A 288,358-nucleotide genomic window follows, 5' to 3' on the forward strand; every position below is an offset into this window, starting at 1 on the left:
AATGGCTAAACTATTATTATTTTGTTTTGCTTGACTGTTTTCCTTTCTCTGCATTTTCTCATTTCTCCGATTAAATACACTCTGACTAACATGGGGTGGGGGGTTGTTCTGGGAAGGCCCCATAGGATCCCGTTGGGTTACACAAATGGCATTATTTTGGTTCTTTATGGCTGAGTAGTATTCCATTGTATGTGTGTACCTCATCTTCTTTACCCATTCATCTGTCAGTGGACGTTTAGCTTGCTTCCATGTCTTGGCTATTGTGCATAGTGCTGCTATGAACACAGTAGGGGTGTATGTATCTTTTTGAATTATAGTTTTATCAGGATATATGCTCTGGAGTGGGATTGCTGGATCATATGGCAACTCTATTTTAGTTTTTTGAGGAACCTCCATACTGTTTTGCATAGTTGCTGCACCAACTTACGTTCCCACTGACAGTGTAGGAGGGTAACCTTTTCTCTGCACTGCATTTGTTATTTGTGGACTTTTTAATGATGGCCATTCTGACCGGTGTGAGGTGATAGCCCATTGTAGTTTTGATTTGCATTTCCCTAATAATTAGTGATGTTGAACATCTTTTCATGTGCCCGTTGGCCATCTGTTTGCCTTCTTTGGAGAAATATCTATTTAGTTCTTCTGCCCATTTTTCGATTAGACTGTTTGGTTTTTCTTGTTTTTGTTGAGTTGCATAATCTGTTTGTATATTTTGGGAATTAAGTCCTTGTTAGTCCCATTGTTTGCACATATTTTCTCACAGTCGGTATGTTGTCTTTTCATTTTGTTTATGGTTTCCTTTGCTATGTGAAAGCTTGTAAGTTTGGTTAGGTTCCAATGTTTATCTTTGCTTTTATTTTTATTGCCTTGGGAGACTGACCTAATAAAATTTATGTCAATTTATGTCGGAGAATGTTTTGCCTATGTTCTCTCCTAGGAGTTTTATGGTGTCATGTCTTATGTATAAGTCTTTAAGGCATTTTGAGTTTCTTTTTGTGCATGGTATGAGGGTGTGTTCTCACTTCATTGATTTATGTGTGGCTGTCCAACTTTCCCAGCACCCCTTGCTTAAGAGGCTTTTTCACATTGTATATTCTTAGCTTCTTTGTTGAAGATTAATTGGCTGTAGGTATGTGGGTTTATTTCTGGGCTCTCTGTTTCGTTCCATTGACCCATATGTCTGTTTTTGTGCGAATACCACACTGTTTTCTATATGACTGTAGCTTTGTAGTATTGTCTGAAGTCTGGGAGGGTTTGCTTTCTGCTTTGTTCTTTTCCCTCAGGATTGCTTTGGCAATTCTGGGTCCTTTATGGTTTCATATAAGTTTTAGGATTATCCTAGTTCTGTGAAAATGTCATGGGTGATTTGATAGGGATCACATTAAACCTGTAGATTGCTTTGGGTAGTATGGCCATTTTAACAATATTAACTCTTTCAAGCCAAGCGCATGGGATATCTTTCCATTTCTTTGGATCATCTTTGGTTTCCTTTATTAGTGTTTTATAGTTCTGAACATATAAGAACTTTCACCTCCTTGTTCAGGCTTATTCCTAAGTTTTTTTGTTGCTGTGATTTTTGTGTGTCCACAAAACACCTGGAAACCTCCTGAATATGCAGACTCTGGTCCTGCTGGTCTGGGGAGGAGCCTGACCTTCTAATAGACTCTTAGGTGATGCCTTTGTTGCCAGCCCTCAGACATCACTTTGAAAAGCAAGGACTTGATAGCCCCAAACTGAGGGCATCACTGTGACTCAGACCCCTGGGCTCCTGTCCTAATGGACCCCTCGCTGCCTCCTGTGTTCCCGCTTGGGCAGTATAGGCCTTCTTGACCCCGGGTCTGTAACGACAGCACTGAGATTGCAGTCCTCTTCGGCTGGTGATCAGCACACTGTAAATACAGGGTAACAAAAGCCCTAAAAAACACTATTCCCCTTTCAGCCTGTGTCACAGCCAGGAGGGGAATGCCTTAACAAGCAATTGGACATGGACGTGTATCAAATTTAATGGGTATGAACTAGAGTCGAGCATAATCCCTGTAGGATGGTAGACTTACAGGACTGGAAGAATTTAGAGGTCATTTTACCCACATGCTGCCATTTAGGGATTAGACTGTGGATAAAAGTGAGACCATGTGACACCTTCCAGGGAGGCACAGACCACCCTCTCACCCCCTTACTTAGCTAAGCTGTGACATTCCTTCTTTCCAGTCTACTGAGAGAAATAAGTGTCAGATTCTTGGAGAGAACACGATGGAGTTTGAATTTAGAATAGAAACTGGCAAGGAACACTTATAGTGTCTGGGAATGAAAGGCAGCAGGAAAACAGCAGGAAAAAAATAGAAAAGTGAATTGCCAAGTGCCTTAGATTTTATTTGCAACACAGTACTCCAACAGCTTTCTTTTAAATCTTACCTCCTCTTCGTGTTCGCTGCTGGTCCCATCAAACCACACTCTGAAGACTTTAGAATGCCATATGCTCTGGAGCTTTCTTTAAAGTCACTGTATGCTCTGATTGCATAATCCAATTAAAAGGACCCTTCTGCTTTTAACAAAAATCTAGATGTATCGATTTCTACTGAAATGTTGCTGCTTTGGAACCAGCTTGTTTGAGCTGCTTAATGATGTTCAGTGACACAGTAACTCAGAGGTATAAGAATATAGACCAGTTTTCCTCACTGGTCCTCAAGAAAGCACTGAAGCTAGTGGTAAGGTACCTGGGACTGCAGTACCGTAGACCTGCGTTCAAATCTCAACTAAACAAGATTATATAGACACAGAAATAGCAGCTTTATTGTTGTTATAAACAGCCAGCATCAGCTCTCAACGCATACCATCTGAGGAAGCCCCAGACACAGGTGATAGAAATAATAAGAAATATAAATAAGACTTATCTCTAAATTATTATATTCTCCTTGTCAAATGTTTTAATCCAGGTCATATAATAACGAGCATTAAAATTCACACCTTCCTTGAATTCATTTAGCAAATCGTCAAACACCTTCTCTGTTCCAAGCACTGTTCGAGGCACTGAGGACGCAACAGGGAGCAAAACGAACAAAACTACGTCCCTTCATAGAGCGTACGTTCCAGTAACGGTTCAGGGGGGCAGTGGCGTGTGCATTTTGACAAAAAAGCAGAACGGTAGGCCTAATGATGAAAGTAATCTACGTTGTGCTCTATCTTCCAAACACCTAGGTTGAAAAAGCATTCTACCTGGAGGCATTTACCAAACCTGGAAAGGGAGGGGGAACACAGTGGTCTCGGGGGGCAGAGGGACAGATGGGAGTCCAGGGAGCCTGAAGCAGCTGGACTGTCTGGGGCGGAGTGCTGGAGAACAGGGTGCTACACAGAAAAAGAGTTTCTGCAGAGGGGTTCATTCGCTGGATTCTAAGCTGGACATGCATGGAGTGAGACTCCATGGGTACAAGTGAAGAATAACTACTGAAGAGTTAGTTATAAGCTGAACAACTCCTGACCTTGACAGAGTTCAAAGACATTTGGAGCAGTTATGGAACACCTGGAACATTCTGTGGATGCCTACAAGGCCACTAGCCCTTAGTGAAGACTACTCTCATAATATTATTAAGGACACCCCCTCCAACCAAAGAGGTTTTGTTTATCAATATTTACCTGTACCTATCAATATTTACTATATCATAAATTAAAACAATTTTAAACACTTTAATTCAGTCACTATAATAATAAATGTATACATGTTAACATAAATGATGTATTTTTATGAAAAATAATCACATTTTCCAAAATACAAAAATGTTAATGAGAATGGTGGTGGTATTTTACATTTTTGCAAGTCCCTTTAATGAGATTAATAGAAGGCAGCTGTATTCTCATGTGGTTTTGCATTCAATCTGTTAGATGTTGTTTTGATTACAGTATATGAAGAAAACCTGGCCTCACACAGATATGTGTTGGCCACCGAAGTATTTCACTAGCCTTTCCAGATCACTGCAAATATTTTTCTTTGATACTGTTATGCGTTCAGTAGTGCTCCCCCCAAAAAGGATATGTTGAAGTTCTAACTCCCAGGACCTCAGAAAGTTGACCTTACTTGGAAATAGCCTCTACACAGATTTAATCAAGTTCAGATGAGGGCATTAGAGTGGATCCTAATCCAGTATGACTGGTATCCTTATAAGAGGGAAATTCGGACACAGACATATAGAGAAGGAAAACACGTGAAGGGAAAAAGACACAGGCAGAATGTTATGTGAAGTTGGAGGCACAGATGGGGATCATGCTGCACAAGCCAAGGAACATCTGGGGCCCCAGAAGCCGGAAGAGACAGGGAAGGATTCTTCCTCTAGAGCCTTCAGAGAGAGCATGTACCTGCTGACACCTTAATTTCAGACTTGTAGCTTCCAGAACTGTGACGTAATACATTTATGTTCTTCTAAGCCACCCAGTTTGTGGGTTCTTTATGTCAGCCCTTTGAAATTAATACAGATACCAACGCCAACATTTAAGAAAAGATAATTTCTTTTTTTAAAAATTTATTTATTTTATTTATTTATTTTTGGCTGTGTTGGATCTTTGTTGCTGAGCGCAGCAGGCTTTCTCTAGTTGCGGCGAGCAGGGGCTACTCTTTGTTGAGGTGCACAGACTTCTCATTGCGATGGCTTCTCTTGTGATGGCTTTTCTTGTTGAGAAGCATGGGCTCTAGGCACACGGGCTTCAGCAGTTGTGGCTCGCGGGCTTTAGAGCGCAGGCTCAGTAGTTGTGGAGCACGGGCTTAGTTGCTCCACGGCATGTGGGATCTTCCCGGACTGGGGCTCGAACCTGTGTCCCCTGCATTGGCAGGTGGATTCTTAACCACTGCACCACCAGGGAAGCCCAAGAAATGATAATTTCTTAAAGGTTAGCTGTAGTGTGGAACCTGAAGCCATATCAACGAGCATTTCATACTGTCCTTATTAATATCTGTTGGCCTGTCTTGTACTTTGAGTGGATCTTCCCATATAAAACTGTAACCTCAGGTGTGGCTCATCTGGAAAATATTGGTTCATTAAGTTATGCTGATATTCCAAATGTTGACACCTTCTATTATACAATGTTTAAAAAATCGTACTTCTTAACGTCACTACAAATGTCATCAGAAACGATTTTAACTATTGGGAAGCTATCAAGCTCATGATGGTGGATTCTAATTTTACCTTGGAAGCTCAAATTCTATCATTGGGAACAAACACTGTCAGTCGTTTTCCTTGAAATGACACATACACACTGTTCATTTTTGAGGAACATGTCTGCCAAACACTTGGGGCTGAATAACCAGATGTCTATCAGTCATTCTTTCCAGTGAAAATGATATTCTGAGAAAAGAGTGTCTAGGTATGCTTGCAACTTGGACAACTGCACAAGTTTTTTCCTCCTCAAACTTTGGCATTCAGCAGCAGGGCTTATGCAAACTTCCCATGTAGTAACAGATAGTATTAAAAAGCCATGCACCTCAGGGTTAAAATGTAATAATTTTTACTATTTGATTGTATCATCAAATACATGCTTAAGTGAAACAGGCATATTTTATTGGGTTGGCCAAAAAGTTCGTTCAGTTAATGTTTCATAAAGTTCTTGGTGAAAATGAAAAATGTCTTATTCTTCCTTAAAACCGAATGAACTTTTTGGCCAAACCAATAAAATTACAAGTGTATGGCGGTAAAGGGTAAAATGATCATTAGTATAGGTTGGTGCCACCACCTTGATTCACACAAAGGAGTCAGTGGTTTTACCAACCTTTAGTTTTTTGTTTGTTTTTTACCATCAGTGCAAATGTCAGCACACACAAAAAAGGGTGCATAATAGTTTGGTATTATTTTGAAAATAATTGACCTTATGGACTCACTGGTATCCATAGACCATCTCAAAAAGTTCTCATATCCTGAATATATAAAGAAATCTTACAACTCAATAACAAGAAACCAAAGGACCATATTTTTAAAGTGGTTAAAGATTTGAAGAGCCACTTCATAAAAGTAGATATGGGTGGGCACTAAATACATAAAAAGAGATTTCTGTATCTGTAGTTGTCAGGGAACTACAAATTAGAATCACAGATAAATATAGCTTACAAGCACTTAGAAAAGCTAAAATGTTTTTTAAATAATTGATAGTATGCAGTGTTAGGCAGGATGTGAAGCAACTGGAACTCTCATCCATTGCTGATAAGTAGGGGAAGTAGAACAACAAGTTTAGGAAAACAGTTTGTTTCCTATAAAATTAAACATCTACTTAATATATGACCCAGCAATCTCTCTTCTAGAGATTTAACCAAGAGAAATGAAAGAATGTGTCCATAAAAGACATTTACACTAATTTTACAGCAGCTTTACTCATTCTAGCCCCAAACTGTAATAACACAGATGTTCATCAAAAGATGAGTAGATCAACAATGTGTGGGGTACAGCCATACAACAGAATACTATTCAACAATAAAAAAGAACAGACTACTGATAGGTCCAGTAATGTGGATGAATCTCAAAAACATTTGTGTTATGCAAAAAAGATAAACACAAAAGAGTATATATTGTATGGTTCTATTTATATGAAGGTCTAGAACAGGCAAAACTAGGCTATAGTTTTAGAATTTAGACCAGTGGTTGCCTGAGGCTGGTGGAATTGACTGAAAAAGTATACAAGGAGGGGCTTCCCTGGTGCTGCAGTGGTTGAGAGTCCGCCTGCCGATGCAGGGGACGCGGGTTCGTGCCCCGGTCTGGGAAGATCCCACATGCCGCGGAGCGGCTGGGCCCGTGAGCCATGGCCGCTGAGCCTGCGCGTCCGGAGCCTGTGCTCCGCAACGGGAGAGGCCACAACAGTGAGAGGCCTGCGTACCGCAAAAAAAAAAAACCTAAAAAATAAATAAAATATTTTCTTTCTTTTCTATGTCACTATATCCAAAAAACTTAATAAACACTAAGTTATACTGAAATAAGAGAATTGGCTAACATGCCTGTAAACAATATAACAGTATCTTTTTCTCTCTGCTAGCAAAAAAGTAGTTGAAATGGAAAAGCAAAAAGAATTTAGAAATAACAAAACCTATAAAATACTTGGAATAAAAAGGGTACATGATGTATATTAAAACTATAAAATCTTACCAGATTTTATTAATATTAAGTGTAATATATTAGATATATTTCTATAAATATTAATAAAATATATATGTTTTGAGATATGAAGACCTTAATTATGTAAACGTTTCTTTGATTACCTGATAAGCAATATACTCAAAATATTGGAAGACTTTATGAAACAGCCAGACAGTTTTTATGGGGTCGTGCTAACCACTGCTTCTGATGTTATTGCACAGTATTTATCTCTTTACATTTCTGTTCCCTAATACCCTTGAGATTCAAGACAAGAACGTTGTCTTAATAATCTTTGAGCTCCAGCATCTAGCACATTTTTTCTATATGGTAAACAAAGAATCAGTGATTGTTGTGTGAGTGAATGATTTCTAAACAGAGGAGCCAACTGTTCTCTTCCCGCTGAGGACAGCTTCCTTCTGTAACAGCTAAAAAAGCTGGTGTACAAATGCTTAACTGACCTTTGGTTTGGACCAACAAGGTGCATCTTGCAATCTCCTATTGGGGCTTCCTGAACCAATTGTCATGGTTAATTTTATATGTCCATTTGACTGGGCTAAGGGATGCCCAGGTAGCTGGGAAAACATTATTTCTGTGTGTGTCCAGGAGTGTGTTTCCGGAAGAGATTTGCATTTGAGTCAGTAGATTGAGTAAAGATCGGTCATCACCAATGTGGGTGGGCATCATGCAATCCATATAGGGCCCCCATAGAACAAAAAGACAGAGGAAGGGTGAATGATCTTGCTCTCCTTGAGCAGGAATGTCTGTCTTCCCCTGCCCTCCAAAACCAGAACCCCTGGTTCTTGTGCATTTAGACTCCAGCACTTATACCAGCAGACCCCCAGTTTTCAGGCCTTCATACTTGGACTGAATTATACCACTGGCTTTCCTGGTTCTCCAGCTTGTGGATGGCATATCATAGCTTATCTGAGCCCCCATCATGTGAGCCAACTCCTATAATGAATCACCTCTTATAAGCCTAAATATATCCTGTTGGGTCTGTTTCTCTGGAGAACCTGGACTAATACAGCTGTGTCATGAAATGAATGGATGCCATTCTGAATTTGAACTGTGTATAAAACCAAAATCTAGACTTCAGCCCCTGGGGCTCTAGAGTTCTAGTAGGTAATTTTTTTTTTTTTTTGCATGTTCAGGATTCTGCCTAGAAAAAATTTATATTTGTTCTCCTATTTTTATACATATGCTAATGAGACATTTGCATTTCTGGTCATATCCCAAAATTTCAACTTGTATAAACAAAACAAGACAGAAGAATCATGTAATATAATTTGCAATGGTGGACACTTAGAGTTGGGAATCTATTTATGCAGAAAAATCTAAAGTATTTTCATTCTGAAAATTTATATTTCACTGTTTTTCTGAAATTCAGTGTCTAGTGAAAGTGAACCAATATCTTAGTAACCAGTGTCTTGCGTATAGGATATACACAACAAATGTTAAATTGAATTGAACTGCTTTTAGTGATCTGCTGTTGAGGGTTTTTTCCTTAATTCTGACTTTTAAATTTAATGCCTAAACTTTCTGATCAGATCTGGAAAATAAGTGTTGTTATGAAAACTAAAAGATGCTTTATGAGTTCAGTTGATTTGAAACTAATCTTTCAAAGTCTCATGACCGTCATGAGTAATAATAAATCTGCACTCACTCTCAGCTCTTGTTGATTTAAAGAAAAAAATGTTAAGTGCACCACTCTGCTCCCTATGCGGTAGGCACTTCCATAACTTTAAGGCGCACCAAGCACTGGAGATTCAAAATAATGTAAGATACACGCCCTACAACTTCCCACCCCCATCACTGCAGTGCGGTGTGATACATGGGACAGAGGGGTGTATGGACGTTCTGTGAAAGCAAAGAGGAGGAAGCAGAGATGGGCCTGGGTTAGGCTGCTTGGGCAGGCTTCACAGAGAGCATGACATTGAGCTAATTTTTGAAAGATATGTTATCCATATGAAGAACATTCCAGGCAGACAGAATAGAAAAACACCAAGGCCTGGAGGCATGTTGTGAGAACTTGCTGTCAGTGCAGAATCACTGGAGTGAAGGTTCTCATGGGGTGATGGCCGGCATTGAAGCTGGGCAAATGGGCAGATTCCACCCAGGGCATGAAGTACCTGATGGGCCAAACCAAGGGAACTTCTTGGGAACCTTTGGGACCATTTTTAGCAGGGAGGGGACCTAATCAAATTCACATTTTCCTAAGAACATTTAGTATTCAAGGTATAGTTATAGCATAGTGGAATTTCTTTCCTTATGTGACTTATAAACTGGTCCTGCAGAAAATTTTCGGAGTCCAAGAAACAAAATATAAACACGTTATGTTATGGAAACATCATTAAAATAAATCCGGAGCCTTCCGGGAGGACTATTTGGATGCCTCCTCAAAACTTCCCACGAGCAGTGGTTTAAAGAAGACACCTTGGCTGTCTTTTCCATAGCATCTTGGGAAGGAGAAGCCAACTGAGCCTAGGGGAGGAAGAAGGAAGGAGAGAATCAGGAGGGCTGCAGCTCGGCCGAGGCAGAGCGATTCCAATTGATAACCTGGCATTCTAAAGCCACGTCCGAGTGGGCATACAAAGATTCCAACTAGGTCCAGGCTGAGCTGTCAAGAGGTAAAGAGGGGACCCAGCTGGGGTTATTATAGCTAGGGTTCTAATTAGATGGGGCAGTGGTCCAGCAGTTGAAGACAAAAAACCACACACACTGCAGGCTTCCCTCTCACCCCAGGAGAAGGGTAGAGCCCCCATAAACGGGATCTGCCAAGAAAGAAATGGTCTGGAGGCAAGAACCGGCAACAACTTTCATTTCAAAATCCACTAGCCATAGTCTTTAATAACATTAATGTTCACAATTAGGACCTCAAAATATATTTTGAATTATCAAAGATATATTGAAATATTGTGAAATGGCAAACAAAGAACATACCAGTTGGAGTGAGAAGACCCAAATAGTACTATAAAACAGTACTCTGTTGGGGTTTGTTTTTCAGCCGTTTGGGATCCGGGCCCTTCCCAAGAGCACCTGAATCTCCTCATGGAGAATTACCTCCTCCCCGTCGTGGGGTGTCTTGGTGGGGGCCAGTCCCCACCTCCCACCAGTGCCCATGGACAGAGCATTGCTCTGTGCGCCCCAGCCCAGTAGGGAGCAGGCATGTGACCCAAGCTGGGCTGATGCGTCCCGCTGGGACTTGGAATTTGGAGCCAGTAATATTCCTGATCTTGCGGGAAAGCAGTCAGTCTTTGTCCATTACATGAGGTCTTCACTGTGGGTTTTTCAAGACGCCCCTTAACAGCTGGAGGAAGTTCCTTGTATGCTTAGTTTGTTCAGTATTTTTATCGTGAAGGGGAGTTAGATTCTGTTAAATGCTTTTTCTGCGTCTATTGAGATGATCATGTGATTTTGATCCTTTGTTAATATGGTGCATTATATTGATCTACTTTCAGATGTTAAACCAATGTTTTGGGTCGGTCTCAGCCTGTTAATAGTGATGCTATGGGCTCGACATGCCTGGGGCACTCACCTGGGCTGTACTACCGAGGCAGCCCCCGCAGGCGTTTCCCAGACCGGAGCCAATGTGGGGCTGGACCGGCCCTTGTGGGTTTATTATGATTGAAGGGTGCACCTCAGCAACAGCCACAAGAGAGAGAACTTTGAGAAGACGAGGTTTATTACTCACGGGTCCTGGAGGCACAGCGAGGTCATGGCAGAGACAGCGAATGTGGATGTGGGGTTCTGCCTTTATTGAGGTTGACAGTGGGGTGCCCACGGTCTTGAGGGTTCATCCCTTATTGGTGAATTTTAAATATAAGAGCAGGAATTAAAGCGCAGGAACGGAAAAGTAGAGTCACTCAAGTGGTCAGTTATTTAAGTCACCTAGAGCTTTCTAAAAAGGGGAACTGTGTGCGTGGAGTAGCCTGGCTCTTTGTGTAGTTAACGTATCTGGCAATATGTTTATTTGAGATAGCAGCCTTCCAGGTGGATGCTTGGCAATCAAAAGCTTAATGTCAGGCGCTTATAGTACAGGAAAAAAAAAAAAAAAAAGCTAATGTAAGGAACGGCACCGAAAACGGAGGAGAGCTTAAACAAGCTTTATTTGGGAACGCTCCCGGGCGAGGTTCACTGGTCTGAAAGAAAGGGGCCAGAGAAGTCGCGCCTGAGTGCGGGCGCGAACGAAATTTATAGGGGTGGACGCAGGGGAGGCGCTTGCTGTGTGAAGCAGCCCCCTTTTTGGTAATCGTTCGGGTGTTGTGGCAATGTCAGGTGTCGGTTGCATCAGCCTCAGAGCCGTTGGTTCCGCCCCTCGGGGAGCGGGAAGACCGGTCGGTTACATCAGCCTCCTTGGCGGGGGTGGGGTGGGGGGGGGGTTCCGTCTGGCTCCCTGGGCCCTTCCCCGGACCTGCCGGCCTTACAGTTTAATTGTCAGGAGTTTACACTACGACCATCCTCGCACTCCTGGGATACATCCATCCCACTTGGTCATAAATATAAATTTGTACTAAAGAAATATAGCGTGGTTAATGGAATATACCCCTCCCCTTGACTCATGAGAACATGAGTGTGTAGTTAGCCCAGTATATACATATAAACAGTAATCTAATAAATCCTGTGACCATTGTGAATGCTGGGTGCTGGCAGAAGTTCGAAAATGTGTAATTAGTAATAAAATGATAGGGTAAATTGTGATGAAGCTTAATACTTTAAAAATTGATGCTAAAATGATTTATTTGGTGTTAGGTACATTTTATTTTCTAACTATAGAATTTGCTAATTTATGTATATTTAAGCATAGTGAATCTCCATCAGCAAGCTGATTCACCAACACCTTATCCTCAGGCTGGGTAGCAGAGAATTGTGTGGGTGTCCATTTGTGTATCAAACAGCCAAAAGGAAGAAATGTTAAATGATGACATGCCAGGAGATATTAGCCTGAAAAGATTTCAGGAAAGAGGTGAAATTTAAGCAGCAATTTGGAAGAAAAAAGAAGCCTGCTACAGAGGACCATTTATGCAGCAAGTCCAATCTGTGTTAATTTTCTTAGCTGTTGATTTGGCAATGTGGCAAACTGAATTACGTTGGAGGAACCCATCTGTTTGAGTATAAATACCAGAGAATCACCTTTTCCCAGCCTCCCTTGCTTGTGTCCATCTGGGCCATCTGATAAACAGATTGCTAATATACTCTGGTGTGACGTGAGACATTTTAAAAACTGCTGTCCTTATCCCATCCTAAGTGACAACCTGCTCCTTGATTTAACCATGTTTCTGGGGGAGTCTCCATTCCATGGAGCCATTTGATTTCACTTCTTGCCCAAATTTGTGTCACTTATGATTTCAATTTAAAATGTACTTGTCATTTCTAAATAGCCTTTAAAGTGTTGTTGTCACTGTTAAAAATGAGTCATCCTAACTCCTTTTGCTGTTTCTCCAAAGACTGTACCCCAGGGACTCAACCTGAGATTCAGAGTAAAAGATCTCGAAGTCAAAGAGCAGGAGAAGATAGTATGGACCTCACTGTTGTTTCACTTATTGTGAAAAGTGTTTCACTTATTCTTCATCTTAAAAAAGAATAGTGGCAAATGTCAGCATGGATCACCAGCAGGGACCACCAGTGGTACAGACAAAAGACTTCAGAGCCGCAGCCAAAGGTTTGGGGTCAACGTCTGCGTGTTCTGTTCACACGTTAAGTTTCTAACAAGAAAGACAGGCAGTTAGTGACTTTCCTCTGTACTGTGCTAACCTTTGCCTTGCTTCTTTGGTCAGGTGTTCACCAGGAGCTGTAATCCCATCTGTGGTACCTGCTGTCTCTCACCTCTGCCCCTCCTCCTTACGCCCATTGGTCCCACCCAGGCTCTGCCCTCAGTCCCTCCCACACGCCCTTCTCCACGGGTTTGCCTTCAATGTCTGTGATCAAAGTGTTGGGGAGCCATTCATTCCTCTACCGCAGGCTACTCTCTGGTAAGGCCACAAGAACTCTTATATTCCTTTTCACCTAATGAAAGATAGATCTTGGTTTACTCAGCAATTTTCTTTTTCTGCTTTTTACCAAATACTGCCAGATCGTGACCAAGGGAAAGCTACAGCTATCTGATTTTATTAGTTTATTAGCTCTCTGACTTTGAAAGTGTGGCTTCATACTTCATTTACCAGATGTTTCTTCTTCCTCCCTCCCCTTCCCTTCCCTTTTTCTTTCTTTCTTTCTTTCTTTTTTTTTTTTGTGGTGGTTTTTGTTGTTTTGATTTGGTTCTGGTTTAGCTTTGTCCCAGTTATATTTGAAGACTGGTACTTGTTTGTTTATAGAACAACTACAAAAATTATTGCTCAGTAAGATGTGGGCAGTGAAATGAAGAAAGAAAGCAGCGTTCTAGACATTCTTGCCCCCATGCTTATTAGTTCTATGATATTTATTAAGCTTCTTAGCCTATGGGTTCATTTATACAGTCAGATGGTGGAAATTGGTCCTCTTTCAGGTCTTTTTAAACTTCAGCATTCTTATAAGTCTAAAACTATATTGTTACAAACATGTAAAAACCCACTTGAAAATCTATAATGAAAGGATTCTGAGAAAATGTCAGGTTAAGCATGTGTTTCTGGACCCAGCATCCTACCACCTCCTTGCTAGGACCACTCAACAGCCAGGATAAGTGTGACATGCCAGCAGGTGTCTGTAGCTGGGGGCGGTGGCCCAGGGCATGTTTTTTATGCTCTAAGGTACAGACACATTACGTGGGGATCTTGTTACTATGAACATTTCTTGTCAGTAGGTCTGAGGTGGGGCGTGAGATTCTACATTAAACTCCCAGGTAAGGTTGGTGCGTGGGTATCTAGAGGGATTCTTGGGTGCATCTGAGGACTGAATGCTGTAGAGAAAGGACAGGTGCAGAGACTCACTGTTGGGCTCGCTAGGTGGAGAGCGGAAAGTGCAGGCTAGTGGGGTACATTTGCCTCTTCAGCTGAGACTCCAGATGATACAGAATGCTGATGCCGGGGCATCTGAGGGAGCCCAGTTGAAGACTCTAAAGGATCTTTCTGGCACTCTTCATGTTTGCTGTCCATGTTCTTTGAAGAGAATGAAGACCGTGCGTCACATTGAGGAATGAATTGTTTGCAGCCTGTGCTCATCAGAGACTTTCCCTCTCTCCCCTGAGCCCCTCCCCCCGAACTTGCATCTCTTCCCATCCTATAAACAATAATCTCCACCCCCATCCACCATAAAATGAACTTGCCGACTCATTCACCACTTCCTGCCAGTTCACCATTTGCCATGGTTTTTCAACAGCCTGACTTCTGTGGGGCTGAGGGAACCCCCCCAGGAAGAGGCATCTGGTGAGCAGGGGCGAGCAGGCTGGCTAAAGGGAGTAGGTTTGTTTCTGTTGAGGTTCTGCTAGCAGACAAGACAAGAGAGAACTTTAATAAAAGCATAAAAAGATCTCCCAGGAGATGTCACTGGAGCAAAAAGAAGGCTTTCAGAAATTCAAAAACTGATTTACAAATTTAGAAATTCCATAGAGGACGTGAGACACACAGTAGACCTGGCCTAGAACTGAACTGGAATCTGGGGAGAAGAAATGGAAAAAGTAGAATGCTGAACAGAATACAAGGAAATAGAAGATACAAATAGATAGGAATGGACCTGGCCTGGGATTTTATTACATGAAAAATGAGTGTTAGAGGGAGAAAAACACTGGATGAAGAAAAATTAATGTTCACATAACTATATAAGAAAATTTTTCTGAGCTGAGGAGAGACTGTTTCTATTAGCAGATGCTCACCAATACCCAAGTAAAATTTATTGGAACAGACAGAGATGGCTCTACGTCACTTAAATCTCCAAACCCCAAGGATGGAGAAAATACAACATTCCGATAGGAAAAACAGGTACTTGCATAAGAAGAGAATATAGGCTAGTACCAAACTTCCCATTTGCAGACTTTTGATTACAAAAGAACTGTGATCTGTGAATCTTGTCCAGAAGCATAATATTCAAATGTGAGGGCAGAAAAAGGATATTTTTACACTTTTGAATTCTTGAACATGTATCACCCTTGTTTCATTACTAAGGAAAATCCACAATGCTCCAAAAAAAAAAAAAAAAAAAGGAAAAATTAAATCTAAGAGCTAATGGGGGGGGAAACTAAGAATACAAAAGTTTGTGACAAGCATATATATTCTTGTAAAATGTATATTTTAAAATATAATGCAAATGCAAGAAATTATAATGCAAAAAAGCACAAATATATATGCTAGATGTATAATAAAGATAAGATCGTAAAACAATTAAATGGAAAATAGAAAAAATAATAGAGAAAAATCAGTGAAACTCAAAGCTGGTTCTTTGAAAAGCTCAACCAAATAAATGATAAAAACTCTAGCCAGATTCACCAAGAATAAAAGAGAGGACACAAATTACCAACATTGGGAGTGAAGGGAGGAAGGGGTCACTAGAGACCGTCCCCCCCTCCAGACATTAAAAAGATGTCTTAGATAAAATAGGCAAATTCCTTAGAAGACACAAACTGTAAAGCTAAACAGAAATTTTAAGAATTAAAGGATGGGTAAAAATAAATCAGGCATATGCAAACCAGATAATATCAGATGAAATGAGACACAACAGCAGCAACTGTGATATCGGCTGTAGGAGAGCCATGAGTTTACAAGTGATGAGTCATTTTATGCCCCCTGTCTCTTGCCTACCCCTTGGAGGGTCTGCGTTGTTTCCTTAGCAACCCAGTCAAACGGGGAGAGTTTGTTCCAGCATAAGTAACGTGAATAATAGCTGTCACAGGCCATAATTTGGAAGCTATCGCTCATTAAATGTCCAACTTAGCCTAAATAATGCCCTGTTGCTAAGAAGGACATTCTGATTTTTTTTTTTTTTTAACTTAACCAGGAATACATGATTCTTTGCAGTTTGTGCTAGTGGTCTCCGATATCTCCATTCACACTGAAGAACAGATAGGATGGCTTCAAATGGTGTGTTAAATCCACTAAAATTATGGCTGCTAAAGCTTCCAGGTCCTTTTTTGCAAGTCACTGGAAGCAAATAGAGGGTCCACAGTTCCCAAGAAGCCTTTGTGGGCTGGCTTTTTTCCATGCCTGAGTTTCTGCTGCCACCCGCAGGCTCAGTCTGGGCACAGCACTTTGCCCAGAAAAATGCTATTTTTCAGACTTGCCAAAAGGTCCCTTAAATACTGTATATGTTGCAAATTGCACAATGAATACAAATATAAGACTTCAAGAATATGGTGAGCATTTCCTCTAGGAATTTCAGGCATATATATACATGTCGTGGAAAGCAGTGGGATGATTAACTCACAGAAGGAGCGTCTTCCTTTGCCAGGCTCTGAGATGACCACAGAGTCAGTAATCCTGGGACCACACAATTTTCCCAGCCTGGAAATTCAACTTAGGCAACCATTCCTCAAAACACAAAGCGATCTGGTGTAATTGCTGCAGAGATGCCCAACTTAAAAAATAATCTGTATTGTCAAGTCTGTAAGGTTTAATTGGGGAGAATGATCAAATTATTGTACCACTTGGAGCCTCAGTTTCAGGAAACTAAATGCAGTAAAACCCCGTAAATGACCATCATTTCAAACTTTCATTTCAATGGCCAAGAGATGCTAGGCTAGTTGTATTTGCCAATACTTGGCAGTGTCACTGAAAAAGATTTCTACATAAATTTGTCTTTCTAGTGACATGAGACTTTCTAGTTTATCAGTTATAAATAATTGCTGTTGACAGTTTATACTGACAAGTGTTTGATCTGTTGTCAGTAAGATGTTCATTTTACTGATTTTTTTTCTTGTATGTCATGACTAAAATTTAAGTAGCTCAGAGTGTAAATATTAATTGAGCTGTAACTCTTAGCTCCCTGATACGTGCCACAGAATCAGCAGCTTTCCCTCTGAGTCACAGGATTATGAGGGAATAAAGGGCAGTGCTTAATAACTTAATAAGTTATTAAGAAACCCTAAGAACAGCCACAAGCATCTTTAGAGGTGGTTATCAAAACCTCTCCAGTAGGGGTGGAATGAGAACGGCAGATCGAAACATAGAGGAACTATGTGAAAGGTGTATGTATGGGACCATGAAAACTCAGCCCCCCCAGTCCTTTCCTCTGCCCAGCTCCATACATCTACAGCCAGACTTACACCCTTCTGGCAACAAATGGGGACATGCATCCTCCTCTGGGGGATATTAACATTGAGATGTTGCCCAGTGAACCAGTGAGGTCCCTTCCCAGTCATGCTAGAGTAAAGCCCACCAGACACTAGTCTCATGAAACACACAACTTACAATCACTCAGAAACGCACCTCACTCATAAATGGCCATGCACAACTTGACAGATACTTGAGGAGATGGTCTAAGAAAAAGGAAAGTAAAAGAGACCAAACGAACAAATGGAAAACATGTGTTCAGAAGAAACAGACAATGCAGGGAGCAGAAGGAAATTCCATAGAAACCTATATGCTCAGAGAAATAAGCAAATATGCATACGTGAAACAAGAAGACTATGTCTTTTAAAAGAACAGAACAAGAAAAGCTTTGGAAGTTAAAAATCTGACAGCCAATATATTTTTTTAATCAGGGAAAGTGTTGAAAGTAAAGATGAAAATAAAACCTCCCAGATGTATTTTTAAAACTACTAGAGCTAATCAATGAATTTGGTAAAGTTACAGGATACAAAATTAATGCACAGAAATCTCTTGCATTCCTATACACTAACAAGAAAAGATCGGAAACAGTCCCATTCACCATTGCAACAAAAAGAATAAAATACCTAGGAATAAACCTACCTAGAGACACAAAAGACCTGTATGCAGAAAACTGTAAGACACTGATGAAAGAAATCAAAGATGACCCAAACAGATGGAGAGATATACCGTGTTCTTGGATTGGAAGAATCAATATGTAGATGTGAAGATGACTATACTACCCAGAGCAATCTACAGATTCAGTGCAATCCTTATCAAATTACCAGTGGCAATTTTTACAGAACTACAACAAAAAATCTTAAAATTTGTATGGAGACACAAAAGACCCCGAATAGCCAAAGCAGTCTTGAGGGAAAAAAGTGGAGCTGAAGGAATCAGACTCCCTGACTTCACACTATACTACAAAGCTACAGTAATCAAGACAATATGGTACTGGCACAAAAACAGAAACATAGATCAATGGAACAAGATAGAAAGCCCAGAGATAAACCCACTCACCTATGGTCATCTAATCTATGACAAAGGAGGCAAGAATATACAGTGGAGAAAAGACAGTCTCTTCAATAAGTGGTGCTGGCAAGACTGGACAGCTACATGTAAAAGAAAGAAATTAGACCACTCCCTAACACCATACACAAAAATAAACTCAAAATGGATTAGAGACCTAAACGTGAGATCGGACACTATAAAACTCTTAGAGGAAAACATAGGAAGATCACTCTTTGACATAAATCACAGCAAGATCTTTTTTGATCCACCTCCTAGAGTAGTGGAAATAAAAACAAAAATAAACAAATGGGACCTAATGAAACTTAAAAGCTTTTGCACAGCCAAGGAAACTGCAAACAAGACGAAAAGACAACCCTCAGAATGGGGGAAAATATTTGCAAACGAATCGACAAACAAAGGATTAATCTCCAAAATATGTAAACAGCTTATGCAGCTCAATATTAAGAAAACAACCCAATCCAAAAATGGGCAGAAGACCTAAATAGACATTTCTCCAAAGGACATACAGATGGCCAAGAAGCACATGAAAAGCTGCTCAACATCACTAATTATTAGACAAATGCAAATCAAAACTACAATGAGGTATCACCTCACACCAGTTAGAATGGGCATCATCAGAACATCTACAAACAAATGCTGGAGACGGTGTGGAGAAAAGGGAACCCTCTTGCACTGTTGGTGGGAATGTAAATTGATACAGCCACTATGGAGAACAGTATGGAGGTTCCTTAAAAAACTAAAAATAGAGTTACCATATGACCCAGCAATCCCACCACTGGGCATATACCCAGAGAAAGCCATAATTCAAAAAGACACATGCACCCCAATGTTTATTACAGCACTGTTTACAATAGCCAGGTCATGGAAGCAACCTAAATGTCAATCAACAGACGAAAGGATAAAGATGTGGTACATATATACAATGGAATATTGCTCAGCCATAAAAAGGAACAAAATTGGGTCATTTGTAGAAACGTGGATGGATCTAGAGACTGTCATACAGAGTGAAGTAAGTCAAAGAGAAAAACAAATATCGTATATTAATGCATGTATGTGGAACCAAGAAAAATGGTACAGATGAACCAATTTGCAGGGCAGAAATACAAACACAGATGTAGAGAACAAACGTATGGGCACCAACGGGGGATAGTGGTGGGGGGAGTGGGTGGTGGTGGGATTAATTGGGAGATTGGGATTGACATATATACACTAATATGTATAAAACATAACTAATAACCTGCTGTATAAAAAATAAATAAAATTTAAAAAAAGATAACAGGAGACGAAAGGTAAGTAAATTAGAAGATCATTGTAGTAGATGCCACAGCAAAAGTATCAGAAGTCCAAAAGGAGAGGATGAAGAAGAGAGTACAAATAAGTGTAGAAAACAGTGCAAAGAAATTATCAAAGATAGAAGAAAACTTCCCAACAGTAAAGACATAGTTTTACAGATTCTGGACCCACTGCCTGCCCATGACAATAAATAAAGGTTCACATGGCACATCCTCCTAAACTTCAGAGGTGGAGATAAAAAGAAATATCTAAACATTTCCAGATTAACCAGGACACAGATAATAAAAAGGAATCCAAATGGTATGACTTCTGAACGGTAACCCTAGTAGCAAGAAAACATTGGAAGAATGCCTTTAAAATTCTGAATGAAAGTGATTTTTTTCAACTCAGAAATTAAGACCCAACCAAACTACCCACCAAGGGTCAGCCTATACTAAAGACAGTTTCTGTTACTCGGGCAAGTGTCATAACCTCTGCACCCCCGTGTTCCCACGTATAAAAACAATGGAGAAGTAACACCCACCTTGCCCATCTCCCAGCGTCCTCGTTAAGGTAAAATAAACCAGCTTCCATCAATAGAGTACTAATTTCCGTGTAAGTTCTGAAGTGTGGGGTGGTGTGTTTTCATCCTTGGACCTGCTAAAGTACCCAGGCCAGTAACTTACACTTAGTAGATACCAATAAATAGTTTTTGAATGAATATATGAGACTTGTAGAAAGTTTTTCTAAATGTTGAATCATGGGCACTTAACAGAAATAATATTTAGAAACTTAGTATATACAATACTGCATTAGAGAAAAAGTATGGCGTAGCCATGAAACAGAATATCGTGTATGTGAATAGACTGGGTGGTGGTGGTGGTGGTTTTGTCCTGGGACAGTGTTCACGATATAGTGTTGCTGCGTTTATGGAGAATTTTAGGTCGGTAGGAAGTGACATCCTACATACATACATACAGGCACACCCACACGCCTGCTGTATTTCCCAATTTAATTCACCAAAAAGAGAGAAATGAACAGAAACGAGGTGGCTCCCAGCCGGTGCTAGACCGTGAGAGGTGTGTCCTGGTCCTTGACTTCCCAGAAGTTCTGAAGGGGCTGGTGTCACCCTCTGTCCAGAGTTGAGAAAACAGCTAAATCCTTGCAGAACCACTGCCCTCTGACACTCAGTTTTGTGTCATCAAGCCAGAATAACATACACTGATCATCTGTGTGCTTCCATTGGAAGAAATACTGATGAAATTTGATCTTTCCTTGTTCTTGAACCTGACTTACCGCCCACAAGCCCCCCTCCTCTTGCATGTAGAAGGTCAGGGCAGTGCCTAGGGAGCCCTGAGTAATATCTCTGTTCTCCGCTGTCTCCCCACTGTCCACCCCTGCGCTGATTCCATCTCAGTTTCTTGGGTGGTTCTCAAGCTGTGTTGGTTTGAGACCACATCACGAACCCAGATAGTCTGTGATCTCAAATATTAAAAAATATAGACAAATAGAAGAAAATATCATAAAATATTCATGGTGGCTGCCTTTGAGTGATGGGATTCCAGTAAGTTTTTATTATTGATGTTCCTTTTATTTTGTGTTGTTTTATTTTGCTTTAATGCTTTTTCAGTACTGGCTAAAGGTTCTGTAGTCAGCATGCCTTAGGCAGAGTAGATACATATAATGTCCAACCATCTGTGATCTTTCTGTGGGTGAATCTGAAATCTCCAGCCACAACTTCTCCCTTAATTTCTTCTAATCACACATTTCCAACATCCTACAGAATTCTCTAAACCCAATCAGTATCTATCAAATAACCATATAGGGCATTAGCTTATTCATTGATTTAGGGGCACATTTTGCGGCTGATCCCTCCTACTGTGTAGCTGGAGAAATTCTGCTGCTCCAAATTAGCTGATCTATGGAGGGTTACTGAGGTAGTTCTAGGAGGATGAGCAGCTGATTACAGATATGTGAGAAGTATTTCAACAAAGAACTATGTCATGTTTCAGTGAGAAAGCTTCACACTCCCTCAAGCATATGCTCATTTGTTGGAATGAATCAGTAGAAGCTTCATGAGAAAACTTCTCCTAGTACATCTCCTTTCAAACAGACTTAATCATCTTCCAGTCCTCACAAATCCACAATAAAATTATTAAATATATTCTTGGGATATGGACAAGTGATGCCTTTTCAACCTTTTGTAAGATGTGAATTAAAAGAATAAAAGCAGCTACCAGAAAACTTTACTGTTTTTTGTGATCTGTAATATGCAATATAAAAACAATAAACTTCTTATGCAAATAAATGCAGCTTTCAGCCACGTCCCCTACCCCACCCTCAAGGCTGTATCCAGGCCCCTCCCATAGAGAAATGCTAGAGCTGCACTGATCAAAGAGTGATCCTCAAACTTTTTTTTTTTTTTTTTTGTGGTACGCGGGCCTCTCACTGTTGTGGCCTCTCCCGTTGCGGAGCCACAGGCTCCGGACACGCAGGCTCAGCGGCCATGGCTCACGGGCCCAGGCGCTCCGCGGCACGTGGGATCTTCCCGGACCGGGGCACGAACCCGTGTCCCCTGCATCGGCAGGCGGACTCTCAACCACTGCGCCACCAGGGAAGCCCGATCCTCAAACTTTTTTACTTATAGAATTGGGTAAAATCTACACACTTCTTGCACTTGGTTAAGTTGATATCAATATTTTTCATCACATTTAAATAGCTACACAAGATGTCATTTGTGATGTATTTGTAAATATTGACATTAAAATACTAGTATTAGTTTTATTTCTAATCTATTCAGTAGAATCCAAATACTATAGAGATTTAATAGCCATCAGCATCCATTTTAAAGATATACATGTGAACTCTTCTAAGATATTTGTCATTATTTCTTTTCTCCTTGACTCCGTTTCATTTCTACCAGAATTTTATCCTTTGGTAATGCTTTTTTAAAATTGAAGTATAGTTGATTTACAATGTTGTGTTAATTTCTGCTATACAGCAAAGTGATTCAGTTATACATATATATATATATATATATATATATATATACACATTCTTTTTTTATTATTCTTTTCCATTGTGGTCTATCACAAGGTATTAAATATAGTTCCCTGTGCTATAGAGTAGGACCTTGTTGTCTATCCATTCTCTGTATAATAGCTTACATCTGCTAACCCCAAACTCCCAATCCATCCCTCCCCTACCCCTTCTCCCTTAGCAACCGCAAGTCTGTTCTCTGTCTGTGAGTCCATTTCTGTTTTATACATAGTTCATTTGTGTCATATTTTAGATTCCACATATAAGTGATATCATATGGTATTTGTCTATCTCTTTCTGACTTACTTCACTTAATGTGATTACCTTTAGTTCCATCCATGTTGCTGCAAATGGCATTACTTTATTCTTTTTTATGGCTGAGTAGTATTCCATTGTAAGTACATACCACATCTTCATTATCCACTCATCTGTTGAGGGACATTTAGGTTGCTTCCATGTCTTGGCTGTTGTACATAGTGCTGCTATGAACATTCAGGTGCATGTATCTTTTTGAATTATAGTTTTGCCCAGATATATGCCCAGGAGTGGGATTGCTGGATCACACGGCAACTCTATTTTTAGTTTTTTGAGGAACCTCCATACTGTTCTCCATACTGGTTGCACCAACTTACATTCCCACCAACATTGTAGGAGGGTTCCCTTTTCTCCACACCCTCTCCAGCATTTGTTATTTGTGGGCTTTTTAATGATGGCCATTCTGACTGGTGTGAGGTGGTGCCTCATTGTAGTTTTGGTTTGCATTTCTCTAATAATTAGCAATGTTGAGCATCTTTTCATAAGCTTGTTGACCATCTGTATGTCTTCTTTGAAGAAATGTCTATTTAGTTCTTCCCATTTTTTGGTTAGGTTGTTTCTTTGTTGTTGAGTTGTATGAGCTGTTTGCATATTTTGGAAATGTATGCAAATATTTTCTCCCAGTCTGTAGGTTGTCTTTTCGTTTTGTTTATGGTTTCCTTTGCTGTGCAAAAGGTTGTAAGTTTGATTAGGTCTCATTTGTTTATCTTTGCTTTTATTGATATTTCTATAGCCTCGGGAGATGGACCTAAGAGAACATTGGTATAATTTACGTCAGAGAATGTTTTTCCTATGTTCTCTTCTGGGAGTTTTATAGTGTCATGTCTTTTTTTTTTTTGCATTTTTATTTTTATTTACGTTTTTGAATTTTATTTTATTTTTTTATACAGCAGTTCTTATTAGTCATCCATTTTATACACATCAGTGTATACATGTCAATCTCAATCTCCCAATTCATCACATTCCCTCCCCACCCCCCTCTGCTTTGGCCCCTTGGTGTCCATACGTTTGTTCTCTACACCTGTGTCTCAATTTCTGCCCTGCAAACCAGTTCATCTGTACCATTTTTCTAGGTTCCACATATATGCGTTAATATATGATATTTGTTTTTCTCTTTCTCACTTACTTCACTCTGTTTGACAGTCTCTAGATCCATCCACGTCTCTACAAATGACCCAATTTTGTTCCTTTTTATGGCTGAGTAATATTCCATTGTATATATGTACCACATCTTTATCCTTTCGTCTGTTGATGGGCATTTAGGTTGCTTCCATGACCTGGCTATTGTAAACAGTGCTGTAATGAACACTGGGGTACATGTGTCTTTTTGAATTATGGCTTTCTCTGGGTATATGCCCAGTGGTGGGATTGCTGGGTCATATGGTAATTCTATTTTTAGTTTTTTAAGGGACCTCCATACTGTTCTCCACAGTGGCTGTATCAATTTACATTCCCACCAACAGTGCAAGAGGGTTCCCTTTTCTCCACACCGTCTCCAGCATTTGTTGTTTGTAGATGTTCTGATGATGCCCATTCTAACTGGTGTGAGGTGATACCTCATTGTAGTTTTGATTTGCATTTCTCTAATAATTAGTGATGTTGAGCAGCTTTTCATGTGCTTCTTGGCCATCTGTATGTCCTTTGGAGAAATGTCTATTTAGGTCTTCTGCCCATTTCTGGATTGGGTTGTTTGTTTTCTTAATATTGAGCTGCATGAGCTGTTTATATATTTTGGGGATTAATCCTTTGTCCATCGATTCATTTGCAAATATTTTCCCCCATTCTGAGGGTTGTCTTTTCGTCTTGTTTATGGTTTCCTTTGCTGTGCAAAAGCTTTTAAGTTTCATTAGGTCCCATTTGTTTATTTTTGTTTTTATTTCCACTACTCTAGGAGGTGGGTCAAAAAAGATCTTGCTGTGATTTATGTCAAAGAGTGTTCTTCCTATGTTTTCCTCTAAGAGTTTTATGGTGTCTGGTCTTACATTTAGGTCTCTAATCCATTTTGAGTTTATTTTTATGTGTGGTGTTAGGGTGTTTTCTAATTTGATTCTTTTACATGTAGCTGTCCAGTTTTCCCAGCACCACTTATTGAAGAGACTGTCTTTTCTCCACTGTATATTCTTGCCTCCTTTGTCATAGATTAGATGACCATAGGTGAGTGGGTTTATCTCTGGGCTTTCTATCTTGTTCCATTGATCTATATTCTGTTTTTGTGCCAGTACCATATTGTCTTGATTACTGTAGCTTTGTAGTATAGTGTGAAGTCAGGGAGTCTCATTCCTCCAGCTCCACTTTTTTCCCCCAAGACTGCTTTGGCTATTCGGGGTCTTTTGTGTCTCCATACACATTTTAAGATTTTTTGTTGTACTAACGTAAAAAATGCCATTGGTAAGTTGATAGGGATTGGATTGAATGTGTAGATTGCTTTGGGTAGTATAGTCATTTTCACAGTATTGATTCTTCCAATCCAGGAGCATGGTATATCTCTCCATCTGTTGGTATCATCTTTAATTTCTTTCATCAGTGTCTTACAGTTTTCTGCATACAGGTCTTTTGTGTCTCTAGGTAGGTTTATTCCTAGGTATTTTATTCTTTTTGTTGCAATGGTAAATGGGAGTGTTTCCTTAATTTCTCTTTCAGATTTTTCATCATTAGTTTATAGGGATGCGAGAGATTTCTGTGCATTAATTTTGTATCCTGCAACTTTACCAAATTCATTGTTTAGCTCTAGTAGTTTTCTGGTGGCATATTTAGTTTTTTCTATGTTCAGTATCATGTCATCTGCAAACAGTTACAATTTGATTTCTTCTTTTCCAATTTGTATTCCTTTTATTTGTTTTTCTTTTCTGATTGCCATGGCTAGGACTTCCAAAACTATGTTGAATAATAGTGGTGATAGTGGACATCCTTGTCTTGATCCTGATCTTAGAGGACATGCTTTCAGTTTTTCACCATTGAGAATGATGTTTGCTGTGGGTTTGTCATATATGGCCTTTATTATGTTGAGGTAGGTTCCCTCTATGCCCACTTTCTGGAGAGTTTTTATCATAAATGGATGTTGAATTTTGTCAGAAGCTTTTTCTGCATCTATTGAGATGATCATATGGTTTTTCTTCTTCAGTTTGTTAATATGGTGTATCACACTGATTGATTTGCGTATAATGAAGAATCCTTGCACCCCTGGGATAAATCCCACTTGATCATGGTGTATGATCCTTTTAATGTGTTGTTGGATTCTGTTTGCTGGTATTTTGTTGAGGATTTTTGCATCTATATTCATCAGTGATATTGGTCTGTAACTTTCTTATTTTGTGGTATCTTTGTCTGGTTTTGGTATCAGGGTGATGGTGGCCTCGTAGAATGAGTTTGGGAATGTTCCTTCCTCTGCAATATTTTGGAAGAGTTTGAGAAGGATGGCTGTTAGCTCTTCTCTAAATGTTTGATAAAATTCACCTGTGAAGCCATCTAGTCCTGGGCTTTTGTTTGTTGGAAGATTTTTAATCAAAGTTTCAATTTCATTACTTATGATTGGTCTGTTCATATTTTCTATTTCTTCCTGGTTTAGTCTTGGAAGGTTATACCTTTCTAAGAATTTGTCCATTTCTTCCAGGTTGTCCATTTTATTGGCATAGAGTTGCTTGTAGTAGTCTCTTAGGATGCTTTGTATTTCTGCGGTGTCTGTTGTAACTTCTCCTTTTTCATTTCTTATTTTATTGATTTGAGTCCTCATTTTCTTTATGAGTCTGGCTAATGGTTTATCAATTTTGTTTATCTACTCAAAGAACCAGCATTTAGTTTTATTGATTTTTGCTATTGTATTCTTTGTTTCTATTTCATTTATTTCTGTTCTGATCTTTATGACTTCTTTCCTTCTACTAACTTTGGGTTTTGTTCTTCTTTCTCTAGTTCATTTAGGTGTAATGTTAGGTTGTTTGAGATGTTTGTTGCTTCCTGCAGTAGGATTGTATAGCTATAAACTTCCCTCTTAGAACTGCTTTTGCTGCATCCCATAGGTTTTGGATCATCGTGCTTTCATTGTCATTTGTCTCTAGGTATTTTTTGATTTCCTCTTTGATTTCTTCAGTGATCTCTTGGTTATCTAGTAACATATTGTTTAGCCTCCATGTGTTTGTGTTTTTTACGTTTTTTTCTGTGTAATTGATTTCTAATTGCATAGTGTTGTGGTCAGAAAAGATGCTTGAAATGATTTCAGTTTTCTTAAATTTACCAAGGCTTGATTTGTGACCCAAGATGTGATCTATCCTGGAGAATGTTCTGTGCGCACTTGAGAAGAAAGTGTAATCTGCTGTTTTTGGATGGAATGTCCTATAAATATCAATTAAATCTATCTGGTCTACTGTGTCATTTAAAGCTTGTGTTTCCTTATTAATTTTCATTTTGGATGATCTGTCCATTGGTGTAAGTGAGGTGTTAAAGTCCCCCACTATTATGTGTTACTGTCATAACACATAAATTGTGTTACTGTTAATTTCCTCTTTTATAGCTGTTAGCAGTTGCCTTACGTATTGAGGTGCTCCTATCATGGGTGCATATATATTTATAATTGTTATATCTTCTTTTTGGATTGATCCCTTGATCATTATGTAGTGTCCTTCCTTGTTTCTTGTTAAATATTTTAAAGTCTGTTTTATCTGATATGAGTATTGCTACTCCAGCTTTGTTTTGATTTCCATTTGCATGGATTATCTTTTTCAATCCCTTCACTTTCAGTCTTTATGTGTCCCTAGGTCTGAAGTGGGTCCCTTGTAGACAGCATATATATGGGTCTTGTTTTTCTATCCATTCAGCAAGCCTGTGTCTTTTGGTTGGAGCAGTTAATCCATTCACGTTTAAGGTAATTATTGATATGTATGTTCCTGTTACCATTTTCTTAATTGTTTTGTGTTTGTTTTTGTAGGTCCTTTTCCTCTCTTGTGTTTCCCACTTTGAGAAGTTCCTTTAGCATTTGTTGTAGAGCTGGTTTGGTGGTGCTGAATTCTCTTAGCTTTTGCTTGTCTCTAAAGCTTTTGATTTCTCTATTGAATTTGAATGAGATCCTTGCTGGGTAGAGTAATCTTGGTCATAGGCTCTTCCCTTTCATCACTTTAAATATGTCATGCCACTCCCTTCTGGCTTATAGAGTTTCTGCTGAAAAATCAGCTGTTAACCTTATGCAAGTTCCCTTGTATGTTATCTGTCGTTTTGCCCTTGCTGCTTTCCATAATTTTTCTTTGTGTTTAATTTTTGCCAATTTGATTACTGTGTGTCTCGGCATGTTTCTCCTTGGGTTTATCCCGTATGGGACTCTGTGCTTCCTGGACTTGGGTGGATATTTCCTTTCCCATGTTAGGGAAGTTTTCGACTATAATCTCTTCAGATATTTTCTCTGGTCCTTTCTCTCTCTCTTCTCTTTCTGGGACCCCTATAATGCGAATGTTGTTGCGTTTAATGTTTTCCCAGAGGTCTCTTAGGCTGTGTTTTCATTTCTTTTCATTCTTTTTCCTTTATTCTGTTCCGCAGCAGTGAATTCCACCATTCTGTCTTCCAGGTCACTTATCCGTTCTTCTGCCTCAGTTATTCTGCTATTGATTCCTTCTAGTGTGTTTTTCATTTCAGTTATTGTATTGTTCATCTCTGTTTGTTTGTTCTTTAATTCTTCTAGATCTTTGCTAAACATTTCTTGCATCTTCTCCATCTTTGCCTCCATTCTTATTCCAAGGTCCTGGATCATCTTCACTATCATTATTCTGAATTCTTTTTCTGGAAGGTTGCCTAGCTCCACTTCAATTAGTTGTTTTACTGGGGTTTTATCTTGTTCCTTCATCTGGTACATAGACCTCTGCCTTTTCATCTTGTCTGTCTTTCTGTGAATGTCTTTTTTCAGTGTCATGTCTTATGTTTAAATCTTTAAGGCATTTTGAATTTATGGATGCTGTGAGGGTGTGTTCTCATTTCATTGATTTACATGTGGCTGTCCAACTTTCCCAACACCCCTTGCAGAAGAGACTGTCTTTTTCCCATTGTATATTCTTGCTTCCTTTGCTGAAGATTAATTGACCTTAGGTGTGTGGGCTTATTTCTGGTCTCTCTATTGTGTGCCATTGATCCATATGTCTGTTTTTGTACCAATGTCATGCTGTTTTGATTACTCTAGCTTTGTAATATTGTCTGAGTCTGGGAGAGTTATGCCTTGTGCTTTGTTCTTTTCCCTCAGGATTGCTTTGGCCATTCTGGGTCTTTTATGGTTCCATATAAGTGTTAGGATTATTTGTTCTAGTTCTGGAAACATGTCATGGATAATTTGACAAGGATCACATTAAATCTGTAGTTTGCTTTGGGTAGTATGGACATATTAACAATATTCTTCCAATCCAAGAGCATGGGTATCTTTCCATTTGTTTGAATCATCTTTGATTTCCTCTATTAATGTTTTATAGTTTTCAGCATTTAAGTCTTTCACCTCTTTGGTCAGGTTCATCCCTAAGATTTTTTCTGTGATTTTAAAAGGTATTTTTTTTACATTCCCTTTCTGGTATTTCATTGTTAGTGTAAAGAAATGCAACCTATTTCTATATGTTAATCTTGTATCCTCCTACCTTGTTGAATTCATTTATCAGTTCTAGTAGTTTTGTGTGAAGTCTTTAGGGTTTTCTATATATAGTATCATGTCATCTGTGTATAATGACAACTTTACCTCTTCCCTTCCGATTTGGATACCTTTATTTCTTTTTCTTGTCTGATGCTGTGGCTGGGACTTCCAATACTATGTTGAATAGAAGTGGTGAGAGTGGTCATCCTTGTCATGTTCCAGATTTTAGTGGGAAGGCTTTCAGCTTTTCACCATTGAGTATTATATTGGCTGTGGGTTTGTCATAAATAGCTTTTATTATGTTGAGATATGTTCCCTCTGTACCCACTTTGGTAAGAGTTTTTATCATGTATGAATGTTGAATTTTATCAAATGATTTTTCTGCATCTATTGATTTTTCTGCATCTATTGAGATGATCATGTGGTTTTTGTCTTTTCTTGATGTGGTTTGTCATATTGATTTGCATATGCTGAACCATCCTTGTGAACTTGGGATGAATCCAGCTTGTTCGTAGTGTATGATTTTTTTTATGTGTTGTTGGATTCGGTTTGCTAATATTTTGTTCAGAATTTTTGCATCTATATTCATCAAAGTTGTTGGCCTCTAATTTTCTTTTTTGGTTGTATCTTCGTCTGGTTTTGGTCTCAAGGTGATAGTGGCTTCATAGAATGTCTTTGGGAGTGTTCCCTCCTCTTAAATCTTTTGGAAGAGTTTGAGAAGGATTGACATAAGTTCTTCTTTCTATGTTTGGTAGAATTGGCCTGTGAAGCCATCTGGTCCTGGACTTCCGTTTGTAGGGAGTGTTTTTTGTTGTTGTTGTTGTTGTCTTTTTTTTTTTTTTTTTTTTTTACAGATTCTATTTCACTTCTAGTGATCAGTCTGTTCAAATTATCTATTTCTTCTTGATTCAGTTTTGGTGGGCTGTATGTTTCTAGAAGCTTGTCCATTTCTTCTAGGTTGTCAAATTTGTTGGCATATAATTGTTCATAATATTCTTTTTTTTTTTTTTTTTTTTTGTATCTCTGAGGTGTTGGTTGCAGTTTCTCCTTTGTTTATTTGGGTTCTGTCTCTTTTCTTCTTGGTGAGCCTGGCCCAGGATTTGTCAGCTTTGTTTACCCTTCCAAAGAACCAGCTCTTGGTTTTGTTGATTTTTTTTCTATTTTTTAAAATCTCTATTGTATTTATTTCCTCTTTGATCTTTATTATTTCCTTCCTTTTGCTGACTTTAGGGTTTGTTTGTTCTTTTTCTAATTCTTTTAGGTGGTAGGTTAGGTTGTTTATTTGAGATTTTTCCTGTTTTTTTGAGGAAGACCTCTATTGCTATGAATTTCCATCTAAGAACTGCTTTTTCTGCATCCATAGATTTTGTATGGTTGTGTTTTCATTGTCATTTGTCTCAAGGTATTTTTAAAATTTCCTCTTTGATTTCATCTCTTACCCATTGGCTTTTTAGTAGCATGTTGTTTAATCTCCATGTAATCATTTTTTTCTCATTTCTTTTTCTGTGGTTAATTTCTAATTTCGTGCTGTTGTGGTCAGAAAAGATGCTTGAAATAATTTCTGTACTCTTAATTTGTTGAGGCTCATTTTGTGCCCTAGTGTGTGGTCAATCCTAGAGAATGTTCCCTGTGAACTTGAAAAGAATATGTATTCTGGTTTTCTTGGATGTGATGTCCTGAAAATATCAAGTCTACTGTTCTGTTGTCTCATTTAGGATCTCTGTTGCCTTATTGATTTTCTGTCTAGAAGATCTGTCCTTTGATGTGAGTGGGGTTTTAAAGTCTCCTACTATTATGGTATTCCCATTAATTTCTCCATTTATGTCTGTTAGTTTTTGTTTCATGTATTTGGGTGCTTCTATATTAGGTGCATATATGTTGACAAGAGTAATAGCCTCTTCTTGTATTGATCCTTTTATTGTTATATAGTGTCCTTCTTTATCTTTCTTTATGGCTTTTGTTTTAAAGTCTATTTTGTCTGATATGAGTATTGCGACCCTGATTTGAGTATTTTGTCATTACTGTTTGAACGAAATATCTTTTTCCATCCCCTCAATTTCAATCTATGTGTGGCCTTTGCCCTAAAGTGGGTCTCTTGTAGGCAGCCTATCGTAGGCTCTTGTTTTTTAATCCAATCTGCCACTCTCTGTCTTTTGATTGGAGCATTTAGCCCATTGACATATAAGGTAATTATTGATAGATAAGTATTTATTGCCATTTTAAACCTTGTATTCTAGTTGATACTGCATTTCTTCTTTGTTCCTTTCTTTTTTTCCTTTAGTGGTTTGATGATTTCCTTTTATGCTTGTGTTCTCTTTTTGGTTTTTGTGAATCCATTGTGTGTTTTTGACTTGTGATTACCCTGTTTTTCAAATATGTTAGCCCTTTCCTATATCTGCTTGCTTTAGACTGATAGTCATATAGGCGCCAATGCATTCTAAAACAAAAAAATGAAGAATCTACATTTTTTTAAACTCTCCTCCCCCACATTTTATGATTTTGATGTCCTCTTTTACATCTTCATGTTTCCTTTTGCTGTTCATTGTGGTTATCATTGCTTTCACAAAAAAATTTTTTAAAAGAATTTAATCTGTATACTGGCTTATTTAAGTGATTTTCTTTCTGATCGATTTTCTCTTTCCTATAGCTTCTTGCTTCCTTTCTATTTAGAGAAGACCTTTCAGTATTTCTTTTAGGATAGGTTTAGTATTGCTATATTCTTTCAGTTTTTGCTTGTCTGAGAAATTCTTTATCTCTCCTTCTATTCTAAATGATAATCTTGCTGAGTAGAATATCCTAGGTTGCAGGTTTTCCCCTTTCAGGACTTTGAATATATCTTGCCACTCCCTTCTGGCCTGCAGTGTTTCTGTAGAGCAGTCAGCTGATAGCATTATGGGAGTTCCCTTGTAATTAACTCTTTGGTTTTGTCTTGCTGCCTTTAGAAGCCGCTCTTTAACTTTTGCCATTTTAATTATAATATGTCTTGGTGTAGATCTGTTTGGGTTCATCTTTTTTGGGAAGTTTTCAGCCATAATTTCTTCAAATACATTTTCAGTCCCTTTTCCTCTTTCATTCCCTTCTGGAATCCCTACTATGCATAGGTAGGCCTGCTTTATATTATCCCACAGGTCTCTTGTATTGCTTTCTTTTTTTTTAATTTGGGTTTCTGTCTGTTGTTCTAATTGGGGGATGTCCATTATTCTATCTTCCAGGTCACTTATTCATTCTTCTGCATTATTCATTCTGCTATCGTTGCCTTTAGTTCAGCTTTCATCTCTGCAAATGAATTTTCTAATTCTTCTTGGCTCTTCCATATAGTTTCTAGTTCCTTTTTACAGTAGTCTGCAGTTCTGTCAATAACCTTTCTGAATTCCTTCAGTATCTTCATTATCTCCTTTTTGAATTTGGTGTCTGTTAGACTGAAGAGGTCTTTTTCATTGTTTGTTCTTTCAGGGGAATTCTCTTGGTCTTTTAACTGGGAGTGGTTCCCCTGCTTCTTCATTTTACTTATATTTCTCTTACTCTGTGAGTTTAGGAGAAATGATTATCTACTGTGGTCTTGGAGGGCTATCTTTATGTGAGAACGTCCCTGTGTAGCTTGTGTGGGTTTAATATTTTTGGTGCGAGAGCTGTTTTTGGTTTGGATGCCTGTCGCCTCTCTCCCTCAGTGTTACCCCTTTGATAGGGGGTGTGTAGATGGCGGAGACTGGTGCCCGCTCCTGAACCACAGTGGTGGTGAAGTTGGCTGCTTGCTCCCACTCTCGGAGCCAGCAATAGCCCGCGGAGGCCGTGCCCTCTTGGCTGAGATCATGTGGGTGGAGAAAGGGGCTGTGTGGCGGGCGCCACCCCTCGCTTCACACGCCCTCCGGCAATGGCGCTTCTCCTCACAGCAGGCCTGGCTTCCCTCTGCACGTCCCCTCAATTGCAGCCGCACCACACTCCAGCCCCTTCGGGCTGTCTCCGTGCAGCCAATGCCAGCCCTCTCCCCAGGTCTGACCTCCAAAGCCGGAGCTTCAGCACCCAGACCCCAGTCTGCACTGGTGGATGCGCATCTCATTCTGAGGAGTGCAGGGTGGTGGCACAGACTGTCTGTGCAGGTCTCTCTGCAAACCGGTTGCCATTCTCTCCTCTGTGGCTCCAAAGCTCCCCCTCCGTCCTGGCTGATCTCCCCACCGGTGAGGGGGCTCCCCAGGGCGCAGGAACCTTTGCTCTTTCGCAGCTCCCTGCCAAGGGTGAGGGTCCCATCTTGATTCCTTTCTCTCTTTTTTTTTTTTTCCTTTTGTCCTACCCGGTTATGTGGAGATTCTTCTTGCCCCTTCAGAAGTCTGGGGTCTTCTGCCAGCGTTCGGTAGGTGTTCTGTGAGAATTGCTCCACACAGAGATGTATTTTTGGTGTATCTGTAGCATAGGTGAACCCCACTTCCTGCTACTCTGCCAGCTTGATGTAAGCTCGAAAGTCTGCTTCCAACTGTGCTTCGTATTTGTTGGCCACAAAAATACACGCACCCACACAGACATTTTAAATTTTGTTTTCTATGGTCAAAGACCTCTAAGTATTAAAAATTTCTCTTTTGGATCGATTATAGCTAGTGGTACATAATTTTAACCAAAATAGCCTAAATATCTTTCAAATTACGATAAATATTAAACGTAAGAAGTGAAATTGCATTGGAAGTACATCATTTAATTAAATGAATGTGGCTTTTATTGCTAAGTTCATGTATCCATAGATGAAAGTTAGTTCAAATTAGGCCAGGTTCAGCATCCAGCTTCTTCCTGTTTTTTCTTATGGAAGATCTAAGTGATGAGAAACGTTATTCATATAAATAAGTGAAATGGAACGTATGTTGTTACTGCAGTGTTATGCAAGTCTTTACATTCCTTTGGAAAGATAGATCACTCTGTAGCTCTTGGTATATCATAAAAGTTATTTCCAGTCATCTGTCAGCTGACAAATCAATTAGATCCTCCTTCACTTTGCTCCTGACTTGCAAAAGCATCTTTTCCCCGGGCATTAGAGTCTTTTATATCTTTTGCTGGTCCTCCCAGAGGTTTTCCAAGGCAATGAATAGACTTGGGGGCGGGGTGGGGAAGGCTGGTTGGGAAGAGAAGCCCCCTGGTGGCCGCGCACCATCACTGCAGAAGGATTTTAGAAAAAAGTACAAAGGAAGGGTACTCCCCTATAAACAAATGCCCTGAGAAAAAACTACTGATTCTGAATTCCAGGACTACAGGTTCTTGCTAAGAGTACAACCTGCTAAGAAAAGGGCTATTTAGGCAAGATGCCAAAGGGACTTGGAAACAATCCACCTCTAAGTGGATGTTTCTGTAAATGGGGTTCCTGGACCACCTGTGTCAAATACGATCTGGGTGTTTATTTAATATATTTCGTACGAAGATTCCTAGACGCTGCTCTGAACCAGTTGAACTGAAATCTTTAGGAAGAGGGACCTAGGAAGCTCTTTGTTTATCAAGCAACGTATGTGTTTCCTAAGCAGAGTAAAGTTTGAGAAATACTCTCTAGACAATCTAGTTTCTATATTTTTGGATCTAGCTGAAGCATCAGGAGGGTACGTACTTAGCTACGTATTTTGCCCATAGCTGTCTTTACTGAGGTTTCACCTTACATCCTAGGATTTTATAAACATCACAAACAGATATCTGCTAGCACTATTGTATCCATTTATTAAAATATCATAGTTCTTGTTGTTGTCTATATCACTCAGTTTCCCCTACTGTAAGCCTGTTGAAGATCTTAATTTAGAAAGCGGTGCTTAGAAATATTGTATTTCCCTTGCTGGTCTGGTGTGAGACCCAGTTATCACAATAAAAATTGTGCTGGTCCCATTTTTCCTCTGTGCCCTAACTGCCAGAAGCTCATAAGTTAATGTCAAGTTTAATCACAGCCATGTTGAGCTTAATAATTAAAAGAAGGGTATTCTCATTTTTATTGATTCTGAGCTTTTACTTCATTTTTTAAAAATGTAATTCTCTGTGCCTATGTAATAAACTCTATTCAAATCTCAATCTTTGTCAAGACTTTCTATAAGTAACTTAGGCCAGAAAGTTCAGTTATTTCCTTTTTATATTTTACGACAGTTATTATTTTTTGTTTGTTAGAATAATATAGGCTAATTATACAAAACTGTAGAAAGCTTGGTAAAGTATAAAGAAGAATTGGTCCATAATCTTACAATTCGGAGATAGCCACGGTTAACATTTTCTTGCGTTTCTTTTCTTTTTCTATACATATGGAGTTTCTTTACAAATTTGGCATCATACTATACACTGTGAATCCGGATTTTTTTTTTACGTAACACGATTGTATCTATCAAAAGCATTTAACCATGTCGTTAAACTTCCTTGATAAACATGATTTTAAAACTTTATCCCTTTTCTAGATGTATCAAAATGTATATATCTCCTCTGGTTGTTTCTAGTTATTTTCTGCTATACCAATACTGTGATAAGCATCTTTTACACACATTTTGTGCTCATTTGTGATTGTTTTGGGATAAGCTCCTAGAAGTAAAATGATTGATACAAGATCAATGGGTGAACATTTGAATCTTGTTCTTGTGGATAGTTTACCAAGTCACTTTCTAGGAATGCTCTCTGAATCTTTTTGAATTTTCCAGCTCCCCGAGCTCCCCAGCAGTATAACCCATCCGTTCTCCTTCTGCAGATCCCTTTTTCCATTCCTGCTGCCCACGTTCAAGTCCTGTTGTCTCCCACCTTGGCTGTGGGGAGAACCTCCCTGTCCCCAGGTCCCGCTCCCCAGCTACCCTTCCCTCCCCCTCCCCCTCATCTCTTCCTCTATCTCCATCCCCTCCTCCTTTTTAATTTGGATAATTTTTCTTTTTAGTATTTTTGCTTTCCCTTTGCTCACATCACCTTTTCCTTCTCTTTTATTGGTGAATAGCTGTTCATTCCACGGGACAGGACTTTCCAGAAGTGACTAGTATAACGAGCAACACTCTTTATCCCTTGCTAGAAGTGTCCACGTCCTTACCATTTTTAGACGAGGAGCTTGAATTGCCCTATGTCCCCAGGTAGAAAATAAACCCACATTCGGCACATGTGCCCAGCAAAGCTCAAACAGATAACTTTTTGAATCATGGATCTGATTCTCTCCTTTGCTTAAAAACACTGAAAGGCTCACAATTTATTACCAGTTGCATGAAGTCCGCATTTCCCGCATGGTAATCGAGACCATTAAGAGCTGTCCCCAGCCTGGTTTCCAGAGTCATCGCTCATTATTTCTTCCTCGTGAACATGCTCTCCTCTGGCCAACGAGCCCTGCTAATTCTGCTGAAAATCCTCCAGTCTGTGATTTCATGCCTTGACTCGTCTTTCCCTGTCTTCTCCCTCCGTCCGAAGTCTACTCACACTTCCTGATCAGCTTAGGTGCTCATCCAGGAAGCCGTCCCCAGTCCTTCTGCTTCGGCGTGATTGCTCTGGGTTACTGGCACCCACGGAATGCTGCTTGGCTGGGGCTTCCAAATACATTCCTTTGCCTGCACCACAGCCCTGAGGAGCCCTCAAGTGCAGGGTCTGCGTCTGGGTCTTATTCTTCTTTGATCCACATCTCCCAGCCAAGGGACCAACATGCCTGTGCCTGATAGACCTTAGTTGTGTGACTGAATTAATACCCAAGTAGGAGATACAAAAGTGAAGAAGATGGGAAGAATGGTTGACAACACCCGCCCCCCATGTAAGGTTAGGGCTCAATTGCATTAGAATCAGTTACACTAAAGAGATTCGTGATGTGGATTAGCACAACTACAAGGTAGCCTCCAAGTCATTTCTGTCTCACTCCGTGTATTTTTATTATCTTAAAATTATGTAATGAGATAGGGTCCATGATGGAAAGAGCAGGGATTATGGGATAGAGGATAGGGTTACGCCTTCAGTTTCGGGAACTGTGAGATATCAGGGTGGAATGCTTGAAGATCTATTTGTTGAGAACTCTGTAAGCCTCGTAGAGAATAATGACAAGAACTTTGGGATATTTGTTAGGACATTGGATATTCTGATTAACATTTATAAGACAAGGCTGGAGACCCTCCCTGCTACTCTGGAGTTGGGGTGGTAGTCTCAGTGGAGGACAAAAATCCTCCTAATGTCAGATGGCCTTTGACCCACTCCTGGGAGTTTATATTAAAGGTCTTAGAATAGGAGATTGTAAACTAAAACAGTCAAATTACTCACTGGAAGCTTAATTTAGTAGCTGAAAATGCTGGAGGGTAAAGAATGTTCCCCATCTGAGAAGTGCCCTGAAGTCAGCCGCAGGGAATACAGCAATTGCAAGCTGAAACCACCAGGTGGCGAGGCAGACCGCAAAACTCTCAGCAGGCCAGGGCAAACCTACCCCTTGGGCTGTTTTCCACAAAGAAGAGTTTGGTAACCCCAGAAATTCGGAGGAGGGCTCAGAGTTAGACACCATTGAGATTGTAGCCCAATACCTTAATTTCACCCTTCTCCCAATATTCCACTAAAAAGTACTTCCAGAAAATATATTATCTGATAGAACTGGCTCTTGAGAGCCAATTGCTAAATTTTCAGGGATTAAGAAAAATTTTTTAAATTAGAATTAGATCATGTAAATTTACAATTAAGTAGATTATATTAAAACAAAAGTAACAGGGCTTCCCTGGTGGTGCAGTGGTTAAGAATCTGCCTGCCAATGCAGGGGACACGGGTTTGACCCCTGGTCCGGGAAGATCCCACATGCCGCAGAGCAACTAAGCCCGTGCGCCACAACTACTGAGCCTGCGCTCTAGAGCCCGCGAGCCACAACTACTGATGCCCACACACCTACAGCCTGTGCTTCTCAACAAGAGAAGCCACCACAATAAGCCCATGCACTGCAACAAAGGATAGCCCCCGTTTGCCACAACTAGAGAAAGCCTGCACGCAGCACCGAAGACCCAACACAGACAAAAGTAAATAAATAAAATAAATAAAAATTAAAAAAAAACCCAAAGGTATTAAACACTAAAACTCATTGTTATCTAATTATTTTATGACATTTTACTATCTTTGTGCTCTTTGAGGTTATATCGTATCTTTATAATAAAAATACTGTATAATGGGATTATATTACACATCTCTTGGTAATTTGAAATTAACCACTTGGAACTTGGCTGTGGAAACTGGTAAATGCTACGCATCAGCCCTTCAGAGGGCTGGTTGTTAAACATTTACCAAATACCAATGGATGAGGAAAAGGGGTGATCACCCATATATCATGCTGGGAGGCAAGGGAAAGGAGTTTGGAATTGCAATTTGCCTCTAATAATAATTCACACACGACAAAATGCAGTAGCTAAACACTTGCACTCTACAGTCAGGATCAAGGCTTTGAGTCTGTGCTCTGCCATTGATTAGCTGTATACTTTAGGCAATTGACTCTCAGTGCCTATTAATATGTAAAAAATATAATAGTACCTTCTTCATAAGATTATTATAAGGATTAAATGAATCAATACATATAAGTCCCCTTACATAGCTCTATAATACGTATTGGCTATTATGTTTGCTGAAAGGCAGTGGGATTATGAATACTCATGAGAGAAGGAATGTTGATGCAAACAGCAGAGACACATTTGAAGTGTAAGACCCTAAAGCCATTTTCCAATCTCGTTAGGTTTTTACATTTAATTTCACATCATGATTTACATTTATTTTCTGGAAAGAGACTAAACACAATGCCAGATTTCAAGACAGAATAATAAATGTTTACTGTCATACATTTCCTTTTTAATATTTAGAAAGTTAATTTGAAATTTCCAAGTTTTCTAAAGACTATCTTGGTTTCTTAAATATTTTGTAAATAATCAACAAATAAGTTGGGTTTTCCCAAAGAGCACACCATCTTACACAAGTGTATATCTTGGGTTGAGTCAAACTGAGAGGTTGCTCAGAAATTGGGTTAATAGAAAATCCGTGTCTAATTCTTCTAATGAGGGGTTAAGATTTGTCTCCATATTTGAATGGCAACTTTTGAGAATAAATTCAGAGAATGATCTCATAGTGACAGAAGGGAATGAGAAGAATCTAGAATAACTGAACACATGAGTCTCTCTGAAATCACAAATTAAAGACCCAGCTTTGTGCAATGAAGAGTTTGATCTGTTAGGACTGAATTTTCAGTGATATAAGATTTAGGCTGGGGGCTTCCCTGGTGGCGCAGTGGTTGGGAGTCCGCCTGCCGATGCAGGGGACGCGGGTTTGTGCCCCAGTCCGGGAGGATCCCGCATGCTGCGGAGCGGCTGGGCCCGTGAGCCATGGCCACTGAGCCTGTGCGTCCGGAGCCTGTGCTCCGCGGCGGGAGAGGCCACAGCAGTGAGAGGCCCGCGTACCGCAAAAAAAAAAAGCAGGATACAAAATTGCATATGCACCGTAATTCCAAATCTATTAAAAAAAAAAAAAAAGCAAACAAAATAATAAGCATAGAACAAGGTGAGGGAATTAACGTCAAATGTTAATAATGGTTATCTCTGGATAATGGTATTCCAGATGATTTAAAAAAAAAAAAGATTTAGGCTGTCTTTTGGCATAAAGTTGTGAAACCTCCCTCTGGAAGTTTTGCAGAATGTTGGCGCACAGCCTAATCCTCTGAGATACTGACATGTTGACACTTTCCTGCCTGAAGTCGGAGGAAAACGCAGTGACCCACTAAAGTCACCTCCAACTGGCAGAAACCAGAAAACTGTTAAATAAATTGGTCAGAAACTGTCAAAGCTGTTGCATAATCCAAACTTTAAAACCCGGACTACAGAGTCACAGCAGTCACTCGCACCTTTTTGATTCATTTTTTGATTAACTCGTCCGAGGAACATTTCCTGGCTATTATGTATGCCCAACACTGTGAAAAGTGCTGTTTTAAAAATTATTTTAAAAACTGTAGCGGAAAGAATTTGGGTTTTCCTAGGCACCCAAAGATTGAGACAGCATGTTCTATCAGTCTGTAATAAATAATAATTTGCTTAAAAAACAATCAGTGACATGTTAACGGTGCAGACAGACTCCAAGTTTGTCACTCTGGAACTCTTCTTCCACCAGAAAGTGACAGGGTGTTTCTGCACCAAAGAGTATGCACGTTGCCATTTTTAGAATTTCTTCTGTCATATGGTATAGTCATGGCCTCAGGGGAAAAACATGTGACACTTCAAGTCATTAGAGACTACAGCTGTCTTACTATCATGATCCCATTGAGAACTATTTTGGCACTGCTGCAGCTGCTGGCAGAGCCCAGATGGGTGTAACCACGAGTTGGGAGAGTAGTGATATGGACAAGACAACTGACACTGACAAGGTGCCGTCAGGACAGATTAAGGGCCATAGCCCTTGCTAGTGCTTTTTGAAATTGCAAATGTACGTATATTATGAGAATAAATACATACTAATGGTTGAATATGTGTAAACATAAAAGCACAAAAAAGATTAATTTTGTTTTTTTTTTATTGCCCCAATATTGAGATATAATTGACGTGTAATGTTGTGTACGTTTAAGGTGTATGACATAATGATTTGATACAAGTACATATTGCAAAATGCTTACCACAATTAGTTTAGTTAACACATCCTTCACCTCACATAATTACCTTTGTTGTCATTATGGTGAGAACATTTAAGATCTATTCTCTTAACAACTTTCAAGTATACAATACAGTATTGTTTATTATCATCACTATGCTGTACATTAGATCCCTGGAACTTATTCACCTTATAACCGGAAGTTTAGACCCTTTGACCAACATCTCCCCATTTCCCCCACCCCTTAGCCCTTGGCAATCACCATTCTACTCTCTATTATTATGAGTTTGATTTTTTTGGTTTTGTTTGTTTAGATTCTACATATACGTGAGAAGATACAGTATGTCTCTTTCTTTGTCGGACTTATTCCACTTTGTATAATGCCCTCAAGGTGCATCCATGTTGTCACAAATGGCAGGATTTCCTTCTTCTTTAAAGACTAAATAACGTTCTATTGCATGCATATATATATATATATATATACACACACACACACACACACACACACACAAGTGTGTATAACACATTTTCTTATCCATCCATCCATCAGTGGACACTTAGGTTGCTTCCATATCTTGGCTATTGTAAATAACGCTGCAGTGAACATAGGGGTGTATGTACCTTCTCCAGTTAGTGTTTTTGTTTTCTTTGGATAAATACCCACAAGTGGAATTGCTGGATCATATAGTAGCCCTGTTTTTAATTTTTTGAGGAACCTCCATACTGTTTTCCGTAAAGGCTGCACCAATTTACATTCCCTCCAACAGTGCACAAGGGTTACTCTTTCTCCACATCTTGGCAACACTTGTTTTTTTTGATGATGGCCATTCTGACAGTGTGAGGTGGTATCTCGTGATTTTGATTTGCATTTCTCCAGTAATTAGCTATGTTGAGCACTTTTCACATACTTGTTGGCCATCTGTATGTCGGCTTTGAAAAAATGTCTATTCAGATCCTCTGCCCAATCTTTAATCAGATTGTTTTTTGCTATTGAGTTTTATGAGTTCTTTAGATATTTTGGATATTAATCCCTTATCAGATATATCATTTGTAAATTTTTTCTTCTGTTTGGTAGGTGGTATTTTCATCTTACTGTTTCCCATTCATTCGGTTTCCTTTTGTGCAGAAGCTTTTTAATTGATGTAGTTCCACTTGTTTATTTTTGCCTTTGCTGCCTTTGCAAGAAGATTAATTCTAAACGTAATGTCCCACCATCTGGATATAAACACCATTAACAGTTTTGCTACATTTCCTTCGGACATGTTTCTGTGTGTGGGTTTGTGGAGTGATAGAGTCAGAGAGACAAAGAGACAGAGGAGAGAGGGAGGGAGAGGTTGAGAAAGAAGATTTTTTTCTTTTTTTTTCTCACTATCTCTACCATTTATTTTGAAATAGTTTCAGGTTTACAGAAAAGTTATAAAAATAGTATAAAGAATTCCAAAATGCCCTTCACCCAGATTCCCCAAGTATTAACATTTTATCACATTTGCTTCCTTTCTCTCTCTCATATGTATATATATATATTTTTGCACCATGTAATGGCACAGTGCAAACTGATGCCCCCTTAAAAGTGTCTGCGTGTATTCCCTAACAACAAGACCAGTCTTATAGATACCCATACTAGGTTTAACAAAATCAGAAAATTAGCAATGATACTATTGTATTATTCAATCTACAGAATTTATTTCATTTCACCAGTTGTCTCCTTATTGCTCTTTTAGCAAAAGAAAAAAAAAAAAGTTCTTGTCCAGGATCCAGCCTCGCATCACTTACGGCGCTTAGTCTCTTTGGTGTCCTTTCATCTGGGTGGTTCTTCAGCTTTTCTTGTCTGGCTGTGACATCTTTGAAGAGTACAGGCCAATTACCCTGTGAAAGAGGTTTGGGTTTGTCGATGCTTCCTCATGATTAGTTTCATGCCACATATCTTCGGCAGAAATGCACAGAAGCAAGGTGGAGTTCCCCTCCAGGCATCTTATCAAGGGCACGTGTTGTGGTTTTGACACATTCTGGTGATGTTAACCTTGGTCAGTCGGTTAAGGTGGTGTCTGCCAACATGCTCTACCATAAATGATACCATTTTGCCCTTTGTAATAAAAAAAACTATCTTGTGGGGAGGTAACTTTGATACTATGTAACAATCCTATTAATCTTCCAATTTTTACCTACTTTTTTTTTTTTTTTTTTGGTACGCAGGCCTCTCACTGTTGTGGCCTCTCCTGTTGTGGAGCACAGGCTCTGGACACGCAGGCTCAGCGGCCATGGCTCACGGGCCCAGCCGCTCTGCGGCATGTGGGATCTTCCCGGACCGGGGCACAAACCCATGTCCCCTGCATCGGCAGGCGGACTCTCAACCACTGCGCCACCAGGGAAGCCCTACCTACTTTTTTTTTTTTTTTTTTTTTTACCATCCTTGATGATTCTTGCCTGAATCGAATATTATTATGATGTTTACCAAATAGCGATTTTCTAATTCCACCATCCCTCATTTGTTAGTTTGTGTTCTACTATAAGGGATCACTTTCTTTCCTCCCCACTTATTTATTTATCCACTTATTTATATCAGTGTAAGATATAAATACTATAAGATATAAGATACTCATAGATTCTCATTTGAGTCTGATTTATAATCTGTTGCTGTCTTGATTTATTTTGATGCTCAGATTGTCCCACAGGTGGTCAGGGGGAGCCCCTTTGATATGGCTCTTTTGACAAGTCCCCATCATCCTTTGATCACACCTTATCTGCATAGCAAGATGCTCCACCAGCCCTGGAACTAGCCAGTTCTCCAAGGAAGTAGTTGCTTTTAGTGGAGGATGATATTTAGACACCAGATCTGGGCACTAAATGCATTCATTGTTACTGGGATGTCATTGCTCTCCAACGTTCTCGGCAAACAGAGCAGGGATACATGTGTATGTCCTGAGGTTCGTGTTGATTTCTATATTTATATATGTAAAACCATGTGTTTATGCTTACAGCTTCAATTCCAATTCAACACCACAGGGCACATCCTAGCTTCGTGCTTTGTGTATTTGTAGTTCCGTTCTCTGATAGTAAAAGCCTGGATCCTTTTATTTGCTCAATCCAAGAATATACATAAAGTCGTTTCAGAATTGCTAGCGTACACCACTATGGAAAACAAACTTACTAGCTGCAATAATTGTTTATAGTTTTTGTCTTTAGCCTAAGGGTATAAAATCAGACTACTGTGTTCAAGAATTACTTGATTGGTTCCCCAAGCTCTCTTTCACTATGGTGGTTATTTTAATTACTAATAGGATTATTTGCTTCTCTTCATATTCTATTTGCAGTTTTTATTCCATATCCTCATTGATTCTGATTATTAATTAATCATTTGTTTACTTATTCACTAAGTATGTGAAACAAATGTGGTTCTAAAAATCAAAACTGTACAAAAAGCTTACTTTAAAAAGTGTCACTTCCTTCATCCATTCTACCCTGTTCCCATCCATCTGCCCTGAAGGTTACCAATCTCAATTATTTATAGTCTATCCTTCTGGGGTTCCTTTTGCAAAAATAAGCATATACAAGTATATTTTCTTATTTCCCCCACTTTTTTGTTACACAGAAAATAATGTATGATATTCATTTGCACACTGATTTTTTTTTTCTGTTCAGCAGTGTGTCTTGGACACTCTCAGTTCAGAGAGACCCTCATTCTTTTTCACAGGTGCAAGGTACTACACTGTATAAATATACCATAGTTGATTCAACTTCTTATGTACAAGCATTTAGGTTATTTCCAATACTTTGAAATTACAAACAATTCTGCGATAAATATATGTATATGTATGTTCATTTTGCTGGAGTTCTGTCTTCAGGGAAAATTCTTAGAAGTGGAATTGTTGGATCAAAAAATAGTTTTAAATAGATGTGCAATTATTAGATATTGCCAAAATCCCCTCCAAAGGTGGTGTACCAGTTTCCATTCCCATCAGCAAAGTATGAGAATATCTATTTCCCACAATTTCTTTAATAGAATGTGTTGCCATGCTTTTTAGTTGTCACCAATCTGATAAGTGAGAAATGGCATCTCAGTGAAGTTGTAATTTGCATTTCCCTAATTGAGTGGGACTGAACATTTTTCACATGTTTAGGCTATTTTTAGATTTCTTTTTTTATTATTAACTATGTTAGTATCATTTTCTATCTAGTTTTTGGTCTTCCTTCCCTTAATTTTAAAGAGTTCTTTATGTATTAGGGACATTATCCATTTATCTGTGATAAATATAGCAAATATTTTCTCTCAGGTTTTTTCATTTGTTTTTTGGGGTTTTTTTCTGGCTGCACCACACAGCATGTGGGATCTTAGTTCCCCAACCAGGGATTGAACCAGCGCCTCTGCATTGGAAGCACAGAGTCTTAACCACTGGACTGCCAGGAAGTCCCCTTTCTCCCAGTTTATCAGGTGTATTTTGATTTTATTCATTTCTTTGGCAAAAGATTTTTATCAAACGATTTTTATCAATCTTTTCCTTTTCTTTCTTTTCTTTTTTGCTTCTGGATTTTCAATCTTAGACAACCTTCCTCATATACATGTTATAATAGAATTCACCTCTGCTTTCTAATAGTACTTCAATGATTTAAGTTTACAAAATTAAGATAATGAATTTTTTATCCCTTTTTAAAAAGTTAACATTATATATGAAGACTTTCCTGTGTTGATTAAAAATTCTTTGAAAATGTGGTTTTTAAATGCTGCATTTTCTTTGAATGGATTGATTATAATTGCTTGATTTATTTCTTACTGTTGGACATAGCCTCTAATATTTTTTGATAATGTAAATAATGCTGTAATATATATCCCTGTATGTAAATCTTTGAACAAATCTCTTATTATTTCCTTAGAATAAACATCTAGAAAAAGATAATGGACAATTTTATGCCAGTTGACATGTGAATGAATAAATTATGGTTATATTCATAAATAGAATATTACTCAGCAAAAAAAAGGAATTAACTAGACACATGCAACAACATGGATAAGTCTCACAATCATTATGTTGAGTGAATAAGCAGAGACCAAAAAAAGGATGTACTGCATTATTTAATGTGTATGAAATTCTAAAAAAATGTAAATTATGGTGACAGAAAGCACAGCAGCATTTACTTGGGGATGGAGATGGAAAGAGGAATAGATCATAAAGGGACACAAAGAAGCATTTGGGGGTCATTTGCTTGATTGTGATGATAGTTTTATGGGTGTGTATGTGTATCAAACTTTTCAAACTGTTCACTTAAAATATGTGCAGTTTATGGTATATCAATCATACCCCAATAAATTTGTAAAACCAAAAAGATACAAGGCCAAGGGGACCAGGGGGAAAAAAGGTAATAGGCACCTTTAAGGCACTTAATACTTACTGCCAGTTGCCCACAAAGTCTTATACTTTATATAGTACAGTTGGCCCTCCATATCTGTGGATGAAGAATCTGAAGATATGGAGAGCAAACTGTACTGCACTGTTTTATATAAGGGACTTGAGTATCTGCAGAGTTTGGTATGGCAAGGGTACTGGAACCAATTCCCCGAGGATGCCAAGGGACAGCTGTGTATGTGTACATCCACTAAACCACACTCATTAGCAGGAATTTTGCATCTTTAAAAATCTTTGCTAGTTGGGTGTGCACAATCATAATGTGCATTTCATAAATAATGTAGTCCAAATTTTTCATATGTGTATTTGCTATTTGCATTTCTCCTTTTGTGAATTGTCCAGGTTGTTCAATAATTTTGCTAAATTTAATTAATTTTTACAGTTTCTTTTTATTGTATACCATCGCTTCATGTATGTTGCAAATATTTTTTTAAATTTGTCTTTCATTTATTTTGTGTATGGTATTTTTAGATGGACAGAACTTTTAAAAGATATACATAATAATCAAATGTGGTGATTTCCTTTATGGCTCTTAGAAAATCCAACCCTATTCTGAAATCAAGTAAATATTCACTGTTTTCCCAGTGTTTGTTTCATTTTAGTTTTTACGTTTAACCTCCTTATTCCTCTTTGGAATTTATTTAGGTGTGTATTAAAAAAAATCTTTTTTTTTTCTGACAAGTAGTAAAACATATTTCCAGGACCATTTTGGTGTATTTCTAAAGAACAAATGCCATTTCAAAACAAAGATTTTTATTTATATTGTCCTGGTTTTCCTATCTGTAAACTGGGTATAATAATTTCCACCTCATCTTTTGCTCACCAGGCTAGTTCTTACATGCAAGATAAGCACTTTTAAAAGAGAATCATGAAACTCTGATGCCCTGAATTAATGTACAAACAAGAGCTTAAATCAACTCTATCCATAACCTATCTGGAGGTAAAATGTAAAATGAAGCATTTGGGGAAAAACGTTCTCACGGATGGTATTCTCACTGCCCTAAGTAGTGTCCTAAGACATAGAGGAATAGAAATCAGATCAGCTGCAAGACAAGGAAAGGGAAAGAAACAACAAGAACAAGTGGGTAGTAATATTCACCAGGTTAAAAGAGAGATCTACAAATCATTTCACATGCATGAATTTGACTCCAAAATTTCCCCTCTCTATGCTGTTCTCATATTTGGTCCTTAAACACACACATTTGTTCAAGAGAAAAAATGAGGTAATGACATACTGACTCTCTTACAGACGTTCAGATTTGCAGATATAACCCCTGACACCTAATATGTAAAACTCCAAGTTTATATAAAATATAAATTAGAGGGTATGTATACTACTGCAATATTATATGCTCTATGGATCCTTTTAAAGAGTTAGCTGTCCTGGTACATTTAAACTCTGCCCTAGTTGACAAAATACAATGTTCGTGGGTGCAGAAAATGAAGCTTGTGACATTTCTGTTTGGCTTTTAGCCTGTATATAGCTGAACTTCTACCCAGGGAACACTGTAATCATCTTTTTGACCTTCATCCATAAAATATTTTATAAGTGGCCTTACTATTTTAATAATATAGGAAGCCTTTGTAACATTTTATGATCACAGGCTTGGATAAACCATTGGTTACATTATGCACTTATAAAACAGAGTCACTACACAGGGTCACTGCATCCTCAGCAAAGGCTTTACCCAACATGGTCAGTTTTATTAGCATTTCCAGTGTTGTGGGTGTTGGTCCTTGTCTTCCTCCCATGCCCAGAAGAGTCTCTGCAGGCCCTAATAGTACTCATATTATTATCAAAGCCTCCTTCTTAAAGGGCTTGAATTTTAGTGATCTGTCTCACTAGTGGCGCGTTTATGCTTTCATGTGTCTAATGGTGTGCCTTAGTCCGTTCAGGCTGCTATAACAAAATACCATAGACTGGGTGCTTATATAAAATAGAAATTTATTTCTCACAGTTCTGGAGGCTTAGCAGTCCAAGATCAAGGTATTGGTAGATTCCGTGTCTGATGATGGTTGGCTTCCTGGTTCATAGACCAGGTCAGCTTCTCACTGGGTCCTCATGTGGCAGAGAAAGCAAAGGCACTCTCTGGAGACTCTTTATAAGGGCACTAATCCCATTCATGAGGGCTCCACCCTTATGATCTAATCACTTCCCATTGGCCCCCACCTCCTAATACAATCCCATTTGGGGTTAGGTTTCAACACATGCATTCTGGGGGGACACAAACATTCCACCTACATCATGGCTTCAACACGGTTTTAGTACTTTGGGATCCTTTTTATTTTGAGGCCAATTTTTAGCCAACTACAGGTGGAAGCCTATCCTTTTTTGGAAGAGGTAGAATATCTGATTTCATTGGAGCCTGGAAAATGTTTTGGGAGGAGGTAGGAGAGAAATGGAATTGGGAGAATTCTGTCCCAGAGAGTAGCAGGAAAAGAGTTAATGGCTGTTGTCAGATCCAGAAAGAGGCAGCATGGTAGGCTAGAGATCTACCTGGTAAGGCTTCAAGGATTCCATGGACTAATTGCAAATCCTGCCTTGCGGGCCTGTCCTCTCCCTTTCCCCCCATCCCAACTTTCAAAGCTTTCAATAGGGATGCACCATCTGATGGAGGTGCAACTCAGAGCTCCCAGAGCACCCTACCTACTATCTCTCTTTCAAGCATTTTTAATGCAGTGGTCCTCCAAGGGCGAAGCCCAGGTCAGCAGCACCAATATCATCTGGGATCAGACTGACCGACTCAGAAAGTCTGAAGATAGAGCCCAGCAACCTATGATTTAAGAAGTACCCCCTCAGATGATCCTGATGCATGCTAAATTTTAAGAACCACTGCTGTACTATACAGTTGGCTCTCTGTATCCTCCAGTTCTGCATCCTCAGATTCAGCCAACTGCAGATCCAAATCGGTGGATGCAGAACCCTCGGATACAGAGCACAAACTGTGCTGCACCATTTTATTTATTTATTTATATTATTATTGCTTTTTCAGCCATGCTGCATGGCATGCAGGATCTTAGTTCCCCAACCAGGGATTGAACCTGTGGCCCCAGCAGTGGAAGCACAGAGTCTTAACTGCTGGCCTGCCAAGGAAGTCCCTGCACCATTTTATATAGGGCACGTGAGCATCCTGAGATTTTGGTATGGCATGGGTCAGGGGGCGATCCTGGAACCAAGCCCCCGTGGATATTGAGGAAGGACTATAATAGTTTGTTAACTTATCTATATTCTCAGCAAGACAGAAAGTTTCTTCAGGACAGGCAAACATAGTTATAAAAATATTTCTGAATGAATGAATGAAGCAAATGAACTCTTGCACAGTCCTAACTATTTAATAAATGCTTAGTAAATAATTTTGACAGCATTGGGCTTGAGGTGGACCTCTAATGAACCAGACCTAACAAATCACTGAGAAAATCCCTCCCCCTCCCACCCTGTTTCATCTTAGCTGTGAAAACAAAACATTTCTCCACAATCCATTGAGGATGCATTTAAAAAACTGTGTTTTTTTTTCTGATGGGAAATGGAATGCAGTTTCATTGCAAAACAATTAGCAAATGCAAAGAAAGTATTAAAAAAAAACGAAGATTGATCTCTTACTCCACCTTCTGAGTCTTTTCTATGGACTTTTATGCATATCCCTCAATTATCATGTTAAAAATAAAAATAACTCTTTTCCTTACAAACACAACACATACAAACATTGGAAAATACAGGATAGCATCACAGGGAAAATAACAACACCAATAATTTCGTCATTCAGAGATGTTAATACTCTGGGGGATCTTCCTCCAGACTCTGTCTTTGAATGTATTTTAAAACCCCTGTGTATGCTCTATAACCTCCTCTTCCTCTGTGATTCCACCCCCAGCTCCAGCATTTCATATGTGATTTCTTCCTGTGCTGTGTAACTTACAAAGCACATTCAGGGTTATCCCACGAGGCAAACTTCCAGGAAAAGCTCCTATGGTGGACATGGCCCAAAGTCCCAAGGCTTGAATCTGCTCTCTGGTTTACCTTAGCACTACCCTGACTTCTTTTATTTTATTTTATTTTTGAATTTTATTTTATTTTTTATACAGCAGGTTCTTATTAGTTATCCATTTTATACATATTAGTGTATACAGGTCAATCCCAAATTCCCAGTTCATCCCACCACCACCACCACACCCCCAAACGCCATTTTCCCCCCTTGGTGTCCATATGTTTGTTCTCTACATCTCTGTCTCTATTTCTGCCCTGCAAACCAGTTCATCTGTACCACTTTTCTAAGTTCCACATATATGCGTTAATATACGATATTTCTTTTTCTCTTTCAGACTTACTTCATTACGTATGATAGTCTCTAGATCCATCCACATCTCTACAAATGACCCAATTTTGTTCCTTTTTATGGCTGAGTAATATTCTGTTGTATATATATATGTACCACATCTTCTTTACCCATTCGTCTGTCGATGGGCATTTATGTTGCTTCGATGACCTGGCTATTGTAAACAGTGCTGCAATGAACATTGGGGTGCATGTGTCTTTTTGAATTATAGTTTTCTCTGGGTACATGCCCAGTAGTGGGATTGCTGGGTCATATGGTAGTTCTATTTTTAGTTTTTTAAGGCACCTCCATACTATTCTCTATAGTGGCTGTATCAACTTACATTCCCACCAACAGTGCAAGAGGGTTCCCTTTTCTCCACACCCTCTCCAGCATGCGTTGTTTGTAGATGTTCTGATGATGCCCATTCTAACTGGTGTGAGGTGATACCTCATTGTAGTTTTCAATTGCATTTCTCTAATAATTAGTGATGTTGAGCAGCTTTTCATGTGCTTCTTGGCCATCTGTATGTCTTCTTTGGAGAAATGTCTATTTAGGTCTTCTGCCCATTTTTGGATTGGGTTGCTTGTTGTTTCAATATTGATCTGCATGAGCTGTTTATGTATTTTAGAGATTAATCCTTTGTCCGTTGATTCATTTGCAAATATTTTCTCCCCTTCTGAGGGTTGTCGTTTCGTCTTGTTTGTAGTTTCCTTTGCTTTGCAAAAGCTTTCAAGTTTCATTAGGTCCCATTTGTTTATTTGTTTTTATTTCCACTACTCCAGGAGGTGGATCAAAAAAGATCTTGCTGTGATTTATGTCAAAGAGTGTTCCTCCTATATTTTCCTCTAAGTGTTTTATAGTGTCCGGTCTTACATTTAGGTCTCTAATCCATTTTGAGTTTATTTTTGTGTATGGTGTTAGGGAGTGTTCTAATTTCATTCTTTTATATGTAGCTGTCCAGTTTTCCCAGCACCACTTATTGAAGAGACTGTCTTTTCTCCATTGTATATCCTTGCCTCGTTTGTCATAGATTACTTGACCATAGGTGTGTGGGTTTATCTCTGGGATTTCTATCCTGTTCCATTGATCTATATTTCTGTTTTTGTGCCAGTACCATATTGTCTTGATTACTGTAGCTTTGTAGTATAGTCTGAAGTTAGGGAGTCTCATTCCTCCAGCCCTGTTTTTTTCCCTCAAGACTGCTTTGGCTATTTGGGGTCTTTTGTGTCTCCATACAAATTTTAAGATTTTTTTGTTCTAGTTCTGTAAAAAATGCCATTGGTAATTTGATAGGGATTGGATTGAATCTGTAGATTGCTTTGGGTAATATAGTCATTTTTACAATATTGATTCTTCCAATCCAAGAACATGGTATATCTCTCCATCTGTTTGTATCATCTTTAATTTCTTTCAGCAGTGTCTTATAGTTTTTTGCAAACAGGTCTTTTGTCTCCCTAGGTAGGTTTATTCCTAGGTATTTTATTCTTTTTGTTGCAGTGGTAAATGGGACTGTTTCCTTAATTTCTCTTTCAGATTTTTCATCATTAGTGTATAGGAATGCAAGAGATTTCTGTGTATTAATTTTGTATCCTGCAACTTTACCAAATTCATTGATTAGCTTTAGTAGTTTTCTGGTGGCATCTTTAGGATTCTTTCTGTATAGTATCATGTCTTCTGCGGACAGTGACGGTTTTACTTCTTCTTTTCCAATTTGGATTCCTTTTATTTTTCTTCTCTGATTGCCGTGGCTAGGACTTCCAAAACTATGTTGAATAATAGTGGTGAGAGTGGACATCCTTGTCTTGTTCCTGATCTTAGAGGAAATGCTTTCAGTTTTTCACCATTGAGAATGATGTTTGCTGTGGGTTTGTCATATATGGCCTTTATTATGTTGAGGTAGGTTCCCTCTATGCCCACTTTCTAGAGAGTTGTTTTCATAAGTGGGTGTTGTCAAAAGCTTTTTCTGCATCTATTGAGATGATCATATGGTTTTTCTTCATCAGTTTGTTAATATGGTGTATCACATTGATTGATTTGCATATATTGAAGAATCCTTGCACCCCTGGGATAAATCCCACTTGATCATGATGTATGATCCTTTTAATGTGTTGTTGGATTCTGTTTGCTAGTATTTTGTTGAGGATTTTTGCCTCTATATTCATCAGTGATATTGGTCTGTAATTTTCTTTTTTTGTAGTATCTTTGTCTGGTGTTGGTATCAGGGTGATGGTGGCCTTGTAGAATGAGTTTGGGAATGTTCCTTCCTCTGCAGTATTTTGGAAGAGTTTGAGAAGGATGGGTGTTAGCTCTTCTCTAAATGTTTGATAAAATTCACCTGTGAAGCCATCTAGTCCTGGGCTTTTGTTTGTTGGAAGATTTTTAATCAAAATTTCAATTTCATTACTTATGATTGGTCTATTCATATTTTCTATTTCTTCCTGGTTCAGCCTTGGAAGGTTATGTACCTTTCTAAGAATTTGTCCATTTCTTCCAGGTTGTTCATTTTATTGGCGTAGAGTTGCTTGTAGTAGTCTCTTAGGATGCTTTGTATTTCTGTGGTTTAACTATGTTGTAACTATGACGATGTTGTAACTTCTCCTTTTTCATTTCTTATTTTATTGATTTGAGTCCTCATTTTCTTGATGAGTCTGGCTAATGGTTTATCAATTTTGTTTATCTTCTCAAAGAACCAGCATTTATTTTTATTGATTTTTGCTATTGTGTTCTTTGTTTCTATTTCATTTATTTCTGCTCTGATCTTTATGACTTCTTTCCTTCTACTAACTTGGGGTTTTGTTTGTCCTTCTTTCTCTGGTTCCTTTAGGTGTAACGTAGGTTGTTTCAGATGTTTGTTGCTTCCTGCAGTAGGATTGTATAGCTATAAACTTCCCTCTTAGAACTGCTTTTGCTGCATCCCATAGGTTTTGGATCATCGTGTTTTCATTGTCATTTGTCTCTAGGTATTTTTTGATTTCCTCTTTGATTTCTTCAGTGATCTCTTGGTTATTTAGAAATGTATTGTTTAGCCTCCATGTGCTTGTGTCTTTTACGTTTTTTTCCCTGTAATTGATTTCTAATCTCATAGCGTTGTGGTCAGAAAAGATGCTTGATATGATTTCAGTTTACTTAAATTTAGCAAGGTTTGCTTTGTGACTGAGGCTTGGTCACATAGACAAGATGTGATCTGTCCTGGAGAATGTTCCATGTGCACTTGAGAAGAAAGCGTAATCTGCTGTTTTTGGATGGAATGCCCTATAAATATCAATTAAATCTATCTGGTCTCTGTGCCATTTAAAGCTTGTATTTCCTTACTAATTTTCTGTTTCAGTGATCTGTCCATTGGTGTAAGTGAGGTGTTAACGTCGCCCACTATTACCGTGTTACTGTCTATTTCCTCTTTTATAGCTGTTAGCAGTTACCTTATGTATTGAGATGCTCCTATGTTGGGTGCATATATATTTATAATTGTTATGTCTTTTTCTTGGATTGATCCTTTGACCATTATGTACTGTCCTTCCTTGTCTCTTGTAATATTCTTTATTTTAAAGTCTATTTTATCCGATATGAGTATTGCTTCTCCAGCTTTCTTTTGATTTCCATTTGCATGCGATATCTTTTTCCATCCCCTCACTTTCAGTGTGTATGTGTCCCTAAGTCTGAAGTGGGTTTCTTGTAGACAGCATATGTATGGGTCTTGTTTTTGTATCCATTCAGCAAACCTGTGTCTTTTGGTTGGAGCAGTTAATCCATTCATGTTTAATGTAATTATCGTTATGTATGTTCCTGTTACCATTTTCTTAATTGTTTTCTGTTTGTTTTTGTAGGTCCTTTTCTTCTCTTCTGTTTCCCACTTAGAGAAGGTCCTTTAGCATTTGTTGTAGAGCTGGTTTGGTGGTGCTGAATTCTCTTAGCTTTTGCTTGTCTCTAAAGCTTTTGATTTCTCTCTCGAATCTGAATGAGATCCTTGCTGGGTAGAGTAATCTTGGTTGTAGGTTCTTCCCTTTCATCACTTTAAGTATATCATCCACTCCCTTCTGGCTTGTAGAGTTTCTGCTGAAAAATCAGCTGTTAACCTTATGGGAGTCCCCTTGAATGGTATTTGTTGTTTTTCCCTTGCTGCTTTTAATAATTTTTCTTTACCTTTAATTTTTGCCAATTTGATTACTATGTGTCTCGGTGTGTTTCTCTTTGGGTTTATCCTGTATGGGACTCTCTGTGCTTCCTGGACTTGGGTGGCTAGTTCCTTTCCCATGTTAGGGAAGTTTTGACTGTAATCTCTTCAGATATTTTCTCGGGTCCTTTCTCTCTCTTCTCCTTTTGGGACCCCTATAATACGAATGTTGTTGCGTTTAATGTTGTCCCAGAGGTCTCTTAGGCTGTCTTCATTTCTTTTCACCCTTTTTTCTTTATTCTGTTCCACAGCAGTAAGTTCCACCATTGTGTCTTCCAGGTCACTTATCCGTTCTTCTGCCTTAGTTATTCTGCTGTTGATTCCTTCTATTGTATTTTTCGTTTCAGTTACTGTATTGTTCATCTCTGTTTGTTTGTTCTTTAATTCTTCTAGGTCTTTATTAAACATTTCTTGCATCTTCTCAATCTTTGCCTCCATTCTTTTTCCAAGGGCCTGGATCATCTTCACTATCATTATTCTGAATTCTTTTTCTGGAAGGTTGCTTATCTCTACTTCATTTAGTTGTTTTTCTGGGGTTTTATCATGTTCCTTCATCTGGTACATAGCTCTCTGCCTTTTCATCTTGTCTATCTTTCTGTGAATGTGGTTTTTGTTCCACAGGCTGCAGGATTGTAGTTCTTCTTGCTTTTGCTGTGTGCCCTCCAGTGGTTGAGGCCATCTAAGAGGCTTGTGCAAGTTTCTAATGGGAGGGACTGGTGGTGGGTACAGCTGGGTGTTGCTCTGGTGGGCAGAGCTCAGTAAAACTTTAATCCGCTTGTCTGATGGGTGGGGCTGAGTTCCCTCCCTTTTGGTTGTTTGGCCTGAGGCAACCCAGCACTTTAGGCTACAGGCTCTTTGGTGGGGCTAATGGCGGACTCAGGGAGGGCTCATGCCAAGGAATACTTCCCAGAACTTCTGCTGCCAGTGTCCTTGTCTCTTGGACACCTTGAGCCACAGGTGCCCCCCGCCTCTGCAGGAGACCCTCCAACACTAGCAGGTAGGTCAGGTTCAGTCTCCTATGGGGTCACCGCTCCTTCCCCTGGGTCCTGATGTGCACACTACTTTGTATGTGCCCTACAAGAGTGGAGTCTCTGTTTCCCCAGTCCTATCGAAGTCCTGCAATCAAATCCCACTAGCCTTCAAAGTCTGATTCTCTAGGAATTCCTCCTCCTATTGCCAGACCCCCAGGTTGGGAAGCCTGACGTGGGGCTCAGAACCTTCACTCCAGTGGGTGGACTTCTGTGGTATAAGTGTTCTCCAGTTTGTGAGTCACCCACCCTGCAGTTACAGGATTTTATTTTATTGTGATTGCGCCCCTCCTATCATCTCACTGCAGCTTCTCCTTTGTCTTTGGATGTGGGGTACCTTTTTTGGTGAGTTCCAGTGCCTTCCTGTTGATGATTGTTCAGCAGTTAGTTGTGATTCTGGTGCTCTTGCAAGAGGGAGTGAGAGCTCGTCCTTCTACTCCACCATCTTGAACCAATCTCCTACCCTGACTTCTTTTAGGATGATTTAATTTAGGGGACAAAATGCTGGAACCTTCCTGTAGTTCCAGGCTTTTACCAAGTAAAAAGCCTGTTCCAAGAGAAAGTGTGAAGTCCCCAGGGCCTTCCTGGAGGATGGAGATGTGCTGGGTTAGTCTGCGTTCATCTGGCTCTTGGGTGATGCTTAGGGTTTCAGTACTAAGCAGTGGTCCATGGATGCCCATTTTGCCATGTTTCTTCCTGTTGTCTTCAAAATAATGGTTTGAAGATAGATAGGATATTGCCCCCACCCACCCATCTTGGAACTCTCCATCAAACTTGTCAATATGGGCTGTGACATTTATAATCATCACCTGCAGAAGTGAATTCTGTGGCTTTGATTTTCTTGTGTCCATTGCGTCTGCAGGGAGAAAGGCATGGTGGTGATGAACAGGGAAATAAGGTCACCAATGAGGGAAGGGGTTGTCATCTAAGGGACACTCAGTTTTTTGTAATGATATTATAATTTCAAGGTGAAACTTATTGTGGGTAATTTGGAAAGCCGAGTAAAGTGGAAAGGAGGGGGGGGGAACATCATCTGCCCTCCCAAATCTAAAGTAATCTGGTAGCATTTTGTCTTGCATCTTTTTGTCTATTTGTCCTCACAAGTGTTGAAAAAATATTATATATAAAACTTACAGGGCTTCCCTGGTGGCGCAGTGGTTGAGAGTCCGCCTGCCGATGCAGGGGACACGGGTTCGTGCCCCGGTCCGGGAGGATCCCACATGCCGCGGAGCGGCTGGGCCCGTGAGCCATGGCCGCTGAGCCTGTGCGTCCGGAGCCTGTGCTCCGCGACGGGAGAGGCCACAATAGTGAGAGGCCTGCATACTGCAAAAAACAAAACAAACAAACAAAAAAACTTACAACCTCTGTTTTTCACTTAAAATTGTAGCAAAAATTTTTCTATGTTATTATAAAACATTCTTAAGCATCATTTTAATGATATTTACTATCATATATTTCTACTGAATTATTTCCCCATTGTTGCTTTAAATTTTTGCTAGAAACATTCTTATACATAGATCTTTTGCCATATCTTTATGATATTGGGATAGATTGCTGAGAGTGGGATAAAATTTGGACACATTGATGCCTTTTGATAGCTATTCCTAATTGCTCTCCAAAGTGGTCCAGTTTCCACTGCCATGGCCTCAGCATATGTGCAAAAGGGGCAAACTTGAAAAGCACACTGTATGGGAATGTTTATAGCGCCAGATGACACAAGATGTCAAAAATAAGTTGTTTACTGATATGATCCCTCTTAGCAACTTGATTAACATCTGTATTTTACAATCCTCATAATGCAACCCAAGTCTGTTTTGGATCCTGTCTGGGAGTTTGGCCTCAGAAATGCCTCACATTATAGTCCAGTCAGCCCACATTTTCAAAACACAGGTTCCAAGAACAGCGTTCTATAGGGGCCCCAGGTTGTAAACATTTCTGGTGAAGCCAGATGGACTGTTTCCCTTTAGCTGTGTTGAATGCCCTCTCATTTTTACAAGGGATCACCCTTGCACAGAAAATGGATCACTCCTCTAACCTCTCCATTTAAGAACTTGAACATTTAGTTCTTTTCACTTGAATTTAAAAATAACCCAGTGATAAAATCCTGGAAGGCCAGTGATCTCATGAATTGGCTCATTAACTGTCTTTTAGACTCTGTAGCTAAGGAGACGGCGGTTCTGGAGGCCGTTCCCCTAATACCATGTGTGAGTAAGAGGCAAAGTGTCAGCACCCCAGCCAAACCCCATTACCTTAGGCCACCATGTGGCAGACACACGGTTAGTCACGTGGGGAACCGGGTCAGAACGTGTGCAATGACCCTCGTGTGGATGGGTCAGCTCACTAATTTTGTAGCTGTGGGACAAGAGTCTAATGACCTGGCAAAGACTCAACTCTAACCCTGGAAGGAACTTTAAGCAATTGTTGAGTATGCAGATAAGCAGTTTAAGGCCTAAAGAAGCCCAAGGACATGCCCCAGATCCATGGCTAGTTAGTGCCTCTCTGGGTCTTTAACTAGGCCTCCGATTGCAAGCTCAGGGCTCTTTCTTATGTTGTGTTACCTGCGTCTCTGGCCTATGTCCATAGAGTCTTGGCAAGGTCAACAGCACTTAGCAGAACTGGTTGAGAGAGAAGCCTGGACACATGAGAAAACCTCCTTTATTATTATTATTTATGCTGCTGCCACCTGCACGTAGTTAGTGGAATTTTCTGCTGGAGCCCAGATGGAGACAGTCATCCCCTTGCCTTTGTATGCATCTCTCAGGAGGAAATAAAATTCACTTAAGGACTCCCTTCCCCACCCCTTTATTTATAGCAAGCCGCTGTGCACGAAGGAATAGCTCCAAATCGAGATTCTTTTCCGATGACACGTAAACCAATCTGCAGTGAAACGTGTAAGCAGGGGACTATAATTTCCTGACCCAGCACTATTAAATCTCAGCAATGCCATCACATTAGCTTGTTTGCATGTAATTGTGTAAACACAGTTTTGCCCGTTCAAAGCACTTGGAAGTAGTTCATTATGCCTTCTTCCTGGCTGGGCGATACTGACCATGTGCGAGGGCTGAAAAAATAACTAGCTTGTCTGTGAGCTAGGGATGATTTGGATTCGGAGGAAGGCAGCTGGTCCAAAGTCTCTAGATACATGTCACCAATTATATTGTACTCTAAGAGACAGGGTGACAATGAGGGACTTGTGACCGTATGCTTGGATTGGAAGCTGAGAATCAGCAAAGCGTGTATGTCCTCCTCACTTTCTCTCTCCCCAGCTCCTCACAAGTTGAATTTAGTTTGTTTTAACCAGTATGCATTGGAGAGAGGATTCAGTGATAGGAATCAGGCCCAGTTCCTGTTCTCAAGGAGTTCAAGTTGAGAAGATGACAGAGGCGTGTAAATAACTGCAACTCTGAGGCAGAATGGCAGAAGTGCCATGATGGCCACAGAAGGGCTAAGTTGTGTAGAAAAGAGGGGAGTTAATTGTGCCTGAGAGATCCTGGGAGGCTGCAGGGAGGGGGCGGCATTTAGCAGGTGAAGGGATTTCTATGGAGAGGAACCTTGCTAAACAGTGTGAGCCAAAGGCACCTCTCGGGGAGTGTGGGAGTGCAGGGCACAGGGCTGGAGGAGGGTAATGCAGCGTGAGTAGCGAACATAGTGGGCTCTGACCACGAGAAAATAGCTCTGTGCAGAGGCCCAGTCTGCCTTATCTAGTGCCGAACCTCCAGTGCCGCACAGCACCTAGCATGTATTGAGTGCCCAATAATTTTACATTTTTTAAATTGAAGTCTAGTTGATTTACAATGTTGTGTTAGTTTCAGGTGTAAGCAAAGTGATTCAGTTATATATATATATGTATATATATGAAAAAAGAATTTATATAAATTTGTATATATTATAAATAACATTATATAATGTTATTTATAATAGATATTTTATATATATATGTATATACAAATTCTTTTTCAGATTCTTTTCCCTTATAGGTTATTACAAAATATTGAGTATAGTGCCCTGTGCTGTACTGTGGGGTCTTTGTTGGTTTTCTAGAGTGCCCAATAATTGAGTGAAGGAATTCCTAGGAAAGAGGTACTGCTGCAGCTGGGTATTTGGGGTGCAAATGCAGGGATCAATTTGAATTACCTCTAGGAATGGGTGGGACTCAGAGGAGGTGTGCCACTTTAAGAATATATTTGGACTGGAACAATGGAGGGGACTCCAGGAACCCCTGTGTCCAGACCCAGTCACAGGGGTGTGGTCCCTGGCATGCTTTTCTGCATTGTTCAGCCAGCTTCCTCTGCTTCAGCCAGCTGTGTGCTCCATCTTAACCTTGGTCTGGAAGTGGCCATAACCGCCACCCTGACGAGGCTCTCCATAGCACGACATTCCCTCTGCTCCTGCTGTTGGTTGGCTCAGTCTTCTGCATTTCCAGCAGGACACTGGTTGGCCTGGACAGTTTTTGCATCCTAGGTGCCCAGTTGCCCATTGCTACTTCAACCAGCGATGCTGGACTGGAAGAGGGGCAGCAGGTGCTGTGGGTACAGGTGTTTCCCTCAGAATTGGGTGTGGTTGCACTGATTGTCTCAAGCATACCTGTAGAGGGAATAGAGTGACCTGAGATTTATGCCAATTGACCAAGGAATTGGAACTGTGTTCAGTAGGCACAGTATTGTGGAAGGGCTTTTGTTAGGGCACAGGCTGCTGGCTCTATATGCTTTCATGTCCTCGGACTCTACCGTGCCACTGGCCGGCTGCCTAACAACTCATTGCCCCCAAATATTTTCCTTTATTTCAGTTCTGTGTCTTCATGAGAAAGACTCATCATTCTATTCTCAATTTGACCCCATCACGCTCTGCCTTTGTTCTCATGGAAGCCCGGGCCCTCGGCTTTTACAACAGCAGATTGCCCTTCATTATGTGGGTGGGCCTCATCTAATCAGGTGAAGGCCTGAGTAGACCAAAAGGCTGACTTTGCCCTGAATAAGACAGAATTCTCCTGATAGATGGCCTTCAAATGGGACATTGGCTCTACAGATTTTGGACTTGCCAGCCTCCATAATCACACAATCCACTTTCTTATAATCTTTCCAATATACGCTACTGGTTCTGTTTCTCTAGAGAACCGTGACCAATACATTCCTCCAAAAGAAACCCTGTACCCATTAGCAGTTATTTCCTATCCCTCCTCTCTCCAGCCCTAAGCAACCACTGCATATTTGCCTATTCTGGATAGTTCATATAAATGGAATCATACAACATGTGGCCTTCTGTCACTGGCTTCTTTTACCCAGCGTTAAGGTTCCTCCAAGTGATAACGTGTCAGTACCTTGTTTCTTTTTATTGCCAGATGATATTCCATTGTATGAATATACCACATCTTAGTTATCCATTCATCAGCAGATGCACATTTGGGTTGTTTGCACTTTTTGGCTATCAGGAGTTGTGCTGCCATAAACATTTGTTGACAAGTTTTGGATGGATGTGTGCTTTTATTTCTCTTGGGTATAAACTTGGAGTAGAGGAGTGGAATGATCCAGTCATAGGTAACTCTATGTTTAACATTTTGAAGAACTGCCAAACTATTTGCCAAAGTGTCTTCACAATTTTACTAGCAATATGTGAGAGTTCCAATTTCTCCATATCCTTGTCAACCCTTGTTATGGTCTATCTTTTTTTTTTTATCATAGCCATCATAGTGGGTGTGAGGCGGTACCTCACTGAGATTTTGATTTGCATTTACCTCATAGCCAGTGATGTTGAGTATCTTTTCATGTACTTATTGACTACTTGCATATGTTCTTTGGAGAAATATCTATTCAAATCCTATCCCCATTTTTAAATTGGGTTATTTATCTTACTGAGTTTTGAGTGTTCTTTATATATTCTGATAGAAGTCCCTTAACAGTTATATGATTTGCAAATATTTTCTCCTATTTTGGGTTGTCTTTTCGCTTTATTGATGGTATTGTTTGCAGCACAAGAGTGCTATTCTATTTTTTGGAAGAATTTGGAAAGGATTAGTATTAGTTCTTTCAAGATTTGGTTTATTTCACTAGTGAAGCCATCTGGTCCTAGTATTTGTGGGAAGGTTTTAAATTACAAATTCAGTCCCTTTTCTTGGATCTAGTCAGATTTCTTATTCCTTCTTGAGATGGTTTTGATAATTTGTGCCTGTAGGAATTTGTCCATTTTGTCTGGGTTATCTAAGTCAGGGGTCCCTAAGCTCCGGGCCGCAGACTGCTACCAGTCTGTGGCCTGTTCGGAACCAGGCCGCACAGCAGGAGGTGAGCAGCGAGTGAGCGAAGCTTCACCTGCCTCTCCCCATCACTCGCATTACCTCCTGAATTACCCCCCACCCCACCCCACCACCAGTCTGTAGAAGAATTGCCTTCCACGAAACCAGTCCCTGGTGCCAAAAAGGTTGGGGACCACTGATCTAAGTTACAGGCATACAGTTGTTCATAGCATTCTCTTACCATCCTTTTTATTTCTATGAGGTCAGTAATGATGTCCTTTTATTCAGGTTTTAGTAATTTGAGTCTTCTCTCAAATTTGAACTTTTCTTGATCAGTCCTGCCAAAGGTTTGATTTCATGAACCTCTCCGAAGTGTCAACTTTTGGTTTTGTTGATTTTTTTTTCTGTTTTTCTGTTCTCTTTTTCTGCTCTTTATTATTTCCTCCCTTCTGCTTGTTTTGGGTTTAGTGTGCTTATCTTTTTTCTAGCTTCTGAAGGTGAAGTTTAGGTTATTGATTTGAGATATTTCTTCTTTTGAAAATAGGTATTTACAGCTCTAAATTTCTCTAGCATACTGCTTTAGCTATATCCCATAAATTTCCATATTTTGTGTTTTCAATTTCATTTATCTTAAAGCATTTTCTAACTTCTCTAGTGCTTTCTTCTTTGACCATTGGTTATTTAGTACTGTGTTGTTTAATCTTTATGTTTTTGTGCATGTCTCAAGTTTCCTTTCTTTCCTGATGGATTGACCAATGTTCATAATAAAATGTGCCTCTTTGTCTCTAGTAACATTTTGTTTGCTTATTTTAATATCCATTTTGTCTGATATTAGTAGCCACTCCAGCTCTATTGCAGTGGTTGTTCTTTGTTTTGGGTTGTTTGTTTGTTTGTTTTGGGTTTTTGCCTGGCTTATCTTTTCTCATCCTATTACTTTCCACCTATTTGTATTTTTAAATTAAAATCTGCCTCTTGTAGAAAGCATAATTTTTAATCCAATCAGACAGTCTCTCATTTGGTTGAGTTGCTTAATCCATTCACGTTAGTGTTATTAATGATGTAGGTAGATTTATGTCTACCATACGGATTTTTGTTCTATGTCTCATAACATTTTGCTCCTCTATTCCTCCTTTTACGGCTTGCTTTTACAGTAAGTGGGTGTTTTCTAGTGTAACATTTTAATTCCTTTAATGGTTTCTTAAATATATTTTTGAATTACTTTCTTAAGGATTGCTCTAAATCTTACAATAAACATGTTAACTTAGAAAGGAGCATACACTATAACTTTGGTTAGAAAAGCTTTCTTATTTACCCTTTTGGCTCACTTTGTTTCTTCCTTTGGATTTCAGTCACCATCTGGTATCATTTCCTTACTTCAATGCAGCTTAGTCCTACCCACCTCCTTTGTGCTTTTATCATCATTATGTTATGGGACCAACAGTACATATTATATATTGTTTTGTGCAATTGTTTTAAACCAGTCAAGAGAAGAAAGGAGAAGATGTATGCAATTATACAGTTTTTATCACTACTTACATAATTTCCTTTATGGGAGGGTGTTCTTTGATGTCCCTGCTCAGATTTTCCCCCTTATTTTTATCTTTTAGCCTAGTTGCCAAGGGGTTGCTCCAGTTCTGCATAAGCCACTTGTTGGTCAAAAGTTGTGCTTCAGCCCCTTCCTCAGTTAGCTTTTTACCCTTTACTGTTGGGTGTGTGTCTAGCTTGTAGGTTGCTATCACACTTCAGGGAATTTACATTTTTGGCTCCACATTCAGCCAGGGACTAGCGGCTTGGAATTCCCTCTCTGATCACTTCTGAGAGGGCTCCGTCTTGGACATGCAGTCTTCCAGGCTCCCAGGAATAAGTGTGATTTTTAGTTACAAACTTGGCTTCCTAGGAGTAGCCCCCTGGGTTGGAGTAGCTTACTGTTCAGTCAGTATTTTTTCAGAGGTTGTGTTGTGCCAGTGAAGCTTCTGCCGTGTTGGTGGGTCTGTGTTGGTTTGGGAATGCTTTGACGTCTGTCCCGATCCTGCTCTGATTACTCCTCAGTGGTGCAGCCTGAGCACCCCCAGATTGACTGGGATCCCAGGAGGACGCTTCCTGGGCTCTTTCTCTGGTTCTCCTGAACTTCCGGGCGCTCTGCTGTTTTACTTGCACCGTGGAGCTACCAGCCTCCTTTAATGCTCTCCACCAGATCGCCATTGCTTTTGACAACACGCTTAGGTATGCAGTTCTCTGGGCTCTGTTCCAAAGAAAGCCTCCTCAGGCAGAGCGGTGGAGACCTTCATCTTTATGGCCTGCCTTGCCCCTGGACAAACCCCTGTGCCCTACACTGGAACTGAGGGTGGGGACCCTCTTTTTCTGGGAGTGACACCCCTGCTCTACAAGTGGGCGCTGAGGGAGGCAGAAACGGTAGCCCCTTGTCTTCTTGGCCCCTCCTGGGTGGAATCTCCACCCTACTTGAGAGCTGGGGCAGGAGCATTCAAGCCCCCGGTAGCCTTGGCCTGTCCTGCCTGTGGTGGAGCTTCAGCGCTACGAGTGCAAGGAGGCCCTAGTCTCTTGGCCACTGTTGCCTGGAATAGAGCTTCTGCAATAAAGTACTGGGGAGGATGTGAGATGCGGGCAGCCTGTCTCTCCCAAGGTGAAACCATAGCCCCAGATGGGGCATTGACGGGAGAGAGAACCTCCATCTTCTTGGCCACGCCTGCTCAGAAGAGAGGACCCAGGGTAGCGTTTCCAGAACATGGAGCTATGGGCGGGGAGGGTTTAGGGAGGTCATGGCTCAAAGGTCACAGGTGCTGGCTGAGCTTATACTTCATAGATTTTCTAGAATGACTGTTTCTCCATTTGCTGTATGTCCTCAGGACAATTGTCAGAGATTTTTAAAAAAATATATTTATTGATTATTTTTGGCTGTGTTGGGTCTTCGTTGCTGCACGCAGGCTTTCTCTAGTGCGGCGAGCGGGGCTATACTCTTCGTTGCGGTGTGCGGGCTTCTCATTGTGGTGGCTTCTCTTGTTGCGGAGCACAGGCTCTAGGTGCGCGGGCCTCAGTAGTTGTGGTATGTGGGTTCAGTAGTTGTGGCGCATGGGTTCAGTGGTTGTGGCATATGGGCTTAGTTGCTCTGCAACATGTGGAATCATCCCAGACCAGGGCTCAAACCTGTGTCCCCTGCATTGGCAGGCGGATTCTTAACCACTGCGCCACCAGGGAAGCCCCTTGTCAGAAATTTAAAAATACTTGTTTGTGGTTCTTTTTTTAAAAAAAATAACAATTTTCCCCACTTTGTTTTGCTGGGGAGAATTTCCACTGAGCTCAGCTGCCATCTTGACATGCTTTTTGGAGCAGGAGAGAAAAGAAAATGAACGTTACTGGGTTGCCAGGCATTATACATCTACCCCTCAACACTCACTGGGCATGTGGCCTGTACCCAACTTAATTTCATGCCATGATTTCTCAAGGACTGAGTGACTATAAAATGAATCCAAGCAATTTGTTCTGTTTGATGTGTACTAAATCGGTTAGCGAGACTTTGCTTTGATTTCTGATGAGTGAAACATGTGAGTTCACTTTTTCAGTTTGCCTTCAGTAAAATATTCAGAGAAAAAGTGTCATACCTATAAGGGCTTCCGAAAGCACATTAACATTTTCACAAATCGAATTTTCCCGAGTTTCAGAGTTGTATTTGTATGAAAAGTTCGGCTGCACTGAAAGAAACATTTAAGAATGCAGAACTTACTTTAAATTTCAAATTTAAGAAATATTCATTTTCTAATAATCATTCTTCTGTAATCTTTCTGTACAGTTTTCTAGCAGAAATTTTAAAACTGGGGGAAGTAGCTTTAAAAGCTTTTGTGGTGGGGTTGTCCTTCAGACTTCCGGGAAAATTGCCTGGTCCCTCTGTAGCTGGCATTAGGCTGGGTCCCAGATTGGGTCCCTCCATTACGCTACCAAGACGCTCACATACCATCTTGATAATTTTTGCCGTATCGTCACCATGTTTTCTATATTTGTGTACCACCTGCACTTATTCACTTAATATTTTTCTTTTTCATACATTTGAAGTATTTCTTTCTAAATGCATTTATTTTTAAAGCAGCTGTTTTATCACCAGTGCGAATAACCAGTTAGTAAACATGATGAAGACAAACAATGTTAAGAATTCTAGTTAGATACAGTCAAAGACAAAGAACTTGAGACCAGCTTTCCCGGTAAAAAAGAGAACTACGCACATTAATAGAATAACATTAGCTGCATTTGATGACCGGTACTAAGCACTGTCCTAAGTCCTTTACACATAGAGGCTCATTTGATATCCATCACAACTGTATGAGGTAGATGGTTTTCTCCATCCTACACATGAGGACGCTGAGGCACAAGGTAACTAGATGGCATGGTGAGGATTCCAACGGAGGCAGTCTGGAGGGGTGATCTTAACCACCGTACAATCCCACCTCCTACGAAAGTAAAAGGCCTCCAAAGAAAAGTGATTCTTTATTGGTTGAGCCTACATCTGCCTCACCTACAAGTGCCCCGGGTCTCACTGGCAGTAGACATCCTGTACTTTGGAAACGCTGGTCTCAGAGAATGTCCACAGACATCCCTCCACACTCCAGCACCTGTGGAAATGCATTCTGTGCCCCTTTTGGACACTCACAATTTATCTCAGCATCTAAACGGTTCTGAATCCTGCAGCAAAAATTTAAGCTTTATTTATGCAGCTTTCTCAAACTTACTAGTTCTCAGAACCCTTTTACAGAGGAACATTTCTTAGTCACTCAGGAGACACGAATGTTTCATGGAGCCGTTTGGGCAATAATGAGTTATTTCTTGTGTATAAAGATGAAGATATTTCTTTCTTGAGCCTAAATATTCAAATAGGGTTTCTGATACCAGGGGAATTTTCTCATGCTGTCAGACCCAGATTTTAAAGGGTCATGTGCTTTCTAAACCTCTTCCAGTAACTCTACATCCCTCCCTACTGGGTGCAACAGTGCAGGTTCTGCCAGGTGATGTTCCTCCTTTCCAGCACTGCAGGGTAACTCACGGGCAAGGGAAACCCTGAGCTTTTGAATCCACCACTTGTGGGACACTGTATTCAAAGCAAACCAGGAATCTACTTCAGAGAGCTCACAATGAAACAGGAGACGTAGCCTTGGGAGGGAAGGATATATGTATGTGATGAATAATGCGTTTCAAAGTGTCACCAGGGACGTCTGCTTGCCTGTGACCTACTTAGCAAGTTTAAAGAACCCCAAGCTTCCTGGTGAAGGGAAACGAGGCCCAAAGAGCCAATTGATGTTCCTTGTGTTCTCTCCAACTCAGGAGGGTTAGTGGTGGCACAGAATCTGAGGACTTTGCTTTACCTGGACACAGCTGTAAGAGCCAGCCCGTCCATGGGGGGCATACCTTTTCTTTCCCTACTTTTTTAAAAACAGTTTTTATTGGAGTATAGTTGATTTACAGTGTTGTGTTAGTTTCAGGTACACAGCAAAGTGAATCAGTTATATACATATATATCCATTCTTCTTCAGATTCTTTTCCCATATAGGTTATTGCAGAATATTGAGTAGAGTTCCCTGTGCTGTATATGCAGTAGGTCCTTATTAGTTATCTGTTTTATATATAGTAGTGTGTACATGTCAATCCCAATCTCCTAATCTCTCATTCCCCGCTCCCCTCGTTTCCCCTTTGGTAACCATAAGTTTGATTCTGAGATCTGTGAGTCTGTTTCTGTTTTGTAAATAAATTCATTTGTATCATTCTTTATTAGATTGCACATATAAGTGATATCATATGATATTTGTCTTTCTCTGTCTCACTTCAATTAGTATGATAATCTCTAGGTCCATCCATGTTGCTGCAAGTGGCATTATTTCGATCTTTTTTATGGCTGAGTAATATTCCATCGTCTATAGATACCACATCTTCTTTATCCATGACTCTGTCGATGGACATTTAGGTTGCTTCCATGTCTTGGCTATTGTAAATAGTGCTGCTATGAACACTGGGATGCTTTGCTACTCTGGAAAATTCTGATCAGCACGTGGTTTCAGCTTTTCCACTGGCAGAGGGAGACATGGATTCAGAGCACACAGTGGCCCCACCTACCTTCTCAGGAGTCTCACAATGAGGCCCCTCCTCGTGGAGGGGGCCCTTTCTTCCGTGTCCCCAATGCCCCAGCGCCTCAGGGCAGGGCTCGTCTGCACCAGGTCCTTCCCCAGAGGCTGTTACCTCTGCAAGAAGCAGCCACATGCTTTTCCTTTCCTTATCCTTATCTCAACAGTCCTTTAGAAACAACAACAAACAAACAAACAAAACGCTGGGGTGGGGGTGGGGCAGGAATCGGTACCCAAGGGTCAGCCCCTTCAGCCAGCAAATACAGACCCCACCCCTCCCCCGGGGCAAAGAAAGGCCAGGAGGAGGGAACTTGCAAACCAATCATAATTTTATAAGCTTTGATAGGAACATAGATCGCTGAAAAAAGGTTCTGATTTAAGAGACGGTCGATATTCAAGACCTGAATCTCCAGCCTGAAGGTGGAGGCAGAGTATGAAACAGATTCATTCGTTTCCTTCCTGGGAGCTCAGTCCACAACCAGAGCTGCGGCCATCTACCTCCTGTGGCTCAAAAGTGCCTTCAGAACTAAAAATGGAATGTAGTGAGTTCCTAACTGATAAAACCAAAACAAACAAAAACAGACAGAAATAACTCAACTCTGGAAATATAACTGCTTAACCATTTCTTTGTGTTTTTATTAAACTTTTTTTTTTTTTAAATTTCTGCCTGGTTATGACAATTAAATAGGAAACCACAGTTACAATTCACAAACTGTGGCATGAAAGAGAACACACACCTCATCAGGAATGACACCAAACCCTTTCCATTTTATTCATTCAAGAGAGTCCAGTGCACAAGTGTGAAATACAAGCACTGTCGTTTTTTCTTGCAAGAGGGAAAAACATTTGTTCTGGCAGCGCTTTTACAATTCCAGGAAGTGGTTTTGATACCACAAGATGCAGGAATAGAAACCATAACAAACTTGGAGGGCTTTTGTTTGCGAGGCAGGGACGTCTTGGTTGGAAAAGATTCCCCTTGTGCTTATGAATTGCCTGTCAGCCTCCCCGGCTGAGTCTTCCCAGGTGTTGAAAGAGAAAATGGAATTTCCTGCATAAATGAAGAAAATTCCTATAGAGCAGAATGTTTTCTGTATCTCTGACCCTCCCCCAACCGTGAAGCAAGTTCTCAAGCTTTTCTGGAGCTGCTTTTGGTCACATGACCCTCTATCATGATGACCTTTTTGCTAAAATATATGTGACGCCAAACTTTCTTCTTATACTGCTTCTCTAGGGTTCAGATGACAGCACAAAACATCACTTGTCCAAAAATAGCAGATATTAAGAATGTGGGCATCTATGTTCATGACAAGAGCACATACTTTGCAGGGTATGTCACCCAAAGGAGCTTTTTTATTTTCATTTAATATGGTCCCCTGGGGAGTTAGCCTGAAGTCATTTACAAGTCTTTTCCTGGTCAAAGTTGGTTAATTTGACAGTTCAGTAACTGTTTGTGCCAATTGAAAAAACATTTACGCCCAACAATTCAATGGTCCATAAAGCAATTAAATGTTACCATTCAGTTTACACTTACACACACACACACACATACACACACACAGGAGAACTGTGACAAAAGGATTAAGAAGGTGAATCCCGTGACTGTTCTAAAAGAAAATGCAAATTTGAGGTGTCATATTCAAGTATTAAAATGCAGAACTAGTCTGATCCCATTTGATTTTATGATTATAAGAAGTCATACTTGTTTCACTGAGGTTCTGGAGTTAATAAAGTTACCTCCTGGGGCACAAAATAATCTACAAAAATTATTCACGATTTTTCACAATGTAGCCACTTGCTTGTTACTTCTTTCAAAAATATGTGGGGACGTCGTATACTGTGGCATTCCAAGAGTCACTACTTTATAGAAGAAGTAAAAGAATAATACCAGCTGACTCATTTTTCTTGCCTTACAGGGGTGAGAAACAGTTTTACACATTTTCAGTCAACACGCAGAGGAGGCAGATGTAAACAGTCAGGCACACTCTTCAAAGAATGTTGTTACTATTGCAGCAGATGCTGTTTGGCCCCGGTGAGGAGGAGAAGAGAGAGCAGTTTGGTTGGTTGGCTTTTTAAGTTTTACCTCGCAGAGATTTTAAAACCAGGGTTTTACTAGTTCTTGGCAGTAGACCATCCAATCAGAGGCTCTGTATTTATAAAATAACCAATGTGGGCTTATGCTCTCCAGTTAGGCAACTCGCTATCTTCCGGTCTTACACCAGATGTGGAGGCTTTCAGAGTGCTCTACTAAATTTCACAGACTCTTTTCTGGGGGCAGAAAAGAAAGGACTTATTAGCAGAGCTCTTTACATGCTTCAGAACTGACTCCTGGTTATCTGAAGCTATTGCAAAACTCTGCTTTTCCTTGGATTTGTGGATCCCTTAATCCCTGTCCCCTGAAGAATCTTAATCGCCAGGCCTCCGTCAGACTATCACCCAGTAACAACTCACAGTCATCACAAAGCCCAGAGCAAGGAAGACTCTCCCCAACACTAGTGATATGTGGGGGCAAAGAAAAGGAAAAATCCTCCTACCCTGCCCAACAGGTTACAGGCAGGGACCTTTATTTAAAAGGACGGACACCGCCTGACCTGAAATGCATGTTTAAAGTTCTTGCTGATTATCGTCAGACTTTATGAACCAACCCTTAATCCATGGGCAGAGAGATAGGTATCTTTTTTTTAATCTGCAAAGAATTAAAGAATAAACAAAAGGTCCTACACTAAAATAAGAAATCAGCCCCATCTTGGCACAGTTCTCATCAGAATATTGCACCCAGTGTGAACTAACTCTAGAAGCTTCAAACTGTATAAATTTAAATGTATTTGCATATTATAAAAATAAAGATAAACATATACATATTTTACACTAGTTACGGAACAGCAATGAATGGTCAGTCGATCTCTCTTTCACATTTAACAGAACTGAAATCTGAGTGCTCTAAATACTGCCACCTGTACTGGAATTATGGCTTATATGTGCACGGAAAATAAAATCCCTGAGAAGCCATTCGACTTTTTTTTTTTTTCTTCAAGTAGCGCTCTCCTTGGAGGATCACAGTTCTGAGGTTCAGGTTGTAAAACATTTGCTCCACAGTCTCTCTCATCCTCCCCCCCCCCCCGCCCCGCCCCGCCTCTCCCCACCTTGTCTAGAGGCTAGGTGTGCTTCCTCCCTAAAAGCACCCTGAACACACATGCACTCAAATTCACAGAACACGCCAGGGAGTGTGGAGGGTTTGCCGGGTACAAAAGATGGTCCAGGTGCATTCTGATGCTCTTTTCTCCTTGGAAATCCCACAGCCATAAAAGTCACTGGTTTCTGTGCTTTTCACCAACGTTCTTCCTATGTGAGTAGATGAGAAGAAAGCACAGAAATGAACAAAGGAAATAGGAAATGATATTCTCAATGATAAGAACAGCAAGTCATACTGGTTTTTTTTTTTGCACCACTGATTTTCATGTCTACTTCTAGAGCTCCGTATAAAATTGTAAATGCAGGCAACCAATGTTCCTACAAAGGAAAGAGGCTTTTTACTAGAAACCTAGTCAAACATTTCTGTCTATGGCATTAAGATCAGACATAAAGAGAAAACTAGACGAATTAGCTATAACTACCTATTCCATTGTAATTTCACAGCTTAACTGGATTTCTGATTAAGAATCCTGAACTCTAAACACAGCACTGCTTCCTTTCAGGAAACACACATAGACACACTAAATAACCCTCTACCAGTAGGAATATATATCAGTACTAAGAAGTGAGAATGAGTGTCTATCTGGACTAAAAAGCATGATTTTACTTATAGACTGCCAAACTAAAAGCTGGAGTTGGATGAAAATAAAATGAAGAAACTGCTGTATCATCAACTAATTAAACCAAGTGGCATTCAATTCAGATAAAAGGGTTAGACGAAAACATGTCAAATGCTCCCATCCCTTATTTTAGCTTTCCTATAATGACACATGACATGATATTTTTTAAAGTGTTTTGACAACACTTAATAAAACATACAAAGACATAAAGGGGTTATTACCTGCTTCTCCCACCCTCCACCCCACATCTGTCTTAATGCTGTCTGATTTTTTGGAAACTGATAATTCAGTATCTACCTAAGACATCTCTCTAGCCCACATAAGAAATGGCTGAGCATAATATTAATAACATCACCAAAAATGCGCACCTTCCATTTACTAAGTACTTACTATACACTAGGAATCACATCGTTCGCCATGTTGCATTATTTGATTAATCCTAACTCATAACACTCTATCAGGTAAGCTCTGCATTCACCAAGAAAGAAGCTGAGGTTCCAATAGGTTAAATAACTTCCCCCAGAGCACACACCAGTGGGCAGCAGGGCCAGGCCTTTAAAGAGGGTTATTTGACTCCGAAGTATGCTTGACAGCTAAAAGCAAGGCTGGAATATTTGGGGCCCTAGGGGTAGTTTCACATTTCTATGGCACTGAGGCATATGGACTTTTGGAAGGCCTATTAATAGAGTAAACTTCCCAGTAGAGAAGGTTTTGAAAACTGCCTCAGACTCAAGTCATCATAAATCTAAGTGCAAAGAGGATGGCAGTGTGAACACTCAACCCAACTAAGCAGTTAACTCTGGTGAAGTGAGTTCCAGCTTCATGGGGGGGGGGGAGGTGCTGCGTTACGCTTTTCTCACTGAATCTAACCTTGAGAAATGCAGGCAGCTGTGTCTGGCTGTCTGCTCCCCTGAGCCGCTAGTAAGACTGAGAAACACAAGGATACTTAATCAAGGGCACCCAGAGGGAATATTCCAGTGTTCAAGGGAGAAAAAGGAAAACTGGTTTGAGCGTTTTTCCACGTGGATATCATTTTTCTTGTGTGGGCGCTCAGGGGAAGAGAAGAGCCATGGAATCACCAACCCTCCCCACCTCTCCCTGCTCTTCCATCTCGAACTCGCCCTCATCTGTCAAGATCCACCTCAAATGCTACTTCCTGGAGCTTCTCCTGATTGTCCGGCAGAGTTCTTTCTTCTCTGTGTCCACAGGACTTTGTCGATACACCTGTCGCTGCAGGTATCACATTTTAATTGGAATTAGACATTCGCAAGTTTCTCTGGTTGTGTCTTTGGTTCCCATTCTCCCCAAGGAGGCTATTAGATTCTTGCGGATCTATATTATTTCTCTACCCTCAACAGTTGGCATAATGCCTCGTAGAGGGCAAATACTCAACAAAGATCTGCTGAATGAATAAGGAATAAGATGTGATGAAAAAGGCACAGGCAAAAACAGCCAAGCTACTCTGAGATCATTTCGGTAAGGGGGTGGATGAGAAGTATTAAGGAGATGTGAAGGAAAGACGGTCTGAGTACAGTTAGAAGGACTGGGGGTGGCTTCTCAGAGGAGGTGACACATGTCCTGAGTCTTAGGGAATATGGGCCTTCATCAGGTAGGAGAGAAGGGGTGGCAGCTAGCTGTGGACCGAGAGCCGGCCAGAGGTCAGGTGTGGCTGCCCCTCCACAGTAAGGGAGTGTCACAAGTCAGAAGGGTGGCTGGGGTCTGCTGGGGAAGCCTTGTGTGTCATGTCCGGGATTTTGAACTTGCACCATAATCACCAGGAAGCCAGTCAAGGCTTTTCAATAGAAAATTGATGGGGTCTGATGTTGAAAAATCAATTGGTTTCAAGGACAAAAAGACTAGCGAGGAGGAGGCCAGGTGAGACTCAATGACAGGGATCTTGGCAGAGACAGGAGGACCGACAGGAAAGCACGGGCCGAAGAGAAAAGTTCCATGGCCAGATTCGCTCATTCAAGACACACGATGAGGTGGGGTAGCAGGTCGCAGTGGAAGGCTGACTGCGCGTGGGAAGAGGGAGCGGCAAGGGTTGAGTGGACAGACGCGCAGAGACGGGAGGAGGCACGGGCAGTGAAGAGCTCCGGGGCAGGGGAACGAGATGTGCGCTGTGGAGCCACGGCATGTCCAAGGGAGCAGCCGGGCGGGACGATGGAAACAGGCCCGCAGCTGAAGGGAGGGGTCAACTGGGGGGCTCGCCCCAGAATCCCCTCAGGTTTCGGAGCCTGCTCTTCCTGGGACGCAGCAAACGCATTCAGCTTCTTTAGAAGCTCAGGCTGACAGTGAAGCCACACCCTGTTGTATTGACGTTAAGCGGGTCTTTTCTGTCCTCTGATGCTTCGACCTCTGCGGCCTTGCCCACCGTGGAGAGACTGCTCCTCCCAGGGTCAGCCAGTTAGTGCCCACACGTAGTGAACAACTCAGACGCGAGCGTGCTTCTCATGCAAACCAGCGAGTCCGGAGTCCACACGCCTGACCACCCCGTTGACCAGGCTCTCACACTCCAGGCCACTCTCCACCTGCCCTGATCACACCAGGGCCAGGCTCCAGACAACTCGGGACTGTCTTTGTGCCCCAGAGCCCGCAGAAACTACCCAAACTGGCCCATCCTACATGTGTTCCCCTGCCTTGCCCGTACCTTCCCGCAGAGACCACAGCACAGGCCCCTCCCCTCCGCCTCCTGGCTCACAGGTGCTTCCCCACGCAGCCCCGCCCCCGCCCCAGGGCACGGCGTGCCCCTCCCCGAAGGAACTGTAATAAACTGTCTTTTCTCCGGCAGTCGTTTCCTGATCTCTTGGCCTCATGTATCTCCAATCTTCCATTCCCACGGTATAAGGAGTTTGTCCAGGCACATGGGCACTGGCATCTACAATATGAAAGGAACGATCCCACTCATCTCTTTATCCCGGGAAGATGGGTTTAGGACACTGATGGGTTTAGGAACCCAGGCAACATTGGTTGCCTGCTAAGCAGCTGCAGGTGGCCTCATAAACAGATCTGCATGTACTTCACCTTGACCCCTTCGTGGTGGTGGAGGGGAAGGTGAGCCAGCATGCTCTCCTGCCTACTCAGCACACACATCTACCTGCCTTGCGCCGGTACCTCAATTAATAAGCAAAACAGTCCTAGGTAAGTCAGTGAGTGGATTTTACTCTAGCATCTATATTTGGATTTTGAAATTTTGTTTTCTGTTATTACCTTTATATGTTATGCATGGTGTACATACTAATATTTCTGATAGAAATAACAGCAGCTGGATTTATTGAGCGCTACTTAATCTGTGTAAGGAATGATGCTAAATGCTTCCCCTGAAACTGTCTAAATGCACAGAACAAGCTCAGGAGATAGTGCTGCTGTGATCTGCACCTGTCACAGCGCTAACACACAGCCGGATTCAAACTCAGGGCATAACTGCAGAGCCTGTCAAACTGCCTTGAGAAAGTAAATACCAACGCTGCTTTTAAAAAGCTGTTTGCTGGGACTTCCCTGGTGGCGCAGTGGTTAAGAATCCGCCTGCCAATGCAGGGGACACGGGTTCGAGCCCTGGTCCGGGAAGATCCCACGTGCTGCGGAGCAACTAAGCCCTTGCACCACAACTACTGAGCCTGTGTTCTAGAGCCCATGAGCCACAACTACTGAGCCTGTTCGCTGCAACTACTGAAGCCCGTGCACCTAGAGCCTGTGCTCTGCAACAAGAGAAGCCACCGCAATGAGAAGCCAGTGCACCGCTCGCCACAACCAGAGAAAAGCCCTCACACAGCAACAAAGACCCAACGCAGCCAATAAATAAATAAATAGTCAATTAGCTACAAAGTGGGAAACTCAGGATTTTAAAAAAATGGTTTGCTGTGTTAATCAGCTTGAGCTTTTCCTGATGTTATATTCTTGCGTTACATTAGAATGAGTTTTTTAAAATGACTTTTTTCCAAAAAGGATCTAAGGTGACTGATATATGCATTATAGTAAATTAGGCAAAAGAATTGAGCAGCTTTCTTATTTTTAATTCTCCAATATGTCTTGATTCTGGATAAGTAAAAGATTTGTAATCTTAAAATGTCCTGCTGTATGGAATCTCTTCGTCCCAAGCCCATCCTCCCCCTTTTTTTCCCTAAACTCCCCAAGTCCTTAGGAGGCCCTTACCTATTTAAGAAACCCTCTCTGCTTCCCAGAGACTTACCCTTAAAAATTGGTGCTCCTAAAGTCACAGATTGGGTACAGTAAAAATGATGGCATAAGGGAAAGAAGACTATCTTTTCCACTTAATTGTCCAAGAAAGTGTGGAGATACCTAAGCAGAGAGGGAACAAATTCCAGTATCAATGTGGCTGATGGGAGACTGAATAATCAAAGAAACACTATTCCTCCCAGTCGTGAAAGCAACAAGGCAAGGAGCCCTCTTACTCCTTACAAAGAACAAAACAAATCAATGCACATCATTGTGATACACCCCACAGGCAACCTCCACATTTAAGCCTCTTTCCTTCTGAAATTCCATCCCATCCCCACCCTTCGTGTTTTACACTTCTGAGATCAGTGAAAAATTCTCCATTGGGATTAAGCCAAATTCATCCATTCCTTAAAAAAAGGTTTTTTAATCGAGTCCTTACGAATCTGAGTGCAGTTAAACATACTTTGCCTATTTATTTGGTGAGGTAAAGGCCACAGAATCTTTGTACTTTTTACAAAAGGCTTAGTTGGTCTTAAATATCCTTATGTCATAACAATGTAACTGCCAAAATTCCTATGCAAAGTAATCACTATGGGTTTGAGAATACTTGCAAACAGTAAGTAGCTGGAATCTTACTTGAATTGGAACGCTATAGTATATACGCAGTAATCCAAGTTTGAAATGCAGTGTGAGCCTTGTCCTTTATTATCGGTAATACTTTCTGGAAAGGAGAAAGCTTTGCCCAGCAATTTTCAAACCAGCCCATTTTTTCTAATTCTGTAACACATGACCTGCCAAAATCAGAATTTGCTTCCTTCTTCAGTTCCACCATTCCACAGACAGATAGGGTAGCACCACAAAAGAAATGGCAACGGCCAGAAGATAAAAATGATACTTTTCTGTTTCCTGCATGTTCAAGGACCAGTCCGTTAAGAAGCCACATGGGAGTGTAAGTTGCATTCCAGTGTGTCTTTTAAAAAAATGTTTATATTGGACCATAGGTGATTTACAGTGGTGGGTTAGTTTCAGGTGTACAGCAAAGTGAAACTGTTATACATATGCATATACTCACCCTGTTTTAGATTCTTTCCCCATACAGACCAATAGAGAGTATTGAATAGAGTTCCCTGTGCTATACAGTAGGTCCTTGTTGGTTTTCTATTTTAAATATAGTAGTGTGTATATGTCGACCCCAATCTCCCGATTTATCCCTCCCACCCACCTTTCCCCGTTGGTAACCATAAGTTTGGTTTCTATGTCTGTGAGTCTGTTTCTGTTTCGTAAATAAGTTCATTTGTATCATTTTTTAAAGATTCCACATATAAGCGATATCATGTATTTGTCTTTGTCTGACTTCACTTAATATGATAAACTCCAGGTCCCTCCATGTTGCTGCAAAGGGCATTATTTCATTCTTTTTAATGGCTGAGTAATATTCCATTGTATATATGTAGCACATCTTCTTTATTCATTCATCTGTTGATGGACATTTAGTTTGCTTCCATGGCTTGGCTATAGTATACAGCACTGCAACATTGTGGTGCACGTATCCTTTTGAACCATGGTTTTCTCCAGATATATGCCCAGGAGTGGGATTGCTGGGTCATATGGTAGCTCTTTTTAGTTTTTTAAGGAACCTTCGTACTGTTGTCCATAGTGGCTGTACCAATTTACATTCCTACCAACAGTGCAGGAGGGTTCCCTTTTCTCCACACCTTCTCCAGCATTTATTGTTCGTAGACTTTTTAATGATGGCCATATTCTGACTGGTGTGAGGTGATATCTCATTATAGTTTTGATGTGCATTTCTCTAATAATTAGTGATGTTGAGCATCTTTTCATGTGCCTCTTGGTCATCTGTATGTCTTCTTTGAAGAAATGTCGGTTTAGGTTTTCTGCCCATTTTTTGATTGGGTTGTTGTTTCTTTTGATATTGAGCCACATGAGTTATTTGTAAATTTTGGAAATTAATCACTTGTTGGTCATATCGTTTGCAAATATTTTCTCCCATTCTGTGGGGTTTCTTTTCGTTTTGTTTATGGTTTCCTTTGCTGTGATAAAGCATTTAAGTTTAATTAGGTTCCATTTGTTTATTTTTATTTTCATTACTCTAGGAGGTGGATCCAAAAAGATATTGCTACGATTTATGTCAAAGAGTGTTCTGCCTATGTTTTCCTCTAAGAGTTTTATAGTATCCAGCCTTACATTTAGGTCTTTAATCCATTTTGGGTTTATTTTTGTGTATGGTGTTCGAGAATGTTTTAATTTCATTCTTTTACATGTAGCTGTCCAGTTTTCCCAGCACCACTTATTGAAGAGGCTGTCTTTTCTGCATTGTGTAGTCTTGTCTCTTCTGTCATAGATTAATTGACCATAGGTGTGTGGTTTTATTTCTGGGCTTTCTATCCTGTTCCATTGATCTGTATTTCTGTTTCAGCACCAGCACCATACTGTTTTGATTACTGTAGCTTTGTAGTATAATCTGAAGTCAGGGAACTGATTCCTCCAGCTCTGTTTTTCTTTCTCAGGATTGCTTTGGCTATTTGGGGCCTTTTGTGTTTCCATACAGTTTGTAAAATTTTTTGTTCTAATTCCGTGAAAAATGCCATTGGTAATTTGATAGGGATTGCATTGAATCTGTAGATTGCTTTGGGTAGTATAGTCATTTTGATAATATTGATTCTTCCAATCCAATAACATGGTATATCTCTCCATCTGTTTGTGTCTTCTTTGATTTCTTTCATCAGTGTCTTATAGTTTTCTGAGTACAGGTCTTTTGCCTCCTTAGGTAGGTTTATTCCTAGGTATTTTATTCTTTTTGATGGGACGATAAATGAGATTTTTCCCTTAATTTCTCTTTCTCATCTTTTGTTGTTAGTGTATAGGAATGCAAGAGATTTCTGTGTATTTCATGCAACTTTACCAAATTCATTGATGAGCTCTAGTAGTTTTCTAGTAGCATCTTTAGGATTTTCTATGTAGTATCATGATGTATCGATCATGGTATATGATCCTTTTAATGCATTGTTGGATTCGGTTTGCTAGTGTTTTGTTGAGGATTTTTGTGTCTGTGTTCATCAGTGATATTGGCTTGTAATTTTCTCTTTTTTTGTGGTATCTTTATCTGGTTTTGGTATCAGGGTGATAGTGGCCTCATAGAATGAGTTTGGGAGTGTTCCTTCCTCTGCAAATTTTTGGAAGAGTTTTGGAAGGATAAGTGTTAACTCTTCTCTAAATGTTTGATAGAATTCACCTGTGAGGCCATCAGGTCCTGGACTGTTTGTTGGGAGTTTTTCAATCACAGTTTCAATTTCAGTACTTGTGATTGGTCTGTTCCTATTTTCTTTTTCTTCCTGGTTCAGTCTTGGGAGATTGTATCTTTCTAAGAATTTGTCCATTTCTTCCAGGTTGTCCATTTTATTGGCATGTAGTTGCTTGTAGTAGTCTCTTATGATCCTTTGTATTTCTGTGGTGTCAGCTGTAACATCTCCTTTTTCATTTCTAATTTTATTGATTTGAGTTCCTCTGCCTTTTTTTATCAATTTTGTTTAGGTTTATCAATTTTATCTTTTCAAAGAATGAGCTTTTAGTTTCACTGGTTTTTATTTATTTTTTCCACTGGTTTTTTTTCAATTGTGTTCTTCCTCTCTATTTCATTTATTTCTGCTCTGATTTTTATGATCTCTTTCCTTCTGCTAACTTTGGGTTTTGTTTGTTCTTTCTTTGGCTGCCTTAGGTGTAAGGTTAGGTTGTTTGAGATTTTTCTTGTTTTCTGAGATTGTAAGATTGTAAGATTCTGAGATTGAGTAAGATTGTATTGCAATAAACTTCCCTCTTAGAACTGCTTTTGCTGTGCCCCATAGGTTTTGGATTGTCATGCTTTTGTTATCATTTGTCTCTAGGTATTTTTTTGATTTTGTCTTTGATTTCTTCAGTGATCCATTGGTTGTTTAGTATCATATTGTTTAGCCTCCACGTATTTGTGCTTTTTACAGTTTTTTCCTTGTAGTTGATTTCTAACCTCATTGTGTTTGGAAAAGATGCTTGATATGATTTCAGTTTTCTTAAATTTACAGAGGCTTGATTTGTGGCCCAGCATATGATCAATCCTCAAGAATGTTCCATGTGCACTGGAAAAGAATGTGTATTCTGCTGCATTTGGATGGATATAAATATCAATAAGTCTGTCTGGTCTAATGTGTCATTTAAGGCCTGTGTTTCCTTACTGATTTTCTGTCTGGATGATCTGTCCATTGATGAAAGTGGTGTGTTAAAATCTGCCACTATTATCGTGTTACTGTTGATTTCTCCTTTTATGGCTGTTAGTATTTGCCTTATATATTGAGGTGCTCCTATGCTGCGTGCGTTTATATTTACAATTGTTATATCTTCTTTTTGGATTGATCCCTTCATCATTATGTGGTGTCCTTCCTTGTCTCTTGGAACAGTTTTTATTTTAAAGTCTATTTTGTTTGATATGAGCATTGCTACTCCAGCTTTCTTTTGATTTCCATTTGCCTTTTTCATTCCCCTCACTTTCAGTCTGTATGTGTCCCTAGATCTGAAGTGGGTCACTTGTAGACAGCATATATACAAGTCTTGTTTTTGTATCCATTCAGCCAGTCCATGTCTTTTGGTTGGAGCATTTAGTCTGTTTACGTTTAAGGCAATTATTGATATGTAGGTTCTTATTGCCATTTTATTAATTGTTTTGGGTTTGTTTTTGTAGGTCTTTTTTCTTTCCTCTTTTGTTCTCTTCTCTTGTGATTTGATGACTAACTTTACTGTTGTGTTTGGATTCCTTATTCTTTTTTGTGTGTGCATCTATTGTAGATTTTTGGTTTGTGGTTACTATGAGGTTTTAATACAGCAATCTATATAAAAACAGGATTGTTTTAAGTTGCTGGCCTTTTAATTTCAAATGCATTTCTGATATCCTGCATTTGTATTCTCTTTTCACGACTGCTGGCTTTCATATCATTTTGTGTGTGGATGACTTGCTACCTTTACTGTAATGTTTGCCTTTACCAGTGAGATTTTCCATTTGTAATTTTCTTGTTTCTAGTTGTGGCCTTTTCTTTTCCACTTAGAGAAGTTCCTTTAGCATTTGTTGCAAAGCTGGTCTGGTGGTGCTGAAATCTCTTAGCTTTTGCTTGTCTGTAAAGCTTCTGATTTCTACGTCAAATCTGAATGAGAGCCTTGCTGGATAGAGTATTCCTGGTTGTAGGTTCTTCCCTTTCATCACTTTAAATATATCATGCCATTCCCTTCTGGCCTGCAGTTTCTGCTGAGAAATCAGCTGATTACCTATGGGAATTCCCTTATATGTTTTGTTGCTTTTCCCTTGTTGCTTTTAATTTTTTCTCTTTGTCTTTAATTTTTGTCAGTTTGGTTACTATGTGCCTTTGTGTGTTCCTCCTTGGGTTTATGCTGCCTGGGACTCTCTGTGCTTCCTGGACTTGGGTGACTGTTTCCTTTCCCATGTTAGGGAAGTTTTCAGCTACTATCTCCTTAGATATTTTCTCAGGTCCTTTCTCTCTCTCTTCTCCTTCTGGGACCCCTATAATGTGAGTGTTGGTGTGTTTAATGGTGTCCCAGAGTTCTCTTAGATTGTCCTTATTTCTTTTCACTCTTTTTTCTTTATTCTTGTCCACAGCAGTGATTTCCACCATTCTGTCTTCCAGCTCACTTATCCGTTCTTCTGCCTCATTTGTTCTATTGATTCTTTCTAGTGTATTTTTCATTTCAGTTATTGTATTGTTCATCTATGTTTGTTTGTTATTTAGATCTTCTAGCTCTTTGTTAAACATTTCTTGTATCTTCTCGATGTATGCTTCCGTTCTTTTTCCAAGATCTTGGATCATCTTTACCATCATTACTCTGAATTCTTTTTCAGTTAGGTTGCTTATCTCCAATTCACTTAGTTGTTCTTTTGAGGTTTTATCTTGTTCCTTCGTCTGGGACATATTCCTCTGCTGGCTCATTTTGTCTAACTTTCTGTCATTGTGGTTTCCATTCCATAGGCTGCAGAGTTGTAGTTCTTCTTGGCTTCTGCTGTCTGCCCCCTGGTGGATGAGACTGATCTAAGGGGCTTGTGCAGGCTTCCTGGTGGGAGGGACTAGTTTCTGCCCACTTGTGGGTGGAGCTGGGTCTTGTCCCTCTGGTGGGCAGGGCCCTGTCAAGGGGTGTGTTTAGTGGGCAGCTGTGGGCTCAGGAAGACTTGAGGCAGCCTGTCTGCTGATGGGTGGGGCTGTGTTCCCACCCTGATGCTTGTCTGACCTGAGGCCTCCCAGCACTGGAGCCTACAGGCTGGTGGCTGGGGCCAGGTCTTGGTGAGAAAATGGCAGCCTCCAGGAGGACTTGCACCAATGAGTACTCCCCAGAACTACCGCCACCAGTGTCTTTGTCCCCACAGTGAGCCAAAGTCGTCCCCCCTCCCCCCACCAGTAGGAGACCCTCCAATACCAGCAGATAGGTTTGGCCCAGGCTCTTGTGAGGTCACTGCTTTTTCCCCTGGGTCCTAGTGCACATGAGGCCTTGTGTGCACTCTCCAGGACTGGAGTTTCTGTTTCCCCCAGTCCTGTGGAATTCCTGTGATCAAATCCCACTGGCCTTCAAAGCCAGATGCTCTGGGGGCTCCTCCTGAAACCAGACCCCCAGGCTGGGGAGCCTGATGTGGGGTTCAGAACTCTCACTCCTGTGGGAGAACCTCTATGATACAGTTATGTTCCAGTTGGTGGTTTGCCCACCTGGCAGGTATGGGATTTGATTTTATCGTGATTGCACAGCTCCTACTGTGCTGTTGTGGTTTCTTCTGTCTTTGGATGTAGGATCTTTTTTGGTAGGTTCCATCATTTTTTTATTGATAGTTGTTCAGTAGTTAGTTGTGATTTTGTTGTTTTCATGAGAGGCGGTGAGCTCACGTCCTTCTACTCCGCCATCTTGTCCCCACCCACTGTATGTATCTCCAGTATTTCTTAAGGTAAAACATTTTCATAGCTAACCTTCTGAATCATGTCTTTTAAATGAAAATCAGTAGACAAATTAAGTCAAGTGGCAGTTTTTCAGAATATATATTTTAACTGGTAAAGGAGGAAAATCTCTTTGGAAATGAGAAAGAAATAGTCCATAAGTTATCTACAAATGAAAGGCAAATAGCAAGCTGCAATTTGCCCAAAGAAGTTCACACTTCCCTTCTGAGCTGAAATTTTAAAGTGTCTCAACCTGTAAAGCAACAGGATGAGACAGGAATTCACAAATAATTTTTTAATGAAAAAAAAAAATCCTTCTATTGTACTTGCTTTGCTTTTCCCACTGAAAGTATATTTTTGCCCTTTATGATCCCTAAAGTCCAAGGCTCAGTATCCCTGTCTATATTAAAGGTCACTTAGGCTGCTGCTCAGAAGTTCTGAAGGATAAATACGTGACAGATGGATGTGTTAATTAACTACATGGTGGGAATCCTTTCACAGTGCATACGGATATCAAATTACCACAGTGTACACTTTAAATATCTTACTTATCTGTCAATTACATCCCAATAAAGCTAAAAAAAGGAAGATCAGTGGGTGCCAAGGGTTAAGAGGGAAGAGGGGAGGGAGGGATAAAGAGGGGGAATGCAGAGGATTTTTTAGGGCAATGAAAATATTGTATAAGATACTGTAATGGTAGATACATGTCATTCTGTATTTGTCCAAACCCATGAAACGTACAACATCAAGTGTGAACCCTAATGTAAAGCGTGGGCTTCGGGTGATAACAAGGTGTCAGTGTAGGTTCATCACCTGTGACAAATGTTCCAGTCTGGTTGGGGAGGCTGTGTGTGGCCAGGGCAGGGGGTAGATGGGGTCTTTCTGTACCTTCTGCTCGATTTTACTGTGAACCTAAAACTGCTCTTAACTACTAAGTCTTTGTTTTTAAAAATTGCTACCTGTACTTTAGGTATAGGTAGAGTTCTGAAGGAGGCTGATTTCCCTCCAAGAAACTCCATTTCCCTTCTACTGCTCAGTAAACAGGGGGCTGGCAGCAGGGGTACACGTCACTCCACTGCCTTCAGACTGCACTGGGCCAAGGATAACAAGTGTTTGTACGAATTTCCTTAAAACTCACAAATCTGTTTAATACCAACACACCAGGGAGCAAAACCATTCCTGAAAGTGGCACTAAAAATTATTTATTTTCTGCATGGAACTAGGTATTGTATTAGACACAGTGACTGCAGGTGGGCATGGGCATGAAATTTCTCTTTGGAATGATGAAAATGTTCTAAAATGAGATTGTGGTGACAGCTGCACAACTCTGTAAATATAGGAACCATCGCTGAATGGGTAAGTTTGATGGTATGAAAGTATACCAAAGCTTTAAAAAAATGTTTATCAGACAGAATCCATATCCTTAAGGAGGTCAGAATTTTTCAAAGCAACCCAGCAAATCTGCTACTAGGCGAATTTTCATCTCATCTCCAAGGCAAATATCCTTGAAAATCAGCCCAGGATTGCCAAAGTATGGAAATGACTCGTATTTCTATCTGGTATCAGCCAAGGGACCAAGAAGTCACTCAGTTGATACGTTTCTCCTTGGAGAGCGAGGTGCCGAAGGCCAGGCCTTTCATTCACTTCGTGTAACCTCTTCCCCGTGGAACGCTGGCAGAGACTTCACCATCATCCAAGGTGAGTTAGGAGAATAAGTCACTTTTTTTAAAAAAAATCACTACTTGCTCTTTATTCTCTGTCTGTAGGTGAATAACACACCTCGAAATTTTAAAAAATGAGAAATAGAGAAGCTTGGAATTCATAAGGAAGATCCAATCAAATAACAGTCATCAATGGTTTTTCCTTATAAAGCTCATAGTAGCACCATTATTTTACACATGGTCAAAGGCAGGCCGTTAATGACAAGTCTCATTTGACCTACAAAGGAGAGGGGTAAACTGGTCAACGAAGAGCTTGGGACGCCTTTTTAAAACCACTGTAAGATCTGGATCAATGACCTAAGAGTAGGGTGATTATTCTGGTTTTCCTGGGATGGCTCTGGTTGCCGCCTATCGTCCTGGCAGAATTATTAAGAATTCTCCTGAAGATGAGACTCACTGGCCTGGGAGCCCTGGAGGGGATCTCAACGAGCAGAATGTCTGGCACACACATGACAATCATCTGAGTGACTCGTTTTCTTAAAGACTAGTGCCTGGCCCTGGAAATTCTGATACACACGTGCCTGATGAAGAAAGTCTGATCTTGACCATCAACCTACATTTTAGAGGAGGAGAGAGCAGTAAAAGGTCACTCCCTAGTGACTTGCCTAAGTTAACTGGGGCTGGAGTTGCAAAACCAGGGCAATAACTCCGGCCTACCAATTTCTACTGTCCGCTGAGACCCTAAGTCTAACTCTCAGAAGCTCTCAGGCTCAGACCCAAGCTGTCTGGACCTAACGACCACCTCCTGGGACAGCTTTCCTCATCGATCCCCAAATCCCACTTCCAATACATTGCCATCCACTTGTAAATTAGAGATTCCACTGGGCTGTGCAGGGCCTGACTGTTTGTTTCCATTTTGTTCTCAAGGATATTCCTTCATTTAGAATTGAGAGTTACCCTCTAAATCTGCCATCCACTGTATGAGACCTTTTCTTAAAAATCCATTTCAAAATAAACCTGTTCACAGAGCTGGGTCAAAAGCAGTTCAGTCCCTAAAGGTATCCCCTCCAGCATCTAGAAGTCTCAGGTCATGTGGCTCTGATTACCCAGGGCTTTAAAGCTGCTTGTTCATTTCAGGTATGATAAACTGGAAGAGAGCGGAGCTGATAGCATTTCTGCAGCTTGGTGTAAATGTCGTTCTGTGGCAGTACAACAGAAGCCGGTGAGAAGACACTAACTCTGGCTCGGCGCCACTGTGGTTTCTCGTGCAAGTGGATATTTTAACTCCAACCTCTATCTCGTCTATTAAATGCCACGTGGCTATGGCAAAACAATAGGTTACCGTCTCTCCTGGCTCAGGAAAATCTACACCCCTGCAAAGCCTATTGCACAATTTTTTCCCTCCGTTCCAGACCCTGTTTTTTATCATATCCCTTTATCCTTACCCTATGTGTAAGAAAGGCACCAGTGTATACCAATTCAGAGAATGGTAACATTTCTGATGTTTGGTATGCTCAGGACAGGGGAATGTTCTGGTTCATATTTAGTTACTGGGTAATCCTAAGAAGCATTTCAAGGTTTCACAATGTCATAGGGTCATATATTAGTGATAAGTTAACCTTAAAAAGCATTCTGAATAGAAGAGCATGAGAAAAGACTTTCCCTTGGGTGTTCAGTGACATTTTGCAGCAAAGACGGATTAGGGATGTTCTGTCTAATGAGTCACCCAGTTTGGAGAAAAGGGACAGCTGGCTAATGAATGAGAAATCCCCAGCAGACCCTTGCTCTGCAGACAGCATATCAAGGGCAGGAAAGCTGATACTTGGAGGGTCGGAGACATAAGTTCCTATCACACAAACTCTCAGGAATGCAGCCTGACAGCAAGTTTCTCAAGAGGCCGTAACAGGTCACCATTCTCAAATACGAACTTTCCAACATCCCTATACAAAGCTTAGATATGGAAAAAATATTCTATGTGGTCAACTAGGAAGAAAAATGCTTGAAGTCTCCTTCATGAATACTTTGTTGATATCACCCAGAGGACCAGGGACTACTTACTGCTTTTCAAGATTTGCAGTAGAAAGGTATTTCATCTCAGTCTAAAGTGGCCTGTTCAGTTCTTAACACTACAGAAGAAACCAAACAGACGAGTTTAACCTAAGTTTATCATCTGAGTTTAATGCTAAGCTAACCTTGTATCCAAAAGTTAGTTCACATGGGTACATTCTGTGTCTTTAAGTCCATTTTGGGGAAGGTGGGAAAAAACCACACAGCTTCTGATTGTCGAGGACTGATAGAGAATCAGAGACCCACAAGAAAAAAGGATCTGCTACAGATTTTCTGCCAGCTTTTCTTATTTAATGAGCCCTCGCTGTTTTCTAAAATGAGGGCCCACTTCATACTACAATGACAGAATTATGACTCTCTATCAAAAAAAAAAAATCGCTCTTTTTGGTTACATATACCTGCAAATATACTAAAAAACAATGAATCATACACTTTAAACAAGTGAGCTGTATAATATGTGAACAAAATCTCAAAAAAGCTGTTTTAAAATGTTCTTTTATCAGCAAAAAAAAAAAAAAAAAACATCACAAATAACAAAAAATGAAAGTTCCTAGTTTGCTGTATAAGCCATAGTTTTGCTGTTGCCCAGATAACTAGGTCTGCCCTGGGGGAGCATTTCCAGGTTTGATGAAAGGTACTTTAACCTGGATTTTTGTTCTCAGGAGTGAGGGACAGGGGCTGCGGGTTCAGAACTCACTTGGAACATGGGCTGATCACAGTCGGTGTGGGTGGGTAAACCAAGGCAACATTCACTCGCTCGCTGCCATTCTTGGGGCAAATGATCTCTGCCACGCCTTCTGGTCTGGGCTGACTCAGCAACTCCCCTGCAGGAGAGAGAAATATGCATTAGTGAGATTTGCCTTCAAAAATGAGGCCACCTTAGAGAGGGGGTAGAGGAAACAGGGAGCAGGGCAGGTAGTGAGGACGACGGGAAGGGTCTGCAGACAGTGGAATCAGAGAACAAATGTGCAACCAGAGCAGAGCTGGCTCTGCTCTCACTGGCTCATCTGCATCACTGTGGAGAACATTCTAATGGTGATGGCAGGAAGGCTACCGTTCCGGACAAAGACAGCATCTGCCACTCTTTTCCTCACCTTCCTTTCCCCAGATGGGCTCCAGAGATCTTTATCTAGACGTCACCAGGATCCCTCGAGCCCGGAGAAGCAGGGCTGCCAAGGAGGTGTTCATAATGAGGATGGGGGCAGATGGAATTCACAGCAGCCTTGCAACAAAGCCCCGTATTAATGATCTGGAAATGCAGCTGACTAAAGGTGTGTTATCAAGGTAAACAGGCTGGTTCATGCTGGCAAGAGGATTTCCTGGGTAGGTATGTGTGCGGATTTGTAAAGGACCAACACAATGCTCTCTTATGAGTAATGGGAGCTAGTAAGTCACCCCAAAGGATACCTGCGTACTCTGCCTGCCCCAGATACGATCTCTCCAACCAGATCATCAAATCCCCAAGAGCAGTGATGCCTTCCGTTTCTTGCTTTCCTCCCCACTGTCCGCTTACCCAGTAGCACCCTCTGCCCTTTCTCTGTTTTCATGGCCAGCTCTTGCTCAGAAAATTCAAAAAACAGCTTTTGGTGGACAATGGTGCATTATTGCCTAAATTCCCCTACTTATACCTAGAAAGTAAATAAATGAAACCAAAACATCTGCCAACTGGGGAAAGATGCTACTGGAAATAAAACATCAACAGCCATCACTTGTATTACTGATTTGAAATTCTGGGGACCCCAAAGTATATGCCATTCATGTGAGGATACAAAAAAATCCTTTGACTGCAAATGCCGTGTATCTAAACGTCTCACCTTCAGCGAACTCACATCGATAGAGCGTGCCCATGTGCCAGCACTGAATGGACAGCTTTAAGTGTACATCTCATTTCATCTTCACAATGTTACTATAAGGTTTATCCTCACTTTGCAAATGAGGAAGCTAACGTTCAGGGAGGTTATGTGATGTACCCAGAGTCAAGGGAGCAAGGGGCAGACTCGGGCTGTGACCTTGGGAACCCATCTCTGGGGCCCTTACCTTTTGCTGCCACCCTCTGATACCCGTCCCCCCAAAGTGGGGACTGCTTCTTTACTCCAGAACACATCTCTCCTAGAAAAGTAATCCAAAAATGCTATTATTGAGTAATGAACTAACCATTGACATCTTTGTACTTTTATGAAAGACAGCTGTTTCCTGGTTTGAACAATTTTATATGGCTTTGCAGAATACAAACCAAATGTAATTTGAGTTCCTTAACCAAACTAATGTAAACACCGAATGACTGCAAAAGTTAATTTAGCATCATTAGCTTGTATCATGGATACATGGGTATCAGAATTCTGCTCCAACACCAGCTAGGAAAAGATCTCAAAATATAAAAAGGCAAATTAAAAACGTCAACATTAAATGCTCTCGAAGTCATAAAATGAACCAAAGTAAGAGCATGTTGCACCAGACTGAGACTTGGAAGTCATCCAGTCCAAATACCACTTTACAAGTCAGAAGGTCTCTGAGTTTAACAGATTTGCTCGGAGTCCCACAGAGAGCTTTAAACCCACCGCCTACCATGGGGCTAGAACTGCACCAAGAGAATGCTCTGAACCACCCAGGCCTGTTAACACCCCCAGTCCGGACCGCCCTCCACTGCTTCCTCACCTGATACTTTCAGTTTCTACTTTCTGTCCCAAGATTACCCCCAAGGCTTGAACCCAGACTGGGAATCTCTGGCTTCCCCCAAGAACTCTCTCCTGGTGGCAATTTCACACAGGCCTCTGCTCCTCCTTCCTGCAAGTGCCTGAGGGCCCAGGATAACAAATGTAGATGTCAAGCCGCGACCCCAGGCTCCCGTTCCTGCACCGCTGGCTTCCTTGCTGGGAATAGTGTAGGTTTTGCCAGAGAACCGGAAATAATTTACAGTTGACTATTAAGCATTGGCTATCAATTTCTATTAAACCAAGAGCTTTAGCGCCCCCCACCCTGCCCCAGATGCCCAGAATCACCCAGGTCCAGGGAACTGGTTTTGTGTGGGCCGTACCCCTAGCAGCACTGCCAGCCATTGAAACAGCAGGAAAGTCGAAGGCACTGAGAAATTTCATGCATACGAAAAATTCACTTGGTGCTGTGCAGATGAGCAAGAAACAGAACAGTTCACGAGCTCCAAGACATGCGTGCACTCCGACAAGCTACTGCTTGGGGCCAGATTCTGAGGATTTCGGAAACGTGCCCAGTTGCTAAATTAAGAAAGTAAGAGAAACGGATTTTTCCTCTCAAAAAAAAAACAAAAAACAAAAAAAAAACCTATCTTATCAGTAACACGAATAGTGGTTCCTAACGTGTTGGCGACTAAAATAGAAGCTAATTGGCTCCGATTTCCGTAACACAAACTTGATTTTCAAACTAAAGCACAGGCTATTGGTTGAGCACCTAATTAGGGAGATGTTACTGTGTGAGGAGCTGCAGGGATACAGCAGTCTAAAGCAAGGCCTGTGATGTGGAGGGCTTCGGCACTGGAGAAAGTCAAGTCCACAAAAAAAAGAACTATGGTACTGTGCAGTGGATGCCCCCTAGGAAGTTATGTGATGCTAGAGAACGACTGATTTCCAGGACTGGAAAAGACCTGGAAATGTGGGGAATTTAGTCATCACTAAATCAGTCATTTAGTGATGACACATCAGTCATCACTAGCAAACGCTAATAAAAAAGATAAATTCCAAAGTTGGTGGCAGCTGCAAAAAAAATGTTATATTTATAGAAAATGTTACCAATAGAGGAAGGAGAAATATTCATGTGACCTGGTATATTTCCATTTTTAGGAATTCGCTTCAAGGAAGTGGGCCTTTCTTACAAAAATTATACAATGATTGCTCATAGCAACACTATTCATAACACAGTGGAAACTTAGTAACCCTCTCAAATATTCAACAAAGGGGAAATGATTAAAACCTATGACACAATTCAGAAGACAGAATTCTCTGTAGTCATTAAAAATTATGAGGCCAATATTTCTGTGTAGAAAGTAAATTTGAAAGTATGTTCTCATTAGAAACATAAACTGATAAGGAACACAACTGGATGTGGAGTGAAATGGGTCATTCAAGATTAAATGGTCCTGAGGTTATTTGTTTATTCTTATGCTTGAATCAATTAAAAAAAAAAGGCTAAGGATGCTTCACACTGAAGGGAGATGCCAGCTTTAAATGCTGATGCTTTCTCCTCTGTTGGATATTCTCTATTCATGTGCGGTTTTTACACAGTCTTCCTGAAGTAGCAGAAACTTGGCTGGATGAACAGACCACCGCATCTACTGAGGCTGTATTAGGCCACTACACAGTCTCCCTGTGCCTATTAAAGTTATGAAAAGCTATTCTTACTTAATCACTCTGTCTCAAGATTTCTGGCATTAAAATGCTAGTGAACGCTCATTAGCTGTTTTTCCTCTGTGGAAGAATAGAACACCAAGTTTTATTACGATTTATTTTTAAACTACAGGAGATAAGTGAAATGGCTGGTCTTTTTCTGCTAATCATCAGAATTCACAAATACTGGGCACATTATGCAAAATACTAAAAATGTATCACTCTGACGACCCAAACCACGATATTAAAAGCCGAAAACATGTCTTTTCAGTACAAATAAAACCCACTTCCTGATCCAGGGTAAAGATCTGAGTTATGAACATCCCTCAAAACAGCAGAAGTGGTCTGGAAATTAAAACAAGCAATTATATAGATTCTATTAAATAAGGAATTATCCAGATTTCTTCAAGGCCTCTTTCAGCTTGAATATTCTGAAGCTCACTTCTCCACCCCGCAAAGTTCACTGCTGTCTTTTAAGTGTGACTCTGGATGAAATGCAATGATACACAAACGCATGTTTCCCACATCCCCTCAGGGCAAAGGCAGCATCCTCAGAACCTGAGGAGCAGGAAGGCTCCCACTTTGCAAGCCCACCGAGTTATCAAAGGCAGCAAAGATGGGAGAACTCCACGGTCCCTTTTATATGAAGACGAACGCCAGACAGAGATAAAAGGACATCTTGTCTTAAAACAAAACAAAGGCCAGAAAGTATATACAAAGGAGAGGTAAACACTGTGAATGTAAGTTAGTGCAGCCACTATGGAAAACAGTATGGGAGGTTCCTCAAAAAATTAAGAATAGAACTACCATGGGATCCAGCAATTCCACTCCTGGGTATGTATCTGGGAAAAAATGAAAACACCAATTTGAAAAGATACATGCACCCCAGTGTTTACAGCAGCACTATTTACAATGGCCAAGATATGGAAGCAACCCAAGTGCCCATCAACAGACAACTGGATAATGAAGATGTGGTATATACATATAATGGAATATTACCATTTGCAGCAACATGGATGGACCTAGAGAATATTACGTCTAGTGAAATAAGTCAGAGAGAGAAAAACAAATACTGTATGATACCATTTATATGTGGAATCTAAAAAATAATACAAATGTATATAGCAGAACAGAAACAGACTCGCAGAAAACAAACTAGTGGTTACCAAAGGGGAAGAGGGACAGTTTAGGAGTAGGGGATTAACAGATACAAAGTACTATACAGAAAATAGATAAGCAACAAGGATATACTGTATAGCCCAAGGAATTATAGCCATTATCTCATAATAACGTATAATGGAGTATAATCTGCAAAAATGAATCACTGTGCTGTACACCTGAAACTAACATAATACTGTAAATCAAGTACACCTGAATAAAAAATAAGAAAAATGCACCACTGTGCACACTTGAGAGTGTGAGAAAAGGGAGCAGAACAGATCTCTCAGTACCTACTGGTTCCCACAAAACCGACATTTGCAGACCTGGCCACCTCATGCCGTCTTAGGGGCCGGTCCCCACGGCTGAGCTTCAGCACAGCACCTCCCTCAGGCCCAGGGTTGGGCAGCTCCAGCTTGGCTGCTGTTCCAAAGAAATAAAATAAATAGACTAGGTTGTACTTTTTGGTAGTCCTGTTTTTTTAAAAAAATCCATTTTGTGACTATGAATTATGACTTTTTTTAGAAGAGAAACTGATGTGCAGGAAGTAGCACAGTGAGCCTGTGTCAAGAGCACAAACAGATCTGGTCCTTCCATCTCCGAGACCGGGACTGGGCCCATCTCTGGCCAACATTGTTTTCACAGAGGTAAAAATTATGCACAACTATGGAAGTGTGAGCTTCCCAACTTATAAAAGTGTCTTAAAGTACCATTTTATAATAGTCACTTGCAATAAATGGAAACAATTTTAAGTTTAAAAACCACAGGATATAGGTCATAAAATGTCATTGAATGTGGTATTTTCCAACATACTGAAGTGAAAGGTGAAGTTTAAAGGTAAATTTAAAATCAAAATGGATTAAAGGTAATTTGGCTTTGGAATTGTTTTTGGAAATTTTACCATAGCCTTTAAGTAAACAGGAGATATCAATAACTTGGAGCTAGGATAACTTTACTGGCAAAAGACATCCTGGTATAAATTAGATGTGAAACGAAAGAGGAAAATCTTATGTCCTAGGCCTGGTTCTGCCACTGAGTTCACTCATTCATTTAACAGGTACATAACAAACACCAACTAATGTGAGACAGCACCACAGACTCTGAGAGAACAGCAGCGAATAAGGTACACGAAGACCCCTGATTTCGTGGCGCTTACGGTCTAGAAGGAAGATTAGTAAGGAACAAACTACATAACTTATTAAAAACTTGTTACACAGATTATTAAAACAGGCTAATGAGATAGGGAGCGACTGGGTTGCCCAGGATGCCTCTCTGAGGAGGTGACGTTTATGCTGAAAGCTGAACGACAAAGAGAAGCAAGCCATGGGAAGAACATTCCAGGCAGAGGAAACCGCTAATGCAAAGTCATGAAAGTAGGAAGATGCTTGGCTGCCCAGAGAAGAATCTAGATCATGGGGTGAAGGGGAAACGGGACAAGACGAAGAGGCAAGACAGCAAGGCCCAGATCATGGACTCTGCAGACAGGGGAAAATGTTTGGTTTTGATTCTAAGTGGTGCGGAGCCATATGGAAGGTTTTGAATGGAGTAATGACATCTGATCTAAGGATCCCTCTGGCTGCTGTGTGGGATGGCAAAATGAAGGCAAGGAAGCCATAAGAAGGCTCACAGAGGAGCCCGGGTGAGAGGTGGTGGAGGCCTGGTCTGGAGAGACTGGCGTTATGTTTCATAGACAGTCAGCAGGACTTGCCAGTGAATTGGATGTGGAGGTAAGATGCAGAGACGAACCAAGGATAATTCCAAACCTTTGGTGTGGGAAGACGGCAGCTGGTGGTACTACTTGCAAGACTAAGCGAGAAGACTGTTAGTGGGAAGGGGAGAAATTAGGAGTTCTGTTTTGGCCAAGTTAGATCTGACTGTTAGACAACAGGGTGATAGATATTAATTGTGGAATTACACATTCAGTTCTGGATTTGCAGGAAAAGGTTAAGACTGGAGGTAGAGATTTGGGAGGAATCAGCAAACACATGATCTGGAAAGGCATACAAGTGAATGACATCACCCAGGAAATTGAGTAGATAGATAAAGAAGAAAAAGGAAACAGCCTGGGGTGCTCCAAGTTTAGAGCACTGAAAGTTTAGAGGCTGAAAAGGAGAGAGGCCAGCCAGGAACTGCCAAGGAGGCAGAAGGAGAACAGGAAGAACGTGGCTTCACAAAGGAAACCAAACTCCTTCAAGAAAAGGGAGTGACCAGCTGTGCTCAACTCTGCTGAGTGGACAAGCAAAGTAACAACGGAGGGCTTCCCTGGTGGCGCAGTGGTTGGGAGTCCGCCTGCCGATGCAGGGGACACGGGTTCGTGCCCTGGTCCGGGAAGATCCCACATGCCGCAGAGCGGCTAGGCCCATAAGCCATGGCCGCTGAGCCAGCATGTCCGGAGCCTGTGCTCCGCAACGAGAGAGGCCACGACAGTGAGAGGCCCACATAACGCAAAAAAAAAAAAAAGTAACAACGGAGACGGGATAAAAGATAAAAAAGAGAAAGGAGGGACTTCCTTGGTGGTCCAGTGGTTAAGAATCCGCCTTCTGGGCTTCCCTCGTGGCACAGTGGTTGAGAGTCTGCCTGCCAATGTGGGGGACGCGGGTTGGTGCCCCGGTCCGGGAGGATCCCGTGTGCCGCGGGGCAGCTGGGCCTGTGAGCCATGGCTGCTGAGCCTGCACGTCTGGAGCCTGTGCTCCGCGACGGGAGACGCCACAGCAGTGAGAGGCCCGCGTACCGCAAAAAAAAAAAAAAAAAGAATCCGCCTTCCAATGCAGGGGACATGGGTTCGAACCCTGGTCCAGGAAGATCCCACATGCTGTGGAGCAACTAAGCCCATGTGTCACAGCTACTGAGCCCACATGCCATAACTACTGAAACCCGTGTGCCTAGAGCCAGTGCTCCACAACGAGAAGCCACCACAATGAGAATCTCACGCACCACAACAGAGTAGCTCCCACTCACCGCAACTAGAGAAAGCCCGCGTGCAGCAACGAAGACCCAACGTAGCCAAAAATAAATAAATAATAAAAATAAATTAATTATAAAAAAGAATGTAAAAAAGAGAGAAAGGAGCCCAGCGCAAAGGCCCTGGAGGCCAACGTGATGAACTGCTCTTTTGAAAAGATAAACAGGGGTGTCCACGTCTTTTCCAGAGTGGGTTATGTGGTAAGAAAGCCATCTGTATGGTAGACATTTCCACTAAAAAAAACAACAATGGTGAAAAAACATGTGCTTGCTATTGAAAACAGATTTTTATCAGAAGTCAGTCTATGCAATACTTAGCAAATTACCAATGCCATTTTTTACAGAAACTAGAACAAAAAAGTTTACAATTTGTATGGAAGCACAAAAGACCTCGAATAGCCAAAGTCATCTTGAGAAAGAAAAACGGAGCTGGAGGAATCAGGCTCCCTGACTTCAGACTATACTACCAAGCTACAGTCATCAAAACAGTATGGTACTGGCACAAAAACAGAAATATAGATCAGTGGAACAGCACAGAAAGCCCAGAAATAAACCTACACATCTATGATCAACTAATCCATGACAAAGGAGGCAAGAATATACAATGGAGAAAAGACAGTCACTTCAGTAAGTGGTGCTGGGAGAACAGGACAACTACATGTAAAAGAATGAAATTAGAACACTAACACCATATGCAAAAATAAACTCAAAATGGATTAAAGACCTAAATGTAAGGCCGGATACTATAAAACTCTCAGAGGAAAACATAGGCAGAACACTCTCCGACATAAATTGCAGCAAGATTATTTTTGACCCACCTCCTAGAGTAATGAAAATACAAACAAAAATAAACAAATGGGACATAATGAAACTTAAAATCTTTTGCACAGCAAAGGAAACCATAAAACAAAAAGACAATCCACAGAATGGGAGAAAACATTTGCAAATGATGCGACTGACAAGGGATTAATCTCCAAGATATAAACAGCTCATGCAGCTCAATACAAAAAAAGAAAAAGAAAAAAAAGCAAAAAATGGGTGGATGATCTAAATAAACATTTCTCCAAAGAAGACATACACAGATGGCCAAAAGCACATGAATTATTAGAGAAATGCAGATGAAAACTACAATGAGGTATCACCTCACACCAGTCAGAATGGCCATCATCAAGACGTCTACCAACAATAAAAGCTGGCGAGGGTGTGGAGAAAGGGGAACCCTCCTACACTGTTGGTGGGAATGTAAATTGGTACAACCATTATGGAGAACAGTATGAAGTTTCCTTAAAAGACTTATAGAGCTTCCATATGATCCAAAATCCCACTCCTGGGCATATGTCTGGAGAAAACCATAATTCGAAAAGATACATACACCCCAGTGTTCATTGCAGCACTATTTACAATAGCCAAGACATGAAAGCAACCTAAATGTCCATTGACAGAGGAGTGGATAACGAAGATATGGTACATATATACAATGGAATATTACTCAGCCATAACAAAGAATGATGACATTTAACATGGATGGACCTAGAGATTGTCATACTGAGTGAAGTAAGTCAGACAGAGAAAGACACATATCATATGATCATTTATATGTATAATCTAAAAAAATATTACAGGGCTTCCCTGGTGGCACAGTGGTTGAGAGTCCGCCTGCCGATGCAGGGGACACGGGTTCGTGCCCCGGTCCGGGAAGATCCCACATGCCGCGGAGCGGCTGGGCCCGTGAGCCAAGGCCACTGACCCTGCGCGTCCGGAGCCTGTGCTCTGCAACGGGAGAGGCCACAACAGTGAGAGGCCCGCGTACCGCAAAAAAAAAAAAAAAAAAGGTACAGAACAGAAATAGAGCCACAGATGTAGAAGACAAACTTATGGTTACCGGGTGGAAGGGGCAGGGGAGGGATAAATTGGGAGACTGGGATTGACGTGTACACACTAGTATATACAAAATAGATAACTAACAAGGACCTACTATATAGCACAGGGAACTCCACTCAATACTCTGTAATGACCCATATGGGAAAAGAATCTAAAAAAGAGTGGATATATGTATATGTATTACTGATTCACTTTGCTGTACACCTGAAACTAACACAACATTGTAAATCAACTATACTCCAATAAAAATTTAAAAAACAAAAAATTAGTCTAAAGCACTTTAATCACAACAATCAATGTATATGAAACTGCTGGTCATAGAGAAACAATACCAATTAGTTTGGTTCTGGAATCAGACAGCCTTAGCTGCAATCCTGGCTAAGATTTACTGGCTGTGTGGATCAGTCAGGGTCTCCTCAGGAGACAGAACCACAGAGTAAGCTTTAATATAAATAATTATTAACCTATTACAGTGAATTTACTACCAAGAGGAAAGAAAACTCTAAAGGATAACTCCAAGGCTGAGGGAGAATTGCCCAGGAAGAAGAACCCGGGCGTGGGAGAGCCCTGGGCAAAGCTGAGATTCAGACCTTGCTGGTTAGATGGGGTGTGGTACAGCCTCTGAGTAGGGGAAAAGCCTGCTGGGCTGCCCAGGCCAGACCAGTCCACAGCTGGCTAAAGCCAGCAGGGAACTGTCCCCTGGGTGCTGACAAAACTCCCCAGGAAGCTGTCTTTGAGGGGAAGGTGGGGATCATGCTGTTGGACTGAGGCTAGATGGGCACCAACTAGAGTCCCTGAAAAGCTACCCACCCCCCCCGCCCCGGGTTGCTGCTGAATCAATGAGGAAGCCAGCTAGTCCACCCTCGAAACTCTCTGGGGATGTGCCCTGGGGGATACTGCTGAACTCGCCAGGAAATTGGCTGGGTACCCCTAGATTCTCAGGCATCTTCCTGCTGGGCCACAGGGAGGTCAGCTCGGGTGCCCACAGATACCATCCAGCACTTGGGCCTCACCATATACTCTTAGGGAGCTCTGGGACTCCGAGAGGGGTCCCCCACACTGCAGGGATGCTGTGTTCTCCCTGTGAGCAGTTTGCTTTTGGCTCAATCTGTTCCTCTTGGAAAGAAGTCAAATTGACAGGGCCACTTAATCGGATACATCCTAAGTTATGAAGTGCGAAGGTAGCTGCAAAAACTTACATCCTCAGACATTGTGACTGTCTTCCAGAACTGTTTTCACTTTCGCCATATAGCCCTGCAGTTCTTCACCGTGTAGGAATCCACTGGGTTCCAGGCAATTTAACAGTGCAGAGGTATTACGTCTCCCAGATTTGTTCAATTCTCAAGTCCAGTTTTGATTCTAAATGCTGGAACTTTGTTTTTAAAAAAAAGAATCACTTAGAAATGCCCTTCTGTGCCTTGAAGCTTTGGGGACAATTGGTAAAGTCTTATCATTAAGAGAGGACAACCTGTAAGCAAAACAGAAGCAGGCCAGTTGGGGTTCTTAGAGATGACCTTGAACTAAGGTATAACTCAGTGCCTATCTTCAGTGAGGCTTCATGGCTTGTCATTAGGCTGCACCGAACAAAGGAAATCTCAACACTTCAACGTCTTCCCAACATCCTCCAAGGTGGTGACAGTGGTGACAGTTACAGGCAGAAGGAAAGACAAAGGCCACACTCTTGATTTCTTCTCTGACTCATTCCTTGATGCTAACCTGTGAAGCACTCAGACTTTCCTGATGAGTAACTCAGTGGAAGCCAAGCGTCCCCGCAAGCCGGGCACACACGATGGACACTTTGACATTTTTCCTTTTATGGCAGGTGCCCATCTGGAGCAGATAAGCCTAGCTTTTCCTTGTTTAACCCAATTCCTGACAGAAGATGACTGTCCTCATAGTAATGTTTGCTTTTAATTTCAGAAAGCTTTTTGTTTGTTTGAGGAACAGGAGGTGACTGAACATCTCAGGTATGCTAAACTGAGAATAGTGGCATTTGGTCCAGGGCCCCTCCTGGATGGATCATCACATAGGTCTCTTCTGGATCAAAAGAGCTGGGACCTCAGATCAAGCACTTGGCAAAAGTTCAACCAAGGCGGTGGGGGGGGGGGGGAGCTGCTGACAAAATTTCTTTGTAAATCTTCTTCCCTCACATTACAAGCTTACACTTCCTTTTCCTAATGTCGTTTTTTTCTTTTTTGTGTTTGTATTTGACCACATGCAACCCTCGTACCATTCCTCCCCACCACTTCCTCATAACTCAGTGCTTTGAAATCCCCCTTCTACAGCCCCCCTATTTCCATCACCTGCGGTGGAACAAAAGTCCCCATCTTCTCCTCCTCCTCCAGGCTGCTTTTCCGCCTGGATTCTCTCCACCTGCTGAAAGAGTCCCAGGGTGCCCAAGGAGTTTCCTTCCCCAAGTGTCCATCACAGAACTGGGATGAGATGCCAGGGAGAAACTTTGGGAAGATTCCCTGCTGAAGTATGAGACCCCAAGAGACACAAAATAAACATTCCTGGAGACCAGGATAAACACCCCGAGACAGCAGGTAAACGTGGCTCCAGTGGTGTTTATTAATATGTAGCAGAATTACTCCAGGGAAGTTGCCAGAAACTGGGGTGCCTACACTGGGTTTGCTTTTGGTTCTAAAAGAGTCAAAAATAGCAAAATAATAGATTGCTTTATATCAACGTTCTATACACTGGCTGTTGTCAGCACCTTTATCAGTCCCAGACTAGCCCAGATAATATACAAATCGCGATATCACAAGAACAAGAGAGCCTGTCTTTAGATTCTGTACAAGATTCCTCGAGAATATCTGAAAGCGAATCATGCTATATCCTAGAAATGTAGAACAGTGAGGTACCACTTCAACAAGGTGGTTTTAGGACAAGAAAGCCTTCATATCGATGGTAAGCAGGCTTTAAAAATTCACCACCCTGGACTTCCCTGGTGGTCCAGTGGTTAAGACACAGTGCTTCCAATGCAAGGGGCACGGATTCAATCCCTGGTCAGGGGAACTAAGCTCCCACATGCTGTGCAGCACGGCCAAAAGAATAAAAAAAATTAAATTCATCACCGTGAAAGAAGTCAGATGGAGAAAGACAAATACTGTCTGATGTCACTCATATGTGGAATATAAAAAACTAATAATAACTAAATGAACAAACCAAACTAAACAAAAACAGGTAGATGCAGAGAACAGAATAGTGATTCCCAGAGGGGAAGGGATGGGGGGAGGGTAAAAAGGAGGAAATAGATGGTGATGGATAGAAACTGAATTTTTGGTGGTGAGCACACTGTAGGGTGTACAGATGTAGAAATATAATGTACACCGGAAACTTATAAATCAATGTTACCTCAATAAAAGAAGAGTAAAAACTCACTACCCAGGAGAAACGGCAAGGGCTTGACCAAAAAGATGTAGACAGATTCATGCAAGTAAAATCAATAACGGGACACACTGTGAAAAGGTCAACCTTCCGAGGTTAAAGTTTCAGAGGACAGCTAAGGCCTTCCACAACCCTATACTCTTAGTGATGACAAAAGAGATAAAGTGACCGAATCATTCATACACATACAGGTGTCTCACTGGAGTTACGACCTGGAGTTAACTAATCAGTTGCTGGCTCAGCTCAAGCCATTGCATAAACGGCCTTACGAACAAGAACATCCTTCAGCAAAATGCACGTGAAGACTTATACCACCCTCTCCTGACCTTCAGTAGGTCTGACCCGTGTCAAAGCTGACCAGGGACAGAGGGACACGCTGCCCTGCCTGTTCCCGCCACTCAGTCATTCCAGCTCCTCAGACGTGTGTGCCGGCCACTTGGCTCCATCAGCATTGCTAAGGGTTTATATAAATACAAATCCACCCAAGAAAGGAAAAATATTTCCCCTTTTCCGGCTCTGGATAAAGTTCTAACAGACTTGGCCGACGATTAGACATGCTTCACAGATCAAAGTACGCTAAGGGGGGGCGGGGGGAGGAACAGAGCCCAAACCCAGCGCTGGCCTGCCCCCTTCTCAAGACGCAAGTCAGGATCATCAAAAGCCCCCATGCTGCTGGGCTGGAGTGCTTTCAAAAGGTGACTCTTTATTTGGAGAGCCTGTCACCTCCTTCTTACTGGAAACGGCTCCAGGCTCAGAGGAGTGAGTGAATACAGACAGTTTCATAAAAGCCTTCAGACTAAAACTGTCTCCCTCCAACCTGAGTTCTCCTTTCAACTGAAAAACGGGAGGAACTTTTAGGACCTGAACTGAAATTTGAAACACTGGCCAGGCAGCCTTGTCAAAATCGACCTGGTTTTGAAGGACTAAGGGAGGCACCTGAAGTCCTGAAGGATGATCAGAAACTGTATTTTGGCTTCAGGTCTCAGAACGAAGCTAAGAATTCCTGCGGATCGGTTTTCTTGGAGGAAGGGAGGGGGCAGGAGAAATGAATTCCTCTGGGTGAGGGGTTGCTGAGAGACCCCACAGACTTAGGGTCAGACCCACAGAGCCTTGAGGCTGGAGGCTGGAAGAAAGCTTGAGACGGTTCAGCCGCCTTATTTTGCACATGAATAATATCTCCCACTTGCATAAACAGACACTACTGGGACCGTGTTCCAGCCAGGACCCTCTTCCAACACCAGCTTTTCTTTATCTACTCCCCCCACCCAAGTTTCATTCCCAGAAGATCCAGCCTGGACTTGAGGCCATTTTAAACAAAAAGCATCCCTGGCGTCCTGAAAAATGTTACATTGCACAACCAATGGAAACCGAGCCCTCCTTAGACTCTCCAGCCTCTGCAAAGTTGTAACTGTGAACAAGAAAGAATTCTTATTTAATTATTTAAGTCTATTTTTTCTTATTTTTCAGGTACACCTTCCTGCGGGCAGGTGCAGCTGGCTTTCAAATGAAGCCTCAGTGCAAAGAAAATGTAATCATGAAAAGTGTTGACACCCGTTAGAAAGTATGGGACCCCCAAACAGGACTGGCTTCCTCAGGGGAAAGAACCATTTCTCGGGGTAGCTCAGTCCACTCCCCTGGCCGTGGTCTCAGGTCACCTCCAGTCCTGACTTTCGGCCTGAATATCAACTGAGATCTCATTGCCTATTAAACACTGATTAAACACCAAAATCAAACTCCTGATTCCCACTGGCCTCACGCCCCACCAGGCTACTCCTTTCCCAGGCTTCCCGTGTCTGTGAGTGTCCACTCTGTCCTTCAGTTACTTTGGACAAAACACATGGGGTCATTTTTTACGCCCTTCTTCTCTCACACCACACACTGAATACATCGGCACGTCCCACTGCTCCAGCTTCAAACCCATCGGCATCCGACCACTTCCTCAGCTCCCTGGTCCATGCCACCATCAACCCGGATGTATGGCGGTCTCCTGACCCCCCAGTCTATTCCCCACTGAAGCCAGAGCAATTCCCTCCCAGGGCACGTCAGACCATGTTACTCATCTCCTCAGATCCTCTGCCGCCTCCTTTGTCACTCACACATCTGCAGGGTCCGGTGTCATCTGCTCCATTCTCCTGCCCCTCACTCCTTCCTCATCCTGCTCTAGCCCCACTGGCTTCCTTATAAAGCACACTCCCACCTCAGGACCCCGTTTTCACCACTTAGGTCCCCATCCCCCTCCCCATACGAGCTTCATTCAAGTCTCTGCTCAGATGTCACCACCTCAGAAAGAACTCCCTGACCACCCCCAACCTCCTGGTCACCCACATCGCATCACCTGCTTTATTTTTCTTAGGGTACTTCTGTGCGCCTGACATACACTGGTTGATGGTGTGTCTCCTCTACTAGAATGTAAGAGTCACGAGTGTGGGGACTTCTCACGCTCACTGTTGGATCCAAGCATCCAGCACAGTGCCCGGACCATAGCAGGCCTGAGACAGATGGTGAAGAAGAATCGATCGCTTGATGAGTCCATAAGTGGATGGCATATACAAGGCGGCTTCTCGAGCTCCCTCAGGTCTGTGGTTCCAAATCTGACACTGGTGTGGCGCACAGTCAGGCCGTCAGGGCCACAGTCTACACCCTCCTCTTCCCAAGGGCACACGAAGGCCCAGCTGGGCAGGTGTCAGACTTCTCGGCGTATCATTGCTTCCTCCACACGCCAGGCCTGGCACACAACCCAGGAGTGCTCCGCTCTGGAACTCACTCTGCTTTTCTGTCCTACCTGGTTCTCGCATCTTTTACAAACTAAAAGTCATGCCAAACTCAAGACCCATTTGGGAAGATTCTAATGCCAACATCTTGAAAGGTATTCTAAATTCTGAGAATTACAAGACTCAGAGACTCTTTAGGAAGACCTGTTAAGTGTAGCTAAAAATGCCCTCTTCTTAACTATCGTTGGAAATGGGTTATTTAGAGAGTGGGGGTGGGGAATAGGGAACAGAGATGCCACAAGTTACTTAGCGCTCTGGGGGTGGGTAGGAGGAGCTGAAATGAGACCTTAGCACTGCCCACTTTCCCCAGTCTCAGAGAGTTTGCTCACACACATGCGCTGATCAGCACCCTGCTGGCTTCTCCAGGGAACCCTCTGGAGGTCTCTTCTCTCCGGTCCTGTGTCCTGCAAACTCTGGTCACCCTGGGCTCCTTAATTCAGAGGGTCTGTCTCAGCTCCGCCCTCTGCACCGCAGCCTGGACACTCTCAAGGCACTACGCTGGGCCAATTATGGGACTCACCTCATTTGTTTCCCATATCTCGGGATCATTGTCCTTTGTCACCTGATGCTCAGGGTCTTGAAAATCATTATTTTATATACTTCGCTGGAGTTTTTTCCCAGGTGCAAGAGTAAATACAGTCTCTGTTACTCTATCTTAGCTGAAAGTGGAAGTGTTTTTATAAGTCTTAAAGTACTTTTGATATTGTGAATAAAATAGTTTCTTTCTAAATGATAAACCCGTCATCAAAGTTAAAAACTTATGTTCCTCCAAAGACAATGAATGAAAAGACACAGACTAGGAGGAAAGATTTGCAAAGCATGTATCTGATAAAAGGGTTTGTATACAGAATATATACAGAACTCTAAAAACTCAGTAAGAAGAAAAAAACCCAATAAAAAGGGGGCAGCAAAAGTTTGAACAGGGCTTCCCTGGTGGCGCAGTGGTTGGGAGTCCGCCTGCCGATGCAGGGGACATGGGTTCGTGCCCCGGTCCGGGAGGATCCCACATGCCGTGGAGCGGCTGGGCCCGTGAGCCATGGCCGCTGAGCCTGCGGGTCCGGAGCCTGTGCTCCGCAACGGGAGAGGCCACAGCAGTGAGAGGCCCGCGTACCACAAAAAAAAAAAAAAAAAAAGTTTGAACAGACATTTCTCCAATCAAGGTGTACCAATGGTAAATAAGCACATGAAAAGATGCTCAACATCATTACTCATTAGGGAAATGCAACCACAACCAGAACGAGATACCCTTCATTCACATCTATTAGAGTGTCTAAACAAAAAAGGCTGACCACACCCAGCGTTAGTGAGGACTGGAGGAACTGGAACTCCCAACACTGCTGGTGGCATTTCTTGAAAAGTGGAAACATACACCTGCCATGTGATCCAGCTAGTCACTCTTAAACTTTTACCCAAGAGAAGAGAACGCATAAATCCAATCAAAGATCTCTATATAAATGTTCATAGCAGTTTCATCCGAAGTAGCCAAAATCCAGGAGCAACCCAAATGTCCATTAAAAGGTGAGCAGATGATAAACTGTGGTATATCCATACAATGGAATACAGGCCAGCAATAAAAGGGAATGAACCATGGGTATACACAACACAGATGAATCCAAAAATAACTATGCTGAGGAAACGAAGCCAGACCAGAAAAGAGTGCATACTGTATGATCCCATTATATAGAATTCCAGAAAATGGAAACTAATCTATAGTAAATCAGTGGTTATCTGGGGTGGAGGTGGCAGACAGGAAGGGATCGGAGTGACCCAGAGGAAACTCCCGAGGGAGGGGGATTTGTTCATTTTCTTGATTGTGGTGATGGCTTTATGGGTAAATACACAGCTCAAAACTTACCAAATTGTGTACTTTCAGACTGTGCGCCAATTACATCTCAACTATATCTCAATTAGAAACAAACCCTATAGTTAACTAAAACCCCAAACTATCAGCAAGAAACACCAACTGGTGTTACAGCATGACCACCCTCCCCACCAAAATGAAATGCTTGACAGATTTGGGAAGGATACATTTCATTTACCATATCCCATGACTTCCAAACTGAAAAATTAGGGAATCTCAGAGCAAAGCCCTAGAAGGCAGAAATGTCACATAAACATGCATCTTTTTTGCTGAGATTCTTTTTTCAGCTTTTATTTATGATTATTTCATGTGTGTCTCACGTGATATTTGTAAAACAAAAAAGTATATTCTGTTAGATGAAACTCAAACTGAAGCTATACTCAATCATATAGAAAGTTCTAATAATAATAATAGTAGATACTATCTAATACCTAATAATAATTGGCAGGTGACACTACCTACCAATGGCTATTAAATTAATAGATCAAAGTGGTTAAACATAGTTGATGGTTATAAACTTTCAGGGCATAGCAGTAATATGGAAACACACCAGCGTCTGCTGCTGAGGGATAGACGTGTAAGAGCTGACACCTATGGCAGGGTAAGTCCAGGTAAACATACTCCCTCCATCTCTAACCATCTAGAGACCTGTAAGCTTGGCTTCCTCTTCCATCTCAGGGAATTACTCTCTGCCTATTGTAAGCTGAAGAGTATCATCACTTAGAGGTGAGACATAAGCTTCAATTCATCCAACACTATCCCCCAGAACTACCCGGAGAAGACAAGGCTAAGGGCAAGAAGACATAAGGACAATGGCTTCTTTCAGTCTTGAAGCACAAAGTAGTCTAGTGACTGACTCACAACATTAGCTCAAAAGAGCACCATCTAATCTCCATCAAGTGGAAATTGCACCAATTTTGATTAAATGAACAGAAAAAATGAGTAAGTACCATAATAACCTCTACCACTTACAAGAAAATTTACCCTGGCTTTTATGGGAGGAAAAATCTCCTTATTTCTTGAGCTGAGATATTACACCAAATTATATCCAAGCTTTTTAATTGAAGCCCATTTGTATCAGAGGTTATTAGTCTAATGAAGCCATTTGAAACAAAAAGTATAGACAGTTGCCAATCTACAAACATTTGACTTTCAAAAATAATAAATGGCCCCATTCCTCTTAGCAGTGACACTTTTAACAATTCCACCTAAGCAAGCTTCCTGTTGCCCTGTATTTTGGTGTCAGCTCTCATCCTCGCTGCAGCCATGCCCCCGAACCCCACCCCAGCTCACCGATGTGGGAGCCATCGCCCTCCTATTTTCCTCCTCACTGTGGCTCTAGCCTTTATCTAGCCGTACATCCTTCACCTACGCATTCTGCTATGGACTGCAAGTGCCAAGTCATCATGGCCAATACTGTTTCAGAATGTTGTAGGATTACACGGGCTTTGTGCTTCAGTCAGAGCATCACTGCCGAGGAGACACCCAGCCTACCTGAATCACAAGGACTTCTCCAAAGGAAAAATGAGGTTCTGATGCCAGAAGTGGAAGGAATGGATTACGAAGAAAAAGAACAATGGTAAACTATAATCTAGATACACATCAGTAAATACAGGTTCCCTGTATTTACCCCAGGTTCCCTGGGGTTGTGATATGGTACAAAGAAAAAAAGATGAGACGCATAGTAGAGGCTGCTAGAGTCTGCTGAGGAAAATGTCCAGGGAAGGAAGAGTTTATTTAGTTATTTTTTTAGAGTCCACATATAAGTGATATCATGCACTATTTGTCTTATTTCACTTGGCATAGTGTCCTCCAGTTTTATCCATGTTGTCTTAAATGATAGGATTATCTTCTTTTTAAAGGTTGAATAATATTCCATTGTATGTATATGTCTCTGTGTGTGTGTGTGTGTGTGTGTGTGTGTATATATATATATATATATACATATGCCATATTTCCTTTATCTGTTCATCTACTATGGACACTTAGGTTGTTTCCATACCTTGGCTCTTGTGAATAATGCTACAATGACCATGGGAGTACAGACATCTCTTCAAATAATGATGATGTCTCCTTTGGATATAGACTCAGAGTGGAAGGGAGGAAGAGCTTATGACACAAATTGACCATGTGTAAAAGATGTTGTAGGAATGAAAAACTCCGAACACCTAGGAAGAAAGGGGGAGCATGGAGTATTTGGAAAGGTCATTGTCCAAGGTCATACATAGTTTAAAATTATGACATTTCATGGAGGATTTGGAAAGGTCATTGTCCAAGGTCATACACAGTTTAAAATTATGACATTTCAGTGAGCCTGTGTGCATGAAGACTTGCTTATATTTCTGGATTTGAATACAGTGCAGAGAAGTGTTGCTAAATTTTCGATCAACATCAAAAAAAGGGTGGAAATGTTTTTTCTTTTATTATGAAACTGGAGGAAAGGCAAGCCTTATAAGTAGCATGCGGCCCACTAGAATTTTCCCTGATGATAGTGCTAATTTAGGAGAAGAAGAAGGATGCAAGGCCATAGAACAATTGTGAAAGCAAGACAAGGCTGCTGAGTCTTCACTCAGTGTATGAGATTAGGTTTTAATGGCATATGATGAAGTGGCCGTGACACAGCCGGCAGAGCTCACCGAGTTGTTGAAAATGGCTCTTGAAGCTACAGGAAATGGACAGTAGACGGAGAAAAAGAACAAGGTAAATCCAAAAGAGTGGGAGGACAAAATTAATCAAGAGAAAGTCAAAAATAGAGAAGAAAAGCAGTCAACTTGACAAATAAAACCAAAAGAAAGACCAGTAAAATAAGCAATATTTGGCAAATATGATAGAGATGGGACTAGCTATAAAACAGAGAGAATTTGTTTTTTTGATTACAAAAGAATACTATGCTAGCTTTATACCAACACACTTGAAAATCTGGACAAAATGGCTGATTATTGATGTTATATGCAGCCAATATTTACGCATATTTTGAGTAGAGAATACAAGTAGCTTTATGAAATTAGAAAATATAATCAAAGATATACACCTTACAAAGACATCAGTTATTTTCCAATGTATTAAAAAAGCTAGAAGAGTCCTAATACAAAAATCAGATATGGAAAATTTACCCAAAAAGTAACTAGAAGCACATTTCTTTTAAGATCTTAAGTTCTAACTAATATTAGCAAATAGATTCCAGCAACGTATTTTTAAGAAGTCATTATGATCAAGAGGGATTTATCACCATAAAGCAGATATTTTAAAGTAGGGTAAAGTTGTAATGAGGAAAGAAATGTCCTTATCCAGTATCAAAACACACTCCAAATTTCAGTAGTTTAAAAAAAATCTAATAAGCTATAACAGTACATCAGTATATTATTAAACCAGAAGAGGAACCCATGTATATATGAGAAATAAAATATAGGGTAAATAAAATACAGGCTGTCCTCACTGTGGAACTACAAAAATGATCATACAAGCTGAACTGCGCAAAGTTGATCTTAATGATCGACTGGGAAAATATTGTTGTTCTATGACCTTAAAATCTTTCTGACAAAAGTACTAGAAACTCTCTTGTTGGTTATAAAGTTATAGATAGACTTAAAATTTAGTAAACCTTATATTTAGTTAATACAGTGCAACCTAAAACATTAGAAATATTGAGAATTAACGTTTTATTCCATTGTAAAAAGACTTATGAGACGTCTAGTTTTGAGTCCAGCATGGAAGGAGCTTGGAAGTTGCCACTCTGTCCTAACAGGTAAATATCTGAACAAACTGAAAAATCAACAATTCTTCTTAGATTCATTAGAGAAGTGAGGTCACAGGAAAAATCACTGTGCCCAAAACTGGAGAGGCAGAATAGCAGATACAGAGAATAACAACTTACCGGAACAGAAACCCAAGAGCAGAAATCTCTGTGGAAACCAATAGTGAGGTAGGAAAACCTGAACTGTATTTGACGGATTGCTGGAGGCTTGTGTGGAAAAGTCTGTGACGTCAAAACTCCAGGGAAGCCCCTATCCTATTACGAGTTTTGTCTCTTGAGCTCTACCAGGTTGTGACTACCAGGTGAAGGTCAAAGGCAAGTCCCCTTGGAATTCTGGCAGGGGGAGGGTGAAAGGAGCAATTTTGAAAACACCAGAGCATTCTGCTATTCTTCATAAGGCCTGCCCTCAGGAGAAACTGTTTTACCAGAGGCCTAACCTATGGGGTTTTGTCAGAGCCTAACTGACCTGGGGGAAGGGAAATATCCAGCCACTGCGTTTCACCTAAGGTGAGGGAAAATACTGAGAGGCAATTGTGACATTCATAGCTGAGGAGCACATGCTCATTACAGGACTGAGACCTAATCATAAGACTATGCAATGCTTCTGTAACACTACATCACTAAAGGACTATGCACTGCAGTTAATTTCACCAGTCCATCGTGTCTGGATTTTCAAGGAAGAGAAAAGTGAATCATATAAAATGCTTGATTAAAACCAGAAATGGCAGAAAAAGAGTGGAATATAAAAAAGGAACAAAGAACAATGGCAATAAATATGAAACAGTAACAAATATGGTAGATATTAATCCAATGATATCAGTAATCATTTTAAACACCAATGGTATAAATACACCAATTAAAAGACAGAGATTGTCACAGAGGATCGGTAAACAAGATCCAAACATAAGAAATCTACTTTAGATATGAAGGCACATATAGCTTAAAAGTAAAGGGCTGGGGAAAGATACATCATGCTAACACTAATTAAAAGAAGGTTTAAGAAGCTGTATCAATTTCAGACAAAGCAGAGCAAAGAAAATTATCAGGCACAAAGAGGGGCATTCCATAATGAAAAAGGGGTCAATTCTCCAAGAAGACATAACAATTCTTAATGCTTATGTGCCTAACAAGAAAGCATCAAAATCCATGAGACAAAAACTGATAGAACTGCAAGGAGAAAGAGAGAAATCCACTATCATAGTTGGAGATTTCTACCCCCCTCTATCATCAATGGACAAATCCATCAGGCAGAAAATCAGTACGGACATAGCTGAATTCAACAACGCCATCAACCAAATGGATATAATAAATGTCTACAGACCACTTCATCCAACAAGAGTAGAATACACATTGTCTCAACCTCACATGAAGTATACACCAAGAAAGACCACGTTCTGGGCCATAAAACACACTCTAACAAATTTCAAACATCAGAAATCATATAAAGTCTGTTCTCAGACCACAGTGAGGTCAAACTGGAAATCAATAACAAAAACAAAGCTGGAAAATTCCAAGATACTTGAAGATTAAACGGTTCAATTCCAAGCAATACATGGATCTTACTGTCTATACGTGAACTGAATAACATGCACAGTGACCAAGCACCTACAGACTTTGAAAGAAGGGACCTGATTGTTCATTGATCATGATACACATCTGTTATATCCAGGGAGATTTGTGGACTTAAGAACTAGCTGTGAAGTTTGTACTTTATGCACTTCCTCAGTTAATATGGCAGTAACTGAAATCTGATTGTTTCGTTGGGGCCCTGGGATTATTTCACTAAATCATGGTAACTGAAATTCATGCATGGGCAAACTGTTCAGAGCGAGGACTGCATGTGCAGCATACCTTTGGTAATATTCTATTGCAAGAAACAAGAAGAATGTAAAATAGGATAAGAAATCATATTCTTGTTATGAGGAAGTCTGTCCCTAAGCAGAACATGAAACTGAGATATCATAAAGAAAAAGAGTTGATTTGACTTCATAAAAATGAAAGAATTCTGCACGACAAAAGGCAATCCAAACATAAAGATAACTGACAAACTAGGAAACATAATACAAACATTTGACCATGGATTTGGCCAACAATTCTTTTCTTCACAATAGTATGAGGAGGGGAAATCTCAGTGAGTCAAACTTCATGAATCAGTAGATGAGAGGTTAGACTAAAGTTCTCATATGGTGTGGATTTAGTTTTATGGAACGCAAAGTACCTTCCAACAGAAAATGTGGAGTACTCCCAGTCTTATCCAGATCCTTGGCAATGCAAGTAGAGAAACCTTGAGTAACTGTGTGAAAGATGAATCTCTTTTCTGTTCTATAAGAGAAGGAGAACAATTGACAGAAGGTCTATTTCTCCAGGGCAGAATTCCAATATTGTCTCTGTACCACTGAGCTTTGCAAAACATCGAAACGCAGAGTCTTTAGCAAATCACTTTTTTTTTTTTTTTTTTTTTTGCGGTACGCGGTCCTCTCACTGCTGTGGCCTCTCCCATTGCAGAGCACAGGCTCTGGACGCGCAGGCCCAGCGGCCACGGCTCACGGGCCCAGCCGCTCCGCCACATGTGGGATCTTCCCAGACCGGGGCACGAACCCGTGTCCCCTGCATCGGCAGGCGGACTCTCAACCACTGCGCCACCAGGGAAGCCCGCAAATCACTCTTAAACAACCAAGAGGGAAAGAAATGGAAAGGCTAATGAACTTGCCAATTACCTTTGTAGCCCTGACTGCTGAAAATAGCGATGATGGGAGATATGTGATGCCACGTATGTGAAACTTAAAGAGCACAGAGATTCAAATGGAGTAGAGTAGGAAAGAATGCCTCCGATAACCCACCCAAGTTGAATTATTTATAGTCTTAACTGGGAAACGTTGATTAAGAAATGAGAGGATACAGGAAAGAGCAGCTCCTGAAATTGTGCCTAAATACCGCAAATATTCCTAAGGAATCCCACGGACAACTGTGTCAGAGAGGAGCCGACAGATGGAGTATAGTAAGCACAGAGATCATGCCCTTGTCAGCCAGCATACGGAGAGCATTACTGATCCTCAGCAAATCATTACTGATCCTCAGAAAAATGTACTGTGACTGGGTCTAAAACCTGACTGGAATTTTCCATAGATGTGCGATACTGGAGATGGGTCTGCAGCTGCACTTGCCACATCACCTTTGCAAAGCACGGTAGGTCACAGCCGGAGAAGCAAAGGCTGCTCTGCTCTTTCTCAAGCAGAAAAGGATCTTAGAAGTGCCAAGTTCTGTCCCACAAAGGATGGGGATAGAAGATTATGAGTTAGTGGTCAGTACAGTATTTCCGTCTTGAAGCTGGGATATAAAGCCTCAGGTGTTGGGTGATGAGCCACAATCCCTCTGAACAGGTGCTTAATCAGGACTGGATAGGATGAATTCAGACCTGGGCATCTGGCATCTGGTACCAGCCCTTTTTCTGGCAGGCTGCCTTTAGACATGTCCCTGACACCTTTGCATCTGTAGCTTTTCGTTGTCGTTGTCTAGTTGTTTAAATATGTAAAATGGTGATAACACTACTTGCTGGCATATTCTATTTTAAAACAGCCTTCCATTACTCAGTGCATATCAAACAGTAAATGCTTTCTCTTAGTAAACCTGCATAACAATTTTCTGAACTCTTCTGCTCTGGGCAAGCTTCATAAATACACCAGACAAAGTGAAAGAGGAGACAGTACATAGTGTTTTATTCAATTGGGTCTTGATACCTAAGTGTGACTCTTAACCAAGGATTATGCAGTAGTTAAGGACACAGATTAAAGTTGTTTAGAGTGTGTCCTGAAGTCTCACTGCCAGAATTTAAATCTCTACTCTGGAAATTATAGACCTGAGACAAATTACTTCCCTAAACTTCATTTCCTGCATCTGAGAAAGATAATAGCATCTACCTTGTAGTAGACTGAATGACACCATTGCCCCCAAATGTCCACATTCTAATCCCCAGAACCTGTGAATGTCACCTTAAATGGCAGAAGGGACTTTGCCAATGGGATGAAAGTAAGGGTCTTGAGATGGGGAGATTCTCCTGGACTACCTGGATGGACCCAGATGTAACCACTGGTGTTATCGTAAGAGAGAGGCAGAGGGAGTTTCTACTCCAGAGAGAATGTGATGATGAAGTTGGAGTTGGATTGATGTGGCCAGAAGTCAAGGAATGCTGGCGAGGAAACACATTCTCGCTTAGAGCCTCTAGAAGGAGGATGGATGGCCTTGTCAACTCCTGGTTCCAGCCCAGGGAAACTGGTTTTGGACCTCTGACTTCCAGAACCATAAGAAAATAAGTGTGTTGAAAGCAACCACATTTGTAGTAATTTGTTACAGCGGCCATAGGGAACTAATGCGTACCTCACAGGAACTATTTCTCCAATTAAAATGGAGAAACTGGAAACACAGTGGCATGTCTGACACGTGGTAGGTATGCTACCATTTGCCATTCTTGGAAACTGAAGCCTTGGTTTTGAGGGATCATCAAAACCGGTACAATGGCTGCCATTTTTCTCCTTGTTCGTCCTGGCTAACAAACCTGGTAGAGAGAGCTCCATCCTTTCCCACAAGACCTCCACCCCTATTACTTAGAGGGAAGAGGTTATGTCTCACTTAAGGCACTTATTCTTTTCCTTTCTACTTTTTTTTCATTAATCTTCATCCAACTGGCCTTTCTAAATTTTAAAGAAAACAAAAGCATTTCTCAATGGATTCAGATACTACCCCAAGTTAATATTCCAACCAAGTTCTTGTTCTTCTGGGTCTCATCACCAGAAATTTCTGAGTCTAAATCCTCTCTAGTTTCGAGGATCACTCATTTTCTCATTTCTCCCTTCTCCTTTTAGTTCAGAGTCTTGTCAACTTAGCCCCTTACCTAAACACAACTTAAGGTGACACAGCAACGTGATGAAAGTCTAGACGGTCTGGTTTTAATCCTGGGTTTTTGCCACCTACTTACTGTGTGACATTAGACAAGCTATTCAACCTCTCTGGGCCTCAGTTTCCCAAAAAAAAAGGTGAATATTACGAATAATACCTACCTATAGGGTTGCAATTATGAGGATTGAGTTAATATTTGCTAAGCACTTAGAATAGTACTTGTCTTCTGGGTGCTCAGGAAGGAGGTCCAGAGGCTCAGCGTTGCACTTGAGGGAAGTGAGGACTCCACTGGCCTCCTGGGGCCTGGATGTCAATGGTATATCCCCACTGCTACGGTGGCCCCTCTTCCGATCGTCCTCTCCTTCAGTCTCTGTGTGATCCTCCATCTTTGCCATGCCTCTTCGGGGCTCTTCTTGGACCTTCACCTCACTCTCCTTTGGGCAAGGAAGTGGGAGGTGACTGGATGGTACCGGCTTCCTAACCTTGACTGCCCGCTCAGGTGGTGAACGCAGGAGGGTAAATTTGCACCCCGGTGGAGGAATCTTGATGGTTCTCGAGTGGCCGAACATCATGAATTATGAGCAGACAGCACGGGCTTCTTTGGCGAGTCCCTGCAGTTCACCGAGGGAAGCATCCCCAGACGGGAGTACCTGGCCTGCTAGATGGGATCCTGCCTTTTTGGTGCGTGTAAAAGCCAGACGATAAAGGCACTCGATCCCAGTAGGACAGCCTGGGACCAGGGCAGAAGGCAGGCGCTGGAGCAGCAGGGGGTTCCCAGTCAGATGTGGCAGCCTCCCGGGAGGGCAAAACCAGCGGGTGACAGCCCACCAGAGCCCCACGGTGGGGCGGCGGAGCCGGGTACGAAATTGACAAAGTAAATTGCCCACATAGAACCGGTTGTGCGCTGAGCCATCTTAGAGTGTGAAACTGGGACAGCTTCTCCCTAGCTTTTAACTCCTCTCGAGGTCTAGCACGCACTGGACGCTGGATGGCTCAGCCTGGCGCTTATGACATGTCCATTGTACACGTCACAAAGGGTGGGTGGGGGGAGGGGTGGGGGGCACACGCAAGCCCAGCCCGTGTAGAAACCTGGGCAAAGGGCGGGGCCCCAGAGCCCGACCCCTTCTGGACTTTCTAGCAGCTGGGACTTCTTGCTGTGGGTGGCAGGTGTTTGGCACTGGATGGGCCACCATGTGGAGACTGTTTGGGACTGTGGAAGCCTTCTCCTCCAGAGCTCACCCTGCCTGGGCACCGGCTCTGCAGGCCCTTCAGCACCTGGGTACGTATCGGCCAGCCCTTCCCCCGCAGGGGGCTCAGAGTCCAGAACCTGCTCAGAGCTGAGCACAGGAGCCACCCAGATCTTGCCAGGGTGTGGCCGCCTCCTCCGGGGACCTCCCCAGCTTGTCCGCGAGCCCTGGAGACAGGAGCGCCTTCTCCAGGGCTGCTCAGCTGCCAGCATCACCATGAGCCGGCGGAGAAGGTTTCTGAGCAGGGGATGCAGAGCCCTGCCCCGACTGGATGCTGCACCCCACGATGTCCCTTCCCGGCAGATAGGTTCTTTCTTCACTTCTTTTTCGAAATTTGGTAAAACAGCATTTAAACCTTCGACTGTTCTTCAGGGTATACAGATGGTAGTGGCTTAGCCGGGATTCGCACCAAGCCTGTGTGATTCCAGAGCTCGTGCTCTGGACTGTGGTGCCTCCTTATCATATATGCTTCATGTGTTACCTTTTTTTTTTCTTGAAGTCCTTATGGTACTTAGCCCTAAGTGCCATACCTGTAACGAACACATACACTGCCTTGTAGGAGGTCTTCTTTTGTTCAATGCATGAATTGGTCATCCACCACACTGGGTTCTAGTCTCAGAAGATACAGGTCAGGGACCATCAGCTGTCAGCATAGCACCATCCCACATTTCTAACTGAGGCTTGCAGCCCAGATTTTCCCTTTGGTCTAGTTTGAAGGATCCAGATATGTAAAGATTATATTCTAGATAAATCATGGGCTATCCTGAAAGAAATTCACCAGTGAATTATTCCGTATGGATTAGAAGCCAGTTTCTCTGGCCTTCCTGGAGTATATCCAATAAGGCATCTCATTCATGTCTAGAAAGCAAATATATCATTTATTGCAACTTCAGCGTGGAGCAATGTATTAGTTTAAAGTACGAGCAACACAATGTGGTCATTGTGAGTATGCCAGCTGGGTCCACTCTTTACTACACATACGTAACTCTAGAGATTCTTATGCCCAAGAGAGGAGACATACTCTTGGGTGTCTAGGACAAGGGAAACGTGTTGTTATTCACGAGCTGGAAGCTTCAGCATGACAGGAAAGAACTGAAAAATCCTGGTCTACACATCACTTGACCTTGTTCGAATCTTGTTTCTTTGGCTTGCTTCACTGGAGTGTTTTCTGTCTCCTGGGGCTGACACTGTGTGTTATGTATGAGGCATGTGACATGCAGAAGTTTCAGAACCCAGAATCATATAGATCAGTAAAAATTTATTTATATATTTTAGTTTAAAATCTATTTAAAGGGCTTCCCTGGTGGCGCAGTGGTTGAGAGTCCGCCTGTCGATGCAGGGGACACGGGTTCGTGCCCCGGTCCGGGAAGATCCCACATGCCGCGGAGCGGCTAGGCCCGTGAGCCATGGCCGCTGAGCCTATCCATCCGGAGCCGGTGCTCCACAACGGGAGAGGCCACAACAGTGAGAGGCCCGCGTACCACAAAAAAAAAAAGAAAAAAAAATCTATTTAAAATAACACTGGGCATAATTCATATATTACAAAATTAGTTTGACCCTCTGCTCATGAGATTCTTTTTATGGTATGTCAAAGCAAATTTGGACTCCCATCCCCAATAAACTTTGAGGTTGGAGGACACAAAAGGTTTTGCTCAGACCTAAATTCTGTCTGAAAAAAAAAGGGTAAATATTATAAGCCCTTTCTAACCCCACCAGGAGCAGAAATGATTTACAGCTGTGGCATTTCACCATAATTCCTTGATCTCATTTGAGAAGAGTTCAGTAAGAAACAATCTCTTGGTTTTTGTTTGTTTTGTTTGTTCCCTGGTTTCTTGTCTTGCTTACCAACAATCCACTGTAATTCATGAGTTAGTATGGCAGCAGGCTGAGTGTTCCCTAGAGCTCACTAAATGGACTTTTTTTCCTAAAATGACTTTTGTCTCCTTGTTTTCAGCCCCTCTTCTTTCCTCTGCCCTTTACTATAACCAGAGCTCAGCAAAAGCTGACTGGCTTTGTGCAGACCCTACTTAGGCTGTGTCGTCTCCTTCAGAGTTAAAGAATTTTTGCCACACAGCCCTTTGTACATTAAGGACCATCCATATAATCCAACAGCAGACTTCCTCTGTACACCCCACAAATCTACTTAAAAGACTCCTGAGGCACAAGCAGTGACACGTACTCCTAGTTCAACCATGTGACACCAGTCTTCTATACACCTAGTTCATCGTTCAGTGCATCCCTAGATTTTCTGCAATGCTAGAGCTACAGAGATCACTAAATTTCTGAGAGAGAGAGAAGGAGAAAGATGAAAAGAACATGAGCACTCTGACAAAGTCGGAAAGCTGGCTCTGCCACGTATCCACTGTGTGACCCTGGGGAAGTTACCTAGCCTCTCTGAGCCTCATTTTTTTTCATCTGTGAACTGTGGATAGTAAACGTCAAATACATACCTCATGGGAATGCTACAAGGATTAAATGATATTTGCAACTGACCTAACCCAATGTCTGGCACGTAATAGCAGCTCACTATATGTTTATTTCTTCCTCACGACTTTATTAATCCGAAACAAAAACCAAGGTTTGAGCAAAAATAACTTCTGGAAAGAGAAGTACCTTAGAGGAGCAGTTGAAAAGGTCCTGACTCTCCTAATGCCTTCCCTAAAATCCCTATTGCTGCCTTTATATTATACCCACCTCCAAGGCAGCACTGTTCTCTAAAGAATATCTAGTACTTTTACACATTTCTGAAGGAAGTGTCAATTTGTCCCTCCTCTCTGGAGAGAAATTTAGCAATCCACTTCACAATACTTATTCTACGGATATACCCATAAATGTCAAAGGATACAGTCTCAGGTATTTACTTCAGCATTGTTTCCAAAGTAGGAGACTGAAAACAACTGAAACACCTGTTCAGCAGCAGGCTGGTTAAATAAGACCAGTTTATAGAATGGAATATCATACAACCAGTGTAAAAGGAGTCAGACAGCTCTATATGTAGCAACATGTCCAACAAAAAGACCCAAGCAGTGTTTACATTACGCTGCTGTTTTTTTTGGCGGGGGCAGGACTCTCTCTTGCCCTATTTTTACAAATGTATGTTTGTAAAAACACAGAGCATCTTGAAAGGACGTGCAGGAATCTGGCAAAACTGGCTGCCTTCAGGAGAGACAGATGGCTGTGGAGAGGAGACTTTCCTTTCCCCATAGAGCCTTATGTACCCTTTGAGTTTTACACCATTTACACAGACTGCCCATTAGGCATAAAACTTAAAATAATCTACCCTCAGTGTAAATTAATTTTTGCCCTGTTTCCCACCTAGAACGGCTTTCTTGTTTTTTAAAGATTTCTTTAAATGTATTGTTTTGAATTATGAAAGTTACCATGTGCTGGTTTTAATAAGCAAATTAACATAAAATATATAAAGAATAGGCTATAATCCCTTTCCCCCCTTACCCACCTCCCAAATATCATGGGATGGATTGGTGTGGACCCTTCCTTCCCTTTCTCCTGGCTCAGACATGCAGATAAAACATATACACAGAGCAGGGATTTCTGGGACTGATTTCTCTTCCACCAGGCAAAACCAAACCATAAGCATGAGCGCGACATTCCTTTCTTTCATCTGACAGTCGTGTTAAGAGTGAGAACTATATTTGTTCCCAATTTCTTTATTCATCACATCTCAATGTCTTTCTCTTCCTTGCCCCTCCCTCACTCCCACAAACAATTTTACACAAACGGACTCATGTCACACATTCTTTTTTTTAATGGGGTTCTTTTGTTTCGGCCACCCCCATTTCCTAAACAATCTCACGGCCCCTTGGAGGGTGGGTCTGTGTGCCCACAAGGGACCCTGTGGTCTCCCCAGGCCCAGCCGTGGGGCTGATTCCTGTTCTGGGGGCACCTCCAACTCGGGGGCGCCCTGTGGCAAACCTCAGCCTGCTGGACAGTCAGGGAATCTGGGCCCTGGCCAAGTGTCAAGTGTGATTCCAGACTCCAGCCGAGGTACCACTTGCATCATGGCATTAAACAATCTAGTAGGAGAAGCTACTGGAAGCTTTCACAAACCCAAAGCACACATTTGATTAAGAAAAAGTAGCACAAGTGACAGAGAAAAGCTCTCCAGCAAGTAAAGGCCTCTAGTTTCAGCATCCTTCCCTAGCTCTCCTCCCTTGAGGAGATGCGAGAACACGCTGAGTCAGGACAGGACCGGATCTGGGCGTCAGTCACACATGCGTTCACGCTGGCCGCCCATCGAGGTCCGAGGCCACTGCCTGCCTGGCCTTGGGTGTGAGAGGAAGCAGCTGCCAGATGGAGCCGGAATGCACTGCTGGGGGATTAGGGGTTTCCCTTACGGGATGCCTCCAAGGTCCCTGTGGCAGGAGGTCAAACAACGAGGAGGAAGTGGAAGTGGAAGGTCACTTACTACTAAGCCTCTCCCCACCGGCACCGCTTGGTTCTTAGATTTCATCACAGCAAATTTCACGGAATGCAGCAAAGTACTTACAACCCTTGTTCAGCAAGGAGGATAGTCCAGGAATGTTCACCTCGCTGCAGACAGGCATACAGTTCTCATGTCCATATGAAATCTTTCCTGATGCCAGCGGTTATGAAGAGACAAGTCAATCACCACTCATTATTCAAATTTGATTTACGCGAGCTTCACACTTTCTTTAAAAGGGATGGAGGAGCTTTTAAAACTTCTGCAAACCTGGGCTTCCCTGGTGGCGCAGTGGTTGAGAATCTGCCTGCTAATGCAGGGGACACAGGTTCGAGCCCTGGTCTGGGAGGATCCCACATGCCGCAGAGCAACTAGACCCGTGAGCCACAACTATTGAGCCTGTGCTTCTGGAGCCTGTGCTCCGCAACAAGAGAGGCCGCGATAGCGAGAGGCCCGTGCACCGCGATGAAGAGTGGCCCCCGCTCGCTGCAACTAGAGAAAGACCTCGCACAGGAACGAAGACCCAACACGGCAAAAATAAATAAAATAAAATTAATAAAAATGCTGCAAACCAGCAAGTGATGTTTAAACCTTACTTAGGTGTTTCTACAAGGACTTGATCTAGATCAAAGAAATCCTCCTGGATCCCAAGCATGTGAAGCTGTTGGTAGATACCACGAGGGGCTCAAGTGAGGTTTTTATAAAATCCTATCGATATCAAGCCCGTACGGATAACTCAGAAGCCTTAGGAGTAACATCCAAACTCATGCAAAAGACAGTGCGTTTACTTAGCATCAGAGCGTTTTGACTTATTAAGGATCCACTGAGTAACTTCAGGACAGCCCAGCACGAGGAGGAGGAGGGTGCAGGACGGCCTTTGCAGGCTGCCTGTCAGCCGTGGGTCCCCAGGCAATGGGTTTACCGGTTCTGGGCCCGAGTTTCCACATCCCTACTGGGGATGATACGTCACAGGGTCGCTGTGAGGACTGAATGAGGTCACATATGCACAAGTGTTTAGCACGAGGCCGGCTTCCGTCCCCAGAGCTCCTGAGGTCCCCAGGACCCCGGCCCCAGAACTAGACCAGGGCCGGCCACCTGGCCACAGGCAGTCCATTCCTGAGTGAGGCAGCAACACGCCGCCCGGTGAGAAAAGCTGGAGGAGGTGTGTCGGAGGGCTCCCTGGGAACTGGAAAGTGGGGTGAGAGACAGAACTGGTCTGTGGGGAGGGGTGACTGAAGCAGAGTGAGGCGGGCACAGTCACTCAGATCACGTGTGAGCTGCAGAGCAAGCTGGTCTGAGGGCAGAAGGGAAAACGGGGCAAGTCCATAGCGAGAGACGGAGCTGGCACTGAGGGGCGACCACACCTGAGGTGGGGGGCAGAAGATGCGAGGGAACCCAAGAGGGGAGACGGGGGATGGAGGCGGGGAGAGGGGGCCAAGTCGGGGGCAGGGGGTCCGGAGACGGGAGACAGGGTGACGGACGAAGAGAATGACGGGCCGCGGGTACCAACAGACTGGGCGGCGGGATGAGGGAGACACAGAGAGAGCCTGGTACACAGGGGCTTCCCTGGATCCTGGGGATGGCTCTACTCTTCACATAATCCTGCCTTTTCCCCCTTAAGTTAGCTCAAGAGCTCTTACCAGAACATAATAATTATATAAGTACTGCGCGCTAACTGACTGCGCCACTGGAGCTCCAGAGCATAATAATTAATAATTGGCTTTTATTGAGAGTATCCATTTTGTGCATTAACTATGTTATTATTTGCCACGAATTATGTAGCTCTAATAAATTATTATAAAAAACACTTTTGAAACCTTGGCTTTGAGATTAACAACATATCCCTCTGGTATCCAGGGAAACACTTTCGCGAAGGCCGGGTGAGCATCCCTGCTGAAAGGGAAGGCGCCAGGAGCCTGGCATCGAGCCCTGGGTTCTGACCCTGGTGCTGTGCTAAGTCCCTGCCAGTTCCTGGCAAACCCCGACTCCTCTGGGCCTCAGGCCTTCAGCTTCAAAAGGAAGAAGCTGAAATGGTTCATCTCCAGAGTCTGTTCAGCTTAAAATAGTCTGTTCCAGCTTAAAATACTGTGAAAATGTATTTTCTACTGAATTTTCTAGGCTTCTCAAGTTAAACGCCTCGCAAATGCAGCATGAAGTAGAACAATCTCTTAAATAAGGCAAACAAACACGTCCCGGGCTCTCCACAGCCACCCTCCATCACCTCCCCAGTTCATCCCTCCCCCCGCTTCCACACGAGGTACTGAATCCCACTGGCACCAAGAGGAGTGTTATCTGCGAGCTCAGCCTCACGCTTAGCACGGAGCAGAGTCAGGGCTGATGAAATTATACGGCCAGAAAAACGCTCCACCCAGAGATGCGTCTGCCTCCCTGGGCGTCAAAGAGCTCAGCAGTGGCGGGCACAATGGAAAGCTGAGCGCTTGCACGAAAGGCCTGTTACTCTGTCCTCATCACGGCAAATCTCCCTGGCGTGAGGAAACAACGGTAAATCATAGAAAAAGTGGTGAGATTTGATTTTCCATATAAATAAAAGTCCTTTTCATTCCCCACTGAGCCACAATCAGTACAGTGTCCTCCAGGATCTCACAGCTACATGCCACTTGGCCAGACCTAAATATTTCCATCTGTGCGGGCTCTCTGCTCCGAAACCACCAGTGTGTCTGCAAGGTGGACACGCTGCCCATCCAGGCTGCCCCCTCCTACCCATGCTCTCTGCTTCCGGGAGAAGAAACTGGTAAGCAGGCTGGCAAAGACTCACAAATGAGGCCTCCTCCTGAGGTGCTCGGCAGGGAGCAGAGTGCCCCGAGGCCAGCCTCTGCTCACCTTCAGTCACCCGGCCATCTCCTAGAAACGCAGGCCTGAGAGTCCCTCCCAGGGCACGCCTGGGTGCCTGGCAGTCGCTGCCCACCCCGGCTCAGAAAGTTGGCCCTCATCGAGCCCCAGGAAAGATCGAGTCTCCCTTAAACTGGAAGACTGCAGGCCATTTCAGAGTCCTTCGGCCCCCGTCAAGGCCAAGATCCGGCTCAGACAGAGTGCTGGGCTGGAGAAGGTGTGAGACCCCAGTGGGTGGGTGTGGGTGTGTGTGTGTGTCACTCACACACACTCCTTCCTGCTTCATCAAAAGTAGAATATATTCTTGCCAATAGGTATCATAAGGTAACTCTTATAACACAGGATTCGCCCTCGAATCTCACCAGCTGCCCAGGTGCAGATCTTCCCTAAAAGGCAAAACCATTTGTGGTCAAGATGGACTTCTCAGCCAGAGGCCATGCAAAAAATCAAGAGCGCAGGAGAGCATCCATTGGTTTTGAAGGTCAAGGATAGAAGATGGATCAGAAAAGAGGCGAGCAAGCTGAAGGAGGGGTTCCAAGTAACCCAGAAGCGAGGTGTGCGTGGCAATGAGGCCCTGGGGAGAGGCTGGCGCTGGCCTCACGGTAACAGACACGTGCTTCTTCCTGCCAGAGACCCAGCTCTGCTCCCAGCCCATGTTCCATACTTCCAGGTTCCCTGGGGACAGGACTAGATGAAGTAACCAAGTCCAGCGCAATCTCAAGCTATCCTGGCGATTCTGCAAAACACAAAACTATCCCCATAAAAGTTTAAAGGGACAGAAGACTGTATTTGTTTGCCAGGGCTGCCCTAACAAAGTTCCACAGACTGGGTGGCTTAAAGAACAGAAAGGATTGTCTTGCAATGCTGGAGGCCAGAAGCCTGAAATCCAAGTTTCAACAGGGTTGGTTTCTTCTCTGGCTTGTAGGTGGCTGTCTTCTCCCTGTGTCTTCCCATGGTCCTCTCTGTGTGTGTGTCTGTGTCCAGATCTCCTCTTCTTATAAAGACACAGTCATACTGGATTAGGGCCCAACCTCATGACCTCATTTAACCTTCTCACCTCTCTCCAGATACAGTCACATTCTGGGGTAGTTCGGGTTAGGACTTCAACATATGAATTTGGGGACTGGGGGGATTCAATTCAGCCCATAACAAAGTCTCAATAAGAACCTGTTCAGGATGCTAGGTTTCTTTTGTGACTCAAGGAGCTGACTCTTAATCCCCTTCTCTGGTTCCTGGAGATTGTGTAATTAACTGGAAGAGGCTCAGACCCAGGAGTCCAAGATAGGATCTAATCTAACCTTTCATCTCACAGCTGAGGCTGACGCCCCCAGGCTCTGAGGAACTGGTTGGACAGCTGTACCCAAGGGGTTCTGTCAACTTCCTGTCAACTTCCTTTCTTCAAAGTTAACACACATTGTTTTTTTACCAAAAAAAAAAAAAAAAAAAAAAATCTCAGCAGGAAAGAACAATATAAAGTGAAAAATAAATGTCCCTCTTACTTCTGACTGCCAGCCTGTTCCGAAGAGGTAACTACTGTTGTCCATTTCTCAGGCACCTTCCAGAAACACTGTAACACAGACTTGCACACTACAGGACCCTGGGGAATGTGTCAGGGAAGACCATGTGCCTCGTTCTTGCCTACACAGATCCCCCTGAAGGTCTGGGGAGCCGTGGGACAGTTAGTCTCCTCGATGAAATGTAAGCAGAAGTCTGCTGAGGATTTCTGGAAATGTCTTGACTTTCACAATATAGGAACCATCCCTTCTTTCTACGTTTCTCTGACTATCTTCTCCTACCTGGAAATGCAGATGGGAGGCCTGATGGAGATTAAGAGAAAAAAGAAACTTGAACAGAACTATCCACAAATGGAACAGATGTTCTCTAATGGGCTTACACCCTCAGAGGTGTCCCGAGGCCAGATGGTCTGGTGCGAAGGCCACAGAGACGATGCTCACCGCCCAGCCTGATCAGTGCTTCTCAACCTTGAAGGTACATACCTGTGCACACCTGGTTCAGGAGGTCTGGGGTGCAACCTGATATTCTGCTTTTCTGACAAAATGATGCCAAGGCTGCTGGTCCGAGGACCACACTTTGAAGATCAGGGGGTGAGACCACCTCTAGCTCCCTCCAATCCTGGGATTTATCCATGGACCCTGATAGGAGAGGCAGCCCCACAGCCTCTGGTCTGCGGACCCAGTAACCAAGAGCTAATGACTTGGGAAACACCAAGATAAAAGGCCTAAGGAAGGAATGACTGTAAAATCTCCTAAAATAAATGAAAGAGTCCCACTGGCATCAAGATTTTCCTGAAGCACTTCGACTAAGAGCGTACTAAGTTATTATTTAGTGTCAGGCACTGCTTCCACGAAGCTATCTGGTTTTCAGTATTGTTTATGCTTGGCTATTTTAAAACCTGAATCACAGCAAAGCACACAAGTAGAAGAGGAAATCGCTTATGATCCATCTAAGATGACAGTTTATTAGATTTAAATGGGACATTGCGGGGGACTATTCCGGAGTCAAAAGCTTCTCATTGACAGGCAGGAAAACTGAGGCCAAAGGTCATCAAAGTTGGTGCTGAAGCAGGATCACTGTGCTATATTCTCAGCGTACTTCCCTTACCTTTAACGTCACTTTAATGTCCAAGACTAAAAAGAAATATGCTTACTTCGTTTTCAGAAGCAATTAGAATAAAGTATTTGAGAAAACAGTTTGATAAAAGAAATCAAACTTAAAAATACATCTTTCTCCATAACTTGATTTCAAAACTCATTGTAAATCTACAATAATCAAGGTATCATGAATAGACATAGATAAATGGGACAGAAGAGAGTTCAGAAGCAGACAAGCACATCCATGGTCAACTGATTTTTGGCAAAAGGGTTTAGTTAATTCCTAAGGGAAAGACAGTTTTCTCAACAAATGCTAGTGAAACCACCAGAAATCTGTATGGAAAAAATCCAAACCTCTACGTTCATTTCATGGCATACATAAAAAGTAGCTTGAAGTGGATCCTAGACCAAAATGTAAAAGTCAAAATTATAAAACTTATAGAAAAAAATTTAGGTGAAAAAAAATTTTTCTTTTTTTAACAAATTTATTTATTTTTGGCTGTGTTGGGTCTTCATTGCTACGTGCGGGCTTTCTCTAGTTGCGGCGAGCGGGGGCTATTCTTTGTTGCGGTGCACAGGCTTCTCATTGTGGTGGCTTCTCTTGTTGCGGAGCATGGGCTCTAGGCGCGTGTGCTTCAGTAGTTGTGGCATGTGGCCTCTAGAGCGCAGGCTCAGTAGTTGTGGCGCACGGGCTTAGTTGCTCCGCGGCATGTGGGATCTTCCCAGACCAGGGGTCGAACCCGTGTCCCCTGCACTGGCAGGCGGATTCTTAACCACTGCACCACCAGGGAAGCCCTAGGTGAAAATCTTAACCTTGAGATAGCCAAAAAATAAAAAAGTACTAACTAGAAAAAAAAACAAACACTGATAAATTGTAATTTTAAACTATTCTTCTTCAAAAGATACTGTTAAGAAAATGAAAAGGAGAGCCACCAACTGGGAGAAACTCTTTGTAAAACATATATCTGGCAAAGGACTTGTACCCAGAATATGTTAAAAAAAGAAAAAAATCTTACAACCCAGTAATAAGAAGACAAGCAACCCAATTGAATAACGGGCAAAAGATCTGAATAGACACCACTCACGTGCAGGCACACGCGCACACACACACGCAAATGTCAAATAAGCACACTTGCAAACGTGCTCATCATTAGTCTTCAGGGAAACGCAAATTGAAACGATGCTAAGATATACAACATACTCAGTAGAATGGCTAAAATTTTTAAAAACTGACAATACCGAGTATTGGCAAGAACTGGAGCAGCTAGAATTTTCATACATTGTTGGCAGGAATGCAATGGTACGATCACTTGGAAAAGGTTGGCAGTTTCTCATAAAGTTAGACATGCATTTATCATATGGCCCAAAAATTCTATTCCTAGAGAAATGACAATACGCTTCTGCCTTCACAAAGACTCACACACGAATGCTTATTTGGTTTTGTTCACAGTAGCCAAGAAGTGGAAACAACTCAAATGCCCCCATCAAGTGAATGAATATACCGTGGTATTTTCCGAAATGAACTACTACTCAGCAATAAGGGAACAAACTACTAACACACATAACAACATGAATATATCTCAAAAAGCTATGCTGAGTTAAAGAAGTTAGACATCGGGTTCCCAAACTCTGCACTATGTCACCCAAGGGCCCCACGGTGAACTCACAGGTACCAGAGGGTATTTTAAATTTCGGAGGGAAACGCAGCAACAACTGAACACCATGCCAAGTACTTCTACTGTGTTCTCTGGACCTATTGGAACTGTTAGGTATTGCTTTTGACTTGTGACTCCAAGAAAAATTACTGATTCTCTAAAGGTCTTGTGAGCCAAGAAAGTTTGGCAACCTCTAAGCCAGACGCAAGGGAGTACATACTCTGTGATTCCATTTACGTGAATTCTAGAACAGGCAATCCCAGTCTACAGTGACAGGAAGCAGATCAATGGTTGTCTGGGGTTTGGCAGGGGGAGGGTTGGGACACCTTTTGAGAAGACGGAAATGTTCCATATCTTGATTGGGATGGTGGCTGCATGTCAAAACTCATGGAATTTATCAAACGCTTAAAATAGGTGCATTTTTCCTATATGTAAATTGTACCTCAAAAATGGGTTTATTTTAAAATAAAATACCCCAAAAAAGTTAAAACACATTTTAAAAAATATCCTCTCCCACGGGCCTTGAGCATCTTTCCAAGATGGTAAGTGCCTTCGAGCACGAAGTATGTGACAGCCGTCCCAGTAGATGCCCTCAGGCCCCAGTTAAACACCACAGTTCTTGCTCAGGAAACATTTGTTCATTAATTCCCTAATTTTCCTCACAATGAAGATGTTTCCACAAGGAAATGAAAATTGAGAGCGAATTCCAAACTTGTTATATAATTATCTTTTCATGAGAACAAAATTTTATCTCAGCAATTTAATTTTTAGCATTTATAAATATTTATAAAGCATTAATCTCTTACTCCCTCAAGATTCTAGTCACTGAATAAGGTTTCAAATTAAAAATTTAAAAGATCATTTAACCCTCTAAGAATATTTGGGGGGCTTCCCTGGTGGCACAGTGGTGGAGAATCCGCCTGCCGATGCAGGGGACACGGGTTCGTGCCCCGGTCAGGGAAGATCCCACATGCCGCGGAGCGGCTGGGCCCGTGAGCCATGGCCGCTGAGCCTGCGCGTCCGGAGCCTGTGCTCTGCAACGAGAGAGGCCACAACAGTGAGAGGCCCGCGTACCGCAAAAAAAAAAAAAAAAAAAAAAAATTTGGGACCCCAAAAATACCAGAGAAGAGACATTTAATCTCAATGCATGGTTAATGAGACATTTAATCTCAACGCATGGTTAATGAGAGCTGTCTCCAAATGTCTCAACATTTGGAGACAGCTCTCATTAACCATGCGTTGAGATTAAACTTCCCATGGCCTCCTGAAATTAGTTAGAACAGGGATCACCAAACTAGGGCCACTGCCTGCTCTTGTAAATAAAGTTTTATTGGAATATAACCATGGCCAGTCTTTTAAGGATTATCCATGGCTGCCTTCCAAGATGGTACAACTCAGCAGAGTTGGGTAGTTGCTAGAGAGACTCTGACCTACAAAGCTGAAAATATTTACTATGTAGCTCTTTACAGAAAAAGTTTGCTGAACTCTGACCTAAGATGTACCTGCTCTAAAACAACATATACAAGTCAGGGAGGAAGAGGTGGAGGAGAAAACCAAACACCTAAGTAAGGGATTTCTTTTTAAACACAATTGAACAATTCTGTGCAGGCTCTGGTGCAGGAGGGAGTTTATTGTTTCAAATGCAAATTTCAGGCTACTCTGTTGTTTCCCACAAAAGGTGTAGCTTGAGTAGTACCAGACTCTGGATTGTGTCTCACTCAAAAAAGTCTACTTCTCTGGGCTGTTTCAAGTTGTTACTATCAATGGCTCTAGACTTCTTAGAAAAAAGTACCCAGCTTTCTATTTTAAACACTTCTGGGTGTAGAGATTCGTCCATCCATGAACTCGAAATTTTTACGTGCAAGATTAATTCAGGAGAGAAAAAATAAAGTGGAGCTGGCTTTCTTTTGTCCCCCTTTCTCCTCACATGGGTCTGAAAAATCTGACTGCTTTTCTCCTCTGAATTTTATCATTTTTCTGTAGGTGAACCAATCTTTCTTCCTTTTTCTTCCCCACAGTAATAGTCGTCTCCTTGTTTATCTACTGCCTCTTTACATGTGTATGAGTTTCATTCTGCCTAATGTAGAGAGTAAGAATAGTTCCATGTAAATTTTTTTAGATGTTTTTGTACAAGTTGGACTGAGTTAGGAACAGCAATGCGGGAACAGTGGCCTGTAACTCTGGCAAAACATAACTAAGTTCTGCGTCTCTAAATATTCATGTGGCATTTTGACACAGAAACTGTTATCAATATGTAATCAGCAACCAGATGTTCGTAACACTGCAGTTCTTAAACGATGATGCAAGTGCTCTGCTAATTTGGGCAAGCTCTTCACATATATATATATAAACATCTTTATTGCAGTATAATTGCTTTACAATGTTGTTAGTTTCTCCTGTATAACAATCTTTATATATTCTTGATGCAGATGACCAAATAAGTTATCCTGCTACACATTCAGGACAAAATATTTTAAATAGCAGTTAAGCAAATACTTGATTTTCTCCAAAGAAGATATATAAATAGCCAATAGCACATGAAAAGATGCTCAACATCACTAATCGTTAAGGAAATGCAAATCAAAACCACAGTGAGATACCACTTCACACCCATTAGGATGGCTACTATCAAAAAACCAGTAAATAACAAGTACTGGTGGGAATGTAAAGTGGTATAGCTGCTGTGGAAAACACTATGGCAGTTCCTTAAGAAATTAAAGACAGAATGACTATATGACCCAGCAATTTCACTTCTGGGTATATACTCAAAAGAATGGAAAGCAAGATCTCAAAGAACTATTTCTATGCCCATGTTGATAACAGCATTATTCACAAGAGCTAAAATGTGGAAGCAACCCAAGTGTCCACTGACAGATGAATGAATAAGCAAAATGTGGTATAGGGCTTCCCTGGTGGCGCAGTGGTTGGGAGTTCGCCTGCCGATGCAGGGACAGGGATTCGTGCCCCGGTCCGGGAGGATCCCACATGCCGCAGAGCAGGTAGGCCTGTGAGCCATGGCCGCTGAGCCTGCACGTCCGGAGCCTGTGCTCCGCAACGGGAGAGGCCACAGCAGTAAGAAGCCCGTGTACCGCAAAAAAAAAAAAAAAAAAAAAAAAGAGGAAATTCTGACACATGACACAACATGGATGAACTTCGAGAATATTATACCAAGTGAAATAAGCCAGAAGAATACTGCATGCCCCTCCATGTTATCTCTACTATCTCTTTGTGGTTTGGCAATTTGGATTTACAACAGCATGGTTTTAACCAACGTGAAAACAAACAAAAATAGGTTTGCACATAAGAATGTGAGAGAGAAAAAGAGGAGGTCTGTGTGAGAGAGAAAGAATTAGAGTGAAAGATGGATGGATACAGGGTGGATGGGGCAAGGCAGGGAAGGGGAAAAGGAGAGAGAAGGGAAGGTAGAGACACGGTCATTTCTCCCCCGGATGTCACCCCGTGCCCCTTCCCCATCAACACTAGCAAATCCACTCATATCTTACAGGCTGAAAATGAGAGACTAGCATTTCTTTTAAATTCAGCTTTTACACTAAGGTCAAAACTAAGGTTTGGTAAAAACAAACCAAAAATGGCAAAGCAGAAACTGAAGAATTATTTCTCTGTTTTATCATTATCTGGGGCAGAATTATGCATAAAGAGGACAAACTATAAACAGCAGAGACATTTTATAAATAATTGTAGGATCAATTTAAAATAACTGAACATCTGTGCTTCTCTGGGGCCCTAACTGCATGGACATCTTGCTGAAAGGCATAGAGACACAGATTTTAATCACACGGAAAAGCATGGTAGATGGAGAAGAAAAGAACCCTGGACCATGGTGTCAGCCCCTCCACTAACCAGCAGGGAAACCCGGGGCGGAGCTTGTCCTTTTCAGCTTTGTCATTCAAAGAAATGAGAGACATCAGACTACACAGTCTCTATAAGTTCCTCCATTTCAGACCTAAAAATCATATGATTCTAAGTCATACGATCACTGTCCCAATATGACTACCTCTCTTAAAAATGGTAAAAATAACCCACAGATGTTCTCACCAGAGGCTGGCTTCAAATGTGCTATTTGTTCCCTTTGGGAAACAGTACCACTTTCTTCAAATACCGCTCTATTCGCACTTAACCAGGTTTCTTTACAAAAATACAAATAAAATATGCACGGGCACATACATCACTCCTGTCGTCGTTAAAAATTAGCAGGACCCTTGCACCGGCTTCTTATCTGAGAAGATCTAAAACTACACAGTTAAAATGCTTTAATTCTGCAGAGGCAGGGCTGGCTTCCATCCACCTTCTCTGTCGTAAACCAGGAGGCTGGTGCAAGATCAGATCTCAGCTTCAGATGCCTCCTCAGATAATCCCACGCACTGCCCATCGCTCTCTATGTCCTGACTCTCCTTATATTCACTCAAAGCTTAACGTGTATATTTTCATACTGGGTTACTGATCACCTACCCATCCCCCCAACACACACACCAAGCTAGATCTTCAGCTCCTGGACAGCCGGGGTGTTGACTGTCACTGCTGCATTCCAGCCCCTCAAAGAGTGCCTGGCGCACAGGATGCTCCATCAACATGGCTAAATAAGCAAATTTAAGTTCTAATCCTGGGCACTTAGGTTGTTGCTTTATTTTTAAAAGAAGGCCCAAATACTATCAGCATTAATGAAGCAACTCTTGGGTGAGGTTGAACGACAACAACAATAAAAGATGAAGGAGGAAGGAAAAAAACTCATTTGAGCTGGAATAAAGACTATGAGGACATTTAAAACCAAGTAAGCTGTAACCTCCCTTGGTATTTTAAATGAACATATGTTCTTTTGCCCTTAAAGATTTAAACAAGCTCGCCTTGAGCCATATGCAACGATAATAAAGTGGCTTAAAAAAAAAAGATTCTGCTTCAAAATTGCCATTCTTTACCGTAAAAAAATAAATAAATACATAAAAATTGCCATTCTTTCTCAGGCATGATCAGAACAAATAATGGAGTTTTCTAGGTTAGTTCATGTAAAAGGCAGAGACAGTTCCATTAAAAAGAAAAACAAAAAACGACTTTCACAGTGCAAACCAATATTGGAAAGATGATTAGAACTGATCTATGATGCATGGGAAAATCCATACTTCGTTTTAGTAATAACAGCCCCATCACACAGCACGTCAGGTAACAAAGTCCAAACCTGGAACAAACCTGGAAACACACCCAGTTAGAGCCTAACGCACGAACAAAAGATCATAAAGGGCTTCTGTGAGGCTGTCTGGAGAACGACTCTCAGTTAGACGCCTACAGTTTAATTAAATTGCCTTTTACAAGACCCTCCTGCTGGGGCCACTATCAGGCGCCTGGGGATGCTTCTCCTCACTGGCCCTTTCTGATCTTTATCCGGAATTTTTCCTTCCTTGATTTAAAGTTTCCATACCTTAAGCTTAGTGTTGCCTTGAGATTTATTAATAAAAGCACACTTATCCCTGTGGAAAAGCACCAGGGAGACCGAATGAGACAAAGTTTTGAATAAGTACCGTAATAAAAAACTACACGGGCGCACACTCAACTTTTGATTTTTCCCATCAAAATTTCCCCCTCTCCCTGCCTTTCCCAGCTCAATAAGTGGCAACTCCATCATTCTGGCTGTTCAGGACAAAACTCTTTGTCTTTCTTTACTTCTTTTTCTCATAACCCAGAGCCTATCAATAAACCCTTCAGTTCCATCTTCCCATCAGATCTAGAATTTGACCACTGCTCACCAGCTCCACTGCTAGGATGCATTCCAAGCTACCATTGTTTCCTGCCCAGACTACTGCAACAGTCCTACCTCCCCTTCCTGCTTTCCCCCTTGCGTATTCACCACATCCCCTCTGTGGTCCTTTAAAAATATTTAATTAAAAATTTCCTTAAATTTTTTTTTTCTCAGCTCCAATACCCCCATTGGCTTCCCAGCTCTCATAGAGTTGGTGCGATTACAAGTGATTTTTATTTTCTTCTTTCTACTTTCATGCATTGACAATAAATGTATTTTATCATCCCTGGAAGGAACAACCACAGGGTTTTTGTTTCCAATAAACTAGTCAGAAATGTCTTGAGAGAGAAAGATTCTCAGAAGCAGATAGGATTCACTTAAATTGTAGAAAGATAATATGGAATAGAATAGGAATTCATTATTGATAAGACAGTGAGTGGTTACACACTAAGAAATACAAACACCCTATCTTTAAAATTGTCATGAGTTAACTGCCTGAATAAAGACACCTCACGGCATACATTTTGCAGTAACTTCCCCTTACATTCTAGCCCTTCAGAAAACGTGTACTGACTAAAGTTCTTCCTGATCATGAATGGTGAAAGGAATATTTTTATTCCCAACCACTTCAAATAGGAGGCATCTAAAGTCAAATGATTCTTTGATGGCATATCCTGCTTAGTATAAGCAATACTCAGTACAGCCTGCAGAGCTGAATAACCTCAATTTCCTACCACATCTGTGCTTAAGAGCAACGCCCACAGACGTTGGAGGGGGGGTACATTTGGTACGGCACACACAGGTTGGATAAAGCGGTACACAAATATCGCTCCCTATTTTGGGATATCTTCCCCATCCTATGATAAAAGGTGAGAAAAGACAGAACGCAACATAGACATTGATGTAAGTGGGCTGCTTGCACATTCACCCGGCGACTGGTGTTTTATCCCCACGGCCAGGGCTGCACTGGCTGATCCCTTTCTTCTCAGTCTCTTTTAGCTGGACTCAGAGGGTGTCCCACCTGCCACCAAAAGGCTTGAAACAGCCACTTGTGTCCTGCTGTATTTTACCTTTAATCATTTCCAGCGTGTTTATCATAATAGCACTCCTCCTATTCTTCAAAGAAAGGACTATGACCCCAATTTACACACAGTTGAACTCATTAGCCATTTTGAGGGAGTGACTCTACTCCCCATTTTATAAAGAGCCAGTCGGGCTGAAGCATAAAAAAAAAAAAAAAGTCATCCAATTTCATTTCCTTCTCCATCGCAAGCAAAGAAATAAACATGAAAGCCATTAATATAAAGAGACAGAAGTGAAACACCAAACAGAACTCCCGGGGAACTCAAAATCCCCTCACCATTGAACCGAAAACTGAGATACTGAAACACTTCATGAATTGATGGGAAGCCCTCTGACTAATAACAGAGCTGGATACTCATTTTTAACCAATAAGTAAAATATTCAACAGAGAAATGAGAAAGCTTTTTGTCCTAATATTAGGACTTTTAAAAAATGCAGACAACTAGAGAAAGCCACCAACCTACAGTTTACTTAACACAAATAAACACAACTACTTTTATCAAACACAGTCAGTGTGGGCCTCCCCACATGAAACCGGCTGGGGAAAAAAGTGGTTAAATCAAACAACCTTTTTTTTTTTTTGGAAGTGGGAGGGAGACTTACTTCTGATTTCAAAGCACCATTACACTTACTTTCCTCTTATACTGCAAACTGACTGAGTTTAGCATTTCTTCCCCAAATATCATGGTAAAGATACACAGCCGAAAACACAGCATTCTGAAACAATTACCTCTGAAAGTTTACAGTTCACTGACTTTTATTCCTTCATCCACCCACATGTGTATGTGTGTGTAACTATATATACCTACAGATGTATATATAATTCTATGTCAGTAACATTTATTACTATAATGATATAGCATAATATGTAATATATAGTAATAATATATATTGATCATTTATATATATAATAATATATATTACTATCTAGGAATATGTAACATATAGTAATACATATTACTATATAGGAATATTTTACATATTTTTTTATTCGATATATATATATAAAATGTGGGGTTATTATAAAGATATTTACCCAGCCACACATTTGTACCTTTATTGTTCCCTCAGAATTCTGCCCAAATCTGGTACCAAAAGAGCCTTCCATGGGCTGAAAAATGCATCTGTGTCTCCTGGACACAAAATGAGAAGCCTAAGTGCTGCTTTATTGTGGTCAAGGGTGCTAGGCTTTTGTATAAACCACTCCTTTTTAAAAACTGCAAACACATAGGGGTAGACAAGCTTTACTCTCTAGCAAGGGTGAAAGTTTCCCCTTTCCCTCTCTCTCAGAGGGAACCAAACCCTAGGAGATGGTTTATGGCTCAAAGCCCTGATTGCCTGGTGTGACCCAGGAAAAATTCCATTTTGAGAAAATGCACTTTCCTTAAATACTCTGAGACAGAAAGCAGCCAGGTCTCTGAAGAAACCACTAGACTTTCTCAGGATGGTAGAGACTTTTAGAAAAGCAAAGGAAATTAAGTTACTTCAACCTAACAGTTTAAAATCTTTCCCTTGAGCAGCAATGAAAAGCCAATATTATATGCCTGTTCTTATGAAGATGATTTTACGTGAATCATCTATTCTTGACTCGATGTGGAGCTACCAAAACTAAAAATCAGACTGCAAACTTGTAAATCCTGTGGCAACTACCAGCTAGTAAACTAGTTAGCCCTTACAAACTGTTAACTCTGAGCTGCACCCCTTGGTGAAAGTTAACAGTCACTTAAAGTTCTCTTCCATTAACTGAAACACAAATAGCTAAACCCAGGTGCCACAATACACTCGAATAACTTCCCACTTTATACATTTTAGAAAATATTAGCAATAGTAATTTTTGCTGATACCCAATCCATATATACTTCCCATATTAGAAAAGCATACTTCGGTGCTGGTATTTTCCTAACACTGTGTTTCCAAGTGAGAGCAGAATTTTTAACCTGGAAGAGACTTTAAAAATCATTTAATCCAGCCCCTCATTTTAAAGATTAGGAGACAGGACCAGAGAGTTGAGATGTCCAAAGTCACAAAGTTTATTAGTAGAAATAATATCGCAAGACCCTGAATTCCCAGGCCCCTGCACTACATATCAGTCTGGCCCTTCAACACGCATGTGATCTCCTCCTCTCCTCTCCTTCTCTCCCTCCCTGACTGGCTCCACCCAGCCCCACCCTCCTCCAGCGGGTCCCATACCCACCCCCACAGCTCCATCAACCGTTTTACCATGCTTGGAACCAATCACCTCTAGCCGATCAGCTTCTCCTTCAGAGAACCTTTGCACTTCAGAGTCCAAAAGTCCCACCCAGGGTTACGTGTGTAAGTTTCTCTCAAGGGTTTAGAAGAAAATTCCAGAGCTAGGTGAATTACAGCAAACTAAAAGTACCAGGTTTGCCTTCCTTTTTCACTAAGCTTTTGGTTGTTTTCAGGATGCCCAATTCTGCTGACAAGACTCTGTACTTCTCATTTGTGCTATGATTTTGACTTGGGTGTCTGATTAACAGGAACTAGATTTTATTGTCTGATCTCAAATATTGATATGCAGTATTCTTCCGGCGCTTAATATCTGCCAAGTTTCTGTCACTGAAACGAGTAGTATGCTGGCAGGTGAGGACACTGGGTCTCAGGGGACACGATGGACAGTCAGCAAATAAATGCCTCACGAATGCATAGGTGCACGTGAACCCTCCTAAAAGTGAGGTCTGGATTCCACCAAAGAGCCTCTGCAAACTCTCCATGTGGAGCTGCCATCTAATGTTTAACCATATTCATTAAAAAATGGAGTTTTAATGTGTTGTGAAACAACGAAGAATAGAAAGTGGAAAACACTTAGCTACTATTGCAAACAGAACTGGAAACAAAACTGTATTCTTGAATAACGTACCCCTTCCCCTTGCCTTATTTTTCTCTTCCCATTCACTTCGTAACACTTTAACCAAAGAATGCGCTTAAAATAAAAACAAATGCAGGAAGTCAATCTGAGTGAAAACACTAGCAGGAATGTTAAAACTAAGGTAAATGGAAAAATAGGAAGTTTTGATGCCTCCCATAAAACAAAGGTTTTCAGGCCTGTGAGACTTCAAGTGATCACCATGTCCTCCATTCCCAGTAAGTCCTCGGTGATGGAGAGAAAATATTTACTATGGGCAAAGTGGAAGCTTAGTGTAAATTCCAGGTCATCAAGATCCCTCCTAAGGGCTGAATGTTCTTCAGAAACACCTCTGCAGAGACCAGTTGTAGAGATGCAGGTAGTGGGGGTGGGATGCCAGCTTCCTGTCAAGGAGAGCCAGCTCCGGCAACCAGGTGACCCCCCCCCATACCCTTTCCTCCAGAGCACTGAGGATTCAGGAGTGCCTGATGTGTTACATGCGTCATTAGCATGACTAATGAAAACATACCACACCCAGTTTTCTTTCTTTAACAACTTTATTGGAGTATAATTGCTTTACAATAGTGTGTTAGTTTCTGCTTTATAACAAAGTGAATCAGTTATACATATACATATGTCCTCATATCTCTTCCCTCTTGTGTCTCCCTCCCTCCCACCCTCCCTATCCCACCCCTCTAGGTGGTCAAAAGGCACCGAGCTGATCTCCCTGTGCTATGCAGCTGCTTCCCACTAGCTATCTACCTTACGTTTGGTAGTGTATATATGTCCATGCCACTCTCTCACTTTGTCCCAGCTTACCCTTCCCCCTCCCCGTATCCTCAAGTCATTCTCTAGAAGGTCTGCATCTTTATTCCCGTCTTGCCCCTAGGTTCTTCTGATCTTTTTTTCTTTTCTTTTTTTTTAGATTCCATATATATGTGTTAGCATACGGTATTTTTTTTCTCTTTCTGACTTACTTCACTCTGTATGACAGTCTCAGGTCTATCCACCTCACTACAAATAACTCAGTTTCATTCCTTTTTATGGCTGAGTAATATTCCATTGTATATATGTGCAACATCTTCTTTTTTTTTTTTTTTTTTTTTTCCGGTACGCGGGCCTCCCACTGTTGTGGCCTCTTCCGTTGCGGAGCACAGGCTCTGGACGTGCAGTCTCAGCGGCCATGGCTCATGGGCCCAGCCGCTCTGCAGCATGTGGGATCTTCCCTGACCGGGGCACGAACCGGTGTCCCCTGCATCGGCAGGCGGACTCCCAACCACTGCGCCACCAGGGAAGCCCCGCAACATCTTCTTTATCCATTCATCTGTTGATGGACACTTAGGTTACTTCCATGTCCTGGCTATTGTAAATAGAGCTGCAATGAACATTTTGGTACATGACTCTTTTTTTTTTTTTTTGCGGTATGCGGGCCTCTCACTGCTGTGGCCTCTCCCGTTGCGGAGCACAGGCTCCGGACGCGCAGGCTCAGCGGCCCTGGCTCACGGGCCCAGCCGCTCCGTGGCATGTGGGATCTTCCCGGACTGGGGCATGAACCCATGTCTCCTGCATCGGCAGGCAGACTCTCAACCACTGCACCACCAGGGAAGCCCCATGACTCTTTCTGAATGATGGTTTTCTCAGGATATATGTCCAGTAGCGGGATTGCTGGGTCATATGGTAGTTCTATTTTTAGTTTTTTAAGGAACTTCCACACTGTTCACCATAGTGTCTGTACCAATTTACATTCCCACCAACAGTGCAAGAGGGTTCTCTTTTCTCCACATCCTCTTCAGCATTTACTTTTTGTAGATTTTTTGATGATGGCCATGATGGCCATTCTGACCGGTGTGAGATGATATCTCATTGTAGTTTTGATTTGCATTTCTCTAGAGAAGTTCCTTTAGCATTTGTTGTAAAGCTGGTTTGGTGGTGACGAATTCTCTTAGCTTTTGCTTGTCTGTAAAGCTTTTAATTTCTCCATCAAATCTTAATGAGATCCTTGCTAGGTAGAGTAATCTTGGTTGTAGGTTCTTCTCTTTCATCACTTTAAATATGTCCTGCCACTCCCTTTTGGCTTCCAGAGTTTCTGCTGAAAGATCAGCTGTTAACCTTATGGGGATTCCCTTTGTTGTTACTTGTTGTGTTACTTGTTGTTTTTCCCTTGCTGCTTTTAATATTTGCAGAAAGCAAACCCGAAGTCTACAGTTGCTTCCAAAGGCTACCGCCTCAATTTTGGCATGATTCGTTGTCTATGCAGGTATTCCACAGATGCAGGTACATCAAGTAGACTGTGGAGATTTAATCCACTGCTCCTGAGGCTGCTGGGAGAGACTTCCCTTTCTCTTCTTTGTTCGCACAGCTCCTGGGGTTCAGCTTTGGATTTGGCCCCGCCTCTGCGTGTAGCTCGCCTGAGGGCATCTGTTCTTCGCTCAGACAGGACGGGGTTAAAGGAGCAGCTATTTCAGGGGCTCTGGCTCACTCAGGCCAGGGAGAGGGAGGGGTATGGAATGCGGGGCAGGTCTGTGGCGGCAGAGGCCAGCGGGACCTTGCACCAGCCTGAGGCGCGCCGTGCGTTCTCCCGGGGAAGTTGTCCCTGGATCCCGGGACCCTGGCAGTGGCGGGCTGCACAGGCTCCCAGGAGGGGAGGTGTGGATAGTGACCTGTGCTCGCACACAGGCTTCTTGGTGGCGGCAGCAGCAGCCTTAGCGTCTCATGCCCGTCTCTGGGGTCCGCACTTTTAGCCGAGGCTCGCGCCCGTCTCTGGAGCTCCTTTAAGCGGCGCTCTGAATCCCCTCTCCTCGCGCACCAGGAAACAAAGAGGCAAGAAAAAGCCTCTTGCCTCTTCGGCAGCTCCAGACTTTTCTCCGGACTCCCTCCTGGCTAGCCGTGGCGCACTAACCCCCTGCAGGCTGTGTTCACGCCGCCAACCCCACTCCTCTCCCTGCGCTCCGACCGAAGCCCGAGCCTCAGCTCCCAGCCCCGCCCGCCCGGGGTGAGCAGACAAGCCTCTCGGGCGGTGAGCGGCGGTCGGCACCGATCGTCTGTGCGGGAATCTCTCCGCTTTGCCCTCCGCACCCCTGTTGCTGCGCTCTCCTCCGCGGCTCCGAAGCTTCCCCCCTCGGCCACCCGCAGTCTCCGCCTGCGAAGGGGCTTCTAGTGTGTGGAAACCTCTCCTTCTTCACAGCTTCCTCCCACTGGCGCAGGTCCCATCCCTATTCTTTTGTCTTTGTTTATTCTTTTTTCTTTTGCCCTACCCAGGTACGTGGGGGAGTTTCTTGCCTTTTGGGAGGTCTGAGGTCTTCTGCCAGCGTTCAGTAGGTGTTCTGTAGGAGCTGTTCCATGTAGATGTATTTCTGATGTATTTGTGGGGAGGAAGGTGTGTCTTACTCTTCCGCCATCTTGAAGCTCCTCCTCCTAGGGACCACACCCAGTTTTCTATCTGGCATTTGCGGGTCTCCATGGCTTCAAAACCAATGGCAGCGTTTTGTTTCTTTGCAAATTCGGCGTTATCAGGACACCATCGCCCTTCATTAAGTCTCAGATTCCAACTGTCATGGCCATTTGTCACTGATGCTTTTAATAACCATACATTGATTTGGTGCTCAAGTCTAGAGAAAAAGCTTCCTATTTTTGCTTTCCCTAATAGGGTAGAGCCAACATAGCGCCCCCCACCATGCAAAGCTCTAATGTGGCTGACAGCAGAACAAAGTCTGTTAACCATCTCTTATATTAGGCTATAATTGCTGTTAGCCCTAATGAGTCAAATTTACATTCTGGGAGAAGGGCATGAATCCTCCCTTCCAAGCACTTAGGTCAGAACTGTTTATATTTCCACAGAAACATTTACACCCAGACCTATTTCAGAACCTTACTTTGCAGATGGGAAGATAGCCTAAAAAACCCATTTAACCCAAAGGAGGCAGGAGGTCCCATTCTATTCTCAGCAACAGCAGCTGCCTGACTCAGCCTGTATGTCTGCTTCTCAAGCTGCTGACTTCACCCCTCCCTGCTCTACTTTCTCCTCCTATAAAAATGGGGATTTAACACCCACTCATGCTTATTTACTTATACCGTGGATATACACCAACCCACACATACACACTCACACATCCCATGAAGTGATCCCATGAAGTGATGTCCCTCTAGCTCAACAAATGACAAACTCCTGTCCTGCCTGCCCCTTCCCATCTTCCGGGAAGGAAGGGGAGCATTGGAGAGCTGTACTCAGAAGAACAGAAACAGCAGAAAGAGAGGAAGAGGCCAGTACCTCTTAACCACAGTTCCATAAACCCAGACAAATATTTTATTAGTTAATATGCACAATCTCCCAAAATGGCTGCTCATTATTACCATAAAAAACTTGGGTTAGGGGCTTCCCTGGTGGCACAGTGGTTGAGAGTCCGCCTGCCAATGCAGGGGACACGGGTTCGTGCCCCGGTCCGGGAAGATCCCACATGCCGCGGAGCGGCTGGGCCCGTGAGCCATGGCCGCTGAGCCTGCGCGTCCGGAGCCTGTGCTCCGCAATGGGAGAGGCCATAACAGTGAGAGGCCCGCGTACCGCAAAAAAAAAAAAAAAAAAAAAAAAAAAAAACCTTGGGTTAGGACTGCCTGGCTCAGAGAAGGCCAGAAGCACTAGAAAACTCATTAATTCAGGTCCTAGCTACATTTTTCTACCATCAAGGCTATGCAGTTGTAGTAGGTAAAATGGTTCATCTTCCCAAATGCTATTTGTGAAGGAGGGAATTACTCCTATTTGCAGTTCCCATCCTACAAGCCCAGTGAACACCTTGATTGGCCTTAGTTGGGGTCACATTATAGAATTATACCTATTTGGGTTAAAAAATTGTTTCCAAGTAAGGGACATTACATAGGGTTGCCTGATTTAGCAAGTTTACAGGATCGCCAATTAAATCTGAATATTGCATGAGACATATTTATACTAAAAATTATTTGTTGCTTATCTAAAACTCAAATTTAACAATATATGTATATATGGGACATACTTAGAATAAAATTTGCTTGCTGTTGATCTGAAATTCAAATTTCATTAAGCATCCTACATTTTATCTGGCGACCCTGACACTGCACTACGGCTTGTAAGAGCAAAGATGAATAAGACATGGCATCTGACCCCAAGGAGCTCACAGTCTGGTGAGAACCAGAACAATGCAGCTTACCACAGAGGATTAGAGGCACTTACCAAGTGCTTTCGGAAACACAGGCAAAGGAGCCACTAAATCCTAACGTAGCACACAAATATTCCTATTTTTTGCAATGAAAGTAAACATTTTTTTATTCTAGAATTCTCTATATTCTACAATCCTGACACATGAACTTGCTAAGTGTTCTAAGTGTTCTTCCCTGACTGGACATCACCCACCATTCCTCCTTTAGGAGTAACATCCAGAGGAAGAAGCAAACCCCGAGCTAAGCTGAAGCTTCTGAAACTTCCAGGAGTTACGAACTTCTCTCCTTGACCCAGAGCTGTGTTGCTAACCTCACAGGAACCTGCGTAAAAGCAGAGAGTAGCGTGGCTTGAATTTGGTTCCTCACTAAGGGTCATGTGGATGAGGAAACCGAACGTTACCAAATGCACACCGTCTCCAAGTGGGAACCCGGAAAGCTGAACAATTGTGAAGATCATTCATTCCGCTTTCTGCCATTATTTACACCTGAAGCAAGTTACTGTCGAGGTAATCTGGGGAAAGTTAGAGGATACTGGCCATAAAACAGATTTGAAAAGACAGATTAGAGAATAAACTGAGTTGTTAACAGAGCCAAATACTCTTCATCCTGGAGCCTGGGGAGCTCCCACAGGCTGGGAGTCTGTCTGTTTCAAACACAGTGTAGAGGACAGTCTTCCCCATTTCTGCTGAGAGCAGGGATTCCCCACATACAACTCATGCACACAGCTCTGCAAGGAAGATTTTGGGCCCATATTTGGAAAACTAGCTCTCCTTTTTTCTCGAGCTGTCTTTGGCACCAGCAGCCACGGGCGCTGGGCAAGGCACAGAATCCACTGGTCAGGTGGGGTCAGGCAAGGACGGTGCCAGAGAGACCTGCCCACCTCATGTCATCCTCAGAGGGTGCCCAGGAGGTGTGATGTGCACCGCCTGGCACAGAAACGTCTCTGGCCTAGAAGTCTCCTGCACCTTCTCGTGAAGAGCCACTTCATTACCCCTTGATTTCGAGATCATAGGAGAGAAAGCAAAAGGCAAGTTGGGAGAAAAGGAAGCTAAGAAAAAGGTGGTGTGTATGTATTTCCTGCTGGAATTGCCTTAGATCACAGAAAAGAGGGCGTGATCATTGCCAAGGGCATTAGGTAAGGCTCTGGGGTCCACTGGTGGGAAACCAAGGACATATATTACACAAAAGACAATAATTCAAAGACTTATAATTGGGTAATTAGCTTTGTATCACTTTACTCACAAGGTCTCATAGTTTAGTGTTAAAAACACTAATACTTTAAAAAATGAAATTGGGGGCTTCCCTGGTGGCGCAGTGGTTGGGAGTCCGCCTGCCGATGCAGGGGACACGGGTTCGTGCCCCGGTCCGGGAAGATCCCACATGCCGCGGAGCGGCTGGGCCCGTGAGCCATGGCCGCTGAGCCTGCGCGTCCGGAGCCTGTGCTCCGCAACGGGAGAGGCCACAACAGTGAGAGGCCCGCGCACCACAAAAAAAAAAAAAAAAAATGAAATTGGCCTCTTATTCCGAGACTATTCATCTTTGCATCCGCAGAATAGAGCATCGTCATGGCACTCAGTACACACCTTGTAATGTTGATGAGTTAACGGATGGTGTTCATGAAGCTTCAACCCTGTGAGCCAGATTCCCTACCACGGGCATGCATTCGGTTATTACTGCAAGCAGGGAACCCTGCAGCCACACAGTTCTGCTCATACACTTTCCTAACAACAAACACGATTCTCTAGGTGCTAAAGAGAAATGAGTAGAACTCAAGTTCTCATCTTTCAAGGCCTAACGTTAAAACTTACTCCAAACCAGACACGTTCACAAGTCAGAAAAGTAAAAACACTATTTCATACTATATCAAAAAAGAAGCCAACCTGTTTATAATTTTGTTTCGGAGGCAGTGCAGAAGGAAACACTTTGGAAAGCACTGCCAAATTCTAGAAAAGGAAGGAAGGAAGGAAGGGAGGGAGGGAGGGAGGGAAAAAAAATCATAAAAAAGCCAAAACCAAATTTAGCCCATTAAACAAAGCAGGAAAAAAAGGAAACAAAACAAACAAACAAACAAAAACTTTATCCATTCAAAGCAATAGAGGTTGAAACAGAAAGTTCACAAAAGGTAAATAAATTCCAGATGTGCCCCCACTGTTTATGTATTAAATAGTCAACCCAACTTTTATCAGTTAACCAACCCAGGATAGGCTTACTTCTAATTTAATAGCCCTTTCAGATCTCTGACTCCATAATTGAGATATTGTTCAAGCCAACATATGCAAACATTTTCTGCCTTAAAATAAACATGTGAATCTTCTGGGCCTAGATATTTTCTTCTTCCTCTTATTCAGCCACAGATGGTCTAGTCACCTCAACCACATTTAATAATATACATAAGTAATGTATAATTAAAAACATAATACAGATACACATAAGTGGGGTATGTATAATATATAGTTAGTGCATATATAAAATTAAAAACAAAAGTGAGTACAGATAACTGTTAAGTGAGATGAATTAAAATGAAATTAATTCTAAGAATAATTTAGTTAAAAATGAGTTCAAAATTAGTCTTCTGTTTTGTGAACTCAATAGACATATATGACTTTTAACTATCTTTAACCCAACAAAAAGTGACTGTTACAAACTAGTTTTAAAAATGCCTAAAACAAGGCATTCCCCAGTGGTCCAGTGGTTAAAACTTGGTGCTTTCACTACTGTGGGCCCAGATTCAATCCCTGGTTGGGGAATTAAGATCCCACAAGCCACACAGTGCAGCCAAAAAAAAAAAAGCCTAAAACCTCAGGTAAGTTTTCCTCTACAGTCAGGAAAGTTCCATCTGAACTGCACCATTTGTTGACACATACACATTGTCATCAAGAACCCACCAACACCAACTTTTGGTAAAACATTTTCTAAACACTGAGAAAAACCAAGACGATTCCAATACCTGAGCTGCATCCAACAAAATGCTCTAATACAATGACCTGGGTCATTTCCCCACCTTTGAGCCTGACAACCCAAGCTAGAGCAATAGCCATGTGAACTCAAACTAGAAGGGGGTAGGGAGTGGTTAAAGAACCAAGAAGGGAAGGAAGTGCCTATAACGTGCCAGCCATAATAATGCACTTTTACGCTTTTTAGTGTCGTATTTAATCCTTTCAATAGCTCTATGGAATAGACTTAGCTTTTGTATAGTGAAGGAAATACACTGAGATGTCCCCATGTCATCTAAATATAAACATATCAAAGTACTTTTTTTTTTAACATCTTTTTATTATGCTTTGATATATGAGAAAACTGTTAAAATGGCCCATCCTGGGACTTCCCTGGTGGAGCAGTGGATAAGAATCCGCCTGCCAATCCAATGCAGGGGACACGGGTTCGATCCCTGGTCCAGGAAGATCCACATACCTCAGAGCAACTAAGCCTGCGTGCCACAACTCCTGAAGCCCCGTGCCTAGAGCCCGTGCTCCACAACAAGAGAAGCCACTGCAACGAGAGCCCACGAACCACAACAAAGAGAAGCCCCCGCTCACCACAACTAGAGAAAACTGACACACAGCAACGAAGACCCAACGCAGCCAAAAAAAAAAAAAAAGGCCCATCCAGTTTTGGAGGCTAAGAGGGTTCAATATTGAGTTATTTATTTTACTGGGACCTAAAGCTACAGACTAGGTCAGTGCTACTTAAAGTGATTACGTGATGCTATGATTACAACTATATTAAAAATGCTCATGCCTTTCGGGTGGATACTTTCATTATCTTGATTGTGGTGATGATCTCATGGGAATACACATAGGTCAAAACTTATCAAACTGTACACTTGAAATATGTGCAGTTTACTGTATGTCAATTACACTTCAATAAAACTGTAAAAAAAAAAAGTTTATGCTCATGGATCAGACCCAAATAGGTAAAAGAAAAGTGAAAATATCCATAACTGATAAAGTATTCTGAGTCAAAAAAGCCATACAATGGGGCTTCCCTGGTGGCGCAGTGGTTAAGAATCCACCTGCCAATGCAGGGGACACGGGTTCGAGCCCTGGTCCGGGAAGATCCCAGATGCCACGGAGCAACTAAGACCGTGCGCCACAACTACTGAACCCGCACTCTAGAGCCCATGAGCCACAACTACTGAGCCTGTATGACACAATACTGAAGCCCACTCGCCTAGAGCCTGTGCTCCACAACAAGAGAAGCCACCGCAATGAGAAGCCCGTGCACCGCAATGAAGAGTAGCCCCCGCTCGCCACAACCAGAGAAAGCCCGCGCACAGCAACAAAGACCCAACGCAGACAAAAAAAAAAAAAAAAAGCCATACGATGAACGAGAGCAAGATTTTTCTATCAGCATTTCTCAAAGTATTGAATATATTCTATATAACACCAGCTCTGGGGGATATACACAAGTGTTTCATGCACACACACACACACACAGGCTCTGTGGTCACATAAGTTTGAAGAATACTTGCTTAAACTAGGCTCATCACATTTCTTAACTGTGGAACTTCTCAGAAGCTTCCTCATATGCTAAGATACTTGGTGTTTTTCAAAAACAGCTCTACAAAATACAGTTTTTCTGAAATTAAATTGACCAGAAACCCTTTTTCAGAGGATCTCCCGGGACTGATAATCTACACTCCACACTTTGGGAACCACAGCTCTAATTCACAGACTCCTAGGGTTTGCACTGGCTGGGTGTTTAGAGATCAGTGAATCTGGGGACCTCAGAACTTAGCCCAGAGAGTAACTGCAGCTCTGAACTCATGACATGACCCTCTTTCGTCAGTAGCGATACGGGGCAGGGTGCACAACTTAGCGGCACTGAAAAACAACTGAGGGTGTTAGTAGAGACTGTAAGTCAAGCCAATGAAGCCAAGCTAATGAAGTCTACCTGCTCCTTCCTATGTCGGTGCCCCATGAGGCTGCCATAACAAAGGACCACAAATTGAGTGGCTTAAACCACAGAAAGGTATTGTATCAGTTCTGGAAGCTAGAAGTCCAAAATCAAGGTGTCCGCCGGGTTGGTTCCTTCTGAGGGTTTCAAAGGAGAGTCTGAATCGGGCCCCCTCCTTGGCTTGGAGATGTCCGTGTTTTCCCTGTTTGCTTGTCTGTCTCCAGATTTCTCCTTTTTAAGATGAGGATGCCAGACAGATTGAAACAGGCCCATCTAAGGAATTCTTTCTAACTTAATTATCTCTGTCAAGACTGTCTCCAAATAAGGTCACACTCTGAGGTAACAGGACTTAGGACTTCAGTATATGAATTTGAGAAGGACACAATTCAACCCATAGCATCCTCCCATAGAGCTAAACTGGCCAGAGGTTCATGAGACGTCCAGTTTTCAGGGTTGCCCTACCTGTGCAAGTTGGAAACTGATCGATTATTTTACCTATCTGAATGTCCGTTTTCTCTAATTTATACTCTGCTTTGGTAAGCTATCTTTATTCTATTATGTAAATAGACTATAAAAATTTTCTCCATCTGATATCTACATATAGGTGGCTTCTTACTGTAGTTTCTATGATCTACTGAGCCTATTACAGGTCAGGCACAGTATTCGCCATCCTCGCATGCCTTTAAAGTAGGTCTTTTTCATATTTCAAGAGAGGGAGAAGGCAGGTAACTTTCTCAAGGTCCCATAGCTAGCAAGGAGCAGAATGTTGGGATTTGAACACACGTCTGACTCCAGAATCCCTACCCTTCCTTTCCACCACAATCTGGGATGGCTGCATTACCCGTGTACTTTTACTGAAGTTGAACCCACTCAGGGAAGTAGCTTTGAGAGGGGAGAAAAAAATCAAGAGCTCTGTTTTAGACATGAGATGCCTATTGGACATTCAAGTGGAGATATAACACAGGGAGCTGAATATGTTAGTCTGAAATTCAAGGAATAGTTAGAGCTGAAAGTATACATTCTTCATTTATCTACGTATGTGTGATACAGTAACACCAAGGTTGGATGACATCACTTTGTGATGCAGAGCAGGTATCAGCAAACTACGGCTGATTTTTGTATGACAGGCTACAGCCTATTTTTACATGACCTGTGAGCTAAGAATGGTTTTTACATTTTGAAATGGTAAAAAAGTAGTATTTCTTGATGCATAAAAACAATATGAAATTAAAATATGAGAGTCGATTAATAGTTTTACTGGAACACAGTCGCACTCATTTATTTACGTAATATCTAGGGCTGTCTTGGTGCCCATCACAGTTGAATAACTGTGACAGACTATGTGGCCCACAAAACTTAAAAGATCTGTTGAAAAAAGACTTTTTTCAGAAAATTCTGCCAATCTCTCCTAGAGGAGAGGGAGCAGAAGTCTGAGGCCGGAACCATCCCTGGTGGCCTGGGACACTTCATGCTGGGATGAGGAAGCACATCCAGCAAAGGGGACTGAGCACCCAGTGAGATAAGAAGACAGCTGGGCAAATGATGTCCCCAAAGCAGTGAAGAAACAGGATGCCTGGGGAAGGCAGTGTCTCCAGAAGGACAGAGGGAACAACAGCGGGGTCAAGTGGAGGGCACGCTGAGAACTGACAGCTGACCACACGCACATCACTGGAGAGCACGGCAAGAGCGGCTCTGGATCAGCGGTGGGGACAAAGTTGGACTGAAAGAGATTCAGAGAAGGAATGGGAAGTACGGACGCAAATGTGGAGGATGAACATCATTTTCAAGGAACTTTACTATAAACAGGATAGAGACAACAGCTAGCATGGACCATAAAGTGAAAACATGCTTTGGTTGTTTGTTTTAAGAAAGGACATGCTACAGTCTGATGATCTGCTGAAGGACTGATCAAGTAGAGGGGAAACTGGTGAAGCAGGAGAGGGGGGGCAGCACTCACTGTGGGATGAAGGGCTTCTGAGTAGAGAGAGTAGAAGGTGTCCTGCGAATAACTGGCCAGGGCAGGGATGGTTCCTGTATCACAACAGGCAAGGCGGAGCAGGCATATGGGTGTGCACACAAGTCAGCTGGTAAATGTAGTGGTGGGAAGGTGAGAAAGTTTCTTCCTATGCCTGCTTTTTCCTTGGTTGTTTTTCTGCATCTGAGTTCAAATACATGAACACAGAATGGAACCTGGGCTAAGGGAACTGAGGTGAATAGTCAGTAATGGGCCACGCAGTTTAAACTGGGTGAGGAAGTGAGGACATGAGTGGGGCTGGAAGACAATATAAAAGTGGAAAGGTCAGGAGGTCTCAGTGGGATCAGAGAATTTTTAAGTAGATTATGTAAATATGCCCTATGAATTTGGACCTTCAAATACCACATTTTTAAAAAATGTAAAGCAGAGAAGCTTCCCTGGTGGCGCAGTGGTTGAGACTCCGCCTGCCGATGCAGGAGACGCGGGTTCGTGCCCTGGTCCGGGAGGATCCCACGTGCCAGGGAGAGGCTGGGCCCGTGAGCCATGGCCGCTGAGCCTGCGCGTCTGGAGCCTGTGCTCCGCAACGGGAGAGGCCACAGCGGTGAGAGGCCCGCGCATCGCAAAAAAAAAAAAAGAGTCAAGAAAATACTGTGTTCTACACATGGAGGTGTCAGCACCAGGAAACGTCCACATCATATACTGAGTGGTCATCAGCACTGAGACTCCAAATTTACCAAACACCAGTGTCCTTTCTTCCTGTACACCAAGAAACCGCCATTGAAAATTGGCAGTTTTTATTAAGGACAGTGTATTAATGTCCTAGAGCTGCCATACAAAATACCACCAGCTGGACTCTTAAACAACAGAAATGTATTTTCTCACAGTTCCAGAGGCTACAAGTTCAAGATCAAGGCGTTTGGCAGGGTGGTTTCTTCCGAGAGTCGTGAAGGAGAATCTGGTCCATGCCCCTCCCCGAGCTTCTGCACTGTGCTGGCTATCTTTGGTTCTTTGAAATTTCTCGGCTTATAGATGCAGCACCCCAATCTCTGCCTTTCGCTTCACATGGTACCTTCCCCTGTGTGCGTGTCTCTGAGTCCACATTTCCCCTTTTTATAAAGACATGGAGTCATACTGGATTAGGGCCCACCCTAATTGGCCCCTAATGATTTCATTTTTACTTACTTCTATAATGACTCTATCTCCAAGTAAGATCACATTCTGAGGTACTGGGGGTTAAGACTCCAATATGTCTTTTTTTTTTTTTTTTTTGAGGCGGGGTACAATTCAACTCATAAGGGACAGGAAGGCTTGTCTTAGTTTTGTCTCTTAAATTAGACTGCAAGTAACTTAGGGCAGATACCATTTTTCAAAGAACTCTGACTGCCTCAAAAGATGGAAGGATTTTATAGACAAAGTGTATATTTTACAACCTTGTTGGAGCTGATGTTAAATGTGGTACCAAACACAATTTTGTTAAATTTCATGTTAATGTATGATTTCATTAGAAAGAATCTCAAAGCAGAGGACATCGTTTGGGAATTAGACTTTTCTGGAGTTTAGCTTCTCCAATGTGCAGGATTATGTAAGTATTTCCTAAGAAAGGGGTGAAGGGAGAAGAAAAAAATTCCATGTTGCTCTTTTTGTGCGTCACGCGCGTGTGCACACACACGCACATTCTCCTGTCACAAATAGAAAAGTGATTCCTGACATATGCATTTTTTTGTCATAAGCTAAAGATTTCCGTAAGTTTAGAGTGATATGAAATATAAATTAAGCATGATTTGTACCCCATGACCCTTTTCAAGAACAAGTCTTTGTGAAGGAGGAAGGATGTGATTATAAAGGGTCAGCAGGAGGGAGTTTTCGGGGGGTAATAGGATTTTCCTGTACCTTGATTGTGGTGGTGATTACATGAATCTATACATGGGTTAAAAGTCATAGGATTATATGCTGAAAAAAGTCAATTTTACTATATGATAATTTTTTTTTCTGTATGATGATTTTTAAAAGACTATTTTAAAAAGAATATTGGCAGTTAGTGTCTATTTTTCAACAGTTTTAAGTGACAGCAGCATTAATCCCACTTTTCAGATAAGGAAAGTGGCAGCTCAAAATTAAACAACTTGCCCAGGATTATACACCTTAGGGTGGAGGATCTAGGATTGAGCCACATCTGGCTGCTCCAAACCATGGACTCTCTTCCACTGCCCCACAATGGCACCAAAAAAACTACTGCGGTACTTAATTTGAGTATGCCTGCTCCCTCTGAGAACTGCAAATCCTTGATCAAAAGTAAAGGCTATTGTCAGAGGTAACACACACAAACAGCTGTGAGACGCCACAAAGAGAGCACAGAACAAAACATGGAAACCCATCCCACTTATATAACATCATTTCTTGGGTACATGCTCTTCTGGGGCAGAGGTCCAAAAATAACAGCCTATGTGCTATGTGTCAACTATCAACAATCTCATCTGACCGCTAGAATAGCTTCACTCCACATAAAAAGAATAGCCCTCTCAGTCCCCTGGACTTATTTAGGAGAAGAGAAGGAGGAAATACACCAGAGTTAGGAGGCATAAATTTAGCATGCATTCTGTTGTTTTCCATTTTGCTCAGATGGGTCTCCACTCAGAAACCTAAGAAAACTGGGCATCAAGTTGACCAGCCTGGACACAGTGTTGTACTGAATGCTCTAGAATACGTCTTTAGAAGTTTCCCAGGGTTCTTCATTTGATGCGTAGTGTGGCCCCTGTCACCAAGTCAACAAACAATGAAATTTAGTCTTAGGATGAAGTGACAGCCACTTTCCCCACATCTTCTGCACACCAAACAAAAGGCCACAAAGACACCCAGAAGCAAACCTTCTTAAGCAGTGCTCACCTCACTTATGACCAACAGCTCCATACAGTCAATGGATAACTAAAGAAAGAGTCAGTGTGAGGTCATCCACTAAGTAACGGCAAACAATACAGACTTTTCTTGAAAAAGGTTAAGAGATGCTTGCTCTTGGCAGACTCGAATATTATGCAAATTGCTGACCTTGTTTCTAGCTTTTCTTTAGGCTCATACGCACATAGATTTATATATACACATCCACAGCACTTATTTCTTCAGTAAGAAAATCCAAATACCTTTCTATAATTACTACAATGGAGACAGCAGTGACTAAGAGCTGTATTTCACAGTCGTGATTATGGCAAAGTCTATACATGTCTTTTAATTTCATCACCTAAATTCTTCCGGGCAAGGGCAACAAGCTCATCTTTATATCCATCCATTGTAATTCCAAGTGTAATGCCCTAAAAGCGATAGATACATGAAACATCTACTGAACTGAAAAAGCAAAATGAGGGAAAAGAAAATGCATAACTTAGAACAAAAATTTAGGCTTTTTGGCTTACAAAACCCTTGAAATTTGACCACTGCCACATAATCCTGAGCTGTAATCACTGCCAAAAGTCCTTCCAATGAATTAGAAAACAAACAAAATTTCTTCTCTTAGTTGAACAGGAAATTGCCACTTTTACAGTTCAAAAATTACTGGATATCAACAATTTCATATGGTTCAACATAATAGAATATAACCAATCACACAAACATAGGTGAGAAATCTGGATTTATCTTCATAACATGTTCCACTTATCAAAATATTCATATACAGGACTTCCCTGGTGGCGCAGTGGTTAAGAATCCGCCTGCCAATGCAGGGGACACGGGTTCAATCTCTGGTCCAGGAAGATCCCACATGCCACAGAGCAACTAAGCCCATGCACCACAGCTACTGAGCCTGCGCTCTAGAGCCTGTGAGCCACAACTACTGAGCCTGCGTGCCACAACTACTGAAGCCTGTGCACCCTAGAGCCCGCGTGCTGTAACTACTGAGCCCAGGTGCTGCAACTACTGAAGCCCGTGCTCCTAGAGCCTGTGCTCCACAACGAGAAGCCACCACAATGAGAGGCCCTCGCACCGCAACGAAGAGTAGCCCCCGCTCGCCGCAACTAGAGAAAGCCCGCGCGCAGCAACGAAGGCCCAATGCAGACAAAAATAAATAAAAATAATTTTTAAAAATTAATTAATTAAAAAAATTCATATACAAAGGATAGGATCACAAGGCACATACCACGTTAATGTGAAAAAATGTGTTTCAGGATATCGAAGGAATTATTTTAACCAGAACTTATTTTAAAATTAGCTTTAATGAGGTATAATTTACATATAATAAAATTCCCTAATTTTAAGTGTAATATTTGATGCAGTTCGACAAACGTATCCAGTCTTGTCATCCCCACCACAATCATGATGTGGAATATTTCCATCACCCACAAAAGTTCCCTTGTAGTCCATCCCCTGGGCACACCATCAACCCGATTTGCTTTCTGTCACCACAGCAGTTTTGCCTTTCTAGAATTTCCTATCATTGGATTCAAGCCCAAAAGTACGTACATTTTTGTGTTTGGCTTCTTTCACTTAGCACAATGCTCTTGACATTCACCTACACTGTTTCATCAGTAGTTCACTTCTTTTTATTGCTAAGTAATATACCACAATTTATCTGTTTAGCAGACAAGTTGTTTCCAGTATTTGGCCATTATGAAAAAAGCTATTATAAACATTTGTGTATAAATCTTTTTATAAACACAGATTTTCATTTCTCTTGGGTGAATACCAAGGAATGAAATTGCTAAATTGTACGGTAAATGCATGTTTAAATTTATTAGAAACTACCAAACTGTTTTCCAATGGTTACACCACTTTACATTCCCAGCAGCAATGAGGAGAACCCCAGTTGTTACAAATCCTCACCAGCACTTTGTCTGGTCAGTCTTTTTAATCTTTGCCATTCTAGCGGGTGGGTAGCTATATCTCCTACGGGTTTTAATTTGTGTTTCTCTAATGACTAGTGATGCTACTATCTTTTAATATGCTTATTTGCCATTCCTATATCCTGTTTGGGGAAGTGTTTATTCAAACCTTTTGCCCAGTTTTTAATTTGGTTTTATAATTATTGACTTGTAAGAGTTCTGTTTTGGTTTTTATCAGGTATACGTTTTGCAAATATTTTCTCCTGAACTATGGACGGCCTCTTCATTTTCTTAACAGGTCTTTTGAAGACCAAAAGTTTTGCATTTTGATTAAGTCCTATATAGCAAAATTTCCGTAAGCACAGGAGTTTCTCCTATGCTTTCTTCATAAGCATAGGAGTCTCCTACGCTTTCTTCATAAGATTTTACAGTCTTAGCTCTTACATTTAGACCTATGATTCATTTCAAGTGAATTTGTGTGTATGGTACAAGGTAGAGGTCAAGGTTCATTTTTATGAATACAGATAACTAATTGTTTCAACACTATTTTTGAAAATGTTATCTCTCCCTCACTGAATTATTTTGTACCTTTGTCAAAAATCAATTAACCATATATATGGGTCTATTCTGTTCTACTGATTGATTTATCTGTCCTTACACCAATACAACACTGTCTTGATTACTGCAGCTTCAAAGGAAGTTTTGAAGTCAGGCAGTATAAATCCCTCAACTTAGAATCCAGTCTTGTCATCCCCACCACAATCATGATGTGGAATATTTCCATCACCCACAAAAGTTCCCTTGTAGTCCATCCCCTGCCCACACCATCAGCCCCTGATTTGCTTTCTGTCACCACAGCAGTTCCTTCCTTCAAAGGAAGTCAGGTAGTATAAATCCCTCAACTTAGAATACCTATTTTTAAATAATTTAATAACTGGTGATTGATTCTCTATGGGACAATTCACTCCCAATGGATACAGCATAAGACCTCCAATTGATGCTGTTGCCCACTCCATCCCCCCCATCCCTTTCTGAAATTAACAGTGGCTCCTTCTACACATTCCAGGGAGCTTCAAAGCCCTTCATCTACTTCCTGCTTAGGTGGCGGCATAAAGAATTCCTACCCAGTTGACCTCACCAACAACAGGCTCTCATTTATGCTCTTGTTCTACCAGCCATGACCCCCTGGACTCTTGGTCTCTACTCCTTAGATTTCTCCAGACCACATCAACAAAACGTTGCTAACCTCTGTGTTGACCATCTGATTCCTACCCCTATGGCCAGCCTTAGAGACCGATTTCCCTGGGGTGCTGTGACCTGGTTCATTCTGAGTTTGGACTTCACCCCTAACCAGCTATAACCACAAATGAATAAATGAGTGAACAAAGATATTTCTACCCACAAGCCAACCAGGCCTGTTGCCAATGGCCAAGAGGGCTGTTCAGGGCATGATGCCAGGGGCACTGCTCATGCTGCCTGCAGTGGAACTGTGCAACAAGATGGCCCTGCCCCCACTCCTCCGCCCCTTCTTCCCTCCAGCTCACACATTAGTGACACAGTGCCTTCATACTGAAAATGACATAGCAAAAATATGTTCAACATTCCTTGGACCAAATTCACATTCCCAATATTCTTCTGTTGACTTGGATGTGTTTCAGACAGGTCCAAATGCAGAAGACCACAAATAACTGTTTGGGTGAAATCACTTTTTACATTTCTTTCCCCTAAAATATTCAAACATATTTACATCATCTTATAGAACTACAGTCAGCATAAAATTAGCTATTCCCTTCCTGTAATGTGTACCAGCTATCTACCAGATGCTTTTGAAGTTTATTTTCTTTATCAGGTAAAGTGAATTTTCCCAGTTGCATCCCAAGATAAACTCAACTACAGGCTCTAGGCTCTGTTTAAAAAAAAAGAAAGAAAGAAAGAAAGAGAAGAAAACAGGAATAAAGGAAGGAAGGAGGGAGGGAGGGAAGAAAAACAGGAACTAAGATGAGATATCATAAAGTTATATAACACAGCACTGAAATGTTCTCATCCGAAAGATTACTTGAGATTTCTTTTGCCTTTATGTGTGAATTAGCTACTAAAAAGGATATCTAGGTCCTAAACAAGTCAATTAAGAGTCCACCTAAGGTAAAAAAAAAAAAAAAGTTTCAAAAAATGAGAAGCTTAGAAATTCTTTCCTCATAAAAACCTAGCTCTCCTTGAAGAAACTAAACTCAAAAGGTAGAATTGGAAACGCCTGGATACAATGATTAAAAATGGGCAGGGAACTTCAGACTATACTACAAAGCTACAGTAATGAAGACAGTATGGTACTGGCACAAAAACAGAAATACAGATCGATGAAACAGGATAGAAAGTCCAGAGATAAACCTACACACATATGGTCACCTTATCTTTGATAAAGGAGGCAAGAGTATATAATGGAGAAAAGACAGCCTCTTCAATAAGTGGTGCTGGGAAAACTGGACAGCTACATGTGAAAGAATGAAATTAGAACACTCCCTAACACCATACACAAAAATAAACTCAAAATGGATTAAAGACCGAAATGTAAGGCCAGACACTATAAAACTCTTAGAGGAAAACATAGGTGGAACACTCTGACGTAAATCACAGCAAGATCCTTTCTGACCCACCTCCTGGAGAAATGGAAATAAACACAAAAATAAACAAATGGGACTTAATGAAACTTAAAAGCTTCTGCACATCAAAGGAAACCATAAAAAAAGATGAGAAGACAACCCTCAGAATGGGAGAAAATATTTGCAAATGAAGCAATGGACAAAGGATTAATTACAAGCAGCTCATACAGCTCAATATCAAAAAAACAACCCAATCCAAAAAAGGGCAGAAGATCTAAATAGACATTTCTCCAAAGAAGATATACAGATTGCCAACAAACACATGAAAAGATGCTCAACATCACTAATCATTAGAGAAATGCAAATCAAAACTACAATGAGGTATCACCTCATACCAGTCAGAATGGCCATCATCAAAAAATCTACAAACAATAAATGCTGGAGAGGGTGTGGAGAAAAGGGAACTCTCCTGCACTGTTGGTAGGAATGTAAGTTGATACAGCCACTATGGAGAACAGTATGGCGGTTCCTTAAAAAACTAAAAATAGAACTATCATATGACCCAGCAATCCCACTACTGGGCATATACCCTGAGAAAACCATAATTTGAAAAGAGTCATGTACCAAAATGTTCATTGCAGCACTATTTACAATAGCCAGGATATGGAAGCAAACTAAGTGTCCATCGACAGATGAATGGTTAAAGAAGATATGGCACATATATACAATGGAATATTACTCAGCCATAAAAGAAATGAAATTGAGTTATTTGTAGTGAGGTGGATGGACCTAGAGTCTGTCATACAGAGTGAAGTAAGTCAGAAAGAGAAAATCAAATACTGTATGCTAACACATATATATGGAATCTAAAATAAAATGGTTCTGATGAACCTAGGGGCAGGACAGGAATAAAGACACAGACGTAGAGAATGGACTTGAGGACACGGGGAGGGGGAAGGGTAAGCTGGGACGAAGTGAGAGAATAACATTGACATATATACACTACCAAACGTAAAATAGATAGCTAGTGGGAAGCAGCTGCATAGCACAGGGCGATCAGCTCGGTGCTTTATGACCACCTAGAGGGGTGGGATAGGGAGGGTGGGAGGGAGACGCAAGAGGGAGGGGATATGGGGATATACGTATGCATGTAGCTGCTTCACTTTATTATACAGCAGAAACTAACACAACATTGTAAAGCAATTATACTCAAATAAAGATGTTTTTTAAAAAAAAGGGAAGGCAGACAAACGGTGTAAGCTGGTAAAGGCAGGGATTACGAGTTACCTTAACTCAGAAGGACTGCTAACTCAACAAGGGTCACGGTCCAGGAAAGCCCTGCAGGGGGGGAGTCACGCCAAAAAACAGCAGATGACACATGATATCAATTACTCTCTGGACACCTTCTCTTCATTTTAGAAAGTGGCTGCGGAGTGCAATTTAAGTCACTCAGGTGTCAAATCTTAGGCTGCTCCAGGTGAGCTGCCTGTGACTCCTCTGAAATTCCTAGTAATTACATATAAAAATTGAGTCTGGGATAAACCATAATGGAAAAGACTAGAAAAAAGAATGTATATGTGTAATTGAGTCACTTGGCTGTACAGCAGAAATTAACACAACATTGTAAATCAACTATACATCAATTTTAAAAAAATCCCGTTACCGCTATTAAACTATAGCCCCTTAATCCAACTACTTTTTGTTCCCAAAATTGACATTCAGTATCTTAGAAAAACTAAATTTTCATAGTCCAAAAAGGCCAAAAAAGGGTCAGAAACCTGGTTATTATAGAGAGCTGGTGTCCTCTTAGTTTACTGGGGAAGACAGGGCAATAAGGACAGGGACCACTTCCACTGCAGAGCTGGCATCCTCCATGTCCTGCTGAGCTCACTTTTGCCAGGAAGCACCGACGTGCCAGCCTCAAAAGGAGCTGATAGCGAAGATGCTCCAATCCTGGGTCTCCCGGGACTTAGCAATTTGGGGAGAGCTTTACTTCCTGCTGAAGTATTTTTATTATGCTCTTTCTTGAAGCAGGAAAATAGAAAAATATTCCCAAGGAACCTGGGGAAGCTCTTTACCCGCTTCCAGGTAAAGTGCCTTTGCCTGCCCCAAGCGCTCTCCTACCTGATCATTGTTTTTTCAGAGGATAAAACTGAGGCATTTAAATGGGGACCTAGAAGAGGGCTCTGTGATTACCCAGTAAAGATCACTCTTAGAGTTGGGAAAAAGGAACAGTGATCCTAAATGACCACTGATTGACCTTCTTTCTCCAGTCTCCAACATATTGTCACAGTGATTGCTTCATTGATTTTCTGCGGAAGATAGAACTGCCTTTATGTGATGGAAAATGTTCACTGTATGACTTGGATCTCTCCGGTCTTCTGAACCACCCGAGTAAGCGATTACCTCGAGGGATCCCAAAATAAAATCACGATATGAATTCATGAATCAAGATAATGCATCTAATTTGCATAATAAGGCTTCTTTAGAGAATGGGGAGCTACATATCTGATACAAGACAATCCTGAAAGTATAATCCCATCATTTGCAAATAACTATAAATTTAGAAGGTGATACTGAGCAAAAAGAGGGAGAGAGAGAGAGAGAAATGGCTTGGTATGATCTACTTTCAGCATACAGTTCAGCTTCACATAATACAGTCACAATATTTCCTGTATTACTAAGACGCATTCGTATAGTAGAGAAGGGGAAACAAAACAGGACTCGATAGAAGGAAACGACAATAAAGCAGATGGATTGAGCTCTTCAAGTCTGTGCTAGCAGAGGATGCAATTAAACAAAGGCTATGGTTTATTAAAATCACAGTGGTTAATAGTGTAGGTAGACCCACTGAATTCTTCACCATATAAACTGTTCCACGTTTATAGCACAAATTAAAAATGTAATCTCACACTACTGGAAGTATGTCTTTAACTGTTCCTAGGATAGCAAAGAAAATAAACGTTCCAAAAATAGCGTAAAAATAAAAGGAGGTACATCATGTCCCCTGTATGTATCGCATAGAAAAAAATTTTAAATAATCAGTGTTCCTACTCTTTTATTATTATTTCAATCCCAGGATTTGAAAAGCAATGCAAAGTATCATTACGTGAGAACGGGCTAATAGTAATTCAGAAATTATGAATTACTGCACTTTTTTAGCTAACAGGTTAAAAGCCCAGGGATTTGATTGATGAAAAAGACCTAGAAGAAAAAAGGACCATTTGTAAATTCTTTGTTCACAACATACCTTTCCCACCACCTGTAAGTGGAATTCTAGTTTCTCCATGACCCACTCAGTTGGAAGGAGTCTCTTTCTCTACTGAATTCTCATGGCACAGGGTCTAGACCCATTTTACAATGTCTCATAGTGGTGCCTAAGCCTCATCTCCCTTTCTGGACCAAGGTCCTTGAGAACAGGCCCTGAGCGTGATTCCTGCTGGAAGTCCCCTGGTGCCCGGCCCTTGCTGGGAGGCCTCCGTGAATTTCTGCTGAATGAATACAGGATTAAGTGGATGCGTATCCAGGCAAATTTCTACATATGTGTAACCTCCAGGCATTATCCCATTTCTCTACATTGCATGCACACTGTGTTATGTCTTTTAGTTAATAATACAGACAAACTGAGTTAAATAGTTTTTCCTGCAAAGATTTTTTTTTTTAATTTTAGTATGAGCTAAAACCGTAATTAACCACTGAAATCAGAATAGCCCCAACATTTTGCATCTGACTACACTGTAAGTCTGATGAATACACGGACCAGCCCTCGGTAGATATGCACTTCCAGAGGCAGCCGTGGGCCCTGGAGCCTCCATCTGGAGCCACTCCCAACTATTTCGATGTTTGCCTCTGAGCATCCCACAATCGATCGTCTTAGGGCAGATGAGACAGCTCACCTAACCACAAACGAAATGCGGTGGGTAGACCTTTTCTAATTGATTCTAGGTGAGCCAGGTCTGATATCTGTGTCTGGGAGGCTCGGCCCTCACAAAGTAGGTAGCGCTTTCATTACAGAAAGGAGATATGAATGACCAAAATAAGCAATGTGACCACCAGCTTCCACTTACAGTCATCATGACTTCATGTATGAAATTTAAATGGTACCTTGGATAGCATACTCAGATTCTAAAGGAATCTTGGCCAGGGGAGGGGAGGGGAGGGGGAAAAAAGAGCACAAACTAATTTTCTGCTGTGTTTCATGTTTTTTTAATCCTCTCTAATTGCATTGAGAGTCTAGAGAAAATTAGTGGGAGAAAAGATCATGGGCATGTGAATAATTTATTCCAATTTATTTTATTTTACTATTATCAGGTTATAAAGTGCTTAAGGCCTCACCTGCTTTTATACGGAGCATAAACCCGTTTTTACTTCATGGCCGCCCACTGCCTTGAAGAATTTAAAGAGGGTGCAGCTCAGAGAAAGAAGGGAGCAGGAAGAGAATTGCTTTAGAGACGCAGGGAACCAACAAGGGGTGTGCGAGCCCCCTGCTCTATCATTAGCCTGACCCACAGCTGTTAACTCCACAGGGGGTCCTCCGCCACTGTCCCCAGATCCCACCCTACTGCGGACCAATTTGACAATGAATAAACAAAGCGCCAACGAAAGCAACTAACAGAATAGGATGGCAAAAAACGATCATCCTGCCCCAAACAGATCTCTTTAATGCATTGGCTTTGACCTCTTCTTTTACAAGCACCCCAATGAAAATAAGCTAGAACAAAAGATGATTCGTCATGCACAGCCATAAAGAGCTCCAGGGCACGCCACATCCATAATTCATGATGCCCAGCCAGCCGCCATCAGCATCATTTATCCTTTCAATATTTTAAATTGGTGAAAGGTTGCTGGGTATTTTTAAAGTTGCTGATTTCTACACGATCCTTCCAAATTGAGGAACAAATGGGGAACTTTACTCTTCTGCAAATGACATTACTTACAAACCTAAGACGACACATCTACTAGAATTCACTTGGTTTCCATCATAGGGAGAAAGCCCTAATAAAACTATTAAGCCAGCAGGCAACATATATCAGTTCTGTTGAAATTAATCTTATCAAATCACTTCTGCTTTCTGTTTTAAAAATAAACGCCCCAGTTTTCTTCTCACTGTGGTTAAAATCCATCCCATCCCGTACACCCGATCAAAGAGACATGGCAGGCAAGTGAGGCCCCAAGAGGTACTTAGCTTGACAGGAAAATGAGGCCCAGAGACGTACTTAGCTCGCCCAAGATCTCCCAGCCAGGCGGAGAGGCCCTCATTCACATCTGGGACTGTTTCCTTCATTCCTAGGGACTTGCCTGGGGTCCCGTGTCATATAACGTCTGAATGACCTCAGAGTGATCCCCTGACTCTATTCCCACTCCGTTCACGTCCATCTTCCATGCCGCTGCCCTGAGTGGTCTTACAAAAGGTACACTTGACACTTCCCCCATCTGACCCTTCTCACCCTAGGGGAAAAAAAAAAAATCATCAAATCAACTAAAAATATTTTAGCTTTATATCATGCTGCCAAGAATTCTGCCAAGAATTTTAGCTTATCAGGTAGATAGGCTAAAAAATATTGACATGGCACGTGCACTGATAAGTACAAGAACTGGCTCCTGATAATCTGTGCGACCCCCTTCCCCGTCCCAGCTCCATCGCACTTCAGGGGACCTGGTGGTTTGCAGAAAGTCCTCTAGCATCACCTCCACTCAGCTAGAGACCTGCTCCCACCCATCCAACCCCACCCATGGGGTTCCAGAGAGCTGCCCTCCTCAGGCCTCTCCTGGCCCCTGGAGATCTTTCTTAACTTGGCATTTATTACACAGCACTGCAACCGTACATTTACTGTGTGCACCACTTCCCTAAACTGCAGCTTCCTGGGATCAAGGCCTATTGACCCCGGACTCCCCATCACCCGCCCTATCGTCACTGTAGATTCCCAGTTAACGCTTACAGTCTGTCACTGCAGAGTTAAACACACGTCTTTCGCACATGTTATTCCATTTTTCATTCAACCAACCACCCGTTCATGGCAGGTGGAAAGCTATCATCCTCCTGAGAGACAGTATAGGGTGGTGGCAGAGAACGTAGGTTCTGGAGGACAGCCTGGGCCCTGCCACATGTACCCAACCAAGTTCCTCCCCTGGAAACAGGGATCGTGAGCTAACATGGAGTGGGCTGGCCAAGAAGTTCGTTCGGGTTTTTCATCGCATCTTAAGGAAAACCCTGAACGAACTTTTTGGCCAACCCAATACTATGTGGTAAAAACTACTCTGGACCCTTGGCGTGCATGAATTCGTTTAAATACTCATAACATCTGAGGAGGCTGTGATAGCAAGAGCGAATGCTTAGGAAGTGTTAGAATTATTTCTCCTCATTCACAGATGAAGAAACTGAGGTTCAGGGTGGCTTCCCAGAGATCCAGGCTTCTTTCCTCCCTAATCCACTGGCTTGGAAAGATAAAAGATGTAAGGCCTCTTGCTCTGATGCTGGTTTAGCATAACACAAGAAATGGCAATATTCATCTCTAGCTATAGTTAAAGGGACATTTTTTCCAATATCACCCTCCGTAGGAAACTATGTAGACTCCTTGGGATAAAGATCTGTCCCATTACAGAAATTAGCTAAGTCAGAGGAGTAGGAAGCAGAAAGGTATTCGTACTTTCAGTAGCACACACCCAGATTCCAAGCATTATCAGATTGCGCCCGGTGTGCACCTGAGTCCTCAGAAGGCGAGAGAGCGTGCTTGTCGCATGGATGCGAACTAAGGCACCGACACACCACTAGATTCTGCAAAAGCAAATATTTGTCTACAACCAAAGAACGAGGGTCCTTTTCTAACAAAGAACAATGTACACCATTCTAATTCCTGATTCTTTCTCCTGCTTGACAGCGGGCTCTGATTTCAATGGAAATCCCCCCACGAATAAACATGTCTTGAATCCCAGATGGCAAAATAAATCAGAAGATTTATGGACTGTAAAAAGGGATGACATGAGTGATCCAACCTTCATGGAACACCTGGGACCGGGTGTGCAGCAGCTTTTCAATTCCTGGAAACAGTCACCTGTTTTTTTTGGCTCAGCAAAAAAATTTTAACAGCCCTGGTAACCAACAAGACGCCATCATTTGGGACACTATTTGTGTGAGATTTTAATGCTACGCCCTGTCACACAGTCAAGGCTCAGCGGCATCAACAGTTTTCAAGAAGTGGTTGAGAGGCTAACACAGACCGATAAACTCTGTGTGGCTACAGGAAAGCCTGGTCCAAGAGCCCCAAAGGCAAATTCCTGAAACGACCAAACAGAAAACTAGTGAATTTTCCTTCTCCCTACACCAAGAATAAAAAGATGGAAACAAGGTACTAGCCAGTGGGAATGCACATTACATTATACAGTGACCAGAGGGTGAGCATGTGTGTTTTTCTCGGGGAGGGGAGAAGGCATACATAGCCGCAGAGGCTTAATAAAAGAAAGAAATTCAAAAGAACACCTGCCCCAAACTAGAGGGGGGCACAACCAGGGCCATGCCACTCACTAGCCATCTGGGGGTGAGTAGTGTCAGTAAAGGAGACAGATGCATCCTCCTACAGGGGCTTCGCATCTCATTTTTTGTTTCTGTAACCTGGACACGAAATGACCCAGCTCTCAGGAGACCAGTGAGCTGTTTGGGGCGTCACAGCGTTCTAGAAAATTCCCATCTCTCTTTTTAGCTCTTCCCCATGTGATTCACCTGTAACAAGCCCCCTGAATCAAAGGCACCTCAGCTATGCCATGTCGATGTACAGCTAAGGTGAGTCAAGAATCCCAGCCAATATTTGCTTTAATAACATGTTCAGAAAACGTGGCTTCCTCTTTCCCTCCATGCTGTCTGAACCAATCTGGACATTTACTATAAGAAGGAGGATTTTAAAGACCAAACACTTCGTTGGACCCTGTGAACAATCTCTTTTCTCCAAGAACCTGACTGATGATGATTTTGTTTGCTTTAAGCAAAATACACAACTAAGTAGCTTTTTAAACACACAAGCCACTCTACCAGGATTTAATTGTTTACTGTTCTTCCAGGTCAAACACATTTTAGTGGGCTGGGTTAGACCCATTCTTTATTCATGACACACACACACAGAGAAGCAGACAGTTCGGATAATCTCTTAAATTTTGACCCCTACTGGTCCCAGGATAAAATATCCAGGGCACATCTGTGCATAACACACGAAGCTGAGGTCTAGAAAATACAATGGTGTGGAACTCTGGGGCTAGTTACAGGGCAGAAGTGAAAACGGCCCCGCTGGCACAGGGGGACTGGCCTCTACATGACAGTTGGGATAGAAAGGCATGTTTCTACCAAGCAATGTTTTGAGCCAATGAGATACGGTTCATTATCAATTATTTTTCATTAATGTCTCCCATGGACACAGCACTATTCGTGCTGCCACTGTCTTATTTTGATCAGTGGTATATTTATCTGAAGACACGCGAGATTTGTAATTATTGCTATGTATGTCTAAACATTACATCATGTTATAATGGATGAGTTAAGCTGGGAAATGCATAATTATGCTGCAAACAATGGTATTCCACTAGGCATCACAGAAGCCAATTAAAAAGATTACCCTTATTTTAAATGACAGAGTTAAGCTTTTATCATTCCCAAGCCCCTTTTTAAGTCCCATCATTTGACTCAGAGATTTGTCTTTTTCTAATTGCATCTCAACAGTGTCCTGAACACAAAGAGGGGTCACCAACCCTGAAGGAAATAAAATTCTGGAAGGTGGAGAACTTAGTTTAAAATCTATAAAATAGGGCTTCCCTGGTGGCGCAGTGGTTGAGAGTCCGCCTGCCGATGCAGGGGACACGGGTTCGTGCCCCGGTCTGGGATGATCCCACATGCCGCGGAGCGGCTGGGCCCGTGAGCCATGGCCACTGAGCTTGTGCGTCCGGAGCCTGTGCTCCGCAATGGGAGAGGCCACAACAGTGAGAGGCCCGCGTACCGAGAAAAAAAAAAAAAAATCTACAAAATAATCTGGAAAGAACCAAAGGTCTGTCAATATAGGACTAACTAAACAGTACATCCATTGGTAGAATATTATGCTATATGTGTATGTACACACACACAATAGGTTTATAACTGCTCATATGGAAACATCTCCAAAATATATCTTACGTGACCAAAAGCAAGGTGCTGAGCAATGACTACAGCATGATCTCTTTCAGGTTAAAATATTTGCAAATACATGTTTTATTTTCCTTGAAAGCAATAACAAGAAACAGTTTACTGAGGAGAAAGGGGCCTCGGGGAGGGGGGTGAGAGGGGTTTTTGCTGTTGAATATACCATCCACGTACAGGTATTACTTTTTTATGGTCAGTAGACGTTATATGGGTAAAGAATTATGGTTCACTGTGTGATCCCTTCTGTTACTTCTCTGCATTCAGAAAAATAGTAATGGTATTTCATTCAATCACAAAGGAAGCTATCAATACATTGTATCAAATGAAATTTAAAACTTCAAAACATCCTAAGTTTTTTAAACATCAAAAAGGCAAAAACACCTTAAGGATGAAGGGGGTCAGGGCAGGCCACCCCAAAATATGCCACTTTGACATACTATTTTGAATTAAAGTTAAACAGCCACTACAAGAAGGACTCTGACCCTCCTTTGTCCCAACCCCGAAAGTAGAGATATTCTAATTGCCAGAGATAGGGAACTCAAGGTAGAGAAGGCTGTATAAACAAACTCTGCTTAGCTTCTTCATTAATTAGTACCCAAGCCTAAGTTTATCTTGTCAGTTCTTCACAAATTTATTGTTTCTTTGTCTAAAAGGTATATAAACAGCCTGCTTTGGTCAGTTCTTAGGTCCCCTATCTATAGCACCCCCATCCATGTGAAATTAAATTTGTTTTTTTCCTCCTCTTAATCTGCCTTGCGTCAACTTAATTATTAGACCAGCCAAAAGAACCAAAATGGGTAGAGGGAAGTGTTCCCCTCCCTGACAGTTTGATAGTCAAAAGGTTATCATCTTTCATATATAAAGTGTTAATGTAAACTGAACTCTATGATTATAAGAAATCACTGTGATTAAAAAAAAATACCAATAAGACGATCCCAAAAGACACGATCAGACAATTCACAAAAGAAGCAACACAATTAGGCAACATTCATAGAGGAAAACATGCATGTTCCCTAATTAAAATTTGATCTATCAGTGATATATTGTTTTCCATTCATTGTTAGTGCATTTTTAAGATGATACCCAATGCTGAGGAAATGCAGTGAAATCATTCTAGAATCCTATGCAGGTAGCACAGTGTTCCTCAAATGAAAAGCAACATAAGCATGTACTGAACCTTAGACATTCTTTGCCTTTGACTCAATGAGTCTGTTTCTAGGATTACTGCCCAAATAAGAGCTTTTATAAAGAAGTACAGTCATCACAGAATTACTCATAACAACAAAACTTGAAACTACTCAAGTGTCTAATGTTTAAATAAACAAAGGTAAACACTTCCTTGATGTACTATTATGCAAGCATTTATAATTACTGTGTAGCTACTAGTAACATGAAACCATACTCATGGTAGCTTAGGTTAAAAATTTTTTTAATTATTTATAAAATATGATTATCACATTTTAATAAACCTAAACTTAAAGGGAAAAAAACTTAAAAGAAATAGAGCAAAATGTGTAATTATGTTAGATACCAACTATGAGTATTTTTTTCCCCTTTATACTCCAAGTTTGCAAATGTTTTAATAATGGGAAAAATGCATTTTGAAAAAAGCATAAAGTATTCATGAATAGGAATCACACTGTACTATACTCCTATGAAAAGAGACTTTTATCCATAAGCTTATCAGATTTCTAAATAGATCTTTAGACTTGTGCTTTCTGGAATAACGGTAGAAACATCCGCTGCAGCAGCTAATACCTAAGGGAGCCCTGCCATGCGTCAAGCATTGTTCAAAGCATTTTACTTGTATTAACTCAACATGCAGGGCCAGCCTATGAGACAGAAACTATTATGACAACCAAAGTCACACAGCTAACAAGTGGAACAGGGATTCGAACCCAGCAGAGTCTCAAGAGCCCTTGCAAATAACCACTATATTATAATGCTTCCGTTTTAAAATGCAACACAAAATTCCAAGTGTTTCAAGTCAAACTATTAAGCAAATATAAACAAAACAAAGTTTTTTAATATCTTGCACCTCCTAGGATTTCAACTAAAATGTAACTAAGTATATTTTGATAAATTGAGAGGCAGGTGAAGACAAACTCCAGTGGTGATATGATGAAAGGTGCAAGAAGACGCCATCACAGCATGGTAAGTGGAGTCCAAACAAAGTGCATAAAATATCCTGTTCCATCGGTGCAAAGTTAATTAAAAGAACAGTATTTGCAGTCAGTCTGTGGTGTCACAAGAAAGCCCAAAGTAAAGACAGGGAAACCCAGTCCAGAATAAAATGCTAATTGTGTTACAGCTAAATTCGCCTTCATTGCAGGATCTGTTATGGTAAGATTTCAAGTCAGGAAAATCGATGTTCTGGATACATTCCTAGTGATCGCAGAGGCATGCAGCCATCTGGCTGGGGGAGCAGCCAACGTGCGTGTTCTCTCTGGATTCAGACCAGAGAACCGGACCAGGGGCACGCTTAGCCAGGGATCACACAGGACAGGTGCTCTGTCACCCCGACAGTAACTTGATCGCGAGCCTGAGCAAATCATCTGAAACCACCCTCCAGCTCTCTGAGCCGTAAATCCCCTCCATGGTCTCGACAGAGCCCGGCCTGATGGACAAGGAATGAGCTCGGATAGAGCTCCCAAAACTCGAGCTCATGGGGCAGCAGTGGCCGCTGGCAAACTCTGACCAGTCCATAAATGATACTTACCATCAAGAAGCCTCTTCTTTATGACAACTGCTAACTGCTTTTGTGCACACACACCCATCCCCAGGCACGGCCTGCTGATCTATCTGAACGCCCTCCGCCTTTTTAAGAGACATTCTAATTTGAAATACCCTTCCCCACTTCTCCATGTGATTGACTGGGACTGGAAATCACACTCAGTTGCAATGCAGCCCTTTCAGGAACCCCTCTCTGAGACCATACCTCTCACTGGCACCTGACCATGACCTCTGCTGACCGCTGCGTGGGCAGGTCCCATGCCTTACCAGACCCTGTATGTCCAACACTGAGACAGTGAACAGCACGCAGTGACACAGAATGGATGTCTAGGAAAGAGGGGGACAGAGGTGAGTTTGTGTACCCGGGAGGGTAGTGGGCAACCTGACCCCGAGGGGCAGAGCAGGACAGAGGGTAGAAGCAGAGGGTCGGGGCTGAAATCCCAGAGTGTTCTAATTCTGGGGGACTCACTTAACTTTCTGATACTCAATTTCTCCCCCTGAAAGTCAGGACAGTGACAATATCGACCCCCTAGGGTTGCTGGGGGGATTCAGTGATATCACCCATAAGAAGCACTTAGCACTGTCTCTAGAACATGACAGGAACTCAACAGTGTCACCGATTATCATATTTTCTCCCAACCCTATACCCTTAGAATGACTGATGTGATGATTAATACAATAATAACCTCTATGGCATGAAAAATAAGAATCTCATGGGAAGAGTAATAAAGTTGATAAAACAACAGTACCTAGGAGAAATATTGTTTTGATTTCATATTTTCCTTCTCCATTACCTTTTTTCTAAACATCTTCTTTTCAAAAAAAAAAGAAAGAAAGAAAGAAAGGGAGGCGTGTTCTACTACCTCCAAATTCACTACTACTGTGACACAGTACTCATACAACGTTCAGATCACATGCTTCATTTTAGGAGCGGGGAGGACCCAAGAAAATTAACTCTTTAATTCTCTCAACATTTAATATGCTAAGAATAGTAAACCACCGCAACAAAGTGTCCCTCAACAAAGACATCTCTAAACAGCAGCCGTATCTTTTTAATATGGCAGTACCCGATTTAATTTAGACTGTCTTTGGAGGCAGTGTTCACGCAGTCTTTGGGGTTCAGAAATCACTGCTGATGGCAATCCCTCTCAAAACAGAAGCAAATCCATAAACGACTCTGAAACATGTAAAAGATTCCTGAAAAGGAGGCACTTCCCTCCTCTTAAAAGGCTGATTCGTTTTGGAAGTTTTGAGAAATCCTCAGAAACAATGCCTTTTCCTTTTTCAGCATCCTCTCGAGATCTGCCTGAGATTTCTTGCAAACAAATGATCTAAACTGTAGATAACTGAAAAGAATGACTATGTCAAGCAAATTCAAAATTATATCTGATTTCTTTCCATATGACCACATTTTCTTCTAGAAAATCAAAAGCCAGTTTTTTCCAGTCATTCCTCAAACATGCAATGAATTTCTCCATATATAGTCAGATTCCACATGTACCAGAGTCAACAACTACATCAACCAAAATCCCATCTCAGCTCCTCATGACCACGGCCAGGTATTTTATTTTATTCTCCTAAAAATCCCAGTTTGGTACAGACTTCTGTTTACAGAAGGTACCCAACAGTGATTGATGACAGCATCCAGCTCATAAACGTATGGTACACTTGTCTGCCTAATCTGGTAACAACCTAATTTTGAATCAATGCAACCCCATCCCCTTAACCCTCATACCTGCCTATGGCCTTGCCAATCATTCCAGAACTCTACTCAAAATCTATATGGGAAAAAAGCACTGTACAGAAGACAGTAATGACACAGTACTTATTTGTGCTTCTCTCCTACATGTCCTTTGTGTGTCAGCCCCCAATTAAGTCACATATGCACAGCACAGACCAGAAGTCTCCATGTCCTACTTTCTGTCCTCTCATCAACACTAAGGAAGAGGATTCTCATGGCAGCTGTGCTAAAAGATGTTCATCAACGTGGCATCTCAAGGCCTAGCTTAAAAATCCCTTCTCAAGTCATGTCTTAGAAGGAAAGTTGCCACAAAGAGTCTGGCAAAAGAATTCCAGAACATTCGCCCCAGGAAGAAAGCCACCAACCTGATTGGCTCCTTCCCTCCAGAAGCACCTGACTTACAGCTGTGGCTGCATAACACCGTGAGTACACTAAACGCCAGGGAACTGTTCACTGTAAAATGGTTCATTTCAAGCTTCATTCTAGATGCAAATGGGAACTGTTGTGCATGGTGTCCAGATATTACTGATGTGGCCACACTGAGACACAGGATTTGTTTCCATCACAGTAAGTTTATTGCAGTGGTGACAAGGAGACCTGTAACATGTTTTGCTAGGCTCGTGAGTGAAAACTGGATGTCACAAAGCTTTTCAATATTAGAAATGATGAAGGCACAATATTTTAGATCATCTGCCAAAATATCAATGTACTTCCTACAATTTAACTTCCAGGGCCCTAAAGTAAATTGCTTGAAGAAACTGGAACCCAAAGATTACAGGTGGGGAATTTTTGAAGCATCTCTTATTCAAGTAGAGATCAAAGAATCCCAACTAAACACAATTGTGGACTTACTAATATGACAACTGTGGTCTGAGCAGAAGTTCTTTTTACAAGGACTATCTTGAAGATTATGACTCAAACATTGAGGAACTAAGGTGATTGGCAGTGGAGGGAATCATAACGTGAATTCTTTAAATAAAATTTTGACTTTAATTTTGCCTATGTTACTCATTAAAAAAAAACAAAAAACTTTACATTAAAAGAAAACGGTTGGGCTTCCCTGGTGGCGTAGTGGTTGAGAATCTACCTGCCAGGGGACACGGGTTCCAGCCCTGGTCCGGGAAGATGCCACATGCCGCGGAGCAACTAGGCCCGCGAGCCACAACTACTGAGCCTGCGCGTCTGGAGCCTGTGCTCCGCAACAAGAGAGACCGCGATAGTGAGAGGCCCGCGCACCGTGATAGAGTGGCCCCCACTTGCCACAACTAGAGAAAGCCCTCACACATAAATGAAAACCCAACACAGCCAAAAATAAATTTTTTTTTTTTTTTAAAAGGTTAATTTCGGGCTTCCCTGATGGCGCAGTGGTTGAGAGTCCGCCTGCCAATGCAGGGGACGCGGGTTCGTGCCCCGGTCCGGGAAGATCCCACATGCTGCGGAGCGGCTGGGCTCGTGAGCCATGGCCGCTGAGCCTGCGCGTCCAGAGCCTGTGCTCCACAACGGGAGAGGCCACGGCAGTGAGAGGCCCGCGTACCGCAAAAAAAAAAAAAAAAAAAAGGTTAATTTCATGTATGTGAATTTCACCTGGATAAAAAGGAGGACGAGGAGGAAGAAAGCAGCAGGGCTAGACTCGGTAAGCCACCCCACCCAAAAAGCAGAAAGGCAGGCACAAAACAGGGAACCCTCAAAGAGCAGTCTTGATACAACTTAACAACTTACACAACTTAACACAACTTCCTTTCCTCCTTGCCCTTCTCCTAAGCACCCTTGTGCACAGATTTGCAAAAGCGAAGGAAACAGCTGGGACAGCCCGGGTGCCTAGGACTGCCAGTCCAGGGCAGGAAGTTCCTTCCTGAGGCGGTAAAACAGGCTCCAGGCTCGCGATGGCCATGCAAACCCACCTCAGTAACTCACCAGGACCCGAACGCCTCTCCCCTGCTCCCATGCTCCCCACTCCCACTTTCTTTCTCCTTCAGTATTCCTTGCCATCTGTAAACCGACAGCTAAAGAGAAAGAAGTTTGCTGATGGTTTTTCGCTAATTTACTCTTTAAGAAACAAGGCATCACTATTTGCAGCTAAGAGACTAGGTCGAGGAAGGAAAAATGAGAAAATGTTTTCTTGCATTCTGCGCCAAAAATAAAAATAACTGAAAATGTTTTCTCCTTGCTCTCCATGAATAAGTCAGGCCCGCTGGCAGTGGTGGCTGGGAGTTGTTACCACAGAGTATAGCACACACGAACCATCGCTGCGTTCGTTCCGGCCAGCAACTCTTCTACGGTCTCCCCTGAACTCAAACCAGCAAGAAACCTGGAATGAGCTTCTGGAAAGCAACAGCACTTGGAAGAAGGCAAAACAGCTGGGACACACCACGGAAAACACCTTCCTTCCTGCATTGCCACCATCAGACCTTCACTCTCCTTACCATTTATACTTTCCCACTTCTTAAGGCCAATGTCAAGGAAGGGTAGGGGGCTAGTTAGAAAGAAAGAGCTATGACATGGAACAGAATAAAGAAAAATGAGTGAAAAGAAAGGAAGACAGCCTAAGAGACCTCTGGGACAACATTAAACACAACAACATTCGCATTATAGGGGTCCCAGAAGGAAGAGAGAGAAAGGACCAGAGAAAATATTTGAAGAGATTACAGTCGAAAACTTCCCTAACATGGGAAAGGAAATAGTCACCCAAGTTCAGGAAGGGCACAGAGTCCCAGGCAGGAGAAACCCAAGGAGAAACATGCCGAGACACACAGTAATCAAATTGGCAAAAATTAAAGACAAAGAAACATTATTGAAAGCAACAAGGGAAAAACAACAAGTAACATACAAGGGAACTCCCATAAGGTTAACAGCTGATTTCTCAGCAGAAACTCTACAAGCCAGAAGGGAGTGGCATGACATACTTAAAGTGATGAAAGGGAAGAACCTACAACCAGATTACTCTACCCAGCAAGGATCTCATTCAGATTCGATAGAGAAATCAAAAGCTTTACAGACAAGCAAAAGCTAAGAGAATTCAGCACCACCAAACCAGCTCTACAACAAATGCTAAAGGAACTTCTCTAAGTGGGAAACTCAAGAGAAGAAAAGGACCTACAAAAACAATCCCAAAACAATTAAGAAAATGGTAACAGGAACATGCATCCAATAATGACCTTGAATGTAAATGGATTAAATGCCCCAGCCAAAAGACACAGACGGGCTGAATGGATATAAAAACAAGACTCGTATATATGCCGTCTACAATAGACCCACTTCAGACCTAGGGACACATAAAGACTGAAAGTGAGGGGATGGAAAAAGATATTCCATGAAAATGGAAGTCAAAAGAAAGCTGGAGTTGCAATACTATCAGGTAAAATAGACTTTAAAATAAAGAATGTTACAAGAGACAAGGAAGGGGACTTCCCTGGTGGCGCAGTGGTTAAGAATCTGCCTGCCAATGCAGGGGATACGGGTTCGAGCCCTGGTTCGGGAAGATCTCACATGCCGCGGAGCAACTAAGCCCGTGTGCCACAACTACTGAACCTGAGCTCTTGAGCCCACCAGCCACAACTACTGAGCCCACGTGCCACAACTACTGAAGCCCATACGCCTGAGCCCATGCTCCGCAACGAGAAGCCACTGCAGTGAGAAACCCACACACCGCAACAAAGAATAGCCCCCGCTCGCCGCAACTAGAGAAAGCCCACGCACAGCAACGAAGACCCAACACAGGCAAAAATAAATAAATAAATTTATTAAAAAAAGAGACAAGGAAGGACACTACATAATGATCAAGGGATCAATCCAAGAAGAAGATATAACAATTATAAATATATATGCACCCAACATAGGAGGACCTCAATACATAAGGCAACTGCTAACAGATGTAAGAGAGGAAATCACAACAATAGTGGGGGACTTGAACACCTCACTTACACCAATGGACAGATCATCCAAACAGAAAATTAATAAGGAAACACAAGCTTTAAATGACACAGTAGACCAGATAGATTTAATTGATATTTACAGGACATTCCATCCAAAGATAGCAGATTACACTTTCTTCTCAGGTGCACACAGAACATTCTCCAGGATAGATCACATCTTGGGTCACAAATCAAGCCTTGGTAAATTTAAGAAAACTGAAATCATTTCAAACATCTTTTCTGACCACAACACTATGCAATTAGAAATCAGTTACAGGGAAAACACGTAAAAAACACAAACACATGGAGGCTAAACTATATGTTACTAAATAACCAAGAGATCACTGAAGAAATCAAAGAGGAAAGCAAAAAATACCCAGAGATAAATTACAACGAAAACACCATGATCCAAAACCTATGGGATGTAGCAAAAGCGGTGCTAAGAGGGAACTTTATAGCAATACAAGCCTACCTCAAGAAACAAGAAAAATCTCAAATACACAATCTAACCTTACATCTAAAGGAACTACAGAAAGAAGAACAAACAAAACCCAAAGTTAGTAGATGGAAAGAAATCATAAAGAACAGAGCAGAAATAAATGAAATAGAAACAAAGAAAACAATAGCAAAGATCAGAAAAACTAAAAGCTGGTTCTTTGAGAAGATAAACAAAATGGATAAACCATTAGCCAGACTCATCAAGAAAAAGAGGGAGAGGACTCAACTCAATAAAATTAGAAATGAAAAAGGAGAAGTTACAACAGACACTGCAGAAGTACAAAGCATCCTAAGAGACTACTACAAGCAACTCTATGCCAGTAAAATGGACAACCTGGAAGAAATGGACAAATTCTTAGTAAAGGTATAACCTTCCTATACTGAACCAGGAAGAAATAGAAAATATGAACAGACCAGTCACAAGTAATAAAATTGAAACTGTGATTAAAAATCTTCCAACAAACAAAAGTCCAGGACCAGATGGCTTCACAGGTGAATTCTATCAAACATTTAGAGAAGAGCTAACACCCATCCTTCTTAAACTCTTCCAAAAAATTGCAGAGGAAGGAACACTCCCAAACTCATTCTATGAGGCCACCATCACCCTGATACCAAAACCAGACAAAGATACTACAAAAAAAGAGAATTACAGACCAATATCACTGATGAATATAGATGCAAAAATCCTCAACAAAATACTAGCAAACAGAATCCAACAACACATTAAAAGGATCATACACCACGATCAAGTGGGATTTATCCCAGGGATGCAAGGATTCTTCAATATACGCAAATCAATCAATGTGATACACCATATTAACAAATTGAAGAAAAACCATGTGATATCTCAATAGATGCAGAAAAAGCTTTTGACAAAATTCAACACCCATTTATGATAAAAACTCTCCAGAAAGTGAGCATAGAGGGAACCTACCTCAACATAATAAAGGCCATATATGACAAACCCACAGCAAACATCATTCTCAATGGTGAAAAACTGAATGCATTTCCTCTAAGATCAGGAACAAGGCAAGGATGTCCACTCTCACCACTATTATTCAACATAGTTTTGGAAGTCCTAGCCACAGCAATCAAAGAACAAAAAGAAATAAAAGGAATACAAATTGGAAAAGAAGTAAAACTATCACTGTTTGCAGATGACATGAAACTATACATAGAGAATCCTAAAGATGCCACCAGACAACTACTAGAGCTAATCAATGAATTTGGTAAAGTAGCAGGATACAAAATTAATGCACAGAAATCTCTTGCATTACTATACACTAATGATGAAAAATCTGAAAGAGAAATTAAGGAAACACTCCCATTTACCACTGCAACAAAAAGAATAAAATACCAAGAATAAACCTACCTAGGGAGACAAAAGACCTGTATGCAGAAAACTATAACACACTGATGAAATAAAGATGATACAAACAGATGGAGAGATACACCATGTTCTTGGATTGGAAGAATCAATATTGTGAAAATGACTATACTACCCAAAGCAATCTACAGATAAATTACCAATGGCATTTTTCACAGAGCTAGAACAAAAAAATCTTAAAATTTGTATGGAGACACAAAAGACCCCGAATAGCCAAAGCAGTCTTGAGGGAAAAAAACGGAGCTGGAGGAATCAGACTCCCTGACTTCCGACTATACTACAAAGCTACAGTAATCAACACAATATGGTGCTGGCACAAAAACAGAAATATAGATCAATGGAAGAGGATAGAAAGCCCAGAGATAAACCCACGCACCTATGTTCAACTAATCTATGACAAAGGAGGCAAGGATATTCAGTGGAGAAAAGACAGTCTCTTCAATAAGTGGTGCTGGGAAAACTGGACAGCTACATGTAAAAGAATGAAATTAGAACACTCCCTAACACCATAAACAAATAAACTCCAGATGGATTAGAGACCTAAATGTAAGACTGGACACTATAAAACTCTTAGAGGAAAATATAGGAGGCACACTCTTTGACATAAATTGCAGCAAGGTCTTTTTTGATCCACCTCCTAGAGAAATGGAAATAAAACCAAAAATAAACAAAAGGGACCTAATGAAACTTAAAAGCTTTTGCAAAGCAAACGAAACTACAAACAAGATGAAAAGAAAACCCTCAGAATGGGAGAAAATATTTGCAAACGAATCAATGGACAAACGATTAATCTCCACAATATATAAACAGCTCATGCAGCTCAATATTAAAAGGACAAACAATCCAATCCAAAAATGGGCAGAAGACCTAAACAGACATTTCTCCAAAAGACATACAGATGGCCAAGAAGCACATGAAAAGCTGCTCAACATCACTAATTATTAGAGAAATGCAAATCAAAACTACAATGATGTATCACCTCACACTAGTTAGAATGGGCATCATCAGAAAATATACAAACAACAAATGTTGGAGAGGGTGTGGAGGAAAGGGAACCCTCTTGCACTGTTGGTGGGGAATCTAAATTGATACAGCCACTATGAAAAAGAGTATGGAGGTTTCTTAAAAAACTAAAACCACAATTACCATATGATCCAGCAATCCCACTACTGGGCATATACCCCGAGAAAACCATAATTCGAAATGACACATGCACCCCAATGTTCACTGAAGCACTATTTACAATAGCCAGGTCATGGAAGCAACCTAAATGCCCATCGACAGATGAATGGATAAAGAAGATGTGGTACATATATACAATGGAATATTACTCAGCCATAAAAAGGAACAAAATTGGGTCATTTGTTGAGACGTGGATGGATCTAGAGACTGTCATACAGAGTGAAGTAACTCAGAAAAAAACAATATCGTATATTAACACATATATGTGGAACCTAGAAAAATGGTACAGATGAACCGGTTTGCAGGCCAGAAATAGAGACACAGATGTAGAGAACAAACCTATGGACACCAAGGGGGGAAAGTGGACAATGGGGGCGGGGGGGGAGGCGGGTATGGTGTGATGAATTGGGAGATTGGGATTGACATGTACACACTAATATGTATAAAATGGATAACAAATAAGAACCTGCTGTATAAAAAAAATTCAAAAATTCCCAAAAAAATAAAAGAAAAAGGAAAGAAAAAAAGAGCTATGAGACAAGAGGGAGGGGAGTGCCCACTGCCTCAAGGAGAGTGACTGTGATGTCAGGTGGTGGAAGCTTTCTGTAGCCAACTTCCACCCTTCACTCACCTTCATCCTGATAAGCTGCCCGTCGCCCACTCCTCCCCCATCTCTGTAAGAGTCAGGAGGGGGCTTCCCTGGTGGCGCAGTGGTTGAGAGTCCGCCTGCCGATGCAGGGGACACGGGTTCGTGCCCCGGTCTGGGAAGATCCCACGTGCCGCGGAGCGGCTGGGCCCGTGAGCCATGGCCGCTGAGCCTGCGCGTCCGGAGCCTGTGCTCCGCAACGGGAGAGGCCACAACAGTGAGAGGCCCGCGTACCACAAAAAAAAAAAAAAAAAGTACACACTTTGAGATAAAAAACATCACAAGCAACCTAAAAAACACCACTCTGCCAAGGAATCAATTAAGAAACACTAGAATTTTTTGAGTTCTTGAAAAATACCCAATCCGCTTTGAATCCCTTCTACCTGCTCGGCCCTGTGCCAGGCACCGTCCAGGGCGCGGTGTGCCGTCACATGAGACATCAGAACTCAGAGAAGTGAGGGTACAACCGCAGAGCAAACTGCCACACCTTTCACGGAGAGGGTCTTGGTGGTTCAAGAAAGACACGTCATTGTACGTATGCTGTGGCTGTCTGAGATGTCTGTCAATCACTCTGGGTTCTACAGGCCATGCCGACTCGAGGCACTAAATGGGGATCCGAGGGTCAGCTTCACGAGTGCCAGAGCAGGTTTGTGGAAGGCAGGCCAAAATGAGGCCTCCACAGCCCTCCCCACTGAAGTGAAGGTAGCCGGCCCCCAGAGGACAGTAAACCTGACAGCAACCTGACACCTGGTTTTGCAATCAGAGCAGCTGAACCAGGGGAACAGAGACCTGGCTGGGCCTGCCCCAAGCAGAGCCTGAAACACAAACAACTCTCCTCTCCAGCCCCGAAGGGCCTCAGCTGCAGCAGACAAGAGAGGGCAAGAGATGAGACCAGCACTACTGGTCCCCTGCGTTTTTAAAAAAAAAAAAAAAGCTCCCTGATGGATGGTCAGATCCTTAATCAAAACAGACTCCCATAGAGAGAAGCAAGTTGGTGGGTGAAGGGAGAAATCAACCAGAAATGCTCACTCCCATGTCAGCCATCCCCACCCTCACTTCCTCCAGACACGGGGGGTAACTGCTTTCCCCAACAGTCTCTCACCTAATGCTCAAAACAACCCTGTGAAGTACACCCTATACGTGTTCTAGGTGTTCAGATGAAGAAAATGAGTAAGAACTAAAATAGGTGAGGCTTCCTGGAGGATGAGACGAGCAGGTGGCAGAGGACAACACAAAACGTCTGTTAACAAATTAAAAAATACTTTCTCTAGGAAATTCTAAACTTGTGCAGGGATGGACTTGAGAGTTTATTCTAGAGTTTAAAGAAGAGGCACCTAATATTCAAAACAATTTGAACACTCCAAAGGCCTTTCAAGTCTTTGAATTCTGTTACGCAGGGAGTTTCTTTCATCCACTGCATGATGAAGGTTTTGATGTTTCTATGAAACAAAGCCCAAGAGAGTTCAAAGAGGGCTCTCCACAAAAACAAAAGCCGAGCAGCGTCAGTATTAATAAAGCCAAACCAGAAAGATATTTAATAACCTTTGCAAAATTAAAAACAATGACTAATTCAATCTAAGCAACTAGGTCATGCTCAAATTCCAGGAACTCTAAAACTGAGATAGAACAAGGCAAGAATTTTGCTTTGCTTCAGTGGTCAAAGTGAAGGGCCCATTCAAGGGCAAGGCCAGTAATACACTGACGAGGAGAACACCAGAGGGACAAGTGTGGGGGAGGGAAGCTGGGACACAGGACAAAGCGAGATGACTGCAAGAGTACCACCTGGGAATCTGACAGAGTGTGTGACTACCAAAGAAAACAAAAAAGAGATTTCTCACAAAGACCAGTCATCCAGCAGACAGTTGAGAGGCTCTTACAGAAGCCACAAAGCCTCAGGCATGTTTCCTGCTTGGAGGAAGCAAGTGAACAAGCTAATCAAAGAGATATTATGACCTACACAAACAGCTACAGAACAAGGCAAAATTCACTGAGGGCTTCAGAGAGGTACAGAGTGTGTAAGAAATTAAACAAGGACAAAAGGCACTTGACTAGGGAGAAGTGGCAGGGTGCTGAGCAACTGAGTGAATGAAAGGGATCAAATATATAAAAGATCATCTACCAATTCTCTGCCTACTGCTCTGGGTTGCTTTCTAATTATTCTTAAGAGTCACCTTGAATAATTTGGAGAGTAGGATATTTCATGAAAAATCACACGCGGCCCAAGTTCAACTCACCAAGATGCACTCTTCCAATTTAAAAACACACAGCATCCTTTCAAATACTGAAATAGCAGAGCACTAGAATCTCGCTGTGGACCTCCGTCTTCACCTCCACATCTTACCCGTAGGCCACACATTATCCGACCTCAGGAGCAGTCAGCTCTCCTGGTTTAGATGTCATGTTGGTGGAAAAGAACGAGAGCATAGATAAATATCCCGCAAGAAGAAACTTACTCAAGGCCAAGAACATTCCACAGAGTTCCCTCGTTAAGGAGGCGGCAACCTGGCTGTCAGGTGCTGGCAGTAAAGTTGCAGAAAGTAATAAAGACTCACACCTGACCTGTAGGCTGCATCATGGGCCTTCTTTGAGTTTCCGAAAGCCTCTCTGATCACCCAACCCATTTATCTCAAATGAAACAAACAGGTGACCTCTCTGACACAGTGCTTAGATCTTTTTTACAAGAACTTTTCGAAACAAGTGGCCTGGTGACTAAGGATTTTCCAAAACATTGCATTTCTTTTGTAAATCAAAATAAGAAAAGAGAAATCTAGCGTTATACTTCCCTAGGCCAACTACCTCAGTGCAGCTCAGACCAGAAAATTCAATGTCCCACCCACAGACACAGGGCCAAAATGGGCTTTTCACACACACACACACACACACACACACACACACACACACACACACACACACACACACACACACACACACACACACACACACACACACACACACTTTTTAAGATAATGCAACTTTGTTTCTTCCATATAAAATCAAAGGAGACACTTTAATTTCCTATTTAATCTTAATGTCTTGAAGCTGAAACAAATTTAACAGTGTTTTTTCACCATTGTATATAAAATTGCTAATTTACAAGATAACCTGACACTTTAATAAAATGTAAAACTAAGTAACCAACTTTTTTCATGTCTCTAAAAAGCAAAATGACTTCTTAAAGAAACAAAAGGCTACCAACTTTTTTCATGTCTCTAAAAAGCAAAATGACTTCTTAAAGAAACAAAAGGCTACCAAGAGATTCAAAGGTTTCTGCTGAGTTACAATATATTTTAATAATCCAGGGACTCATTGAGCATATTTTTAAATGTATGCCCTCACTAACTGAACACCGAACGTTATATGTTTGTTCCTACATCACCTTCTAGCTTTTCATTATTTTAGCTCTTCTCAAATCTTTCAGAATTGTGACAAATACTAACAAATGATGGCTATCACAGAAAATTATGAAAGAGGAAAATGTGGTTTTTTCTTTGTCTTCTTAATGTAATAAATGTACTATAATCATCTTTTTCCGCTACTCTGTAACCTCTGCTGCTTTTGACAGAAATCAATCCTGAACGAAGCAAAAAAGATAATTTCTTTCTCTGACCATGAACAAGACAGAAACCTACAGTCCATATTATAAAAACAGCTGATGAGTTATTCCTACTCACTACATAAGATAATTTGACAATTTTCAATCATTTAATTGCTTTTTACGTTGAGAAAGCCACCTCTTCCCTATAGCCTGGATCGCAAACCAGGTGACCTCCTTGAAAGACAAAAAGGCAAAACAATAACAAGAGAATGGGGTTGTCTCTGCATCTGGAGACAGCTTGTTTGTGGAATTTATGACTGTTGAAAAATAAAGAGCTGAGATTAGAAAAAAAAAATCAGCCTCATTGTTTACTCTTCAAAGTTCTTCGAATTCCTCTGCACAGATCCTTACTTGTTCAATAACCTATGTGTTCCCCTTTGCTGTTAATAACACCAGTTTTATTAATGCTCCATCTTTGTGTTAAGAACTGGCTTTAAGTAGCTCCTTCAATAATATGCTCTGTGAATACGTAATTCTCAACCACTTTCTTCAATTTAGTGGCACAATAGAGAAGAATTTTGCTTTCATGAATAAAGACAATGGCAAATATAAAACAAACTGAAAGGGCTACCAAGTCACGAACTGTGACGAGACACCAGATAATCATACAGAATGGACAGCTTAATTGACTGGTAACTGGATATGGTGGCTTTTTTCAGCTGATGAATTAAACTCAGCCCAGATCTAGGGCAACGGGGAGATGTTACCTTCGGAAATATTGGTGTCCAATTCCTTCCCGATACTATTACGAGCAGCATTCAGACCAGGACAAAGATGACAGTGGCATACAGTCTTCCGTTTCATCACCCCCCTCAATGTACCCAGAGGTGGGGGACCGAGGGGAGAAACTGGCAGTGATGCTATTATTGGGTTTGTCCTTAGGACACTTGGAATGTTAACTAAGCCTGCTTCACAAAAATCAGCGCTGTTTAGAGAAGAGTTCCAAAGGGTGAAGAAATGGACCCATTCCCAAATAGACACTTAGATGCCAATTAACCAGGCTTGAAAAATCCTACCAGTCCTGGAATTCTCCCACTCACGTGAAACAGTTTAAAAATTAAAAAAAAAAGTCTGCTGGAAAACACTCCCCAAAAGAGGGAAAAAAACCAACAAAAACCCAAAAACTCGCGTCAGTTTCTTGTCCCTTCCATCTCTTACAAAGCACCTCCATAAAGCTCCACTCTCTAACACTTAACCAAAACCCGGGCCTTAAGATGTTGGTAAAGCACAAAATTACCCAGAAATACCCAAAAAACTCCCCTTAGAGATTTCAGTAATCGCTCTTTCATACCCTAGAGTGCAGTGGGTGAAACAGTGATCCCAGGATTGAGTCATGCCTTACAGACTGACATTTTTGTCTTTACTAATCCATCATTCACCCCGATTACGAAACATTCTTCTCTGGAATTTCTTAAGAAAAAGGAGCAATAATTTCTGCATTATGGTCACACTCTGAACTTAAACAAAAGAATATGAGACTAGACATCTCAAACTCAGAGCACCCCTTCGACATGTGTCTAATAAGCATTATAGCCCAGGGCTCGGCATCAGACACCACTCATCTTCTGTTCAACCATCTGAAATTTCCTTCCAGGAAAGGCGGGCTGAATTGGGAAGAGGGAAAAGGAGATCCGAAATGTTTTGACTGGAACCCACCTTGGAAGTTTGAGTCTTTCTATTAGAAGAGTATGATACATGATACTGGGGACTGTATTCATATAGCTAATGTACTTACTGCCTTTTGCTTGTCCCCAAATCCTCCTCTATTTTCCTTGAAAAGCTTTCCTGGGGAGCCAGTGAGGTTAAGCAAACAGTCTGCCAAAGGAGAAACAAATATCTTCCCAAAATGCATCTTAAAACATACCGCAAGGGAGACACATCCCTCTCCCCTCTTACCTGGGAAAGCGTGTGGATTCGGTGACCCTCTCTTAAGGCACTTAGAACAAAGAATGTGCACAGTGTAGTGCAGTCCAGGCCATTCCTGAAGTAGGACATTCAGTTCCTCTACTAAGGGGGTTATGGCTTGCCATGCCGTCCATATGTTCGGTAAGGATGCGTGGCTGGCAATGGACAGGGTGTCCGGCTGCAGGACCCCCTTGGCAGGTCTGTAACTCACCACCACAGGGACTTTCCCTCTGTATGCAAAGATCTGAAGTTTGCCATCCGACCTGTGCACCACATGGCTGTTGATCTGGACGCTGTAGCGTGCAAACAAGCTGGGTGGAAAGGTGAAGGGAAAACTATATTCAATCTGCAACTGCTCAGCCACAAAGGACTGCCCGGCCAGGTTGGTCCCGTTAATCCAGGCCTCCGCGTGGGGCACCTCGTTCTGCACATAGCACGGGAACTTGTACCAGGCCGTGGACCCATTCAGAGGCTTGCCCTTGGCTTTGTTGAGGCAGTAACAGAGTCCCATCTTCTCCAGCAGCTCCAGCAGGAGCTGCAGGTCCTGCTGAGCCTGGATGTGAGGCTTCAGCAGCAGCCGGATGACGTGGGCCGGCAGGAGCCCATGCAGCAGAAAGCCTTCCACATAATGATGGAGCTGGGTGGCCCGGAGCGCATCCTGGCTTGGGGCGGGCGGCGCCATCAGCGGGGAGCTTCCACCCCGGCTCTCAGCCTCGCCCTCGCCGCTGGTCCCCAGGAGCAGTTTATGCAGCAGCAAGGAAGGATCCCTCTGGAAGAAGACGTTGAGGATGTCGATGAGGCGGGAGAGGTTGTGGAAGACGTGCTCCTTGAGGGCCGGGCTGTCCTCAAAGTAGAGCAGCTTGCCGCTCTCGTGCAGGTAGGAGAGGGCGCTCTGCAGCCGGTCCTCGGTCAGGCCGGCCTGCAGGCCCAGGCGAGCCGAGTCCCACCAGCTGAGCCAGAGCCGCTGCGCCTGAGGCGGCTGGAAGTGCAGCTCCTCCAGCACCTGCCAGGACCGAGGCAGTACTCTGTGGAGGTTGGGGAAGATTTCCCGGTGCTCGGCCACTGAGAGCAGTTTGTCCCGCAGGCGCTGTATATGGCGTGGGTCCCTGCAGCTCACGGGCAGCACAGGGGAGAGGATCTGCAGCCGGTGGTTGAGCAGGTACTGAAAGTGGGCCTTGCGCCGCCGAAGGTTCTTGTCGGACACACCGTAGTAGGCTGCATGGGGGCTGGCGGAGCGGAGCTCAAAGTCCCGGGCCAGTGCCTCATCCACCACCTGGGCCAGCCGGCTCAGCCCCTCAGCGTCATGCTTCTCCTGCAGGGCGATCTGGCGGTGGATGTCCAGACACTTCTCCTCCAGCTCCTGCTCCCCGCAGAGGTCGGCGTGCGTGCCCACAACGCACACCACGGCGTGAGGCACCCGGGCCCCTACCCGATGCAGGAAGGAGCCCACGGTGGTGGGAAAGCGGAGCGGCTCATAGGTGGCCAAGTTCACCACCAGCACATAAAGGGCCCCCGGGGAGAGGAAGAAGGGCTGAATCACCTCATAACTGTCATCCCCGGCTAAGTCATACACGATGAACCGCAGGCCCCGGGAGGCATCCGCTGTCCAGCTGGTCACCTCGATGCCCTTGCTCACGGGAGGAGGTGAAGGCGGGTGGCTCTTCTCCTTGTCCCCTCCTCCTTGGTTCCCCTCCACTCTGTCCTCGGTGAGGCAGCGACGGAGCAGGGTCTTTCCTGCAGCTTTATGGCCCATCAGGAGCAGCTTGAGGCGGGGCTGGACCGCCGGCTGGGAATGAGCCAGCTCCTTCTGGTAAGCTGCGATGTAGGGGATCCCCTTCATACAGACCTCGTAGGGGGGCTGGATCAGCGGGTTGTCCCTGATCTTCCACAGGCCCACCCGGGAGAGCCGGCCAAAGTTGTCTGGCAGCACAGCGATCTGGTTCCCCTGCAGGACCAGCTCCTCCAGGCCCGTGAGCTCCACGATGGAGTCAGGCAGGTAGCGGAGCCGGTTATTATCCAGCCACAGGGTGAGAAGACGGCCCAGGCCCGAGATCAGGGACGGCACGGAAGTGAGCTGGTTGCGACTAAGGTAGAGCTCCTCCAGACCAGCCAGGGGCAGCAGCGCGGCAGGGAACTCCTCCAAGAGGTTGGAAGAGAGGTTGAGCATCTTGAGTCGCTGCAGGCGGCTGAACTGGGCGGGTAAAGCCTGCAGCCCGTTGTTGTCCAGCATGAGGCTCTCCAGGCTGGCCAGCTCGCAGAAGCCGCTGGGCAGGGTGCCAAGCTCGGTCCCGCTCAGCCAGAGGATCTTGAGGGCACGCAGGGCACTGATATCCTCAGGTAGGCCCCGCAGCCGGTTGCTGGACACATCGAGCTCCTCCAGGGCCGCCAGCTGCAGCAGCTGCCACGGAAAAGCCGTGAGCTGGTTGTGGTCCACGTCGAGGGTGCGCAGGCGGGAGAGGCAGGAGAGGGAGTCGGGCAGGTGCGCCAGGCGGTTAAAGCTGACGTCCAGCTCCTCCAGGTGGACCAGCGCACCCAGCTGGGCGGGCAGGGCGGGCAGCTGGTTGTGGCTGAGGTTGAGCTTCCTCAGCTCGCGCAGAGCGCTCACCACCTCGGCGCTTAGGACGCTCAGCCGGTTGTGGCTCACGTCCAGCTCGGTTAGGTGATGGCCCAGCTCGGCCACCGCTGGGGGCAGCCGGGCGAAGCGGTTCCGGCGCAGGACCAGGACGCGGAGGCTGCCCAGCGCCGAGCCCAGCCCGTCGGGCACCTCCTCCAGGCCGTTGTTCCCCAGGTTCAGCACCTCAATGTCCCCGATGTTGGCCGGCAGCACAAGCTGGGGCGCGTCGGGAGAGTCGAGCTGGTCGGTGCCCGGGCAGCCCCCGGCCGCGCTGAGGCTGAGCTGCCGCAGGTTGCTCCGCAGCTTCCTGGCGCGCAGGGCGGCGTCCCGCCACAGCCTCACCGTCTTCAGGTTCCCGCTGTCCGTCCCAGCCATGGCGGGGCCGGGCCGACACCCTCGCGCGGGAGCCCGCAGCTACATGCCGCGCTGCGCCCCGGCGGGCGCCAGTCTCCGGGGCCCTTTCGCTCCCGCTCCTCCCTTCCTACCAGCCCTCGGCGACCGGCGGCGGCGGGTCCTAGCGCAGCCAGCGGCCGGGCGCCCGCAGCTGGGGGGCGGCGGCGACGCGAGCAGCTCCGGGGGTCGCCGGGCGCACGGCGCGGGGGGAGGCGGCGGCCGGCGGGGAGCGCTGCTCGCATTCTCCGGGCTCCCGGGCCAGGGGCGCGCCGGGGCAGCAGGGCCGCCGCCCGCCCGCCGCGCCGCGGAGGATGCCTGCCGCTCCTCCTCCCACTCCGCCCGCCTTCGGCGCCTCGGGGCCAACTCCAGCCCCGCTACCCTTGCCGCCGTGGCCCCGCGGCCCGCAGCGTCGTCGCCTCCGCCCGCTCCACGAGGACGGCGGCGCCCGGCTCCGCGGCGGGCATCCTGTGGACGCAGGGCCGGGCCGCCTCCTGCTCTCCGCTTCCCCAGGCTCCGGCGGGAGCACGAACGCCGCGTCCCCGGCACTGGGAGGGTGCGATCGGGAAGCAGCAGCGCCGCCCGGCGGAGCGGCCCCCACGTGACCGCCGGAGGCGCCGCGTGTTCCCGGCACCGCCCCGGGGGCGGGGGCCACTGACCCGCCTCGGGTGCGGGCTGGGGGCGCCTCGCCCGGTGCAGGCCGGCGGCGTGGACTGCGCTGGGCTGGAGGCGCGCCTGGGGCCCGTCCCGGGTGCAGAGCGCTTGGGTTCGCCTGCGTCTGGCTCTTTGTTGGCCCTGCGCCTCTAATCATATCTTTCTCTTCCTCCCTCTCGTTTCGGATCCCTGGCCTCCCTTACTGATTCCTCATCCCCCTTCCTCTACATCCTCTACATCCACACCCTAGTGGAACTGGCAGCATGCAGGGCCCTGGGTTTCTTTGTAGGAGCTTAAAAGGAGAGTGTGACTAAACAAAAGGAGAAAAGCAGGCAACCGTTCATGCACTTGGTAAATATTTATTGAGGCCCTATTTTGTGCCAGACCGACAGAGACAGAAGGCTCTGAGCAGGCTCCTCACCGGCCTGATTGGGGGTGGGGGGGGCACGCACCCTTTTATCTGGGGTATCCCATTCATCCTCCCAACAGCCCCGGAAAACAAATACCATAGCCCCAACTCTATGGTACTTGTTATGCTGTAGGTTTAAGAAAATGGCAGCTATTTCAAGCAAAATTTGCAGCCCAATGCTCAACTTGAAGGTTTATTTTATTTATTTGTTTGTTTGTTTACTAGTTGAGGAAGTTTCTTTGAAATCACATCTATACTAAGTAAATAATTTCTTCAGAATTTACCCAAACCTTGAAATCTATCAGGCCTCCGAAAATCACCTCCATCATTGCCTCCAGCTTGGTTAATAATGAAGCAAATTGTTTTGAGACACAAAGCCGAATTTAATTGGTTAAATGCACCAGTTAACAGTCGTGGCTCTCCCTACACATGATGTTGCTGTCATTTGGGGACCCAAATTCAGTGCAGTAGTAATCGTTTGCCTCTTCAAAGAGAGTGACTGAGCACCTCAAGCTGGAAATATGCCCCAGTGATGGTTATCCAGCCTGGGATGGTACATCCTGTAACTGGAGGACGCTCCTGGGGCCAGGTGAATCCCAGATATTCCAAGTACGTTAACAGGGTACAGGTGAGCTGTGTTCACCCTGCAGGGCTTCCTAGAAGATCAAATTGCTCAAGGGTTCCCCAGACCCTCCTGCCCCAAGGAAAATTCTAAATCATCTAGGCTGGCCCTATTATTCTCAGCGGTGGCAACAGGCCCAGAAGAAGCAACCTCCCAACTGACCAGCCAGGTGAAGAGAAGAACCAGGTGTGCTAACTCCCCTTGTGGGGTTACTCCCCTGAGAGCATCACCTTCAAGGTATTCTTGAGTCAGACGCCACCTCCTCCAGGCTTTAGTTCCTGGGGAAGAAGACTGGAGAAGGCATCAGCTCCCTACCCCACGTAGGGTAAACTGAAGTGGTTTGGGTTTGACCTAAATAACCCAGGCTAAACTGCTCCCTTTCAGAAGCTGTCAGAAGATTATATTTCCATCTCAAATGTATTTAAAAACTCTGCTTTTCCTTTGCCAGGAGATAATCTGTAATTTGCTTTATCTGGATAGGACCAGAGAACACCCCGTTTGGGGCCTCTCACTAGAGCACCGAAGCCTGCTGTGTTTGAGTTTGCTCAGCAGGAACATTCTTTCTGGGCTGTTCAGCCTGCTTGAGCTGTTACAGTCAATATTGTGGGAAGCCTTATTGTAAAGTCTTGTCCAAGAGTTATTTGAAAGTCAGACTGGGAGAATGCAGTGATAAAATATAACTGGAAAATGATAATGTGTCCAGTATGTTTGTTAAACTCAGGCAAGAAGGATCCTGGCCTCGGCACACAAGCTGGTCCTCCTCTTGCGACACCACACCCCTCGTGGTAAAGTTTCTGATGGGCCAAGGGGTTAATGGATATGCCCCCTCGGCCTTCTGGAACACACTTGGTGTGAAGGACCCTAAATTCCCAGTGCAAACAGCCTGAAGCCTGCTTGGAGAAGGTGGGCAGTATTTCATAGTCATTCAGGAGTTGCTGATGTGGACATCCCTGGGCCTCCAGGGTGTGGCTGGAGCTTGATTGCTCCTGTGAGCCCACAGGTTCCTCACAGAGCCCAGGTTAGGATGAAAGGGGTGTGGGTGAGCCACACTTATTGGCCTGATGTAGCACATTTAAAGATTAGGTGTATGGTAGATGGGCCTCCATTTGTGCTCTTGCCCCAGACCCTGCCAATGTTAAGTGGCCCTGCGTGTGTTGGAGTTTTCCTAAAAGCTAAAAACAATCTCAGTTTGGAGAATAGGGACTCTGATTATTCAAGGTTTTCTTGTCTTACGTATAAAAGATACTGTTGCTTCGAAGTCTTTCTAACACGTTAGACTTCTAAGTTTTTGCCAATTGAATTCCATAAAATGGTATCTCATTTGCATGTCCCTCATCGTTAATGAGGTTGAACATCTCTTTGTATTTTTGTTGGTGCTTATTCTTCTGTAAAAATCTTTGCCCATTTTTCTTTTGCTTTTCTTATTGATTTATGAGAGTTCTTTATGTGTTCTTGTTATTAATCCCTTGCTGTGTTTATGCCAACTTTACTAAGAGTGTCTTTTCATTTTCTTAAAAAAATTTTTTTTTTTGCGGTACGCGGGCCTCTCGCTGCTGTGGCCTCTCCCGTTGCGGAGCACAGGCTCTGGTCGCGCAGGCTCAGCGGCCATGGCTCAGGGGCCCAGCCGCTCCGCGGCATGTAGGATCCTCCCAGACCAGGGCACGAACCCGTGTCCCCTGCATCGGCAGGCGGACTTTCAACCACTGCGCCACCAGGGAAGCCCTAAAAATTTTTTTGATGTAAGAAAGTTCTTAATTTTTTTTAGAAGGCTACCTTTTATTGAGAAAAGAAGGACAATAAAAATACATAAATTTATCTTTCTAAAAAAAAGAAAGTTCTTAATTTTGATATAATAAAATGTCAGTCTTTTCTTTATTAAAAAATAAAAAAAGGTTTTCTTGTCTTGGATGTTTACCCAATGTCATGGACCCAAGCTATAAACTTTCCAAAACCTTTACGTTTATCCTATTTTTATTATTCTGACACTGTTTTCATTTTAGCTGCTGCCGTATGATTGCAACTGGCTTGCTCCTAGAGTCCAGACCCTCTGCAACGGCAAAAGTCATTTAAAGGAGTGGGAAAGCACATGTATAGAGGCCAGGTCTTGAGCTGGGCCTTAAAAGATGTGGCTAGCTAGAAGGGAGGGTCCTGGACACGTGGGCCAGAGTCTTCCATTAAAATATTTCTCGATAACAGTCTGAATGGCCCAGGTGGCAGGAGTCCTCTGCTCTTGGTAGCAACAAGCTCCAAGTAAGCTTTCCATCCCTGGTTTCTTTTGTTCTGTCTTCAGCACACTAGACTTTCCTCCAACTTGACAGACGTTTTTCTTGCCCCCTAGCTACTGGCTCATTGGTTTACTTCCTTTCCCTGACATCTTACAGAAGTGGTGTCAGGCCGTCTGGAGCCTCTCCGCTGCTGGGTCCCTCCTTGGGCCCAGTAATCTGGCTTCTGTCCCCACTGTGCCAGCAGCACTGTTCTCTGGAAGGTCACCTCACCCTTTTCCCTTTTTTGACCTCCCATCGTTGAAAATGTTAAGCAATTTCCTTTGGAAACTTTCTCCTTTGTCAGCCTGTAGGATATCTGGTGTCATGCTAAAGTTTGGGATTTCCAAAAGAACCCTATAAAGGCTAATTATTTCCTTGTAGGAAAAAAGTTTGCAATTAGAATAAGTGCTACCAAATGAACCTCTATAACTGCATGGACAGACTGTCCAGGATTTGCCTATATATGGATAGCTTCTTAGGAGAGTATTTGGTCATTATGCTTTTTCTGTTTTTATTTATATTACTCCATTTATATTAAAGATATATAATTTGGAAAATAATATATAAGTACCCTTTCCACTGAATTTTAATTTCATCAACCACAATGTAAGTCTTTATTTTAGGGTGACCAACTGTCCCAGCGTGCACAAGACTGAGGGGTTTCCCAGGACAGGAGACATTCTGCACCTAAAACCAGGGCAATCCTAGGAAACTAGTACAGTTAGTTAACCTACTTGGTCTTTATCTTGCTCTCCCTTTACCTTTCAAGAGTTCAGAAAACATAGCTTCCCAGAAATGCAGGACTTTTACTTACTTCAGCTACTTTAGACTTTCAAAATAGTTCTGATTTACTTCCTTATGTATTTACTTAGGCTGACCTCATTTTATTGCACTTCACTTTATTGTGCATCACAGACATTGTGTTTTTTACAAATTGAACGTTTGTGGCAACCTTGCCTTGAGCAAGTCTAGCAGCGCCATTTTTCCTACAGCATTTGTTCACTTCATGTCTGTGTGTCAAATTTTGGTAATTCTTGCACTATTTCAAACTTTTTCATTATTATATTTGTTATGGTGATCTGTGATCAGTGATCTTTGGCGTTACTCTTGTGTTTGGGGGCATGAACCGCGCTCATATATGATGGTAAACAATAAATGTGAGTGTTCTGACTGCTCCAATGACCAGCCCTTCCCCTGTCTCCCTCTCCTCAGGCCTCCCTGAAACACAGTAATATTGAAATTAGGCCAGTTACTAGCCTTAAAATGGCCTCTAAGTGTTTAAGTGAAACGCAGAGTCGATCGGTGTGATGAACTTCATCACTGTCTTATAAGAAATTGTCACGGCCACCCCAGCCTTCAGTAGCCACCACCCTGATCAGTCAGCAGCATCAGCATCGAGGCAAGACCCTCCACCAGCAAAATGATTAAGACTTGCTGAAGGCTCAGATGATGCTTAGCATTTTTAGCAATAAAGTATTTTTTAATTATGGTACATTCATTGTTTTTTTTATACATAATGCTATTGCACACTTAAAAGACTACAGTATCGTGTAAACATAACTTTTATATGTGTTGGGAAACCAAAAAATGCGTGTGATATTCGCTTTATTGCCGTGGTCTGGAACTGAACCCACAGCATCTCTGAGGTATGCCTGTAAATGCTTACTACTTATCAGAGAGGACATCCATGGGCTTGAGGTTCTAACTAACTTTAGAGTGTCAAAACTACCCATCTAGTCTCAAAAGGAAATGTGGCTATTCCTTAAGCTTGCAGTGTAAATGAGACCCGAGGGTGGGCTACAACATTTCATGAGAAAATTTACTTAGTTGTCTCCTTGAAGTCTGGAGAGGCTCAGTATATGCTGCCTTTATCATGAAAATAATAAAAGGGCTTCTCATATTTCTCCTTTCTTATAATTTTAGATCCAGTGAATATTTTGCTTTAAATAAACAATAAGAAAAATGCTCCTTACTATGTGGTTAAAGGTAAGTAAGAGAAAATCCATCTCCATGATTTTCATCAGACCACACCCTTCTTGGATAGAAATCAAGCCTTAAGAATTGATGCGGGGGGGCGGGGGGCGGGGGGCAGGCGGGGCTTCCCTGGTGGCGCAGTGGTTAGGAATCCGCCTGCCAATGCAGGGGACACAGGTTCGGGCCCTGGTCTGGGAAGATCCCACATGCCACGGAGCAACTAAGCCTGCGAGCCACAACTGCTGAGCCCACATGCCACGACTACGGAAGCCTGCGTGCCTAGAGCCCGTGCTCCGCAACAAGAGAAGCCACCACAATGAGAAGCCCACGCACCGCAACGAAGAGTAGCCCCCGCTCCCGGCAACTAGAGAAAGCCCAAGTGCAGCAACAAAGACCCAATGCAGCCAAAAATAAAAATAAATTAATTAATTAATTTAAAAAAATGAACTGATGAGGGACAGTTCAGGAAGTGGATCTTCGAGGTGGTGTCAGTTAACTCTTTGATATTGGGCACAACTAACCAGGGTATCTAAGAATCATCACCAGTAATAATAGCTAATATGGATTCAAGGTTTTCTACGTACTCAGGCAAGATGCTGCATGCTTTTCACACAGTATTTCATTTAACCTTCACAACAGCCTTGAACAGCAGGTCCCATCGTTATCCTCCTTTTACAGATGGAGAAAAGTGAAGGCAGAACTATTGAGTGGCAGAATCCAGACTCAAAAAAAGGCAGAGTCCAAAGCTCATGTTTAATTGCTGTGCTATTTCTTGGGGGGGCGGGGGTTGGACGGGGGTGTGGGGGGAGGGGAATGGGTCTTAGTTCTCTGTCAGCAGACTGTGTATTTTAAGCTCTGGAGTGTGGTACCAGCTGGAGATCAGGGCTGAGACTTCCTCTTCAGTAAAAATTGAACTTTGCTCTTACAATATTAAAGAATGTCATATTGGGCAACCAAAAGCTCTAAACAAACGGTATCCCCAAACTACAAGAACTGGATTGAACATGTTATTAAATGTTACAGCAGGAAACAGAATTTCTATGCCATCTGTAGATAAGTTGTATTTGGTCTGTTTGCTTTTTGTTTTAGAGAGAAAGGATTTAATACAAATGTCCATAAAATCTATACTTCAATTAGAGGGCACTTCAGATTGTCTTTTGAGAAGAGCATTAAAAGAAAGAAAGAAGAAGATGGAAGGCTAAATTATCAATCTAAGATTAGATACAAAGAATCTGACATTTTTGTTTAGATAAAAAAAAAATCAAACTCCTCACCCCGCTTTCCCTAAATTTAATAAATCTGCTTTGGACTCACCATCTGATTTGAATGCAAGCCAGTTTATATCAGCAATAGCTAAGAAGTCTGAGAGTGGTCATTTAACTACCAACAGGGAACATAAAAAATGTGTTCAAGGCACTGACTCCCCCAGAGAGCAAAGGCAAAATCATACCAATATGTCTGTTGTTTTTTCTTTCCCTTGCTCTCCAGAAAACAGATTTATCTTGGAATGGGCAGCATTAAATTTAACATTGGATCTCTTTGTGTTTCCAGGTCAAGTGGGAACACATATGCTCCCTACTGAGGAAAATAAACTGCAATGTATTTTTAGCATCCGTTGGAAGTACTTTCAGCTGAAGATGTTCTGCAGGATCTAGGCGATTTCACTGAAAGCCAAAGGATTTGCAGCAGTGTCACCTAGAATTCCAGAACTCGCCCTGAGGGTCTGTAAATAGCATTCTCCCCGAGCCCCTCAGGTCACCCTCCACCATTCTCAGTCCCAATCCTGGTGCAAACATCCTCTTTATGAGAAAATGGAGGAAAATCATTCCAGTGAAGGATAAATGAAAAACATCTGTTAAGTAGTTAGGACAAACGAAGCTAACTATAGCTCACTTGGCGCTTTGAGATGCGGCCCTGTGCAGGAGGAAGGGGTAGGGAGGCTGGGGAGCAGACAGGTCGTTTCCCCACTTGCATTTTTTTATTTATTAATTTTTTTTTTGCGGTACACGGGCCTTTCACTGTTGTGGTCTCTCCCATTGCGGAGCACAGGCTCCGGATGCGCAGGCTCAGTGGCCATGGCTCACGGGCCCAGCCGCTCTGCGGCATGGGGGATCTTCCTGGATCGGGGCACGAACCCATGCCCCTGCATCGGCAGGCAGACTCTCAACCCATGTGCCACCAGGGAAGCCCTCCCCACCCGCACTTTTGTGCCTAAGGTTGAAGGTAAGCCATGGGCAGGGAGCCACCATACAGTTCATTTTTTGTGAAAGGGGCCCACGTGTGCTTTTGTGAAAGGGGACCAAGGCAGCACCCCCAGCAGACCTGTGAGAATCAGGTGGTTTCAGCTTCTGGTCCCTCCCTCCAAGGGTGGTGTGTGCAGTGTACAAGCTGTGTAGCCCGGGCAGTGGAGTCTTAGTTACTAGTCTGAAATGTTTTTTCATGAGATTTGGTGACAGTGAGACAAATGGTTTCAGATCTTGCTTTTGTCTGCACAGTTTTACAAAATATTTCCCATTTTAAAAAACAAATTTACTTAACGGCTAGCTTTTAAATAAATGACACCTGGGATGTTGCCTCCTCCTTGAGAAACACTGTATTTCTAAGATAGAAACAAAGTCTACCGTGACATAGTGTAACACGTATCATAAAGCACAGCACAGCATCACAAATGTGAAGTCCTCCCAAAAAACTGTAATTTTGATGATGTTTATAATAAAGCCATGTGTTTATTAAAAGACAAGAAAGCCAAAGTTACCATTTATGTTCTTCCTGATACTTTATTACTTTTGTATTTTAAAAAAAGAGTTTCTGTTTACCCTTCTGTGTAACAGAACAATAAAACCTGACTCCCTACCTGCTCCACTTCATCCCATGAAATGGTGAGATGCTTTGGAATAATGGTGTGTCATAACACAAGGATCACAGCTGGTCATAACTTCATTATTAATTCAACACATATTTATGTAAGACTGTGCACGGTGCCTGGATACAAGATAATTTGAGAAGGCTTCTTTTCTCTGTTGTCTTTGCCGAGGTATAAAAATAAAACATTGTCTTCTGTTGACTAAGACAGTCTTCAGAAGCTGTGGATCTCCCATCAGTTAAAAAGATATTGTCTATTTCAAAATTCTCAGAGGATTTGATGGAAGTCTAGCAGATGCCTGAGTTTTGCTCCTTTGTTCCCGCACCACAATGGCTCTTCAGATGCTAAAGAAGAATTTAAGAAAGCCTTTCCCGGCTTTCCTGGTGGCGCAGTGGTTGAGAGTCCGCCTGCCGATGCAGGAGATACGGGTTTGTGCCCTGGTCCGGGAAGATCCCACATGCCACGGGGAGGCTAGGCCCGTGAGCCATGGCCGCTAAGCTGCGCGTCCGGAACCTGTGCTCCGCAACGGGAGAGGCCACAACAGTGGGGGCCCGCGTACCACACAAAAAAAAAAAAAAAAAAGAAAGAAAGCCTTTCCCTTCCTCTGTAAGGTGATACTGTTCCATGGTCTTGTGGTTCTTGAATACAGTTATATTAACACTTAATTTACATTTTCAAAACAAAGAGTATTAAGTTTACATATTGTATTAGGAGTTTGGGTAATGTTCTAGGGCAGAATACTAAACTTATTGTTCTTTTTTTTCTTACTTTGTTTTTTTAAAAAATAAGTTTTTGTTTAAACAAGTTTAACATGATGTACAAATTAAATGACAATGTGCCCCAAAGTAAAGCCGAAAAGATTATTGGAGCTTTATCCTAGCAGTTTAGCTTTGTAGGGGAGGAAGAATAATTTCCCCTCTGACTCTGAGTTCTTAGCTGAGACCCCTGTAATAAAAGACAGAGTAACAAGAGAAAAGCAAACAAGTTTATTAACATGTGTACCTCATGTATACACGGGAGATACCCAGCGGAAAATGAGTCATTCAAAATGGTGTCTTAGAACTCTGGCTTATATAACATCTGCAACTGAAGACATAAGAGAGATATGGGGCAGACCAGTCTTGGGGGTGATGGGGGAGTGGGTTATGAACATTTAAGTCATTGCCTTCTCCATTGACAAGGGTCTAAAGTTGTCTCCAGGGATTAACCTTTGTCCTTCCCGGTAGAGAAGGGAGGAGGGACGCCTTTGTAAATATATGTCCTCCTTTTAGACAAATGGGGGAAGATGGAGCTTTTCTTGTATCCATTTCTTCTCAACTGCCTTCAGCTCAAAATAATTGCTATGCCAAAGTGGCATATTCTGGGGTGATATATTCTGCTACCTCTCAGGACTGAAAGTAGAAAAGTCAGTCGTTCTGTGGATCCAGGTGTTAAATTGGAAATCATGAGCTGCTGTCTTAGCCTATCAGAGGGACTTGGGAGCAGAGGAAATCCATTCACCAAGAAAGAAAAAGGTAGATGTGAAATGATTGCAGATTTAGCAAGAGATCATATTTCTTGGTTTTCCAACATTTTGGTTTCTTGCCTGGTATTCTTGAGTCTTAGCTACATTCCTTGCCCTAAAGACTTATAATAAATCCCCTGCTTTTGCTACAGTACCCTTGAATTGGCTTCTCTTCCTTGAAATGGAAAACACTCCTAGCATAGAAATTGTTTTCTGGAAGTGAGTTTGCAAGTTACAGACCATCTAAGAAAACGGTTGTCAAAGCAGATGGGGTGAGAAGTGGGTAGTCCTAGAAACAAAAGAGAGGATGATAAACTGTGTTCTGTTCTTGCAGCCTTTCAAGGAAGTAAAATGAGAGCAAGAAGGAGAGAGGTCTGAGGCCAAGGCTACCCAACCAAAAGCAGACAGAAAAGCAGAGTTGGAATCCAAGTGGGTACCAAGATCCTTTCTGACCAAAGCCAGACATCTAACTGCTCAAAGTCCATCTAAAAAGCATCTAAAAAGACACAGATCAATACAAGTAGATTCCGTATTGTGATCGTTTTTAAAACTAAAATTGGTGTGTTTATTGAGAAAATGTATAATCTCGGCAATTAGAATGGGAATATCTGGGAAAAACCAGATGCACTAAGGACTTCAATCCCCGAACTCCAGCTTTAACTCCCCAAATCCTCTATGTGCTCCAACCCCACCATTTATCCCAACAGGTAAATATGGTGAGGCCTGTCCCCATTGTAAAGCAGTTCAACTCAAATCAATTTGGGAGCACAGGTGACATTTCATGATATTATACACTGGAGGAAAAAAGTGCCAACATAAGCTAAAGAAAATGACAAATGGGAAATAGTTTCCATGCATACAACATAGGGTTTATATTCAAGATATATAAGGAATTCCTACAAATCAGTTTGCAAATGATGAATAACATAAAAAAAAAACAGGCAAAGAAAATAGTTTACATTAGAAGAAATACAAATAGGTAATGAATATATTTTAAAAAGTGTAATCTCCAGAGTAATCAAAGTAATGCAAATTAAAATAGGATGCCATATTTAGCCTATAAAATTGGCATAGAATATATATCTCATTATTTTTTCCAGTTTCGTTGAGATACAATTTACATACATAACTCTATAAGTTTAAGGTTTAATAAGTTTAGTTCGCATCCATCTTCTCATATAGATACAATAAAAAGTAAAAGCAAAAAAAGAAAAAATGTTTTAACATGCGATATTAGTAGAAGAATAAGGAAATGGGGCATCCTCAGGTATTACAGCTAAGAATGTATTGGTACAGCTTCATGCAGGGCATTTAATAATATGCAGCAAAATCCTAAAGAAATGTTCTACTCCTGGGAATTGTTCTAAAGATAGATATGCCCCCAAAGATCTATTCAAGGATATTCAGTTGGGAAAACGAAAAACATCCTGATTTCCAGCAGTGGAATAATGGTTAAGTAAATGTTGGCATCCTATATCATAGAATCTATGTAGCCATTAAAAATTGCTTTCCAAGAAAATTTAAGAACTTAAAAAAATACCTATGTCATAACATTTGTTGAAAATATACACTTCTCCATATAAAGCCTAACCTCACGTTGATGTAAATACATACACACACACTATTACCGAACCACACGTGGGTCTGCTCCCAAGTAAAGCGAATCTACTGACACCGCGTTGAGGTGAAGGAAAGTGCAGCGTTTACTGCAGGGCCAAGCAAGCAGTCCAGGCAGCTAGTGCTCAGACGGCCTGAACTTGCTGATGGGTTTCAGGGAAATGTTTTTTCCCTGAAAAAGACAGGGTGAGGGAGAGGGTTGTGGGGTACGTGATCAGCTCATGGACATTCTTCTGTTAGGTTGGTGATGAGGTAATCTGGAGTCAACATTATCAACTTTCTGGTTCCAACTGGTCTGGGGTCTAGGTGCTTGTGGTCAACAAGCAGTTAACTTCTTCCACCTGGTGGGGGTTTCAGTATCTGTGAAACAGCTCAAAGGATTTGGCTCAGAATATGATCTATAGCCCTTGAGGAGGAACTAAAGGTCACTGACTTCAATGGCTAAACTATTACTATTTTGTCTTGCTTGACTGTTTTCCTTTGTTTCTGCATTTTCTCACTTCTGTAATTAAATTTATTCTTTGGAACTGGGCAAAGGCCTAGGAGGCTAAAGTTCTTCCACAAACAAGAGGCAGGCAGAGGAGGACAAGGGTGGGCGGGCAGGGGGCAGGAAGGCCCCTTAGGGCTCTTCTCTGCTCGATTACAATACCTGTATGTATATGTGTGTGTGTGTGTGTGTGTGTGTGTGTGTGTGTGTGTGTGTGTGGTGGGGGGAGTGGTATAAATGGACCCTCACAGAATAAAGCCTGAAAATATCACAAAAAGTACATCAAATTGTCAGTAGTTGTTATCTGTACTTGCTGGAATCACAATTTTTCTTTTCTTTTTTGTTTTCCGAATTTTCTGTAATAGGTATTATCTTTGTCATCAGAATAAGTTATATTTCAAAAGAAAGTCATGCCAAAAAGTACATGTATTTTGCTCAAGCAATCACAAAAAGTGCTTGTTATATTTAAGTTACAGTTAAGGTTATATTTCTATATTTCAATTTGTGATTTGTTTGAGAGCAAATATGTTCACAAGGAAATCCCCCTCTTTCCTGGAATATGGATCTAAGCTTCCTTCTTGCCCTTAACGCAACCTTATTCAGCATGTGCGATTTCTCCAAGTTAATTGCATGAGACTCGTAAAACTGGGGATTTTTAAATACATTTCAACAATGTTTAGAATACGTTGCCTAGTAATTTAATAGAAAACATTTCCAGAACTCTCACTTCTAGCTACAAAAAAATTTTGAATCAGTTGTATTTCTGAAAATGCTGCCTTTGCTTAACTTTAATCCTGATAAAGAGAGTTGTCTGCCCCACCCTTCTTCTTCTTCTTTTTTTTTTTTTTTTGACACCATATTTCTCTAGCACCTCCTCCTCCATGTTCTGCAGAGCTGGTCAGTTGGAAAAGTAGACAAATGCATAAAGGCATCAAAGTCAACAGCAGATAAGGAGACCAAGAGTATCAAAGGAGAATTCAGCATGAGAGAAAGAGAGTCTGGGCTAGTGACCCCTGTTATCCTCTGGGTGCCTTCACCTGGCATTTGAATGCAGGGCAGTGCTTAATGTCTTGTCCTTGTTAGTACAAGTGCAGTCAGGCTTTCCCTATCCTCAGGTTCCACATCTGAGGATTCAACCAAATGCGTATTGACAATGTTCAGGAAAAAAGATTTCAGTAAGTTCCCAAAAGCAAAACCTGAATTTGTCACGTGCAGGCTATTATTTACGTAGCGTGGAGAATGTGTGTATGTTATTTGCAAATACTACACTATTTAATATAAGGGACCTGAGCATCCACAGATTTTGTTATGCATGGGGGTCCTGGAACCAATTCCGCCTCGGATACCAAGGGCTGACTGTATATTACCTGAAACCCACACGTGCGAGAATTTAAGGCACTGTTAGAAGCTGGCTGGGAGATACCTTGGGGCCAATGGGACTTTGTTTAGGAATTTCACATCAATCGCTTGCTTAGCAATTTCATAACCAAGATAGTAAAAATCGCTTTTAACTAGAGTGAACTCTCTACCCTCTCTCACTCTGTAGCTGTTGGCTACAAGTCACATAGTCACCATGACTCTCAATTCCATTAAGCATAAAAGGAAGGACTTGAATTACATCAGATGCTTAACTGAGGCATCAGAAGGTCCATGAATATGTGAAATTATAAGCAAAATTATATGCATTTTTTGAGAGACAAGATCCATAGCTTTCACTGGATTCTCAACTCATGTATCCAAAGAGATTACAGCCCCCTGAGTTATACAATCTCTAAATTCCATTCAACATTAATATTCCATGATTCTCCATTTATGCATATTTTAGATAGTGCTTTTACCTAATTAGAGAACTTTATTTCATAGCATGCTTGGTTTACTTAGATTTCAAATTGGTGAATATTATTATTTCCCCCAATAGTGGAATATGAAGTGAATATTATTATTTCCTCTCATGTGTAAGGCATTTTGTGACAGGGGTGTGTATATATATGTAGCCGCAAGAGAACAAAATGCAGAAAACTTATTAAAACAACAAAAAAATGATACAAATGAACTTATATACAAAACAGAAATAAACCCACAGACATAGAAAACAAACTTATGGTTACCAAAGGGGAAAGTGGGGGGAGAGATAAATTAGGAGTTTGGGATTAACAAATATATACTACTGTTTATAAAATAGATAACCAACAGGGACCTACTGTATAGCACATGGAACTCTACCCAATATTTTATAATAACCTATAAGGTAAAAGATCTGAAAAAGAACATATAAAGAAAAATATATATATATGACTGAATCACTTTGCTGTACACCTGAAACTAATAGTGTTGTAAATCAGCTACACTTCAATTTTAAAAAGTTAACCATCAATTATATTTCACATCAATGGTAGAAATTTTGCAATTACACAGTTTGCTGGTTTAGTTGATGTAATTAAAATATTTTAAATTTCATACATGTTAAGAAAACTTTTACACAGTGTTATCTCTGTATGATCCTGATGTTGACCTTAGGATAATATTTTTAAAGAGTAGGTTGCAAAGAAGTTGGGAAGCCCTAGAACTGTGATTCCAACATCCCAACCCCACAACATATAATTAACTACAATGAGTTCAGAATCTTCAGATTTTCATTCCCTGCTTGACATCAATAATGGAAGATATCTATTCCCATTCGACTCTCTGCCATTTACATAGTCTTTCAAGAGACTGCATTAGAAGTGGCTTAATGATGGTGCAGGCTCATAGCATCTTGTTGCTGTACAAGCTGACTTCAGATGTGTTGGGAAATTCTGTACGGGAACAAACACTGCAGCGTCTCTGCCAGGCGCACAGAATCAACATGCCAGAGCACAGTCCTCTTTCCCGACCAGCCAAGCTGGGCACACAGAGCTAGTCTCTCTGGTTCAGAGCACTCCACAATGATGTCTTACTGTGGGGCGGATACCATATTCTCTAAACAACAAAAGAACAGCCTGGCCCTGTGGAAAGCAGGGTTTTTTTGTTTTTGTTTGTTGGTTTTTTGTTTTTTGGGCGCTCTGGATCTTAGTTCCCCTACTGGGGATTGAACCCCAGCCCACGGCACTGAAAGCACCAAGTCCTAAGCAGGAAAAACAAATTCCCAAGCAGTTTGTTTTTATTTTTGAAGTGGTTGACTTTGGATTGTTGGAGCTCCTAAAAAGGTCTTACAAAGGCTTTATATTCTGTCATTTGATTCTTAGATTCCTCATCTCTTTGGGTTTTGAAAAGTAACACTACCACATATTCTATGTGTCCTTTTGCCCCCAAAGAATCCAGTGAATTTGTAAATAAAGCTGGAAATAAAACAGTTAAAAAGAATTATGGGACAACCAGATAAACAAAACGTGATCTATACATACAATGAAATATTATTCAGCCTTAAAAAGAAAGGAAATTCTGACACATGCTACAACATGGCTGAACCTTGAAGACATTATGCTCAGTGAAATAACCCAGTCACAGAAGGACAAATACTGTATGACTCCAATTCTATGAGAGACCTAGAGTATTCAGACTCATAGAGACAGAAGGTAGGGTGGTGGTTGTCATACTTCTGGGGGAGGAATTAGGGGTTATTGTTTACTGGGTTTGTAATTTCAGTTTGGGAAAATGAAAAAGTTCTGGAGGTGGATGGTGGTGATGATTACATAACAATGTGAATGGACTAATACCACTGAACTGTACACTTAAAAATGATTAAAATGGTAAATTTTGTTATGCATATTTTACCGCAAATTTTAAAATCCATTGAATTTTTAAAAATTATGAGACAATAAGGGAAATTTGAACACTGACTAGATATACAATGATACAAAGGAAGCATTGTTCGGTGTTTTTTTTCTAAGACTATCTTTTCGAGGTACATAATGAAATATTTACAGATAAAATTATATGATAGTGACTTCCCTGGTGGTGCAGTGGTTAAGAATCTCCCTGCCAATGCAGGAGACACGGGTTCAAGCCCTGTTCCGGGAAGATCCCACATGCCACAGAGCAACTAAGCCCGTGCGCCACAACTACTGAAACCCACGCACCTAGAGGCCACGCTCCACAACAAGAGAAGCCACGGCAATGAGAAGCCCACGCACCCCAATGAAGACTAGCCCCCGCTCACCGCAACTAGAGAAAGCCCGCGTGCAGCAACGAAGACCCAATGTAGCAAAAAATAAAATAAATAAATAAAAAGAGAAGACAATAAAAAAAAATAAAATAAATTTTAAAAAATGATATGATAGCTATCATTTGGGTATAGAGGATACAGTTTTGGCTATGAGTTGATTAAATTTTTAAAAAAGAAAAAAAGAAGACCAAGGCTATTTAAACATGCATTGCTGACGTGGATGAATCTAGAGACTGTCATACAGAGTGAAGTCAGAAAGAGAAAAACAAATATCATATATTAATGCATGTATGTGGAACCTAGAAAAATGGTACAGATGAACCGGTTTGCAAGGCAGAAATTGAGACACAGATGTAGAGAACAAACGTATGGACACCAAGGGGGGAAAGCAGCGGCAGGTGGGGATGGTGGTGTGATGAATTGGGAGATTGGGATTGACATGTATACACTGATGTGTATAAAACAGATGACTAGTAAGAACCTGCGGGCTACCCTGGTGGCGCAGTGGTTAAGAATCTGCCTGCCAATGCAGGGGACACGGGTTCGAGCCCTGGTCTGGGAGGATCCCACGTGCCGCGGAGCAACTAGGCCCATGAGCCACAACTACTGAGCCTGCGCATCTGGAGCTTGTGCTCCGCAACAAGAGAGGCCGTGACAGTGAGAGGCCCACGCACCGCGATGAAGAGTGGCCCCCGCTAGCCACAACTAGAGAACGCCCTCGCACAGAAACGAAGACCCAACACAGCCAAAAATAAGTACTATATTCTACAAGATACAAACTTCTAGAAAGCATTCACTGTGTTCTTCTGAATAATCCTTCAGCCTAATCAAAAAAACATAGTGACTTGTTTGAGATCATAGAGAAAATAAAAATTAGTCCTTTGGAGTCTAATTCCAGTGTCATTATTTTTTAGGACTCACTTTTTTCTTATTATGCAACTTGGCTAGAATTAAAAAAAAAAAAAGGTGTACTATCACCATAGAATCTGCCTAAACACTAACATAGACTTAATACTAATTTAATTTAGTTTCATCTAAGAGCAAACTGAGGTATATAATTCTCTAAATTGTATACTTCTTGAGAACAAAATTTGTTCTTTTAATCTAGAAAATGATAAATACTTTTATTATTTAATAAAATAATAAATATTTGACTAAGAAAAGAATGTCCAGTTATAAGACTGGTCACAACTGAATATTTGTACTAATAAATATTTGACTAAGAAAAGAATGTCCAGTTATAAGATAAATAAGTACTAGGGATATAATGTACAACATGATAAATATAATTAACACTACTGTTCATTATATATGAAAGTTGTTAAAGGGAGTAATTCCTAAGAGTTCTCATCAGAAGGAAAAAAATATTTTTTTCTTTTTCTGTTATTTTGAAACAGAAAATAACCAACAGGGACCTACTATATAGCACACGGAACTCTACCCAATATTTTATAATAACCTATTTTTTCTGTTATTTTGTATATATTTGAGATGATGAATGTTCACTAAACCTACTGTGATAATCATTGCATGATGTATCTATATCAAATCATTATGCTGTACACCTTAAACTTACATAGTGCTGTTGTCAATTATATCTCAATAAAACTGGAAGAGAAAAAGAATGAAAGAAATGAAAGAAAGAAAGAAAAGGAAGGAAGAAAGGAAGAAAGAGGGAGGGAGGAAAGAAGGAAGGAAAGAGAGAAAAGAATGTTTAGAACCATATTTTTGGAGTTCCTATGCTGATCTGTAAACCATCATCACATACTTGGAAAAGAAGTATAGTATTACTTTGACTCGATGCATAGATTGATATTAATTTAAAATAAATCTCCTCACTCCATCCCAGTTGTGACGGCCTTTGCATTATTCTTGAAGATCCGGAACACTGTCCACTTATGAATCCCTCTATTTGGAAATCTCTCTCCTAAGACATTTGCATGAAATTCCTTTCCGCAGTTTTTCTTCTTACCTTCCCTAGAGACCTTCTCTAACCACCCCAACTAAATTGGCTCCACACTCCTACCCTTTTTAACTCTCTATCTCTTCACCCATCTCCTCCTACCCACTCCTCAAGCACTACTTATCACTACCTGGATATGTTTGGTTGTTTGTTGTCTATTTCCCCACGCAGGACTATAACTTCATGAGGACAGGGGATTTTTTTCACCACTGAGTAATCTAAGCCTTGGCACATGGTAGGTCACAATTGAATATTTGTTGAATCAATGAATGGACAAAGAGTTGAAAAGGCATCCATTTAAGAGAGTCTAACTTCCAGCCTGAACAATGAGCTTCAGTCATATCTTCAGCAACTTCCATGGGAACTCTCATGGAATTTAATTACATGTATTTTTCACCTTCAAAGTGCATTATAAAAAATTCTTTAATACCTCCATGAAACAGATGTTAATACTCTGTTTTATAGTTGGGAAAATGAAAGCACAAAAAACTAAATCCCAAAAGATCAATGAGTGAGTCAATGTCAGAGACAGATTTAGAGAAGAATTTTGGATATTTAATCTTGCGCACCTGACTCTACAGAGTCATTTATCTATATCTTGCTTGTTACAACTCATTTAAAAGCATTTACTATTCCTGAATTTGAAAGTCTCTCAGGTAAGAAACTGGTTTATTGTGACAGCAGGTGACTCAGTTACTGTAAATGTTCTTTCAGGATCTTGCTCTTTGGGGCTTCCCTGGTGGCACAGTGGTTAAGAATCCGCCTACCAGTGCAGGGGACACGGGTTCGAGCCCTGGTTTGGGAAGATCCCACATCCCGAGGAGCAACTAAGCCCGTGAGCCACAACTACTGAGTCTGTGCTCTAGAGCCTGCGAGCCACAACTACTGAGCCCGTGTGCCACAGCTACTGAAGCCTGTGTGCCAAGAGCCCGTGCTCCACAACAAGAGAAGCCACCACAATGAGAAGCCCGCGCACCGCAACAAAGAGTAGCCCCTGCTCACCGCAACTAGAGAAAGCCTGCGCACAGCAACAAAGACCCAACGCACCCAAAAATAAATAAATAGATAAAAATAAATCAATCTTGTTCTTTAATCTGTAGCCAGTAATTCCCACAAAGCAAGTTGCTGTCTTAGCAGAAATACATGATCTGTAAGTAACTACTAATTAGTTTAATTATGCCCATCCCTCATTTAATTATAAAATGCTTCCACCATCCCAAATCTATTGCAAACATGGGGAAAATTCTTTATGCAGTGTCTGTAAAAGATTTACTTGAAGTCTAAGTTTGCTTTTGATTCTTCAAACATTATTAGAAATAATGGGACCTCAAAATTCCATATGCCAGAAGGATCACATGACCTCATTTTCCATCAGGAAGTTCCTTTTTTTTTTTTTTTTTTGCGGTACACGGGCCTCTCACTGTTGTGGCCTCTCCTGTTGCGGACGCGCAGGCTCAGCGGCCATGGCTCATGGGCCCAGCCGCTCCGCGGCATGTGGGATCTTCCCGGACAGGGGCACGAACCCGTGTCCCCTGCATCGGCAGGCGGACTCTCAACCACTGCGCCACCAGGGAAGCCCAGGAAGTTCCTTTTTATATAGGGACAGTGGTTCTCAAATCTGGCTGCATTTTAGAATCACCTGGAAATTTTACAAATACTGATACCTGGATCCTACCCTCAGAGATACTGATTTATTTGATCTGAGGTGTGGCTTTGTAATTTCTTATGGAAGCTTCTGAAGTGCACCCAAGATGGAGACTTTTGTAGAAGAGCCTTGGTTCATGGATCTCTTGACACGACCTGAGAATGGACTCCAGGAAGGAGGCAAAGCCAGAAGACTTTGTAATGGTCTCTAGATTTCTATATTTCTAGATATTTAAAACTATTACACTATTATAAATATCTTATAGTATTCTTCATCCTGGGGTTATTTCTTAGAAGGATCTAGTTTTACTTTATCTAAGATTTAAGTTACCTCGAACTAAGATGAAACCGATGTCAAGGTGACAACAACTGGGATGAAGTGTATGAAACACTTCTTAAAATTGTAACAAGCTATAAAAATGTGAGATACAATTATAGTAATCAAAATTTTGACATGCTACATGAGCCACACAAGACCAAAATGGCCATTTGTATGATATAAACTGTCACCAAAATCATTCTTAGTAATAAACAAAATCCACTAAAAATGTGTCTACTTTTATTTTGGACACTCTGTGCCTTCTTCATCAATCACTCTCACTGGCAGAAAAATGTATTTTGTTTTTCATGCCGGATCTTTCTACCCATTCTGATACCTACAGCTTCAAGTAAAACAGAACCCTATGGTAACATACTCGTTGTTACATTTAACAACCGCAGACCCCTCCATCATGAAAGCATTATGAAGGGTCACACCCATATATGGTTTTCATTTGTTTTCTATCAACTTCTCATACTTGGTACTTATGTGGATTGCTTAACTGTGAATGGCAACAAAGGCAACACAGAAAAATGGATTTAAATGAGGAAAAAATTACTGAAAAAGAAATGCTTTGTAAAAAAATCAGCACGAAAAAACACACGAGCTTAGACCTATAAGAGCCAGGACTAGAGACCCTGTCTCTATCAGTGGTTCATCTTGCTGAGTGCTTCCAGAACCCTGTGCTCCTGCATCCCTCTCTCCCATCACTGGCTGTGGACCTTGGGTCTCTTGTCACTCGATTACCTAAGCTCTTTGAAAGAGTTGTTTTCCCCTACTTGGCTCCAGGCTGCTGGGCTTGCATTTGGTATACGTTCTCTAAAGCTACAAGGCTGGTGTCATCATTCAGCACTCCTATTTAAATACTCCCTTAATTCCTCCTGTTTAGTCTGGCTTATTGGGTGTCGCCCATAAAAACAGTTCGGCTTTTGTAATCACCATTAGAGCAGGGAGTGTGACTAATCAGTCAGTTCACTGCAACTCTGTTATTTTCTGCGAAGTGAGTCAGTTTCAACATAAGCTTTGTGCTCATATGTCACTCCCTACTCTCTGGTGTTCAAGTCCATATTTGTTCCAGACTCTAGATGCTTTAAAAAAAAAAAAAGGCTGCTTGTTTAATTTATAAAAGCATGTTCTATACACCCTCTAAGAAGAACTAACTCCACAGGAATTTGGAGAAATCCCCGTAAGGCTAGCTCACTACACAGAATTCCCAGGACAGGGAAGACATTTGTTCCCTCAGTTTAGGGAACTGTACCAATAATACAATGAGCTCAGGTCAACACACACATACTGAATGTTTACAGAGTGCCAAGTACTTTTCATATATCATTATCTTAAAAATCAACAGTGTTATCTTAGAACAGTTTTAGATTTACAGAAAAATTACAAAGAATACAGAGAGTTTCCATATATCCCACACCCAGTCTTCCCTATTATTATTATCTTACATTAGTATGATACATTTGTTACAATAATGTAATGCTACATTATCATTACAATATTGATACATTGTTATTAACATCTGTATTTTATTTCCAGATTTCCTTAGTTTTCACCTACTGTCTTTTTTGTCCCAAGATCCCATCCAAGATAGGACATTCCATTTAGTCATTGTATCTTCTTAGGCCTCTGCTGACTGTGACAGATTCTCAGAATTTTTTCTTTTTTTTTTTTTGCGGTACGCGGGCCTTTCACTGTCGTGGCCTCTCCCGTTGCGGAGCACAAGCTCCGGACGCGCAGGCTCAGCGGCCATGGCTCACGGGCCCAGCCGCTGCGCGGCATGTGGGATCTTTCCGGACCGGGGCACGAACCCGTGTCCCCTGCATCGGCAGGCGGACTCTCAACCACTGTGCCACCAGGGAAGCCCTCAGACTTTCTTTTTGATGAACTTGACAGTTTTGAGGAATACTGTTAAATATTTTGTAGAATGTCCCTCCACTGAGATGTGTCTAGTTTTTTTCTCATTAGACGGGGGTTAAGTATTCTTAAGAGGAAGACCACAGAGGTAGAATGCCATTTTCATCATATCATGTCAAGGGCATATACCATCAACATGAGTTATCATTGTTGATGTTAACCTTAATCACCTGGCTGAGGTAACATGTGTCAGATTTCCCTATGGTAACTTTACGGTCCCTTTGCCTTCTTTTTCCCCTTTTCCATTCTGTACTCTTCAGAAGGAAGTCACTATGCACAGCTCACACTTAAAGAGTAGGGAGCTATGATCCACCTCCTTGAGGGCAGACTATCTGCACTAATTATTTGAAGATTCTATTTATTCAGTCATTTTCTATATCAGTGTGGACTCAAGGTTTGTTTTTAAAATATACTTGGGTTATAATCCAACACTTTTTAATTTCTTTTCTTGCTCAAGTTTTTCCACCTTTGACCACTGGGGACTCTTTCAGGTGGGTCCTTGTCCCTTTAACATAGTCCTTCATTATGGATTTTTTTTTTTTTTAGCACTTCTTTAATTTCTGCTCTATAAGATGCTCCAGGCTCATGTTGCATTTTCTGCCGCAGTCCTCGGATTAGCCATTTCTTGAGAAGCCTCGGTTCCTTTTATTGGAGGATGGTATTAGAAATCAAGATCTGGATGATAAATATGCTGACTGTTACTGGGATGTTTTTGCTTCTCAGCTAAAAGAGAAACTATATGTACATATACTAACCCACGTATTTACACATATCCATAAATATTTCTATGTAACCATTTGCATCTATATTAATCTAAACATGAATTCATACAGATATCTTCAACTCAAATCCATTACCATATTGATCATTATAGCTGACTTCCCTTGCTTCAACAGTGAGAAAACTGGTTCCTACCATCCACATCCATTTACTTAATTGTTCAATTCCAGTACACATGCAGGGCAGTTTCAGAATTGTTGTTAACCTGCACCCATGTGGGAGGCAACTTTATCAACTACAGTGTTTTCCAGAGAGTCTGGAAAACATTATTCTGGACAGCCATTAGCCTGGTATCATTCAACGATTCTCTATCAAGGAAGAAGGCAGAATCGATAAGGGAGGAAAATGAATGGTCCTCACCACATACCACATTGGAGTGGCAGGTCAGGGAAGAGAAAAATACAGTGGGTTCATTTTGAATTTTAGCTGAGTTTCTACGAAAAGGGCAGTTGTTTTCCTCCTTGGACTGCAAACTTGTGACACAACGCTCATGTCCTTCCTTTGCCACTGAACCAGTTCCACCTTCTTTCAGCCTCCACAGCCATCATCCATGATCAACAGAAGGGGAGCAACTTTACTGAGTATATTACAAAGTGCGAGGTGAGAGGGCACAGCAGGGTAATGAGACAGCGAGGGATGGATAAACAGAAGTATCAGCTAGTTGTTGGGCAGCTGGAGGTAGCAGAGATTGCAAATAGGTACTGACAGGTCCAAAATATTAAAACAACAAGGGGAAATGGGTGGGTGATGGAACGAAATTTTACAGTTGACCATTAATGAGGCCCCATCCACAGCTTTGACTGGCCTGTGCCCTTTCATTGATCTATTATCAAATCAGTTGTCAATGTGCTATCTTCATCCAGTGGCACTTGGCAATTCTAAAAACAAACCCTTCCATAGTCACTCTCCAGACCTGACCTGATATCTAGGAAGTATTAAGCCAATATATGGGAAAGAGCAAGCAACTCTACACATGGAAAGCTTAAGTTTTCCCTATCATACGAGAAGATTCAGAGTTAAGATTCTCAGAAGAAGAAAATGGCATGGCAGAAGGAATGGGGGCTTTGGAGGTTCACTCCTCTGGCTTTGATTTCAAGCTCCGCCACTTAACAGCTGTGCAACCCTAGGCAGACTATTTGCTATTGTTTATATTCAAATGATATTAAAATACTAAATTATTAGATATATTTAAAATAACATTAAATATATTTTATTAATATTTAAAATTATATGTAACAAAACCATAGAATTTTATAGCACAAAGAATGAATCTTAATATATGCAAATTTATAAATCATTTAGGAAGGTGAGCGATCCTGAGATGGAATGCAGAATGTGACAAAACAATTTATCTGTATTATAAATGCATGAAGCAACCTCACTGGGGGGGTGGGAGGATCAGGTGTTAACCTAAGTAACTTTGGAAATGAGTGGAATCTGTCAGACTACAGGCAAAAGAAACTGTCCACGAACATTGTGGTCTAGTTGGAAGGGGGATGTGAAACTTCCAGGAGTGTCCTTAAAGGGAGGGGATGCCCTTCTCACTTTTCTTCTTTCCTACTGGGTAGAACAGGACACGATGCCCAGTGGGAACACTGATTTTGGACCACAAGGTTGATGATGATGGAAACAAAAAGAAGAAACCCATCTTCTTTTCATGACTTTGGAGCCACCATACCAGCTAAATTTACATGGAATGAAAAAGAAACTTCTGCCTTGCTTTACCCACTCTTATTTTGAATTTCCTGTCACAAAGGAATCTAATCCCAACTAATATAGAGTTTACTTGTATCTTTTCCTCCCTGGCTTTTACTCTTCCACAAATCCCTGAATCCCTCACAAAGTGATGGTACATAACTTTTCAATATATAACTCTCCTTCTAAGACACTCTGATGTCTCCTTAAGCACCTAACTCTAGACAATGAAGCGGGGGGGATAAAGTGGACTCTTGCTCACAAAAAGATTATGCCCTTGAACGGAGCAATAATTGATCAGGAACATAATTCACATGAACTCATTATCCTCACAGAAGAGTTTTTAAAATGAGCTGAATGACAGTATAAATTTAGCTTTTGTTTCCTTTATATCAAAATTACACACTTACTGGATTTGGGGAGAAATGTTAAGAAGTATAACCTTTAAAAATTAAAGCAACCTTAACTCTGATCCTCCCACCCCACAGTGAGGTGGGGCTGTAAACTGGTGCAGCCACTATGGAGAACACTATGGAGGTTCCTCAAAAAACTAAAAATAGAACTACTATATGATCCAGCAATTCCACTTCTGGGTATTTTTCAAAGGAAAACAGAAAGAGTAATTCAAAAAGACATATGCATGCCTATATTCATTGCAGCATTATTTACAATAGCCAAGACATGGAAGCAACTTAAATGCCCATTGGTAGATGAATGGATAAAGAAGATGTGGTGCATATATACAATGCAACATTATTCAGCTACAAAAAAGAATGAAATCTTGCCATTTGCTACAACGTGGATGGACCTAGAGGGTATGACACTAAGTAAAATAAGTCAGACAAAGACAAGTACCATATGATGTGACTTATAAGTGTAATCTAAAAAACAAAACAGATGAAGAAACATAACTAAACAGAAACAGACTCAGATACAGAAAACAAACATGTGGTTGCCAGAGTGGAGGTGGGGAGGGGGGAGGGGAGAAGAAGTGAAAAAAAGAAGGTAACTATGTGAGGTAATGAATGCTAATTAACTTGATTGTGGTGATCATTTCACAATGTATATTCACATGAAACCATCACATTGTACACCTTAAATATACAATATTTGTCAGTTATACCTCAATAAAACTGAAAAAAGATTTTAAAAAAATAATAAAATAAAAGGCAAAAATAAATAAATAAAAATAAATTAAAATGTGAAGCAACACAAAATAAAAACACTAACATGTTGGTTGGAAGGTGGTAAGTATGTGGTCTAAAACAGTACCACTATTAAGAAAATAGTCATTCACGACTGGCATTGTTGCTTTTCTTTCAGGTATTTCCATAAGTAGGCACTAATAGTCTAAAATCTCTCTCTCTCCACCCCACCACCACCCCCGACATTTGATGTTAAACAGGATTTAGGAATTGCAGGTCTGTTCCTGGAATAATGAAGCAGATAAGGAGGACGGCAGTTAATAGTTGCTAGATGTCCATTTCAAAATGGTTACCTAGCAACAGCCCGAGCTTGTAGCTACAAGGACTACTGCCAGCAGCTTACAGCTAAAAAGCTTGCTTGAGCTACATACTTCCTCCACTAAACATCTCCTCTGCCTGGTTTTCAAAATAAGAATCACCTTTTGGGGTCATGTGGGCTGACGTGCAATGGACCATCTGTTCTGTCTTATCTCGCCCTCTGACAGGGTTAATGTGCTTGCTGTGTTTATAGCAAACCACTCAGGTTGTGAAGAAAAAAAAAATCTCGTGGTATTTGAAGCTAAAATAAAATCTCTTTCAAAGTTTCTAGATGCCAGAGGTGGCAGCTATGTGAGTTCCTAAATAGATTTTTTTTTTAAGTCCATTTTTAAGCAAGAAAATTAAGTTTCCTGAAACCCAAAGAAGTAACTTCAAAGAGTTTAAATCAGTGTTAAGTAATTTTCACTAGAGTTAAGTATCATTCTAAGAGCACTCTAACCAACTCAGCCCCCCAGGTTTTCATCTGTTTATGTTCAGTTCCAGGAAACTAAAACAAATATCTATAAAAGGAGAAATGCAGGATGTATTACAGAGGTTGTGGTATTTGATATTTACATCCTGTCATTAAGCTGCACTTTTATTTCCTTTGTGTTAAGCCTCTCTCCTTGTTTACACCTATTTTCTAACTATATTTCAAAATTAGAAAAATATTTCTTTGTAAAGTCTCTGGAACTCTATAAGCTCTCAAAAGGAAAGCCTCTTGATAAGGTTTAAATACACATCACACATGCTGTATGGGTTAAGAATCTATTAAAAATCAAATCTGCAGGAACTTGGATATTTTTATACACAAACAGATATTTGTACATAATAATGTTCACAGCAGCATTATTCAAAATAACTGAAAAGTGGAAAAACCGTGTCCATCGACAGATGAACGGATAAACAAAATGTGGCATATATTAAAATATAGAATAGTATTCAGCCCTAAAAAGGAAGAAAATTCTGACACAAGCTCCAATAGGGATGAACCCTGAAGACATGATGCTAAGTGAAATAAGCCGGACACAAAAGGATAAATATTGTATGATTTCGCTTATATGAGGTACGTAGAACTGTCAAATTCATAGAGACAGAAAGTAGAATGGTGGTTTCCAGTGGCTGGGGTGGCAGTAGGGGTAGGGAATGGGGAGTTTTTGCTTGATGGGTACAGAGTTTCAGTTGGAGAAGATGAAAAAGTTCTGGAGATGGATAGTGGTGATGGTTGCACAACTTTGTAAATGTAGTTAATGCTAGTCAACTGTACAGCTAAATTTAAAATGGTAAATTTCACTTATATATATTTTACCACAATTTTAAAAAAGCCAAAAGCATTTCTCTAGCCCAGACCAATGTTAACGATGCTCGTGATTTTTCCTTGTGCTCCAGAGTCCTAATGGGAGATAATCACAGCGAGATAAAAATCTACTATGGGGGTCGTGTCATGAACAGAGGAATAAACCACGTTATTAAAAGAGTAAAATCCTACCTGATTCTTGCTAGGAATTCTGACATTGGTTGAACCAAAAGTAAAAAAAAAAATAGAAAGAAAGAAAGAACGACTCTTTTGAGGGGAGAAGGGGCTGACAACATGTATCCTAACAAATATCCTTTGTGTTGTTTTCTCCTTGCTCTTTCTCCTTCAGTGACCAGACATTTAAATTTGTCTCTCCTGAAGAATTAAACAAAATATATTTAAAAGTGAACTAGAACTGAAATTATATTTTGCTGTTGCTTCCCCTAACCAGAACTTTCACATACTCTACATGGCTTTTGTAATGGATCTTGTTCAGCAATGTAATGACAATATTACTAGTTTTGCTCGTTTTCTCATCTGGGCCCTAAACTGAAACACTGAGATAACTATTACATAGAGATACTGCCATCCTAATTACAGTGCCCTGGGTTAATCACAATGGGCCCCAAATGAAGACCAGATTAGACTTTTAGGCTCTTCTGAGTCACATGTTTACGATGTGTAATTGTTATAAAGACGTATCTCATTTAAAAGCATGATTTTTATCTTTTGATATATATTGTCTTAAGTTTTTATGCCTCTTGCAAAAGTAAAGTGTATATATTATAGAAAAATCAGGAAATACATGTAGGCCTAATAAGTCCTAGGGCTCCACATAACCCAATGGCCACAAGGAATTCCATCAAAGCAGCATGGTAGGCTAGCCTGTCTGCCTGTAATGGTGCTGTGTTATGTCTTATTTCCTGCACCCCATTTCCTCCAGAGGCATTCCCCCAACCTCCTCTGTGCTGCTCCATCCTTTTAGAGGCTGAGCCTCATATGCACACTGTGTCACCCAGGTTTCCTGCCTTCTGCTTGGGTTCAGCCAATGGGAGGACTGGTAGCCCCACGTCTCTGCATCCCAAAGAAGTAACTACTTCCCAGAAGAAATACTGAGTCTTACTTGGGGTTTGTCCCAGAGCAGATCTTGAAACAAGGACTTGAATGCAAGCCGTTTATTTGGGGGATGATCCTAAGAAACGGTGGTAAGGAAATGAGGAAGAGAAGAAAACAAGAGGGTATATTGTCAAGTCAGTCACCCTACAGGCAACTAAAGTTTAATCTTTCGGGACAAGGCGGGGAGGAATCTTAGAAACAGTGAAGAATATGCACCTCAGAGCTGTCCCATGTGAAGGGTGGGAGTGGGTTACTTATCACCAATTTCAATCTGTCATTGCAGGTGGATGCCCCAGGGACAGTGTACGTGACAACGTAAGGGCTGTGCCCATTGATTCCTCCAAAGGTGTTTCTGGAAGGACAGAGTCAGTGGAGTGGCAGGGCCTGAAGCCAGAATGCTTCAGAGAAAGAAGTGGAGATGATGTGTTTGGACAATTCTTCCAGAAAGCTTGATCCTGAAAGGGAGGAGAGAGAGAAACCATCGCTCTAACCCCACAGCCCCAAAGGCTGCGGGGTTAGAGTGATGGTTTTCAAACTTGGATCTCTGAAAGTACTCTCTGTCCTTAAGATATGAGAATTTAAACACACACACACACACACACACACACACGCTGTACACACTGTATCCCCTGGATGCCCACTGATAACTGAAAACTATTTGGGGATTTCAGTTCCTCTGGTCATATTTGTGTTTACAATCAAGTTGCAGCCAGGCGGTAATCCTTTAAAGATGACTTTCCAACAGAAATTGTTCCTGCTGTACGAGAAAAGGGATGGTCTCCATGGGAGTGATGTCCGTTTCTAGGGACGGTCTCCATGGGAGTGATGTCCATTTCTGTGTTGACAAGGAGAATCCTGATCCTGTCTTATGTGCTACTTGTTCCAGCTTTGGAGATGTTTGAATTAGAATGAACATTCCCAATGGAGAATGTTTATGTCCTGGAAAAGACACTGAGACTCAAAGAGAACAAAGAGAAACAAAGGGAACAAAATATTGGGGATGAGAGATTTGTCATATTAAACCAGGGACACAAGCTGAAAGCTTGATCATGTGTATCTACCAAATCATTCTGGCTACAGGACACCTTTCCAGAAAGCAGCTCTGGAAACTTCCAACCCTGAAGGACTCAAGGACTTGATTTTCAGAGAGGAACTACTTTAGTGGGTATATAAGCGAATGTCTCAAGCAAGATTCAGTGGGAATGGGCTCCCCTGTGGCCATGGCAGCACTGGAGTTGGGGACATAGTAGGTGGGCGACATGTAAAAGCCACTTGTTTGGCCATCCCAGAGAACCTTCCTGTCTGTATGAGAATGCAGGCCATGAATATGATTTAGTGTGTATCTGCAAAAAGCAAAGACAACCCGTCATAGGTAATCTCAAGATTCTGATGTCTAATAAGGAAGCTGAAGAACTTGGCATCAATGATTAGGATAAATAATCTTAGAAGTATTCAGTGTTTAAAGGAGTTTTACCAAAACAAACAAACAAACAAAACAAACCTGCAACCCCCCCACCCCCAACACACACACTCACAGAGGAAGAACACTCCATTTTAACAGAGCAACTATTTGCAACTTGTTTTCTGGTCTTTCAAATCTTGATCTATACGCCTATGGTTTTTAAATTGTTGTGGTCAATGTGTTGAATACTTCATGAGTGATCCGAGACAAACCATGCTAGCTCCACTAGTCTGTTTTTCTGTCAGCAAATGGAGAGAACTGCTTCTATTTCACAAGCATAAAGCATAAGTGAGATAATGTAGTATAATGTAGTATAAACACAAAAGCATGATTTTTATCTTTTGATATATATTGTCTTAAGTTTTTATGCCTCTTGCAAAAGTAAAGTGTATCTATTATAGAAAAATCAGGAAATACATGTAGGCCTAATAAGTCCTAGGGCTCCACATAACCCAATGGCCACAAGGAATTCCATCAAAGCAGCATGGTAGGCTAGCCTGTCTGCCTCTAAGTATAATGTAGTATAAACACAATCTGTAAACTCTAAAGTATAAAATTATGAGGTATAATACTCATGCGATTGTTTCTTATATGCTTTTCTATGTATCATTTTCAATGGTTACAAAATATTCAAACTGAATTGCTATCATTGTTTATTTAACCATTGTCTAATTGTTGCTCATTCCTGCTTTTTGCTATCATGAAGTTGATTATAAACATCTCTGCATGGTGAGCATTTTTCCCTTCTGAAATATTTCCTTAGACCAAATTCCTGGAAGTAGAACGGCTGGGTCCAAATAGCAGCTGGGACATTCTTCTTGAGATGATGTACATCTTCTTAGTACAAACCCCACCCCCGCCAAGATCTGAAACCTAGTTAATTAGGATGTACCACAATTCAGATAAATTAAAAAACTAAATCTAATCCTGGTGGTGGCAGAAAATCAGGATATATAAAACCATATCATCATAATTTTCAAAAGGCAGATAGTTAAATTTTCTCTGATCCTGGAACATGTCTCCCAGTGGCTAAAAATCCTCTTTTTGAAACATGGCAAGATAGAGAATGACATGCAAAGACCCTGACCTGGTAACCTTCTTTTCCAGTTTTAGCATCCTCTGTTTACCTGGTTTTCAGAGGATGAATGTCTTCCCCTCTGAGGCTTCAGGCACCCTCTTCTCAGTTGGATTAGATTCCGAGCAAAGTAATTTTGGTAAAAGGATGGTTTGCTACACAGATTTTAGGTTAACGTCAGGGATGTGAATTTTGTGCTGCATGTATATAAAATATGAGAGTATATTCCTCATGATCTGGTTTCAGTTTTCTGGAAATATCTTAATATTTATAAAGTATATGCAGATTCCTGGGCTCCTGAGCTGTACACACTCGTAACATCAATTATGTGATACTATTTTTGGAGGCTTAAATGCTCAGATTGGCAGGAGTTCTCTCTGCCTAAAAGATTCCTTTTTTTGATTGAAATTTTGCTTTCCTCCAGGCCATTTCTTTACGGATGCCTGCAGGGATCAAAGAAATATCTAACCAAACAACTATGGTTCACTAGAAACTTTCCCTATGTTTCAGGGGAATTTTACTTAATATCGTTAATCAAGGGACCAGTATGGTTGATTATTGAATGATTAGTTCTACATGGATCTTTTGCTTCTCCAGATATTTCTTTTTGAATTTATTTTATTTTTTAATTTTTTGGCCACGTGGCACAGCATGTGGGATCTCAGTTCCCCTACTAGGGACTGAACCTGTGTCCCCTGCAGTGGAGTCTTAACCACTGGACTGCCAGGGAAGTCCTCATATATTTCTTTTTTAAATGGCTTGAGAGGGAGTTAGGAAGAGGTATAATGGAAAAGTGCTGGCTAAGAGTTAGATGTGTCTGATTTCAGCTTTGCCACTAACTAGCTGTATGACCAGATTCAAGTTACTGAACCTACTTGGGGTTCAGTTTCTTCAACTTCAGTGTTGAATGTAACAAACACTCTGTCATTCTATATGCAGGAAAGGCTATTCAGAGAGCCAAATAACATAGAAAAGTCTATTTCTAAATGTTGTGCTATTGTGGTTCATTGTGTGTGTGTGTGTGTGTGTGTGTGTTGCTGGAGCACTGGGTGGGAGGAAAGCTTCCTACTTCTCCACATATCAGTAGTTGAAAAACAGGCTGGAAAAAAAACACTGTGTTCTCCTATGTTTGGGCAAACAGGAATCAGGCCGCCCTAACCTCACGGTCGCATGGAGATTGCCAGGAAGCCTGCAAAGACAGCGTGCTGCCCAGACAGCGTGTTTGGCTGAGAGGAAGCTGGAAGGAGCAGTGGAGAGAGTTAATGCTTGTAAAGAGGTGAGCAGGTGCTGGCAGGGTGCTGCACGTACTAAGTGCTGCAGTGACACCTGCCTGACGGTCATTATTAGCTCCTGCAGAAACAGCCAGTAGCGATCTAGGGAGGGGCCTTAACTTACTCCAACCTCACTTCAGGAGCGTTAGTACTTTAATACGTCTACTACTTGTTAAGATTATTATTCCTTTCAGATCCAAATTCTTGCAGCTGGGTATTTATATCTTTTTTTGGTATTTCTCTGGCATCGCTGTTGAAGCTAAGATCTCAGATGAGAGGATCAGGTTCTACAAAGCACTACTATGAGAGCTCTGAGAAAGTGAGTCCCAGCATCCCCGAGTCTGCCTTCCCTTCCTCTGGGGCCCTTGGAGTCCCAGGTCTGTGGGGCTGTGTGGCCATCCTAGCGGCCTCCGGCTCATCCAGCCTACACACCTCTGCTAATGCCTCTTACAGTCACACTTTCATTTCTCCCTAACACTTCTCTGGCCCTGCCACCTGGTCGAACACTACATCCTGCTGCTTCTTCACACGCCCCTCAGCTCCAGGGAGAACCATTTGCTGTGAGCTTTCAGGTGCCCTTCTTTGGCTCTCTGCCTAGAAGGTTCTTGCCCCTGCTTGCTGGCCTGGTAAACTCGTAAGCCTGCCATCCTTCAAGACTCAGTTAAACTGTCCCTTCCAGTGTTGTATTGCTTCCCCCTCTGAGCTGCCTCAGCACCCAAGACAATTACATCTACACAGGACAGTGTGAGTCTTGGAATCATGCATTTTATTTTCATTTTTGTAATTCCAGCACAGAATCTGGCAAATCGATGCTCAATAAATGCTCAGTCCATATTTAGACATGCGTTCTAATCATCTCACCTGCAATTCCTGTTTAGAACAGGGGGAGGGGAGGGGCTTAGATGAAAAAAGTTGTGGGGCTTCCCTGGTGGCACAGTGGTTAAGTCTGCCTGCCGATGCAGGGGACACGGGTTCGTGCCCCGGTCCGGGAAGATCCCACATGCCGCGGAGCGGCTGGGCCCGTGAGCCATGGCCACTGAGCCTGCGCGTCCGGAGCCTGTGCTCCGCAACAGCAAAGGCCACAACAGTCAGAGGCCCAAGTAACGCTAAAAAAAAAAAAAAAAAAAAAAGTTGTGTAAACTGACATGGGAGAATCTATATTAAAACATGTTCGATGGGCTTCCCTGGTGGCCGCAGTGGTTGAGAATCTGCCTGCCAATGCAGGGGACACAGGTTCGAGCCCCGGTCTGAGAAGATCCCACATGCCGCGGAGCAACTGGTCCTGTGAGCCACAACTACTGAGCCTGCGCATCTGGAGCCTGTGCTCCGCAACAAGAGAGGCTGCGATAGTGAGAGGCCCACACACTGCGATGAAAAGTGGCCACCGCTCGCCACAACTAGAGAAAGCCCTCACACAGAAACGAAGACCCAGCACAGCCAAAAATAAATTAAAAAAAACAAACAAACCAACATGTTCGATCGTCAATTTGCTTTATGTAAAGTCATCTTTAAACAACGAAAAATGGGACCAGATGACATATGGTCCCTTTCAGTTTCAAAGATCTTATCTAAAGGAAAGTCCCTCCATACTCATCCCCCAGCACACTCCCCCATGAATTCCTCTTACACTTTCTATCAACCATGGACCAATTTAGATTAATAAGTTACTCTTTTCAAAATGTTACTTGCTAGGAAAGCTAAGCCTTATTTACCCCTTAGCGCGAATTACTCTAAATAGAAATTCTGCTGTGGACAGCCATGTGTTGAAGACAGTCAGTGTACTTTGTTGTTTGTTTATTGAAGTATAATCAACTTACAATGTTATATTAGTTCACTTTGGTTTTGTTTATTGAAGCATAATTGACTTACAATATTGTATTAGTTTCACTTTGTTTCCGTTTGTTTATTAAAGTATAATTGACTTACAATATTAGTTTCAGGTGTACAACAGAGTGCCCTGGTATTTTTGCACAACGGCAAAATGATCACCACGTGGAGAAGCGTACTTTGAATGGAGGGCTCTCCACCACGTGGAGAAGCGTACTTTGAATGGAGGGCTCTCCGTAGGCATACAGGTTACAGCTCTTATGCTAATTAGTGCTCCTGAGCTGCAGTCCACTCTTGGCCCAAATTCCGGGCCCATGGAAAGCCATTCTCCACAGTGTAAAGAGTCTGGGCATCTTTGCCAGACAAAGCTGGTTTCAAATCCTGGCTCTGTCACATACTGGCCCTATGACTTTGGGTAAGTTACTCAACTTAGCAGAGTCTCTATTTCCTCACCCATAAAATGGTGATAATAACAGCAAATACCTCACAGGGTGTTGAGAGGATTACATGAGATGATGGGGCTAGGGTGCTGCCATAGAGCAAACGCATGTTAATAGTAACTGTTAGAGCTCTGCATGATTCTGGGGCTCCATAGACTTGCCAGGAGTAGGTCTGGATTGGTTGGCTGTTGGGTCTTGCTCTGAACTGGAGATGGGCTGGGGTGGGGGCGGTTTGGTGATAGGACAGGAGGCCTGCTGAACACCCAGTCAGGCATCGCATACTGCGGGGCCCTGAGGTTTGATCAGCTGGGGGACACGCTATTCCAGGAGCTCCATGACAGTCATCAACCCAGCGCCTACCAACGACCCTGGACTCTGGGGGCCAGTCCCTCTTGCAGCTGAAGGTCTTTTCCATTCCTAGCCCGCTGAACTAGGGAAGCCACTGCACTTTATAAAGCTGTGAAACATACAGAAACTCTTATTTCAAACATGAAATAAAATGCCAGACTCAGTTTTGCATCTGTAAATAATCTATCTCACCTTTGGAAGTGAAGCCCATGGAAGATTATTTCTTAAAGTGGGGCGTTTAGAGCAGCTACACCTGAGCCCCATCTCAGGCATGCTGAATCAAGATCTCGGAGATGAGGATGAAGAGCCTACATTAAATCAAGTCCCCCAGGTAATCCTGATGCACCCTGAACCCTTGCTTCTGCAACTGCGTTCCCACCGGCACCACTTCGGAGCTTATAAGAATTGCAGACACTCAGGCCCTGCCCCAGACCTACTGAATCTGCACTTTTAAATAACTGCGCTAAAATATGCATAACACAGAATTTACCATCTTAACTGTTTTTTAAAGTGTACAGTTCAGTAGTGTTAAGTATATTCACATTTTTGTGCAACCAATTCCCGGAAGTCTTTCCATCCCGCGAAACTGAAACTCTGTACCCATGAAAACAACTCCCCATCTCCTTCTCGCCCCATCCCCGCCCCAGCCACTGGCAACCACTCAGAACTGCATTTTAACAAGTTCCCCAGATGATTCATATGCCCATTAAAGGTTGAGAGTCACTGCCCTAAGTATGAGAACCACACATCGTAAAATCAGGAGCCACTGTGAGTTTCTTGAGGCACCCAGGCCATGACCCTGGGCCAGGCAATGGAAACGAGGCAGCAGAGCAATGACTAGTCCCTCTAGACAATTCTGATGCTCAAGTGGTTTGAGAACCACTGCTCTGACCAGTGATTTGCACTCTTGCCTACATACTAGAATCACCTGGGAACTTTAAAATTCATGCCTGAAACCCATCCCAAACCAACTAACTCTAGTCTCTAAAGGCAGAGCCCAGGTATTCTGAAAGATCTCCCAGTGATTCTGATAACTTAGCCAAGTTTCAGAACCATTGGAGGGACGAAGGAGAGGTTGGTAGGATTCTGCACTGTGCGTGGGATTTAGAGGGGAATGATGGCTCCAGGGAAGGCATCATAACTGCTGCTTCATTTTATATTGGCCCAGCTACCCTGATATGAATGATTGCTCCAAGGAGTTAAAAAAAAATAAACTGGCTTTATGAAAAGAAATGGCTGTCTCCTTCGAAGCCCTAACACCCTCCCACTGCCTGTCATTATTTCCTATCGCATTGCTCCGTCTATTTTCTTAATAGCATTTACCACAATTAGCAATTATCATGCTTATTGTCGGCCTCCTCTCACTAAACCAACACCTGCCTCTGTGTCAGAGCCAGGTTCAGAGCTCTAGCTCACCTCTCCATCTCACAGAGCCCCTGATAAATATTCGAGTGAATCAATCAACCCTGCTATGTCATGGAATCACTGTGGCTTCTGACAGTAAAAAAAACTGCTGAACTCTCAGGACCGAGAGAATCATGGTGGGGCGGGGGGGTTCTGCATGGAGCAATCAAGGTCAGCGAGGGCGAGTTTTCCCAGATGGAAGAGGCCAATGCGGGTAGTAGTGCAGATGGATTCACTGGGTGAAAGTCAGAATTCTTGAATGAGTGATACAGACTTTGAGCTAGTGAAATCTGAGTATATACACGTGGCCTCATCCAGAACCTCCCAGCTAGTGAGGCTTGGATGCCAACACATTCATACAACACTGTCCCACCCCAACTCCTATCCGGGGTGGAATTCTGTAATGGAAACAGCTTATATTTTGGGACAGACCCGCATTCAAATTCTGCTCTCTCTCCTGGCTGGCTGCTCAACCGCAAGAAATTACTGATGTGAGCCTCAGACTCCTCATCTGAAAAATGGAATAACAGTAATTATCCCACAGATTACATAAAGCACCTGACAAAGTGCCTGACACAGAGCAGAGCTCGATAAATGTTAACTCCCCAATCTGCAATCTGGATTTCCTTACCCACTCCTTTTCAAACCTCTTCCTCCTTTAGTTACACTCTTACTGCCTCATCAGCAGAACACATGCAATCACTTACAGCACCAATCGTCTATGCATTTGACTGGAAAAAAAAAATCACACACCGACTTGTGGATTGTCTTCTAGCACTGTATTGAGAGCTCTTGTATACTGAATACATGAAAAGTTGAAGGATTTATTGAACTTGTTTCCCAGCCTAAATGGAAACGCCTTTTGGGACAGGAACCTTACCTTCTGCTTCTTTCTGTCCTCCAGCACTGAATTCCACAGTCAAACACGCAGATCTGATATGCACTTTCCAGATCTTCATGACCACAACTGTTCAAAGAGTAGATACTATCTCTACCCTATGTCCCAGCCAGCCCATAAGACACCCTCTCTCATCATCTTCCTCCAAGTTCTGCTTTTACCCGTTTCCCAATGACAGGGAAAAGAAGTGGTTGCTTCCTGAGTATTCTGCATCCTTCCAAGCAACCTCTGCTCAAATGCAGCCCATCTGTGCACTGCTGACACTATGAATCTATTTAAATTCTGATGATTCACTATACTGATTGAACTAGGTTTTACTTCTTTTTATTAAGGTTTTTATGTGCTTTATCTTTAACAGAATTCAAAGTATTATGAAGAGATATAACATCTTTAAATCATCATGATATTATTTATGTTAAGACCGTGGCAGGGAATGCAAATTTCTTCACTCAACCTAATCTCTCCTTTTCCTTTAGTAAGAGATTCCAAATTTTTAGTTGGTGCATTGCAGTCCAGTTAAAAGATGACATTTCCTATTCTCATGAAGCGTTTACTGAGTCAGATGTTGGGGTATTTGCCATAGAGGTGTGAGAATACTGTGCAGCATTTCTGGGTGAAGTCTCCTTATTAAGTGTTTATGTGTTTATTCTTCCTCATCTGTTGCCAGCCTGGAACATAGATGAGATGGCTGGAGAGCCAGTTACCTTCCTAGACCATGAATACCAGGCCCACACTTTAGAGATTATAAGAGCTGACAGCCAGAAGGAGATTGAGTTCTTAAAGAACTTGGGACACCTGGCCACGGCAACCCCAAACTGCCTAGAATTTGTAAAATCCCTTTGCAAGAGAAAGCAGCTAACTATTATATGCAGTTGAACTTAATTTGAACTAACACAGGGTACAGTTAAATTATATTTCTTGCATATTCAGTTCACGTAAATTAAGTTTAATCACAGATAATTACTGCACTGATTCCATGATGATCAAATAGTTCACAGTCTACTAATTGCACTGAACTACTGGCTGAATGTAGCATTTTTGATTTGTAATGCAAAATAAAAAAAATGTGAAGATGCTTAAGGAAGTGTAGCTGGTCCAAAAAGCCAATTTTAGACAGCAGTAAATAGCCCTAAGCCTCTCTGGGCACCAAACATTACCACATAAGGAAAACATATGCAAAAAAGCACCATAATCTAATTAAAATACTGCTGTTGGTTTTATGGACTTTACTAGCTATTTTTATTTGTCTTAAGTTTTAAGTAGATTTTAGGCATATTTATTGTGCTAGAAAATTTTTATCACTAGTGAGAAATAAAGTCTCTGTCCTAGAAACACATATATGTAATTTTTGGTCTTTGCTTTTTGTCAGAAAATGAGCAGAGTGGGAGAGAAACAGACAATATGAGATTAAGGGAATATTGGTTAAAGGGAATGAAGTGGAAGGTCATGATACTGGTCACTGGGAAACAGGGAAAAGCAGAACTTGGAGGAAGATGATGAGAGAGGGTGTCCCATAGGTTGGCTGGGACATAGGGTAGAGATAGTATCTACTATTTGAATAATGGACTTCTGTTTACAAAGCCCATGAGTTATCTCACTCAGAGATAGGTGTAGAAACACAGGGAGGGCTGGCCAGGCGTTACAGGGTAAGAGAAGGGATGGCTATAAAGGAATTTCAGGAGGCATTCTTTGGGATGATAGAAAAGAGAAAGTCTCTGCATTCCAACTGCCTGAGATAACCACGGTAGGCCATAAAGTTGGTCATGTATATAAATATCAGGGAATGATTCAGATTTTGACCTCATACTTATGCTTTTTTGGAGACCCTCTTTATGAAAAATACAAAATTAAGTTCAGAGTTTTGAACAAGATCTCTGCAACTGAGAGCTTCTGAGCCTTAGCCTTGCCGTAAATCCAACTCTGATCATTTATCTATACTTTAAAAACAATCAAAACAGGGACCATACTATACAGACTGTTAGTAAACTTTTTCCCCTCAACATAAGTCTCGAGTATCCTTCCCTGTCAATACATATGATTCTAGCTCATCTTTTAAGATAATTCTGTGGTTTTTCTAATAGTCATTAGATAGATAGATAGATATTTAAATTATTTCCATATGTTGATCCTCTCACTGGGGGATGCTTTCCCTAACAACAGAGCCTGGAATATGATAAGCCCTAAATAAAATGTTTGTTGAATTGGTGCCTTGCTCTGAGTACACATGTGTAGTGTCCAGGTTTGACAGGGTTAAAAGATGGTGATCTCTACTCTGAAGCGCCCCCTGGCTGGAGTGGGGCGACAGAGACCAAAGCACCAGTATTCTGTCTCTGAATGCCTGTCCCTCTTCTGTACATCCTCTCTCTCTCTCCCCACGCCCCCACTGGGCTGTCACCACTTAGGGCTTGTAGTGAAGGGTGGGAAACTTCACTGAACAGGTCTGTTCAGGAAACACGATGGTGTTTCAGGAATATGCTCTAGATTTCAAAGCACTTCTAACCTTAAAGGGAAAGTTTCCTGAATATCTTTCCCTGGATTGATGACAGCCAAGTCCCAAATTGGAAAGACAGTGGTAATCGGACAGTCCTGAGTACATTTAGCTGCTGTGAATCTGAAAAACAAACAATATTAAAAATGAATAAGAATTTCACAAGATCAAGGAGTGTGGGACTCTAGAAATAAAGTTCTCTTTATATTCTTATATGAGAGAATGGATGGCGAATACATCGACTTTAGCTGGGCCAAAAGACAGTTCATTTGTGATTAGAGACATTCTCTGGAAACAACAAACGGACTGAAAGTACCAGCTGAAGAAACAATAGGTTCAAAACCTATCACCCAGAAAAATGCATGGAGTTTTGGTCCTTTTAATGAGAAAATGTGTATGCTCATTTCCTTGAATAAATCTCTACATCATTCATGGAATGAATGACATTGGAATATTAAGCCTAGCAATTTCTCTTACTTCCAGCCTCTGTAGCCTTCTAACCTAAACTGGGACCTCTCTGCTTCAGGGATTTAGTGATGCCCCCAGATTCAGGAGAATCTAAGGGACCCAAAGGCAGGTGCTCAGTTTAAAGGACAGAGTTATTGTTCCTTGCTACTTTCTCAGCTTTACACAGGTTTGCCAGGAACAGGGCTCTTGCTTCATTCCCAGCGCCTGAGTGCCTGGCAGGCATGAGTTTCAATAACCAGGTCACATGTCTCGCCCATGGTTTTCTCCAGATCCTTGAGCTATCTCGTCATCTTTTTGATATTCCATTTTTCTAGGATAAGGACCTTAGGTGGACATTGTTAGTTCACTAACCTGTTCCTACTTCCTAATAGTACTTACATTATCTCTCTGATATTTACCTCTTTCTCGTGCAGTCCAGACATTTCAGGGAAAGCCGACCCCACCTCTCGTTCAACAGGTGGACTCTGGTGGGCTTGAGGCCATCAGCCCATTGCAGTCCCCTGGTCAGTTCGTCTGTTCAGGGATGTGCCTGTGACTCAAGGTGAATCTCAGTGTCTTTCTTAGAATACAGAGACTGAGGCACTCTATTTTCATTGGAAATAAGCCAGAAAACATTTAGCTCCCATTGCAGCTGGCAAAAACTAGTTAAATATTTGCTAGTGTTTCCTTTTTTTCCTGGGCACACAGCTCACTACATTTTCCAGCCTCCTTGGCCATATGACTGAGTTCTAGCCAATGGAATGTGGACCAAATCGATGTCTCCCCTTTCAAGCCTGCCTCTTCTCTAGTGATCTTCCTTTTTCTTTCCCCATCTGCTGGCTGAGTGGAGAACCACAATGGAGAGAGCCTGGGTAACCATTTGGAGGACAGCATCTCAGGACGGTTGCTTGACCGGGAACACTGGACCGAACTGCATGGAGAAACAAATTTACATTGTGTGAAATCACCAGAATTTAAAAAAATATTTTATTTTTATTTATTTAGGCTGTGCTGAGTCTTAGTTGTGGCATGCAGGATCTTCATTGCGGCATGTGGGATCTAGTTCCCCGATCAGGGATCGAACCTGGGCGCCCTGCACTGGGAGTACGGAGTCTTACCCACTGGACCACGAGGGAAGTCCTGAAATCACCAGAATTTTAAAGTTATCAGTTACAGTGTTAATCTCTCCTGATTAGTTCACTTCCTTACCTAGGAATCTTCCTTTTCATGGTCCCATAAATCCTCTCTACTGATTAAACATGCTTGCATTGGGTTTCTCTGTTACTACTTAGAACAGGATAACTGATACGGATCCTGCCTTGCACCCCATCTTAGGATTGCATTGTGGCTTTTTGGTTGTGCTGTTAACGGTTATTTGATTCAGTTCATTTCTGGCATTCAATGTCACCCTGCCTAGGGAGAGTGATCTTCTTTGTTAATGGCTTAACTAGTGATTGTGGCTAGATGCTCTACCTATTTTCTCCATTCACTAAAATAACTCTTGTTTGTATTTGCTCTCCATTTAGGGATTGAGGATAATCACTACTGGCTCTATGCTGCTCCTGCTTAATAACTTAATGCTTCCTAATTACTTACTAAGGGGCTTAGTAGCTAAATAGTTTAACTAATAGTACAAGGTAAGAAAAGATATAAACTTGGACAGGAGCATCTCATCCTTACTTTCATGGGGGTTATATTTCTCCATGACCAGATCAAAGTATCCGGATTCCTTGTTCCCATGACTTCCACAGGGACCAAAAGACCTGGGAGGCAAGTGACAAGGGTCACAGGAACAATAAAGTGGTTTGATTTAGTCCTTTGCAGAGAATTGTCTATTTAGAACAAGCAGCCTCCTGTGTTAACAGCAAAGGCCACACTCATGTTACATCCACATTCATAAACAAACCAGTGTTGAGGAAGTGCCACATATGACCACAAGCAAGATCTTCTCTTTTTGCCCCAACCTTTCTTTCTCACAATATTTTACTGTCCCAGCCAAGGAAGCCTTCCTTCCTCCATCAGACTAGATATGTTAAACCAGTATCACTCCAACTTTTTTTTAACCTATTAATCCTGCTTCCCATCTTTTCTACCTTCATTTGCATTGACCATTGGAATTACAAAAATGATTAAGCCATAATTTCCTTCCTCAAATGCTTACCTCATGAAGGAGACAAACACATATTTTAATGAAATGTGGGAGGTGCTGTAATAAAGTTATACACATGGTGCTATGAGGCACAGAAAAGGACCACTTAGCCCAGTATGAAGCTCATAAAGGTTCTCAGGGGGGAAATGATTCCTAAGCTGAACCACAAAAAGCTGAATACTACCCAAACGTAAACCATGGGCAGAAATGCCAGCATTTGATGGGTGAAGGAAGGCAGGAGAGGCCAGGTTTTAGAAAGAACATCCAAGCATGTCTTTGAATTATTTATTCCTATTAGAATTTAAGTTCCTTGAGTGTAGGAACTTGATCCATCTTGTTCACTGGTGTGTTCAGTGCCTAAAACAGTGCTTGATACTTAAATGGTGCTTAAAAAGTATTTGTGGAATTGAATGACACCTGGAAGCAATGCCAAAAGATATGTATCTCATAGGAATCTCTCCAGCAGGTGTGTGAAGCCGGCAGGGAGACTCGTCATGAGGCTAAGGCCATATTCCAGGTAGAGAATGGGACCTCCATAGGGCAATGAGAGCAGGGTAAGGAAGAGGTGGCATATTTGAGAAATGTTTACAAAGTAAAACCAGCAGGACTTGGTAACTGGCTGTGGGAGATGAAGGAGAGACCAGGATGACTCTTAGTGATAATGAATACAGAGCAGGAACAGGAGGAGGAGAAAACAGAAGAAACCAACATGGCTAGGAATCTGCTTTTAACAAAATCTCTTTCCCGCCCTTGACCCTCTCAGGGACCTGCTAGCCAGGTAATGTTCAAGTCACAGTCATACTGTCATGTTCATTCAAGTGACCTTTGCATAATTTTGCAATTATATAATTTACGATAAGTTAGGATATATTTATATATTCTAAATAATGTGTTATTTAAAAGTGTACGTTAGGCCTCAGTGTATCTTTCAGGTCTTCTACTTTGTATTTTCTATATTTTTGACTCCCTATTCTAAATTCTTGATAAGTGTGTATAATATATATATATATGTTATATATATGTATAAAATATATATATATATATCTGTGTGGCTGCATAATTTCAATAACATTGAAATTATAATCTGTGGAAGTTTTATTCTAAAGAAGACATATTTCTCTAACAGCTAGATGAAATAAACTTTTTCTTCTATTGTTATTGACTGCTGGGATGTAGCAAAAGATTATTTTTATTTAAATAGACAATTTGGATGTACTCAATTTGACATGTAAACAAATTTGGGGTTATTAATATTTAGTTCATAAATAACACATTTCTTTATCGTCCATTTCACTTTCTTTGATGTTTACTATTAGTGAGTTATATAGACTCTGTGAATGCCCAGACAGGGGACACAACACCTTTTGATTCCTGACTTTTTTTTTTTTTTATGGTACGCGGGCCTCTCACTGTTGTGGCCTCTCCCGTTGCGGAGCACAGGCTCCAGATGCGCAGGCTCAGCGGCCATGGCTCAGGGGCCCAGCCGCTCCGTGGCATGTGGGATCTTCCCGGACCGAGTCACGAACACGTGTCCCCTGCATCGGCAGGCGGACTCTCAACCACTGCGCCACCAGGGAAGCCCTGATTCCTGACTTTTAAATAACATTATATATGGTTATATCCTACCTCTACAAGTCATCTATTTATATTTTGCTTTGTTAATTGTTATATTACGTAAGTATGGTAGACATATGTAGGAATAAAAATAAATGACAAAATGAACACCTGAGTCTCCTCACCCAGCTTAAGAGATACTGATTAGATTTTTAAATAATTTTCTGATTATTAAAATAATATATATTTGTTGTATTTTAGAAAGTATAAAAAAGACTAAGGAAGAGGGAGAAAAATCATCTATGATATTATTACCCAAGAGGAACCAATGGAGCATTTGTATAGGTTTCTCTCAAATCTTTTAATGTAGAAAATCATATTGTAGAAACAACTTTGTATCTTGCTTTTTCCTCTTAATATTGGACCATATGTATTTTCTTCTATTACTGTATCATTAGACAGCATTTTTAAAAAGCTACAAAATTTCCATTGTATGACTGAATCAAAAATTTTAAGCTGTTCCCTAAATTGCTGGACTTGTAAGTTACTTCCAATTTTTCTTTATTATAAATATAATTTGATGTGTATCTTTTGCAAAATGACTTTTCTGTACTGTGATGCTGTGTGTACCGGGTGTGTAGTGTGTATTCCATCTTCTCTTGGATAGATTCCACACTCATGGAATCACCAGGCCAAAGGAAGTGAACACTTTGAGGTTCTCAAGACATACTGCCATATTGCTTCCCCCAATAGCTCTAGCAATTAGTATATTTGATAGCACATCTTCCACAATACTCTCGTAAACACAAAATCTAGTTATTTTCTGTTTTTAAAAAGCACGTGGATGAGAAAGTATGAATGGGGCCATATTCTCCAAAGTATCCTTTTATCTTGATTCCATGCCCTGTTGATGATAAATTTAAACAAAACTAATTTTTTAAATCATAGAGGAAAATTGTGTCAGTGGAGAAATTAATATTAGATAACTGATAGTGGTGATAATTTGATGGGGAGAAAGGTGGAAATAAGAGAGTACAAGGATGTAAAGACTTATTAGGCAGTGATTCAAGTCACATGCTTTTGTCCTTAATTGTGCGGCTCACTGCACTTCAGAATCTTATAAAATACAAGACTTTAGGATTACAAAATGCACATGACTTTGCATCTCAAAGGTCACTTTTGATGATGTAGGATTTTTCGCTGGCAACTATTTTCTATTAGCATATTGAAGAGATCATACCACTGGTTCCTGGCTACCATTGTGGCTGTTCAGAAATCAACAAGTCCGGGGCTTCCCTGGTGGCGCAGTAGTTAAGAATCCATCTGCCAATTCAGGGGACACGGGTTTGAGCCCTGGTCCGGGAAGATCCCACACGCTGTGGATCAACTAAGCCTGTGCGTCACAACTGCTGAGCCTGTGCTCTAGACCCCGCGAGCCACAACTACTGAAGCCCGCGTGCCTGCAGCCCATGCTCCACAACAAGGGAAGCCACTGCAATGAGAAGCCCGCGCGCCACAACGAAGAGTAGCCCCCTCTTGCCACAACTAGAGAACGCCGGAGCATAGCAACGAAAGACCCAACGCAGCCAAAAATAAATAAATACAAGAAATAAATTTATTTTAAAAAAATCAACAAGTCCAACTGTCCTTTCTTCAAAGCTAATCTGACTTTTTCTCTGGCTATTCTTCTTCCCTCTCCCCCTCACCCCTCTATTTTTAGTTTTCTTCAGTTTTATTCTGCTGAATGTAGGTGTGGATTTTAAAATGATCCTTCTTGGTATTAACTTGCCAGTGAGTCAGGGAATAGTATTTCTATTAGCACTGGAAAAGTTTGTCACTATTTCTTTAAATATTGAATCTCCCCTATTATCTCTTTCCTTGCCTTCTGGGATTTTGATCAAATGTATGTTAGATGGAATAGATATTTGAAAGTATTAAGGAATTATTATAAATATTTAGGTGTGATGATATTGTAGTCATTTTCTTTTAAGAATTCTTATTGTTAAAGAATGTCTATTTTTAAAAACATGTGTTCAAACTTCTCTCTGTCTCTTCTAGGTTTCTTTCCTCTGTTGTTCATATTTTTGACTCCCTGTTGTAAATTCTTGATGATATATATTCTGAGTTATTTTTAGTTCACTAATCTTCTGCTGTATTCTAGCATCCAATCTGCTACCAAAGATGTCCATATATATATAATTTATAACAAATACATACAGAGTTTATAATAAATATATATAAATTCTGTTTGGTTCCTTAACCAATCTGTCTTATTTCTGTAGCTTTCTGTTTCCTGCAAACATTTCCAATATTATCATTTATTTTTTTAAACCCAGTAAGCAAAGTGGCTTTATAATCTGAGCCTGAGAATTCTGATAGCAGCAGTCTACACAACCTCTTCCTGCTGTCCTGTTTTTGGCCGATTCTCCCTCCTATTGTCTTGCTTTCTTGTGAGCTTGGTTACCTATAAGTGCGCATTTGCTACTGACCTTGAAAACTGCCTGTGAGGTTTTCCTGCGGCCTGAGATGAATATGCTTCCTCCTCTGCATTTTGCATTTGCCGGTTAGACTCTTGGAAACTCCATTACTTGGAAACCAAGTCAAACCAAATTTAAGGCTTGACTTTCTCTGGCTCCCTCAGATTGTATGTGCCCAAAATGCAAATGCCTGTGAGGACTGGTCTGTGGCCAATTTTCTACGGGATTATCTTCTTTTCCTTCTTCCTCCTGTTCTGCTCACTTCCAAGTAGCATTTTCTAGTCTCTTGTGGTTGTGATGCAGAAGGGCATATTTAGTTCCGCTTAACTCACACTGATGCCGTTGCACTTTGGGGTTAAAGGCTATAGGGAAAGTCTTCCAGAACTGCCTTCCCTGCTGGACTTGACCTCCGTCCCTCCTACCCGAGCAGGGTTAACAACCTTGGTCAGCTGGGTGCTGTCTTCAATTCCCCTGCGGCATAGGCAGTTTTGATTCCCCGCTCCCACCAACCCTTCCAAATATTATTCTGAAAACAGTCTTTTACCCAAAAAACTAGCCAGAGAGTCCCACTTGTCAAATCTTTTCAACTTTTCAATTTTTTTTAACGGGATCCAACTAACCTAACCCTCCATTTTGAGAAACAAGAAGTCCAGGATACAACAGCCACTCCTACTGGGGATGGATACTTCCACTCAGTTTTGATGCAGTTTCAGTTTGATCCCGTGAAACCATCAGAACTTCCCACCAGAGATAAATGAGGAGATTCTGGCCTTATTAGTGTGCACAATTAACACAGGTGACCTGGCTGTACTTGCCAACCTTCCTGCTATTTTTTAAAAAAATAAATTTATTTATTTTTGGCTGCGTTGGGTCTTTGTTGCTGCGCGCAGGCTTTTCTCTAGTTGCAGAGAGCGGGGGGCTACTCTTCGTTGGGGTGCACAGGCTTCTCATTGCAGTGGTTTCTCTTGTTGCAGAGCACGAGCTCTAGGCACTCGGACTTCAGTAGTTATGGCGCGTGGGCTCAGTAGTAGTGGCTCGTGGGCTCTAGAGCACAGGCTCAGTAGTTGTGGTGCACGGGCTTAGTTGCTCCGCGGCATGTGGAATCTTCCCGGACCAGGGCTCGAACCCATGTACCCTGCATTGGCAGGCGGATTCTTAACCACTGCGCCACCAGGAAAGTCCCCTTCTGCTATTTGTATCCACCTCCCTACATGTGAGCACCTTTGACCTACTCTGAGCTCAGACCCCCTGATCTATTAGAGTGATTTTGTCAGTCTTTCTTTAAAAATGAACAGGTAGGAGCTTCCCTGGTGGCGCAGGGGTTGAGAGTCCGCCTGCCGATGCAGGGGACACGGGTTCGTGCCTCTCTCCGGGAAGATCCCACATGCTGCGTTGCGCCTGGACCCGTGAGCCATGGCCGCTGAGCCTGCGCGTCCAGAGCCTGTGCTCCGCAGCGGGAGAGGCTGCAACAGCGAGAGGCCCGCGAACCGCAAAAAAAAAAAAAAAAAAAAAAGAACAGGCAATAAAACGAATTTAATCTAGAAGCAGCAGCTCGGTAAGGTAAATGAAAACATCATAAGTTATCTAATCACAGCCACAGCCATCCAGGGCTCTGTCTTATCTGCTGGGTAATAAAAATGGGACCTTCCTAAACTTGAAGGGCATCAAATAAAATAAGTAGTAAAGTTGTTGCTAGCCTCTGGCTCTTGGGGGGATTGCTATGCAGTTTAACCAGTGTATACTAACTACAAAACACTGTCATGGGTTTGAAACACCTATGTTCTAGGAAAGTTTTTTGGGGGGTGCAGGGGGAAGGTTGTTTCCACATAAAGCAAAAATTGAAACACAAACACCTTTGAGAACAGAGATTGTTAAGAGGGCAGCAGAAGGAAGGAATGGGCAGAAAAGAATATCTCCTCTGAAGTTAGGGTAGTTTTTCCGGAAGAGTAGGGTTCAGTCTCAGTTTAAGGAGAACACTTATAAATACCTTGGACAGCTCAAAACTGCTATTTGGGGAACCAAGAACCAAGTGAGCCAAGAATAGAGCAGTGCTTTAAAACTCCTGGCAAAGCAGCAAGAGGATGAAGAGTTGGTTTTGCATCGTTCTGAACACAGCAGTAAAGAAGCAGAGGCACCTCTTCCCAAAAGGCGCCGGAATCCTACGGCATCAACGGATCCGTCGCGGGGTCGGGGGTGCGGGGGGTATTTCTCAAAGTCTCCCAGGGCACTCACCCCTCCCTACCCCGCCCCACTACTCCTTCCACCCTTCCTCCCTCCACCTCCAGGACCCGCCCACCCCCCCGGGGGGTGTGCAGCACTTCTTAAGGTCTAGCCCCCAGGGGCCACCTCTGCAGCCCGGACTCTTCCTGGAGCTTGGCAAGTTCTGGGACTGAAAGCCAGGCTTGCACGGCCGCCAGGGGCCACTCGGGCCTGGAGGTCGGGGGGTGGGGTGTGCGTGGGGGAAATAGAGCCTTAAAGGCCACCCACTTCCTTCGAGGGGACGAGGAACGCATCTTCCTCACAGTGCTTCTCAGGGGTCAGCCCGCTCCTCACTCGACGGTGATCAATACTCGACGCGGCTCGGACCACCTCCTGTGCCCCTGGACTCCGCCCTAAGGGTCCTCTGGCGTCTGTGACGGCGCGGGTCCCGGCCTCTTCAGTCGGCTCAGGCCAGCGCTTCAGGGGTCCCTCCAGTCCCCTGCCCCCCGGCACTTTCTCTAACCGAGGAAGGAGCGGAGAGGAACTTGGCTGAATCAAGGGACCTGCGAGCCTATGGATGAGTTTTAAACCCGTGAGCCAATTAAATATTATTGGAACCTACTGTAAGGGCAGGGAAGGGGAGGTTAGGAGGCGGAGAGGCTGAGTCCCACGGCGGCGGGTCCAGCCCCGGAACCCAGCACAGCCCTCCCTCGGCCCTTCCCCGCCGTCAGGACGAGGGGCGCTGCCATCCCAGCCGGGACCCTGCGCCTCCCCGCCCCCGATTCCCCTCAGGACGCGCAAGTCGGCCCCTCCCCACCCACGCCGGCCGAGCAAGCCGAGCGGAGGGCAGGGGCGAGACGAAGGGCCAAAGTTCCCCGGACTAAGACGCCGCGCGCAGCTCTTCCTACACATCAGCTGCGGCTCTGGGAGAACGCCTGCGCCTCAAAGGTTGGTCTCGCGCCGCAGCCCGGGACGGGTACAGGGCCCATACCCTCTTACCTGACGCGCGGCCCCGAGGGCGGACTGGGCTTCCGCCCGCCGGGTCCATCCCCAGGGCGGTGTGAAGGCCGTGGGCGGGGTCGGCGGTCGCACCGCCCTCCCCGAGGGCTCCGGGGCTGCTCAGCGCCGGCGGAGGGAAGAGACGCCCCAGCCGGGAGTTCGAGCTCCGCGGGCACCGGGTCCACTCCGGGCGTAGGGGGCGGGGCCTCTCGGCCCTCAGTCACTCGGGGCGGGAGGTGGGCGTACCGGGGAGCGGGAAGGGGGAGCGGGGTGCCGGCGGGCGGCGGGGTACGGCTTCTCAGCTGAGTTCCCACCTTCTGAGGAAACCCGCGCTCCCCCTGGCCTGGGCGCGAGCGGCCCCTGGAGGCCCCGGCTGAGGGCGCGGCCTGGAGCGGAGCGCGCCGCCTCGCCCCGCCCGGAGAGCGGGTGCCCGGACTTGGGGGCTCCCGCCGCGGGCGGCCGCAGCCCCGCTTCCACGCCTGGGCCCGTCGCTCACCCCGGGCGCCTAGGGACACGTCACCCTGAGGACCTCCTCTCCACTTCGGGGTAAAGCGGGAATATCTGGAAGGCGGTGGGAGCGATGCTTCTTTTCACACACATTATAGGAAACGTCTTGGATGGATGCCCAACTGCTACCAAAACCGGTGAGGGTATCGCTCACCTCTGCATCCTCGGTGTCTACAAGAGCGCCTGGCATATGGTAGAAGTCTGGTAATTATTTTTTATCAAATAAGTGTATGAATAAATGAATGAACGATGAGGCTTTTTTTTTTTAATCCCATAATGTCTTCCTGAATACATCCACTTCACAAAAAGTATAAGACAGAAAGGCTTAGGGACCACCAATGTTTGAAAATAGATAGAAACACGCTGACTTATGTAAGGGGTAGCCACTGCCACATGTTCTGAAGCACTTTAGAAAGAAAGCGTGGCTTTCCTGTTCCATACTTATTAAAAGTCGAATTCAGACAAATGAGTGCTAGAGGTGTGTATACTGTGCGTTGCGTCTGCTTCTGCAACGGTAGATAAACTAGACGCTACATTCTCTCAGCATAGAGGTATTGTCAGAGTCACAAATTGGACTTCAGAATCCATAAGGTCCAGAAAAGGCTGTCTCCGTCTGACATTAGGATGACATGGAGGATATTACACACAATGTGGACAGAGATACAGGGACATAGGAGGGTCTTCCTCCGCATCCTCTTAAGGCACATCTAACAAGACTTCTCTGACAACCTGGAGGGTGGATGGCAAGAAATAAACTCTTTCTGTCATTGTTCGAATTCTCACTTCCTTTTATGAAAACAGATTCTATTCCGGATAGAACCCTTTCAGATTTCAGATTTACTTGTTCTTACTCTATTAATAGTTATACAGAATTCAGATATATTACTGTTATTTGGCCCATTTGACTGATGTAATATTGACAAGATGTGATTTATGTGCTCAGAATGACACAGCTGGAGGGCTATGTGACTGTAATTACTTGGGGGTTTTATTACCTTCCCTCCAAAGGGAAGTGTGCAAATGTGAAAGCACCAATTGTTCCCAATTACTTGAGATACTTTCTGTAAATATCTAACCCCTTCCTGCATTTTTTTTTTTTTTTTGCGGTACGCGGGCCTCTCACTGTTGTGGCCTCTCCCGTTGCAGAGCACAGGCTCCGGACGCGCAGGCTCAGCGGCCATGGCTCACGGGCCCAGCCGCTCCGCGGCATGTGGGATCCTCCCGGACTGGGGCACGAACCCGCATCCCCTGCATTGGCAGGCGGACTCTCAATCACTGCGCCACCAGGGAAGCCCCCCTTCCTGTATTTTTATTAGCCACATTGAAAGGAAAATGATCAGATGATTGTATAGAATTTTAAAGCGAACAACGTGCCTTTAAAATTGCTTAATAAACAAGTGGTTTAAATATCATCAGAGATGTTACCGGAATTCAGTTAGGATGGTATGTGTCACATCTGATGGACAATGGAATGGTAAATAAATCAAATAAGTAAATGCTCACATAGAAAAATACAACATAGCATTTTATGAATAAGAGCTTATTGCCATAATAAGATATATAAAATTGACTTCATGGATATAAATAGCAAAAGAAAAACCCCAAAGCAAAACTTTTTTTAAATCAATTTTCTCTCCAGACCAAAAAAAAAAAAAAAGCCTAAGAAGTAAAATAAAATTAGGAATTTACCTATTGGTCTGTGTCCTTCCAATGGACACAAAAATTTTAACATGCATTTGGTTGTAGCAGGCTGTTGACCTGTTTAACTAAGGGGAGGTGTTTGATTTTGTTCATGTAACCTGATGTGAATACAGAAGGGCTAGAGCTCTTGAACCTGAAGATATTTCAAACTAAGAAGTAGCAACAAATCTTCAGGTTACTCGTACTTGTTAGACTGAATTGCTGTGGTACACGGAGCTCATTGGAAGAGCAGTTGGCTAGTTGTCGCCTTCGGACAGTTTGTACCAAGTGGGTGGACATCCTGGAAATATACAAAGGTATCCTAGAATCTCAGGGTCGCAGAGTACCTTCCATACCAATGAATAGCCCGCATGTACTTACAAATGGTCTGTTCAGTGACCAAATTGTTTGTTTAATTATTGTATCAAAGCATAATCTAAACAGGGATATAGGCATTTGGCCAAGTAATTCATGGTGTTTAGTAATTTATCTACCGGAGACTTCGCCCTGGAAAATAGTCCCCTCTAACCTACTTGATTTTAGGAATTTAGGAACATAACAAGACCATATGATTATGCACTGGGTTGACTTTACTGTTCTGTCACCCCACCACTTACATATGCCCTAATTTTTGTGGCACATGTGGGCTTAGGGATTTTACAAATAGAAGAGCCATTGTAGTATTTTCTTCCACCTCAGTTCCTTGTATTACACATGTAGTGGTTAGAAACAGAACAAATGTGACCATTTGCTGGTAACAGTGCTAGATGATTGGGGAAAAAAAAAAGATGACCCCTAATCTCTCCTAATTATACACATTTATCTATACAACTTAGATAAATGAAATATTAATATTCCATATGCATCATATGAAACCCATCATTCTTCCCTTACCGTTAACTCCCTGGATAGTTTATATTTCCTGATGCCCATTGTTTGGCTTCTTTCCTCTCTGGTTTCCACTTTTTTATTTAGTTGATGTTCAAGAGCCTACTGAAACAGACACACAAGAACTAAATGGAATTTCTCAGGCAAGAATTTCTTATGTAAAGTGGCCTCTCACTGAACTATGGTTTTGCTCATCCACCAGACTTACAGAGTGCAGCTGACTCTGTGAAAAGGCTCTGTCAATGGAACCAACCCCAGTGCCAATGCAGGGGCTTATTCATTTACTGAGAGCACCCACTGAGAGGAGATCCTTTTCCCAACACAGTTTAATAAGACATGATGTTCAAACCTGAGTACTCAAGACAGATTTTAAAAGAATAAAACATCCTCTGAGAGATCCAAAGACCCAATGTAAAAACACTCATATTTTATTCTACAAAAAGATGTTTCAATTGTAAATGATCACTGCAAAAGCAATGGTTTATAAGAGGGAGTGGTTTCTGCAACTGGGCCTTCTATATGGAAATGATGAATATTTGATTACCCTTTGAGCCCCTCCTATGGTTATTATTTCCCCTCCTGGAGTTTAGGAACTTTTATTATTTTCTATTCCCATTTTCCAAAGAATTGCAGATGTGCTTGGTAGGATAGATACCTGAGGGAAGTGCATAGGCTTAGAACAAAAACAAAAACAGCCTTTATGCTATTAGTACATGGGGAAATTAAAAGTTACCCCCCATAAAAGAATTTATTGTGCTAAAACTATATGAGAAACTCTGAGTGGAACTTTGGTTACCAGGGAAGAGACAAGTCGCTTCTTGGGGAAGGGGTGACATCACCAAGAATGTAGTGAGAATAAGAGAAGATAAATGATGGCTGATCTAGGAATCTGCAGTTGGGAGTGAGATGAATAAGCCCAACTTCCAAACTCTCTCCTGCTCAGGAGTGGTATCAGTGTATTGCTCACTTAGTGTAGCTCTAGGGACCATGGAACAGGGTAACATTTTGGAGAAAGGGAATCAAAAGTCTCTATCCTATTGAAGATGCCAAAAGGCATCTTAAAATGTGTTCCATTTGACTATATTTTCAAATGCACTTTCTCAAAAACAAAAGCAGGACACCTTCTTTAGAAATCATTTACACACATATATTGCAAAAGGTAACAAAATATATATTTTGTTACCAAAAAAAAAAAAGATAATATACAGGAATGCTTGTATATGAAGAGGAAGTAGTTAGAAAGATACATATAAAAATGTTAACAGTGGTTACCTTTGGGGAGCGGGAATGGGGCTGGGGACTAGTGTGGGAGTGAGTACTTGCTTCTCACTTTATATATTCCATATTTGAAAAAAAATGTTCACCTGAAGTGGGTATCCTTTTTTTTAATTTGGGGTTTTTTTTGTTTGCTTTTTTTCTTGTGCTTGAGACTTAAAAATTGAAGTATAGTTGATGTATTTCAATATAAAAGGTATCATTTTTATAATAATTAAACTTCTAAAAATATTTCTTTGTGTACCTGATCTGTGCAAGAACAGAAGGCAGAAGAGGTGTTAGAACAATGTAAGAGTATCATCATAGTGTCCAAATGTGTTTGGATGCAGAATGTCATTGATAATCATGTTTGACTAATAAATACTGGTATTAAGATGACTTCTGATTTGTAAGCTCTTAATTACAGATACTAAAAAGGGGTGATAACTAATTGTCAAAAATCAGAAGCAACCAAGATATCCCTCGATAGATGAATGGATAAACAAACTATAGAATATCCATACAATGGAATATTATTCAGTGATTGAAAAAAAACCAAAACTGTCAAGTCGTGAAAGACATGGAAGAACCCTAAATGCACACTGCTAAGTGAAAGAAGCCACTCTGGAAAGGCTACATACCATATAATTCCAACTATATGACATTTTGGGAAAGGCCAGACTATAGTGACACAAAAGATCAGCGGTTGCCAGGGGTTGGGAGAGGGATGGATATGTGGAGCACAGGGGTGTTTAGGACAGTGGAACTATTCTGTATGCTACTGTAATGATCCATACATGACATTCATTTGTCAAAACCCACAGAACAGTGCAATGCAAAGAGTGAACCTTAATGTAAACTATGGACTCAGTTAATAATAATGTAGTTATATTGACTGATCAATTGTAACAAACCTACTGCACTAATGCAAGATGTTAAGAGGGAAACTGGGGAGGGGAGAAGGGACACATGGAATTCTCTGGACTTTCTGCTCAATTTTTCTGTAAAACTGAAGCTGCCCTTTTAAAAAGTATATTAATTTTTAAATAACTTAATGTTGGCTTTTAATATTTATATGTACTAATAAATGACCAATAATAACATAATATAATTGAAAACTATCATTTCAAAACCAAGCCAGGACTATGATGCCCTAATCATGTTTTATAAGGTAAGGTACTGAATGCCTTTCTTCCTTATCTAGTTTGTATATACAGCTATCTGGGGACCGGCCAGGTCTTGCCTGGATAGGAGCTGGCGCGGACCTGATGCGCCCTCATCCACTGGCACGGCCTTGGCAAGAGCTGGCCTCGGGCGCCCTCCATCGCCAGGATCCCTCTGATTCCCACTAGGGTGCTGGGCACGAGGGGCAGCTCCCACGTGCTGGCAGGTGCCTCTTCTATCTGGTTGGTGATCACTGTGGCCACACGGCCGGGCCCGCGCATCCCACAGCGCCGGCTCCACCTGCCAGCCCAGCGCCGCGTGTGGCCACTGGCCGTGCGCACCACACCCCGGCACCAGGGATGGTGAAGATGCAGAGCAAGTGGGTCTGCTCTGAGCCCCGCTCTGCGAACGGCAGCCGTGGCTAATAGGGTGCACGGGCAGGCGGCCCGGGAGGCTGGGAAGCAAGCCCGGCAACGCAACAGACGCACTTCGACACCAATCTGGACTTTCAGTCTGTCATTCCTAAAGCCTGGGTGGCAGTGCTTGTAGCCTAAAAATAAACTCCCGCTTCCCTTGGGGGCATTGGGATTTATACTATTTAAATTGCACAGACTGTTTTCATTCCTCGGGGTTTGAAGCACTGAAGGCTGAAATATGCTTCTCAGCTCTTTTAGTGATGGAGTCACCCTTGCAAAACACACCGCTCCCATGGCAACTGCCAAAAAACAAGATCAGACTTCCACCGGAGTGGGGAAGGAAGCCTCTCAAGAAAGCCAAGAGCTGCTTTCTTCCACGGGTGTGACTCTCCCTTTTAGGGCCTAGTCAGGAAGGGAGGGCCTGGTGAGCAGGACTTGAAGAAAGACCAGCATGACAAGGATGTTTTCATGATGAAGTCCTGCATGGTGCTAACTCAACTGAAAAAAATTTTTAAGTATGCCCTTCTCTTTGGGTTAGAGGGAAATGTTGGAATTAAGAGTTAATGCTTATTTCAAACAGTTACATGAGGGAAAAGTATTGCACCTTAGCTCGTATTCACACAATTGCATGCACTGTCCTTGATATTATAAATAGATATATATATATAGATAGATAGATATGGCTAGATATATAGATGGATATATACATATACACAGTGCATACAATAAAATGCACATATAATCTATATAATTGTTGCATATAATTATATAATGTTCCATTTATTTTGAAACTTTGTACTTCTGAGCAGATATTGTTTGGAAAACACTTGCAGCACTTAATATAACACTTTCTTATGTTAAATACAGAGTTGAGGTTCAAGAGTCCTTTGGATCCAGCCTAAAAAGCAAGGTTTCATTTCCTTCTAACAGAAAAGTTCTCAACCCTATTAGACTTTGTGCTCACTTTTATCACAAATATTTTGTAATGCCTCCTTAACTGTCCTGAAATGCAATTCATAGGTAATGTCATTTACCTACAACATAATTTTTAAAAAATCAATACAATGCTCTAACTAAAATATAAAGGAGAAATAAAAGGGAAGTCATTAATAATAATATGGGGGGCTTCCCTGGTGGCACAGTGGTTAAGAATCTGCCTGCCAATGCAGGGGACACAGGTTCGTTCCCTGGCCCGGGAAGATCCCACATGCCGTGGAGCAACTAAGCCCGTGCGCCACAACTACTGAAGCCCGCGTGCCTAGAGCCCGTGCTCCACAACAAGAGAAGCCACAACAATGAGAAGCCCAGGCACCGCAACGAAGAGTAGCCCCCGCTCACTGCGACTAGAGAAAGCCCGTGCACAGCAACGAAGACCCAACACAGCCAAAAATAAAAACAAATAAATAAATTTTAAAAAAAAGTATAGGGAACATATGTATAACTGATTCACTTTGTTATAAAGCAGAAACACACCATTGTAAACCAATTATACTCCAATAAAGATGTAAAAAAAATAAAAAAAGAATAAATTGTCTAAAATAATAATAATAATACGGTACAGGGACATGATGTAGAGTCCCTTACGTGTAGAGTCACATATGAAAGTGACAGCCACAAATGAAGGCTGATATAGGTGTCTCATATGGGCAAGTAAAATATCCCAAATTGGTGATAGCGTTTTTTGAAATGACAAATAACTCTTAGTAAAGCAAGAAAAACAAAGTGTGAGCTTCCTCTTTTTACACTGTAGTTGCATTCATGAAATTCAGTGTATATTAAAACCATGCAAAAAATATTTTGTGTAAAATAAGTTGGGTTCTAGGCTCAGATAATCATAAATAGGGTGTTCATTTTATCTGACTTTCTTACACAAATATCTGATGGGGTATTCGAAAGTTGACAGAACTGTCCCATACCAACAGCAGTACTCAAATATTGTGACAACTAATCCTCTCTCCCACACAGATTTCTGAAACATTCCCTAGGGGTAATTCCAAACCACCCTACCTTTGAAACCACTGTTCTAAAGACAGAACTCCAATAGGAACATAATGTATTTCATAAATTGACTTGAGATTTGAATCAAAGAATGGAAGGCAAAATTGCTGAAAACGAGACTGTCTTAAAGTCAAAGGGTGGTAAACTGATGACTATGAAAAGAGTAACTTCCTAGAACTTGCCACTTCAAGAGAGGCTGAAATGACTTGCGTATTCACAAACAAAAAAGGGCTAGGTCTCCAAAAGCTTTTCTAAGCATTTTATAAGTGCAGCTGGTCCCAAGGCAAGGTGATGCCTTAGGAACTCAGTCATGGGGAATAATACAGTAGCAAAAAAGGAGGCCAGCGATGAGCTGCATGAAACTGGGTCATGAGATGCAGAATTCTCAGCTTCTCCATCTCCAAACAGCTGCCTGTCTGTAGAAACCATGTCAAGCCAGCTCGAGCACAGCATCTCTTCTGCAGGGTTAAGTGCCATTTGCTTGTATGCAAATAACACAAATTCCAAGCAGATTCTATATGCTGTCTACCAAATAGTGACACGGAGTTGTCCAAAGAAGGAAGACTGAATTAAGAGGAAAGAGATGAGGCAAGAATTCTCAACCCTGGCTGCACACTGATATTGGAAAACCTTTCAAAAATATGGATGGTTAGGCCCATCCCTTTGGAATTCATTTTTTTTTTCAGTATGGGAACTAAAATATTGCCTACCATATCAGTAAACAAAGGATGTTGCAGCCATCAAGCAAGCACATTACAGCCGCCTGGATGGTGAGCGCTGAGGGAACTCAGGATGGAGGCAAACGGGTTGCTGACTGCCAAGCACATCTAGCAGTCGGCTGCTGCAGCCACCCCCATGGTGCATCTGAGGAAACTCAGGAGAGGAAAACACAGGATACTGACCCCTGATAGCTGAGGTGCATACCAAAGGAATGATTTCAGTGAGCCCAGACTCTTGCATCTTCCCATACAGAGAAAAGCACTAAATTCCTTAATTTGAGATAACTGGTTTTCTTTTTTTTTTTCCTGTGGTGTTATTTTTTTGAATTTTATTTTACTTATTTTTTATACAGCAGGTTCTCATTAGTTATCTATTTTATACATATTAGTGTATATATGTCAATCCCAATCTCCCAATTCATCCCACCACCACGGCCTCCTTGTTTTCTTTTATTAACAGTAATCTTTTGATGTTCTGAATACCTGCTCTTTTGTTGTAAAAACTCCTATATATCCTAGCTATCCCCCCACCCACCCTTGCCTCTTGGGAACAGTTTCTCAGCATTATCTGAGATGCTGTGTCCCAGGCTTGAAGTCCTCAGAATGTCCACCGAATAAAATATAATGCACAACTTTTAGGTGGTGCATTTTTTTTCAGTTGACAAGTAACTATTAGCTGACTTTAATTTTATGTCCTTATTTTTGTATACTATCTGTCCCCCGTGACATTATTTTTGCGAATTACCTGTACATTTCAATAGTTTTCTCCTTCCGAATTCAGGGCTCAGGATACTTATAACAATCTTGTTATGAAATAGAAACCCAGTGACCCTACATTCGTTTCATTATCCAATATCCCCTTCACTCAGCCTCCCACTCATCGAAGCTAAAAGCTGCCTGTGTAGTCCCATCCCCTTCTCCCTCTAAACTCACATTCTCCTAACCATGAATCTACCATCATATTTTCAGTGCAATCTGTGGACAAAAACATGCTGCCTGCCATTTCAGTAAACAAAGAATGTTGCCCGCCATCCTGGTAAACGTTGAATTCTGCCCCCCATCAAGCCCTGAGCCGCAGCAGCTGCCGCCCAGGCCACCCCGCGGTGCGCCCTGAGGGGATTCAGGGTGGGGAAAACAGGAGACCAGCCTCAGGTAGTGAAGATGCATCTCAGGGCTTCCCTGGTGGTACAGTGGTTAAGAATCCACCTGCCAATGCAGGGGACACGGATTCCAGCCCTGGTCCAGGAAGTTCCCACATGCTGTGGAGCAACTAAGCCCGTGCGCCACAACTACTGAGCCTGCGCTCTAGATCCCTGGGCCACAACTACTGAGCCCGTGTGCCACAACTACTGAGCCCGTGTGCCACAACTACTGAGCCTGCGCTCTAGATCTCTCGAGCCACAACTACTGAGCCCGTGTGCCACAACTACTGAGGCCCACGCACCTAGAGCCCGTGCTCTGCAACAAGAGAAGCCACGGTAGTGAGGAGCCCGCACACGGCAATGAAGAGTAGCCCCTGCTCGCCGCAACTAGAGAAAGACTGCGCACAGTAACAAAGACCCAACACAGCCAAAATGAAATAAATAAATTTATTTAAAAAAAGGCATATCAAAGGAATATTTTCAATGAGCCCAGGCTCTTGCATATTCCCATACATAGAAAAACACTAAAATAATAAACTGGAGATGTCTGTTTGTGTGATTAGCAGTAATCTTTTGATGTTTGACTACTTGTTTGTTTCTTTTTTTCCCCAGCAAATACTCCTATGTGTATCCTGGCTCCTCCCTTACCTCTTTTGGAGCAGTTCCTCAGAGCTACCTAAGAGGCTGTTTCCCAGGCTATAGTCCTCAGTAACGGCACCGAATAAAACATAACTTCCAAATTTTAGGTTGTGGGGTTTTTTTTTTTTTCCATCGACAAATCTTTTCCCATCTCAATCGATACAGTTAGCTTAATTTGTTCCATACTGATATCTATCTAGCCACAGCATTCTGACTTCATTGGTGGGAGTAGGACCCCAGCATCAATTTTACAAGCTCATCAGGTGATTCTAATGTGCAGTCAAGGTGGAGAACACTAAACTGGAAACTGGAAACAAAACTCCCTTTAGCCAGTCCAGAGATTTTACAAAGTAGTTAAATACATATGGACGCTTCCAAAACGGAGGTTTGGGCTACGATGTTGTATTCATCCTGGAATATTAACTTCATGGTATGGCCTTGGGCTGGTTAATTTATCTAAGACTCAATGTCATCTGTCAAAGGAGATTAGTCATAGCCCCTGCCTTATACAGGTGTCAGGTTTAAGTGAGATAATATGTGTAAATCACTTAGCACTGTGCTTGATAGAAAGTATTCAATAAATAGCTGCTATGTCATCATCGTCATCTTATTATTATTTAATAGAATAAAAAATATTGGATTGAAGATTCATACACAACATTGCACTCCAGGAAGAAGTACACATTCTAAAAGGCAAACAAAAAATCATTTCATATTCTTAGAGGAGTTTTTCTTTGAAAATAGACAAGGAGGGGACTGAAAAGATTTTCAATGTTCATAACTGAATCTGTTCCCAGTCTTTTTTGACATTTCCAGCCTTGAACCTGTATCTTGTTAATCCTCCCCCACAAAAGCACATACTAGGCTTCATTATTTTCTCTCAGAATATCTTATATCTTAATTTCTATCCATTTATGTTCTCTAAATACTAATCCCAGACTTGTGTAGCCAGCACTTTTCTGGCCCTAAGGGCTGCACAAAATGGACTAGGATGTTCATGTATAATGCATAGTCTACCTGGTGCGTGTAAGGGGATAAGGTGATCTGTGGTATCGAAATTGAAAGAACAGGGTGGGAGAGTCAAGCTGTTACTTCACTCCTTTCCTATCACCAGGAACAGAGAGAGAGGGGACAGAGAGAGAGAGAGGGAGAGAGAGAGAGAGAGAGAGAGAGAGAGAGAGAGAGAGAGGCTTTAGCTCTAAGCCTCTAGTATGGTGAGCTGGGCTAAATGATGTGAAGGATTCACTTGGCCGAGGCTACAGGCAGATCCAAGGGGCTGCCTCCTAACAGTGGGATGAGCAGCCTCTAGGGGCCTCCTTCCTCTAAATTCAGTCCAAGTCACAGCCTCCAGAGCAGCCCAATGTGATGGGGCAAATCCAAGGAAGAAGAGGGGAATGCACTCCCTCCTGAGAGCTAGATCAGAGTGTCTCTAATCTCTCAAATTGTACCTGGCAAGGATCTCATTTGCAAGTGACAGAATCCAACTCTGATAACTTGGGAAGGAAGAACATTATTCAAAGGCTACTCTGGAGCTCCCACTCCTGTGAGCAGGCTGGAGGAACAGGCTTAGAGACAGAGTCAAAGGACACTGGACGGCTGCCAGAACCACAAGCCAGTCCAATGAGGACACCACTGCTGCTGTCACCTACACAAGACCCCCCACAGCTTGTCCACCACTGATGCTGGCATGAGATAGAGGGCGCTGCTTCAGGCATTACTGCCACCGCCTTTGGGAACTTGACGTTGCTCCCTCAGCTGCCCTCCCCACCACCTGTAGGTGGTTTCTCCACCACCCTGCTTCTTGAAGTGGTGCAGCCCCCAAGCAGAAGCAGCTTCAGACTACCATGCTGGGCCGGCCTGGTGGAGGAGAAAGCAATTCCTCAATGGACTGAATCTCTAAACAGAGACCCCACGCCTATGACACTTAAAGTAAATACCCCTGCCTCTGACAGGGACGCATCAGCATTCCAACCCCTGAAAGCTACGGTGGGAGAGGGCTGTGAGGAGGGCCGCTGTCCACATTCTTGGAATGATTCCTCCATGCATGACTTTTCTAGGGAAAAAGGCGTATTGTTTTTTAAAAACAAATACTTTCATAGGTTGGGAAAGACATGATTTTTGTTGTTGTTATATAACTGAGGTCTCCTTTTATGTTTTCTTTTCCAAAGAAAGTTAAAACCTTCATTTGATTTGGAGTAGAAGATGTTGTTCTGATTGGACCAGTCAAGTTCCAGATATGAGAGCCTGGGATGAACGCTCTCTGAATCTCTTGGCAGCAACTTTCCTACTCCATTAAGTGGGGAGCACAGAACTGCCCTGGGTAACTCCCACAGCTGTTTTCAAATATGTGTAAACATAGCAATAATATTATTTCATTATTAATGAAAGTACTTCAAGTACATCGAAGGAACAGTTTTCCTGTTGTGTTTGAATTCTAACTAGTTAGAATTAGTCTGCTAAAGATACATTCTACATGGAGCAGGATGAAACAGAAAACAAAGCCCCAGAGCCTGGAGCTTTCTGACTAATAGAAGCACCTACATAATAGTGTAAGAAGTCAATTAACACAAGCCGAGTGAGGTCAGTTACTCTGGTAGGCAAATTCCAATTTCTTCAATCAGCATAGTCTATAGAACAAAAAATTAATTCAATGCTTTTATAATAGCGTGGTCGTCTTATTCTGTGACTTATTCTGTGACTGAAAGTCACATTTCCTGGAGATTGAATGACAGCTAAGTTTTTAACAGTTAAGTATCTTATGGATTATCTTGAGAAGCCTGTTTCTACTCAATAAATATAACAATAGTTGATTAGGTATAGAATTCTAAATTGCAAGCAATATTCTTTCAGGTTTTGGAAGATATTGCTCCAATGTTTTTTTACTTCCAAGGTTACTATTGAGAAGTCAGAAGCTTTTCTGTTTCCTAATATTGGGTATACTACTACTTCTTCCTGTCTGGAAATGAATAATTTCTTTTTACCCCCGGATTTCTGATATTTGACAAAAATATGCCTCAGAGCAGATATATTGGGCTAAGTACCTAGGGCTCTTTCCGTCTGGCAACTTACATCATTCAATTCCAGGAAATTTTCTTGAATTTTTTCTTTGATTATTTTCTTCCCTCCATTTTCTTTCTTCTTTCTTTCTTTCTGGAACTTCTGTTATTCAATTGTTTGATCTCCTGGATGGTTGTATGGGTTTTTTTTTCTTTTCATCTTTTCTCTTTGTCTTCTACTTCATGTGAGGTGTCCTCAAATGTACTTTCTCAAGTGCTAGCAATAGAATTTTCTACAATGATAGAAATGTTCTATATCTGAGCAGTCCAACACCTTAGCCACTAGGCACATGTGGCTTTTGAACATTTGAAATGCAACTAGTGCAAATGAGGTGTTGAATTTTTAATTTTGTTAAATCTAAGTGATTTACTTTTCAATAAAGGGGTTAGTGGTTAGCACGTTGGACAGCACAAGTATTTATTTTCTGCTGCCATGATTTTAATTTCCAAGAGCCCTTTGCAGTTGCTTCCCCCCCCCCCCAATTCTTCCATTTCCATAGCTTTGGTTCTTGTATGGATGCAATATCCCCTCTTCTCTGTCTGAGGATATGATTATAGCTGTTGCTATTAATTCTTGACTAATTTCTGTTTCCTCCAAGATGCTTCTTCTGTTTGTGCTTGTTTGTTTTGGTCTCTATCTTCTACACAACAGGCTTTCATCAGCTATCTGGTAATCCTTGGTGGTCTGCTCAAAATTAAGATTGGGAAATTTAAAAACCGATTAAAAACTCTGAGCTTTTGACTTTCACTATAGGGTGATGTTGGTAGAGAGGCTGTTGGCAAAACCTTGACATCAACCTTTAAATGTTTTCTTTTTGGATGACCAGATTTCTCCAGGGAAGAGTCTTCCAATCTCCCACCTAAAGAGTAAAGATCTAGCTGTTACATTCTGGGGACCAAGTAGGGGGAAGAGGTTGGCGAAGGGATGATCTCTTAATCCCCCTCAATAAGAATAAACATCCAGACTTCTACCAGGGTGAGGGAGGGTCTAGGGCTCTAATTTCTTCTCAAGCAGTTTTCATCCTGGTCCTCTTTATATTAGCTCTTTTCTCCCTTTTAGCTCCAGCCCTGGAATTGTAGTCCTTACTTAAGGAGCCTACAAATCATGCCTTTTAAAGATTTTGCTGTGTGATTATTGTTGGTTTCTCAGCTTTCCCACTGACAGCCTGAGGTTCGTTTTCTCAGGTCTGTTAAATCACTTACCACTAATCCATAAGTTTTTCAGCTTCCAGAATTTTGTTGCTGTTGTCTCTTCTCCTATTCTAACCCGTGTGGGCTTAGGTCCTAAAACACTTCTTATTTTTGATTGTTCAAGAAGGAGGCAAATTAATTGCACATGTTCAATCCACCACTGTAACCTGAAAGTTCAGAGGAGTCTACTCATTCTGCAAGGTTCAATTCTTCTGTGAAGCATTCTTCTGACCTATTTGCTTTTAGCAGAATTAATCCTGTCCTTCACAGCATTTGAAGATTTTTAGTGTGGTACACAAAATACTGGATCCTAATTCATTTGTTTATGTACGCCTCTTTTCCCAGAGAAAATATTAATCCTAAAATGTCAGGACCAAGTTTTATCAACAACACCTATTACAATTAACAGTAATTAAGTACTCCATAAATTTTTGCTATATTCAGGAATGTATAATAATTAGGTTCCCAAAAGGGTAGTGATGAACCTTTTAAAAAATTGAACACTTATTTGGATATATTTTCTACTAACTAAAAGGTTTTTTAATTCTTTTTTTTTTCTTCTGTCTTTCCAAATTAAAACTGAAAACCTGTCGGCACCTCCGCAACACAGAAGCCTGTTTATAAATCAGATAGATGAATTTTTGAACTGATCGCCCTCTGGTGGCATTTCAAGAAACTAACTTCTTGTACAGCCCGTGGGTTGTCTTTAAAGAGAAAATATCTGGGGCTTCCCTGGTGGCGCAGTGGTTGAGAGTCCGCCTGGCGATGCAGAGGATACGGGTTCGTGCCCCGGTCCGGGAGGATCCCACATGCCGCGGAGCGGCTGGGTCTTTGAGCCATGGCCGCTGAGCCTGCGCGTCCGGAGCCTGTGCTCCGCAACGAGAGGGGCCCGCGTAATGCCAAAAAAAAAAAAAAAAAAAAAAAAGAGAGAATATCTGGTATTATTGCTATCAAAGTCTCAATGGAATACATCTTTCCATTTAAAAAATTTTCCTCATTGAATACGCATAACTTTTTGCAATCATAGAAAAGCTATAATTTTCAAAATCATTTGATGAGTTTCTGATATATTGGACATTAATATAAGGACATTAGGAAGCTGAACAAAAGTACAAATACAAATTATACATGTTTTAAAAATACAACCTATTTGAAATGTTTACTTTGCTTTTCTTATTTCTCAGTCTGACTCAGCTGAATTACAATAACCTTCAAATGAATCATTTATAATTCAAATGGTAAGTAAATAGCTGAAGTTTTTATAACAGAAAATCCATTTTATTTTATATACCAAAAACCCAAATTGAGTTTCTTCTGCTCAAATTCAAAATAAATCTGAAATCTTTAATAGGTAGGTTTAATCATGTTTATTTAAACAAATATTTTTATATATTTGCACATATAAAAATGTGCAAAGTAAACTTTCTTGGATGATATATTCAAGGAGAGGGTCAAAATTTGTGCACACCTCCCCCATCATTGAGTTGTCATGCTGGCCTGTGCATGTCAGCAAGATTATGCAGGGGGATGCTGTGGGCAAAGCAGAGGACCCTGTTTGCTTGTGTTCAGGATGAGATAGGACATGATTGGTACCAGTTCCCACAAATGTTTTGAGCAATTGCGTAACACCATACAAGAAGAGAAACTACTAGAACAAGGCATTATTTAACTCGTAAATCATATATATACATATATATTCATATATGTGGCATACATACGTATTTATATCTAAACTGAATAAAATTATTTAAACTTTCAAATGTTTTACATAGCAAAGACATTCATACCAAGCAAATATAAGAGAAACAGGTATTATCAGATGAGACCCACAGAAGATAAAGGTGGGAGAGACTCCCCCTCCTTGCCCCATCTCTCTGATAGCAGAAACAGTGCTGGCCACAGGAGTTTAACCAGTCTGAGCCCAGAGCCTTTCCAGTTCCTGCTCAGCAGAATTAGTCATTTCTGTGGCCCAGTGACTACCTATGTTTTCCCTTCCTTCCTCCTCCTCCTCTTTCTCCTCCTCCCCCAGATAAGCATTCTTATTATATCTATCCTGCTCCTTCTAGTTCATATTGGGTATGATCAGAGCAGACAACGTGTCATTTGGCTTAGAAGTGGTTGGACCAAGAAGAGCCTGATCTGAGCCTGATGAAGAGGATGGCACATCCCTCAGCGATTGTAGACACTGAGCTGGATGCACTTGCTGAATAGAATCCAGGGGTGGTCTCCACCAGGGAAGGGATGAGTGTGCTTTCTGTGCAGGAAGAGAGTGTGCATGGATACGTGGGTTTCACCAGGATTGTGGCAGAAACTGTTAGCTGTCTGAATATTTGATCTCCCCTTTTTCAACCACAATAGACTTTCGCTGTTCATAGTTAACTGTCCACAGAACCAAAACAACATTTTTCTCAGTTTCCTCTGCAACTAGTGTGTGGTTATGTGACTAAGTTCCAACAGATGGGATATAAGCATGAATAATGGGCATGACTTCTGGGTGTGACCTTAAGAGGAAAGGCCCATTCTCCCTCTCAATATTTCCCTCTTTCCACTGGCTGGAAGGCACACAGAGTGCTGAGCTGTCTGGAATATGGGGATAAAGATGGCATACTAGGAATAGTGGAGCAACAAGACAGAAGGGCCCTGGGCCCTGGACATCTTTGAGTTACAGGGCCAAGGTTTAACTTCCCAGACAAACTTCTATGTCATTTAAGCCACTGCCATTTAAGGTCTTTTTCTTACACAGTCGAATCTTTATTCTAAAAAAAAAAAAAAAACATGCCAAGGAAGGAAGCAGATCTCATAAAGAGCAGAATCTAACCAAATCTGGGGATTTGAGGGAAACATTCTGGAGAAGAAGTTTAATCTCTGATCTAAACAATGAGAGGAACTAGGCTGGAAACACTTTCAGATAAGAACAAGCATGGGGTGTCGAGGTACCCAAAGAAGTTAAGTATGGAAGGAGATAGAAGGTATTTCCTGCTAAAACTGCAGAGGCCAGCACAACCCACATCACTCGAAGCTTTGTAGCCTTTTGATTAAGGAAGGTGAAGAAGTCAAAAGTGACTCCCCAAAGTGAATCCAACTATGTGGTTTTAGAACCATTTACTGAGAAAAGAAATGACAGTAGGTTTTGGGGGTGAAGATGATGAGTTCACTTTTGGATGTGTGGACTTGCAGGTGTTCGTGAGTAGGCAATTGGTCATGTGGATCTGGTGCTGAGATTCACCAAGATCTTGGATGGAAATATATGTTTAGGAGTCATCGGCAAGTGGATGGTAAACAAAGCTAGAGGAATGGATAAGAACACCTGGGAATGGATAGGAACACCTAAAAAAGTCTAAACTGAGAAAAGAATATGAGAGAAGAGAAGAAGGTCTAAAATCCAGCCCTGAAAGGATTCCTGCATTCAATGATTAAGAGTGGTGACGGACCAGTGAGACTGAGAAAGAATGGCCGGAGAGAAAGGAAGGAAGCCAGGCAAGTTTATTGTCATGGAGACCAAAGTAAGAAAGTGTTTCAGTAAATAAATTATGGTCAATAATGTTGGATGCTGGTCACACAGGATGAGCTCTGATAAGAGCCTACAGGGCTTAACCACATGGAGATAGTTGATGACCTCGATGGAGCAAGAAAGGCCCTGGGCAGTGCGGGTAGAATCCAGATTAGGGTAGGCTGTATCAGGAGTGGGTGGCATGGGAAAAGAGACACTACTTTCTATAGGTTTAGCTCTGAAGGGGAGGAGAGAGTGTGAGCAGCAGCTGCAGGGGTTCTGAAGTTGAAGGAGGTGTTCGTTTTGGTTTGGCTTTTTTAGTTGGAACATTTTGAGTTGAGCTCATTTAAATACAGAAGGGAAAGGTCCACTTGCAAGCAAAAGATTGAAGATACAGAAGAGAGAGTGGAAAGCACAAAATTCTAGGCTCCTGAGGAGGTGGGGTTGCAGAATTCAGAGTATGTGGTGAGAGTCAGCAGAAAATGCAAGAAGGAAGGAGGGAGTGAGGGATGGAGCAGGGCCGGGGCTACAGTGAGGCGAATAAGGCACTCAACTAGGGCACCAAATTTAGGGAGGCACCAAAGAAATAAACCCCCCGTAATTAAGATAAACACTATTTTAGTGCAATCTCTAAACAGATTAAAATTAATGCAAAGAATGTATGATGAATAAAATGTTAAAGTATTAAACAAGGACAGGATCAGATATGGGTGGGTGAAGATTGGCTGGTGGAAAGCTAAAATAGTTTTCTTCAGAAAGTTTCTATTTTCTTTGTGAAGCAGGAGGTGAGGTCGGTTGTCTGGTGAAAGTAAGTGGGGAAGTAGATGGGAGTTTGGAGGTGAGAGCAGAGGTTCACAGAAGTTGTGGAGAGAGAAGGCAAGGTGGGGAAAGAAGCATGATAGGGCTGCAAAGGGAAGCTGGTGACTATTCATTTCTCATGATCCGCCTGTTCTGTAATCTCCAAGGCATCTCTCAGAACTCAGGGCAAGCATAGGGAAGGCAGACAGACTTATTATCATGGGGGTTTAGTCAAGGAAAGAAATTTAGGATATTGGTGAGAGATTTAGTTATGATAATGGAGTAGGACCTTTGCTGGTGAGGGAGGAAGTCAAAATCAGAGAAGCTATGGTTGCCGTTGCTGTGCAAAAGCTTTTAGTAACTTCCTGAATGGGAGACAATATTTGCAAATGATATGACTGATAAGGGGTTAATATCCAACATACATAAACAGCTCATATAACTCAACATCAAAAAAACAATCTGATGAAAAAATGGGCAGAAAACCTGAATAGACATTTCTCTAAAGAGGACATGCAAATGGCTAACAGGCATATGAAAAGTTGCTCAACATCACTAATCATCAGGGAAATGCACATCAAAACCACGATGAGATATCACAGGTGTGACCTGTCAGAATGGTTATCAAAAAGAACACAAATAAGAAATGTTGGTGAGGATGTGGAGAAATGGGAACCCTCATACTCTGTTGGTGGGAATGTAAACTGGTGCAGCCACTGTGGAAAACAGTATGGAGGTTTCCCAAAAAACCAAAAATAGAACTACTATGTGATCCAGCAATTCCACTTCTGGGTATATATCTGAAAGAAACAAAAATGCTAATTCCAAAAGATACATGCACCCCCAATGTTCATAGTAGCATTATTTATAATTGCCAAGATATGGAAACAACCTAAGTATCCATCAATGTATGAATGAAGAAAATGTGGTATATATATACAGTGGAACACTACTCGGCCATAGAAAAGAATAAAATCTTGCCATTTGCAACAACATGGATGGACTTGGAGAGGATTATGCTAAGTGAAATAGGTCAGACAGAGAAAGAAAAATATTGTATGACATCACTTACATGTGAAATCTAAAAAAACAATAAACTAGTGAATATAATTAAAAAAGAAACAGACTCACAGTGGGAGAACAAACTAGTGGTTTTCAGTGGGGAGAGGGAAGGGGGAGGGGCAATATAGGGTTAGGAGTTTAAGAGGTACAAACTATTATGTATAAAATAAGCTACAAGGATATATTGTACAACACAGGGAATACAGCCAATATTTTATAACTATAAATGGACTATAACCTTTAAAAATTGTGAATCACTATTGTACACCTGTAAGATAAAATATTGTACATTAACTATATTTCAATAAAAAAATTTTTTTAAAGAGGCTTAAGAGTCACATCCACTAACATCAATGTATGAATGTGATTTTGATTCCAATTCCAAAAATAAATTTTAAAACTATAAAAACAATTGAAAAAAATAACAAGAATGTGGAATTACAGCTCCATAAGGGAATGTAAACGCCATACATTATGGGCTGAGCTGTAGAATCTCCAAATTCATATGTTGAAGTCCTAATCCCCAGTACTTCAAAATGTGACTGTATTTGGAGACAGGGTCTTTAAAGAGATAATTAAGTTAAATGAGGTATTAGGGTGGGCCCTAATCCAATATGATTGATGTTCTTATAAGAACAGGAGATTTGGACACTGATAGTTACAGAGGGAAGAAAATGTGAAAACACAGGGAGAAGATGGCTACGTACAAGCCAAGGAGAAAGGCCTCCAAAGAAAGCAGCCTTGCAGACACCTCGATCTTGGTCTCCTAGCCTTCAGGATTGTGAGAAAATAAATTTCTGTTGTTTAAGCCACCCAGTCTGGGGTACTATTTTGTTATGGCAGCCCTAGTAAACTAATATACCACATATCTTAATGTTGTAGAAATAATAATGTAGCTTCATAACTTATTAACCCCTCTCTCCCATGAACCCTGGAAAAATTCTAGAATTAAGAAAAAACATGAATTTGAGAAATGGATAATAAAAACAACAAAACAAGAAACTCCTTGGGAGTCTGAAGGCAGTTTTGAAATAGTGTGGGAGGTAGACGTGTTTTTTTGGGGGGCACGGGGCTCTGCCTGGGGTCGTGGGTGACCAGAAGCAGCCATGAGACGGCCTGGAGGAAAGCAGAAACCAGCAGCAACATTCCCAGCCTGTCCATGACTTATATCAGAGTAGCAGCATTTAGTGCACTTGGCTGGGGAGACGGGTTGATGAAAACAACAGGCTGACCAGCTCCCCTCTGACACTGGCTTCTATGCCCCTCCCCCTCCAAATCCCAGGGTTGATGGATTACGAACTGGGGAGTGGGTCTCTCAAAGCTACTTCTTCCTTAGAGATCAACAGTGTAACCCTGAACAGAGTTGCCTTTGTTGAATGGAGTGAAAACAAATAAGAGTGCTTAACACTAATGCTGTGGTGACAGGGGCTCACAGGCTTCCTTCTCAAATTCGTCTGGAGGATCACACATGCCTCCTCCCCAATCCACATTACCAGACACTCCCACGGGCACAGGAGCTCACAGGCCAAAATAACCCGGCACCTGTGGGGGAGCAAAGAGACCACGAAATGCAGACAACAAATTGAATCACATATACCAACTGAATCAGAATTATTAGAACAGATGAACCAAGAATTTCAAAGATGCATAATGAATATACTTAAGGAGATAAACGAAGATACTGGCAATCTGAACCAAAAACTCATTAGAAAGTGGAAATATGAGGTCCCCTCGTTAAGCGCTCACGGGTTTCCGAAAATCCACAAACTACTGTAATTGTTTTCTTTGATACCCCTATCGCGCTTATTCAAGCTGCTGGCTGACAACTGTACCCCAAATATGTGCACACCAATCACTATTTCCAGACTGTGGCCTCTTTCCTCTCTCTTTTGTGTATTAAATCCTGTTTTTGCCTTTGTTTTTTAACAATAGTGTAATGACTGCCTTCCTCATGTGACTAAATTGCTGAAGCAAATTAACTAAAGGTCCCTGAGTTATTCTTTGACTAAACAAAATAGAGGGAAAATGCAACAAATAGGAAAAAATGGCACGGAGGATACAGCTAAAGAGTAAGTTAGAGATTGTAAAATCAGATTGAGGAATTTTCCCAGGCGGCTGCAGGAAAAAATAAAGATATGGAAAACATAAAAGGAAAAATAAGTAATATGGAGGGTAAGGAAGGTAGAATCATGCCAATATCTAGATTTTATGGGTTCAAAATAGAGAGGGGGGAAAATTGGAGAAGATATATTTAAAGAGATAATGAAGGTAAATTTTCCTAAATTAAAGAAAAATGAAGGGTCTCAGATTGAAAGAAATCAAAGAAAACCAAACAGACAAAAAAGAAGATTCCCTACCTAGAAGCATTACAATGAAATTTAAGAATGTTGATGACAAAAATAAAATATGCAGAGTTCTCAGAGAAAGGGAACAGATATCTAAAAAGATCAAGAATCATGCTGATATCAGACTTTCAAAGAAATGTTAGATACAAGAAAAAATAAAGTAATATTTTTAAAGTACTAAAGGAAAAGACCTTGGAACCTGCAGAAAACATTGCCTTAAATAGAAAGGTTTTATATGCAATTCCCATGAGTTCAGCACTAGTATCATTACTATTAACAAACTACCAAAGGCTTCTGGGCAATGCGGTAAGAAAAGACAAAGATAGAGGGGTATAAAGTTAGGAAACATAAAGCTAAAACATTTACAGAAATATGATCATCCATCAAAAACCAACAGAATAAAAAAACTATTAAAATTCATAAGGGAGCTTAGGCATGATAAAAATCAATAGTATTTTTTCTCACCACAAATAACCAACCTAAATTTTAAATACAGTATAAAATAATATGCTATTCATAATGACAACAAAAAGCATAATGTATCTAGGGATTAACTTAACCAAGAATGGACCAGACCTCTATGGAGAAAATTATAAAATTTTAAAAACATACAGCATGATCTGAATAAACAGTTATATTTTTCAACAGGAAGGCAATATTATTATGTCAGTTATCCACAAATGGTTCTACTGAATTCAATTTTAATGAGCATTTTTGTTGGATTTTCGAGGACCAGTAAATTTGTCCTCAAATGTACGTGAAAGGCTAAAAATCCATAAATAGCTAAGCCAGTATTGAAAAAGAAGACTCAAGAGGGGGAACTTATTTTACAATATATTAAGACATACTGCAGAGACAAGCAATAAAAACAGCATGGGAAGGGTGTAAGAATGGACACCACGGACCAATAGAACAGAGCAGGGCACTCAGATACGAACCTAACGATATAGAATTAAATATACATTGGCACCAGGCAGCCATGGGTAAATGACTTAGAAACAAATGGCATTCTGCCCTTCAAAGGTCATATATTTATTGTAGTTCAGCCTAGAACAATTTACAAAACCTGCTATTCAATACACAGATCTATCACTAACAGTGTATTAATCCAGGAACATTAATGCTAAATGAAAGGCAGGTATGTTTTTCACTGGGGTTAATAAGAGAATAACTGACGCTAGAGCCTCTCAAATTAGGCTTGGGCCATAACTGAAACTTTTAGGGAGGCTCTCCCCCTGAGCTGTCCAACTAGGGCACTTATTTTCTTAGGCAGAAGGCACTGGCATCATTGGGACTTCTCCTTCTGTGTACATGGAGAGTAACAGCAGTCACCACATACGAAATGTGGGTCTCCTGCTTGCTGATACCATACAATCAAAGGAAAGTATGGGACATGGTGGTATTTCTTGAACATTCTCAACTCAGGGTCTTTGCACTTGATCCTTACACTGCCTAAAATTCTCTTCCCCCAGACAGCCTCACAGTTTGCTCCCTCACCTCCTTCAGGTCTTTGCTCAAATAGCACACCATCAGAGAGACCTCCCATAACCACTCTATTTACAATTGCAACCCCCCGTTTCCCACAGGATCATCCCCCCATTCCCCTTACCTGCTTAATTTTCCTCCATACTGTAAATATTTTACTTCTTTCGTTTGTTGTCTTTATTCCACTTCTTGAACGTAAACTCATGCCATAGGGCAAAGAGTTTTTTTTCATTTTGTTCAGTGCTCATTCCTGGCACATTTGTTGAATGAATGAATGGTTATTGTGTCTTAGCCTTTCCATAGATACTGGCAACAGTACTAAGGTATAAGCCCATCGTTTGAAGTACAAATAAATGATCAATCAATCCTTGACAGTGAATCTTCTTTACTTAACAGTTAAGTATCAAATCAAAAAGTTCGAGCAGAACAATTTTCAGTTAGTGCTTATTAATGTTCACATAATGTGAATCCTGATAGTGTTTACTGGGTCATTTTTTCGTCTTTGAGAGAGATGCGATTAGCAATTCTTGTTAATTTCCCTGCAGTTGTATGTCAGGACTCAAAATCATTATGTGAAGAGAAAATGAATAAATCCTGGCAAAAAGAGATGATCAGAGTTGTGCCTTAGAAATCTTTGTATTGTATTGTATTTGTATTGTGTTTCTGAGCCCATAAACTTTCGTGTATAAACACAAAGATAAGTCTGTAATTATAAGAGAAAAAAATACAGTCCACTTAGAAAGAAGCAGGTGATTTCAGAGGTAAAACATCTGTGGTAGATTTCCAGTTGTGTCCCTTTTGCTGTTAGGGAGTTATATGTCCGCACCCATTGCCACGTGACTTGAAGAGATCTTATACTCATTAATTATTTTTATAATAATGCAGAATAGCCACACCAGTGGCTTACAATAAGCATTTATTTTTCTTCCTTCCAGGTCTGCAAGTCAGCTGGGATGGCTCTGCTTCAGGATGTGGCTTTCCTGGACTTGTTTGTCTGAAAAGGTCTCTTTCATCCTGCTGAGTATAGAATTCCAAGTTGACAGTTGTGTTTTGCACTTTTGCATTTAATTTTCTTTTGGCTTGCACAGTTTCTAATGAGAAGTCTATGAAAACTCTTATTATTTCTCTATATATAATGTGCCTTTTTTCACTAGCTGCTTTTAAGATCTTCTCTTTAGCACAGTTTTTCAGCAGTGTGATTATGATGTGACCTGGTGTAGTTTTCTTTATATTTACCCTGTTTGGGTGCTTCTTTGACCTTCTTGGATCAAATATCAGATATTACACTTGGAACATTTTTGTCCACTATTTCTTCAAATACTTTTTCTTCACCCCCATCCTCTTTCTGGGTCTGTAATTATATATACATTAGACCTCTTTATATTGTCCCACAGGTTACTGAAGCCCTGTTTTTTTTTTTAAGTCTATTTTCTGTGTGTCATTTTGGATTGTTTCTATCGCTATGTCTTCAGCTTACTTTTTATTTTCCTGCAGCACCTAAAGTGCTATCCATCCCATGTAGAGATTTAAAATTTTCAGATATTATATTTTTCATCTCTAGAAATTCTATTTGCTTCTTTTTTAAAAAACTCTTCAGTTTCTCTCCTGTCATATTTTGTGTTAAATCCTTGAGCATCTTACACACATAAGTCCTTTTCTGTTAATGCCATCATTTTTGTCATTTCTGGATATGGTTCTATTGACTATATATTTTCCTGCGTACTTGGCATGCCTATTCAGTTTTGACTGGACGCCTGATATACTGAATATAATGTTGTTGAATCCCGGATTTTGTGCTAGTCTTTTAGAGAGTATCAGGCTTTGCTTTGGCAGGCAGTTCGGTTACTTACTGAGCAGTTTGACTCTATCAGGGCTTGTCTTTAAGCTTCTGAAGGGTCTAAACTAGCCCAGAGTCTAGGGCTAGTTTACCTCACTACTAAGACATGACACTTCGGGGGTCTCTATAGCATACTCCGTTCGACAACCGTATTCAACAGTCTCTCCACTCTGGCTCCAGGGAACTCAAATGATTCCTTAGTCCAGTGTTAGCTCTGAAAATTGTTGGGCTTACTGCTCTCCAATAATTGTTCTTTCCTGGTCTTGCGGAGTTTCACAGAACATATTCACTGATTTTTATTCAGCTAAAGATGCAAGGGTGTGCCTATGCAGATTTCTGAAGCTTTTTCTCCATAAACTCCGCCTCATAAATTCCAACCAACTTGGCCTCGTCAAATTCCCTAAAAAAAAATCCCCATCTCATTTGTTTCTCTTCTCTCAGCTACAAAGGTCCGGAACTACCTGTCGTCCAATGTCTGAAAACAGTTGTTTCACCTACTTTGTTCAGTTTCGTAGTAACTCCAGACCTATTGCTTTTTCTTGTCCAGCAGTGGGCGTCTCAAACGCCTTATGGAAAAACGTAGATTGTTTTATAAATGCTATTCTCTATGGTTAAAATTCACCTCTCTCTCGGATACTTCTCGCTTACTTCTCAGGAGATGGTGATGGGTCATTTCTTCTGGCGGAATCTCTAGGGACTACAGCCCGAACTCTGGCGTCGCTTCAACCCCGCGCACGCAGCGTTCGGTTTCTCCCGCGCGCGCCACCCCCCCGCTTCGCTCCTCCCATCTCTCCTTCTACCCACCGCCCCCCACTGCCTTCCTCGGCGGAGGCGCTGGCGTTCCGCGCGCCGGCTCACCGCGCCTGCGCGGCGTGTGGACGCCTCACGCTCCCGGAAGTGGGAGGTGTCCATTCGAGTTTGTGTGGCCGCCGCCGCGGGAACGGTAGCCCGGTAATTTTTCAGCGGAGAAAGGTGAGGCTTTCGGGCTTGGCCGAGTGAGAGAGCGAGTGGTGGGCCCCAGCAGCTCTCTTCTTACGTGACACGCGGCATGGAGGATGAGCAGAGCCACCAGCCCGGCGGCGAGGCCGTGGCTCCCGCGCGGCGCGGCTCGCGGGGGTCGGCGTGCGGGGAGGAGGCGCAGCGCCCGAATTTCGAGGTGAGAATCCGCCCGCGCGCCCTTGTCTTCGAGGGTTTCCCTCAGGAACCTCAACCCGTGCGCCCTGGGGCCCCAGCCCTGGCCGCCTTCCCTGGCCCCAACTCCGGGAGCCTTTACTCGGGGGTGGTTGTCAGTAAGCCCCTTCTGGTCCCAGTTACTGTCTGGAAGTGAGTCAACAGCCCAGACGAGAAGTATGCGAACCGCGGTTTTATTAGCTCTGCGTGGGAACCCTGCTCTAAGCATTCTGGGCGCACGGTTACTGTTGTCATTCTCTGTAGCCCTAATCTGTAGCGGGTAGTTGATGTATTTAGAAATACCACCACAGCTCTAGCTATATCACTTCTTAAGACCTTTAAGCCCAGCTCCCAGGCTTGGCAAAAGGAGATTGTGCCTGTTAGCTGGAGCTTCGTCTCTGGTTTTCGCCTATTTACAGCTATCTCATATAAACGTAATGTATGACTGATAACCTTTAATGAGTTTGATAGCTCACCGATAGATCCTAGTTACAGTGGCAGAGTTGTAAAAACCGTCTTAAAACTTCTTTATTCATCTTCTTTGACACATACGATTATTGTTGACTGGCGCTGCAGAGTGCGAACGATCTAATACCCGAATTGGTCATTTTCTGTTAATAACATACAAATGCGGAGCACCTCATAGTGTGGGTACTTGCAGGAAGCTTCCTAGCTCTTGTTCTTTCCGTCTACAGCCCATTCCCCACATAGCAGGTAGAATGAACTTTTAGTAACATGAATCTGACCGGTTTTTCCCCTCCTGAGTCTTCAGTTTGCTGCCCACAGGACCTGGCTCCTTTCTCCATTGTTAACTGCACCTCGTACAACTCTTCCCTTTTGCTCTCAGTGCCCAGCATACTCGGTTTTATGGCGGATGATCTTTCTTGTTAAGGGTCTTTGTGTGCTTCCTTTGCTGTGCATGCTCTTCCCCTGGGTCTTTTGCATAGTTATCTGCTTCGCTTTATGATATTACTTTCAAAGAGGCCTCCATGTTCCTTCTGTCTAAAGAACCGCTCTTCTACCCCGCCATTCCTCTTCAGTTTGAGATACTGTCAATAACATCATCAAGTGAGTCGGTTTAAAAATAATTTTAAAAACTTTATTTTTAATGAGAGAAGTGTGATTGAATACACTTCATTAGATTTGGAAGTCTTACAACTTTGAGATACAGTGACTTAAGGCCTGAGTTTATGTTCCTAGTTGATGTTAGTGACTATCATATTTGTTAAAAACCTGTTGTTGGATGCTTTTAATAAACAATGATACAGTCTTTTTTTTCAGGCTCAAGTAAGCAAAATATTCTGTTGGATTTCAGCTAAGTAAATTTTCATTATTTTTGATGTCAACAAAATTGTTTTTGTAAACTAATAGGTGTTGCAATTTTATATTTTTAACCAAGTAGGTTCAAATTTCATCAGAATTCTTCTTTTGGAAGGATTGTAACCAAGTTTAATTCTGCTTCTAAGTTTGTTTGTTTTTTATGTGTAGATGCAAAGGCTTTTTTTTTTTTTAAATAGGTAATGAGCAGGTTTTCTTTTTTTTTTTGGCAATAAAATAATGGAAACACTTCCAAAACATCTATTTTCCAAATGTTCTTGCCACAGAAGAGGTTTCTCTTGATAAGCAGTTACTTGCTAAGTTATTGTTAAAACATATTTTCTTTCATCTTGAAACAAATAGGGTTTATTTAAAAAAAAAACCAGGGTCTTCACTGGTGGCGCAGTGGTTGAGAGTCCGCCTGTCGATGCAGGGGACACGGGTTCATGCCCCGGTCCGGGAGGATCCCACGTGCCGCGGAGCGGCTGGGCCCGTGAGCCATGGCCGCTGAGCCTGCGCGTCCGGAGCCTGTGCTCCGCAACGGAAGAGGCCACAACAGTGAGAGGCCCGCGTACCGCAAAAAACAAAAACAAAAAACTTTTAAGGATCAAGCTATTAATCCCTTTCTCATCACAGAAAATTATAGCAATTTTGGAATACCGTTTTGTAAAAGGAAATATGTAACTCATTTGTAAGTTCAATAGCACTTTTAAGTACTTTACCAGAAGATAGTCAGCCTCCATTTGGTATAAAAGATTTTCATGGTCAATTCCATATTGTAAAGATTCTCTCATTTGGGATAATATAAACCGTGCAACCATTTACTGGGACGTGAGAAAATTGCAAAATGTCACAGTATCATGAAGGTGAATATTCTCCCTTGTATGGTGGAGTCTGTTCCTACTTTCCTAATTGTATGGCCGGTACTTTGTGACATGTGACAGATGGACACAGACATTGGGGAGGGCACCATTATCAATCCATGTATTACTTAGTAAACTAATTTTGTGTTTTTGTAGATTAATAATACACACCGGGTTTTAAATATTTTCCTTCTGCTCCTTAGTGGGTTGTCTTAGTGGGTTTTCTTTGGAAACCATTAGTGTAGACCACAGTTTGTGAGGACTGGATCTTCACCATGTCCTAAACTTCACTGAAGGAAGAGGGCTAGGGTTGGACCCAGGAGAGGAAGCGGAACTTTCTTTATAGAAATAATGATTTGTAGCATATCTAGAAGAGGCCTAAGTGTTACTTGTGGGTAATATTTGTAGCTACAGTTCTAGATAAGAATTAAGCAAGTGAGTCAGAGGGAGGATTTAACCAAGGAGAAAATTTGCTTAAATGAGACATTTGTTTTGGTAGACAAACTGTTACTCGTTGTTGACCAATTTTAACCCAATTGAAGACGAAGCTTAAAATTCATTGTAAGTGTAAAGACAAGGATAAATCAGGAATCCTGATTAAATTCTAATGATAAAGTAGCCAGGCATTGTAAATTTAATGTAGTATTGAAAGCTAATTATTTTCTTATCTTAATCAAATATCCATGTAATAAAGTTTTTAAAACATTGGTCAACAAGGAACTTCAATATAATTATTCTTCAAGGGACTTGCCTGGTGGTGCAGTGTTTAAGAATCCAACTGCCAATGCAGGGGACACAGGTTCAAGCCCTGGTCCGGGAAGATCCCACATGTCACGGAGCAGCCAAGCCCGTGCGCCACAACTACTGAGCCTGCGCTCTAGAGCCCATGAGCCACAACTACTGAGCCTGCGTGCTGCAACTACTGAAGCTCGTGTGCCTAGAGCCCGTGCTCTGCAGCAGGGGAAGCCACCGCAGTGAGAAGCCCGCGCACCGCAACGAAGAGTAGCCCCCGCTTGCCGCAACTAGAGAAGGCCCACGCAAAGCAATGAAGACCCAATGCAGCCAAAAAAAAATAAATTAATAAAATTATTTAAAAAATTATTCTTCAATTTATGGACAGTTCATCCATTGGAATTCCTGTCCTCTTTCCTCAGAGGAGATGGGAGAGAGTAATTCTTAAGTATTCTAGCACAGTATCTGCTAAATGTGTGTTGCATTAAATTGAGAGCTAAGAGTGAGAAATAGTCCCTGAACCATCAGGATCAGTTCCAACTCAGGCACTGTGTCCTATCCACGGTTATCCCTCCTTAATCTGTCATTAAAGTTCACATGGGGACAATGTGGTAAGTTATAACTAAGTTAACAAGCTTTAGTGTGGATTGCTAGTAAATTCCAAAGTATTTTTGAAAATTCTGTAACATACCTAATATTTGTAACATTGCATGTGGAAAATAACTTGTAAATGAATCTTTGGAACTTAACATATTAGTAATTTGGGACTACCTGTGGTGTGATTAGAATCAAATTATGTCTTAACATGGATTTTCATTTAAGAAAGGAGGAAAGGTTTATAATATAGTAAGTATAGTTCTCCTGAATAACTGATATATGTGTAACTTTTGGAAATTGCATGTTTTGGAACTGAATTTATTTCCTTCTTTGCCTTGGGTACTAGCAAGCTTTGAATCAGATTTCTGGTCCCTTTAATTTTTATATTGGCCAATTTCTGTTAACTTTGTGAAACGAAGTCAGGTTAAAAAATTCTCAGGAAGGCACTGATGTATACATGCATAATGTTGTAAAAGTTAACTTAAAAATTGGTTCATTTGTAAATTTTAGAATACTGCTTGTGAAGAGGTCTGACCTACAGTCTGTGATGGTAATTAGTAAAGTTACCATTTATTAATAGCCATGCTGGGTATGGTGTCAGGAACCTGATATACTTGATCTCATTTAATCCTTATAATAATCTCTCCCAAATACTGTTTATCATTAGCAATACCAAATACCATTTGAGACAGTTATTATTATACCTTAGTTTATAGATAAGGAAACTGAAGATCAGAGTAATAAGTAATTACCCAAGGTTATGCTACTATTAAACAATCAGCTGGCTCTGTACTGAGGTTGCTCTGACTCCCAAAACCAGTGCTCTTTTTACTTAGCTTCATTTCCTGTAAGGAACCTCGTGACTGAGAAGAGAGCAGGGTAAATCATATTGGAAACACATCCTCCTTCTTCCTAAGCACTTTTTATTGAACATATTAGCACAAAGAGCCCTTAGGAGTTTGAATATTTAAGATGTTTGTACTAATTATAAACTATATATATATATATATATATGTATTTTTTTGGTGTGTGGTAGAAAAAGCAGCGATGGAGACTTGATGGCCAAGAAACAAAAGGATCTAAGTTCATTACCTCCAGTGCAAGTGATTTCAGTGACCCAGTTTACAAAGAGATTGCTATTACGAATGGTTGCATTAATAGAATGAGTAAGGAAGAGCTCAGAGCCAAACTTTCAGAATTCAAGCTTGAAACCAGGTAATTAAAAATAACTTTTTAAAATTTTAAAAGTAGTACATGTTCATCTAGAAAATCTTGAAAACACTGAAAAATATCTGTAATCCTATTATGAAGAGATAACCATTACTAACAATTCAAATAACAGCTATAATTTACATTCTTATCCATGAATCTTTGTGTGACGCTGATTATTTCTGTCAGTCTTTTAGACAGTAGAGTAGTATTGCTGAGTTAAAGTTGATGAACGTTTTGATCATCTACCAGAAGTGTATAGGAGTATCTATCATTTTATACTGAGTATGTTTAAAAAATTATTTTAGTTGATCATTTGGTTGATAGATAATTATAACTTATTAACGAGATTGAGTATTTTTCCTTTTTCTTGTTCATTTGTATTATTTTTATAAAGAAGATTTCTTCGAAACCAGGTAATTAAAAAAAAACAACTTTCACCTACTAGGAAGTATTTTTTCTTCTGTTTTAGTTTCTAAAAATATGCAGTATGATAGTAAGTGTTATGTTTAATTGTATATTGAATGAGAAAATAATGCAGCTTAGCCAGCTCAAGAGTGTGTACGTGTGCATGTGTGTGTATCTTCAATGAGATGTATACATACTTAAGTTTTAATAACTTTTTGTGAAACAAATCACTTTATTTTGACTTGGGGCATGGGGCAGGAATGACCTTTGGGATACAGGAAAACATGTAGCTTCTTGATACACAAGAGAATTGCCAGGCATTTAGAAAAAAATAACTACAGGTAATAGAGGAAAACTTATTGTTTTGAGGTCCCCCTGAATCCTTATTCTCTTATAAGCAGTATTCTTCCTCTTTGCTTTAAAGTAGAGCTTCACTGCTTTTCAAAAGAGCACACATGTATTTTTTCCCCCTTCTCGATTGTCTACTCCATAATTTGTGAAGAAGATTTTTACCTCCTTTCCCCCTGACTTTTTCTATTCTGGGAATACAACGTGTAGCCTACTTAAGATTTTCTGGGCAAAATGTGTGTTCTTCCCAGGTGTGAAGATCAGTTGCTCACTCCTGACTTATATGGGAGCTAGAGAGATCAAATGTATGTTTATGCATTTAGTCAACAAACACTGAATTGTAAGTACTTTACTAGGTAATAATGTTATAAAGGTAAAACAGATCTACTCCCTATTTTGGAAATCTCAGTCTTTTAGGAAAATACACAAACCAATAATCACAATACAGAATGACCAGAGCTGTATCGAAGGTCTGGCCAAGTGCAGCATGAGAATGCGGAAGAGTCTGTCTCAGGGATTCAGAAGTGACATTTGAATTGACTTAAAACAGAAAAGGGAGGGGGAGGGTATTTGGGGTGAAAAGAAATCAAAACTCCTAATTTCTGTTTGTATATTTTCTGCTACATGATCTTGCTTTTTCTTTGTACAACCAAAGCTATGGAACAGGAAAGCATGCCCCATTTTCGGGACATGGCCTGTATTGTGTTTTGTCTGCAGTGTGCAGCGTACTGTGGGGAGGGGGAGCATCTGAAGAAGATGACGAAATGATAGGTCGTAGCCTAGTGGTGAAGGAACTCTGTGCTAAAGTCTGCATTTTACCTGTAAGCAGAAGGGGGCCACTGAAATATTTCAGCAGGAAGGTGGTGCTAGTGCTTAGCTCTCGAGCAAGGTGAAGAATGAAGAGGAGGGCTGTGATAGGGGAGACGTGTGCCAGAGTCCAGGAAGCTAATGGGAGCCCCACCGGAGAGAATTCAGGAGAACCAGATTCTGTGTGTTTCTCTGAGTTGGAATTGGCAGAAATGGTGATTGTTTGGATGTGGAGGGGCAAGGGAGATGTTAAAGATAAAGTTTTCTCTCTGGAGTAACTGGTTGGTTATGTGTTTATGTTGCCATTAGGTTTGCAGACAGCCTTTTAGTAAATAACGTTTCACCTTTAGTAAACTATAGTTTCTTCCAAAAAAGAAAGAAAGAAAGAAAAGAAATTAAGACAAAGCAATCCAAAGCTGTCCCATGACACAGAGGTCACGCACAATACCTTAATATGAAAGGAGTTGAGGGTTTCCTTCCTAGGTTTTGGTAGTCTGGAAAATCTCAAGCAAATAAACATATTAACACATTTTGTCTTAAAACAACTTGCTGGTTAATTATCAGGATTTTTCATGGATAAGATTCATTTTTAGTGGTAGTTTAGAAAGGAAAACAAAAGGTTAGAAACATTTTTTCTAACGGTCACTAATTGGTGACGGGGCCAAAATGCCCTCCTTGTCACTTCCCATTAGTTACAGTTTTTAGATCCTCTTATTTTTACTACCATTTTGAATCTACAAGCCTTACAGGACTCAGCCAAGTAACAGTGAAGGAAGTCTAAGTAATGGTTGCGACTTTTGATTTTTTGAAGTAATATATACTGTTTGACGAATGAATGTGACCGCCTTTACCCACCATTGTCATAAATTTAGAACAACTTTGCCCCACCTCCCTTTTGTGGAACGTATATTTTTAAAATACCTGTAAAACAGAAATCGCCTGAATCCAATTCTACCCATGGTAAATGAAGAAATCTAATTGCAATTAAGATTCTACTGACTATGACAGTGTTCTTCTGGGCATGGTTTATTCTAGGGTCTCCTAAATTAGTTTTCCTAGTTAAATAGCTAAGAGACATTCAACTTTATATACTACTAGGCTCATAATGCTTTCAAATTCATGTGGATTTTTTTAGTTGTCTAACTTACAAAAGCCAAAAGAAAGGAAAGAGAGAGCATACTATGTTCAATTTTCCTGAATTTTCATTCTCTGAAATTTGTGTTTGTTCAGCAGAATAATTCAGTATTAATTTCGGGTTTTGTGTCATGTATGTCATCTTATTATATAAGGCAACAGGGGTGTGTAGGTAGTGTATGCTGACAAAGGTTATGGTTTGAAACACCAATATATATTTTATATATCGTACTAGAAAAATGAAAACGTACGTGTGAATTAAAATATTGATGCTGTATGAAACGTTCTGTTTTAATTAGTTCTTTGCTAAATTAGCTTTGCTTTCTTTACATTTATTTTGGCTAACATTTGCTAAATTATGCTGGGATAATGCTGTCAGTGTTCAACCCAGTGCCAGCAGGTAAGAGTTCAGATTCTTGCCTGTAAAATTCACCTAAGCATTAATTTTATTCTTATTTTCCTTAGAGGTGTAAAGGATGTACTAAAGAAGAGACTGAAAAACTATTATAAGAAGCAGAAGCTGATGTTGAAAGAGGGCAATTGTGCTGACAGTTACTACGACTACATTTGTGTTATTGACTTCGAAGCCACTTGTGAAGAGGGTAACCCACCTGAGTTCATACATGAAATAATTGAATTTCCTGTTGTTTTACTGAATACTCATACCTTAGAAATAGTAAGTGAATTGTTTTAATTTTATTTTTAGCAGCAGCTATTCTGGGGTTGGCTACTAAGGTCCCATTTGCTATTTCAGCTAGAATTAGAATTCTAAAGAGGGGGTGTTTGCTCTTGCTGCATACTTAATAGATGGGCTATAATAAAATAATTTCAGGGTCTGCTCCTCTCCTTTTCCAGTAGCTAAAACAAATAAACAAACAAAAAACAAAAAAAACTGATGCCTGGTCCTTGTCCCAGAGATTCTGATTTAGTTGTTCCGTGGGGCCCCTGGCATTAGCTTTTTTTTTAAAGCTTCTCAGTTGGTATGCAGTCAGGGTTGAGAACCACTGTGGTAGACTAATGTATACTCAGATCTATAAAAATGATAAGGTATAGAAATTACCTTTCAACTTAAAACTAGTTAGCTTTCTGGTGAAAAGTTTATGGGGGAAACAACTCTTGTAACCTTGGCTTCTAAGCCATATAACATATTTGCTTTAGATACTCATCGTCAGTGCATTGTTAGTTTAGGAACTCAGCAGGATCCCTCCAAATTAATACTGTTTGCCTTGTAAATCCTGAACAAGGATTGTAACAGCTCATCTACCCAGAAGTACCACGTCCGTGGTATCCCCAGTTGCCACCAACACACTGGGAGTACAAAACGGCTTTTGGTGCATTAAAATGCGTACAGTTTTTTCTTTCTGTTGTTTGAAGCCTCTTTTAGTTATAGTCTTAATCAGCCCATTTATATAATTTCCTTGTCCAAAGCAGATTAAAGGTCAGTAAATTAAAAAAAAATGACAGCTATGAAGGCAAATCATCTTGCATAACTCACTAGATCTTACTTCCTCTCTGTCACTCAAGGACATGGCTCTAGACCTTCTCGTCCCTCATTTAGACATGAATGATTCATTGCTTTCTACTATATCGTTCCCATCACATACAAACTTGTTATTTTTCACACCATAAAAAGCCTTCACTTGATCCCACTCCCTGCCAGCTACCCCGTGTCTTTGTTCCTCTACAGCAGGTTTTTGTAAAAGTTACATACGCTTCTGTCTGTTTCCTCCCATTCTCTGTTAAACCCATACCACTTGTAGGTTTAATTTATGTATTCCAGCCCATCACTCCACTAAAATCACTCCTCAGTGTCATTTTTGACCTTTACCTAAGTCCTGGTGGAATTGACCACTGTCTCCTTCAAGTGACTGCCAGAACCCCTCATTCTCCTGCATTTTCGCCAGCCTCACTGGGTTCCCCTTCACAGTTTCCTTCGCTGGTTGCTCCTTCTCTTCCCAACTTCCTAATATAGGATGCTGTAGGTTCAATCCCAGGTCCTCTTCTCTATATAGATCCTCTCCCTTAATGATCTCGTCTATCATCTTGTTCCATAGCTTTTAGAAACTACATGCTGATGTCTTCCAAATACATATCTCCAATCTCGTCCTCTGTCCCAAATCCAGACTGTTACTTACGATCTCTACTTGGACATCTAAACAGACATCTTAACGTGTCCCAAATTTACCCGCAACCTGTTTTATCTTCAGCCTCCCTAGCTTGAGGGCTAGCAACTCTCTCTTTCTAATTGCTCAGTCCAGAAAGCTTGGAGTCATCCTTAACTCCTGTTTCTCTCACATCACACATCCAGGCCATCAGTGACTTGTTTGCTCTGCCTTCAAAATATATCCAGAACCCAGCCACTTAACCACACTACTATGACTGTAGTCTGAGTCCCACTGATTTCTTGTCTGGATTTGCTGCTTTTGTTCATCATTTAACCAGTCTCTGTTTCTATCCTTATTCCCTGCAGCCAGTTCTCAACCTAGTGACCAGAGTGATCCTTATAATATATAAGTCAGAGCATTTCACTCCTCTGCTCACGACTCTTTTATGGCTCCCCATTTAACTCAGAGTAAAAGTCATATTCCTTATGTGATCTGGCTTCTTGTTACCTCTGATTGTACCATATTGACCTGCTTGCTGTTTCTCAGAAATTCCAGGCATGCTCCACCCCCTCACCTCCCAGAGCTTTAGCTCAAATTCCTTTCCTGCAGAGATCTTGCTGCTAATTCCCTTCCTCCCTCCTTTCCTCCTTTCCTTCCTTCCTTCCGGGCATTCCTTAACTCTTGCCTTCTAAATAAAGTCTAACTGGTTCTCTGTGCAATAGTGTAGCTTGAATACCCCACAGACCCAATGTTTCTGATCCCTCTTATCTACTCTACTTTTTAAGAACCCTCATCACCTTTTAACTTACTATGTAATTTATTTAAGTGATTATTAAATACTTGGTCAATGAATGCATAGTCCTCTGGTATCATTCTGTTGAAAGTATTAAATAGCAAATACAATTTTATTAATGTCATACTTTGTAGTACCTGCTTACAATGGTAAGGGAAGTTGCAGCATATTTTTTTTTAAGATTTTCATTTAAAATTATGAAACAAAATGCTGATATTTAAAAGGATAGACTTCATTTATCTATGAAATTCAATTAAGTAGAATTTTTCCTTTTGCAGTATGTCTGGTAAGTAAAGAACATCTATAACTTTTGAAGTTCAAATGTTCTTTGCTCTTCTTTTACTCTTTTATAATTGTTAGTAACTTGATAATTCATCTGCTTAATACACTAGTGTGTAAAAAGAATTTTATAAACATGATTTTTCTTAATTTTTTAATCTTCTACTATAAGTAATATTCTTTGTCTTTTTCTCCATAGCTACCTAGTATTAATAATTGCTGCTGATAAATCTTTAGGCTTTGAAATTGTCCTTAATTTTTAACAAGTGACTTAGTGTGATCTGGTTTAGGGAGGCAGCATTGGGCCAGAGGAAAAAATGCTTAGAGACCTGAGCCCGATGATAACCATGCCGTCCTTACTGAGTTCACAAAGTTGTTGTGAGCATAAAATATGAAGGCAATCATGAAAGCTTCTTGAAGAGGTTAAACATTGCTAAAATAATTAGTAGTATTATTGCCCTTTAAATGACTACATATCATATAGTTAAATTTTGTTTATTCAGAATTCAGTTTAGTGGAATCTTAATATAAAAATAAGGACTAGTCAGGAGTAAATGGGAGAGCAGGAATCCAAACTAATTTATTTGTAACTACTCACTGGCATTTCTTCAACATACTACGTTATTTAAAAAGCTCTTAATATCTTGAACTAGAGGTTGTGTTAATAGGCTTTACAGTTTCAAAATATTATAAACAAAATCATTGATATTTTGCTCCTCTGGTTAAACTTTGGCTTGAAGACTTGCTTTCAGGTACTTGTTCTATCTTAAACTTTTTTAAACTATGAAGCATAATTTTTTAATTAAAAAATTAGAGTACTTTGGGAATAGGGCATTATCCTTAAATTGTTAAAACTCTAGACAGGTCTGTGCCTTGAGCCATCTATAAGATTACAGCCTTATGTGGCTGACGTAGTCACGTTATGTATCGTGTATCTTAAGTCATAGAAAATACTTCAAAATACTTTAACTTGCTGTCCTTCCCTTGTAGGAAGATACGTTTCAGCAGTATGTGAGACCAGAGATTAACACACAGCTTTCTGACTTCTGCATCAATCTAACTGGAATTACTCAGGTTATAATTCTGTGTTCCTTTTTCTAGAGTTTGAAAGAAGTTTTGAAATTAGGGATTTATTTCATAGTTTAAAAAAATTATTGTTGTAAATAATTAAATGTGATACTTTCCTAGCTTGGTAAAGATCTTTTGTATTGTAATATTTAAAAAATAGAAAAGCACATTTTACAGCTGGTAAGTTTTTTTTAGCCTTTCCTTTTAAGGAGTTGTAATCATTTCATTTGTATGGAACATTAGTGAAGGAAATGTTAGTTACCATGTTGAACTTGGAGATGAAGTTTTAAAATGTATCTGTTACAACCTGATTTTATATATAGCTTAATTTTTTTTAGGCCTCTGATTTTTGGTTGTATTCTAATGTGGTAGGCCCTTTGTTGATTTATTTAGTTCCTTTATTCATTCATTCAACAAATATTTGAGGGCCTGCTATAATATTCAATATTGGCCAAGCTACGGTGGATACAAAGATGGTCAAGGCAATCTCTCTCCTCAGCTCACTTAACAATCTGTAAGTTGGGGACAGACAGAAAAAAACACTGGTCACAGTATGGTTAGGAAGACTGACAGTCAGTGTTTCATTAGGGTGTCATGGGCATCTGTAGAAAGACCTCCTTCTGACAGAGGGAAGGGAGGGCTGTCCTGGGCAAAACTCAAGTTGGTGAACTTGGGCCGAGTCAATGATAGGTAAATAGGTGGGAAAGAATGACTGGGCAGGCATTTCAGGTGTGAAGGGCAAAACTGTAAGTGGTTCGGGATGGTTCAGGTGTATTATGGGCTAGTGAGAAAATGGTCGCAAATAAAGCTGAAGTGATAGAGGCGAGCTAGATCATGAAGGGTCTTGTGTGTCTTTTTGTCTGGAAGACCTTGGGGAGTGTTTGGAGGGTTTTAAGTATGCGAGTGATGTGATGGATCATTCAGATGTGTAATATGTTCTGGATGTGAGCTTCGAGATAGGGAAACCAGTGTAGAGGGCTGTGGTTTTCAGCTGAGGAGAGATTTCCCTTTTCTCCCCTCTGGAGAAGCAGTAAGCCACTAGATTGAGGCCTGAAAAAAGAGAACCCCTGAGGATGATCTTAAATCTTAATCTGGGGAGGGTTTTATACTTCAGTTGAAAGCAGTCCCTAATACTTGGCTATAAACAATTTTTAACTGTCTTAAAAATGGAATTTTAGGTGAATCTTAGCCTAGGAAACCATGAAGAGTTTAAAAGATCATAGTTAAGCCTTTCTCCTACTGTTTCTTTCCCTCCAGTGTTTGTTTCTGGGTAGGACTACATGTAACTACCCAGATTTTTATATATTTTACTTTCATATCCTCAGGATCAGGTAGACAAAGCGGATACCTTCCCTCAGGTACTGAAAAAAGTCATTGACTGGATGAAATTGAAGGAATTAGGAACAAAGTATAAATATTCCATATTAACAGATGGGTAAGTATTAAGGAAATTTATCTTTTTTAATCTACTTTTTAAGATTAAAGATGTCCTAACTCATCCAACTTTTAGAATAACCACAAAAAATATTATTTACTAAAGGAGTCCCCACAACAGACAGTAGCTTTTCTTTTACATTCTTATTCCTGGTTAAATTTTAAGTCCTAGATGTCAGAGAGAGGAGGGAAAGCAGAGATAACAGTCTGATCCAGTGCTAGAAGAAGATTAAATATTAATGTATAAAACTTAAATGACTTTACTGAAACGCTGTTTTTATCAGGACACTTCCTTGCTCAAGAAAGTCCAGACTCTTCAGTCTGGCTTTCAAGGCTCTGTTGTCTAATCCCACCCTGCCCATGTAGCCTAATCCTCCTGCCGTTTTTCTTTTTTAATCCAGTCAGGCTGGCCCATGAACCACACGGTTTATCCTTCCTCTCTGTACCCGTACAGCTTTCCTCTCTGCTGGAAGGTTCTCTTCCTTGACTCTTCTTTATTATTACCCAGAGCCTACCTCATATTTTATTTTGGACACTACAACTCACATTGACCTTTTTCTTGAAGCCTTACAGCCTCTGATATGTCCCATTCATGTTGGCATCTGACTAAATACTCTGATGTCTAAACTTCATGTGTGTAAGACTTAGGTTTGCAAGGAGATCAGAGCAAGGATTTTTTGCTACTTGGTAGTCTTTCATATTGCTTACTATAGTGCTGAGCTCAAAATTATGCTCCAGAAGCATTAGTTAAATGAAAAGCCAAGTGGGGAGATGAGAGAGATTAAAACAGGATTAACAGCATTGTGCTGAGCCACCTCCTATACCCTATGCTATTAAGGTTGAAGAAGAAAGTCCTAATGAACTTGTTTCAAATTATGGACAAAAGCTGAGGTGTCACCTAAGTGAATGGTTTAGAGGCCCTCAGGTGCAATAGGAGAAGAGCATTGAATTTAGGCCTATCATAATTGTGCTTAAAAATGGAAGTTTGGGAAAATGTTGATGGGCCTCTTTAGAAACCTGTTCCTGATTTTCAACATGAATGAGCAGTGTTCGTGCTAAAGTACACAGGTGTTTCTGTCATAACGTGGTGTGTGCAATTCTGTAAAAAACCTCACATTGTGGGACAGATCATTCAAAATCTGTGCAATTTTGTAACCAGAGGACTAACAAAAACAATAATTGATACCCCCAGAAATAATTTGGACAGCCCAGGCAAGCTTCCCGGGGTCTGTAGAAGGCACCTCAGAGGATGTTACAAAGGCACAGAAGCCAGAGGATTGTGGGGGCAGGTGCTTGTTTTTAATTTTCTTAAAAGTACTCCTGTTGCTGGCACAGCGGCCGAGTTGAGAGCTTTTTCTTCCCTGCTGAAGGTTATAATTTCTACTGCTGCAATTCTGACTCCCTTTGCCAAGGAAAAACCACATATGAGGCAACATAACTTCTACATGATACAGCCAGGATTCTCCTACTTAACTACATAGGTTGATTCGTGTTGTAGAAACATGCTGTGGCAGAGCAAATTGCATTCTAACTACTTGATATCAGCTACGTTTGTTTCTCTCAAGTATTTTGTTCATTTGTTTGTGTTTTTTGTTTTATTTCAAAGCATACATACCCTCAAGGAACTTCCTAATGTGATAAACTTGGCATTAAAAGTAAGCTGAGCGGTTATTTTAGAGTTGTAAAAAAAAAAAACTCAACAAGATAGAGGTGTGCCTAGGTAATCTGAACCATAAAAATGGTCAAGATGAGCCCAATAAGAATTAGACAGTTTGTCAAAAAAAATTTAATATATCCAACTTCCACTTTGCTTTTTTTTTTTTTTTTTTTTTTAAATTTTTTTTGCGGTACGCGGGCCTCTCACTGTTGTGGCCTCTCCCGTTGTGGAGCACAGGCTCTGGACGCGCAGGCTCAGCGGCCATGGCTTACGGGCCCAGCCGCTCCGCGGTATGTGGGATCTTCCCAGACCCGGGCACGAACTCATGTCCCCCTGCATCAGCAGGCGGACTCTCAACCACTGCGCCACCAGGGAAGCCTCCCACTTTGCTTTTTAAAGTTTGTTCTTGAATTATTATTTTGGAGGAAGAGAAGTTAATTTTCTAAGCTTGATGTTACGTGTGAATATAAGAAAGGTGATGTCTAAATAAAAACAAATAGAATGACTTAAAATCCTCATTTTTAAGAATGGTATAGCATTTATTTAATCCAGATTTTTTTCCTCTTTTGATTTAAGTTCATGGGATATGAGTAAGTTCCTGAACATTCAGTGCCAGCTAAGCAGGCTCAGATATCCACCTTTTGCCAAAAAGTGGATCAATATTCGAAAGTCATATGGAAACTTTTACAAGGTAAGATTTCTATATTGATTATACTGCTCTTGATAAATTTATTATATTTTGCATGTACATAAAGTTATGATTTACTAGGTACTTTTCACAGAAAAAGGTCATATAATTAGTTGTTATTCTTCAGATTCCAAATAGTTATGTTCATGTGAGTTTAGAAAAATAAGCTATATTCCTCACTCAGCCTGTTACTTAAATAGGGTAACTATATATGTATGATCTTCAGTAACAGAGGTTTGAAACTGTAGGGGTATTCAATATATGGATTGTTTGTGGAACAAATGCTCCCCACTGATTTTTCATTCTAATTTTATCAAAGTTAATATGTGTGTGTAGCGTAAATTTTTAAAAATAATATTGCAAGTCTCATAACAAATGGCAGTCTTCCACCATGGCCCTCACCAGTACTGGTTCCTATTCTCCCAAACACTTTTAACTTTTTAAAGTTGTTTCTTCTCATATTAACTTTCCTGTTTCCGGATTATATATTTATGCTATTTCTTGAATTTTCAGTCTGAGGTATCTATTGAGTTCCTGCAATGCAAAGTGAAGGTTCAGCACCATTAAACAGCTACCATTCATTTTTCCCCAGATTTAATAATTGACTTCTTTAGTTGTTTTCTTATGCTGTTACTCTCCATTCAAACTGTAAATCACTTTTCAGTACTCAAAACACTCAGGTGGTGTGTCAATTTTTCTTTTTTCTTTTTTTTCCTTTTTTACCTTGGAGACTAGCTTTCTGGAACCTTTAATCCTGTTCTAATCTGAGCTGTTCTTCAGGCTTCTTCAAAAATCATCCTAGAAGATTTCCTTTGCTTCTCTATCACATGTTAGATCTTGGGTCATCTTTTTCCCTTTACAACCACATTTTGGTGAAGCACATCCTTTCCTGAGAAAAGGTGCTTTTCTCTCAAAACATTTTTTTTTGTTTTTTTGTTTAGCATTTTAAAATTGAGAACTATGTGTACAGAAAAGTGGATTTTGACAGATTGTTTTTAGAGTGAAATCCCTTGTAAATTCCACCCACTTAACCCTCTTCCTTCCTCCTAGAGCTCCTGTAATCCATACTTTCATGGGGATAATTTTCTTGTTTTTCCTTACAGCTTTATTTTTTAATTATTATTTTTATACATCTTTATTGGAGTATAATTGCTTCACAATGCTGTGTTAGTTTCTGTTGTACAGCAAAGTCAATCAGCCATATGCATACATATGTCCCCATATCCCCTCCCTCTTGAGCCTCCCTCCCACCCTTCCTTATAGCTTTAATATTTATATGTTGATCTTTATAGCATATGGTTTAGTTTTGCCTGGTTTTGAAAATGATATAATTAGCATCATACTGGCTGTATTGTTTATTTTGCTTTTTTCCTCAACATTATATTTGAGATTTATCCTTCTTGTGTATATAGCTGAAGTTCATTTATTTTACTGCTGTGTAGTATTCCATTGTGTTGGTTTATCTACTTTGGGTAGTTTTTGGTTTGGGGCTTTTTATGAACAGTGGTGCTATAAACATTCCTGTGCATATCTTCTGGTGCCTTGCATGCTCATTTCTCCAGAGTATAAGCCTAGGAGTTGAATTGCTGGGTTATAGAATATGTACCACATTGAGATTACTTGATAATGCAAAAATTGTTTTCCAAAGTGGTTGTACCAGTTGGCACTCTCACAAGAAGAGTGTGTGATTTACTATTGCTCCACGTCTTTGCCAGCATCTCGTATTGCCAGTCATTTAAAATGTTTGTAAGTGTGGTGGATGTGTGATGACATCTCATTGAGGTTCTGATTTGCATTTGCCTAATTACTCATGCAACTGAGCTCCTTTTCCTATGTTATTAGTCATTTGGATTTCTTTCCTTTGATTATATTTGGTAAATATTTTTTCCTTTTTTGTGGATTTTTCACTAATTTTGTGATTTCTTAAAAAAAGTTGGTTATGAAAAATTACAAACATATACAAAAGTAGACAGATAACAATGAACTCTCATGACTCAGTTTCAACAGTTATTAACTCATGACCAACCTTGTTTCATCTATAACCATACCCACTTTACCTTTTCCTTATTATTTTGAAGAAGATCTTAAACATTATTTCATTTGCTTTGTAAACATTTCATTATGTAACCCCCAAAAGATGACTCTTTTAGAAAACATAACCACCACACCATTATCACACCTAAAAAAATTAACAGTAATTCCTTAATGTTATCAAATCATCATAAATATCATAAATATTTTGTTTTCTTTTACCCTTTGTGTGTTGAATGAGGATCAGTTGGGTGACATTTGCAGTTGGGTGACATGTCTCGTAAGTTTAAAATTTTTTAAAATTATTTTTTAAAATAAATTTTATTTATTTTGGGTGCGTTGGGTCTTCGTTGCTGTGTGGGGGCTTTCTCTAGTTGCGGTGAGCAGGCTTCTCATTGCAGTTGCCTCTCTTGTTGCGGGGCATGGGCTCTAGGCATGTGGGCTTCAGTAGTTGTGGTGCGTGGGCTTCAGTAGTTGTGGCTTGCGGGCTCTAGAGCCCAGGCTCAGTGGTTGTGGCGCATGGGCTTAGTTGCTCCGCGGCATGTGGGAACCTCCCGGACCAGGGCTCGAGCTTATGTTCCCCGCACTGGCAGGCAGATTCTTAACCACTGCGCCACCAGCGAAGCCCTAAGTTTTTAAATTTATAAATTCCTTTCCCGTCTCCTTTCTCCTTTTAGCAGTTGTTTCCCCCCCCCCCCCAACATGAGCCATTTGTCCTATAGTTTCCCATAGTCTGGATTTTGCTTGTTGTATCCTGTGATATAGTTGCAAATGTGCCTCTGTCCTCTGAATTTCATATAAATTTGTAGGGGCTGATCAGCTTTAGATTCTTTTCATGCTACAACTCCCAGGTGGTAATGCTTTCTTATGTAAGGGGTCTTTCTCCAACCTTTAACTTAGAGGAATAATTTACTTATTCTAAGGATAATTATTAACAATTACTAAAACCATAGAAGAATTTTCAGGTCTGCATAAAAACATCTACAGCTCATAGTACATTAGAGTGATCAGAAAGTTTTAGATACGTTAAGGCAGAATTGCCAGTGCTTTTTTGAGTAGAGAATTACATTTTTCTGTGGATCTGTTTATATTGGTCAGTTTCTTAGGCTGCTCTTTTCTGGGTGGTTTCCCCCCTTTGTACTAGATACCAATTATAATGCTGATTAGTAGTGTAAGTTGAGGAAACTTACATTTTCCTTTTTAAAAATTTTCTTCTCCTCTTCCCATTTGTATATTACATTCCTTGGAGAAATGTCTATTCAAGTTCTTTAAATCAAGTTGTTTGCTTTTTTTGTTGTTGAGTTTTAGGAATTCTTTGTATATTCTAGATGGTAATCCCTTTCCATGTATGTGATTTGCAAATATTTTCTTCCATTCTGTGGGCCGCCTTTTCACTCTCTTGATAGTGTCCTTTGATAGATAAAAGTTATAAACTTTGTCAGTCAAGTAAAATAATACATTACAGAAAAATACCATGCCAAAAAACTGGTTTGGGTTAAATTTAGATGTTCAAAACAACGCATTTCCTTTCATAAATTATTTGTTAAGTTATAAAACTGCAAACTTTTTAGATGTTTTAAGGATTCCATCTGTTTATATGTTTTTTTTTTTTTTTTTTTTTTTTTTTTTTTTTTGCGGTACGCAGGCCTCTCACTGTTGTGGCCTCTCCCGTTGCGGAGCAACAAGCTCCGGACGCGCAGGCTTAGCGGCCATGGCTCACGGGCACAGCCGCTCCACGGCATGTGGGATCTTCCCAGACCGGGGCATGAACCCGTGTCCCCTGCATCGGCAGGCGGACTCTCAACCACTGCACCACCAGGAAAGCCCTATATGTATTTTTATCTAAAACTCTAAGATCATTTTTTTAAAGCTCTGAAGGTTTATTTATTTGCTTCATTTGACCCGAGAGTATTTGCCCTTTGCCTAACTTTATTTAGCTATTACTGTTCATTTTCAGCTTATTTTTCCACTTCACTATGACTTATAGAATACTAAAGAATTACTTACTGAGCTGTTTATTTTTCAGGTTCCTAGAAGCCAAACCAAGCTGACAATAATGCTTGAAAAACTCGGAATGGATTACGATGGGCGGCCTCACAGTGGTCTTGATGACTCTAAGAACATCGCCCGAATAGCAGTTAGAATGCTGCAGGATGGGTGTGAACTCCGGGTTAATGAGAAGATGCATGCAGGGCAGCTAATGAGTGTGTCCTCTTCACTACCAATAGAGGGCACTCCAGCGCCACAAATGCCGCATTCCAGAAAATAACAGCATTTTTGCGCTTTTGCCCGTGGATCATTCACTCTAACTGGAGCTGCTACAAAGAGGTAGCAGATGAATACTTATTGAATTAGTCCTGCAGTGCAAAATTTAAGCACCTTAATCATTTAAAATCTTGTTACAGTTATAGATATATGCATATGTATGTGAACAGATTCTGTGGGGAGGGCATATTGAATTCTTTGTTGAATTCTTTGTCACCAGCACTTTTGATATGAGCAGTATTTGTTACACAGTAACAGTTCCTGCTTAGAACTGAATTTTATAATTTAAGGTGTCCAAGATGTGTTCCTTTTGGTTTTAAAATACAGAGGTTTATTGGCTCCCCCCTTGAATGTCATACCTTATTGATGTTAAAATATATAATGTGTTTCTACATTAACACATCATTAGATCAGATCATTTCTTAAAATGCAGAAAAGATTGGAAAGGTGGGCCTTATCTAGCCTTTGGGTTTTAAGAATGTCAGTGTCCTTTTGATTTTTGAAATGTATATGTGAAGGTCAGTTGTGAGTGGTGAATTTCATAAAGTACTTGGTACACATATCTGCCTTTGTTTTTTTTTTAATTTATAATTGGAAGATTCATGATAGATTATAGGGTCTGATTAAAAATTCAGTTACTAATGAGGTTAATGGAAATTCAAAAGAAAATACCATTTAAAGGAATATAAGGGCTACAGCTTGAACTTTATAATACATAGATAAATCATTGGGATTTTTTGGATTCGGTTTTTTGGTTCCCCTCCCCCTTGTGACATATATCTATCTGTCTTGTTTCTTAAGTCTAAGAGACCATGCTTTGAATTAGATTTAAAATTAAAGGTCACCACTTAATTTTGCATTTGTATTCAACATTATGAGTGAGGTTAGTAAAGTCGAATAATGCTTTCTACCATATCTTACATTTCTATTACTAAAAACTGATTTTACACAGTGACCACTAAATGTTGAATAGTTAATTCTTAACTAATACTAAAAACAAAAATGTGTTTATGGAGTTGAGAAAGTAAAACTCTCCTTATCTAGAAGCTAAAAATACATGTTTTCAGAATTGGATTTCCCCCTATAGCTTTCCTAGAACAATTTCATTAACATTGTTTGCTTCTTTTCGTTTACTTCCTAATAGTAATTGTGATGCTACTTTATTTTAATGATTTATACATTATAATCAAATGAATTTTATAGAGGTCTTCCAACCCTGGTGCATAGGAGAAAATTAGGCATTTTTCTTGGTATGAGAATTCTCCACACAATGCTGTAGCTTTTTTTTTTTTTTTTGCGGTACGCAGGCCTCTCGCCGTTGTGGCCTCTCCCGCTGTGGAGCAGAGGCTCCGGACGCGCAGGCTCAGCAGCCGTGGCTCACGGGCCCAGCTGCTCCGCGGCATGTGGGATCCTCCCGGACCAGGGCACCAACCCGTGTCCCCTGCATTGGCAGGCGGACTTTCAACCACTGCGCCACCAGGGAAGCCCAGTGCTGTAGCTTTTTAACTTAAAGGAATGAATTTCTGCCTTTGAGCGGTAGTTATAGAATCAGCATAATAAAAAAATAAGTGGATAACAGAAGGCACAAGGGTGGACAAAATACACATTATAGTAAAACAAGGACATCTAGATGTTTTAGGTTTAAACAGGAAACTCTTGGGGTGAAATAGGTATATGCTAAGATTTTTGTGAATCCCAGATAGCACCATACAATATACCATAAAGTATTACTGGACGTTTTAAAGCATTTCCTTCAAATCCTTACAGAGGTACTGTGCCAGGGCCAAGTAGTAGAAAATAGGAAATCACTAGTGAGGTGTGGATGCTGGGCAGTCCACTCACACTCCCTAGGCGACTTTTTCACATAGCCACCTCGCCACAGAATTCAAATTCATGCTGCAGCAAAGCTGGAATCCTCTCTCACCAGCTTCCAGGGTTGCTCACAAGAGGTAAAAACTGCAAGTGGGAAATCTGACTATGGCAAGGAACCACTACATTGCCCTCCTCCTTTATTTTGTTTTTAAGTCAAGCTGCTAATCTTTTTGCCTGTTTTTCTTTTTGCCAAGTACCCAAGTGCAAACAAGCTCATTTTATATTTCTTTTTAAGACCTTCAACATTATAAGCTCTCAGTATCCTTTTGGCTCAACCAAATATTTTATTTGGTGATGCTTTACTGTCCTGATACATTTTTTAAACTTTACTGAGGAATAATTGATAAATATAATGTATATGTTTAAGTATAAATGTAGTGATTTGATGCACATTGTGGAATGGTACCAAGATCAATTGACACATCACCTCATTTAGTTAGCTTTATTTTTTTTTGATGGTGAGAATGCTTGAGGTCTACTCTCAGCAATTTTCAGGTATACAGTATGGTACTATTAACCATAGTCATAATGCTGTATGTTACATCCTCAGAAAATATTCTTTGTATACCTGAAAATGTGTATCCTTTGACCTTTGTTGCCCCATTCTGCCGTCCCCAACCGTTGGCAACCGTCGTTCTATTCTCTGTTTCTATGAAATTGGTGCTTTTTTTTTTTTCTTTTTCTAGATTCCACCTATAAGTGATACCATACAGTGTTTGTTTTCTCCGTCTGGCTTATTTCACTTAAACCTCCAGGTCATCCACATTGTCACAAATGGTAGGACTTCCTTCTTTTTTATGGCTGAATAACATTCCTCTGTGTGTGTATGTGTTTGTGTACAATTTTTGTTCAAGGTATTTTTTGAGTTCCCTTTTGACTTCTCCTTTGAGCCATTAGTTGCTCAGAAGTGTGTTGTATAATTTCCACATATTTGTGGACTTCCTAGCTTTCCTCCTGTTATTGATTTCTAATTTCATACCATCGTGGTCAGAAAAGATACTTGATATGATTTCAGCCATCTTAAATTTGTTGAGACTGTTTTTATGACCTGTGATCTATCATGAGAATGTTCTTTGTGTGCTTGAGAAGAATATGTACAATTGTACCTCAGAGATAGTGCAGGTTCGGTTCCAGACCACTACAGTAAAGCGACTATCACAGTAACGTGAGTCACATGAATTTTTTGGTATATTTACAGTATACTGTAGTCTATTAAGTGTGCAATAGTATTATGTCTTAAAAAATGTATATACCTTAATTAAAAAATACGTTATTGCTGAAAAATGCTAACCATCATCTGAACCTTCAGCGAGTCATAACCTTTCTGCTGGTGGAGGGTCTTTCCTTGATGCTGATGGCTGCTGACTGATCAGGGTGGTGGCTGCTGAAGGCTGGGGTGGCCGAGACAATTTCTTATAAGACAGTGATGAGGTTCATCACACCGATCGACTCTGCCTTTCACAAATGATTTCTCTGTAGCATGCAGTGCTGTTTGACAGCATTTTACCCACCTTTCAAAACTGGAGTCAGTCCTCTCAAACCCTGACACTGCTTTATCAACTAATCTTATGTAATATTCTAAATCCTCTGTTGTCATTTCAACAGTCTTCACAACATCTTCACCAGGAGTAGTTTCCTTCTCAAGAAACCACTTTCTTTGCTCATCCATAAGAAGCAACTTCCCATCCATTGGTTTTATCATGAGGTTTCAGCAGTTCATTCACATCTTCAGGCTCCACTTCTAGTTGTCTTGCTATTTCCACCATATCAGCAGTTACTTTCTCCACTGAAGTCTTGAACCTCTCAAAGTCATCCATGAGGGTTGGAGTCAACTTCTTACAAACTCCTGTGAATGTTGATATTTTGACCTATTCCCATGAATCACAGATGTTCTTAATGGCATCTAGAATGGTGAATCATTTCCAGAAGGCTTTCAGTTGACTTTGCCCAGAGCCATCAGAGGAATCCGTATCTATTGCGGCTGTATGCTTAGGAAATGTATTTCTTAAAGAATAAGACTTGAAAGTCAAAATATTCCTTGATTCATAAGCTGCAGAATGGATGTTGTGTCAGTAGGCATGAAGACAACGTGGATCTTATTGTACATCTCCATCAGAGGTCTTGGGTGACCAGGTAGGTGCACTGTCAATGAGCAGTAATATTTTGAAAGAAATCTTTTTTTCTGAGTAGTAGGTCTCAACAGTGGGCTTAAAATATTCAGGAAACCATGTTGTAAACATGTGCTGTCTTCTAGGCTTTGTTGTTCCATTTATAGAGCACAGGCGGAGTAGGTTATCATCATTCTTGAGGTCCCTAGGGTTTTCGGGATGGTAAGTGAGCTTTGGCTTCAGCTTTAAGTGACCAGCTGCATTAGCCCCTAACAAGGGAGTCAGCCTGCCCTTTGAAGCCAGGCATTGACTTCTCCTCTCTAGCTGTCAAAGTCCTAGGTGGCATTTTCTAATAGAAGGTGGTTTTGTCTACATTGAAAATCTGTTGTTCAGTATAGCTACCTTCATTAATTACCTTAGGGGGATCCTCTGGATAACTTGCTGCAGCTTCTATATCTGCACTTGTTTCACTGTACACTTTGATGTTATGGAGATGGCTTCTTTCCTTAAACCTCATGACCCAACCTCTGCTGGCTTCACACTTTTCCTTTGCAACTTCCTCATCTCTCTCAGCCTTCATAGAATTGAAGAGAGTTAGGACCTTATTTTGGATTATGCTTTGGCCTAAGGGAATGTTGTGGCTAGTTTCATCTATCGGACCGCTAAAACTTAAACAACAATAAAACTTATAATTCATGTGTTCACTGGAGTAGCACTTTTAATTTCCTTCAAGAACTTTTCCTTTGCACTCACAACTTGGCTGACTGTTTGGTGCAAGAGGCCTAGCTTTTGGCCTATCGCGGCCTGTGACATAACTTTTTCACTAAACTTAATCATCTCTAGCTTTTGATTTAAAGTAAGAGATGTGTGACTCCTCCTTTCACTTGAACACTTATAAGCCATTATAGGGTTATTAATTGTCCTAATTTCAATATTGTTGTGTTTCAGGGAATAGAGAGGCCCAAAGAGAGGAAGAGAGATGGGAACAGCTGGTTGGTGGAGCAGTCAGAACACACATAACACTTATTAAGTTCGCTGTCTTATATGGGTACAGTTTGTGTGCTTCAAAACAATTACTGTAGTAATATCAAAGATCACTGATCACAGATCACTGTAACAAATATAATAACAATGAAAAAATTTGAAATATTGCAAGAATTACCAAAATATGACTCAGAGACACAAAGTGAGCAAATGCTGTTGGAATAATAGCACCAATAGATTTGTCTAACACAGGGTTATTAGAAACCTTCAGTTTGTAAAAAGTGCAGTACCTGTGAGACACAGTAAAGCAAAATGCAACAAAATGAGGTATGCCTGTATTCTGCTGCTGTTGGATGGAATGTTCTGTATATGTATGCACTAGGTCCATTTGATTAAAGTGTCATTCAGGTCCATTATTTTCTTACTGATTTTCTGTCTGAATGACCTATCCATTGTTGAAAGTGGGATATTGAAGTCCTCTACTATTATTGCATTGCTGTGTATTTTTGCCTTCAGGTCTGTTAATAATTGTTTAGTATATTTAGGTGTTCCAGTATTGGGTACGTACATATTTACAATTGTTATATCCTGTTGAAGTTAATTCAGACATCTTTATTGTTGTATAGTGACCTTCTTTGTCTTTTGTTACAGCTTTTGAGTTAGTCTATTTTGTTTGATATAATTATAGCTACTCTTGCTCTCTTTTGTTTTCCATTTTAATGGAATCTTTTTCCATACCTTTACTTTCAGCCTATGAGTGTCCTTATAGCTTAAGTGAGTCTCTTGTAGTGAGCATATAATTAGGTCTTGTTTTTGTATCTATTCAGCCACTCTACGTCTTAATTGTAAAAACCATTTACATTTAGAGTACTTATTGATAGGTAAGAACTCATCTCCATTTTGTTCATTGCTTTCTGATTGTTTTGTAATTCCTTTGTTCCTCTCTTTATGTTTGTCTTTGTGAATTGATGACTTTTTGTAGTGGTATGCTTTGGTTCTTTTCGCTTTATCGTTTATGTATCTATTATAGGTTTTTTTTTAACATTTTTATTGGAGTATAATTGCTTTACAATGGTGTGTTAGTTTCTGCTTTATAACAAAGTGAATCAGCTATACATATACATATATCCCCATATCTCTTCCCTCTTGCGTCTCCCTCCTTCCCACCCTCCCTATCCCACCCCTCTAGGTGGTCACAAAGCACCAAGCTGATCTCCCTGT

The 288,358-nt window shown here is 41.6% G+C and overlaps 2 protein-coding genes and 1 long non-coding RNA gene across 4 annotated transcripts; 2 read left to right on the forward strand and 1 right to left on the reverse strand.

The window, feature by feature from the left end:
- Window positions 1-71,509: 71,509 nt before the first annotated feature.
- Window positions 71,510-185,770, reverse strand: MFHAS1 (multifunctional ROCO family signaling regulator 1; the record flags this gene model as incomplete). Of its 2 annotated transcripts, XR_014298449.1 has the most annotated exons (4): window positions 71,664-71,694; window positions 76,354-76,463; window positions 87,740-87,866; window positions 182,773-185,770. XR_014298449.1 is itself a non-coding variant. In XM_082680551.1 (3 exons), the coding sequence occupies 3 exons, from the start codon at window positions 185,768-185,770 to the stop codon at window positions 71,661-71,663; spliced, it is 3,159 nt and encodes a 1,052-aa protein (XP_082536677.1). In that variant the 3' UTR covers window positions 71,510-71,660. The 2 variants fall into 2 exon arrangements, 1 of the variants encoding a protein (XP_082536677.1); XM_082680551.1 differs by lacking the exon at window positions 76,354-76,463 and having other exon boundaries at window positions 71,510-71,694.
- Window positions 185,060-193,398, forward strand: LOC309839049. The gene is made up of 3 exons (XR_014298450.1): window positions 185,060-185,118; window positions 191,658-191,720; window positions 193,260-193,398. It is a non-coding gene; the product is annotated as an uncharacterized lncRNA (long non-coding RNA).
- A 68,918-nt stretch (window positions 193,399-262,316) lies between these two features.
- On the forward strand, window positions 262,317-282,806 carry ERI1 (exoribonuclease 1; the record flags this gene model as incomplete). The annotated part of the gene is made up of 7 exons (XM_082680571.1): window positions 262,317-262,424; window positions 266,984-267,162; window positions 270,319-270,529; window positions 274,021-274,104; window positions 275,424-275,533; window positions 277,766-277,880; window positions 281,935-282,806. The coding sequence occupies 7 exons, from the start codon at window positions 262,317-262,319 to the stop codon at window positions 282,175-282,177; spliced, it is 1,050 nt and encodes a 349-aa protein (XP_082536697.1). The 3' UTR covers window positions 282,178-282,806.
- Window positions 282,807-288,358: the final 5,552 nt, after the last annotated feature.

The sequence above is a fragment of the Grampus griseus genome (assembly GCF_964374135.1).
Source record: "Grampus griseus genome assembly, chromosome: 21".
NCBI classification, from domain to species: Eukaryota; Metazoa; Chordata; class Mammalia; order Artiodactyla; family Delphinidae; genus Grampus; species Grampus griseus.